The sequence below is a fragment of the Stenella coeruleoalba genome (assembly GCF_951394435.1).
Source record: "Stenella coeruleoalba genome assembly, chromosome: X".
In the NCBI taxonomy this organism is placed as follows: Eukaryota; Metazoa; Chordata; class Mammalia; order Artiodactyla; family Delphinidae; genus Stenella; species Stenella coeruleoalba.
The window spans coordinates 89,252,238-89,540,595 of NC_137152.1; the positions used below are offsets into that span (position 1 = coordinate 89,252,238).

The 288,358-nt window shown below is 43.2% G+C and overlaps 2 protein-coding genes across 11 annotated transcripts in view; one reads left to right on the forward strand and one right to left on the reverse strand.

The window, feature by feature from the left end:
• Positions 1-71,587: 71,587 nt before the first annotated feature.
• Positions 71,588-232,911, forward strand: TMEM164 (transmembrane protein 164). Of its 8 annotated transcripts, none has more exons than XM_079911252.1 (8): positions 71,594-71,708; positions 72,436-72,519; positions 72,824-73,105; positions 147,998-148,047; positions 168,894-168,960; positions 199,085-199,163; positions 226,623-226,723; positions 228,331-232,911. In XM_079911252.1, the coding sequence occupies exons 3-8, from the start codon at positions 73,097-73,099 to the stop codon at positions 228,535-228,537; spliced, it is 513 nt and encodes a 170-aa protein (XP_079767378.1). In that variant the 5' UTR covers positions 71,594-71,708; positions 72,436-72,519; positions 72,824-73,096; the 3' UTR covers positions 228,538-232,911. The 8 variants fall into 8 exon arrangements, 6 of the variants coding, with proteins under 6 accessions (XP_079767375.1, XP_079767378.1, XP_079767377.1 ...); XR_013825783.1 differs by lacking the exon at positions 71,594-71,708 and adding an exon at positions 72,059-72,102 and having other exon boundaries at positions 72,436-73,105; positions 228,331-228,906; positions 228,968-232,911; XM_079911253.1 differs by lacking the exon at positions 71,594-71,708 and adding an exon at positions 72,068-72,102.
• A 14,498-nt stretch (positions 232,912-247,409) lies between these two features.
• AMMECR1 (AMMECR nuclear protein 1) overlaps positions 247,410-288,358 on the reverse strand; it is a 105,119-nt gene continuing 64,170 nt past the window's right edge. The window contains exons 3-6 of one of the 3 annotated variants that reach the window (XM_079909769.1): positions 269,167-269,281; positions 255,647-255,737; positions 254,154-254,250; positions 247,410-251,818 (exon numbers count right to left, since the gene is read on the reverse strand). In XM_079909769.1, the coding sequence (XP_079765895.1) occupies positions 251,704-251,818; positions 254,154-254,250; positions 255,647-255,737; positions 269,167-269,281 (418 nt within the window). In that variant the 3' untranslated portion in view covers positions 247,410-251,703. Of the gene's footprint in view, positions 251,819-254,153; positions 254,251-255,646; positions 255,738-263,200; positions 263,335-269,166; positions 269,282-288,358 lie in introns of those variants that run through there. The other 2 variants (XM_079909770.1, XR_013825605.1) reach the window with 2 other exon arrangements.

Consider the following 288,358-nt stretch of genomic DNA (forward strand, 5'->3'; position numbering starts at 1 on the left):
AGGTGGATGCAGAAACTGTGGATACAGAGGGACAACTGTACTCTAGTTGGGGACTGAGACTTCAACCAGGGGTTCTTAACCAGGGTCCATGGATGTCCCTAGGCTGTGGGATGCTTTAGTGTGCATCGAAATTACCAGAATGTGTTTACATGCAAATTCCATGTCCCCATCCACTTGCAAAGAATCTGATTCCTTCACCCTAGAGAGGTACGCAGAAGACTGTATTTTAAACAAGGCTCTCAAGAGATTGCTATACAGGTTGTCCTTAGGCAACACTTCAAGAAACACTACGTTTCAGAAGGACCGTGAACTCCCTGAAAGTAAATGCAAACTCGTGGGTGTGTTACATGTGAGTATATTTCTGGGCATTGGGTACAGAGCTTTAATCAGATTCTGAAAGTCTCCTTGAATTGAAAAGGCAGATAATCACTAACCAGGAAATATTTTAGCAAGGAATAGCAACAATAGGATCCAGAATATAAGCGGTAGGGCAAGGAGGGAAGAAATGTCCCTAGAATGTATACAATATTGAAGCAGGAAAAGATCCTCAAAAAAAGTCACCTTGCTATAACTGTTCTGACTGAGAAATGGGAGAAATCATACATATCACAACTAAAATGAAGGATCTTTAACCTGTGAAAAAAATATTTGCAATTTACATCCAAAGAGTTCATTTCCTTACTATATAAAGAACTGTTGCAAATTAATAAAGAAAAGACAGTGTATAATATTGTACACAGATTGGCTCAAGATGGTGGAGTAGAAGGACGTGCATTCACTCCCTCTTGAGAGAACACCAGAATCACAACTAACTGCTGAACAATCATCAACAGGAAGACACTGGAACTTACCAAAAAAGATACCCCACATCCAAAGACAAAGGAGAAGCTGCAACGAGATGGTAGGAGGGGCGCAATCACAATAAAATCAAATCCCATAACTGCTGGGTGGGTGACTCACAAACTGGAGAACAATTATACCACAGAAGTCCACCCACTGGGGTGAAGGTTCTGAGCCCCACGTCAGGCTTCCCAATCTTGGGGTCTGGCAATGGGAGGAGGAATTCCCAGAGAATCAGACTTTGAAGGCTAGCAGGATTTGATTGCAGGACTTTGACAGGACTGGGGGAAACAGAGATTCCACACTTGCAGGGCACACACAAAGTAGTGTGTGCATCGGGACACAGGGGAAGGAGCAGTGACCCCATAGGAGACTGAACCAGACCTACCTGCTTGTGTTGGAGGGTCTCCTGCAGAGGCGAGGGGGTGGCTGTGGCTCACTGCAGGGACAAGGACACTGGCAGCAGAAGGTCTGGGAAGTACTCCTTGGCATGAGCCCTCACAGAGTCCACCATTAGCCCCACCAAAGAGCCTGTATCTTCCAGGGCTGGGTCACCTCAGGCCAAACAAACAACAGGGAGGGAAATTAGTCCCACCCATCAGCAGACAAGCAGACTAAAGTTTTACTGAGCTCTGCCCACCACCAGTCCCTCCCATCAGAAAACTTGCACAAGCCTCTTAGATAGCCTCATCCAACAGAGGGCAGACAGCAGAAGCTAGAAGAACTACAATCCTGCAGTCTGTGGACTGAAAAACACATTCACAGAAAGATACACAAAATGAGAAGGCAGAGGACTACATACCAGATGATACATTTAATTGATATTTATAGGACATTCCATCTGACAAGGAACAAGATAAAACCCCAGAAAAACAACTAAATGAAGTATAGATCGGTAACCTTCCAGAAAAAGAATTCAGAATAATGATAGTGAAGATGATCCAGGATCTCAGAAAATGAATGGAGACAAAGATCAAGAAGATGCATTAAATGTTTAACAAAGACCTAGAAGAATTAAAGAACAAACACCTAGAAGAATTAAAGAACAAAGAAACAGAGATGACCAATACAATAACTGAAATGAAAAATACACTACAAGGAATCAGTAGCAGAATAACTGAGGCAGAAGAACCTGGAATAAGAACCTGGATAAGTGACCTGGAAGACAGAAGGGTGGAATTCACTACCATGGAACAGAATAAAGAAGAAAGAATGAAAAGAAATGAAGACAGCCTAAGAGACCTCTGGGACAACATTAAATGCACCAGCATTTGCATTATAGGGGTCTCAGAAGGAGAAGAGAGAGAGAAAGTACCCGAGAAAATATTGGAAGAGATAATACTCGAAAAATTCCCTAACATGGGAAAGGAAATAGTCACCCAAGTCCAGGAAGCACAGAGAGTCCCAGGCAGGATAAACCAGAGGAGAAACACACCGATACACATAATAATCAAATTGACAAAAATTAAAGACAAATTATTCAAAGCAACAAGGGAAAAATGACAAATAACATACATGAGAACTCCCAGAAGGTTAACAGCTGATTTCTCAGCAGAAACTCTACAAGCCAGAATGGAGTGGCACGATATATTTAAAGTGATGAAAGGGAATAACCTACAACCAAGATTACTCTACCTGACAAGGATCTCATTCAATGGAAAAATCAAAAGCTTTACAGACAAGCAAAAGCTAAGAGAGCTCAGCACCAGCAAACCAGCTCTACAACAAAGGAACTTCTCTCAGTGGGAAACACAAGAGAAGAAAAGAACCTACAAAAACAAATCCAAAACAATTAAGAAAATGGTAATAGGAACATACATATTGATAATTACCTTAAATGTGAATAGATTAAATGCTCCAAGCAAAAGACACAGGTTTGCTGAATGGATACAAAAACAAGACCCATATATATGCTGTCTACAAGAGACCCATTTCAGAGCTAGGGACACATTCAGACTGAAAGTGAGGGGATGGAAAAAGATATTCCATGCAAATGGAAATCAAAAGAAAGCTGGAGTAGCAATACTCATGTCAGATAAAATAGACTTTAAAACAAAGAATGTTACAAGAATCAAGAAAGGACACTGCATAATGATCAAGGCATCAATCCAAGAAGAAGATATAACAGTTATAAATATATATATGCACCCAACATAGGAGCACCCCAATACATAAGGCAAATGCTAACAGCTATAAAAGAAGAAATTGACAATAACACAGTAATAGTGGGGGACTTTAACACCTCACTTACACCAATGGACAGATCATCCCAACAGAAAATTAATAAGGAAACACAAGCTTTAAATGACACAATAGACCAGATACATTTAATTGATATTTATAGGACATTCCATCTGACAACAGCAGATTACACTTTCTTCTCAAGTGCACATGGAACATTCTCCAAGATAGATCACATCTTGGGTCACAGATCAAGCCTCATTAAATTTAAGAAAATTGAAATGATATCAAGCATCTTTTCCGAACACAATGCTATGAGATTAGAAATAAATTACAGGAAAAAAACCCCACAAACACAGGCTTCCCTGGTGGCGCAGTGGTTGAGAGTCCGCCTGCTGATGCAGGGGATGCGGATTTGTGCCCCGGTCTGGGAAGATCCCACATGCCACAGAGCGGCTAGGCCTGTGAGTCATGGCCGCTGAGCCTGTGCGTCCGGACCCTGTGTTCTGCAACGGGAGAGGCCACAACAGTGAGAGTCCCGTGTGCCGCAAAAACAAACAAACAAAAAACCAAAAAAACACAAACACGTGGAGGCTAAACAATAAGCTATTAAATAACCAAGATATCACTGAAGAAATCGAAGAGGAAATCAGGAAATACTAGGGGACAAATGACAATGAAAACACAACGATCCAAAACTTATGGGATTCAGCAAAAGCAGTTCTAAGAGGGAAGTTTATAGCAGTACAATCCTACCTCAAGAAACAAGAAAAATCTCAAATAAATTATCTTACCTTACACCTAAAGGAACTAGAGAAAGAAGAGCAAACAAAACCCAGAGTTAGTAGAAGGAGAGAAATCATAAAGATCAGAGCAGAAATAAATGAAATAGAAACAAAGAAAGCAATAGCAAAGATCAAAAAAACCAAAAGCTGGTTCTTTGAGAAGATAAACAACATTGATAAACCCTAAGCAAGACTCATCAAAACAAAGAGGGAGAGGATTCAAATCAATAAAATTGAAATGAAAAAGGAGAAGTTACAATGGACACGGCAGAAATGCAAAGCATTATAAGAGAGTACTACAAGCAACTCTATGTCAATAAAATGGACAACCTGGCAGAAAAGGACAAATTCTTAGAAATTCTTCCTGGTTCCAAGAATGAACCAGGAATAAATAGAAAATATGAACAGACCAATCATAAGTAATGAAATTGAAACCGGAATTAAAAATCTTCCAACAAAAGCCCAGGACCAGATGGCTTCACAGGTGAATTCTATCAAATATTAAGAGAAGAGCTAACACCCATCCTTCTCAAACTCTTCCAAAATATGGCAGAAGAAGGAACACTCCCAACTCATTCTATGAGGCCACCAGCACCCTGATACCAAAACCAGACAAAGATACTACAAAAAAAGGAAATTGCAGACCGATATCACTGATGAATATAGATGCAAAAGTTCTCAACAAAATACTAGGAAACAGAATCCAACAACACATTAAAAGGATCATACACCATGATCAAGTGGGATTTATTCCAGGGATGCAAGGATTCTTCAATATACACAAATCAATCAATGTGATACACCATATCAACAAATTGAAGAATAAAAACCATATGATCATCTCAATAGATGCAGAAAAAGCTTTGGACAGAATTCAACACCCATTTATGATAATAACTCTGCAGAAAGTGGGTATAGAGAGAACCTACCTCAACATAATAAAGGCCATATACAACAAACCCACAGCAAACATGATTCTCAATGGCAAAAAACTGAAAGCATTTCCCCTAAGATCAGGAAAAAGACAAGGATGGCCATCCTCGCCACTATTATTTAACACGGATTTGGAAGTCCGAGAAGAAAAAGAAATAAAAGGAATACAAATTGGAAAAGAAGTAAAACTGTCACTGTTTGAAGATGACATGATACTATACATAGATAACCGTAAAGATGTCACCGGAAAATGACTAGAGCTAATCAATGAATTTGGTAAAGTAGGAGGATACAATATTAATGCACAGAAGTCTCTTGCATTCCTATACACTAACAATGAAAGATCAGAAAGAGAAATTAAGGAAACAATCCCATTCACCATTGCAACAAAAAGAATAAAATACCTAGGAATAAACTGACCTAAGCAGGTTAAAGATCTATAATCAGAAAACTCTGAGACACTGATGAAAGAAATCAAAGATAACACAAACAGATGGAGAGATATACCATATTTTTGGATTGGAAGAATCAATATTATGAAAATGACTATATTACCCAAAGCAGTCTACATATTCAGTGCAACCCCTATCAAATTACCAATGGCATTTTTTACAGAGCTAGAACAAAAAATCTTAAAATTTGCACAGAGACACAAAAGACCCCAAATAGTCAAAGCAATCTTGAAAAACAAAAACGGAGCTGGAGGAATTAGGCTCCTGGACTTCAGACTATACTACAAAGCTACAGTAATCAAGACAGTATGGTACTGGCACAAAAACAGAAATATAGTTCAATGGAACAGGATAGAAAGCCCAGAGATAAACCCATGCACATATGGTCACCTTATTTTTGATAAAGGAGGCAAGAATATACAATGGAGAAAAGATAGCCTCTTCAATAAGGGGTGCTGGGAAAAGTGGACAGCTACATGTAAAAGAATGAAACTAGAACACTCCCTAACACCATACACAAAAATAAACTCAAAATGGATTAAAGACCTAAATGTAAGGCCAGACACTATCAAACTCTTAGAGGAAAACATAGGCAGAACACTCTATGACATAAATCACAGCAAGATTCTTTCTGACCCACCTCCTAGACAAATGGAAATAAAAACAAAAATAAACAAATGGGACCTAATGAAAATTCAAAGCTTTTGCACAGCAAAGGAAACCATAAACAAGACGAAAAGACAACCCCCAGAATGGGAGAAAATATTTGCTAATGAAGCAACTGACAAAGGATTAATCTCCAAAATTTACAAGCAGCTCATGCAGCTCAATATCAAAAACACAAACAACCCAATCCAAAAATGGGCAGAAGACATTAATAGACATTTCTCCAAAGAAGATACACAGATTGCCAACAAACACATGAAAGGATGTTCAACATCACTAATCATTAGAGAAATGCAAATCAAAACTACAATGAGGTATCACCTCCCACCGGTCAAAATGGCCGTCATCAAAAAATCTACAAATAATAAATGCTGGAGAGGGTGTGGAGAAAAGGGAACCCTCTTGCACTGTTTTGGGGAATGTAAATTGATACAGCCACTATGGAGAACAGTATGGAAGTTCCTTAAAAAACTACAAATAGAACTACCATAGGACCCAGCAGTCCCACTACTGGGCATATACCCAGAGAAAACCACAATTCAAAACGACACATGCACCCCAGTGTACATTGCAGCACTCTTTGCAATAGCCAGGACGTGGGAGCAACCTAAATGCCCATTGACAGATGAATGGATAAAGAAGATGTGGTACATATATACAATGGAATATTACTCAGTCATAAAAAGGAAAGAAATTGGGTCATTTGTAGAGACGTGGATGGTCTTAGAGACTGTTATACAGAGTGAAGTAAGTCAGAAAGGGAAAAACAAATATCGTATTAACGCATATATGTGGAATCTAGAAAAATGGTGCAGGTGAACCAGTTTGCAGGGCAGAGCTGGAGACACAGATGTGGTGAAGAGACGTGTGGACGCCAGGTGGGGAAAGTGGGGTGGGCGGGTTGATGGTGGGATGAATTGGGAGACTGGGATTGACATATATACACTAATATGTATAAAGTAGGTAACTAATAAGAACATGCTGTATAAATAGAATAAATATAATGTTATAGGAAATTGAAATAAATTTTAAAAATATTGTACATATGTAATATTGTAACTGTAACTTATGTAATATTGTACATCAACTATATTTCAATAAAATATAATTTAAAAAGAAAAGAAAAGACCACTAAGCAAATAGAAAAAAGGGCAATGGATGTGAACAGTTTACAGAAAAGGAAACACAAATGGCTCTTAAACATATGAAAAGTTTCCCAATGTCGCTATAATAAGAGAAATGCAATTTAATATTGCAATGAGATCTCATTTTTCATCTACCAGATTGAGGGATATGAAAAAGTGTGACAATACACTGTGCTGGTGAGTGTGTAGATTGCAATATCTCTATGGAGGGCAATTTGGTGATATGTATAAAAGTTACAGATGCCCACAGCATTTGATAGAGCCATCCACTTTTAAGAATTTATCTTACAAACATACTCCCACATGTGTAAAAATCATTCATTAGCAAAAGATCGCGAAAAAAAAAAAAGGTTGCAGAAAACCTAAATATCTGTCAATAGGAGGTGGGTTAAATAATTCACAGCAATCGATACAAAGGAATAGTATGCAGCTATAAAATGGCTAGTCGTTTACGTGCTTATGGAAAGCATCTTCAAGATGCATAGTTCTGTGAAAAAAGCAAGATGCTGAACAATGTGTATGATATGCTGCCATTTGTAAAAGTCTTTGCCTATTTGCTTGTGTTTATCTGGACTCTCTCCTGCAGAGTACATAAGGAACAGTTAACAGTGGTTAGACAAGACAGGGTTTGGGGGGGAAAAACTTCCTTTTTATTTATACTCTCTTGCATTTTTTGGATCATTTGCATGTATTCCTTATTAAAAATAAATAAAATGCTAAAAAAATTGAAACTAAAGCAAGCAGGCAGACTGTGGTTGCAGTGGGAAGGGTGGGTTGGCAGAATAGGAGACTGGAGTGGAGATTCTCCCACTGAGAAGCATGGTCCCTTAGGAGGGGGGCTAAGCCACACCACCACAGCCTCTGGCTCACAACCTGGCATGCTGGAGGTGCTCGAAAATTTCGACAGGTGAGTGGACGGGACACATCATATTCCTCAGGGAGGCTGGGGTGTAAATAAGATTGAGAACCACTGGACCACAGACAGGAGACCTTTAAGAAAGCAGTTCCTCAACATCTTCTCCACACCTTAAAATTGACTTCAGCTTCAAGGCCTGGTTCATAGGCTAACTCCTCCAAAGGGACTTCCATGCCCTCTGTCTCTGAGGCCCCAATCCCATCTCCTATGGGTTAAAGCTCATTTCATTCCTCTGTGCTCCAACAGCATTTTCCTTAATCTGTTCTTCTAGGATGTATTTCAATCTGCTTTATGGTTTAGATGCTAATTTGCATATCAGTCTTAACCTTAGTGATTAAGACTCTCTCTTCCCCATCTCTGTCTGCACCCTTCAGTGCCGGCACAATGAATACAGATGGTCCACAGTAAAGGGAACCCAACCCTCCTTACAGGACACCCTGAGCAGGCATGTGCTCTAGACTATACTACAGGAGACGACAGCATGGTGGGTGATGATGGCCACAAATATAGGCCTTAACCGGGCCATCTTCCCAATGAGCCACTTGATTCACTCAGATGTTTGAAGGAATGTTTCTCACCAGCCAGCCAGGCACTAACAGATAGGACTCAGCAAATAGTCTGCATATCTAGATACCGTTTTCAGTTCTCCAGACCTGCAGCAGAGCTGGTGCCCTTATGTTTCCCCTTGCTCCTCCCATGCCCACAGCAGCCCTCATTAATCAAGCAGACTCACCTTCCCATTTTCTGCAGATGTAACCTCAAAATCCCCCTCAAAAGACAGCAGCTACCTACCAATCAGCTGGCACGGCTTATTTGCCATACCAGGTCTTGAGCACATTCAAACCTTCTGGGGCACAGTGCACTGCCAGCATGTCACAGAGTCCACCCAGGGGCATGGAGATCCAGGGATATTCTAGGCCTGCAAGAGTTATGATCAAGCCACTTGTGAAACTCGAACACGGATGGGCAAGTCCACAGGCCCTGGTAGTGCTAAGCCCTGACTGGAGAGCAAGCTTGCGCTGCTGATAATTGGGAGGCAGACAGACCTCAGTTAAGTGGAATCCAGTTCATCAGACCCTCAAGTCACTGAAAACCTCCCCATCATCCTCCTTTCTTCTACTCCCCTCCCCAAACAAAAAACACATTACACTTTCAGGAAGTAGAAGAAATAGAAAGAAAGTAAGCTCCTATCGGGATTCCTGTTTTAAGACAGCACTACCGGGACTTCCTTGGTGGCCCAGTGGTTAAAAGTCTGCCTGCCAATGCAGGGGTTACGGGTTCGAGCTCTGGTCCGGGAAGATCCCACGTGCTGCGGAGCAACAAAGCTCGCGTGCCACATCTACCGAGCCCGTGTGCCACAGCTACTGAAGCCTGCGCACCTAGAGCCCATGCTCCACAACAAGAGAAGCCACCGCAATGAGAAGTCTGCGCAACACAACGAAGAGTAGCCCCCGCTCGCTGCAACTAGAGAAAGCCGGTGTGCAGCAACGAAGACCCAACGCAGCCAAAAATAAATAAATAAATAAAAATTAAATTAAATAAAAATTAAAAAAATAAAAATGAAACAGCACTACCAGGGAATTCCCTGGCGGTCCAGGGGTTAGGACTCTGTGCTTTCACCGTCGAGGGCCCGGATTCAATCCCTGGCGGGGGAACTAAGATCCTGCAAGCCAGGAGGCACAGCCCCCCCACAAAAAAAATTAAAAGTAAATAAATAAATAAAACAGCACTACCAGAATATGTCTCGAGGTCAGGCCACACTAGGCCTAATCCCCGCATCCGTCTCCAGCGTGATTTCCACTTCCGCGTCTGGATAGTAACCAGAGGTGTTGACCTGTGAAACTGCAAGACACTCAACTCAACAGAGGCTTAGGCGATGGTTGTCCATTCATGATCTCCAGTGTTCGCATTAGTTTAGATCAGGAGTCTGCAAACTACAGCCCAAAGGCCAAATCCAGCTCACCACCTGTTTTTATAAGTAAAGTTTTATTGGAACATATCCTTGCTCATTCATTTACATATTGTCTATGGCTGCGCTCACGTTACAATGGCAGAGTTGGAGAGCTGACAGAAGCTCTATGGCTCACAAAACCGAAAATATTTACTATCTGGTCACGTATAGAAAACGTTTGCAGACCCCTCTTGGAGCTGGTCCTAAACCAGTGGGGGATGCTTCCTCCTTCCTCCTCCTCTTCTCTTCTCCTGCCTTCCCTCCACCGACCACCCCGGTACACACACACCAACACGCACGCGCACACACACACTGCTGAAGGGAAGCCAGTACTGGCTGGGCAAAAGGGGCAGGAATGTGGACAAGCAGACTTAAATGCTCTTCCTAGGCTCAGCCACCTCTACTTGGTACACAGAGCCCGAGAAGTGTGGAAGTCTGCGTGTATATTTGTGTGGGTGGAGGTTAAAGTCAAGGTGAGAAAGCATTGTTGGAAACGGTGTTCTTATGCACATGTAACAGAGCGTATGTGGTCTACAAGAATGTCCCTAAATCTCAGGCTGAACTGGGAGAACCAACCACCTGCTCCCTTCCAACGCAGAGCCTCCTTCAACTGTCTAGTCCCATTCTCACTTAGGAGATGGGGTTTGGGCTAAGGATGGTGCAGAATGGGACATACAGGCAGACTTTCTTTAGACATCTCTTCTCTTCGCTTTCCTCTCTTTCCGGCCTCCTCTCTCTCTCTCTCTCTCTCCATCTCTCTCTGTCTCTCTGTCTCTGTCTCTGTCTCTGTCTCTCTCTCTTTCTGGACCATAGATCAAAAGATTAGCTAATAGTGGACACAGAATATTGATTTGTCAGTTTTTCTCTCTCCTTTCCATTGCTTTGAGTGGGTGATAGCCGATTTCTCTGAATCACCAATTTGGAAACTTCCTAAAAAGAGGAATGGAGACGGAATGGACTGAGGGCTGAAGACAAGGTGGTGATTTACACTCTGACTACATGGGACAACCAGATTATATTAAAACCAGTTCTATCCACAAATACCATATGATATCACTTATATGTGGAATCTAAAATATGACACAAATGAACTTATTTACAAAACAGAAACAGACTCACAGACATAGAAAACAAACTTATGGTTACCAAAGGGGAAGGCTGGGGAGGGATAAACTAGGAGTTTGGGATTAGCAAATACAAACTACTATATATAAAATGGATAAACAGCAAGGACCTACTGTATAGCACAGGGAACTATATACAATATCTTGTAATAAGCCATAATGGAAAAGAATATGAAAAAGAATATGTATGTATGTATAACTGAATCACTTTGCTGTACACCAGAAACTAATACAACATTGTAAATCAAGTTCAAAAAAAAAAATCAGGGGGCTTCCCTGGTGGCGCAGTGGTTGAGAATCCGCCTGCCAATGCAGGGGACACGCGTTCGAGCCCTGGTCTGGGAGGATCCCACGTGCCACGGAGCAACTAAGCCCGTTCGCCACAACTGCTGAGCCTGCACTCTAGAGCCCACAAGCCACAACGACTGAGCCCGCGTGCTGCAACTGCTGAAGCCCGCGTGCCTAGAGCCCGTGCTCCGCAGCAAGAGAGGCCAGGGCAGTGAGAGGCCCGTGACCTGCAACGGGGAGTGGCTCCTGCTCGCTACAGCTGGAGAGGGCCTGCGCACAGCAATGAAGACCCAATGCAGCCGAAAGTAAATAAATAAAATAAATAAATTTATTTTTAAAAAATCAGGTCTATCCAATCAGCTTGTGGGCTTTGTGAAAGTTCGTTAATACACAGATTGGAACAGGCAGTGGTCCTTGGATGATAAACACAGAATGGTCAGGCTGAACTGGAAATTTTGTCAATAGTTTGCTCTGGTTCCTCAGGAAAACAGATCTAATCTTAATCAAAGAAGGCTGCTTGGAGGAAGTGATGATATAAAGGAGCTTTAAGGGAAAGGTTTTATAACCTGATTTTCATGAAGCAGAAAAAGATATCAAAGGGAAGGAATGGTCTGGTCCAGAGCTTAAAGAAAGCTTGGAGAACAGGAATGGGAAGTTCTGATGGTGTTCTTAGTCAGGAAGGGTAGCAGAAATGAAACAGAAGCTAGGACCAGCTCTCTGGCCCTTGATTGCATTATATGATAGTAAATGTCCCAAAGTCTGTCACCTCACTGAGTACGTCCTTGCTCTCTCCATTTTTCTGCCTGTCAAAGCCAGCTGTCAGAAATCAGAAATGGGACTGTGATATGTTCATTCCAAGTGAAGTGTAAAGGGTTGGGAAGGCTGACTGTATTACCTCTTCCAGGGAGATTTGCATTTTGATAAAACCAATGGTTGTTAATAATGGGAAGTCAGGTAGGAGCTACCCAGAAGTGTTATGGGGAGCGAAGAAGTTTTCTCCATCCCCTGAAGTCACAGTCATACTGCTGGAGCTCTCTCTGCTTCTGATTCATCATCCCCACCACGGGCATTATAGCATTATTTGCTTGCTAGAGCTGTTCTGAGGATTAAATGAGATAATTAATGTATATAAAGTATTTAGCACAGTGCTTGGTACATCACATGAACTCAACAACTATTATATCTTTGTCTTGATTACACTACCTACCCATAGCGCCAGCCCTGAAAAAAAACCACGTATTACACTGGGTGCTGTCAGCCCTGTAATTATTATATGTAGGCTGCACCTCCAACTGCGCAGTGAGCTAGAGAAGGTACAGAGAGGGAACCTCCAATTTTCTTGGAGGCAGGGGCTGTTGCATAAGGAAATCCTAAACAGATTACCTCTTTTCAGTGGGAAAAGGTGAAGAGGATGCCATCAAAAAGTTTAATTCAAGAACATCCCAGGGCTTCCCTGGTGGCGCAGTCGTTGAGAGTCCGCCTGCGAATGCAGGGGACGTGGGTTTGTGCCCCGGTCTGGGAAGATCCCACATGCCACGGAGCGGCTGGGCCCGTGAGCCATGGCCACTGAGCCTGCGCGTCCGGACCCTGTGCTCTGCGGCGGGGGAGGCGCGACAGTGAGAGGCCCGCGTACCGCAAAAAAAAAAAAAAAAAAATCCCAAAAGCAAGTGTGGGAAGACAGTATAGTATAGAAGTTAAGGACTTGGGACTCTGCAGACTGATAGACCAGGGTGTGAATCCTAGCTCTGCCACTTATTAGCTTTGTAACCCTTAGGGTGTCAGTGTGACAAAATGAAGATCAACCAAGTAAGAGCAAGCAAAGGCTATTTATTCTGAGCTTGCTACAACAAAAGAGTCAGTCACTGTCACTTAGGATTAGGCAGACACTCAAAGGCAGGCAGAGGAGTGGGAAAGTTTCATAGTGGAAAAAGGAAAGGCTTTGGGTATGCCCTGATTGGAGGCTGTTGGCATAGGAACACTGTAGGCAGGCTAACTAGAAGAAGGGCATCCTATGCGATTGACTAGAGGGGCATACTTGGCTTTCTTTCGTTGGTCCCAAGCTGGAAGCTGGGACAAAACTTAGGGGAGCTGTCAATTACTAATCAGGTCCTGGCCGTTTGGGGCTGATTGTTACAGGGGTTAGCGTTTGGCTTCCTTGACTGTTACCAGAGGTAGCAATCTGACTTCGTGTGAGTCTGACATAGCAGGCTGCCTTCCTGGGCTGGTTATTGTAGATAAGGAGGTGGTTTCCTAGGCATTTGCTGCAGGTTGTGGGTCAGACTTTTTTTTTTTTTTTTTGCGGTACGCGGGCCTCTCACTGTTGTGGCCTCTCCCGTTGCGGAGTACAGGCTCTGGACGCGCAGGCTCAGCGGCCATGGCTCACGGGCCCAGCAGCTCCGCGGCATGTGGGATCTTCCCGGACCGGGGCACGAACCCGTGTCCCCTGCATCGGCAGGCAGACTCTCAACCACTGAGCCACCAGGGAAACCCCCAGCCTTATATTTTTATACGCTATGGTCATTGTCCATTTGCATATTCTGTCTCATCACTTAACTTCTCTGAGCCTCAGTTTCCTCAATTTAAATGGGCTATTAAAACTTTGAATTTGAGAATTAAGTGAGATTTGTACGTAAACGGTTTAGCGCCAACTCTGGAACATAAGTGCCCAACACATGTTAGTCATTGTCTTATTGGCTAATTAACTAAATCCTGAAATAAGAGAATTTAGTGGAGTGGTACTCCTCAGAGTAGCAAGGGGGCAATGTTAGCAGGAAGAAAAGGAAGCCCTAGTGAACCCTACAAAGAGTATCAAACACATAATCGACCACAATAGCAAGAGCTAACACATATTCACACTTACTATGAGCCAGACACTATTCCAAGTAGGTTACGTACATTGGCTCATTTAATCCTCATAACTACCCCATGAGGTGGATACTACCAACATTGTCATCCTCATCTGAAAGATGGAGGAAACTCCGGCACAAAGAAGTTAAGAGGGCTTCCCTGGTGGCGCAGTGGTTGGGAGTCCGCCTGCCGATGCAGGGGACACGGGTTTGTGCCCCGGTCCGGGAGGATCCCACGTGCCGCGGAGCGGCTGGGCCCGTGAGCCATGGCCGCTGAGCCTGCGCGTCCGGAGCCTGTGCTCCACAGTGGGAGAGGCCACAACAGTGAGAGGCCCACGTACCACAAAAAAAAAAAAAAAAAAGAAGAAGAAGTTAAGAAACGTGCCCAAGATTACACAAGTACTGTGTAGGGCCAAGGAGCCTGGCAATAGTCTGTGCTTTTAACAGTTCTGCTGTTCTCACAATACATAAGACATGCCGAAGTTAAAAACAACTTTAGGAAAGGACTGAATACAAATCTCATTTATTTCTCCATAGACTCAATGAAGGGTAACGATGGAGATATTTAAGGTGTTTAGGACATCCTTAGTCTTTGAGGGTGATGTCAATGGAGGGCATCTCACACATGCCCCTCCACACACCCCCATTCACCTGTTTTAAGTCTGACCTTGATCTCTGTTGGAAGCTACTTCCTCAGAAACTTTGGTTGATCCTCCAGAGTGCGTTACCCCTACTCCCATCCCTACTCCTTTCCCATACTTATCATGATTGACACAGTGCATAATTATTTCATTCCTATCTGTCTCCCACACTAGACTGAACGATCGAGTGGGTCCGTTTTGCATACCATTGGATCCCCATTCCCTAGCATAGGGTCACCAACCTATGGCCTCTGGGCCAAATCTAGTCCAAAGTCTGTTGTTTCTTTAATAAATTGAAATTGGCACACAGCCACACCATCTCATTTACATACTATCTACGACTTATTTCACATTAAAATGGCAGAGTCAAGCAGTTGCAAGGGATCTCGTGGCCCGCAAAGCCTAAAGAAATATTTAGTATGTGGTCCTCCACAGCAAAATTTGCCAATCCCCGGCTAGCTCGTGGATACTCGACAGATATCTGTTTAATGGATGGATATACTTATTATTTATTTATTTAACAAACGTTTACATGGCATTTACTATAGTCAGACACCGTTCCAAGCACTTTACGAATATTAACTCATTTATTCCTCATAACAACCCGGTAAGATAGGAGGCATTCTTATTCTCATTTTACAAAGGAAAACACTGGGAACCAGAGAGGTTCAGTATCTTGCCCCAAATTAAACAGGTTGTAGGTAGCCGGGCTAGGATTCAAAACTCAGGCTTTCAGGCTCCCAAACCCAGGCTATCTACGCCGTGTTAATGGACCATGGGTGGGATCTAGTTTTTCTGGTGTTCCGATGAGAGAACTGCTGAATGGTTTTGAGAAGGGGAAGGATGCGGTCAAAGCAGCAAAAGGAGATAAAGTGGTCTTACTCCACGTAGCCCCTAGGACTTGGTTGATGACAAGGACATGCTAAAACGGACAAATTAGCACAGCATCATTCGGCTCTCACCATGGCTAACAGAACCAAGCACGCATTCTCCAAAAGTGAGCTGGTGTAGTTATTGTCACCCTACCGGGGACCGGTTAACACCATTGATTAAAGCTTTCAGAGCACCCTGAGGCTGAACCAGTTTGTTTTACTCTATCACGTGTCCAAACACTCCACCTCTCCCCCACTGTAGCCAACTATCTTCAAATGCACCCCACCCTAGAACAAGGCGATAACAAATGATGGGTTTGGTGCAAATTCGTCCCCAATCCTGAGAAAACAAGAAGTGCATGAACTATATGGTTGTTGTATGAGATGCTATTTCCTCTTCCTGTCTCCACACTGCCTGGGCTGTATGCCAGTTGTTAGTAGGAAGGGGCAGCAAATGCCCTCAAATGAAATTATAGCTCTAAGGTACAATGCTGGGCCACCAATAAGTCATTGCCGGTGGCTTGACTTTGTGGTTTGCTGGAGGAAGTCAACTTGTTGACAAGGCTTGGGAGACCTTGCTGCATGTGACTGAGGGTGAGGAGTCAGCAGAAGCAGCTAGTTAAGATAGAACAGTCTGAGAGAGACCAAGAAAGTCTGTTCTTCTCTTCCTGGTAGGACAAGCAGGATGCCAGGATTCTACATTCATGCTGGGGGCCTGGGCTGGGAACCAGTGTTGAGCTTCAGGTTAGACCCGCCTGGGGTCATCAGAGCTTGGAGCCAAAGGTGATCTGAAAGCCAGTGATCAAGGGAAAAGTTGAACATTAAATCCCATCAGACAGTCCAGCTGAAGTGCCAATCCCACGGGCAGACCAAAGGGAGAGAATCTGGGCTCTTCAACGTTAGTGAGAAAACCAGGCACGGCAGACCAGCGCAAGAGGGATCTGGACTGGGAGTCAAAGGCAGCCTACGGACATTCCCTGAGCTCTTGGGACAGAGTTGCAGAAACTTCTTATTGGGTGACTGAGCCTTGTCTTTGAGTAGGGATGACCCTCCTCCCACCAGCAAAGAGGGGCAGTATAGTCAAGTGGTTAGGAGCACACTCTAGCAGCAGACTGCCTGAATGTACATCTCACCGTGCTGCCTATTAGCTGTGGAGCCTGTGGCTACTCACTTCACTTACTCCAGCCTTGGCTTCCATATCTGTGAAATAGAGCAAGGTTGAAAAACTCAATAAGATAACATGGCAAGTGCTTAACACACACGAGCAATAAATGTTGCTTAATATTATTTTTAAAAGCACATCGATTTGGCTCAAAGTATCAGTGTAAATCAATTCCAGGCAAAATCTACGTATTGCCCACACCCTGACTCAAAATCCACAAGCAGGTCTCCTCACTAGGAGGCAGGGGTTGCCCTACTGCTGCTGGCAGCAGAAGGGCAGGGCAAGTGAAATCACGCTTTGATCTCATCTTTTGGAGGGGATTTTCTCTTTACCAACAACCCTTATTCCTCCAGATGAGCAAGTCCTGCCAGCCTGAAAGAGAAAAGCCACACAAACCAAAGTGCCGGAGACCTGATATTCTCTGCTGTCAAGAAATAGCAGGATTTCCCAAAGAAGTCTTGGTCACGTCACTGGAAGATGTAGGAAAGTAGAAAGGTAAGGTATGGATCTGGAAGTCTTAGAATTTCGTCGTGATGTGGGCCTGCTTGGTAGAGAAATCGTTAAGGAGAAGGCCCTTACTTACACTGCAGGCATCCTTGCTGTCCTTCCTGTTCTGCAAAGTGTTTAGCCCAGTGTTTTTTTAAATATATTTCACTCACCACTTACATCAGAATCTACAGGGGGGGAACTAGCTAAAAATGCAGGTTCTGAACCCCTGGAGTTCTGACTCACGTAGCTCAGCATTTTAAACTAGTTTTCAAGTGGATTGTTATTCTATTATGTAATTTTTAAACAGACAACACATTCATATGGCATAAAACTTTAAAAATATTAAAAAATGTATAGAGTGAAAGTGTCACTCCCATCCCTGTCCTCAGCTGACCAGTTCCGACCTTTCCGCAGCCTCACCTGCCATACAAACCTAGGTAACCACTGCTATTCAAGTCTTAGGAATCCTTTCCCAGGTTCTTTATCAGATATCAAGCAAAAGAGGAAATACATTTTTCACTTGCCCCCCCAAAAACGTTAGAATGCTTTGCATACTGTTCTTTATCTTTAAATATAGATAGATAAAAAACAAGGTCTTGGGCTTCCCTGGTGGTGCAGTGATTGAGAGTCCGCCTGCCAATGCAGGTGACACGGGTTCGTGCCCCGGTCCGGGAAGATCCCACATGCCACGGAGCGGCTGGGCCTGTGGGCCGTGGCCGCTGAGCCTGTGCGTCCGGAGCCTGTGCTCCGCAACAGGAGAGGCCACGATAGTGAGAGGCCCGCGTGCCGCAAAAAAAAAAAAAAAAGGTCTTACTGTATAGCACAGGGAACTATATTCAATATCTTACAATAACCTATAACGACAAAGAACCTGAAAGAGAATATGTATATATGTTCATATATATAACTGAATCACTTTGCTGTACACCAGAAACTAACACATTTAAATCAACTATACTGCAATAAAAAAATAAAATAAAATAAGTACATATATAACTTAAAGATCTTTCCATAACTGTCAGAGTACTTCCTTACTAGTTTTCACAACTGCATACTATTCCATTATATGGAAAGAGGAGACTTTATTTCACCAGTCACTTTTTTTTTTTTTGGCAGTGCCATGCTGCTTGTCAGATCTTAGTTCCCCAACCCGAGCCCTCGGCAGTGAAAGCACAGAGTCCTAACCACTGGACCGCCCGGGAATTCCCTCACCAGTCACTTTTTGATGGACACTTGGGTTGTCTCCAATCCTCTGCTAACTAATACGATCCATGGATGTAATGAATTACCTTGTACATGCACCATTTTCAGATGTGAGATACATTTCCAAAACTAGAGTTGCTTCCCTGGCTGATTCTGATGCACACTGGAATTTAGGAACCACCGGCCTAGGGGTTGCTGATGTGATAGGACTAATTTACATTTGATTAAGCCTTTATGTTAAGACTCAGAGAATGGCAGAGCTGGAGGGGCTCTTAGAGACCTTCTTCCTCATTTTACAGATGAGGAAATGGATTCTCAGAAAGGGAAGGGACATGCTCATGGTTACACAGCATGCTGGTAGCAGAGCTGAAACAGGAACGCAGGTCTCCTCACTCATAGGCCGGTGTTCTGCTACCTGTGATTATCATCAACAAGCAAATGGAGCGCCCAGCAAGGTGTACGATGGTCTCTAGCTGCAGCAGATAGGGCACACACGGGAAAGATAATGCGTCGTAGCTGGTGTGAAACACCAGATCTATTCGGTCTTGGGATGGCAGACTTTCAGACAATATCAGAATTAAGCAAACTGTTCTATAAGCTATTATGAGCCACTGACCTCTTTCCACAGGATGGAGAGAGGCCAATGGTTCTCTGTGCATCTAATTGAGTCCAAATTCTGGAAAGAGTAAAAGCTTTGGGTTTCTGCACAGCTTCTTTAATGGGCTTGCTGGGGAAGGGAAGGTGTAGCTAGTGACTTGTTACTGAAGACCAAAGTCCTGAGGGAGATGATTTGGGGTTGGTAAATCTCAATGGAGGTGCCATTCTTATTCTGTAGGTCCATTTCACAATGTATAGAAAGCCTCGTTGAGAAAACCAAGATCTTCTAGAAGGAACAAGTGCCCTCTCAAAGTCCTCCTACCCGAGACTCTCTTGCCTAACATTAGAGATTCATTTTTTTCAGTTATGGCCTATATGAGATGCTTGCTGTCTCTGTCACCTCGTATCCATCACAAAGGTAAGGTGGGATGGTGTCAAAGCAAATCTTGTTGGGAATTCCCAACAAGTGGTCTGGTGGTCCAGTAGTTAGGACTCCATGCTTTCACTGCCGAGGACTTGGGTTCAATCCCTGGTCAGGTAACCAAGATCCCACAAGCCAAGTGGCCAAAAAAAAAAAAAAAAAAGGAAACCTTGTTAATCTTAAAGCCTTATAGATTCTTTTCTCACTATCTTAGCCAAATAAAGAAGATGTGTGTGTGTGTGTGTGTGTGTGTGTGTGTGCGTGCGTGCGCGAGTGTGTTTAAAACCAAGCTAATCGTTTTTTGTGGGGGAGGTCTTACATAAAGTAGCAGGACAGTTTGTCTGTTGTCCTTATGTCTGATTTCAACATAAAAGGAGCAAATATCCTAGCTGAAGAGTTCAGACAGGCATCAGGGGAGCCTGGGATTTTGAACTGCAGGGGCTGTGTGCGCCAGTCTGAGAAGATGCCTTCTTTATCCCATTATCAGCCACTCTCCAGTTCTAATTTTGATGAGAACAAGACAATTGTTAAGTGGAGCTCCTCACTTAACAGCTTAATGAACCATTAGCTATAACAGCCTCCCCTTTGTCTGGTCAGCAATCCCTTGTGTCTCCCGAGAGACGGGAGTGGGAAAGAGGGCCTTCGGAAAGGAACAGGTAAAAGCAGCTGAAGGAAATTAAACTGTAAGTTTTTCAACTCTGAAACATCGATGACCTAATGGAACCAAGAGAGCCCAGAGCTTGGAGACCTTCGCCCCGCCCCCATTCCCAAGCAAGAGGGTGAAGTAGGATTTTGTCAGTCTCACGGTGCTTAGCCGAGACCTGCTTGACTGTTGAAATCATCTGACAGCCCTTCCCCAGGTCCTATATAGGCATTCTAGGACCGTAGGCCTCTCTTTCTCAAAGTAGAGTTCTTGGAACACATCTACGAGAATCATGTGGAAAGCTTGTGAGAAAACGCTTCGCCTTGGGGGCTTCTGGGCTGGTGAACATGTGGAGATATGGGGAGAGTGGAGCTCTCTGAGAGGGCATGGAAGCTCCACGCCCTTTCCCCATACCTTGCCCTTTGCATCTCTTCCATCTTACTGTTCCTAAGTTATATTCTTTTCTAATAAACAGGTAATCTAGTTTTAAAAAAAAAAACAACTTCACCTCAGACCGCTGAATCAGAATCTCTGGTAGTAGGACCCAGGTATCTGCATTTTCTTCATGTTTACTGCTTAAATCTGTGATACCGTAAAAGACAACAACTGCTGCCCTTACTATGAGGAGACTTTGTTTAGGGGTTCCTACTCCTTCTGCCCAAACAGGTTTCAGGGTCATAATCACATATAAACACCATGATAATGGCAGAGCATGTTAACTGAGCACTTACTCTATGCCAGCCTCTGTGCTAAGTGCTTTGGACATTACTATTGCATATATAATCCTTGCAATTGCCAAGTGAGGCAAGGGATATTATCTGTATCTCACAGATAAGAAGATTGAGGTTTAACAGATGGAAGCAACCTAACTGTCCATCGACAGAGGAATGGATAAAGAAGATGTGGTATATATATATATATATATATATATATACATACATATACATACAATGGAATACTACTCAGCCATAAAAAAGCATGAAATTATGCCATTTGCAGCAACATGGATGGATCTAGAGATTATCATACTAAGTGAAGTAAGCCAGACGGAGAAAAACAAATACCGTATGATATCACTTATATGTGGAATCTAAAATATGACACAAATGAACTTATCTATGAAACCAAAACAGACTCACAGACGTAGAGAGCAAATTTGTGGTTGCCAAAGGGAAAGGGGGGTGTGGGAGGGATGGACTGGGAGTTTGAGATTAGCAGATGCAAACTATTATATATATGTATAACTGACTCACTTCATTGTACACCAGAAACTAACACAACATTGTATATCAATTATACTTCAATAAAATAAATTAAAAAAATAAAATAACATTATGCCATTTCAAAAATGTTTAAAAAAAAAGAAGATCAAGGCTTGAAGAAGAGAAGGAAAAACAGCTAGTAAGTGGCAGAGCTGGGATTCGAACTGAAGTCTACCCATCTCCAAAGGCCATGATCTGAACCTTTACTATATCCTGCCTCAAACAATCATTCTAATGCTGCCTCTTTGTAACATCATTTTGCCACCAGATCTTTTCTTCAAATCTTCTTTCTCTGTCCTCATGTACCATCTTTGGTGCTCACTCCTACTTGCTGAAGGTAAATCGGACTCCTTTGCTTACTTGACTTTTCAGCATTCTGGACACTTGATATTTGTTTGGGTTGATGCTCTGTTACAAAAGTGAGTGAATCCAGAGCCTGCTTTCCATGTAACAGTTGCTTGAGGTACACCCTAAACGCTTGTCATTCAACTGCCAACCTGGCCAAGTCAATGTTTACTTCTGCCAAGTTTTCTAACTCCCACTTTTACAAAGTCAGTGCTGGATATCTGGTTGTGCATTTATGTTGATTCCCAGGAAAAAAGGCGATGAAAAAAATCATTATTATTTAAAAAAATGAGTGGCACTAATTTACAGTTCACCCCATCACTTCATAATACGTTGCTTTTATGAACCTCAGTCCACCTCAGTCCACCAGCAGGCTAGCCTTCAAGGGGCTGAAACAGACCTGCTTTTAGAAACTGGCCTATCTGGAAATGAGGGCAAGTTGAGTTTGTTATTTTTAGAAAGTGCATGTGTTGTTGGCCTCTAATAATGCCAAGTACATAACTAAAGAGGAGAGCCTCCCTGGAAGGCAACAGATGGTAACCCCAATTAAATGGGGACTCTTTAACAAGTTCTTTCCTCCTCTCTGGGTCCCATCTGAAATAGCAAGGCCTTGGATTAGATGACAGACAAAGGTCCTTCTATCTCTAATCATTTAGAGCAAAACCCCCAAAGTAGCCAATCTTCCAGAACCATCTTCACATTAGTACTCCTATTAGTTACCTACACGCTCAACTTCTCTAATAAGAGACCCCAAAATATTGTAGTTGAAACAAGACAGAAGGTTTTTTTTTCACTCACTTAAGAATCCAAGGAGGTGGTCCAGGGCTGACATGGAGGTTTGGAGATGTTAAGGGCACAGGCTCCTTCTATCTTGTTTCTCCCCACCCACCTTGTTAACATTCCAGCTCATAGAGACAGAGCACATGGACAGTGAAAGGCACACTTCGTTCTTTCTTTCTTCCAGTTTTATTGATATAACTGACATACAGCACTGTTTAAGGTGTACAGCATCATGATTTGACTTACATACATCATGAAATGATCATCACAATACGTTTAGTAAGCATCTATCATCTCATATAGATACAAAATTAAAGAAATAGAAAAATAGATTTCCTTGTGATGAGAACTCTTAGGATTTACCCACTTAACAGTTTTCATATATAACATACAGCACTGTTATCTTTCATATATAACATACAGCACTGTTATCTTTATCTTGTTGTACATTCCATCCCTAGTACTTATTTATCTTATAGCAGGAAGTTTGTACCTTTTGACTGCCTTCATCCAATTCCCCTTCCCCCCTGACTTCCCATCCCCCAACCCCGCCTCTTGTAACCACAGATCTCATCCTTTTTTCTGTTTGTTTGTTTGCTTGGGGTTTTTTTGTTTTTAATATTTATTTATTTACTTGGTTGCGCCGGGTCTTAGTTGTGGCAGGTGGGCTCCTTAGTTGTGGCATGCGAGCTCTCAGTTGCAGCATGCATGTGGGATCTAGTTCACATGACCCCAGGGATTGAACTCGGGCCCCCTGCATTGGGAGAGCGGAGTCTTATCCACTGCGCCACCAGGGAAGTCCCTGTTTGTTTGTTTTTTGAACTGTAATTGATCTACAACACTACGTTACACAACATAGTGATTTGGTATTTCTATACATTTGAAAATAATCACCAAGATAAGTCAAGTTACAATATCCCTCCATACAAAGATATTACATAGTTGTTGACTGTATTCCCCACACTGTACATTTCATACCTGTGACTCATTTTAGTTTGCAGCTGGAAGTTTGTACCTCTTAATCTCCCTCACCTATGGAGAGGAATGGAATATATGCATATTTCTCTTAAGGAAACAACTCAAAAATTGCAAATATCCATTCTACTTGAGTCTGATTGGCTAAGAACCCAGTAACTCGGCCACATCTACCTGCCTGGGATGTTGGAAAATGAAATCTTTACCTGGCCTAGCATATGCAGTTAAATCTCCTATTACAGACTTCCCTGGTGGAGCAGTGGTTAAGAATCCACCTGTCAATGCAGGGGACACAGGTTCAAGCCCTGGTCTGGGAAGATCCCACATGCCGCGGAGCAACTAAGCCCCTGTGCCACGACTACAGAGCCTGTGCTCTAGAGCCTGCGAATCACAACTACTGAAGCCTGCACGCCTAGAGTCCGTGCTCTGCAACAAGAGAAACCACCGCAATGAGAAGCCCACGCACCGCAATGAAGAGTAGCCCCTGCTCGCCGCAACTAGAGAAAGCCCGCGCCCAGCCACGAAGACCCAACGCAGCCATAAATAAATAAATTTACAAAGTTCCTATTTCTATTGAAAAACATGAGGATAAATATTGTGAGGAGTCAACAAGCAGTCTGTGGCAGAGCACTATATTATGAATGAATAACCTTGCTTATCTCTTTTTCCCCAAAGACGCCTTGGTTCACTGGCTTGTTCTCCATGGCTGTAACCAAGCAAGAAGGTTCCTTCTGTTTTATTTTTATTTTATTTTATTTTTACTGAAATATGGTTGATTGACAATGTTGTGTTAGTTTCAGGTGTATAGCACAGTGATTCATTTACACACGCACACACACACACACACACACACACCACACACATATTTTCTTTTTCAGGTTATTTTCCCTTATAGACTCTTACAAAATATTGAGAATGGATCCCTGTAGGTCCTTGTTGGTTATCTATATTATATATAGTAGTGTGTATATGTTAATCCCAACCTTCTAATTTATCCCTCCCACCCTTTCCCCTTTGGTAACCATAAGTTTCTTTTCCATGTCTGTGGGTCTGTTTCTGTTTTGTAAATAAGTTTATTTGTATCATTTTTTAAAGATTCCACATATAAGCGATATCATATGATATTTGTCTTTCTCTTTCTGACTTACTTCACTTAGTATGATAATCTCTAGGTCAATCCATGTTGCTGCAAATGGCATTATTTCATTCCTTTTTATGGTAGTGATATTCCATTTATATATATATATATATATATATATATATATATATATATATATATATATACACACACACACATCTTCTTTATCCATTCCTCTGTTGATGGACATTTAGGTTGCTTCCATGTCTTGGCTATTGTAAATAGTGCTGCAATGAACATAGGAGTGCATGTATCTTTTTGAATTAGAGTTTTCTCCGGGTATATCCCCAGGAGTGGGATTGCAGGATCATATGGTAACTCTATTTTTTTTTTTCACACACCACACTGCTTGGCTTGCGGCATCTTAGTTCCCTGACCAGGGATCGAATCAGTCAGTGCCCCTTGCAGTGGAAATGTGGAGTCTTAACCACTGGACTGCCAGGGAAGTCCCATGGTAACTCTATTTTTAGTTTTTTAAGGAAACTCCATACTGTTCTCCATAGTGGTTGTAACAATTTACATTCCCACCAACAGTGCAAGAGGGTTCCCTTTTCTCCACGCCCTCTCCAGCATTTGTTATTTGTAGACTTTTTCATGACAGCCATTCTGACAGGTGTGAGGTGATACCTCATTGTAGTTTTGATTAAGCAAGAAGGTTCTTGATGAAAGGGGTAGGACAAAGTCCTGTGGTCTGCTATGAAATGGGCCTTAGGCCAGCCTCAAGTGGACTTTGACTCCTGGAGGGACAGAATATCTGTTCTCCAAGCTGCTATCATCTGTAAAATCTGATCGAGATGCTGGAGGGGGCCACCAACAACTTTGAATGAATTTCATCCTTCAGTTGAATTCAAACCATAGGCATTTTTTCTAGGGTGTTGGTAAGAACTGGTTGCCATGTTCCTTTTTGGTCCATTTATTCGTATCAGCATACACGTTATTTATTGGTACTGAGTATTATAAAGAGCATGGGTTTTGGTATCAGATCAGTGTGGCTTTGAGGAAATTGTAACCACTTTGTGCTTTAGTTTCTTCATTTGTTAAACTGCGGTAAAATCATCTAATTCAAGGGATGGTTGTGAGGATTATGTGAGTCAGGAACTATTAAATTACCCAGAATATTCTGCATATTAGACACTCAATACACATTCTATTTATTAACTCCAACAACAACACGAATGATTCATTTATTAAGTGCCTATTGTGTATGTGCCAGGCACTGTGCTAGCTTCTATATAAACAGCTGTTCACGTGTACACGTTTTAGTATCTGAGAACCACGGAAAACTTCTTTACAAAGAGATGCTTAATTCTGGCTTTGTGAATGAATGTGGGCTACTTTTCTCACTTAATAGAAACTTGCTGAGTGTCTGGCAAAGGGCTTAGAGGGGGGCAGAGTGCCAGCAGAAAGTGAATCAATGGCCCTAATATGGTGATGGTTTCCATTTCCTTCTTTCTTCATTAAAACTCAATTTAATGAGTTTCCTCCACTTTTTTCATACTTTACCTGCCAACTCTGTCTGAGAACATCTGGTATCTCAGAACTGTAGATCTTGAAAGTCCTTAACATTCTCCCTCTCTGAATCATGCTACCTTTGAGACTAGTAGTAGTTTAAATGCCGGCCAGCCACTTACTGGCTGTGTGACCTTGAATAAGTCACTTCCATCTTCTAAACTTCACTTTCCTCATTTATGAAATGAGTATATTAACAAAACCCATTTCATAGGTTTGTTGTGAGGATTGAATGAGACAATGCATGCAAATTGTTTAACATGGTATCTGGCACATAGTAATCAATACATGTTAACTATTATCATTCATTCATTCATTCAATGGGTGTTTATTAAGTGCTGGAAATAAGCTTGGCACTGTGCTTTCCAAAATCTTCCAATTTCACTGGGAAACCAAGACAATATATAACCTGTGAGAACCCTCATATACTGTTGGTGGGAATTTAAGTTGGAAAACAGTATGGAGATTCCTCAAAAAATTAAAAATATAACTACCATACAATCCAGCAATTCCCTTCTGGTTATGTACCTGAAGAAAACAAAAACACTAATTCAAAAAGATATATGCATTCCTATGTTCATTGCGGCATTATTTACAGTAGCCAAATAAGGAAGCAACCTAAATGCCCATCAACAGATGGATAAAGAGAGGTGGTGTGTGTATATGTATATATATAATGGAATACTACTCAGCCATAAAAACATGAAATTTTGCCATTTGGGACAACATGGATGGACCTTGAGGGTATTACGCTAAGTGAAATAAGTCAGACGGAGAAAGACAAATACCATATGATTTTACTCATATGTGGGATATATTAAAATATAATAATAATAAATGAGGAAGCCAAACTAAACAAAAGAAAGCACATAGATACAGAGACCAGTGTAATGGTAACCAGTGGGGAAGGGGGGTGGGGGAAGGGCCAAATGGGTAAAGAAGGTCAACTGTATGGTGATGGATGGAAACTAAATTTTGGTGGAAAGCATGATATAGTGTATACAGAAGTAGGAATATAATGTTGTACAGATGAAACATATACAACGTTATAAACCAACATTACCTCAATTTAAGAAAAAGATATAACTTATGGGGCTTCCCTGGTGGCGCAGTGGTTGAGAGTCCACCTGCCGATGCAGGGGACATGGGTTCGTGCCCTGGTCCGGGAAAATCCCACATGCCGCGGAGCGGCTGGGCCCGTGAGCCATGGCCGCTGAGCCTGCACGTCCAGAGCCTGTGCTCCACAATGGGAGAGGCCGCAGCAGTGAGAGGCCCGTGTACCGCAAAGAAAAAAAAAATGATATAACCTAAGAAATGTTAAATAAAAAGCTGAATGTGATCCATGACAAACAAAACAAGACAAGATCAGAGGGGACTTCCTTGGTGGTCCAATGCAGGGGACACGGGTGCAATCCCTGGTCTGGGAACTAAGATCCCATATGCCGCGGGACAACTAAGCCCATGCACCACAACTACTGCGCTTGTGTGCCTCAACGAGAGAGCCCGTGTGCTGCAGACTACAGAGCCCACGTGCCCTGGAGCCCACGTGTCACAACTAGAGAGAGAAAACCTTCATGGCACAACTAAAGAGAAGCCGACCTGCAACAAAGATCCCGCACGCCGAAACTAAGACCCAACACAGCCAAAAAATAAAGAAAAAAATAAATTAAAAAAAAAAAAAAAAGACAAGATCAGAGGAGAAAGAGGTGACTGTGGCCCAGAGCTGTGTTTTTTAAACTTTCCTGGCTTGAGTTTAATTTCCATCAAACCTTAGAGCCTTTTAATCAGGTCACAATTTGAAAACCAGTGGATGAGAGTGAATAAGATGTGGTTATATAGAGGGGAAGGGACAGGTAGCAATGGAAGAACAGCAGGCTGGGACAGGTCGTGAAGGCCTTGATATGCTCAGACAGAGAACTTGGTCTTGACTGCTTTGGGGAAGGTCCAAATCCAGGGTCACTGAGCCATCTTTCCCACTACCTAACAATGGCAAACAGCCACTACCACTCTGTCCACTCTCTATAAACCCAACCTTCTCTCTATTGACAAGAAAAAGGAAAAACAAGACTCAATGCCCACCCACCCAAGCTAGCCCTGTGGGAAGTGTCTTTGAAGATGACATTGCAGTCCAGACATCTGGAGCAAACTAGCAGGCTCTATTTATTGTATAGAAATTGCTGAACATACTTTTCTTTTCCTTAACCCTAAGTAAAGCTACCCTAGGGTTTCATGTCAGTGGTTTTGAATTTTATTAAACAAAATAGGTATTTAGTTCCTGCTTGACTGAAGTTTGGTGGGCTTTCCAGAATTTTTTTTCTCCATAACTCTCCCCTTTCTTCTCTGTTTTATCAGGGTTCTTGATTGTAAGTAGAAGAAACCAAGAAACTACAGCTAACCTAATCAAACAAAAAAACAAAAGAAAATTTATTGAAAGGATGTTGGTGTGGCAGGGGAAGCTCCCCAAGTCAAGAGGAGGTTAGAGGGCCAGACTTGGAAGATGATATGAATCTTCTTCAATCTTCCAATATGATAAGGGTTCCAGGGGCCACCAAGAAACGCACAACATTCTTCCAGCAGGAACAGTATGGCTGGGACACTGTGGGTGAGGCTAAGCATTGTCAAGACTACAGTGACGAGATACTAATCATCCCTGTCTCTTGGTCAGTTGCTCCAGATTCTTCGTCCTAGGAATGGGGGGAGAGGGGGAGAAGATCTCTATTCTTCAACTTCTCTAGTTGAGGCAGGATACTTTGTACCAGTATCTCCATCTTAGGAGATCTCCCTTCAAATAGGAAGAGAATGAATGGTGGTCAGCCAACAAGTAAGCTAACAAGCAAAGCAATGGTCTATAGCTTCTCCCACACAATGTTTATCAAACTGCAGTTGATAACACATTATTGAGTTGCGAGATTAATTTCGTGGATGTTGAATTACATTGACTGATTTTCAAATATTAGACAAGTCTTACACTTCTGAGATAAAGTCTAGCTGGTCATAATGTATTATCCTTTTTTCATATTATTGGACTCAAATTGTTAAAAGTTGGTTTGGAATCTTTGCATCTAGGTTCATGAGGGATATTGTTCTGTAGCTTTCTTTCCTTGTACCAACTTTAGTAATGCTGTTCTCATAAAATAAGTTTAGAAGGTTTCCCTCCTCTTCAATATTCTGGAAGGGTTTGGGTAGAATATATGTTATTTCTTCTTTAAATGTTTGGTAGAATTCACCAGCAAAGCAATCTGGGCTTAGAATTTCCTTGTGGGAAGGGTTTTAACCACAAATTCAATTTCGTTAATAGCTATAGTGCTATTCATGTTATCTATTTCTTCTTGAGTGAGTTTTCACAGAATGTGTCTTTCATCTAATGTGTTGACTTTTTAGGAATAAAGTTGTTCATAACATTCCCTTACTTTCCTTTTAATATCTATATTGATGTCAACTCTTTCATTAATTGGTAATTTGTCTCAATTGGTAATGAATTGGTAATTTGGTGTTAGATCCAACTTTTGCCTGTGGATATCCAGTTTTCCTAGCAGCATTTATTGAAAAGACTGTCCTTTCCCCGTTGATTAATCTTGGCAATAATCTTTTGACCATGTATGCAAGGATTTATTTTGGGGATCTTTCTATTCTATTCAATTGATCTCTATGTCTGTCTTATGGCAGTACCACACTGCTTTTGTTTTTGTTTTTTTGCCTTATGATTATGGACTAGAAATTGTTATGAACTTGGGTAAATATTTTGGAATAATTGCTGAAAAGTCTTTTAATATCCTAACATTTTATATTTTTAGTACCACACTGTTTTGATTACTATAGCTTTGTAGTAAATTTTGAAATCAGGAACTGTGAGGCCTCTAGCTTTGTTCCACTTTTTCAACATTGTTTTAGCTATTTGGGTCCCTTGAGATTCCATATGAATTTTAGGACTTTTAAAAAAATCTCTAGATCCTCTCTGGGTAGCATTAACATCTTAAGAATATTGAGTCTTCCAATCATGTTGGGAAAATTGGATAACACATGCAAAGCAATGAAACTGGACCCCCATTTTACACCATTCACAAAAAGTAACTCAAGATGGATTAAAGACATAAATGTAAGACCTGAAACTATAAAATGGCTAGAAAAAAAAACATAGAGGAGACTTCCCCGGTCGTCCAGTGGTTAAGACTCCACACTTCCAATGCAGGGGGCACTGGTTCAATCGCTGGTCAGGGAAATGAGATCCCATATGCAGTGCAGCCATGCAGTGAGGCCAAAACAACATCAAAAAGCCATAGAGGAAAAGCTCCTTGACATTGGTTTGGCAATGATTTTTTTGGATGACACCAAAAACATAGGCAAAAATAGCAAAAGTAAACAAGCGGTACTACATCAAAATAAAAATCTTCTGTGCAGCAAAAGAAACCATCAACAAAATGAAAAGTTACCTTACCAAATGGGAGAAAATATTTGCAAACCATATATCTGGTAAGGGGTTAATATCTAAAATATATAAAGAACTCATACAACTCAATAGCAAAAAAATAATAATAATCTGATTAAAAATAGGCAAAGGGGGGCTTCCCTTGTGGCACAGTGGTTAAGAATCCGCTTGCCAATGCAGGGGACACGGGTTCGAGCCCTGGTCCGGGAAGATCCCACATGCCGTGGAGCAACTAAGCCCGTGCGCCACAACTACTGAGCCTGTGCTCTAGAGCCTGCGAGCCACAACTACTGAAGCCCAACCTCCTATAGCCCGTGCTCCACAACAAAGAGTAGTCCCTGCTCACTGTAACTAGAGAAAGCCTATGCACAGCAACGAAGACCCAACGCAGCCAAAAAAAAAAGAAAAAGTAGGCAAAGGATCTGAACAGGCTATTTTTCCAAAGAAGATATACAAATGGGCAACAGGTACACAAAAATGGCCTCAACATTACTAATCATCAGAGAAATGCAAATCAAAATCACAATAAGATATCACCCCACAGCTGTTAGAATGGTTATCATAAAAAAGATAAGAGATAACAAATATTGGTAAGGATGTGGAGAAAAGGGAACACTTTTACCCTGCTGGTGGGAATATAAATTGGTGCAGCCATTATGGAAAATAGTATGAAAGTTCCTCAAAAATTAAAAAATAGAACTACCAGATGATCTAGAAATCCCATTTCTAGGTATATATCCATAGGAAATAAAATTAATGTCTTGAAGAGATATCTGAACCCCATGTTCAATGCAGCATTATTCACAATAACCAAGATATGTAAACAACCTGAGTGTCCATCATCAGATGAATGGATAAAGGTGTTACATATATCATAGATATATGAATATTATTCAGCCATAAAAGAAGGAAAAAGGAGATTCTGCCATTTGGAGCAACATGGATGAACCCAGAGAGCATTACGTATGCTATGCTAAATGCATCACACAAAGGAAGAAAGACATACTGTATGATCTCACTTATAAATCTAAAAAATCTAAAAAAAGAAATCTAAAAAATCTAAATTTAAAAAAAGAAAAGTAAGTGAAATCTAAAAAAAGAAAAATCTAAAAAAAGAAAAGTAAGTCAAACTCAAAAACAGAGAGTAGAATGGTGTTTGCCAGAGGTGGGAGATGGGGGAAATGGGGAGGTGTTGGTCAAAGGATCCAAACTTTCAGTTATAAGATGAGTAAGTTTTGAGGATCTAATATTCAGCATGGTGACTATAGTTAATAATAATGTATGGTATACTTGATATTTGCTAAGAGAGTGGCTCCTAAATCATTCTCACCAAATGGGAAAAAAAAGTAACTATGTGAGGTGATGGATTTGTTTATTAGCTTGAGTTTGGTAATCATTTCACAATGTGTACTTGTATCAAATCATCACGTTGTACACTTTAAATATATAGAAATTTATTTGTCAATTATACCTCAATAAAGCTGGAAAGGGGGAAGAAAAGAGTTGACACCTGGAGATTGGATCTGTTAAATCTCAGTGCCAAAACTTGATAGAACCTTAGTAAATATTCCTGGAATGAAGGAAGGGATCCCCAGTGGTAGCTTGAGGACTCCAACATGTATTTGGTGACTGGATGGGGTTTCTTTCAAATATGACCAGAAGGAATTTCTGAAAAGTTGCCAGCTATTCAAATGATCTGTAAGGTATCTCTCACTTTGAGAATTCCATGATTCCACATTTCAAGTGATGGAAATTGGACTTATTTACACAATGCTGAGATTCTTCTTACATAATGTGCTTTGACTTCCATGACTTCATGAAACAGAGAACTTCATGAAAGAGAGAACTTCATGAAAAGAGAATTGCTGCCTTGCAGGGAACAGGCAGAAAGTTTTCAATATTTCTTAGGGGAAATCTGCAAATGAGAGAAGAAAAAGAAAAAAAAAAAGGCATTTCAGATACAGAAAAAAGAAGACATCCAAAAATGTTCAGTGAAGAGTTAACATGGTAGTTAACTATTCCCAAATTTAGGAAGCCCATTTTTTCAAATAAATATCTGAAGAAAAAAAATATATTGTCTTCCAATCCATGAACACAGGATACGTTTCTATTTATGTTTTCTTCAATTTCTTTCAGCAATGTTTTAATTTTTGTTTTGTTTCTGTTCTTTTTAATTGAGGTATAATTGACATATGACATTATATTAGTTTCAGATGTAATGAATTCAGTATTTGTATATTGTATTTTGTATATTTATATACATAATGTGTACATATATACACATTTGTATACATAATGACAATATTTATGTAATGTATATTGTAAATTGTATATTTGTATACATAATGACTCAATATTTGTATACACTGTGAAATGATTACCATAATAAGTCTAGTTACCAACTGTTGCCATACATAGTTACAAAATTCTTTTTTCTTGTGATGAGAAGCAATGTTTTGTTTTGAAAGATATTTTCACTTGGTATGGAATCTAAGTTGACAATTTTTTTCAGTACATTAAAGATGTTCCTCTACTGTCTTCTCACTTGCAATGATTCTCATGAAAAACCTGTTGTCTTCCTTAGTTTTTGTTTTTCCATATACAATATGTCTCTTTTTCCCTCTGGTTGTGTTTAAGATTTTCTCTTTATCACTGGTTTTGAGCAATTTGATTATGATGTACCTTGGTGTAGTTATCTTTGTCTTTCTTGTGATTGAGGTTAGTAGAGTTTCTGTATCTGTAAGCTTATAGTTTTAATCAAATTTGGAAAATTTGGGGCCATTATTTCTTCAAATGTTTTTTCTCTTCCCACCTCTATTCTCCTTCACCTATCCAATTACATGTGTATTAGGCCACCTGAAGTAGTCCCACAGCTTACTGATGCACTGTCTGTCATTTTTTAAATTCCTTACTCTCTTTGTGTTTTATTCTGAATAGTTTCTATTGCTGTGATAGTCAGCTTCTAAAATGGCTCCCAATGATTCCCACTTCCTGCTTTTATGTTTTGGTGTAATCACTTCCCCTTGAGTGTGGGCTAGAACTAATGGTTTGCATTTAATGAATAGAATAAGGCAAAAGTGGTAGGATGTCTTTCCTAAGGTTAGATTATAAAAGACTGACTTCTGTCTTGCTCTCACTCTCTCTTTCTGGCCCTTCTTGCCAGACATACAATTATTATGTCCTCAAGTTTGCAAATTTTTTTCTTCTGCAGTGTATGTTCTGCTATTAATTCCATTCAGTGTATTTTTCTCGTTTCTCATATATTTCCTTATATGAGTACAGACTCATTATTTCCCTTATAAATCAATGTGTTACAATCAGTTACTTTCATTGTTTATTCTAATGCACAAAATGTCCCACTTTGGCCAATGGGAGCCCCTTCCAGCTGGCTTATATTTCTTTTGACATGCCTCTATTATTATTTTTTTTTAGTACTTCATTGCCTTTTTTTTAATATATAAATTTCTTTCTTATTTTTTGGATGTGTTGGGTCTTCATTGCTGTGCGTGGGCTTTCTCTAGTTGCGGCAAGCAGGGGCTACTCCTTGTTGCAGTGCGCAGGCTTCTCATTGCGGTGACTTCCCTTGTTGTGGAACATGGGCTCTAGGTGCACGGACTTCAGTAGTTGTGGCTCGCAGGTTCTAGAGCGCAGGCTCAGTAGTTGTGGTGCACGGGCTTAGTTGCTCTGCAGCGTGTGGAATCTTCCCGGACCAGGGCTCAAACCCGTGTCCCCTGCATTGGCAGGCAGATTCTTAACCACTGTGCCACCAGGGAAGTCCCTACTTCATTGCTTTTCAAAAGCACAATAAGATTTTTCAAGCTTATCTTGTTCTTTTCTTGCCACAGCTTTGGAATCAACCATTTCTTGAAGGAGCCCCAGCTCTTTTACTGGACAATGGTATTTAGAAGCCAAGATCTGTATGTGCACGGGTACACACACACACACACACACACACACACACTTATTTCTATATTTATTTCTATATCTAGCCATGTATATATTTACACTCTGTGTGGTAGGCTGAATATTGACCCCAGATATTCTGAATATGTTCCCTTACATTGTAAAAGGAAATTTGCTGATGTCATTGTTAAGGATCTTGAGATAAGGATATTTCTTGGATTATTTGGGTAGACCCAATATAAACACAAATGTTTCTACAAGAGGGTGACAGAGGGAGATTTGACTACAGAAAAAGGAGACGTGATGATGGAACCAGAGGTCAGGGTGATGCACTTTGAAGATGGAAGAATGAGACCAAGGATCAAGGAATGTAGGCACCCTCTAGAAGCTGAAAAAAGCAAGGAAACAGATTTTCCCCCTGAAGTCTCCCAAAGGAATGCAGCCCTGCTGACACCTTGCTATTAGACTTTTGACCTCCAGAGCTATAAGAGAATAAATGTATGTTGTTTTAAAGCCATTAAGTTTGTGGTAATTTGTTACAGCAGGAAATTAATACACTACGAATTCATATCAATATGTCCAAGTCAAATCCAGTGCCACAAGATTCATTCTAGTCTTACCCTTTTCCTTGTTTTTAACTCCCTTCTCTGACTGTGAGAAACCTCACTCCCTTCATCCTTAATCTTCCTGTACATAGCCAAACACACTCTCCGCTATCACCATTTCTTTCTGCACAGATTCCCTTCTCATCCCACACATAACAATGTGGATGAATCTCACAACCATTATGTTGAACAAAAGAAATCAGATACCAAAGAATATAAATGGCTTGATTCTATTTAAATGGAGCTCAAGAATAGGACACAATGGTGATACAAGTCAGAATAATGTTACTTCTGGAGTCGGGGTATAGGCTGGGAAGTGACCTGAGGAATTATGGAAGTGTTCCATGTCTCAATCCAGGCAGTGATTACACAAGTACATACGTACTTAAAAATTCATCAAGCTGTTCACTCATGATTAGGACATTTTTTTAAAAGCCAACCACCATGTTTCTTTTCAGAAGCACGCTCTGTTTATAGAAGGTGGATGTATTTTATTCCAGAGTCTTCCTGAAGATTTTGCAACATTCAAAACCTCTAATCAATCAAGAACATTCTGAGAAAGTCTAGTAGCAATCTCAGTTTACCAGTTAGAGTCACAAATCATGTGGCAATGGTTAAGTACACTTTGAAATTCCCTCTACCCACCATCTTTATAATTATGTCATCCTTAACAATTTTTATTTGGAGATTATATTACATAAAATTTTGCCCACAAGGCGAGACTTTATAAATGCTTTTATATTTTGCTACCTCAAATGTGTATAATTCAATGTTGAAAATGAGCAAAGAATTTTTTTAACATCTTTATTGGAGTATAATTGCTTTAGAGTGATGTGTTAGTTTCTGCTTTACAACAAAGTGAATCAGCTATATGTATACATATATCCTCATATCTCCTCCCTCTTGCGTCTCCCTCCCACTCTCCCTATCCCACCCCTCTAGGCGGTCACAAAGCACCGAGCTGATCTCCCTGTGCTATGCGGCTGCTTCCCACTAGCTATCTATTTTACATTTGGTAGTGTATATATGTCCATGTCACTCTCTCACTTCGTCCCAGCTTACCCTTCCCCCTCCCCGTGTCCTCAAGTCCTTGCTCCACGTCTGTGTCTTTATTCCTGTCCTGCCCCTAGGTTCTTCAGAAACTTTTTTTTTTTTTAGATTCCATATATATGTGTTAGCATACGGTATTTGTTTTACTCTTTCTGACTTACTTCACTCTGTATGACAGACTCTAGGTCCATCCACCTCACTACAGATAACTCAATTTCGTTTCTTTTTATGACTGAGTAATATTCCATTGTATATATGTGCCACATCTTTATCCATTCATCTATCGATGGACACTTAGGTTGCTTCCATGTCCTGGCTATTTTCAGTAGAGCTGCAAGGAATATTGTGGTGCATGACTCTTTTTGAATTATGGTTTTCTCAGGGTATATGCCCAGTAGTGGGATTGCTGGGTCGTATGGTAGTTCTATTTTTAGTTTTTTAAGGAACCTCCATACTGTTCTCCATAGTGGCTATATCAATTTACATTCCCACCAACAGTGTAAGAGGGTTCCCTTTTCTCCACACCCTCTCCAGCATTTATTGTTTGTAGATTTTTTGATGATGGCCATTCTGACTGGTGTGAGGTGATACCTCATTGTAGTTTTGATTTGCATTTCTCTAATGATTAGTGATGTTGAACATCCTTTCATGTGTTTGTTGGCAATCTGTATCTCTTCTTTGGAGAAATGTCTATTTAGGTCTTCTGCCCATTTTTGGATGGGGTTGTTTGTTTTTTTGATATTGAGCTGTTTGTAAATTTTGGAGATTAATGCTTTGTCAGTTGCTTCGTTTGCAAATATTTTCTCCCATTCTGAGGGTTGACCTTTCGTCTTGTTTATGGTTTCCTTTGAGCAAAGAGTTTGAATAAACATTTCTCCAAAGAAGATATACCAGTGGTAAATAAGTACAAAAAAAAGGTGCTCAACATCACTAATCATTAGGGAAATACAAATTAAAACCATGAGATACCCCTTCACTTTTACTAAGATGGCTATAATTAAAAAGACAGATAATAACAAGTTTTTATGAGGATGTAAAGAAATTGGAATCTTCATACATTGCTGGTGGGAATGTACAGCCACTTTGTATGACAGCTTGGCAGTTCCTCAAAAAGCTAAATGTAGAGTTACCATATGACCCAACGAGTCCACTCCTAGGTATGTACCAAGAGAACTGAAAATATATGTGTACACAAAAACTTGTACATGAATGTTCATAGCAGTAGTATTCAAAATTGCCAAAAATTAGAAATAAACCAGATTTCCATCAATTTATGAATGGGCAAACAAAATGTGTATAGCCATACAATGGAATATTATCTGGCCATAAAATGGAATGAAATACTGATTCACACTACAACATGGGTGAACCTTGAAGAACATTATGTTAAGTGAAAGAAGCCAGACATAATATATCACATATTGCATGGTTCCATTCATATGAAATATCTGGAATAGCCAAATCCATGGACACACCTCTGTATTTTTTTTTGTCAAGAAAAATATGCATGTTTGAGATTTCCCATCAGCATTACCGATATACTTCATACTTTTCAACTGTGACATGGCAATCCATCATACAGCTCTGTGGTAATTTATATAATCAGTTCTCTATTAATAAAAACATGGTTTCTCTCTGTGTGTGAGTGTATATTTTTGTGTACCTCTACAAATGTGAAGAGGTTATTGAGCAATCTGAACACAAGGGGACCAACATGAAATGTTTCCTTCTACATTTAATGTTTTTGATTAGCTCCAATCTCCTTCCCTTCTCTTACATGATCTCATGTGGGCATCATCACTGGTTTTCTAGCCAATTTTATACCACATCATGTTCAATCCAGTCTTGTCCTGCTTGCAATCTTCAATTCCATTTTGGATTCAGAGCACGTTTTCCCATGCCCCTCAGCTCAGGCATGTCCGGTGGCCAGCAGGTCTTGAACTCTGTCTGTCCTTCAGTCCTTCTCCCCTAATGCTTCTGATTTCTCCAGAATAGGGGCAGTGTGATGTGGTGATTAGAGGAAAGGGAAATGGTGCTATAGTGTTAGTGGGGGCAGATTTGCCCTCTTCTGTCCTCTGTCTGATAGCCATTCAAGTGCCTCATGGGCTCTTACACGTGTCACCCCTCACAAGTGTAATATTCTCCAGCTGGCTTCGCTCAGTTCCTACTTTTGCCTCCTGACGCTAATGGTTTTTTTTCCTAATTATTGTTATTGTTGTTGTTCATAGAATAGGAAATATTACAGTGAATGAATGTAGAATGAATGTATTATTTCACATAAATCTTGTGTCAGTGTGCGTGTATGGATGGATTACAGTGTAAAAAATATGTGTGATCGAGCTTCCCTGGTGGCGCAGTGGTTGAGAGTCCGCCTGCTGATGCAGGGGACACGGGTTCGTGCCCCGGTCGGGAAGATCCCACATGCCGCGGAGCAGCTGGGCCCGTGAGCCGTGGCCGCTGAGCCTGCGCGTCCGGAGCCTGTGCTCCGCAACGGGAGAGGCCCCAACAGTGAGAGGCCCGCGTACCGCAAAAAAAAAAAAAATTATGTGTGATCTAAGAAGTTGGGAAGCCATTCCTCTGAAAAGTTAATGTTGTGTGGTGGGAAGAGTAGAGCACTCAGGAGACCCAGTTTCTGTTCTGAGCCCTGCTCTGAGCTTGCTGGTGACCTGGAGCCCCTGCCTGCTTCTCTCTGCACCTCATGCTCCTTTCCTAGCCAATGAGGGCATTGGACTCTCACGTTCCTTCCAGCTCTTCCTTGTTGTGACAACAGTAACAACTAACCCCTAGCAAACACTTACAGTGTGCCAGGCACTGTTCTAAATACTTTCTGTGGGGACTTCCCTGGTGGTCCAGTGGTTAAGAATCCGCCTTCCAATACAGTGGATGCGGGTTCGATCCCTAGTCAGGGAACTAAGATTCCACATTCCGTGGAGCAACTAAGCCCGTGCACCACAACTACTGAGCCCACACGCCACAACTAGAGAGAAGCTTCTGCGCCCAGCGGAAGATCCCTTGTGCCACAACTAAGACCCAACACAGCCATAGATAAATAAATAAATAAATATTAAAGGAAAACCTTTCTGTGCATCAAGTAATTGAATTCTCACCATAGTTCTGTGATGTATGTGATTTTATTATAATCCCTATTTACAAATGAGGAAACTGAGACCTAAAGAAGTAAAGTGGCAGAGCGGGAATTTGGACCCAAGCCTGTTTGGCTCTAGGAGCCACATTCATAACCAGTACTGCTCCCAGTATCCATCTCTGAGTCAGTGTGGCTACACGGCCTTTCCGGCTCCTTTTGAAGGAGAGATGACAGACTTCCCTGGCCACTCACTCAGTGAGTTTCCAGGAAATTGGGGCTTAGTCACCCTTCTTTGCCGAGTTCACTTGGAGCACACAGACTGGTGCGACATTCGCAGTGTTAGATTCTGGCTTCCTCGGGTCCCTCCTACATTTCCTCTTATCTCATCAAGGGCATCGTTTTATAAACACCAGATTCCCTTTGTCCTCTTTTGTCAGTCTCTCCCATCAGTTCTCTCTCAACAGAGCTCTCTGCTATCTCTTCCTTCCCAATATTAGTTTAATATTCTTCACATCCAAGGGCTTTCTACCCTGACAGATAAGAGAGAAATCAGTGTTGGGTTTTTTTTTTTCATTATCTCTGGCCAATAATCAATATTAAATTTCCCCCTTTGGGTCATGCCATTCAAAACAAAGTCCAACACACTTTCCATCTCTTGGTGAGTTCTAAGAATTACTGATAGGAACAGTGTGGAATCTGCTTGGTTTCCCATCCCCAAAGCCCTCCTCTTTCCATAGTTCCCCCTGGAGCCACTTGAACCACAATCTATAGGCCCAGTGAGCTCTGCCCCATCTATGGGGCCAATCTTGCCCTCCAGTGATCTAAGGGCCTCTAATTCAAAGCTCAAGTTCAAGACAAGTCCTGCCATAACACTGTGGTGATGACTTCTACCTTCGTCCTGAGTTCAAGTCTCCATTGTCTTTCTCTGTTCTGATTCTGGCCTATTGGTCTTGAGCTTCTGTTTGGGCCTTGATAATCCTCTGTAACTGGGAATCTGTTCTGTTCTTTCAAGTCCTTTTCCTCCCCCCTCACAGGAATTGGAATGCTCCAATGGCTGTGGCCTTGAAACCTTGTGACTTACTTCCCTGATGTTGCCTGCCCAGCTGCATCTCTGAATACCAGCTCCTAGAGTTCCCAGCGCCCTGTTGAACACACCTGTCAGGAAATCCCAAGTCTTGGTAACTTGACATTTTCTCCACATGCTGTTATTAGCCCTTCTGTCTAGACTGTTATATGAAAGGACAGGGGCCAAGTAGATGTTCCTGTTTCCTTGAGAGACTGTGTTTACACTAAGACTTTGTTCAACGTGTGGTCCCTAGACCAGCAATACCAGCAGGGTCTCGGTACCCCAGGCCTACTAGGTGGAAATCTGCATTTTTAAAAAAGATTTGTCCTAGGGCTATCAGCTGATCCACTAGCAATAAATCAAGTCAATGAAACAACATTTAAGTGTCTTTTATTCATAGGATCATTTACTCCACTGGAGTTTAAACTCCAGGAAGGGCAGAAAATCCATGTCTCTTGTTCACTGCTGTATTTCCAGTATCTAGAACTGTGCTTGGCAGAGGGTAAGTGCTCAATAAATGTTGAAGGAATGAACAAATGAATGGATTAGAGGATGACTTTTTACCAACTAGGTGGCCTTGAAAACATTGCTTAAGTTCTCTGAGCCTCATCATTTTATTCATCTGAAAATGGATTCATATCCCTACTTCCAGGTATGAGGATCAGGCATAAAAAGCAAGTGAAGAATTGTCAGTATTTCTTCTGATACAAAAGGCTATTCTTCCCTGAGATGTGGATCTGTTTTGTTTTGGGGTGAGCATTTCTTTTCAGCTGCTTTGCCTAAGCATTATTGAGAACTTGTTCTATATGGAAGAGTCTTGGTAGAGAGATTTATTCATCCAGTCACTCATTCATTTGGAAAATAGTCATTGAGCTTTTGCATGAGGAACTCTGGTCTGAAGGGCCAGGTGTGAGGCCTCTGCATGCCGCATCCTGTGAGCCAGTGAAACTAGACTAAACACAAAGGAAAGAAAAAGGTGAATAGCTCTTGATTGGCAGCTGCGTCAGGACAGCAGAGAGCAACAATCGCTGTGGGCTGCTTTTCCATCCATTGGCTCATAGCCAGAATCACAGAAGCACAAAACAAATCAGCTGAGACCTTCAAGATGGTGGAGAAGTAAGACGTGGAGATCACCTCCCTCCCCACAAATACATCAGAAATACATGTACACGTGGAACAACTCCTACAGAACACCTACTGAACGCTGGCAGAAGACCTCAGACCTCCCAAAAGGCAAGAAAGTCCCCACGTACCTAGGTAGGGCAAAAGAAAAGAGAATAAACAGAGACAAAAGAATAGGGACGGGACCTGCACCAGTGGGAGGGAGCTGTGAAGGAGGAAAGGTTTCCACACACTAGGAAGCCCCTTCGCGGGCGGAGACTGCGGGTGGTGGAGGTGGGGAAGCTTCGAAGCCGCGGAGGAGAGCACAGCCACAGGCGTGCAGAGGGCAAAGCGGGGAGATTCCCGCACAGAGGATCAGTGCTGACCAGCACTAATCAGCCCGAGAGGTTTGTCTGCTCACCCGCCGGGGCGGGCGGGGCTGGGAGCTGAGCCTCCGGCTTCGGAGGTCGGATCCCAGTGAGAGGACTGGGGTTGGCGGCGTGAAAACAGCCTGAAAGGGGCTAGTGCGCCACAGCTAGCTGGGAGGGAGTCCGGGAAAAAGTCTGGAACTGCCGAAGAGACAAGAGAGCATTGCTTCGGAGTGCGTGAGGAGACGGGATTCAGAGCACCGCCTAAAGGAGCTCCAGATATGGGCGCAAGCTGCGGCTGTCAGCATGGACCCCAGAGATGGGCATGAGACACTAGGGCTGCTGCTGCCGCCACCAAGAAGCCTGTGTGCGAGCACAAGTCACTCTCCACACCTCCCCTCCTGGGAGCCTATGAAGCCCACCACTGCCAGGGTCCCGGGATCCAGGGACACCTTCCCTGGGAGAACGCACGGCGCGCCTCAGGCTGGTGCAACATCATGCCGGCCTCAGCCACCGCAGGCTGGCCCCGTATCCGTACCCCTCCCTCTCCCCAGCCTGAGTGAGCCAGAGCCCCCGAATCAGCGGCTCCTTTAACCCCGTCCTGTCTGAGCAAAGAACAGACACCCTCCGGCGACCTACACGCAGAGGCGGGGCCAAATCCAAAGCTGAGCCCCTGGGAGCTGTGAGAACAAAGAAGAGAAAGGGAAACCTCTCCCAGCAGCCTCAGGAGCAGCGGATTAAAGCTCCACAATCAACTTGATGTACCTGCATCTGTGGAATACCTGAATACACAACGAATCATCCCAAAATTGAGGCAGTGGACTTTGGGAGCCACTGTAGACTTGAGGTTTGCTGTACGCAACTGACTGGTTTCTGGTTTTATGTTTATCTTAGTTTAGTATTTATTATCATTGGTGGATTTATTTATTGATTTGGTTACTCTCTTCCTTTTTATATATATACAGATATATATATATTTTTCCTTTTTATCTTTTTATGAGTGTGTATGTTTATGCTTGTTTGTGTGTTTTTATCTGTATAGCTTTGCTTTTACCATTTCTCTTAGGCTTCTGTCCGTTTTTTTTTTTTTCTTTTTTTCAGTATAGTTTTTAGCTCTTGTTATCATAGGTGGATTTGTTTATTGGTCTGGTTGCTATCTTCTTTCTTTCTTTTTTTTATTCCTTTTTAATTTTTAATAATTTTTTAACTTTTTATTTTAATAACTTTATTTCTTTTCTTTTTTTCTTTCTTTCTTTCATTTTTTTTCCCCCTTTTCTTCTGAGCTGTGTGGCTGACAGGATCTTGGTGCTCCAGCTGGGTGTCAGGCCTGTGCCTCGGAGGTGAGAGAGCCAGTTCAGGACATTGGTCCACCAGAGGCCTCCCGGCTCCACATAATATCAAATGGCAAAAGCTCTCCCAGAGATCTCCATCTCAACACTAAGACCCAGCTCCACTCAACAACCAGCAAGCTACAGTGCTGGACACCCTATGCCAAAAAACTAGCAAGACAGGAACACAATGCCACCCATTAGCAGAGAGGCTGCCTAAAATCATACAAAGTTCACAGACAGCCCAAAACACACCACCAGATGCAGTCCTGCCCACCAGAAAGACAAGATCCAGTCTCATCAACCAGAACACAGGCACGAGTCCCCTCCACCAGGAAGCCTACACAACCCACTGACCAAATCATACCCACTGGGGGCAAACACCAAAAACAACGGGAACTACAAACCTGCAGCCTGCGAAAAGGAGACCGCAAACACAGTAAGTTAAGCAAAATGAGAAGACAGAGAAATATGCAGCAGATGAAGGAACAAGGTAAAAACCCACCAGACCAAACAAATGAAGAGGAAATGGGCAGTCTACCTGAAAAAGAATTCAGAATAATGATAGTAAAGATGATCCAAAATCTTGGAAATAGAATGGAGAAAATACAAGAAACGTTTAACAAGGACCTAGAAGAACTAAAGAGCAAACAAACAATGAGGAGCAACACAATAAATGAAATTAAAAATACTGTAGAAGGAATCAATAGCAGAATAACTGAGGCAGAAAAATGGGTAAGTGACCTGGAAAATAAAATAGTGGAAATAACTACTGCAGAGCAGAATAAAGAAAAAAGAATGAAAAGAATTGAGGATGATCTCAGAGACCTCGGGGACAACATTAAATGCACCAACATTGGAATTATAGGGGTCCCAGAAGAAGAAGAGAAAAAGAAAGGGACTGAGAAAATATTTGAAGAGTTTATAGTTGGAAACTTCCCTAATATAGGAAAGGAAATAGTCAATCAAGTCCAGGAAGCACAGACAGTCCCATACAGGATAAATCCAAGGAGAAACACACTAAGATACATATTAATCAAACTACCAAAATTAAATATAAAGAAAAAATATTAAAAGCAGCAAGGGAAAAACAACAAATAACACACAAGGGAATCCCCATAAGGTTAACAGCTGATCTTTCAGCAGGAACTCTTCAAGCCAGAAGGGAGTGGCAGGACATATTTAAAGTGATGAAAAGGAAAATCCTACAACCAAGATGACTCTACCCAGCAAAGATCTCATTCAGATTCATTGGAGAAATTAAAATCTTTAGAAACAACCAAAAGCTAAGAGAATTCAGTACCACCAAACCAGCTTTACAACAAAAGCTAAAGGAACTTCTCTAGGCAGGAAACACAAGAGAAGGAAAAGACCTACAATAACAAATCAAAAACAATTAAGAAAATGGTACAAGGAACATACATATCGATAATCACCTTAAATGTGAATGGATTAAATGCTCCAACCAAAAGACACAGGCTCGCTGAATGGATACAGAAACAAGACCCATACATATGCTGTCTACAAGAGACCCACTTCAGACCTAGGGACACATACAGACTGACAGTGAGGGGATGGAAAAAGATATTCCATGCAAATGGAAATCAGAAGAAAGCTGGAGTAGCAATGCTCATATCAGACAAAATAGACTTTAACATAAAGACTATTACAAGAGACAAAGAAGGACACTACATAATGATCAAGGGATGTATCCAAGAAGAAGATATAACGATTGTAAATATTTATGCACCCAACATGGGAGTACCTCGATACATAAGGCAAATGCTAACAGCCATAAAAGGGGGAATCGACAGTAACACAATCATAGTAGGGGACTTTAACACCCCACTTTCACCAATGGAAAGATCATCCAAAATGAAAATAAATAAGAAAACACAAGCTTTAAGTGATACATTAAACAAGATGGACTTAATTGATATTTAAAGGACATTCCACCGAAGAACAACAGAATACACTTTCTTCTCAAGTGCTCATGGGACATTCTCCAGGATAGATCATATCCTGGGTCACAAATCAAGCCTTGGTAAATTTAAGAAAATTGAAATTGTATCAAGCATCTTTTCCGACCACAACGCTATAAGACTAGATAGCAATTACAGGAAAAAATCTGTAAAAAATACAAACACATGGAGGCTAAACAATGCACTACTTAATAATCAAGAGATCACTGAAGAAATCAAAGAGGAAATCAAAAAAATACCTAGAGGCAAATGACAATGAAAACACGATGACCCAAAACCTATGGGATGCAGCAAAAGCATTTCTAAGAGGGAAGTTTATAGCAATACAACCCTACCTCAAGAAAAAAGAAACATCTCAAATAAACAACCTAACCTTACACCTAAAGCAATTAGAGAATGAAGAACAGAAAATCCTCAAGTGGGCAGAAGGAAAGAAATCATAATGATCAGATCAGAAATAAATGAAAAATAAATGAAGGAAATGATGGTAAAGATCAATAAAACTAAAAGCTGGTTCTTTGAGAAGATAAACAAAATTGATAAACTATTAGCCAGACTCATCAAGAAAAAAAGGGAGAAGACTCAAATCAATAGAATTAGAAATGAAAAAGGAGAAGTAACAACTGACACTGCAGAAATACAAAGGATCATGAGAGATTACTACCAGCAACTCTATGCCAATAAAATGGACAACCTGGAAGAAATGGACAAATTCTTAGAAAAACACTACCTTCCGAGACTGAACCACGAAGAAATAGAAAATATAAATGGACCAATCACAAGCACTGAAATTGAGACTGTGATTAAAAATCTTCCAACAAACAAAAGCCCAGGACCAGACGGCTTCACAGGCGAATTCTATCAAACATTTAGAGAAGAGCTAACACCTATCCTTCTCAAACACTTCTAAAATATAGCAGAGGGAGGAACACTCCCAAACTCATTCTGTGAGGCCACCATCACCCTGATACCAAAACCAGATAAAGATGCCACAAAGAAAGAAAACTACAGGCCAATATCACTGATGAACACAGATGCAAAAATCCTCAACAAAATACTAAAAAACAGAATCCAACAGCACATTAAAAGGATCATACGCCATGATCAAGTGGGGTTTACCCCAGGAATGCAAGGATTCTTCAATATATGGAAATTAATCAATGTGATACACCATATTAACAAACTTAAGGAGAAAAACCATATGGTCATCTCAATACATGCAGAAAAAGCTTTAGACAAAATTCAGCACCCATTTATGATAAAAATGCTCCAGAAAGTAGGCATAGAGGGAACTTATCTCAACATAATAAAGACCATGTATGACAAACCCACAGCCAACATCGTCCTCAACTGAAAAACTGAAACCATTTCTTCTAAGATCTGGAACAAGACAAGGTGGTCCACTCTCACCACTATTATTCAACATAGTTTTGGAAGTTTTAGCCTCAGCAATCAGAGGAGAAAAAGAAACAAACGGAATCCAAATTGGAAAAGAAGAAGTAATGCTGTCACCATTTGCAGATGACATGATACTATACATAGAGAACCCTAAAGGTGCTACCAGAAAACTACTAGAGCTAATCAATGAATTTAGTAAAGTAGCATATACAAAGTTAACGCACAGAATCTCTTGCATTCCTATACATGAATGATGAAAATCTGAAAGAGAAATTAAGGAAACACTCCCATTTACCATTGCAACAAAAAGAATAAAATACCCAGGAATAACCTACCTAAGGAGAGAAAAGACTTGTATGAAGAAAACTGAAAGACACTGATGAAAGTAATTAAAGATGATGCAAACAGATGGAGAGATATACCATGTTCTTGGATTGGAAGAATCAACATTGTGAAAATGACTCTACTACACAAAGCAATCTACAGATTCAATGCAATCCTTATCAAACTACCGATGGCATTTTTCACAGAACTAGATCAAAAAATTTTCACAATTTGTATGGCAACACAAAAGACCCCTAATAGCCAAAGCAATCTTTTTTTTTAAGATATTGGGATAGGAGTTTTATTAATTTATTTATGCTGTGTTGGGTCTTTGTTTCTGTACAAGGGCTTTCTGTAGTTGTGGCGAGCAGGGGCCACTCTACATCGCAGTGCATGGGCCTCTCACTATCGTGGCCTCTCTTGTTGTGGAGCACAGGCTCCAGACGCACAGGCTCAGTAGTTGTGGCTCACGGGCCCAGCTGCTCTGCGGCATGTGGGATCCTCCCAGACCAGGGCTCGAACCCCTGTCCCCTGCATTAGCAGGCAGATTCTCAACCACTGCGCCACCAGGGAAACCCCCAAAGCAATCTTGAGAAAGAAAAATTGAGCTGGAGGAATTAGGCTCCTGGACTTCAGACTATAGTACAAAGCTACAGTAATCAAGACTGTATGGTATTGGCACAAAAACAGAAATATAGATCAATGGAACAGGATAGAAAGCCCAGAGATAAACCCACACACATATGGTCACCTTATTTTTGATAAAAGAGGCAAGAATATACAATGGAGAAAAGATAGCCTCTTCAATAAGGGGTGCTGGGAAAACTGGACAGCTACATGTAAAAGAATGAAATTAGAACACTCCCTAACACCATACACAAAAATAAACTCAAAATGGATTAAAGACCTAAATGTAAGGCCAGGCAGTATCAATCTCTTAGAATAAAACATAGGCAGAACACTCTATGACATAAATCACAGCAAGATCCTTTTTGGCCCACCTCCTAGACAAATGGAAATAAAAACAAAAATAAACAAATGGGACCTAATGAAAATTCAAAGCTTTTGCACAGCAAAGGAAACCATAAACAAGACAAAAAAACAACCCCCAGAATGGGAGAAAATATTTGCTAATGAAGCAACTGACAAAGGATTAATCTCCAAAATTTACAAGCAGCTCATGCAGCTCAATATAAAAAAAAACAAACAACTCAATCCAAAAATGGGCAGAAGACCTAAATAGACATTTCTCCAAAGAAGATACACAGATTGCCAACAAACACATGAAAGGATGTTCAACATCACTAATCATTAGAGAAATGCAAATCAAAACTACAGTGAGGTATCACCTCATACCAGTCAGAATGGCCATCATCAAAAAATCTACAAATAATAAATGCTGGAGAGGGTGTGGAGAAAAGGGAACCCTCTTACACTGTTGGTGGGAATGTAAATTGATACAGCCACTATGGAGAACAGTATGGAGGTTCCTAAGAAAACTAAAAATAGAACTACCATACGACCCAGAAATCCCATTACTGGGCATATACCCTGAGAAAACCGTAATTCAAAAAGTCATAAACCACAATATTCCTTGCAGCTCTACTGAAAATAGCCAGGACATGGAAGCAACCTAAGTGTCCATTGACTGATGAATGGATAAAGAAGATGTGGCACAGATACACAATGGAATATTACTCGCCATAAAAAGAAACAAAATTGAGTTATTTGTAGTGAGGTGGATGAACCTAGAGACTGTCATAGAGAGTGAAGTAAGTCAGAAAGAGAAAAACAAATATTGTATGCTAAGACATCTAAAAAAAAAAAGGTTCTGAAACACCTAGGGTCAGGACAGGAATAAAGGCGCAAATGTAGAGGATGGACTTGAGGATACAGGGAGGGGGAAGCGAAAGCTGGGACGAAGTGAGAGAGTGGCATATACATATATACAGTACCATACAGGGAGTAGCATATACATATATACAGTACAGTACATATATACAGGGAGATCAGCTCGTGCTTTGTGACCACCTAGAGACTTGGGATAGGGAGGGTGGGAGGGAGACACAAGTGGGAGGAGATATGGGGATATATGTATATGTATAGCTGATTCACTTTGTTATAAAGCGGAAACTAACACACCATTGTAAAGCAATTATACTCCAATAAAGATGTTTAAAAAAGAAAAGAAAAAAAAAGAAAATATTCATTGAATATTATGTGCCAGGCTTCATTCCTAGTGCTAACGAGTAGAGCAGTGGATAAAGCAAAGTCCCTGCTCCCAAGAAGTTTACATTGGGAAGAGAAAGACATGAATCAAATAAAATTGTAATGTAGCAGATGGTCATATTTGTTGAGAGAAACAGTGAGTAAGCATTCTCTGAGGAGATAGCATTTGTGCAGAGACCTTCAGGAAGCAAGGGGGCAATCCATGTGGTTGTCCAAGGAGAGAGTTTTCTGGGCAGAGGGACAGCCAGTGCAATGGCCCAAAAGTGGGAACATGTGTGGCATGTTTAAGGAACAGCCATGAGGCCAGTGTGATTGGGGCAGAGGTTGAAAATAGTAAGAATGATGGTGTGGGAGGGAGGGGCGCTGAATCATGTAGGGCTTTATGGGGCATTATATGACCTTTAGCTTTTACGCTGAGTGAAATTGGGAGCCATGGGGGAATATTCCATGAGGAATGACATGATGTAACTTAAATTTTAAATGAATCACTCCAGCTGCTGTGTTGAGTGAGAACAGACTTTAGGAGATTAAGGGCAGAAGCAAGGAGACAAGGGGGAGGCAATTTACAGTAGCTCACGTGAGAGATGATGGTGGCCAGGATCAGGGTGGTGGTGATTGAGGTGGCGAGAGCTGGTCAGATTTTGAATGAAAGACTGATGTGTTTTGCAGATGTCTTGGGTATGGAATGTGGGAGAAAAAGAAGGAGTCAAGGATGACCCCAGGATTTTGACTTCAGCAATTGGAAGATTCGAGCTGCCATCAACAGAGATGGACAAGAATGGAGGAAAACCAGGTTTGTGGAGGAGGAATCAGGAATTCTCTTGGAACATGTTACATTTAAGATGCCTATTCGATCTCCAAGAGGGAATGTTGAGTAGACAGTTGGATAGATGCGTCTGGAGTTGAGAGAAGTCTGAACTCAGACACAAATTTGGAAATCTTCAATGTATCGATGGTAGTTAAAGCCATGGGACGGGGTGTGGTTGCCTAGGGGCAGAGTATACAGAAGGGAAATCGCCCGAGGTCTGAATTCTGGGGCACTCCAATGGTGCCAGGTCAGGATTGAGAAGAGAAATCAACAAAAGGCACTGAGTAGGAGTAGCCAGTGAGGTAGCTGTTGAGAGAATGGTCCCTGGAAGCCATGGAGATAAAGTTTTTCAAGGAGGAGGGAGGGTTCATCTCTTTAGAATGCTGATGAAACGTCAAGCAAAATGAGGACTGAGAACTGACCATTTGATTTGACAACAAAGAAGTTCATTTGTGACCTTGAGAGGAGCTATTTTCATGGAGTGATAGAGATAAACGTCTAATTGAAGATGATTCAAGAGAGAAGAAGATAGGAATTAGAGACAGTGAATATAGACAGCTCTTTCAAGGAATTTTGTTGTAATGGGAAGAAGAGAGGTGGGACGGAAGCTGGAGAGGGATGTGGGGTGAATGGAGGACTTTACTTGGTAGATACAGCAGCATATAGAGAGGAAGATATTATTGATGCGGAGGTGAGAATTCCTGGAGTGGTCTTCTTAAGCAGGTGGGAGATGAGTTTAAGGGCACGAGTGGAGCTAGTAAGGGAAGGAGCCAGGATTAACCAGCTGTCCCTTACTTCAGAGGCTCTTACACTCAACCCTCATTCTACAGTGCTACTCAGACAACACCCATTAGGTAGCGCCAGGCACTTGGCTCGGTTCTTTTCATCACATACTCAGGCAACTTGCCTTACTTGGGATTCAAGCCTTTGATAAGGGAAACAATTAAATCTATGAAGCATGATAGCTTCAGCTTCTTTTCTGATACCCTAAAAGCCCTCCCTTCCCCCTTCTGCTTTCGTTTGTCACTACAGGAAGGAAAGGGACTCCATAAAAGAAGCCAGTTGACAGCTTGGTCTTATGTGTAATACTGGCCTAATGGGCAGAGGAGACCATTTCTCTCCCTCCCACTGTTCCCCTCTCATCCTCTACAGACCTCTAACGTTGCTCTCACTGGTGGTTATAGCAATCTAAGAAGCAATAGTCATTTTTGCAGGTGTTTTTTCACCTGCCCAGAGGAATGGGCAAGAATCCTGTCAGGTGAACATGAGGAGGGTGGGAAGCAGGGAAATGACAGAGCAACTGTGCTTCTCTGTAGGGTTGGAGAATAGCCAAGGAAGTCCCCTTAACACAGGCAAGCTCCCCATCCACTAACCACAAGGCAGCCAGATTCAGATGTGTTACTCTGTGGGCTATTTAGGGTGGCTGGGATGTGTCACCCCAGAGATGGAAGCCAACCCAGAGTGGGAGGGGACAAAGATGAGAGATTGATGACGATATCCGCTGAGTTTCCAAGTCAGGTGACACCAGTTGAATATTTTTAGGATGAGTTTTAAGGTTAGTATGATTTTCTGGGCCAGGGGAAAAGGAGAGACGGAAGGAGACAGGGTAAGGAAGAGAAAGAAGATAAAAGTAAGAAGGGAGGAGCAGTGAAAGACCTTTGGAGGGGCGTCAGGAGGAATAGGAAGCGAAAACCCAGGCTTGTCCTGCTTAATGGTAGTTATTGGGCCCCTTTAGCCACAGGTGCTGGCTATAACAAACTAGCATTTCTGCCCTCCCTCCTCTCCCCAGCTTGCACAAACACACACTTCAATGTGAAGCTTATGACTTTGAATGTTTAGATCAGAACAGGAAGAAAAAACAGAAGTCATTTTTCTGCTCTAAATCTAAGTTATTCCTCTTGTCCTCTTCCTAGGTGTGCAGGGCCTTTGATCCAATATAGTACCAACCATCTGCTTCTAAGAACCACCTTGGCCGGTCGCCATTAAAAACGCCATATATTAGGGACCTTGTGTAGTGCAGTTGCAGCGCAGTATTATGTTATTTATTTCTTAATCTAATCTTCTGCCTTTAGATGCTGGAAATGAGAACTTGTCAGATTCTAATCTCTCCAGGGATGTTTTCTTTCCAGGCAAGCCTGGTCTGTCTTCTATAGAAAACAGGATGAAATCCAATCTTTGGATGATGTGATGGGGGTGGAAAGAGAAAGAGAGGGAGAGAGAGAGAGGGAGAGAGGCCGATAGGGCTGGGAGAGGCCCAAAGGACGCAAATGGCCCTAGAAGGCTGATAGATCCTTTTTATTTATTTATTTTTTTAAAGAATCACCATTTGGGGAATATCCCTTCTGTTTGGGGTTGACCCGACCATCCCAATCAGATGATGTGGCTGTTTCAGTTATTGCAGTGGACGCAACTGAGGGGAAAACATCACGTTGAGGGTCAAAAAAGAGAATAAGCAACACCATGAGAAGTAGCTCATTCTTCTCTCTCTATTTTTTGTTTTCGTTTTTCTTCTTTTACCTTTAATCAATTGACTATTAATAAGGTCATGGTTTCTGCACTCAGAATCAGAGTTTCTTTGATCTTTGAGGGAAACAGAAGTGTTTGGACCTGATTTTCCACTGATCTCTTTCTCTTAGGAACTCCAGACTAAATCCTATATATAAAGATCTTCTTTTCTTTTCTTTTTAAAAGTTCCACTTTATTTTGGGATAATTGCAGATTCACATGCAGTTGTAAGAAATGATACAGAGAGACCCTGGGTACCCTCTATCCAGTTATGTTTGCTTTTTTTAAAAAAAAAACTTTATTGAGGTATGATTGACATATAAAAAAACTGTACATATTTAATGTATGCAACTTGATGAGTTTGGAGATAAGTATACACTTGTGAAATCATCACCACGATCAATGCCATAAATATAACCATCACCTCCAAAAGCTTCCTCCTACCCTCTTGATTTATTTATTTTTGGGGAGATAAGAACACAACATAAGACCTACCCTTTCTTTTTTTAATAAATTTATTATTATTTTTTTTGGCTGCGTTGGGTCTTTGTTGCTGTGCATGGGTTTTCTCTAGTTGTGGTGAGAGGGGGCCACTCTTTGTTGCAGTGCATGGGCTTCTCATTGCGGTGGCTTCTCTTGTTGCAGAGCATGGACTCTAGGGTGCACGGGCTTCAGTAGTTGTGGTGCGTGGGCTCAGTAGTTGTGGCTCGCGGGCTCTAGAGCGCAGGCTCAGTAGTTGTGGCACACGGGCTTAGTTGCTCCGCGGCATGTGGGATCTTCCCGGACCAGGGCTCGAACCCATGTCCCCTGCATTGGCAGGCGGATTCTTAACCACTGTGCCACCAGGGAAGTCCCAAGACCTACCCTTTTGGCAAATGTTCACATATACAATACAGGCACTACATATTAACTGTAGGCACTATGCTGTACTATATTCATTTTTTTAAGTCCGATTAGAATTTTCTTTAGTGGACCCCTTCACTCTTCATCTGCATGATTAAGTTCATAAAACATTGTGCTGTACACACCTCTGAAGAACCAGGAAATGCCAAGTCAGAGATGGCCCATTCCAAAGGGGAAAACAGAAAGCTTCCATCTGAGTCTCATGTGGTCACTGCATCTTGTTATTCACCTGCCTTAATGACAAATTGTACTTTTCTCTACATATAGTTCCTGTAAATTTCTAAGCCAGAGTAAAGGAAATATCAACTATGGAAAGGAAGAGAATCCATACTTGTGCTGTGGACTAATAGTGTATCATGAGTTGTACGGGTCACGTGCACGTCATGCTAAGTATCCCTTACAGGGGAAGGAGGGCATCTGGAGGTGAAATCTGGATGAAAGAATAGGTGGAGAGTTGATGAAGAGAAGGAATGGAGGAAAGGAGCAGGAGGTGGCCCTGAAGTTAAGGCTCCGCCACAAAGGGTAGCTCCAAATGGGGGAGGCTCTGGAAAGAGGCTGAGCTGCATGGGGATAAACTAAGAATCTGAGTATAAAACGTTCATTTTTGGAACCCCTGGTGTAGATAAGCGATTAGCATGCCAGGGGCCAATCCAAGGGCAAAATGGGGACTCCTGTCTCTTATTCCTTTGTTCTTTCTGTCTCTGTTTCCTTAGAAACAAATCCATCAATATCGGGAGAACCCCATCCAAGAGGGAACTGCTCTGAAGATATTCAATCCCCAAGTGTTTTGAAAGCAGATGCCAGTTATGCCAAATGAGTCCTTGAAAGAGCTCAATCACTTCCTGATTTGAAGCAGCAAGTAAGAAGCCTACCCACCTTTAATGGTAGAAGGTATTACCAAGTGCTCAGAAGATTAAAATATTGTGATCATGAGGCTGAGGTCCTGGGCTGAAACCCTATGTGGCTTATTTGCTTCTTGACTCCCCAGCTCCAAACAGTAGTGACTGTGCCCCTGTCCACAAATGAGTCCTCCAGACCTAGACAGTCATGTTGCAAGAACAAGCCACAGGTCCTATAAAACTCTGGGCAAGAGGCAGGGTGGTGTGGAGTGTAACTGGTCAGGCTCTGCATTTAGACAGATCTGGCTTGCAAACTTCCCCTTGTTATTTCCTCCTTATTACCAGTGGAAACTTAAGCCAATTACTTATCCTCTCTCTCTCTCTAAGCCTTGGTTTCCCCACAGGTTGTGATAATTTAGCACATAACTACTCAATACATGATAGCTGTTACTATTTTTATTATCACCCATAGCGTTACAATTCTCAGTGTAGATTGAGATCTAAGTGTAAATTTGGAAGTTGATTGCCACTGCCACACTTCCCCTCAAGAATTCTCAGAAGAGATGCAAATTCACCTGGCCCTGGTCACTGTTTAACACGCTCCAAGAGAGGGTGCTATTATCAGTACCCCTTAGTAATTTCAAGTCAAATGAAATCAATCTCCTATCCTCAATCTGATTCCACTGCTGGAACAGTGATTCAAAGCTCTTGGGCCTACCCACGAGGGATGGACAGAAAAGCTTTATCTTCTCTGTAACAGGGAGGGAGGAGATACTGCACTGACTGCTTATCTTACAGAGTACCAGGTTAGGGTAGGGGATTGCATAGAGCTAGGATGAATGCAGCAACAGCTCTCAGAATCCCCCGGGGGGTTCCTGAGATTGCTTTCCAAAACTGCTTTTAGCATATTGATTTCTGACAGCTCTGCACTTCAGGAAAAGAGCAACTACAAACTGCCCGCTTGCCCACATCTCCAAATCAATCGCACATGTACCAGATGCTTGATTTTCTTTCTTTCCTTTTTTCTTCCTCCCGTGCAGCAAAGTGTGTGGTTTCTAATAACACCCCTGTAATGTTGTATTGGGACAGGATGTCAGTTTCACCTGAGGCTACAGAAGTAAAAGGGTATTCTAGTCCACAGAAAATCGGCCCACTTGACCAACTTGGGATAGATTTGATTTCTGCTTTAGGATTAAAACATGAATATCTGGAATTGAAAAAGGGGAAAATCCCTAAAGCAAACAGTTATTGAATGGCTTACTTACCAGACAGCATGTTAGCTACTTTCCATATGTATTACCTCATCGATCCTCACAACCGCCCTGCAAGGTGGATACTTTGAATAGCATAACACATATGAGGAAAAAGGCTCTGAGAGGTTAAGTCACTTGCCTGGAGTTGCAAAAGCTCATCAAGGAACGATGGCAAGGAATTGAACCCATGTCTCTCTGATTTCAAGCCTGATTTGTTTGTTTAATTGATTATTCAAATATTGATTCATGAAATAAAGTCAATACTTATTTTTATATTAATTTCAGCATCAGGGACTTAAAATATTTCTCGCACTATTCGACTTCTGCAAAAAAAAAAAAGGGAAGTGCGTTTATGCATTCTAATGTCCGAAATATACATTGTGAAATTTCAGCTGTAAAATACGTGTTTGTACATATTACCTCACACAGAGTGGCCTTCAATACATGTTTACTAAAAAGAATGATAACAGAGCCCGTCTGGCTGAGGGATCAGCAGCCATTTTGCACTACGGATTCTGGTCTGAAGAGCCAGGTGTGAGGCCTCTGCCCCCGGCACCAAATGAACGAGTGAAACTGGAAAACACAAAGGGAAAGAAAAGGGAGAATTCTTTGTAAAATATGAAGAAGGAAAACTCCTTGATCCAACAGACTGGAAAACTAACTCAAAGAACACACTGAAGAAGATTTGAAGCCGTGTGGCTGACAGGGTCTTGGTGCTCCAGCCAGGTGTCAGGCCTGAGCCTCTGAGTGGGAGAGCCGAGTTCAGGACATTGGACCACCAGAGACCTCCCGGATCTACGTAATATCAATTGGCAAGAACTCTCCCAGAGATCTCCGTCTCAACACTTAGACTTGGTTCCACTCAACGACCAGCAAGCTACAGTGCTGGACACCCTATGCCAAAAAACTAGCAAGACAGGAACACAACCCCACCCATTAGCAGAGAGGCTGCCTAAAATCATACAAAGTTCACAGACACCCCAAAACACACCACTGGACGCCGTCCTACCCACCAGAAAGACAAGATCCAGCCTCATCCACCAGAACACAAGCACCCGTCCCCTCCAGCAGGAAGCCTACACAACCCTCTGAACAAACCTTACCCACTGGGGGCAAACACCAAAAACAATGGGAACTACGAACAAGAAGCCTGTGAAAAGGAGACCCCAAACACAGTAAGTTAAGGAAAATGAGAAGACAGAGAAATAAGCAGAAGATGAAGGAACAAGGGGAAACCCCACCAGACCAAACAAATGAAGAGAAAATGGGCAGTCTACCTGAAAAAGAATTCAGAGTAATGACAGTAAAGATATCCAAAATCTTGGAAATAGAATGGAGAGAATACAAGAAACATTTAACAAGGACCTAGAAGAACGAAAGGGCAAACAAACAATGATGAACAGGGCTTCCCTGGTGGCGCAGTGGTTGAGAGTCCGCCTGCCAATGCAGGCGACACGGGTTCGTGCCCCGGTCCGGGAGGATCCTGCATGCCACGGAGCGGCGTGGCCCGTGAGCCATGGCTGCTGAGCCTGCGCATCTGGAGCCTGTGCTCCACAATGGGAGAGGCCACAACAGTGAGAGGCCCACGTACCGCAAAAAAAAAAAAAAAAAAAAAGATGAACAACAAAATAAATGAAATTAAAAATTATCTAGAAGGAATCAATAGCAGAATAACTGAAGCAGAAGAACGGATAAGTGGCTTGGAAAATAAAAGAGCAGAAATACCTACCACAGAGCAGACAAAAGAAAAAAGAATGAAAAGAATTGAGGACAGTCTCAGAAACATCGGGGAGAACATTAAATGCACCAACATTGAAATTATAGGGGTCCCAGAAGAAGAAGAGAAAAAGAAAGGGACTGAGAAAATATTTGAAGAGATTATAGTTGAAAACTTCCCTAATATGGGGAAGGAAATAGTCAATCAAGTCCAGGAAGCGCAAAGAGTTGCATACAGGATAACTCCAAGGAGAAACATGCCAAGACACATATTAATCAAACTATCAAATATTAAATACAAAGAGAAAATATTAAAAGCAGCAAGGGAAAAATAACATACAAGGGAATCCCCGTAAGGTTAACAGCTGAACTTTCAGCAGAAAATCTGCAAGCCAGAAGGGAGTGGCAAGACATATTTAAAGTGATGAAAGGGAAAAACCTACAACCAAGACTACTCTACCCAGCAAGGATCTCAGATTTGACAGAAAAATTAGAACCTTTAGACACAAACAAAAGCTAAGAGAATTCAGCACCACCAAACCAGCTTTACAACAAATGCTAAAGGAACTTCTCTAGGCAGGAAACACAAGAGAAGGAAAAGACCTACAATAACAAACCCAAAACAATTAAGAAAATGGTAATACGAACATACATATCAATTATTACCTTAAATGTGAATGGATTAAATGCTCCAACCAAAAGACATAGACTGGCTGAATGGATACAAAAACAAGACTCATATATATGCTGTGTACAAGAGACCCATTTCAGACCTAGGGACACATACAGACTGAAAGTGAGGGGATGGAAAAAGATATTCCATGCAAATGGAAATCAAAAGAAAGCTGGAGTAGCAATTCTCAGATCAGACAAAATAGACTTTATAATAAAGACTATTACGAGAAACAAAGAAGCACACTACATAATGATCACGGGATCAAACCAAGAAGATATAACAATTGTAAATATGTATGCACCCAACATAGGAGCACCTCAATACATAAGGCAAATGCTAACAGCCATAAAAGGGGAAATCGACAGTAACACAATCATAACAGGGGACTTTAACACCCCACTTTCACCAATGGACAGATCAACCAAAATGAAAATAAATAAGGAAACATAAGCTTCAAACATAAGCTTTAAACTTTAAAACAAAGCATTAAACAAGATGGGCTTAATTTTTATTTAAAGGACATTCCATCCAACAACAACAGAATACACTCTCCTAATGTGCTCATGAAACATTCTCCAGAATAAATCACATCTTGGGTCACAAATCAAGCTGTGGTAAATTTAAGAAAATTGAAATCGTATCAAGCATCTTTTCCGACCACAACGCTATAAGACTAGATACCAATTACAGGAAAAAAAACTGTAAAAAATACAAACACATGGAGGCTAAACAATACGTTACTTAATAACCAAGAGAGCATTGAAGAAATCAAAGAGGAAATCAAAAAATACCTAGAAACAAATGACAATGAAAACACGACGACCCAAAACCTATAGGATGCAGCAAAAGCACTTCTAAGAGAAAAGTTTATAGCAATACAATCCTACCTCAAGAAACAAGAAAAACCTCAAATAAACAACCGAACCTTACACCTAAAGCAATTAGAGAAAGAAGAACAAAAGCCCCAAGTTAGCAGAAGGAAAGAAATCATAAAGATCAGATCAGAAATAAATGAAAAAGAAATGAAGGAAACAATAGCAAAGATCAATGAAAGTAAAAGCCGGTTCTTTGAGAAGATAAACAAAATTGATAAACCATTAGCCAGACTCATCAGGAAAAAAAGGGAGAAGACTGAAATCATTAGAATTAGAAATGGAAAAGGAGAAGTAACAACTGCCACTGCAGAAATACAAGGATCATGAGCGATTACTACAAGCAGCTATATGCTAAAAAAATGGACAAACTGGAGAAATGGACAAATTCTTAGAAAATCACAACCTTCAGAGATTGAACCAGGAAGAAATAGAAAATATAAACAGACCAATCACAAGCACTGAAATTGAAACTGTGATTAAAAATCTTCCAACACACAAACGCCCAGAACCAGATGGCTTCACAGGTGAATTCTATCAAATATTTAGAGAAGAGCTAACACCTGTCCTTCTCAACTTCTTCCAAAATACAGCAGAGGGAGGAACACTCCCAAACTCATTCTACCAGGCCACCATCACACTGATACTAAAACCAAAGATGTTACAAAAAAAAAAAAAAATTACAGACCAATATCACTGATGAACACACATGCAAAAATCCTCAACAAAATACTAGCAAACAGAATCCATCAGCACATTAAAAGGATCATACATCATGATCAAGTGGGGTTTATCCCAGGAATGCAAGGATTCTTCAGTATACGCAAATCAATCAATGTGATACACCATATTAACAAAGTGAAGGAGAAAACCATATGATCGTCTCATTAGATGCAGAAAAACTTTCAACAAAATTCAGCACCCGTTTATGATAAAAACTCTCCAGAAAGCAGGAATAGAGGGGACTTACCTCAACATTATAAAGGCCATATATGACAAACCCACAGGCAACATCGTTTTCAGTGGTGAAAAACTGAAACCATTTCCACTAAGATCAGGAACAAGAAAAGGTTGCCCATGCTCACTATTATTCAAAAGAGTTTCAGATGTTTTAGCGACCGCTATCAGAGACAAAAAAGAATTAAAAGGAATCCAAATCAGAAAAGAAGAAGTAAAACTGTCACTGTTTGCAGATGACATGATATTATACATAGAGAATCCTAAAGATGCTACCAGAAAACTACTAGAGCTAATCAATGAATTTGGTAAAGTAGTCGGATACAAAATTAATGCACAGAAATCTCTTGCCTTCCTATACGTGAATGATGAAAAATCTGAAAGAGAAATTAAGGAAACACTCCCATGTACCACTGTAACAAAAAGAATAAAATACCCAGGAATAAACCTATTTAGGAGACAAAAGACCTGTATGCAGAAAATTATAAGACACTGATGAAAGAAATTAAAGATGATACAGACAGATGCAGAGATATACCATGTTCTTGGATTGGAAGAATCAACATTGTGAAAATGACTCTACTACCCAAAGCAATCTACAGATTCAATGCAATCCCTATCAAATTACCAATGGCATTTTTCACAGAACTAGAACAAAAAATTTCACAATTTGTGTGGAAACACAAAAGACCCTGACTAGCCAAAGCAATCTTGCAAAAGAAAAACGGAGCTGGAGGAATCAGGCTCCTGCACTTCAGACCATATTACAAAGCTACAGTAATCAAGACAGTATGGTACTGTCACAAAAACAGAAATATAGATCAATGGAACAGGATAGAAAGCCCAGAGATAAACCCACACACCTAAGGTCAACTAATCTATGACAAAGGCAGCAAGGATATACAGTGGAGAAAAGACAGTCTCTTCAATAAGTGTTGCTGGGAAAATTGGACAGCTACATGTAAAGGAATGAAATTAGAACACTTCCTAACACCATACACAAAAATAAACTCAAAATGGATTAAAGACCTAAATGTAAGGCCAGGCACAATAAAACTCTTAGAGGAAAACATAGGCCAAATACTCTATGACATAAATCACAGCACGATCCTCTTTGACACACCTCCTAGAGAAATGGAAAAAAACCAAAAATATACAAATGAGACCTAATGAAACTTAAAAGCTTTTGCACAGGAATGGAAACCATAAACAAGATGAAAAAACAACCCTCAGAATGGAAGAAATATTTGCAAACGAAGCAACTGACAAAGCATTAATCTCCAAGATTTACAAACAGCTCAATATAAAAAAAACAAACAACCCCATCCAAAAATGGGCAGAAGACCTAAATAGACATTTCTCCAAAGAAGAGATACAGATTGCCAACAAACACATGAAAGGATGTTCAACATCACTAATCATTAGAGAAATGCAAATCAAAACTACAGTGAGGTATCACCTCACACCCAACAGAATGGCCGTCATCAAAAAGTCTACAAACAATATATTCTGGAGAGGATGTGGATAAAAGGGAACCCTCTTGCACTGTTTCTGGGAATGTAAATTGATACAGCCACTGTGGAGAACAGTATGGAGGTTCCTTAAAAAACTAAAAATAGAACAACCATATGACCCAGCAATCCCACTACTGGGCATATACCCTGAGAAAATCATAATTCAAAGACAGTCATGTACTACAATGTTCATTGCAGCTCTATTTACAATAGCCAGGACATGGAAGCAACCTAAGTGTCCATCGACAGATGAATGGATAAAGAAGATGTGGCACAGATATACAATGCAATATTACTCAGCCATAAAAAGAAACAAAATTGAGTTATATGTAGTGAGGTGGATGGACCTAGAGTCTGTCATACAGAGTGAAGTAAGTCAGAAAGAGAAAAACAAATACAGTATGCTAACACATATATATGGGATCTAAAAAAAAAAAAAAGGTTGTGATGAACCTAGGGGCAGGACAGAAATAAAGATGCAGACTTTGATAATGGACTTGAGGACACAGGGAGGGGCAAGGGTAAGCGGAGATGAAATGAGAGAGTGGCATGGACATATATACACTACCAAATGTAAAATAGATAGCTAGTTAGAAGCAGCCGCATAGCACAGGGAGATCAGCTCAGTGCTTTTTGACCACCTAGAGGGGTGGGATAGGGAGGGTGGGAGGGTAGCTCAAGAGGGAGAGGATGGGGGATAATGTATACGCACAGCTGATTCACTTTGTTATACAGCAGCAACTAACACAGCAATTTAAAGCAATTATACTCCAATAATGATGTTAAAAAAAATGATAACAAGGGACGTGAGGAAATACAACCAGTAGATATGAGCCTCCCTCAGGAAGATGCTGGGTCTGCCATCTTCCATGCACCTGGGACTAGCTTAGTGTGGAATCAATCAGCTTATGTCTCTATTCAATGGAGCAATTTCTTCTTTCCCGCATCGTGGCATAGAAAGAGACAAATGAGCTAGATAGTCAGGATTCCAAACTGCAGCCCATATTTTTAAGGCCTGTTTTTTCACACCAACATTCCTGATTTTTTTTTAAGGACTATTAAAGCTAGAAGGGAATTTAGAGATGAGTGACTGAAATCCTTTCGGATTCCAAAAGAGAAAGTAGAGCCCCAAAGAAAGGGAGTGACTAGCCCAAGCTAATCAAATTCAACCCAGGTTTCCTGGCTGCTAGTTCTCTCCTGTGCTTTGAACTGTATGACATTTCTGCCAGCCAGCCTTTCCCAGACTGTGTGAAGGACAGAGCAAGCAACCCAAGTCCTGAAGAGTTCCCTGCTCTGCCCAGTATGCCACAGCAAGTTTTTGGCTCTGCCTGAGTCTATGACATTTAACCACACACCTTTCTTGGAACCCCTGGAGAAAAGACAACCACCTGACTGCTTCATGATTTAAATAACCAAATAATGCCAAATTGAATTTCTGATGACACAGTAAGTGGTAACTTAGGACTCCAAGCCAAGAAAACATTTCTTCACTGACAGCCAATTAAAGGAATTAAGGCAAAGTTTAAATTTGGAAGCTGGAGGAGTAATTTGTTAATCTTGAACTTCTTCTTCAGCTTGGCTTGAGCTTTCTAGATGATAAATAAAAGGTTTAATAATGTCAGTTCTGTTCAGTTAGTTTACCCCAAAGCAAAGACCTTTTTCGTGTGTGCTGTTCCTGAAGTTTTTCTTTCTTTTCTTGGTGTGTACCTGGTATATGTACTTCTAACTGGCTTCCCTTGTAAAAGAATGACTTTCCCATTATTTAAGATTTAATGATGGTAATAATCTTTTGAATTTATAGATCAGCCAGATTGCAGAGCACCTCAGGTGTATATTCTTTTTAAATTAATTAATTAATTAATTTAGGCCATGCTGTGCGGCATGCAGCATCTTAGTTCCCTGACCGAAGATCAAACCCTTGCCCCTTGCATTGGAAGCACAGTGTCTTAGCCACGGGACCACCAAAGAAGTCCCCTCAGGTGTATATTCTTATTTGTCCTGTACATATACTTGTGAAACAAGGAGAGTTTGGAATTTGTACCTTTCTGCCAAATATGAGGAAACCAAAGGGTGAAGTCGGTTAGGTAGGAAGTCAAGGACACAAGGCTAGAACCTGGATCGTTTTTGTCTCTGAACACAATGATTTTCTCAACTAGTGGGTCAGGTCTCTTATCAAGCGATCCAGTGGAGGGCAAGTGAAAATTGCTGCTAGAGGGATCAAAGTAGGTTAGAAGTTAGGGAACCAAACAACAAAGCAAACAATCAAAGAAAAAACTCCGTCAGATACTAAGGAACCATATCAAAAAGTTAGCTTGATGTCTGGAGACTCCAGGAGACTTACAAATAAAGTCCAAAGGTCAAAGTTCAAGGTTATAGAAAGGAAACCCTTAAAATTAAGCCAGGAAATAGAGTGCAAGGATTGTGATTCTCCGCCTTTTACAGCCCTGATGAAAGAACTCTGCACATTGTGAGAGTTGGAGTTATTGTTGCCTCATGCTGGAGACCCTGAACAGAGAGAGAGTAAAGCTGTGTCCATATGACTAAACGCATTCAAAAGAGTTGTATTGTTTCTACCATGAGAAGAAGGGCTAGCACATAGAAATGGACTTAGAAAATCTAGAAATTTGGAATTGCCTACAAAAATAGAGTAGCTGAGCACAAGAGGCTGGCATTAGCTTGGGGTGGAAGGATGATGGAAGGAGAGAGAGAGTAGCTGTGTCCAATTTGTGTTATTTGGGGATCAGCCATGGCATTCTGGGCTCAGTTCTGATGGGAAGTAGAGGGGAATATAAAGACTTTATTAAACTTTACTAAGGTGGGGTTGCAGCAGAAATGCCCTCCCCACCTCCTACCAAATGTTAATTCATGTTCTTTGAGACCTTTCCAAAACTGGGAGGACTGGAAATCTTCCTGGGGCTCCTGGAGTCCAGAGGCCAATTTCTTTGTAGTATGTACCTCTCTCTGACTCCAGGAAGCTGGCTTCTGCTGCTTCCCAGGTTGTATGAGGTTAATGTGTCTTGAACAATTCAGTAGAAATACAACATGGGGGCCCCACTGTTAATATCAGCAGTGGGAAGATGGCTGGGAACTATAGTGACGGGGGTAGAGAAGGGGCTTCCCAGTTACAACAGTTCCCAGCTTGGCAATGAAAGCCCTGAGCCCTGGTGGGTCCCAAGTGTAATTGGTTTGGCATCTCCTATACTCTTAGTATTTATTAGTAAGTAATCTGATGAACTTCACAGACAGAAGGGTAAGCAAAATAAGCCAGATACAATAAAGTACATGTTTATGATTCTACTTATATGGCATTCAAGTTTAAGCAAAACTAATCTATGATGATAGAAATCAGAACAATGGTTGCCTCTGGGGGTGGGGATTGACTGGGTGTGGGACATCAAGATCTGAGTGGTGATTATAGGGGTGTATACATTTGTCAAACTCATGGAGCTGTACACTTAAGACTAATAATGCATCTTAGTGTATGTAAGTTAACTCTCAATAAAAAAAGAGAACATTTAAAAAGCAATGATCGGGCTTCCCTGGTGGCGCAGTGGTTGAGAATCTGCCTGCCAATGCAGGGGACACGGGTTCGAGCCCTGGTCTGGGAAGATCCCACATGCTGCGGAGCAACTAGCCCCGTGAGCCACAATTACTGAGCCTGCACGTCTGGAGCCTGTGCTCCGCAACAAGAGAGGCCGCGATAGTGAGAGGCCCGCGCACCGCGATGAGGAGTGGCCCCCGCTTGCCGCAATTAGAGAAAGCCCACGCACATAAAAGAAGACCCAACAAAGCATAAATAAATAAATAATTAAAAAAAAAAAAAAAAAAGCAATGATCTCTTCATGGACAGCCAGCTCGTCTGTCAAGAGCATTTGCCTATGTTTCCCCAGTGACATGATCGGCTGCCAGGCAATAGTGTATATGGGTTCAGGATTTGGGGTGAACAGATCTAGGGTGAAATCCAGCTTTGACACTTATAGGCAGTATGACTTGAGCCTCTAGTTTCTCATCTGTAATATGAGGATCATAATAATGGTACCTATCTCTCAGGTTTGTCTATCATGAGGCTTAAATGAGATACTGTATACCACTTACTGGTGTTTCATCAGCCTTAGTTAGATATTCTTGCTGTAGTGACCAGACACATAGTAGTTCTCCACTTTAATTAAAAAAGAAAAAGAAAAAAAACCATACTAAGGCCCTATTTCCAGAACTTCTGATTGCATTGGTCTGGGGTGGGCCCCCAGATTCAGTATTTTTAAAAAGCTACTCAGTTGATTCTTAAGTGTACCTATTACTGAACTCAAGTTCATGTGCACAATGCATAGTGAAGCCAAACAAACTGAAACGTTGGGCTTTTGAGCAGAGAAAATTTATTGCAGGGCCAAGCAAGGAGAACAGGTGGCTCATGCTCAAAAAACCCAAACTCCTCAATGGCTTCTGGGGAGAAGTTTTTAATAGGCAAAGTTTGAGGTGAGGACTGCAGGGTATGTGACTTTCTTCTGATTGGTTGGTGGTGAGGTAACAGGGCGGTGCTCCAGGAATTTCGTGCTCAGCCTGAAGTTACCATCCTCTACCTGGGTGGGGGCCTTAGTTCCTGCACAAGAGCTCAAAGATATTATCATGTATATCCCTTGGGGAGGAGCCAGGAGGCTGCACTATAGTTTCTTGATTGTTCCTCTTTAGTTTCTGCATCCCTTCCCTTCCCTGATTAGCAACTATTTAAATCTGCCCTTTGGTATTCATGAAGGTCTAGGAGGCTGAAGCCTTTTTCCTGCAAACAAGAAACAGGGGACATGGAAAGGCTTCTGTACCTTGGAAAGCCCCACAGGGTCCTGCTTGGTTTCATGGACAGAGCTGACAACCACTGGCCTAGATTCATTCACAACTCCAATTAAATACCACCACTTCCTCCATGAAGAAGTTCCTGTCAATTCCTGCTCTAGATGTTTTCTCCCTTCTCTGAACTTTTTTCAAAACTGAGGTATAACTGGTACGTGGTAAAGTGCAAAACTCTCAAGTTTGGGGGTCTATGAATGTTCACATATGTGTGCACCCATGTAACAGCACCCAGATCAAGAAATAAGCATTGCCTATACTCTGGAAGACTTCCTTCACCTTCCCTGTCAGTGCCCCCCAAGAGGAACTGCTGTAGGAGAGGAAAAATAATGTTCCCTCTCCCCTTCTAGGTTCCTATCTGAGACTCCCTTGCAATAAGACAGATCAACAGGAGAAAAACAAACAGACATTTAATAACATGTATACCTCCTGTATATGTTTCTGGACTGAACTTTGGGTCTGCTCACCCGCTGCACAGCAAAGTCAATTTACTGACACCAGGTTGTGGTGAAGGAAAGTCCAGCTTTTATTGCAGGTGACAAGCGAGGAGTATGGGTGGCTCATGCTCAAAAGACCTGAACTTCCCAAAGGCTTTCAGGGAAGGGATTTTAAGGGAAGGGTTGCCTCAAAGGCAACATTTGAGGGGAGGGCTGCAGGGTGCATGACTTTCTTCTGATTGGTTGGTGATGAGATAACAGGGTGATGTTTCTGGAATCTTAATCATCAACCTTCTGGTTCCAACCAGTCTGGGGTCTATGTGCTTGTGTTCAGTAAGTAGTCACCATCCTCCACCTGTGTGTGTGTGTGTGTGTGTGTGTGTGTGTGTGTCTTAGTTCCTCCAGAAAACTCAAAGATATATGTCAGATTGTTATGTATATCTCTTGAGGAGGAACTAGGACTCTGTTTTATCACTGAACTATTGTCATTACTTTTCTTGTTTACCTGCTTTTTCTTTGTTTCTGCATTCCCTCACTGAAATCGAGCAGGATCCTTTGAGGCCCTCCTGGGTACAAATCCTTTCTGGGTCTCCCATTTCTTATGCATTGGAAAAAGGCTTCAGCCTCTAGAACTTCCCTGAGTACCAAAGGGCAGGTTCAAACAGTTGCTAATCAGAGAAGTAAGGGAATGTATAAACAAAGGAGGAGCAATTAAGGAACAATAGTGCAGGGTCCTGGTTCCTCCTCAAGGAATATACATAACAATCTTTGCATTTCTTTGAGTTCTTCTGCAGGAACTAAGCACCGCCACCCCCCCCCCCCCCCCCCCCCCCGCCCAGGTGGAGGATGGTAACTTCAGGCTGAGCGCAAGATTTCTGGAGCACCACCCTGTTACTTCACCACCAACCAATCAGAAGAAAGCCACACACCCTGCAGCCCTCACCCCCAATTTTGCCTATTAAAAACTTCTCCCCAAGAATCTTCAGGGAGTTTGAGTTTTTTGAGCATGAGCCACCTGTTCTTCTTGCTTGGCCCTGCAATAAACCTTTCTCTGCCCCAAACTCTGACATTTCTGTTTGTTTGGCCTCACTGTGTGCTGGGCACATGAACTTGTTAGTAACTGCTTGAGTCTGCTCTTTGGAACTCAGGGAAGGCCTAGGAGACTAAAACCCTTTTCTACAAACAAGAAATGGGGACACGGAGGGACTTTTGTACTGGGGAGGGCCCCGCAGGGTCCTGCTCAGTTTCAGTCCCCCCATTTCTTTGATACTCCTCAATCCTGAGGGGAACAGGGGCAGGACAGGAAAGGGAATAAAGTTTTGGATAGAAAGGATAATCATAAACTCAGCATGGAAACAGTTTTAGGGAGACTCGGTTTTGTATACAGTACATGGGAGAGACCCAGGAAAACTGAGTAACTCCCTGAAATGGCACAAGCCACCACCTTAACTACCATCTTATAAAGACAAATGATGTTGAGGGTGGAGGGAGCCAGCTATTCAAAGCGAGTGACCAGGAAAACCACAGTAAACAAGGGTAAAGTTGTTATACAGATTTAAATTGTAGCCTCCTCTGCTGATAAGAGTTTCTAGAGAGCTTCTAGAGTTTTCTTCTCTACCTTGTACAGAGAGGGAGACACACTTAAAAATGGAGATTTTTCTTATAAATGTAAATATCTCTTACAAAAGGGTAAGTTCTCCTATGTCAGCTGTTTCTTAAAAATAATCAGTCTACAATAATCCTTATGCCAACTAGGCATATTCCGGGGTGACAGATTCTGTTCCCCTTTACTGCTGTGAGTTTTGCCTGGTGTTGAACTACTGAATTCTTACCCTCATTGCCTGTGCAGCTCACTTGAAATATGCAGGATTTGCTCTGGTGGCAGCAGCTCTCACCTGCTTGGTTTGTATTTATACCTGCCTCCTGTATTGTTATCCAGCCTTCCTTGTTTGTCATGTCTCCCTAGCTAGATCTTAAGCTCCTTGAAGGCAGAGATGGCCTACAAGTCTAGGATATCCCTATGCAATATGTAATTTTGTAATAGAGGCTCAGTAAATATTTGTGGAATGAACGCTAGTGTTGAATGAATGAGGGGGAAAAAAGAAGCAGTAAGCAGATAGTCAGATCAAGACAAAGGCTTCTCTCTTCATTCGCCCCCATACACACAGTTTATTTTTACTGATAACATTTTGTATAATATGGGGATTTTGCATTGTTTTTTGCTTGTGGGCAATCACGCACGCATTTAACTTTCAGGTTAGATTGTGCGTAGAAGGACAGGAGTGGATTCAAAGAATATGAAGTGCAGGAGGAGAAAGGGTCCGATGGCCAAGTCAATGGGCAAGCTTGCTCTGGTCCGTGCTGTTGAACCCCCAATTCTAGCCCTCGCTCTGCCATGAACTTGTGTGATCTTAGGTAAGTCACTACACCTTCCTGAGCTGCTCGTCTGTGGTATGACAGAGGTAAGAATTTGACTCTTTGCATTCCATAGGAGGTCAGCTGAGTTCATAGCTGGGAAGGTACTTTGGACAAAAGAATTTAAGGTACTGTCTCAACAGGCAGAAAGGTGGCTAGGATCACCAAGCCAGTTAGATCAGGTTTCTGCCTTAAGGTTCAAAGATGACTTGGATGAAAGGCAGCAAGGCTGAGTTCCTAGAGTCATAGAATCTTAGAGCCGACAGGCATCTTAGAATCCATTCCAGTCCACCCCACTCATTTTACCTGAGTACATGGAGTCACGGAGAGATGACTTTCCCTAAGGTCCCAGTTCCCTTATCACTGCGCTTCAAGGTTCCACTTAAAAAACCAAGTTCATGTGCTCTTGTTACGGTTTGGAGACAAGAAGCCAATGGCCTGTTGTCCCAGCAAGGAAATGATCAGGACATTTGTCTGGAGCGTATGAGTTTCCAAAATCTGACCCACCATTTCAGCTCAATCATTGTTTGCCTTTTACCTATGGGGACAACACTCCCCCAGTGTCTATGCATAGTGCCTACTATGTTTGCCACTCTGCTAGGTGCTGAGGGGGGGTTAGAAAAGATGAAGACCCATCCCTGCTGTCAAAGATCTGAGTGTGGGAGACAGAACTAACAATGAGAGAACAATGGAAGGCAGTATGTGATTCAGAATAAAATGAGTAGTGCAGGCAATAACTGCTGCTGAAGTTCAGAGGAGGGAGAGAGCTCTGGGAGCTGGAGGTGGGGGGTAGGGAGAGTGCAATTTCACGTGGGCTTTGAAGGCTGGGTAGGATTGTTTATGCAGATGTAGGGGAGGGCACTGAATGTGAGTGTGTCTGCACCCATGCAGGCCTGCCAGCGCAGATGCAGAACTGGATGAAGATAACTAACGGATAGCATTTATCGAGCACTTTTTATGCACCAGACACTACATAATGTGCGGCATAATTCAACTCATTTTAAATGTGTATAATCCTAGGAATTAGATAATAGATCACTGATAACCCTTCGGTTGAGAGGTGGAAACTGAGGCACAGAGAGGTAAATTGCCCAAGGTGACATAGCAAGTAAATGGCATAATTAGAACTAGAATCCTAGTCGTCAAAACACTTGGCTATTCTACACTTGGCAAGAGAGGAATTTGTGCCTCAGGTGAGGAAGCTGGCCTGGCTACAGTCCCTAAAGACACTCATCTTGCAAACACAGGACCCTCTAGGCCAAATTCCCAAGGAAGTTCTGCATGGATTAATGAAGCCTTTTGCTGAGTGCTACAACCTCATTCTTACTTCCTTGAAGATAGGAACTTGAGGTCTCAGGCTGCAGTCATTGCCAGGAGCTTTATCCTTAATGTTATGGTGCAGAGGATTTAACAAAACACCTACGGAGGGAGAGCCGCTGAATCAATCCTTGTTTGTTGTTGTTCTTTATTAATTAGCACTTGGAGAGCATCAGGTGTATGGTTGATGCTGTACAAAGCTTGGAATTAGACAAGGTTACCTGGCTCTGAGGTTACGTGGGGAAAACCAGACTTGGAAAGGATGGGAGGACAATGGCCTGATAATACAGTAGATTGTATTTTATGTTTTGAGTCTGGCTTGCAGCCAACACCAGAAAGTGTTTCCAAGGCGAGGTGCCTAACTGTGTTTTTCTGGATATTCTCTTGTTGAGTTTTCAATAAATATTAAACCAACACGAGGTAGATTCTTAAAAGGTCTTTTTCCCATTTCCTTGCCCAAAGAAAAGCAAACCACAGTCTATGGGTAGGAAGCAGCAGGGAAGAGGGGCTCCTGTTTCAATCAGCAGCCCTTATCCAGTTCTGGGGCCCCTGCACACCCACACCGTCCTGGCAGGCCTTTCAGTGGCAGGACTCTCGGCCAAGTTCAGGTTGGGAAACAGCTGCTCCGTCGCAGAGAGGGAGGAGGGAAAGAGGTCAGGGGAAGCTTCTTTTCCTCCAGCTAGAGTACGATTGAGCTCGAAGGTGTGGCAGGAGAAAGGGGAGACAGAGGGCCTGGAGAGGGAGGCAGAGGCAGAGACGGCAGCGGTAGCGGTGGGCTGTGTGTCCGGAGGTTAGAAGGAGAAACGCTGGGGCGGAGCAGGAGGGGGAAGGGCCGGGCAAAGTAGGAAAAGAAGCCTCGTCCTAGTATTGGAGAGTAGGGCTGTGGCTAGAAAGGTGGGAGAAGACGCCTTCCGGGCCCCGCCCGAGTCTGCTATTTCAGGGCGGACTGGAGGAGAGGCGAACAGTAGAAGGTCACACCCAGCAGATCCCCCCCCACCAAAGCCAAGCTTGACCAGCTGCTCATCACTAGACAGGCTCGTCCATTCCCCCAAGAACTTAGCGAGGGCTGGCTAAGCGCCTACTAGGTGCCCGGTGTACAAAGAAATGCCCTGGAGAACCGGGTTGCAGGAGGTGGAGTCGGTCCAAACGGCTTCGCGGAGGAGGCGAATTCCGTAGACGGTGGTGCAAGAAGGTGGCAGTGCACGCGTGCAGGCTCGGCGAGTGCCGAACGCGAGGCAGGCCGGGGAGGAGGGGAAGGAGGCGGGGATTGAGCCCGGGGGAGGGAGGGGAGGGAGAGGCGCAAAGAGGGAGGGTGGGAGGTGTGAAGGGTGGGAGCGGCAGGGGGAACGAGGGAGGCGGGAGAGGGGAGGAGGCGAGGCGGGGTGGCCGCGGCCCGAGGGGCCGAGCCGAACCGGAGGGGGAGGTGGCGGCGGCGGCGGCGGCGGCGAGGGGGAGGAGAGAGGGAGGGGAAGAAGGAGGAAGCAAGCGCGGCGGCTGCAGGGGGAGGAAGACGGGGAGGAGGAGCCGTGCGCGGCGGCCGCGGCAGCCGCCGGGGGAGCCGAGTGCCCGGGCGCGGGGAGCGCGGGGATCCAAGCGAGTGCCCAGCCGGGGCTGCAGGCCGACTGCCGGTGAGTGGAGCCCCGAAGGGCGCGGCTGTCAGTCCCTGGGGCCGGGCGGGAGGCGCGGGAAGATGCGGCGCCGGGATGGAGGGAGGGGGCCGGCCGGAGCCCAGCCCCCGGCTGGCCCGGCCTCCCGCCCGCCTTCCCTCCCTCCCTCCCTCCCTCTCTCCCTCCCGGCTTCCTCCCGCCGTTGCCCGCGCGAGGGGGGCAGGTCCCGGGCGGGCCGCGGGCTGGGGGAGGTGCTGCCCGGAGGGCGGGCGTCTGGGCCGGGGGGTGGAGCTGGGGGCTCGGGGGTGTACCCGGGGGCGGGAGGCTGGACAGGGACGGCTCTAAATTGGCTCGGAGGGGCCAGTCGGCGGCGAAGTTGCTCGCTGCGGGCAGAGGCGGCCACGCGGTTGCAGGAGTAAGCGATCCCCCTGTGGCGAGTGCTTGAGACGAGGAGTCCGGCGTCCCCGCCAGCCCCGTCGCCCTCCCCGCCTGCCCGGCCCCGCCAGCTCCCCTCCTGGCCTCCGCGTGTCCCCTCGCCGTCGCCCCCGGTTCGCTCCCGCCGCGCTGCCGGGTCCCCTCGGCCCTCTCCCTGACCCTCCCGGCCTCCGACTTCCCCTGACCCCTGCTTGCTTCGCCACTGCCCCTGTTCTCCTTTTCTTCCCTCGCTAGTTACCCCTCCCCGCCTCGTAAATTCCCGATGCAATTGCCTCTTTGAGACCTTTTTTTTTTTTCCTCTCCTTCCTTTTAGATTGGCCAACGGCTCGTTTCCACCCTGCCTCGTTGGTGGCCACTGGAGAAGCGCGGGGGGCTCCCCAGACAGCCGTGGGGACAAGTTAGAGCCAGCACTTTGCCCCGGGCCTCGCGTGTAGCTTCCCGTCCCCTGCTCTAGGTGCCCTGGTGTCCGGAGGGGGGTGCGGGTGCGGGGGTGTGCCCTCCGTACATGTCCCACCACCCGGGCCACCCTCTGGGCTTGTGTTCCATCTCGCTCTTGCTTCCTGCACGGTGGTCGAGGGGAACCACTTTGCATCATGTCCCGGTATAGCTACCAAAGTCTCCTGGACTGGCTCTATGGGGGCGTGGACCCCAGCTTTGCAGGCAATGGGGGCCCCGACTGTGCTGCCTTCCTCTCTTGGCAGCAGCGGCTGCTGGAAAGTGTGGTGGTCCTGACCCTGGCCCTGTTGGAGATCCTGGTGGCCCTGCGGCACATCCTGAGGCAGACGAAGGAGGACGGTAGGGGTGGCCGTGGCTGCCAGCCAGAGCAGGTGACCCAGCGGCCAGAGGAAGGCAAAGAGAGCCTGAGCAAGAATCTGCTCTTAGTAGCCCTGTGCCTGACCTTCGGGGTGGAGGTGGGCTTTAAGTTCGCCACCAAGACCGTCATCTACCTGCTCAACCCCTGTCACCTGGTCACCATGATGCATGTGAGTCTGTTGACTTCCCCCCCACCCCACCCCGGGCAGCCTCAGCCATCGGAGTCATTTGTGTGCTCAGGACACGTGGCAGTGTAGAGCACCTCATCCCTGCGGGAAGTGGGACCCTCCCAAATGATTTTCCAGCGAGGCAGTTTGTGTGCGGATTTCAGACTTGGCTCTGTTCTACCTTTGCACAATGCGTCAGCTCCACGGTGGAGGTGGGCACTAGGAAAGACTAGCACTCGGGCCACGACCCCTCCCCTCCCAGGCCTGCCCTGGTCTTTCACAAGCAGGAAGTCCAGCCCCAGCCAGGTGCCCTTTCTGAATCACCAGTGGGGAACCATGGCCCATTCCCCCATCACCTCTGCCACAGTTAATTTCCCAGAGGCCTGGTGACATTCTTTCCTGGAGGTGGTCACATAAGGTTACTGGTCTCCACTGTCGTACTTTGGGGAAATCCTTTTACGGGTTTCTCCTAATGACTCTTTCATTTGGGAGTTTACGCTCCTGGGGTGAGGTCTGCCTTTGAGTTCTGCGGTGTTGGAGCAGCCCCAAGCTCCTACTAACCACTCTGAAGCCGACCCCAGGCAGACTCATGAACTTTTCTCTGTCCATGGTGAGAGGGTATTTATTTCCTGCAAACCTCTTCATCTTACCACTCTTATTCTCTCTCCTGAGGTCACGGTCCAGGGGTGCCCAGACAGCTGATTTCTTTACCTCCCATTAGTGGCGCTAAGAAAAACAAATGAGATTGAAAAGGAAAGTTGCCAGATACATAAAAATAATCTGGGTGAGGACCAAGAGCGAGACTGTCTTTCTGTACTCAGCCTGTGTAGAGAGATGTTCTAAAACTATAAAATCATAGAGGAGGAGGAAGAGGAGAAAGGGAAAAAAGAGCCTTTTTAGATTTCAAGCTGTGGAAAACCTGGTGTGTTTTATCCAGGGACAGTTTTGAAACCTGTCATTAGCATCTTGATTGCTTTTATATTTGTAGAAGGTTATTCTCAGGAGCCTTGTGATAACCCCGTGTGGGGCAGGAGGTCGAGATGCTTATCTCCATTTTAAAGGCCTGGTGGAGCCCAGGGATGGGAGGTCGCTCGCCTGCAGCCAAAAGATGAATTAGCCTTCCGGGTTGGAAAGGTAATCTACCCTCTTCGCGGAATGGCAGGGCGGTCTCTGGGGAGAGGCCGATGCTGATGGGCATGGCGCCGCCTGCTTGTGGCCGGCATGCTTGCTAGCTCTGTGTTCTAGGAACTCCTTTGATGGCGGCTTCCTAGCCTCAGTTTCCCAGTCTGTAAAATGTGAATGGCCACAAACCCCTTCCAGTCTTGCAGATGTGGCAAGGAGGTGTAGACAACTTTGGAATAAAGCAGCTCTTATGGATGGGATGGCTATAAGCATCCAGCAGAGTGGGAGTGGGTAGCATTTTCCAAAGAGGACTTCTTGGGGAGTGATGCCATTCACAGGAAACCCAGGGCTCTCCCAGCTAGACCTTCTGTGTAAATTTGAGCCTGTCCTCTTTCTTTCCTTTTTTTGATGAATGGGCTTTTTGTTAATGAAAGGAAACAACGCATCTCAGCCGCTGCTATGTGAGGCTCTTGGGACAGGAGAGCTTTTTTTTGGTTGGCAGGTGGTGAGGGTCAGAGGGTGCCTTTTCTACAAAGGGGTCTTGAGGCCTCTGACAACCACATACGTAGAAGGTCAACAAAGAACTAAATTCAGCCTGACTGGGGCTGCTGCTGGTGTGATTACATCAAACCTGGCAGCACCATGTTTTTTTTTTAATAAAGTTATTTATTTATTTATTTAGGGCAGTGTTGGGTCTTCGTTGCTGTGCGTGGGCTTTCCTCTAGTTGCGGCGAGCGGGGGCTACTCTTTGCTGCAGTGCGCGGGCTTCTCACTGCGGTGGCTTCTCTTGTGGAGCACGGGCTCTAGGCACGCAGGCTTCAGTAGCTGTGGCACGCGGGCTCAGTAGTTGTGGCTCGTGGGCTCTAGAGTGCAGTCTCAGTAGTTGTGGTGCACGGGCTTAGTTGCTCCACGGCATGTGGGATCTTCCCGGACCAGGTCTCGAACCCGTGTTCCCTGCATTGGCAGGCGGATTCTTAACCACTGTGCCACCAGGGAAGTCCAGCACCACGGTTTTTAGTGCAGAGGGTTTTAGAGGCTTTTAGAAGACACTGGAGACTCCATTCTGGCATTTATTAGTTGTGTGACTTTGGGGAAAGCACTTTTCCTGGGTCTCAGTTCTCCCAGCTGCAAAACGAGGCAGAGTTGCATTCCTAGCTCTTGACAGCCTATGTTCTGTGATTCTTTTCTTCATAAGCAGAGTCCGGGGATGCCACAGAGAGCTATTCTAGAAATGCTTTTGGCCTCCTTTCCGATTTCAGGTGGCCTTGTTCATCTTCGTTCATCTTTTGCTCCCTGTGTCTTCCCCGTAAAGTACACATGACCAGGCCACCCTTAGGGACACACGTAGATGATGTTGGCACTCGAGGCTGACAGCTGCAGAGAGACAGATGTTTGGGGAACTAGGGACTGATTCCTGTTACTTGTGCTTTTGCTGTTGTCCTGTGCTTAGCTTAAACTCTGAAGCTAGAGGGTGGGGTACAAAGAACAGAGTCAGGCTGAGGAATTCTTGGACCAGAGCAGGATTGTACTGCTTTGTCCTTTACTCCTAAGTCACTGCTTTGTGTCATTTAAATAGTAACTTCCGGCCCAGTGGGGGACCTAGCCTGTGATGAATCCAACATTCCATACCTTACCTGTGGCTCTTCCTGGGAAGCAGGGATGTATGGATTTTTAAAAGTTCATGTGAGTCCTTAAAAGAAATTTAACAACAGATGGTTGGAAACAGTTTTGACTCGGTTACAGCAATGACTAATGGTAGTAAGTATGGTTAGTAATACTTTACATTTATCTAGCTTTTAACTGTTTATAAGACACTTTCACATGCATTATCTTCTTTAGGGTTATGCTAGATAAGCTTGAGCCTGGAGAGGGGGTTGTTAAAATGTTTCCTGTGACTGTGTGTATTCCACAGGGGAGATGTTGAGTACAAAGAAATGCTTTGGCAAGTGAATTAGCTGAGTTAGGCCATACTATGGCAGTGAATTCTGTGGAGTTCAGAGGTCCCAATAAGGAAAGGGAGACATTAGCTGAAATGAAAGCGGGAGCTTAGCAGAGGCATTTCTGATGTGTGTCTCTCAACAGGCCGACTCAATTATGGCTTTATAGAAAGGCCTTGTTCCTCAGAGCCAGTGTAAGTTTGTAACAAGGACAGTATTGCTTTAGGCCAGGAAATGGAAGAGTTGGAGGGAAAGTGGTTAGTCTCCTTATCTCCCATTTTTCAGTCTGTAAAATATTTATTTCCAAGGCCTTGTTACGCAGACCCTCATCATAGCCATGCTGCCTTTGGGTGACCGCCAGCTTTAGAAGCATAAGGAAGGGCAGTCCTTGTATCTGAGGTCTGTTCTGGATTAATATTCCCGCTGTCCGGTTTCTTTTTGGCCTCATCTGATATCTCAAGGGCCCTGGAACCGGGGTCTGGCGGAGGTTTGTATGATTACAGCAGCACCTTCCCACATCTGAGCTCAGGCCGGTGACGCTTGAGGGTTCTCGGAATCAGCAAGCACCGGGATTAACGCACTGTTATTAAACCCCTCGCTGAATGTCAATGGTGTTTACCCATTGCACCAGTATTTCTTCAAGTGTGGCTGGTCCCCTTGTGCATATTATTTAGGCAGGTGTGGGTTACAGGGAATGCATTTACTGACTGATTGACCCAGCAAGTTAGTGGCAGAGGTGGCTTTAGAACCGAGCTGCCACAGTGGGTATTGGGGCTTTGCAGGAAGAGCTTCTCATAGCTACTTAAGTCCGAAAATCTACACGTTCTTAGCAGAAGGGTTAAAATGCCAGACAATTTGACTGATCGTGTCCATAAAGACTGGTGGCCTTTTATCTCCTTTGCATCCAGTTATATTGTCTCTGTCTTAGGAACTTAACGAAAAGATCAAATTTGGGATGTCTTGCCCAATTGTCCACTTCCGGTTGGTTCTGTGTGCGTCTGTGTCAATATCTCCTGATTGGGCGCTGAACTGAGTGGGGCACAGCATATGGTGTTTAACCCTCCGTGTCTCTGTGCATAAGGCAGGCTGGATCTCAGCTGGACATTTGCCAAATAATAATTGATGCTATTGACCCTGGAACGCCAAGCCTCTGGTTTTTAGCCTGTAATACCTAGTGAGCCCCATCCTTCTTTTAGAGTTGCCATTGCTATTTTATTTTTCTGTCTTTACGATATATTAGAAGGCTGACTTCCACCAAATGTGGCTAACCTGCTTTCGGCTCACTGTTTATTTTTCTACTTCTTCCCTCTTTGCTGAAAGCGTAGAATGGCACATATTCAAAATGGCCCTGAGCTTTTTGTGACACCTTTTGGAACTCACGGAATATACACGGGTGTATTCCATTTGCTCTGTGATGGATTTGTTTGAGAGAAAACCTGATAGATTTGAGAACTAGGCTTTTTGTCCCCCGCCTCCTTGACTTCAGACCAACCACACCTCCTCATCCCATCTGTTGTCTGGACTGCTGATAACTGCTCCCGCTTGCGATTGACGTCGGTGGGGAATGGGTACAATGAGGGATCCAGCCATCTGCTGACGGCTTATCAGATGGACTGTGTCCTGTGTCCTCAGTCCAGGGGGACACAAGGGGATAATGTTTATATGGGCCCCAGCGGTGAGGCATGACATTCCTTTTTAGTTTGTTTTATTTTTCCCCCAAGGAAATTTGCAGAGAATTTTTCCATCTTTCATAATTACAGTGTTTGGCGGGGGCGGGGGGGGGTTGTCCATTATAAAGGGAAGTGGTGTGGATTGGTGGATTAAACAAGCCACAGACAGCCCTGGGATTTAAAATTATGATGCCAGTTTGGCTCATGGCTTGCTAGGGAACCTGAGCAAATTATTTAACCTTTTCCTATCTCCATCTTCATGAAACGGGCCACATGGAAACAAAGCATTTTAATCCTCTGAATAACTCTGTGGTCACTTAAACAGAGATTCCAGGTACAGCTGATCAGAGCTGGACGATGACCAATAGATTTTTACCTCCGGCTCAGAAACTGACAAACCTCAACACCTTTTCACCTTTCTTGACAGCTATTAGAATCCATTCCTCTAATCGTTTCTGTTGCTTTTCTCTGGATCCTTGCCCATGCCTGCATACCCTTCTCATGCACAGCCTATAAAACTGGGTGCTGCGACCAGAGGTCCAGCCTACACCCAGCAGAGAGGAAAGCTTTCCTTCTCTGCCTTTTCTCACCATGCACTTGTTAATACAACCCAGCGTGGAGCTTGCTATTTAGTAACAGCATGTGGCTGGCTCCTCCTTGGGGTGACCGACAGGATCCCTGGGTTTTTGTCCCTTTGCCATAGATGTGTCTCTTTCATCGCTGTCTTCGTGGGATCTGTCGTGAGTTCCTCCCCTCTGCAGATCCCCCTGAAGCGTCTCCTCTGTGAAACTTTCCAGTTGACCTTGGCTCCACAGTTATTCCATTCATTCCAGTAACAGCTTTTGTCCTCTTTTCCTGACCCTCTGAATATTCCTCAGACTATTTGGCTCTTCAGCATATGCCTTTGTATACATGTAGGTAATTCAGTGAGTCTTCGACTGGGTTGCTTGTCTTTGCGTGTTTGTTCATTTTCCACCATTAGCGTAAACACTTTTCTTTAAGGAAAGGAGTAGTGTTTTGTTTTTTCTCTTCCCTCTGTAACTCCCTGCAGAGCTTAATACAATACATGCACATTAATTTTTTAATGTGTGCCTGGATAATGCTGGCTGACTGACTGACAGAGCTGACTGTTTTCTTCCGCTTTTTCATTTTCCCTCTGGTGGTTCTGTCTGTGTTCCCTTGAGGTCTCCTGGGCACTGTTCCTATGTCTCCTGTACCCATTAAGAGAATCTCCTGTCTGTTTTTTGAAATAGCCAGAGGAGAGAGGTGGTTTTGCCTCCAGCTCACACATCTTTTGGTTCCATCACAAAGAGCTGGTTATTAGGAACTGCAGCCCATTCTCTGCCCCAAGTATCTGCTCCCTTTCATTGCTGTGAGGAAATTACGCTGTTGGATCTTGGTCTGAAATCCCTTGGTTCGACATCTGGAAGTGTCTACTTTCTTCCTTTCCTTCCTTAATATCAGACACGTTAAAAAAACGTTATTAGTCTGGTGACTCACTTTCCATCTCTTTCTCTCCCCTTTTGTATTTTTCAGTAGGTAGCTCACTGTCGTCATACCTCACTGAAACACCCTCTGCAAGAAGAGCCAGGCTTCTCAACTTCTGGTCTTTCATATCTTTTTTTTACTTTATTTTTTTTTCAGCTTTGTGAGGTATAATTGACAAAGAAAATTTTAAGATATTTAAAGTGCACAACAGGACGATTTGATGTACGTATGCATTGTGAAAGGATTCCCCACCCCCCATGGAGATCCATGGTCTTTCATATCTTTTGTTGAATTGAGAGCATCTTCTGCCAGTCACTGGATGACTGGACCTGAAGAGACTATGGGTGTGGAGTGCAGTGCTTCTCGAACTTTCTTTGTGAAAAATTCCCTTGGGAGCTTGTTCTAATGCAGATGCCTGGCTCTCTACTCAGGGAGTCTGAGTAGGTCTAGGGCCTGTAGGGTGAGGATGGGAATCTGCATTTATTACAAGCTCCCAAGTGATTCTGATGCTGGTGAGCATCGGACCCTGCTTGGAGAGACATTATCTAGAGGCTAAAGTATGAGGTGGGCTGTCGGTTCAAATGCTCCTCCTGACTGGTGTGAATCTGGTGGCCTTTGGGCGGGCGTTTAGTTTTCTGGTAGTACCTCAGTATTTGTGTGGGTGTTAAATAATGTGGCTGAAATTAGAGGTTGAGGGCTCCGAGATACTGTGAGGTGGATTTTACGGTAGCTTTAGAGTTCCAGTGGCTTGTTGGGTCCCTAGGGGTTATGTCAGTGGAGGATTTCCAGTCCTTCTACACTCCCTTCCCAGGCTTCCAGTGTCTGAGATTTTGGGGAACTAACGAGAGGAAATACTGACACAGAGTTATTGCATGCTAATTTTCTATGTGCAGGACTTTTGTTTTAAATGCTCATGGGAATGTATTCATTCATGTATCCATTCAGCAAACATTTATCCAGTGCCTGTTGTGTGTCACACATTGTGCCAGGCACTGGAGATTCAAAGATAAATAAAAACCATTCTTTGCCTTCATGTTCCTCACAGTTGAGATGAGACAGGCAAGAAAAAAGATCAACTAAATTACAACATGACATGTACGGTAACAGATTTGAACAAAGCATAGAGGACAGAGGGTCTTTTTTTTTTTTTCCTAGTGCAATTAAGGATAGCTTCCTAGAAGAGGTGACATTTGACTCACAAAGGAGGCATGTTAGCTCCTTGAGAGCAGAGGCCCTCGTTTGTCTTGTTTTCTATTCTAGCGCCTCAGACAGGGCCTGCCTCATAGTAGGTGCTCAGTAAACATGTATGAATGAATGAGTAGGAAGGAAGGGGTGTTGCAGGAAGGAAGGGGTGTTGCAGGAAGGAAGGGATTCCAGGCATAGGAAACAATACATATAAAGGCCCAGAGTTGCTTCCTGTGTCACAGGAAAGCTTCTCAACTCTTACCTGGAGTCATTCCGTTGTTATTATCAGGGGAAGATATTTTTTCATATTTCTCCCTTGGCAAACCAAGGAATGCTCTGTCATTTCTGGCCCGTTGATAAGACAGCTGCAGTTGCCTACGAATCCTTGATAGGGGGCTTGTGAGATAGAGAATTGTGTTCTCTGTGCCGTCCCAAGGAGGGCTCACACGGTCAAAGACAGACACACAGAACACTGATGAGAGTGAGCCGACATTAAATACAGGAAGTGAGATAGCAGGCATCCCACCTGCGACCAGAAGATGATTTTTAGCAGCTCATGGGGTGCTTGCTGTCCCCACGGATTCCACAGCAGAACTGATGAAATGTGATGCTGTCCTTCTACCTTTCTCTTTTCTATTCTCTTCCCCGTTTCCAAGTCTTTCCCCCCGACCCACTCCATCCAGGTTTGCCTCTTGTACTCAAAGCTCCAAATCAACCCCTTGTATTGATACATTTCGAAATGCCCGTTTCATCAGAGGAGGTCATATCGCTGAGGAAATCAGGAAGAAGTCAGTTCCATTTAGGAGGTTCACACTGAAGTGCGAATGGCTCATAGACTCAACTGGGCTGGGGGAGGGCAGGCATTTCTTAAAGGGCCTTGTTACCCTTACTCTAAATGGTGGGGTGTTTTTGAGCAGGCCCAGTGTTTTTGAGCAGGTGGCCTTTCCCGTGTTCCTTACCCAGTTTTTGGCCTCCTTTCCACTCCACACCCCACCATCCCCCCGAGAACTGGGGTTATCAGTGTCTTGCTACCCTAATTGCTGGACCCCCAGGGTAAGTCTCCCTCCAGGGTGCTTGGATACAGCAGTTAAATCTGAAGGCCTGGGGAGGATTCCTCCTCTTCTGGGTATGGTCCTCTCTGTTTACTCAGCTCTTTCCCAGGGAAAGAGTTACCAGCTAAATAGGGCATGGCTTGCATGTCCGTCAGCGTGTGCTGTGTCAGGGGACGCAGACCTGTTGCGAACCTGAGATCCTGAAGGGGAGGGTTGGGGGGATCTCTCCGGTGGCTGTGCGCTGTTGGAGCAAATGCCAGAGGAGGAAGGGTGGGATGAGTCTGGTCCTGGGCCTGTGGCTCTGTGGAAAGGGAATAGACGGGAGGTTAGAGAGGACTGGCCTGTTGGGCAGAAACAGTTCAAGCCGTGTCCTATGGGCAGGTGTTTAGGTGGGTAGAAGAGCGAGAAGCGGGATTATCTGGAGGAGAAAGGAGGCATGAGCCCATTCTAATTCCATCCGGGTGCCTCCAGTCTCCCTGTCTCCATCGCACATCAGTGGTGGTGTAAACTCAGGGTGTATTTTGCCTGTGAATAGAATCGCCTTTGCCAGTCGACCAGCTGTGTTTGCAGAAAGACTGTGTGCTCAGGCTGTTGCTAGCAAAGAGACATTTCATTCAGGTGCTGATTAAATAAGGCGCAGAGCCAGGTTGCACATTAGGCCCTTAACTACGGCTCTGGGAGCCCCTGGGTAAACACTTATTAGATGTTCTGGGCAGAGTATTAGCAGAGGCTGCTGGACATAAGGTGCTTTCTTCAGAAATCAAGTTAGGGGAAATTGGCTAGGAGAGAAAGTGTCTAGAAAGGGTCTTGCTCCTCTTTTCCTAGACTCGTCAGGTCCGAGCTGCTGGCATATACATGGAAGGGCTAGACAGATTTCCTCATTGGCATTTACTTGTGAAGTTCTCACTGGGACCCGGTAGGTTGGGATTGGGACACAGCAGGGAGACTGGCTAAGTTAAGTAGGGCACTAGTAATGCCTCCTTTTCCTAATGCAAATTCAGCTTAGTGGACTGAGCTTTTGGACCATATTTCCTGGGTATGTATTTGAGCTCCATCGTCATGTGACCTTAGGCATGTTACTTACCTGCTAATCAACTTCAGTTTCACTCATCTGTAAAACGGGAGTAAAAATAGTACCTACCTAATAGAGCTGTTGCCAGGATTAAATGAAATAATTTAAATCAAGCATTTAGCAGAAGTTCTGGCTCACTGTCAGCACTCAATAAATGTTAGCAGTTTTTCATAGTACAGTTGGCCATCTGTAACCGTGGCTTCTACTTCTGCAGATTCAACCAACTACAGATTGCAAATATTTAGGAAAAAAAAAATTCCAGAAAGTTTGAAAACACAAAACTTGAATTTGCTGTGCACTGGCGACTGTTTACATTTCTTTTACATTGTATTTGCAACTATTTACATAGCATTTACATTGTATTAGGTATTATAAGTCTTTTTATACATCGTATTTCCAACTATTTACATAGCATTTACATTGTATTGGGTATTATAAGTCTTTTTATACATTGTATTTGCAACTATTTACATAGCATTTACATTGTATTAGGTATTATAAGTCATCTAGAGATTATTTAAAGTGTGTAGGAGCACGTGCGAGGTTACATGCAACTACTACACCATTTTATACAAGGGACTTGAACATTCACAGATTTTGGTATCTGTGGTGGGTCCTGGAACCAACCCCCTGCGGATAGCAAGGGACTATTGTAGTAGTAGCAGTACAATGTATTTCAAGGCATACTGGGTAGAAGCTGGCTCTAGGGTGGTAAAGGCCTGGGTTCAAATCCTACCACTAACTGTGTAGCCCTGGGCAAGTTACTTAACCTCTCCAACCCCTAGTTTCCACATTTGTAAAACGGAATAATAATTATACCTACCCTGCAGAGCTGTTGTAAGAATTAAATGAGAAAAAATGAGACAATACTAATAAAGCACTTGAGATAGTAGACAGTCAATAAATTTTTTGCTGTGATGTGATGCGTGATGATGGTCACGAGCTTCGTTATCCTTATTATGGCTGCTGCTGCTGTGAGCTTGGATGCCTGATGCTGGGATAAGATGATAGAGATTAGATACAGGAAGGCAGCTTTAAGAATCTCACCCCCCCCCCCAAAAAAAATCTCACCCAAGAGCAGCTTCCCTGGCATCTTTGTTTCATGTGGTAGGCAAAAATATTGGTTCCATGAAGGTGGCACCCACATGATCTCTGCAGGGCAGGGTGGCTCGACTGTTGGAGGCCTAAGGACGGTTTTGTGGGGAATTTGGATGTTCCTGTAAATCACGCAGCCCTTTCTGAAGCATTTGGAGGATGGCTGTCATTGGTAGGAAGTTTGGCTTTCCAGGGACCTCTGGGCTTAATTACTGCTGCTCTTCATCAATGGGCTGGCTCTCTGGTGCCTGCTATCTTGAGATTGGTAGCCTAGGAAACCAACGAGTACATGACAGAAGTAGGAAAGGAGTGGTTTGGGTGTGGGCAGAGACAGGTGCGTGGATTTACTTTTTTCTTTTTCATTAATTTATTTTGACCGAGGGGAGTGCAACTTGCTCAAGTGCCGCCTGTTCTCAGGGTTAAGAAATTATTGGAGGAGAAAGGGCTGCTCCCAGAGCTCCTAGGAGAAAGACAGGTTAAAAGTAGACCAGTGCTTTGCCTGACATGTCAGCAAACGGACCAAAAAAAAAAAAAAAAAAAAAAAAGACAATTCAGTATCTCCCGGATATGGGAAACCTCTCTCAGTGTTGAAGAACAGCTACTCTTTCAGAACTGGGACCTCAGCCACGAGTCACTAAAGGGCCCTTCCAGGGCCAAGGCCTGGGTCATGTGATTTCACAGCCTTGGGGTTGGAGTGCCCTATCCCACCCAGCAAGGCCATTGGAAGACCCCCAGGCATGTTCCCAAGCATTATGGGTAAATAGGCAGTTCCTTAGGTTAAGGTCATGTTTTAATAATGTAATAATCCTGGTTCCCTGGTTGGAGCAGGCTTGGAGGGCATTCCTAAAACAAAGAGCAAGCCTGAGAAATTAGGGGAGACTGTACCAAAGGGTCTCCTTCATATCACCACTTGTTCCTTGTCGCTTTGCATTTGTCAAGAGTTTCCTTTTTTAAGTCCCAGGCACTTGAGCGTGTGCGCCTGCCTGTTGAATGTGCTTTATTCCCTGCGCCCTGCAGGAATGTTGCTCGGGGTCATGTGCATAAGTGCCTTATTATCTTCAGCACTTTTACACTTGGCCCCTTGGGCTGCCGCTGCTAGCGGCTGCTGCTTCACATGCGCCTTTCTCTCCATTTCCCGGGGCCCGCAGTCGCAGGAGGACTCTCAGGGTCCCCTGAGGAAAGGGCGCCCGGTTTTACCTTTGGATTTCCATTCCCCTCGCGGCCCCGCACTGGACTTTACAGTTCAGCTCTCCTCAGCATAGCCCTGCAAGCTAGCACCAAAGCCAAGGTCATGTTTCCCTGTTTGCTGGTGGGGTTTCTGGCCAGTGAGCAAAGAGAAACAGATTGACTCCCCCAGCCCTGTGGCTGTCCTTCCCGGGGCGGGGCTGTTGGCGGGGAGGGGTGCTGTCTTGGCCCTGGGAAGTCAGGGGTGACCTTTAGGCCGAGGCTGCTTTCGCTTCCTGGGGAAGAATGCAAAGCCCTGTGACCCCGGTCACAGGGTCTCCTGCCTGGCTGAACGGTGTTTGGCCATACCTCACAGTCAGGGCTGTGTTTGCTCAGATGGACACACGCGGAAACCGGGCTGGGATCATCTTCCTAAGTTTCTTACTCCCCGCTTTGGGTCTGAACTGAAAAACAATTTGCAAAGTACACTGTGGTCCACACCTGTTGCTGTTTTTTTTTTTTAATTCCCCTTTCCACGGCCAGTTTGCAGCAAACTGAGGATTAAGCCTGGCTCCTCCCACTTACATTTTCTCTTTAGTTTCCCTTGGGGTTGGGTTCTCACTTTCCAGTCATAACTGTCCATCGACATTAAGGACAGTTGGTGCCGCTGCTCATTTAGGGTCCTCCCTCACCCAGACCTTTTTTTTTTTTTTTTTTTTTTTTTTAATACTTTTTTTTTTTTTTTTGCGGTACGCGGGCCTCGCACTGTTGTGGCCTCTCCCGTCGCGGAGCACAGGCTCCAGACGCGCAGGCTCAGCAGCCATGGCTCACAGGCCCAGCCGTTCCACGGCATGTGGGATCTTCCCAGACCGGGGCACGAACCCATGTCCCCTGCATCGGCAGGCGGACTCTCAACCACTGCGCCACCAGGGAAGCCCCCGACCCAGACCTTTTAAACACCATAAACCTGGACTAGGGTCAGATGGACAAAAAGGAGTTAAATTTAAGAGAAAGAGCTCGTTATAATTTTTGGTTATCTCTGTACACTTTGAAAGTTAGGAGTAGTAGTGATAATGATACTTGTAACATATATATTACCTAATTTGCAGCCTTCCACAAAAAGGTCATTTTTGTTTTATCTAATCCTTCTTTCTCTCGGTTCTAGCTGATTTCTCCTTTGGTCGCCTTATAGATACTGGAGAAAATATTCGAGCAATACTTTCCTGGGTTGAAATGGCAGAGTGATGCCAGGTCGGAGCTGAAAAAAAACCTCAGAGGTCATCTCCTCCCTCATTTTTCCAGATGAGCAAACTGAGACCCAGAGAGGTGAAGTGACTTGCCCAAAGTCGCACAGCTCAGTAGAAGCAGAGGTAGATCTCCTGACTCCCGGTTCATTGTCTCTCTCTAGTACCATACATGGCCTCCTTCCACCCCTAGCTATTCCAGCATAAAGGGAGATGGACTTTTGTTCTTGCCCACTAGTAGAGAAACAGAAATCATGTGTTTTTTGAGCATCATTGTCTTACAGCCTTGAAAGTGAGGATCTCACGGCTGCAGGCCACCTCTCTGCCTGACTGCTCTAGCGACTGCTTTTCTATGTGTTTTTCTGCCCTTGCTCCCTCTCTTCCACAGAGGAGCCAGGCTGTAGTGCCACCATTGCTTGCTGCTTGTCCTGGACAGGTAGTCCAGGGAGTTGTGTACGCTCAGTTAGCCTGTATGTCAAGCCAGTGTGATCTGCTGCGAGACAACTGGTTGTTTGGAAATGAGACCCATTCACTTGGGACTATAACTGAGGTCATCATTTCTCTCCTCTAAATAGAGACCTGCATCCTATCCTAGTGAACAGTTGTATGAGGCTCCACGGCAGGGGAGCAAAATCAGAAACTTTGTCTGGCAGAAGTGAGTGACAAAGGTCGAAGAGGGAAAAGGTCAAAATAATCTGCTAACCCAGTGGAAGAGGTCAGTTCATCTCGGTAAACAATGTAGCGTAATAGAAAGAGCACAGGATTAAGTATTAGACAGACGTGGGCCTTGGATGTAGGTTTCTGGTTGACAGAACCTAGTAGTTTTGGCTAGTCAGGTAGCCTCTCTGTGCCTGATCTTCTTATATGATACAAAGTGTGGTAGTTAAGAGTTCAGGCTCTGAAGTCAGACTGGCCAGGTTCAAATCTTGGCTCCGCTGCTTTCTAGCTGTGTCACTTTGGGTAAGTTACTTGACATCTCTGGGCCTGTTTTCCTTCTCTGTAAAATGGGGATAATAGTATCTTCTTTGTGGTTTTCTTGTAAGAATTCAGTACATGGCTACATGTAAAGTATTTAGATCAGTGTCTGGTGCATAGCAAGCGTAGAGTAACTATGATAAATATGAGTTATGGCTGTTGTATCTGTAAGATAGGGATGATCTTTGCCCTTCATACCTCACAGTCAAGTAAAATAAGATATGTTGAACGTGTCTCGTAACTAGAAAGCACTATCTACATAGGAAAAATCATCTTTTGGGGGCATGAGCATTCAAAGGATTATTAGCCCATTGGTTTTAGGATCAGATATTGGTGGATATTTCTTTGGCGATCTGGCCAAAGGAAGAATAGTAGGTTTATGTGTGGGGTTATATAAATGCTGGGGCCATCAAGCAATGTATGTCCTGCTTTTTCCCTCCTAGTGTACTTAAGAGTGCTTAAAAGCCAAGTAAAGTGGTTGGAGGATTTGGAGTGAAAAGCAAGGATTATACTTTTCCCTCATGGCCCCTATCTTAGTTAATGGCACTGCGGTCCATCAGTGACCCAGGTTAAGTCCCTTGAAACCTTGACACATTTCCATTCCTCTCTTCCATCATCATAGTCTCGGAGTCACTTTGATTCTGTCTTCCATTATTTCTCCCATCTGTCTCTTCCTTCTTTGATTTCTCTGCCCTAATTCGTCTGGTTGTTTATCATCATCACCACCACCACCATCTGGCTTATTAACAGCAGCTGCCTGACTGATCTTCCCTTCTCTAGGGGTCTTTCTGCTCTGTCCATCCCTTACACTGCTGCCAGAAATGATACAAGGAAAATTCATGTTGGGTCCTGCCATTCCCTTGCTCAAAAGCCTTCAATAGCTCCCTATTGCCTTTGGCAAGGATAGTAGATATAGCTAGACAAATACACCTTACGGTGCCCCAGGCCAACCGTGCTAATCAAAACATGAGCATGCTTTCCCAACGTGTGTCTCCATGTCAGTTCAGAATTGCCTTTAGCATAGTATATTAGGCAGCAACTATTACTCAGTCAGAGAGTGGCAGATAGATAAACCCTTTAGGGAAAGCCGGAACTCCTTATGATAGGATTCAGGATCTTCTATGATCTTGGTTTCAACCTTCTTCCCAGCTTTGTCCTCTAGTATTTTTTTTTTAATAAATTTATTTACTTATTTATTTTTGGCTGCATTGGGTCTTCATTGCTGCGCGCAGGCTTTCTCTAGTTGCGGCGAGCGGGGCTACTCCGTTGTGGTGTGCGGGCTTCTCATTGCAGTGGCTTCTCTTTGTTGCGGAGCACGGGCTCTAGGCGCGTGGGTTTCAGTAGTTGTGGCGCGTGGGCTCAGTAGTTGTGGTGCACAGGCTCCAGAGAGTAGCCTCAGTAGTTGTGGTGCACAGGCTTAGTTGTTCCGCGGCATGTGGGATCTTCCCGGACCACGGCTCGAACCCGTGTCCCCTGCATTGGCAGGCGGATTCTTAACCACTGCGCCGCCAGGGAAGCCCCTGTCCTCTAGTATTGATACATTCTTTCATATGTGCTCTGATCCAGCCACATGTACCATGAACTTCCATGCTTCTTTGACTCTGAGTTTATACTTTGTTCATGTTGTACCCTCAGCCAGAAATACTTTCTTTTCTCTTCCCTGTTGAGATGCCAATCATCATTCAAGGCTCAGCCTAAACATTCCCTCTTGTGAAGCTTTTTTCAAGCCTTCATGCCAGATTTAGCCATTCTTGTCTACTTTAGCATTTTATTCTGCCTTATATTACATAATTGTTTATGTCTCTCCCCCACTCCTTAGTTTGCGTGTTCCCTGAACGCAAGATCTGTGTTTTATTGATTTTTTTTTTTCTATCCTGCACAGCATCTAGTACATACTAGACTCCTAATTTTTAAAGAAAATTTAATCGAGTCTAGTCCATTCCCTTTGTTTTTCGGATGAGGAAACGGAGGCTTAGAGGAAGAGGTCAGGTGTTCATTCGGGGATTTGTTGAGTCTCAGATGTTTGAGACGTTGAGGCTGGAGTGAACAGCAGGTAATTGAGATGTGGTTGGGCTAGCAACGTGATTTAGAGAAGATGGAGGGGCAGAAGATGCAAACATCATGGAAGCCAGGGGAGAGAAAGAAGAAAAGGATTCTGTGAAATGCCTACCTTTGTGGGCAGAAGAAAAGACTCAGTGAAGCAAAAGTGGAAAGACACCCAAGAGAGGAAGGAGTTTCATGAAGCAGGTCCTCTATTGTCATGTGAGGCAAAGAGGTTGAGACCAAGGAGGACTTGAGAAAAGGCACTTGGAATTGGTGAGTACAGGCTGGTCCTGTGGGCAGCCGTCCACCCATTTCTAAATAGTTACCTTAGAAATGTTTGTGTGTGAAGAGTCGTGTGCACGGACGTCATGGCATCAGAGAAGACTGGGAAACAGCCTGCCAGTGGCAGAATGGTAAATCCAGCCAGTGGAGTATTGTGCAGCTTTTAAAAGGGAGGCTGATCTCTGTATTCCCTTTGAAAGATATTCACAGTATATTGTTAAAATTAAAAAAAAAAAAAGACAGGGCTTCCCTGGTGGCGCAGTGGTTGAGAGTCTGCCTGCCGATTCAGGGGACATGGGTTCGTGCCCCGGTCCGGGAAGATCCCACATGCCGCAGAGCAGCTGGGCCTGTGAGCCGTGGCTGCTGAGCCTGTGCGTCTGGAGCCTGTGCTCCACAATGGGAGAGGCCACGACAGTGAGAGGCTAGTGTACCGGTAAAAAAAAAAAAAAAAAAAAAAAGACAAATTGCAGAACAGTATGTATGATAGGAACCCATTTCCTAAGAAAACAAACCACAAGCCCTTGTATATGTGCGTGTTTCTGAGCACGTTGCAAAAGCCTAGAAGAATGTGTACCAGTAGTGTTTACTCCTGAGTGATTAGGGAAAGGGGGGGACACCCTCACTTTGTACTTAACACATTTCTGTATTGTTTGAATTTGGTGTGAGTACAAATTTCTTGAGTAATTAAGAAGAAATATTTTTGTAAAGAAAGAAAGGAGATGGTTGGCAGCCTGGGAGAGCAGTTAGTAGAAGAGAGCCAGCGGATGAAGGAAGCCGACTCACGAGAGAAGATCTGGCAACTGAGAAAGCATCATGTGTTTGGGAGGCTGTGCCCACAGGGGCCTTGCTGCCTGTGTGGCTGGCGGGAACGGAGCTAGAGTAAGGCAGCAACCCCATGGCCAGGAGGTTCAGCTGAAAGGGGAGGGATCAAGTAGAAGAGTAGCAAGGTGGCCTAGAGGCAGGCGGAGGCTGATTAAGAAGGAATTAGAAAAGCAAACCAAAGTGGGCGTGTGTATATAAGGGGGGCAAGGGAGAGGATGGGGTCAGGGGAGAGACTGGCGGGGGGCCCAGCTGCAGTGGGAGCTGAGCACACTCATAGCTGTAAGGAAACATCCGCATGAGGCAAGGAGTAGCGCAGTTAAGAAGGGACAGATTAAATATCAACTTGAGGAGTAGAGAAGCTTCCCCCAAAAGGATGAGATCTCAGGCCAGTTCAGCCTCCAGTAGAGTGCTTGGGGCAGAGGCTGGACTAGCTAATTACCTTCTCTGACTGACCGAGGGTTAAGAAAGCCCCTCTTTAAGTTTTGCCAAAAATGTTTTGGCAGTGGCACAGTCATCTTAATGGCTCAGAGAATAGTCTGCTGAGTGACCAAAATGGGATTTCTGTGGCTTTGCAGACCTCCGAGTTGAGTTATCTGCTGGACCTGTCACTAAGCTTGGGACTAAAGGTGGAGATGGAGAAGGCGGAGGCCAGGAGTCCTCAACCCTGGCTACACCTACAGTCATTAAGCAAGCATTTAAAAATACCAATACCGGGCTTCCCTGGTGGCGCAGTGGTTGAGAGTCCGCCTGCCGATGCGGGGGACGCGGGTTCGTGCCCCGGTCTGGGAGGATCCCGTGTGCCGCGGGGCGGCTGGGCCCGTGGGCCATGGCCGCTGGGCCTGCGCGTCCGGAGCCTGCGTGTCTGGAGCCTGTGCTCCGCGACGGGAGAGGCCACGGCAGTGAGAGGCCCGCGTACAGCAAAAAAATAAAAAAAAATAAAAATACCAATACCTGTTCCCCTCACCCCATTCTTATCTAATTGTATGGGCTGGGGGCCTGGACACCAGCAATTTTTCAGGCTCCTCAAGTGATTTTAGTATGCAACTAGGATTAGAAGCCACAAGTGTAGAAGATGGGATTAAATGTGTTCTGAGCCTAGACTGGCCCTCGGAAGCTTGTGTGTTTGCGTGTGTGTGTGTGTGTGTGTATTTAACACTATTTCAATACACGTATTTTGTCCTGTGTATTCCCAAAGCCTGTGGGTGCATCACTAGTAAAGCGCTCGTCCCACTGTGTGCTAGTTAGTTGCTAGCCTATCAGGGGAGATCTAAGATCTAAGATGTAAAATTCAGGAGTTACTCAATAATAGTAACTGTGCTCACTGGGCCTCGCACTGGGTCAGGTTAACTGACTCACCCTGACTCATAAAGCTTATAGGACGAGTGCCAGCACTAGGCCCAGGTCTGCCCCTTTTGCAGTACAGAGCAGAGTGCCTGGCACCTACGTGTTCAATCATTGTCACGTGAAGTGACAAGGAGCTTTGTTTTCTTGTGCAATGCTGCTTTTTATTAAAAGCCCGGGAATGGTAAAATCTGACATATTTGAAAAGCCTGGTGGGAGAGAGGCTTGCAAACTGCCTGGCATGTGAAAAGCTTATGATATGCCAGGCCCTGTGCGGTGAATCTGTATCACTCAGCATCTATTATGCAATTACTCTGAGCCGAGCATCATACTTGGGACTGTGAGATACACAAGGAATATCAGATATGGTTTCTGCTCCCCAGGGAGCTTATTATCAAGGCTCATTTATGGTCTAATTACTGCATTTTTTTTAATTTTATTTTTTTTGCGGTACGCGGGCCTCTCACTGTTGTGGCCTCTCCCGTTGTGGAGCACAGGCTCTGGACGCACAGGCTCAGCGGCCATGGCTCACGGGCCCAGCCGCTCCGCGGCATGATGGGATCCTCCCGGACCAGAGCACGAACCCGTGTCCCCTGCATCGGCAGGCGGACTCTCAACCACTGCGCCACCAGGGAAGCCCCCAATTACTACATTTTTATGTGGAGAACTTACAACAGGAAAATGATAGAGGTCAGAGGGCCTTTGAAGATCCTGTAGTTCAAACCCTTCATTTTGCAGTGAGGAAAAGAAGCCCAGAGCGGGAAGCTACTTGCCCAAGGTCACACCACTTGGGATGGGGCAGAGCCAGGGCTGGCGTGCCGGGCTGTCTCTCTTTGAGGCCCTGTTACAGTGTTCTGTTGATCAGCTGAACGACAAGTGAACCTAATGGCCCATGTTAAAACTTTAACTAGAATTCCACTTTGTGCTTTATGCTCCCAGCTTCCTTATGGTTGAGGGAGGGGAGTTGCATTTTAGTCTTTCTTAAAACCTTGCCTGGAGAGGGCCAGCACTGGTTACCACTAGAATTATAGCTCAGGCCCAAGAGGCCTTAAAGATGGTACATTTTCCCTTTACTTAAACAGCCACTGACTCTAAGCCCTCTGTGTCTAATTATGGTACTTTTTCTACTCTTTCTAAGGGGCTTTCCCAAGCTTAGTAGGTTTATGCCTCAGTCACTCCTTTGTGTGTGTGTGTGTGTGTGTGTGTGAAGCTTACCTTAGAGGAAGGAGGTGTTATGTACGGTCCTGAGAATTAGTGCCGTGGGGCGGCTTCCTAGTGGTGACAGCGTCAGGCTGTTTCTTTTAGCCCCGTTTCCTGCCGGTTTCCAAGTCCAAAATTCAGTTCCAAGTCTGGGGCTTTCTATGAAGAGTCAGGTGTAATTCAAGGTAGAGATTCTGGGTTGCTCTTCCCCGAGCCCCTTCCCCACACAGACAGGGTTTAGGGAGCTGACAGCTCTGCCTTCCGCTGTGCCAGGTTGTGGTAATAGTCACAACTAATATTGATTGAGCGCCCTGTGGGATCAATGCTGTTATTGGCATTTCTGTTTTACAGGTGAAGATAATAAGATTCAGAGAGGTTAGGTAACATGCCCAAGGTCATACAGCTAGAAAGTGGCCAAGCTAGGTCTGGACAGCTAGGTCTGCCTGACTCCAAGGCTGGTCTTGTTAACTATTAGGCTAGTAGAGTTTGCCATTTAAAGAGATTACCAATGACATTCTTCATATCGATGAAGAACTATCTGCCAATTTTCTGCAAGCCCATTTAAAGAACTAGTCAGGTGGGAAGAGTCCCATGTAGTCGAGTTCTGTTCCACTGTGGGGCAGACTGTATTGGGAGACCTGCCGGTCACCAGCACTGCAGGGTCAGGTAAGTCACTTCCCATCTCTGGGATTCACTTTCCACATCTGTAAATGAGAGTTGGACCAGATGATGTGTAAGATCCCTCCCAGCTCATAAATTTAGTGACACTTGGGTTCATTTCTCACTTCCTGGCAGGATGGAAGTCAAGGAATTGGATGAGGGATAGAATGCATCAGAACTGTAAAAGTGGGGAGAAACTCAGAGTGCTCCCAGGAGCTTCCTGGATGGGTCAGTTAACCTCAGATGGCTTTATCATGCTTAGGCAGTTACACATTTGTTCTGGTTTTCCTCAGGAATTTATAAAGAAATAGTTTCTTTTCTTTCTTTTTTTCTTTTTTTTTTTTTTGCGTTACGCGGGCGTCTCATTGCCGTGGCCTCTCCCGTTGCGGAGCACAGGCTCCGGGACGCGCAGGCTCAGCGGCCATGGCTCACGGGCCCAGCCGCTCCGCGGCATGTGGGATCCTCCCGGACCGGGGCACGAACCCGCGTCCCCTGCATCGGCAGGTGGACTCTCAACCACTGCACCACCAGGGAAGCCTGAAATAGTTTCTTTTCAGTTAGCTCCTTCCCCACATCAAAAATTACCAGCTTTCTTAAAGTGGCTGTTATTTAATTTCAGCCCTTCGTAGTCGCTGAAAGTATTTCTAAAGATCAAGTAAAGACTGAAAGGGTAGCAGGGCACCTAAATCTGGGGTGCTCGTATTTTATTGGTCTGGGTTAGAATTACTAGAATTTGTGTTCTGTTTTGCAAGAGGGCTTTGGGAGACGGTGGTTTCTAGAAGAGAAGCAATCTAAACAGAATGTTGTACATGCAACTTTTATCTCCCTTCAGAGTTTAAGAGCAGGTAGATCCATAACTAGGTCTAGTGTTGTTGACCTTGCACTTATCTGTTTCGTCATCAAAAATCATCTTGGATTCAAGAACACTTAAGGTTAATAATCTATAAAACCTATGTGATGCTGCAGTTAGAATGGTAACTTTGATCTTAAAAAGTATTTTTATGTTATCCTTGGGGTGTGTGGGCACGTGTGTTCTTGAACCTGGGGGCTCTTATTTTGGATCGTACGGGTATATCAATCAGCTTGCATCAGGCAGGGCTGTGAGGGGCTGCCCCCAAAGCCAGGCTCTGGTCTCCTCTTCTGCCCATTAAGATTAGGTTCTGCCATTAGGAGGAGCAAAATTATTTACTTGGGGACAGGAAGGGGAAGCCCTGACAGGTGGGCTGTGACGGCACTGGTGATTGGTGCATAGTGTGGCACAGATGTTAGCCTTGTGCTCACTGGTTCCAGGATAAAGCCCTTGGGATATTCATCACTTGTGGGCCATCAAGTCGGTTAGCCTGGCAGTGTTGCCATACAGAAGGAGTTAGGGGCTTCCCTGGTGGCACAGGTTAAGAATCCGCCTGCCAGTTCAGGGGACACAGGTTCGAGCCCTGGTCCAGGAAGATCCCACATGCTACAGAAAAACGAAGCCCGTGTACCGCAACTACAGAGCCCACATGCCACAACTACTGAAGCCCGTGCACCTACAGCCCGTGCTCTGCAGCAAGAGAAGGCACTGCCGTGAGAAGCCCGCACACTGCAATGAAGAGCAGCCCCCGCTCGCTACAACTAGAGAAAGCCCGCGCACAGCAACGAAGACTCAATGCAGCCAAAAATCAAAATGAATAAAATAAATAAATTTTAAAAAGATCTATTAAAAAAAACTACAGTAAGATACAGTGTCACTCATTAGAGTGAATAAAATCAAAAAAACTTACCAAAAAAAAAAAAAGATATTATTAAGTTAAAAAAAAAAGGGGTTAAAAACCGGGTGGCGTCAAAACCCAAGCTGCAGGCACATCGTATTCTTCAGCTACCAACCCAATTTTACGTTATTCATGATCACCTGGGTCTGCGTATGCTCATAGGAGTGTATGTTCCGGCCATGAATATCTTGGTTTTCAGAGAAAGAATGGGTAAAATGAGGCCACACAGGGGCAGTATTACTGTTTTTTTTTTTTTTAAAGAGTTACAAACATTATTTTTAAAATTAATTAATTAATTAATTTTTTGGCTGTGTTGGGTCTTTGTTGCTGTGTGCAGGCTTTCTCTAGTTGCAGCGAGCGGCGGGTACTCTTCGTTGCGGTGCGTGGACTTTTCATTGCGGTGGCTTCTCTTGTTGTGCAGCACGGGTTCTAGGTGCATGGGCTTCAGTAGTTGTGGCACGCAGGCTCAGTAGTTGTAGCGCACGGGCTTAGTTGCTCCACAGCATGTGAGATCTTCTCAGACCAGGGCTTGAACCCGTGTCCCCTGCATTGGCAGGTGGATTCTTAACCACTGTGCCACCAGGGAAGTCCCTTTCTGTGGGTTTTTAAAAAATATTGCTCAGTCATGCCACAGAGTGGCAGCAGCATTTTATCTGCTGCCACTTTATATAATAAACACTAACTTGGATACCCTTCTGTTCTGCTGATTTTTCAGTCTTCTATTCACATAATGATTATTTGCATTCCCATTGGAATTGTGGTCTCTGGTGTCAGAAGGAGAATTGAAATCCACAGCTTCATATACGTAGTACCCACTTCCCTCCTTTATTTCTTTCTCTACTAGCTTGGTGCAGGGCTTTGCAGACAGATCTGGGTTTGAAGCTAATTTCTGTCACTCATGAGCTCTGTGCTTTAAGTAAGTCACCTAATCACTGTCTCATTTGTAAAATGGGGCTAAGAATTCTATCTCCTCAGGTTATGGAAAGAATTTAAATGAGTTAATATTGGTGAAGCCCTGAGAAGAGTGCATGGAACATAATAGGTGCTCACAAAATATTAGTTACTGTCTATCCCCTTCGCCCCAAGAAGTGGAGCCAGTAACAAATAACAGCCTTTCTTCGAATATCTCCAGAAGCTCTCCTGGCATTAGTCTGCCCTAAGGGGCTGAGGTTTGCCTTGTCTTTTTTTTTTTTTTTTTTTTTTTTTTTGCCTTGTCTTTTGATGATGAAGAGTAACCAACCAGAACTCTGGATTTCAACCTCACAGGAAGCTTGAAGTTGTTGACTTTTGCTGCCAGTTAAAAGAGTTGGGAAGATAGGGGTGGAAATCTCCAGAGAAAAAGTGTGTGCTTTTGCTAATTAAGCTGAAGACAGCAGGGTGTATGAGTAATGAGCTGTATGTGGCGTGTGGGAGTTCAGTGCCCAGCCTAAGGGACAACATGGGTGAGTTTCATTGACTCCTATGACAGGTGGCTCCTTGATATTTTTACCCTTGACCTGTCTTGGAGTCCAATAGTTTGAACCTTGGGGCCCTTGATAACAGGCCTGTTAACTACTTCTTCACAGTGATAATAACAGCTTGCATTTATTTAGCTCTTACTTTGTTCCAGGCACCGGTCTAAGTGCTTTACATGTGTTAACTCATTTAATCCTCACAAGAAGTCTAAAAGGTAGGGCACAAAACAGCTAAATACTGAGAGCTTGCCAAAGTCTCACAGCTGGTGGTGGGACTGCTTTTAGAAACTAGGCAGTCTGACACCAGAACCAGGGCCTTCACCAACTCCCCTGTAAAGTCTCTAGTGTTTTTTTTTTTTTTCTTTCTCTTTTGTAACTTACACGTTGTAATTGTTAGTTGCTGGTGTCCAGAAATGCAATTGATTTTTGCTCATTTTTTTGTACCCAGCAACATTGCTGAATGCTTTTAAATTAATTATAATTAATTTATCTGAGGATTCTTTTGGGTTCTCTATGTTGGTAATCATAATCTACAACGAATGAGACTTTTGTCTCTTCCTTTGCAGTCATTTTATTTTTAATATCATTTTCTTTCTTTTTTTTTCTTGAATTATGTCTTGAACTATTCATTCTGTTCTGTTGTTTTAGTTTTCTTTTTTTTTTTTAAACATCTTTATTGGAGTATAATTGCTTTACAATGGTGTGTTAGTTTCTGCTTTATAACAAAGTGAATCAGTTATACACATACATATGTCCCCATATCTCTTCCCTCTTGCGTCTCCCTCCCTCCCACCCTCCCTATCCCACCCCTCATTTTCTTGCCTTACCGTTCTGGTTAAGACCACTAGTATAATGTTCAATAGAAGTGGCAATAGTGGGTACCCTTGTCTTTTCCCTTGTCTTAAAGGATGTGCTTTCAGTGTTTCACGGGTAAGTATGGTGTTTGGTGTAAATTATTTTGGCATCTTTTATCAGACAATAGAAATTCCCTTCTATCCTGAGTTTGCTGAGTTGTGTTTTTTTGTTTTTTTTTTTTTCGGTACACGGGCCTCTCACTGTCGTGGCCTCTCCCGTTGCGGAGCACAGGCTCCGGACGCGCAGGCTCAGCGGCCATGGCTCACGGGCCCAGCTGCTCCACGGCATGTGGGATCTTCCCGGACCGGGGCACGACCCCGGGTTCCCTGCATCGGCAGGTGGACTCTCAACCACTGCGCCACCAGGGAAGCCCTGCTGAGTTGTTTTTTGTTAATCATGAATGGATGTTGCTTTTTATCAAAGGCTTTTCCTTCGTCTATTGAGATGATTATATTACTTTTGTTCTTTAATCTTTCACTGTGGTAAATTATGTTGATTTTCTAATATTAAACCAACTTTGCGTTCCTGAAATCGGATGGCCTCGACCATGATGCATTATCTTTCTTGTTCCTGGATATGGTTTGCTAGTATTTGATTTGGTGTTTTTACAACTATGTTCATGAATGAATATGGCTCTGGTTTTCCTCTCTCATACTGTCCCTGTCAGGTTTTGGTATTTATACTAGCTTCATAAACTGGGTTGGGTAGTGCTTCCTCTTCTTTCTAAACTCTGGAATAGTTTGCATGAGATTGGAGTTATTTGTTTCTTGAATGCTTGCTAGAACTTGCCACTAAAACTATCAGGGCTTTGGTGTCTTCCTGTGGAAAGATTTTGGGCTACTGATTCAGTTTCTTTCACGATGATAGGAATTTTCAAGTATTCTGTGTCTTCTTTAATTAGTGTTGGTAGTTTGTTTTTCTAAGAATGTGACCATTTTGCCTAAACTTTCATATTTATTCGTTAAAAATTGTTAATAGCCTCTTAACTATAAAAACTGCAGATATTAAAAAGATAATCCCCTTTTCATTCATAACATTACTTATTTTTGAAAAATCAATCTCAACAGAAATTTATAAGTTTTATTTACTATCTCTTGTAGGAAGCAGTTTGGGCTTTGTCCTCTCTATAGTGTGTTAGTCTTCTGTTTTGTTAATTTATGCTAATTTAAAAAATTGTTTTTTAAACCAATTTAAAATACTTTATTTTTTTATTTCTTATTTTTTTTGCGGTACGTGGGCCTCTCACTGTTGTGGCCTCTCCCGTTGCGGAGCACAGGCTCCGGACGTGCAGGCTCAGCGGCCATGGCTCACGGGCCCAGCCATTCCGCGGCATGTGGGATCTTCCTGGACCAGGGCACGAACCCGGGTCCCCTGCATCGGCAGGCGGACTCTCAACCACTGCGCCACCAGGGAAGCCCTCTTTGAGTTTTATCTCTTGTTCTTTTTCTAACTTAAGTCGGATGCTTAGCTCATTTATTTTCAGACTTTATTTGACTATCTATACGCATTAAAGGCTAATAATTTTGAGCTACCTACTGCTTTAGCTAGATCCCACAGATTTTGGTATGTAGTACTTTGTTGTGTTGTTCACTTCCAAGTATGTTATAATTTCCATTGTGATTTCCTAACCCATGGGATGTTTCGAAGGATTTTTAAAAATTTTTCTAAACATTTCTAAAGTTATTTTGTCGCTGATTTCTAACTTAATAACATTGTGATCAGGGAGTGTGGTCTCTGTGGTCTGGTTCTTTGCAATTTGATGAGACTTGCTTTGTGGCCCAGCATGAGGCCAGTGTCCATTAGATCAACCTTTTTAATTTTCCTCCTCTTTGACAGCCTTACCCGATTTTTCATCTGCTTACTCTATCAATTGTTGGGAGAGTTTTCAAAATTGACCAGCACAAAGGTGGATTTATCTAGTTCTTCTTTTAGTTCTGTCACCTTCTATTTTATATATTTTGAAGCTATGTTATTAGGGGTAGTAAGTTACTTTTTACATTTCTTTGTTAGGTCCATTGACCAAATGTTCAATATAGGCGTTCCCATTGCAGCTTAGCCTGTAGATTAGTAAGGGTGACTTGGTGGAAGCAGAAGCGTCCCTCTAGGTGGGCTGGGTAAATTGGATTTTGAGCTCCAGGGAAGAAAGACATTTAAAATCAGAATTGCACCTTCCCAGTTATAGAATTAAATTCTTAAAGCAACTTGACTTTGCCAAACAAAATTAACACCCTCATATCCTCAAGTGCCAGAGGCTTTTTGTCATCATTAAAACAGTTTTGAAAGCTGTATTCCTTTTGGGTTGGGCGAGAGGTTGGGAAGGAGAGCTTTATTTCTCTTGGGCCTTATAGACATTGCTATTGGTTGGTCAGACAGTTTTCAGACCCTTAGGCATTCTGCTTCTTATTGCCTAGCGTTTTCTGTGGGACCTGCTTCAAACCCCGTTAACCTCTCTGCCTTTTAGTTTCAGTGGTAATTATGTGGGTAGTACTCATTCCCCTTCCACTTGACAGAGGTGAGGTGTGCAGAAATTGAGATAATAGTTGTACAGGGATTCTAAATAATTAATCAGCTCCTCCGCTCACTCTGCAGAAGGAAAATCAAGTCTGTGGGAGACAAGCGCTCAGGAGGACCAAGCAACAGAAATGGTGGCAATGACCACACCTTTTATTAGATTTTCGAATAGAATCAGCCCACATGAAGCTGGAAGTCATACAGAGAGACAAATTACATTTGTTCACATTTGGGTGGGAATAGAACTTTTCAGCTCCAGCTCTTGAGCCAGTGTGGTTCTGTGAAATCTCATTTTCAGGCTGTTAGGGCAGCCCCGTACTCCGATCGTATTTCTGAAATAAGCACTCTGAGCTGGTCCTCTTCACTCATGCCTCCTTCCCTCCCAGAGAGTTTCAAAGAAGGGGGAGCTGGTGAGCCAGTTAGGACCAACTTTCATTATTATTATCTTTTGATTATGGAAGTAACATATGATTATAAATAAAAAACCTTAAAAACACAGGAATGGATAAAGAAAAAGGGAAATTTCCTGGGAATCCATCTCCTCAACCACATTTTTTTCTTTTTAAAGTCTTTGGCTAATGTCAAAGAATCCCTCCTCCCCACCCTCTGGTCCTTTCCTTCCAATTTGCTTTTATTACCGAAGTTTAGTGCAAAAGAAATTTCAACCTAATTGCGGGGGCAGGGGTAAGGGGGGCTCTAGCTTCTACGGAATATGGCTGTATGAAATAAAGGCCAGGCCTTATGAACTGGATTTGGAAACACCAGTTATTCATCCTTATTTAAAAATGGATCAACTGTAAGGCAGGGAATAAGATTTTAGGTACCCACATCCTGATCTAGCTGTGTTTATGTGTCTTAGGGGATGGGTGGACAAGAGGTACAGTCCAAATTAGACCATTTCTGAGAAACTGCTTTGTAAACGAACATGCTCTACAAATATGAGATTAGCACGAATGTTGTTGCTGCCTCTGGGAGGGGCTGTCTTGTGTGTTTATCTAAACAGTTAATATCTGTCAGTGGGCCATTGCACAAGCGACTAGCAAAATGGTATCCTGTGCCTCAGTTGTTCCTTCTATTTGCAATTCCAAAGCTGATTTAATCACTCTCAGCGGCTTAATATATACCTCATCAGTAGGGTAGAGAAGCAGAACTTGGCCTTAGAGGAGAAAGATCAGAACAAGTGTAACTTACTACTGATGTGCACAGTTAAATAACCCACTCGATGTAGGGAGTTGAAGAAGCATATAAGAAAGCGTCACCTAGTACTGCCTCAAATACAGTAAAGTGGGTGACAGCGCTCTATAAACCGTAAAGCTGGGTAATAATGCAAAGAATTGTTGCCATCATGACTGGGGAGATTGGCTGTCACCCAGCGACTGTGATATGCTTCCAGGCAATTCCACAGGGGTCTTATAAGCCCCTTTCCTGTACAGGTGCTAGAAAGTGCCACAGCAATACAGGCTGCTGATGACTGTAAAAGCCAGGCAGCTAAATTTAATAAGACATTTGTCAAGAAGATGGCAGATAATGACCAATTTTTGGTAGACAGATAGTTGTCTGCAGAAATAAAGCCTGTATTGAACGATTTTGGAGTGGGAAGAAGCATTGCTATGACAACAAATTACTTATATTTGATTTAGAATAAGGAGAGCAGTGCAGCTTAATGGTTCAGAAAGCTCGTGAGGACAATTGTTGGCACCGGGTATATGTTAAAATGTGAAATGTTAAGTATGGTCTGTTAAATAATTGATCACCTCAGTGCATTCTGTATCCAGTCTCTCTCATGAACCAATAAAAGACAACATAATTCAAATTTTAAAAAACTGCTAGCAGAGTTACATGCAAATGGTTCTGTTTTATAAAGTGTCCCAAATGAAATTCCCAACTTTAATTTGCTGAAATCCAAAAATTATCATGTGTTTAAAAGGGAAAAAAAAAAAAAACAACCAAAACCCAGAGACCTATTTACTGTGTTTTTAATCGCATCCGGACCTGAAATTATGGTAGTTTGGAGTTTCTCATTCTGTAGATGATTAATCTTCTTTGTGATGGGTTGTGTGCTTATTTGCAAGGAAACTAGTCTTCAGACCATTACCATCCTTTCACTGTGTTCATTCCTGAGAGAATGTGTAAACAGTGGTTTGTATGAACTGGTTATTTGCAGTACATCTGGGGAAGTAGGCCTGAGGCAGGTGGTGAGGGCACAGAGAACCTGGAGAAAGCCTGTAGAAAGGAGACTTTCTCTTAGAGAAACAGGTCTTTCCTCTTTCTAAAGATAAAGTCAGGTGGACCATATTCCCTGGAGATAGGATTTAGGGCCTTGGCCACATTCTAAGGGTGGGTAGATCTAGGGACTTCTTAAGGACTCTTGAGACAGAAACTTCTAATACTTTTTATTCTTTCCTTTTGTGCCTTTCCCTCCCCCTCCTCCCCCCGCCCCTTTACCCAATGTCATCTCCCTGTGTCCTTCTAGAAAAGAAAAGAAAAGTAAGAGACAGGAAAAAGCTTGGAAGATGGAGGACTGACTGCATGGATACAGGATTACCACCCTGAACTTTCAAACTGTCTCTCCAGGCAAAAGTCACAAATTTGCATATGGCCTCCGCCTTTCTGTCTCGGAAAAAATTTGATTGGTCATTACTACAGGGAAGAGACCATTTCATAGGGTTTATTCAGAGGAGGAAGTTTGAAAACAATGACAAGCCACACCTTAAGTTAACTTTCCCCTTTAAATGAGGAGTGGCCCAGAGTCACAGCTGCTGATGAATCAGACTTTGCCTGGCATACAGTTTAAATTCCATCCTCTTAAATGATCTGGTGTTCTGTGTTTTACTGGTGGACATCATGTCAGATCATGTCCTGTCCTCCTCAGAAACCTCTAGTGCTCCCAGTAACTTGCAGAATAAAATCTGTAGTTGTTAGCCTGCTCCTCTGGCCTTTCACAATGTGGAAATAGACATTTTAGGAAAGGATTGCAAACGTAATGCCTACTCATTTTAGAAAATTTTGAAGATACAAGGGTTGGCAGCCTTTTTGTGTAAAGCGCCAGATAGTAAATAATTTTGTCTTTGTCACTACTACTCAACTCTGCCTTTGTAGCACAGAATCAGCCACAGACATGACAATACAGAGATAAACATGTGTGTTTGTGTTCCAATAAAACTATATACAAGTCAGTTAGTGGGTCAGATTTGGTTTGTGGGCCATAGTTTGCTGAGCCCTGGTATGGAGAATAAAAATCGCCCATAATCTTGTCAGTAGAGTGTTAACATTTTTGCTTAACTTTCCTCTTTCTACTCATATTGGTTTTTTTAAATTTAATTAAATTGATTAATTAATTAATTAATTAATTTTTTTTTGCGGTATCTGGGCCTCTCACCGTTGTGGCCTCTCCCGCTGCGGAGCACAGGCTCTGGACGCGCAGGCTCAGCGGCCATGGCCCACGGGCCCAGCCGCTCCGCGGCATGTGGGATCCTCCCGGACCGGGGCACGAACCCGCGTCCCCTGCATCGGCAGGCGGACTCTCAACCACTGCGCCACCAGGGAAGCCCTTAATTTATTTTTTATACAGCAGGTTCTTATTATCTATTTCATACACTGTAGTGTATATATGTCAATCCCAATCTCCCAGTTCAGCCCACCCCGCCTTCCCCCCTTGGTATCCATACGTTTGTTCTGTATGTCTGTGTCTCTGTTTTGCTTTGCAAATACGTTCATCTGTATCATTTTTCTAGATCCCACATATAAGTGATATTATATGATATTTGTTTTTCTAGTTCTGACTTACTTCACTGTATATGACAGTCTCGAGTTCCATCCACGTATCTGCAAATGGCACAGTTTTGTTCCTTTTTATGGCTGAGTAATATTCCATTGTATATATGTACCACATCTTCTTTATCCATCCGTCAATGGGCATTTAGGTTGCTTCCATGACCTGGCTATTGTAACTAGTGCTGCAATGAACATTGGGGTGCATGTGTCTTTTGAATTATGGCTTTCTCTGGGTATATGCCTAGTGGTGGGATTGCTGGGTCATATGGTAATTCTATTTTTAGTTTTTTAAGGAACCTCCATACTGTTCTCCATAGTGGCTGTATCAATTTACATTCCCACCAACAGTGCAAGAGGGTTCCCCTTTCTCCACACCCTCTCGGCATTTGTTGTTTGTAGATTTTCTGTTAATGCCCATTCTAACTGGTGTGAGGTGATACCTCATTGTAGTTTTGATTTGCATTTCTCTAATAATTAGTGATGAGCAGCTTTGCATGTGCTTCTTGGCCATCTGTATGTCTTCTTTGGAGAAATGTCTATTTTGGTCTTCTGCCCATTTTTTGATTGGGTTGTTTGTTTTTCTGATATTGAGCTGCATGAGCTATTTATATATTTTGGAGATTAATCCCTTGTCCGTTGATTCGTTTGCAAATATTTTAACCATTCTGAGGGTTGTTTTTTTGTCTTGTTTGTGGTTTCTTTTGCTGTGCAAAAGCTTTGAAGTTTCATTAGGTCCCATTTGTCTATTTTTGTTTTTATTTCCATTACTCTATTAGGTGGGTCAAAAAACATCTTGCTGTGATTTATGTCAAAGAGTGTTCTTCCTGGGCTTCCCTGGTGGCGCAGTGGTTGAGAGTCCGCCTGCCGATGCAGGGAACACGGGTTCGAGCCCCGGTCGGGGAAGATCCCACATGCCGCGGAGAAGCTAGGCCTGTGAGCCATGGCTGCTGAGCCTGCACGTCCGGAGCCTGTGCTCCGCAGCAGGAGAGGCCACAACGGTGAGAGGCCCGCGTACCACAAAAAAAAAAAAAAAAAAAAAAAAAAAGTGTTCTTCCTATGTTTTCCTCTAAGAGTTTTATAGTGTCTGGACTTACATTTTGTTCTCTAATCCATTTTGAGTTTATTTTTGTGTATGGTATTAGGGAGTGTTCTAATTTCATTCTTTTGCATGTTGCTGTCCAGTTCTCCCAGCACCACTTATTGAAGATACTGTCTTTTCTCCATTGTATATCCTTGCCTCCTTTGTCATAGATTAGTTTACCATAGGTGCATGGGTTTATCTCTGGGCTTTCCATCCTCTTCCATTGATCTGTATTTCTGTTTTTGTGCCAGTACCATATTGTCTTGATTACTGTAGCTTTGTAGTATAGTCAGAAGTAAGGGAGTCTGATTCCTCCAGCTCGGTTGTTTGTTTTTGTTTTGTTTCTTTCTCAAGATTCCTTTGGCTATTCAGGGTCTTTTGTGTCTCCATACAAATTTTAAGATTTTTTATTCTAGTTCTGTAAACAATGCCTTGGTAATTTGATAGGGATTTCATTGAATCTGTAGATTGCTTTGGGTAGCATAGTCATTTTCACAATATTGATTCTTCCAGTCCAAGAACATGGTATATCTCTCCATCTGTCTGTGTCACCTTTGATTTCTTTCATCAGTGTCTTATAGTTTTCTGAGTAGAGGTCTTTTACCTCCTTAGGTAGGTTTATTCCTAGGTATTTTATTCTTTTTGTTGCAATGGTGAATGGGATTGTTTCCTTAATTTGTCTTTCTGATTTTTTGTTGTTAGTGTATAGGAATGCCAGAGATTTCTGTGCATTAATTTTGTGTCCTGTAACTCTACCAAATTAATTGATTAGTAGTTTTCTGTTGGCATCTTTAGGTTTATCTATGTATAGTATCATGTCATCTGCAAACAGTGACAGTTTTACTTCTTCTTTTCCAGTTTGTATTCCTTTTATTTCCTTTTCTTCTCTGGTTGCCGTGGCTAGGACTTCCAAAACTATGTTGAATAAGGTGGCAAGAGTGGACATCCTTGTCTAGTTCCTCATCTTAGAGGAAATGCTTTCAGTTTTTCACCATTGAGAATGATGTTTGCTGTGGGTTTGTCATATATGGCCTTTATTATGTTGAGGTAGGTTCCCTCTATGCCCACTTTCTGGAGAGTTTTTATCGTAAACGGGTGTTGTATTTTTTCCAAAGCCTTTTCTGCATCTATTGAGATGATCATATGGTTTTTATTCTTCAATTTGTTGATATGGTGTATCACATTGATTGATTTGTGTATATTGAAGAATGCTTGCATCTCTGAGATAAATCCCACTTGATCATGGTGTAAGATCCTTTTAATGTGTTGTTGCATTCTGTTTCCTAGTATTTTGCTGAGGATTTTTGCATCTATATTCATCAATGATATTGGTCTGCAATTTTCTTTTTTTGTAGTATCTTTGTCTGGTTTTGGTATCAGGGTGATGGTGGCCTCATAGAATGAGTTTGGGAGTGTTCCTTCCTCTGCAATTTTTTGGAAGAGTTTGAGAAGGATAGGTGTTAGCTCTTCTCTAAATGTTTCATAGAATTCACCTGTGAAGCCATCTGGTCCTGGACTTTTGTTTGTTGGAAGATTTCTAATCACAGTTTTAATTTCATTACTTGTGATTGTTCTGTTCATATTTTCTATTTCTTCCTGGTTCAGTCTTGGAAGGTTATACCTTTCTAAGGCTTTGTCCATTTCTTCCAGGTTGTCCATTTTATTGGCATAGAAGTGGCTTGTAGTAGTCTCTTATGATACTTTGTATTTCTGTGGTGTCTGTTGTAACTTCTCCTTTTTCATTTCTAATTTTGTTGATTTGAGTCCTCTCCCTCTTTTTCTTGATGAGTCTGGCTGAAGGTTTATTAGTGTTGTTTATCTTCTTGAACCAGCTTTTGGTTTTATTGATCTTTGCTATTGTTTTCTTTGTTTCTATTTCATTTATTTCTGCTCTGATCTTTATGATTTCTTTCCTTCTACTAACTTTGGGTTTTGTTTGTCCTTCTTACTCTTATTCCTTTAGGTGTAATGTTAGATTGTTTATTTGATATTTTTCTTGTTTCTTGAAGTTGGACTGTATTGCTATGACTTCCCTCTTAGAACTGCTTTTGCTGCATCCCATAGGTTTTGGTTTGTCGTGTTTTCATTGTCATTTGTCTCTAGGTATTTCTTCATTTCCTCTTTGATTTCTTCATTGATCTCTTGGTTATTTAGTAACGTATTGTTTAGCCTCCATGTGTTTGTGTTTTTTACATTTTTTCCACTCTAGTTAATTTCTTTTTATTTTTTTAAATAAATTTATTTATTTTATTTTATTTATTTATTTTCAGCTGCATCGTGTCTTCATTGCTGTGCACGGGCTCTCTCTAGTTGCGGCGAGCGGGGGCCCCTCTTCCTTGTGGTGCACGGGCTTCTCATTGTGGTGGCTTCTCTTGTTGTGGAGCATGGGCTCTAGGTGCACGGGCTTCCAGAAGTTGTGGCCCGCCGGCTCAGTAGTTGTGGCCCGCGGGCTCTAGGGTGCAGGCTCAGTTGTTGTGATGCACGGGCTTAGTTGCTCTGTGGCATGTGAGATCTTCCCGGACCAGGGCTCGAACCTGTGTCCCCTGCATTGGTAGGCAGATTCTTAACCACTGCACCACCCGGGAAGTCCCTCTGTAATAGATTGCTAAACTCATAGTGTTGTGGTCGGAAAAGGTGCTTGATATCATTTCAATTTTAAGTTTACTGAGGCTTGATTTGTGACCCAAGGTGTGATCTATACTGGAGAATGTTCCATGTGCACTTGAGAAGAAAGTGTAATCTGCTGTTTTTGGATGGAATGTCCTATAAATATCAATTAAATCTGTCTGGTCTATTGTGTCATTTAAAGCTTGTGTTTCCTTATTGTCTGTCTAGATGATCTGTCCATTGGTGTAAGTGAGGTGTTAAAGTCCCCCAGTATTATTGTGTTAATGTCGATTTCCTCTTTTATATCTGTTAGCAGTTGTGTTATGTATTGAGGTGCTCCTATGTTGGGTGCATATACATTTATAATTGTTATATCTTCTTCTTGGATTGATCCCTTGATCCTTATGTAGTGTCCTTCTTTGTTTCTTGTAATAGTCTTTATTTTAAAGTGTTTTCTGTCTCATATGAGAATTGCTACTCCAGCTTTCTTTTGATTTCCATTTGCATGGAATATCTTTTTCCATCCCCTCACTTTCAGTCTTTATGTGTCCCTAGGTCTGAAGTGGGTCTCTTGTAGGCAGCATATATAAGGGTCTTTTTTTGGTATCCATTCAGCGAGCCTGTTTCTCTTGGTTGGAGCATTTAATCCATTCACATTTAAGGTAATTATTGATATGTATGTTCCTATTACCATTTTTTAATTGTTTTGGGTTTGTTTTAATAGGTCCTTTTCTTCTCTTGTGTTTCCCACTTAGAGAAGTTCCTGTAGCATTTGTTGTAGAGCTGGTTTGGTGGTGCTGAATTCTCTTAGCTTTTGCTTGTCTGTAAAGCTTTTGATTTCTCCATCAACTCTGAATGAGATCTTTGCTGGGTATAGTAATCTTGGTTGTAGGTTCTTCCCTTTCATCACTTTAAATATATCTTGCCACTCCCTTCTGGCTTGTAGAGTTTCTGTTGAGAAATCAGCTGTTAACCTTATGGGAGTTCCCTTGCATGTTATTTGTCGTTTTTCCCTTGTTGCTTTTAATAATTTTTCTTTGTCTTTAATTTTGTCAATTTGATTACTATGTATCTCGGCGTGTTTCTCCTTGGGTTTATTCTGTATGGGACTCTCTGCGCTTCCTGGGCTTGGGTGGCTATTTCCTTTCCCATGTTAGGGAAGTTTTCTACTCTAACCTCTTCAAATATTTTCTCGGGTTCTTTCTCTCTCTCTTCTCCTTCTGGGACCCCTATAATGCAAATGTTGTTGCGTTTAATATTGTCCCAGAGGTCTCTTAGGCTGACTTCATTTCTTTTCATTCTTTTTTCTTTATTCTGTTCCACAGCAGTGAATTCCACCCTTCTGTCTTCTAGGTCACTTATCCATTCTTCTGCCTCAGTTATTCTTCTATTGATTCCTTCGAGTGTATTTTCCATTTCAGTTATTGTATGTTTCATCTCCGTTTGTTCTTTAATTCTTCTAGGTGTGTGTTAAACCTTTCTTACATCTTCTTGATCTTTGCCTCCATTCTTTTTCTGAGGTCCTGTATCATCTTCACTATCATGATTCGGAATTCTTTTTCTGGAAAGTTGCCTATCTGCACTTCATTTAGTTGTTTTTCTGGCGTTTTATCTTGTTCATTCATCTGGTACAAAGTTCTATGCCTTTTCATTTTGTCTGTCTTTCTGTGAATGTGGTTTTCCTTCCACAGGCTGCAGAATTGTAGTTCTTCTTGCTTCTGCTGTCTGCCCCCTGGTGGATGAGGCTATCGACTACTCATATTGTTTTACATGGTTGTGACTATGTTTTGTATACTACCAAACTTATACCCTGATTATTTTTTCACATAACATTCTCATAAACATTTTCCATGTCATTTAAAACTTGTCAGAAATATAATTCTTAATGGCTATATCAAACTCCATTCTATAACTAGATCATAATTTACTTAATCATTGCCTATTATTTTCTTAGTTATAAATAACGTTGCAAAAAACTGCTTTGTGCATAAATCTCTGTATTTCAGATTATTTTGTAGGCCATTTTCCTTCTTGCGGAATTGTTGGATCGGGGGTATGAATGTTTTTAAGGAGCTTCATATGGGCTTTTCAAAAAAAGTAGTACCCATTTACTTCCCACCAGCAGTGTCGAAGAGACCCCATTTCACCTTGTCCTTGCCAACAGAAATTCTCACTAAAGCAAAATCTTTGTGAAAATGGAATCTAAGTTAATGTATTCTTTGATTATTAGGGTGCTCAGGGAAAATTTCAAAGAATTGTTGATTAGCTGTCATATTTCTTCCTTTGCTCACTCGGCCATAAATGTACCCTGGGCTCTAACTCGCTCCCCCTTTTGCTTATGCAGTTTTCTCCTTTCATCCTCTGAGCTCCTTTTCAAAATTGTAGTCATCCTTTAGGGCCCAACCCAGATCTGAAATCATCTCTCTGTCCATGCAGTCCTCCCTTGTTCCTCCCATTCATTTGATCTCTCTGCCCCATAGTCCCCCTCTTATGGCCTTTATCCCTTTCTGCCTCCTGTAGTTTTCTGTATATGAACTTTCTTCCCAGGGCAGGGACTGGGTCATGTGCTCTGTACTGGCTTCCAGAACCTAGCAAAGAGCTTAGGATACAGAGGCCTGACTAGTCTATGAATGCTTTGTTGAAGGTTTCCTGAGGTCTGCTACATGTGACTTTAAAAAAAAAAAAAAAAGATGTTGTAATTACCTGTGATGTTTACAGAGCTGGTTGGGATCAGTAATAAGAATGTTTTCCTGGTTACTTAAGATGGGCTGTATCCCTAAGTCCTATGCATTCCTTTATGTTAAATCTGGATCCTCAAGTTTTCCAAGGGGTGGTAAGCAACAATTTTCACACACATTAGGCTACTCCTCTCTTGCATGTATAGTGTAGTACTGCACTATCGAATAGACGTTTCCATGATGATGGAAATGTTTTATATTTGTATTCTCCAATAGAGTAGCCACTAGCCAGGTGCAACTACTGTGCCCTTGACACGTTGTTACTGCAACTGAGGAACTGATTTTTTTGTTTCATTTAATTTTTTTAGTAAGGTGTCTTCTAAAAATTTATTTATTTTAAAAATTTTATTTATTTTTGGCTGCTTTGGGTCTTCGTTGCTGTGTGTAGGCTTTCTCTAGTTGCGGTGAGCGGGGGCTACTCTTCGTTGCAGTGCATGGACTTCTTATTGTGGTGGCTTCTCGTTGCAGAGCACGGGCTCTAGGCACACGGGCTTCAGTAGTTGTGGCACGCAGGCTCAGTAGTTGTGGCTCACGGGCTCTAGAGCACAGGCTCAGTAGTTGTGGCACACGGGCTTAGTTGCATGTGGGATCTTCCCGGGACCAGGGCTCAAATCCGTGTCCCCTGCAGGAAGATTCTTAACCACTGCACCACCAGGGAAGTCCCTTATTTAATTTTAAGTACTTTAAATTGAAATAGCCACGGGTAATAGTGGTTACCATATTGGAAAGTGCAGGATCTTACAAAATATTTAAAGGTACAGTCCCTTTTTTGTATGGGTAAGAGAAGCTCAGTGTTTCTAGTAATCTAACGTAATCTTGACGTTGTGGCTGTCCAGAATTCTGGTGAGGCAGCCCAGATCCTGATAGAACTGTGGTGAGAGAAGAGGCTGTGAGTTTGGTTCATGGAAGCTGCCTCCAGTGGCAGATCTGTGTTGGGAGAGGAGGGAGATGGCGCCAGATCGGTATAGAGTGGAGGCAGAGCACGAGCTGGAACATCCAGAGGAGACATGTGGACTTGATATGGTCGGTAATAGGGAGCCATTAACAATTCATGAGGAGAGGAGAGCCGGGAGGGAGTGGTGTTGCAAGGTCGCCTCTGCCAGGGCAAGCTACTGGGAGAGGATGTGAGTTACTAGCTCCTCCTTTATTGGGTAGGGCTGGGCAGTAATGATTCACCAGAGCCCTCAAAACCCAGTCCCATCAGAAAACAAAAATGATTTATTTTTGCATTAGCTTCCAGTTATTGTGTGCCTTCCTGTGGCTCAGATCCACGCCAGCATCTAGCAAGGAAGGCTCGGAGCTGGGAGGTGGGAGAGAAAGGCCGCCTGTGTGGTCCTGGTGCCTTGAAAGGTGTGTCTTGGATGGCTCCCGGAGCCTTCAAAACAACCTGGCAGCCCACTCATTCTGTTCCCACTGGCCCGCTTCCTTTAAGGGCCAGTGGAAAATTTCTCATGTTTTTTTGTTAGAATATTTTGAATCTCATTGCTTTCCCCCCTCCCTACTTTTCAGTTCGGTTGAACATGTGTGTTTCTTCCTTCTGTCTGCTCCTTTTGGTCCTACCGTGTCCCTGACTACTTTGCTTATATTTTCATAACCCTGTCCTGACTTTAGCACACAGGCTTGATGATTGGCTGGCACTGTTCTAAAGATCTGCCTCTGGACTCATTTTTAGGGAAAGGAAAACCACTGTCAAAAGGACTCTGCCTCTTCACACTCGCCATTGTGCCCAGCTAAGGCAACCGTTCCCATCTGCCTCCCAACCTCCAGACCCAGCTTGGCCCAGGGACACAGCCTAGCTCAGAAACACCCTCTCTTTAGGGAAAAGGTGGTTTAACAAAGTCAAACCCACAAGCCTGCAGAAACCATTGACCTGAGTGGGCCCTGGAGATGTCTGACAGTTAAATCTCCGTGTGTCATCAGGCCTTGCTACTGAGACCAGAGTGCCCTGTCCACGTCATTCCCGCAAACAGGGGCTAGTTGCTGAGAGTAAAGGTGGTCTGGGTGCGCCTCAGCTCACCTCCTGCTCTTTGAGATACAGCTAGAATAACTGTGAGTACCATTCCCCTCGGCAGAGGAAAGCGGCTTCCTCATAGTTGCCCGATTAAAGGAAAGAGTTGAGCTACACAATGTAAGATTTTTGCAAAGATCGATGGTCTTTTAATGGTTTCTATCCTGATCACGGAGCTGGTATAGTTTACGAGTGAAGAGCATGGATTCTTGTAACACGCATTTACTGACAATGTGCTGTTTGCCAAGTAATTCTGCTTGGTACTAGAATCTGACACTAGTGGGTTAGAATTTGGGTTCTGCCAGTGGTTAGCTATTTGAGCTTAGGTGAGTTTAACTTCTTTGAACTTCAGTTTACCTGCCTGTAAAATGGGAGTAATAATGCTTATTACCTTGTATGGTTGTTGTAAGGATTAGAGAGTATCTGTACAGTACAGTTGCTGGGACCTAGTAAGGACTCAATAAAAGGCCACTGTTATTATTATTAAGGTGTCCATTTCAGTTTGTAATAACCTCAAGGCTAAGCCTGTTGATCCAATGTCCTTTCTCCTCATCCTTCAGCATCCTGGCTTTTGCCTTTCTGAAGCTACATACTCAGAATAAGAGACATTGGGTGTGGTGGATTTAATATGATTTTCTAGATGGAAAGAAGGTTCCTAGGTACCAGGTGACTGAGCTGGGGAAAGCTCTAGAGTTGCCTTCGAGTAACTGCACAAAGTAGAGGCCACTTTCCCAGGAAGTTGAATGGGTGGGTGGATAGGGGATATTGTTTTTGAGTCAGGGACACCTCTTGTTCCATATTTGCGTGGTCATGGTCTCCCCACCTTAGGATGCTCTGTTGGTTTGGCTTTAAGGAAAGCTTTCCAGTTGACCTCTTAATCTTCAGAAATAACACTGGAAGTCACGTAGGCTATCACCTCCCACAGAAAACTATGCAGAATTGTGTTCTAGGGGTTCAGTGGGTCTAGATTTTGGTTTTCTGTACTATCTGGGTCAGACTTTCTGAGAGTGATACACCTGGTGTGTGGATGAGTGGCCAGGTGTGCTTCAGAGGTTGAGGGTTGTGTAAGAGTAACACTGAAATCCCTCAGCAAGACTGAGGGGCTGTCCACATCTACTGCCCTCATGGGGGACCCTAGCGAACAGAAACAGGAGTGGATCATTGCCACCAGCTCGGAGATATATTCACAGATATCAAAATTAAATGTTAAGAGGACATCCCTCTAAGAGCTACAAATGTCCTCTCCTTCAAATTTATTCATCTCTGTTGCTGTCTCTTCTGTAAGAATGAAAAAAAACTGCTTGTGACACAAATCTTTATGTTAAGTCCTGCTTCACGTGCAGAGGGGCAGCTTGCGAAAGTAAGGACTTCAAAAAAAAAAAGTAAGGACTTCCACAGATACCATTTAGAAAAAATCCTTTGGTAATGTGAATTATAACCTTTGAATTTCTTGGTTGTGAAATCTGGATTTTTAATGTATTGGGTTTGCTTCAAGCAGTTTGCTTATGCTTTAGGCTACAACCTCCTTTTAGTGAAATGACGAGGTATGTCCCCTTTATAAAATACTCCGGGAAATGGAACCACGTCATGGTCCCCGTTGATCTAGGTCCCTAGAGACTTAAGACCTCAGAGCTGTAACTGCAACTGTTAGTTCTGTTAGAATGTGACTTCCCAGCAGCCTTCATCTGTCTGTATTTTAAGGAGTTGTCTACAGTCACTTCATGATGACAGAATACAGGGTAATATAATTAAAAAGAAAAGAAAAAGAACAGAATGAAGCCTCTACTTCTTTCTGCTGGTCTTTGCCTTCTCTTGTTTCACTGAACCTCCCTCCCTCTACGCTCAGCCATCCTCTGAGGTTACCTACTGGTTGGGCTCATAACCACGTTGCCTCTGAGGCTAGTGGACATGCCCAAACACTGATATTTGGGTCCTAACTTTCAGCTCGATTTAAAGAGTTGCTATTGTTGAATGGCATCTTTTTTCCTGGATCCTTATGGTAAAGTTTGACCCTTTGGATAAAACACCTAGGTGAGCAATGGATTAAATGGGAAATCTTTCCATGAAACAAATTCATTTAATAGTATTACCTTGTATGACAGATGGTAACTAGACTTATCATGCTGATCCTTTTGTGATGTATCAAAATATGTTGTCACTATGTTGTCAATTGAAACTAACATAATATTGTAAGTCAGTTGTACTTCAATTTAAAAAAAGTAGTATTACATTGTAAACAAGTAACAAACATGAACAGCTTCCATCCCCTCACCCCTGCTAGCCATACGGCCTGAATGGGAAAGTTGATCAGTTTTTTGTTTCTTCAGTTTTGATTTTACTTGAAGTAAGTTATCAAAATCAGACACATCCCTGATTGTCCAGAAGTCCGCAAAATATTTGTTGCAAATTGATCTAATAAACCAATTTGGTTGTCTACAGTTATTCGATTCTATTTTGGTGGGTATCATTCATCTTCAATAGTTAGAGGTAGGTGAGGGCTATAAAGGTTTCCTCCCTGCAACCAGTATATTACAGTGAAAGCAATTCAGATCACATTCTACCACACAAACATTTATTAATAATCGGCACAAAGAAGTCATACAGCCTGATCTGTATGTCCAGAGACATTCCATCTCTTATTGTTGCCAACCACCATCTTGTGTGAAAGGTTCACTGGAGGTAGATGTGACAATAGTCTAGCTGTAGGATTCAGCTTACCTTCTAATTAAAGGGCACATCCAAATCCTCCATTAAGTGTCTGAACATAAGATTTGTTGGGACTCCTGAGCCTAATGTGTCATTCCTTAAGAGGTGAAGGTCATTGGGCCAGCTGAGTCCTATATCCAATTTATGCAAGGGTGGGAGTGCCTGAATAATTCTAACTTATCCACTTGTCTTGAACACCAAGGAGTTCCCTAATGAAATATCATTTCTAGTATCCATTGCTCTAATTAACAAACCATTTGAAGATTTCATAGCTGAAACATTTGAGTGTGGCTTTATATCCATTAAAAAAATTAAGGTGTGTTTTACATACAGTAAAATTCACCCTTTTTAGGATAGAGTTCTACGAGTTTTGATAAATATATACCATAATCGAGATAGAGAATGCTTTCATCACCCCCCTCCCAAAAATTCCCTTATGACTTGCTTGTGAGATTAAAAAAGCTTTATTGAGATATAATTTATGTACCATACTGTTCACCCATGTTAAGTGTATCATTAATGATTTTTGGTATGTTACATTATTAATTTTTTAAATTGTAGTAAATATACATATGTAATGAAATTTGCCATTTTAACCATTTTTAAAGTGCATAATTCAGTGGCACTAATTATGTTCACAAGGTTCTGCAACCATTACCACTATTTCCAAAACGTTTTCATCACTCCGAATATAAACCCTGTACCCATCAGGCATTAAGCAGTAACTCCCTATTTTCCCCTCCCCCAGGCCCTAGGAACCACTGTTCTATCTCTGTGAATATGCCTATCTAGCTACCTCATATAAGTGGAATCATACAATATTTGTCCTTTTGTGTCTGGCTTATTTCACTTAGCACAGTGTTTTTAAGGTTCACCCACGTTGTAACACGTGTCATTCCTTTTTAAGGCTGAATGATAGGGACTTCCCTGGCAGTCCAGTGGTTAAGACTCCGTGCTTCCACTGCAGAGGGCACGGGTTCAATCCTTGATCCCTGGTCAGGGAACTAACATCCCGCATGCCACGCAGTGCCCCCCACACCCCGCCAAAAAAAAAAAGGCTGAATAATATTCTATTTTATAGATACACCACATTTTGTTTATTCATCTGTCTGTGGACACTTGGGTTGTTTTCCTTTGGCTATTGTGAATAATGCTGTCATGAACGAGTATCTGTTTAGTCTCTGTTTTCAATTCTTTGGGGTATGTACCTAGGAGTGGAATTGCTGGGTCACATGGTAATTCTGTATTTAGCTTTTTGAGGAACTGCAGAACTGTTCCACAGCAGATGAGCCATTTTACATTCCCACCAGTAACGCACGAGGGTTCCAATTTCTCCACATTCTTGCCAGCACTTATTTCCTTGTAGAAAATTATAGCCATCCTAGTAGGCATGAAGTGGTATCTCACTGTGGTTTTGTGTTACATTTTCCTAATAACTAACGTTGTGCTCATTGGCCATTTGTATATCTTCTTTGGAGAAATGTCTGTTCAAGTCCTTTGCCCATTTTTTTAAACTGGATAGTATGTCTTTTTGTTGTTGAGTTCTTGACTGTGGGCTTTGATGAGAGATTTCAGTTGCTAACTAATCACCCCTGGAGTGTGTATTCTCAGTTAGGGTTCTTCAGATGTTAACAGTGGCGTACTGATAAACATTTAAAGCCTTGATTTATAGCATTTGCCAATTCATGTGGTCCATTTCAAATTACCAGACCGTCCTCGCTGAAGTTACAAAGGCATTGTGAAGGGATGCACAGAATCGACTCGTACTAGCCAGTGCTATTGGGTTTCCAGCACAGCACTAAATGTTAATTAACTGCCCTACAGTGTAGAAAACGAATATACGCATACATATCACAGTGTCTATGCTGAAAGTATTTTAAATTGAATTGCAGATATTATAACTAAAATTAAATGAAATAGATTTTCAATTAACAACTCTTTAGGAATAGCTACTATTTGTTGAGCTCATCGTATGCTAGACATGTTCCAAGTGTTTGATGCATATTATCAGTCAACGGAGGAAGCTTAAAGCAAGTTCAGAGTAGGCTGAGACTTGAACCTGGACTCCAGAGCCACTGCATTTGACCTCTGTTTATACTACCTTCTGTCCCATTCGTGGAATTTACTTATTGAGTGTTGACTCCCATAAACAGAGTGAATGGTTTTCTTTTAACCTCAGAGACCCCTCTGTGTTATTCTTTCGCCTTCAGCCTCTCCAAAACCTACAAATTAGAGGTGAAAACCAAAGCCATGTTGGTACTACCTATCAATGAACTGTAGAGGGTTAAAAATATCCTTTTCAGGCTTCCCTGGTGGCACAGTGGTTGAGAGTCCACCTGCCGATGCAGGGGACACGGGTTCGTGCCCCGGTCCGGGAGGATCCCCTGTGCCGCGGAGCGGCTGGGCCCGTGAGACGTGGCCGCTGAGCCTGCACGTCCGGAGCCTGCGCTCCGCAACGGGAGAGACCACAACAGTGAGAGGCCCGCGTACCACACACACAAAAAAAATCATTTTCCTGATTGCAAAAAAACCTCCCAAGTTTTGTAAGAAATATGTCAAAAATAGAAAGTGAAAATCCTCCATAATCCCATCTATCAGAGATAATCATTATTAACAGCTTGCATTTATTCTCTCAGATCTTTGATCTTTTTCTGTATTTTTTTTTTTTTAACAAAACTGAGATGATTCCTTACAATCTGAAATTTTTCTCATCGGACAGTAGAGTTGGATGCCACTGCATGTAGCACAACTTCATTCCTTTTAATAGCTACATAATGTCTCTGGTGAGAAAGAAGCATAAGGGAATTTGAAGGGCTGTTTTGAAGAAGGGATAATAGGTGGCACATGGGACAAAAAGGTTGATAACCGCTGTTGGGTACCAGAAACAGAGCACCATTCTGTCTGCTCCCTCCCCCAGAGCTACTATAACTTACTTACCTGGAGTGATAAGATGCACTTAACAATTAATGTTGTTAAGAGTTCCAGGAAAACTCTTCAATAAACTAAGCGACTCGGGGATAAATGTGAGATAAGGCTATGTATGAAAATCTTCCACGGGCCTTTAGGGCTTTGCAGCTCTGGTCTTAGAAACCCTATTTGGAATCTTTTTCTTCAACTCCAGTAGGACCTGCTCTGAATTTGAGAAACATTGTTTTCAAAGCAACACAAACTTTTAATTTCTCTTCATCTCCTGCTCATTCTTCAAGATGGCCACCACCAGATCTTCTCGTTCTGACCTGTTGGTTCTCTGATATTCTCCATGGTTGTCAGTGTTTTTGTTTTCTCCTTGGTCCACGCGCTTGTCACTAGCAAAGCTCCCGTTGACTTCAGCAGGCGTGGCATTTATGATTTTTGCAACTGGGAATTCATGGGAAGAAAGAAGGTTATGGAGGGGAAGGTGTAGCCTGGGAGTAGTAGAAGTGTCTGACAGCCATTATTAGGTGGCTGTCAAAATAGAATGCTTTACTCTCCGGCATGTATCACTCCAGGGAATGAAATAATCCAAGAACGATAAGCTCTCAGTTGCCATCTGTCGGTTTGTGATGCTACTTGCTTGTTCTAGTTAACATTGAACACTGACCTCACATGCCACTTGGAGAAACTTCGAGGGAGATAAGATGATCATAGCTGACAGAAGGCCTGTCAAGAGAGATGGGCTGAAGGCCAGAGGTATCCGTTTATCAGGATTTGTCTATCTCACGGTTTCTTTCTCTTTCTCTTTGTCTCAGGGAGCTGGCAGCATACTGTTTTTCCCTTTAATACAACACATTTGCATTCTTTTACCAGTTTAAAGAGGTTAGTTTATAGTAGAGGTGGAGGGCTAAGAGGTCTGTGTTGGGGTCAGATGCTTTTTTCTTAATTACAAAGGTAGAAATATGGGTGTTTGAAGCTCATTAATGGACATGTCATTAACTTTCAGATTACACGTGAAGCCTAAGGTTTGTGCAGATATATTTTACTGTGCCTTCTGTTCCGTATCCCCTTCAAAGGCAAACTGCTTCATGCCAGCTGTGCTGGGGGGCAGTAGCCATGAACTGTGCCGGAGACCCTGCCTCCCTGGCTTAGGTTGATTGGACCGGGAGTGGCCCCCTGTCCCCAAAACAGCCCGTTGATCACCTGGTGAGCAGTATGGGCTTGATAAGATGAGCTGGGCCGTTCGTTTTCCTCTCCTAGGAAATTAGAATTGGGAAGCTGAGAGACTAAATAAGACAGTTTGCAGCCTGGACGAGAGCCAAAAGATGATGGGGAGGGGGGCAGTCATGTCAGGCCAAGTCCAAGCTGGTGCCAGGAGGAGACAGAAGCCATGAGGAAACCGAGAAGCTAGTAAGAGAGAAGGAGAGAAGCCCTGAGAGACAGTGTAGCTGTTCCTTACCGCCACCTTGAACCCAGAGCCACCTTCCAGTTCTCCTGAGGCCCAGCTTTATCCCGCACTAGGATTCTCATGGGATACCTGTTTTCTTACCATAAACCTCCCTTTTGTTGAGCCAGCTTGAATAGGACTGTTTTCTTTCAATAAAAATTGTCAGTCCAACACTTGTCTTTCGATTTCTTGATAATAACGAGAACAAAAAAGGTAAGTGTTGGTGAAGATGTAGAGAAATCAGAACCCTCGTGCACTGTTGATAGGAATGCAAAATGGTGCAGCTGCTATGGAAAACGGTATGGAGATTCCTCAAAAACAGAACTACCATATGATCAGTAATTCCACTTCTGGGTATTTAGCCGAAGGAATTGACATCAGAAAATCAAAGAGGTATTAGCACTCCAGTGTTCATTGTAGCACTATTCACAATAGCCAAGACGTAGGAACAATCCAGATGCCATCCAAGGATGGATGAATGGATAAAGCAAATGTATATATGCACAGTGGAATATTATTCAGCCTTAAGAAGGAGGAAATCCTGTCATATGCTATGACATGGATGAACCTTGAGGATATTATGGTAAGTGAAATAAGGCAGTCACACACGGACACATACTGCACGATTCCACTTATCTGAGGTATTTAAATAGTCAACTTCATAGAATCAGAGTAGAATGAAGGTTGCTAGAAGCTGGGAGGGAAGGGTTACCGGGGGCTGGGAAATCGCTAATCAATGGGCCTAAAGTTTCAATTATACAAGATGAACAAGTACCAGAGATCTGCTGTACGACATTGTGCCTATAGTTAACGGTACTTTATTGTACACTTACAGATTTGTTTAGAGGGGAGATCTCATGTTAAATGTTCTTATCACAATCAAATAAAATAAATTGTCAGACCAGACCTAGGTCCACAATTGGAGACTTTGGGGCTCGATTGACAACAGTCGTTTCACATTTAGGGTTAACATCAAGTGTTGAAGACTCTTCTGGGTATTACGGGGAAACAGTGGAAAAACACAGATACCCGATTATTTCTCTCAGGCTCAATGCCGACGTTATGGGCTTTAAATCTGTGTTCCTGGCAAACCGAGAATGAAAAGAGGCAGGGATTCTGACTGTTCATTTATCACCTCACAGCTCTCAACCAACAGGGGGCCTCCTTTATCCTATTTAAGCTCTCAGTAGAATATTTGCCTTTCATCTATTCCTCTTTCCAGTCAACTCTTGATTATTCATGTAATCGGGGACAACATTAATGGGAGTAATAGAAGACCGCCCCACCTTGGCCTCTCTTCTCTGCCACAGCAGCATTAAGTTCCAAAAAATGGAAACCAACCATCAGGAGAGGTAAGGAGGCTGTGTCTGTTGAGTTCCTCTTCTGGTGCCAGTAGGAGATTGCTGGAAAGCCAGTGCCATCTGCTTGGATTAAAGTAAAAATACGGGATTTTGAAAAACTAAAATACAGTTGGGGGCAAGTTGACCAGGATGCGCTTCTTTCTCTTGCATCTGTTTCACCCTCTGTCAGTGTCTCACGTCAGATCACCCAGCTTTCTGATGGGCAACTTATATTCTCAGTTCAAGGTTCGGGACTCAGCCAGCTAAAATTTCCACAGTGGAGTTTCCCAAGGTTTGGTTCTTGAGCCATTTGCCTCAGAGTTACCTTGGGTGTTTCTTAAAAATGTTGATTCCTGGGCCGTACCCCAGACCTAGTGAGTCCAGGTAAGGGGGAGGGGAATTGACCTGGGAACATGACTTTTACTCCACTCCTCTCCGGGTGATGTTTATGCATACTGAACTTTGAGAATGACTACTCTGTAAAATGACCTGAGGGGATTTGGAGGGTAGTTCTGGAAAATTACCACCACTTCCATTTCCCTCACTGTTAGTAGACCAAGTGAGTGGGTGGGGAAGATGGGGCATCCCTGGCGTCAGAGAGTATTTTTCTGAGTGCAGATAGATAGGGCTTCTCTACTGAAATGAAAGTGAAGAAAAATGGAGACTCCGCCATGCAAAATTAGATGGTACTTAGCATTCAAATATTTGTTGAATGACTCCCCGGATAATTGACAGTTGATCGAGCAGGGACACAGGAATGTTGTGTATAAGTTACAGACTTGGTTTGCATCTATGTTTCCTTCTAAAGAGACCACCCTCTTCTCCATTTCTGCATTGTCTTTATCTAGAATGAAAGTAGCTGGTCATCTCCAACATATTTGGGGTTTTGTGGTAATTTAAATATATAAATAGATACTGCATGGTGCCACTCAATGGCTGTACCTAAATATAACCCTACTAATCAAAATGAGGATATTGTGTTTATTTTAAGACAGTGCTTGTAGTGTTCAGTCTTTTTTTTTCAAACACTGGCTCCGTGGAGGAAAGCAAGGTCCTGTGTTTCATTGCTTTCCAAGCATTCCCCAACAACTGTTGAATGGGTTTTGTTCCAAAAGTTTCTTTGGAAATCTATTTAGAATTCAGATTGCATTGTCCCATGGACACAATATTCTTGGGGGTCTGGTTCCCAGACCAGCTGGCAAAAGCCTATTTAATCTGAAATGGAATGGAAGTGCAGTTCCTCAGCCCCTAGCCAGAATTCCTAACAGTGTTTCTATGGGAAAAAAAAGCACCAGAGTTTTAGACCTATGATCCTCGTTACGCATCCGAGTTTCACTCTCTGAGCAGAATCAGAGAGTTGGAGCGAACTTGTTGGAGGGAACAATTCAAACTCCTTCACATGGCTTCCTAGACCTTGTGTGCTCACCTCTCCAGCATTGTTTCTTACGGGTTTCCCCTGGCACTCTATATTATCTAGGCAAAAGGAGCTACTCTGAGTTCCCTGAACGTGTCTTTGTAACCTCTGGGCCATTGAAGCCTTTACCCATTGCTATTCCCTCTGCCAGCGACCTCCTTCCCTGCTGCCCAATGGTGGCTCTGTTACAGGCTCTCAAAACTCTGATCATAGGTTTTATTATGCTGTGATTTGTTTGTTTTATGTCATTTCTCTTTCCTCTTGCCAGACTAAGTGCGCCACAAAAGCCAAGACCATGTCTATGTTAACTCGCTGTTCTTTCCCCAGCACTTAGCATGGTGTCTGGCAGGAGGTAGGTTCTTCATAATATGGCAAGTGAATGAATGATTTAGCCCAGGGGTTCTCAACATTTTCGTAGCTGCTGTACACCAGATGGTCTTCGTGTGCTCAGCAGACTAAGCTGAGGGCTGTGTCAATAAGAAGGTAATATTTGGGTTATATAGAATTCCCAACTGCTGTATCTGTGACTCACCTCTGCTCTCTGACTCAAGAAAGCATATGAAAGCATCTATATCTGCTTCAATTTCTCCTCATAACATGTGGCAAAAAAGCATTTTGCAAGTGAGAAAGAGTGAGCTGTCGGAGGGATAAGATAAAAATGAATAGATGTGTAAATAATTTTCAAACTTCAGTCCTCTAACTATTATTCATCATAAATCACTTGCCTCACCTCTCTCGCCTGATGAGTCCTACCCATGGGCTGCTACATGGTTCTGAGAAACACAGATCTGGTCCAGTCCTGATGTGGGCTTTGAGATTTAGAAAGGACAAGTCTTTTGCCCGAGTCCATACTTCAGTGAACAGCTGTTCTGGGAATACAGTCTAAGGCTTTTGACTCCCAGGCCATTGTACTTTCTTCCAGAGGTTATATGTTCTATAAATAAAGTCAGCATGCATTGAAAACAACTTAATCCTTCCGTGGATATTCAAGGCAGTCTCAGATCACTTGACCAGGGTCACTACTGGTGATAGATTGAGGGCAACAGGAGGGTGAAGTAATGCAAAAAGTACATTCTCTCATTTAGGTTTGGTTCATTAATGCAAGGCCTGGGGGCAGAGCACAGGGAGTCCAGCTTACCCAAGGCACTGCTTACGGAATTGAGGCTTAACAGATGGCTCTTCATTATGCTAGGATTCCACATCTGCACGGAGTGTAGAGCGTGACTGAATGCTCAGTGGGTATTTCTTGATTATGCGATTTACAAAAATCACTCCTCTGGTGTGATGATAATACCAGTTAGAATTTTTTATACCATAGAACATTTAATTGGTAAGCATGTGGTTTGATAAATGAGGTGGTGGCTGTTATTACTATTATTACTTTTAAGGAGCTCCTGTAGAGTTAGGAGGAGCCTTTCTGCCATTTGGTTTGGGACCCTGCATCAGCTATTAAAAAGTACATGGGGACCTTAAATACCTGTTGCTTAATGTTATTTGTACTTCTGGTTATGATTCTTATGTGTTTCTTCTGCTCACAACAGAATCCGCCATAGGACTGAATGAAAGGAAACAGCCTCATGGGTCACACTAAGTAAACTTTACCTAAGTAAAGTTCACAGGCATTTAGAAGTGCCGATCTGCTGGTCCCTGGAGAGGAAGGGAAAGCAGGGCTTTTCCAGGTGTAAACCTGTGACCCAAGGTCGGATTCTTGTGGAAGGTATGTGATTGGCTGGAGAGGACAGCATAGCTCACTTCTCACCTGCCTTTCTGTAGGACACACTCCACAAGTCTCCTATCAGGCTGGGTATTTCTCCCTGTGATGAAGAAGACAGCCAACAGGTGGCTAATTAAAAGGATCATAAGCCCCAAAGCCAACCTCAAGGGCTTGCGAGAGCTAAGCCTCCTTCCACCAGGCCACCCAAAGTCCTCGGAGACTGGTGGGCCAATAGCATAATGAGTGAGAACGGAAAGCACCATTCCCTACTCCCCTTTAAGAAAAGGTAACCTATGGTTTTGTAGTCCTTCAAACTGCCAGTATTTTGCTCCATCCCGGTTTTGCTTCTATGCCACTTTTTTTTTTTTTTTTTTTTTTTGCGGTACGCGGGCCTTTCACTGCTGTGGCCTCTCCCGTTGAGGAGCACAGGCTCCGGACGCGCAGGCTCAGCGGCCATGGCTCACAGGCCCAGCCGCTCCGCGGCACGTGGGATCTTCCCGGACCGGGGCACGAACCCGTGTCCCCTGCATCGGCAGGCGGACTGTCAACCACTGCGCCACCAGGGAAGCCCCTATGCCACTTCTTTAATGTCACTGAATAAACTCTCGTCTGTCTGTCTGTCTGGATTGAGGGAAACAGAATGAACCTAGAAGGGCTATCCTTGAAGTCACGCACCACCAAATTCTGGGCTGTTTGCATCTGCCTCAGTTTCTCCTTGTAACATGACAAAAAGCATTTTGGTCCTAAGTAACAATGCAAAGCTTTCTGGAGTGAACCAAACGTGAAAAGTGTAATTTGAAGCAGTTCTCAGAAAAGAGCCTCTTCTGGTAAATAAAGGCTCCTTTTCCTTATTCTTTCTTATTTTTTTTTTCATTTATGCCTTATCACATTTTGTCCAATTTCAGCTCATCGCAGGCTGAATTTTCCTTTTGATGTCTGCTTTCCAGAATAGTCCTCGACTGTAAAAAGGGAACAAAAGGCCAACTCCTTGGCTTTCAATTTGCAGCATCCCCAGCCCTTTCATCTATCTCCTCTAGTTGGGAACAAAACCCAAGCTCCAGGGTCAGAACACATATGGAGGAAGAGCGCTTTTTCAAACTCTTAAGCCCACGCGGATTTCATGTTTCATTGTCATACTGCTTTGCGATACAGGGTCAGCTGCCGGTAGGGAAGGTAGAGAGGCCTTGGAGGAAAAAAACTGGTTCACCAAAACAGACATTCCCACTTTGGGGATCAGAAGTTCAATTCAGAAGAAAGCGTGTTCTTAAGGGATTCATTTGCTAATCCAGGGCTGCTTTCCATCTTGAGGGCATGTGTGTCAAGGTACCCAGCCCGGAAGATGAAGCAGGAGTTTGATGTGCTGGTGTTCAGGTGCTTGTTCAGCCACTGTGCCTTTTGTTCTCTAGTTTCCTGTCCATTCTTCAGTGTCTACTTTTCCTCTTCTGCTGCCTTTGGTTGCAAATCACAGAAGACCTATGTCTTTTGTGCTCCTAGCTTGTTGTCTTGGTTACAGACTTCTTTGGCCTGCCTTTTTTTTTTTTTTGAGGGGAATATACTGCTTAAAGAAGAGTTTTAAAAATAGCAACTGAGGGCTCTTTCTCAAACGATACTGGGGTATTCAGCAGTGGGTAGAACTAGGGTTTGCAAACCTGGTTGTAGTTTGAAATCGCCCAGAATGCTCTAAAATACTGCTGCCCAGGCCCCAGGCTCACCCAGTTGAGTCAGGATTTTGGAGAATGGGCCCCAGGAATTGGGATTTTATTTTAAATTAACTGGCTAGGTGATTCTAATGTGCATTCGGCATTTAGAGCCACTGAGGTATTTTTTTTTATTGAAGTATAATTGATTTCCAGTGTTTCAGGTGTACAGCAGAGTGATTCAGTTATACATATGTATGTATTTTTCAGATTCTTTTCCATTATAGGTTATTACAAGATATTGAATGTAGTTCCTTGTGTTATATAGTAGGTCCTTGTTGGTGATCTATTTTATATGTAGTAGTGTATACATTTTAATCCCAAACTCCTAATTTATTCCTCTCTTGCCCATTCCCCTTTGGTAACCATAAGTTTGTTTTCTATGTCTGTGCATCTATTTCTGTGTTGTAAATAAGTTCATTTGTATCATTAGAACCATTGAGGTTTTTTTTAATAGATCTTTATTGGAGTGTAATTGCTTCACAATACTGTGTTAGTTTCTGTTGTACAACAAAGTGAATCAGTCATATGCATACGTAGGTCCCCATATCCCCTCCCTCTTGAACCTCCCTCACAGAACCATTGAGTTTTAACAGCAAAGCCAAACGGTTGGGTTCCGAGCTGTTTGAGACAGGTGAGGAAAATAGGATCAACCTTTTTGTACCTTAGTTTTTCCTGCCTAGAAGATGCAGCCAGCAAAGTTTGAGGAGCTACAGAGTCTCACTGTGACTGCCCTGTCATTGCTGTCACATACAAAAGAGTGGTACCTTCCCTTCAAAAAAAAAAAATCCAAGTATCCAGCTGGTTTGGTGTCTGGGCCGTAACGGTGGCTTGAGGCAGTCTCGGGGATTAAAATAAATCTTCCAGTTGCTTGAAGAAGGAGCTTATCTATGGGGAAGCACAGCAATTTCACTTGCCCCACTTTGGACAGAGCCTTCCGGGTGTTTGAATCTGTCCCTTCTCATACTGCAGAAAGTTAGCAGGGTCGGGCCCAATATTTTTATTCTTTGTGAAATTTCCTTTTTAATTGTTTTTCTAACATAGAGGCAACGCCAAGCCTATGATCCAAACCTGAAACATTACAAGAATATGACATGTAGCAAATAAAAGTCCCCTACAAGTCTGTCTCTCACCATCAGTGTGTTTTTCCTTCAGGTTTTATGTTTGATTGGTTGTTACTGAAAAACTCAAACAATTTGAAAGGAATAGAAGGGCATGTATAATTCTCTCCAACCCCTTACCCCTAATCTGTTATTTTTTTCTCCCCAGAAACAAACCAGCATTACCAGTTTCTTGGAAATCTTGAGAGGCATTCTGTGCATAAACAAGGCTTGAATATATATATACATATATATATATATATATGTATATATATATATTTTTAAAGAAGATGTTGGGGGTAGGAGTTTATTAATTTATTTATTTTCGCTGTGTTGGGTCTTAGTTTCTGTGCGAGGGCTTTGTCTAGTTGCGGCGAGTGGGGGCCACTCTTCATCGCGGTGCGCGGGTCTCTCACTATCGCAGCCTCTCTTGTTGTGGAGCGCAGGCTCAGCAGTTGTGGCTCATGGGCCCAGTTGCTCCGCGGCATGTGGGATCCTCCCACACCAGGGCTCGAACCCGTGTCCCCTGCCTTAGGAGGCAGATTCTCAACCACTGCGCCACCAGGGAAGGCTTGAATATTTTAAAGTGACTTTTTGATTAGGTAGTCACATCTATCCACCTACAAGAGACATTTGTTTGTTTCATTTATTCGTTCAACAAGTATCTGAGCATCTTGAATGTTCCAGGCATTACATCAGCTTCTGGATCTCTAATAAGGACCAGCGCACAGCCACTGCCCTCCAGGAGCCTACAATCTAGCAGGGAAGATTGACACTTAACAAAGACACAGCTACTGTCAAATGAGAAATGGTGATGAGTGTTGTGAAGGTAAAGAATGGAGTTTACATGTGTCACTTCCAAAACAGTGGTTGGTAGAGTCCCCTTCCCCAATTTTCTAACATGGAGGTGTGGATGGGAGATTGGAGGCAAAGACATAAACTGCAACCTTTATTCTTGCCAGCAGTTTTCTTTCCCGCCAGAATTTTCATCCGACAAAACGGCCTGCTGAGAGTTGGGGTAATAATCTACCAGCCAGCTTTGTACTTGGTTGACAGAGTGCTGGCAGTATGCTAGATCAGACCCTTGTCAGACAGACTGAACTTCTTGCAGACAGGAACTATGTCCTGCATCTCTGTGTGTGCCCAGAATGCCAGCAAGGACAAACTGATGCAGGTACTAGGCAACAGGTCCTTTTATTATGTTTTCATTTTATACCTTAGCCGCACTTAAAGAGGTAGGTGTTCTTATTCCCATTTTTAAATAAGAAAACTGAGGCTTAATGAGGCAGGTGTGTGTGTGTGTGTGTGTGTGTGTGTGTGTGTATGTACGTATGTATGTGTATACATATATATATATCCCTTCTTTATTTTTTTTTTAGAAGATGTTGGGGGTAGGAGTTTATTAATTTATTTTATTTATTTTTGCTGTGTTGGGTCTTCGTTTCTGTGCGAGGGCTTTCTCTAGTTGTGGCAAGCGGGGGCCACTCTTCATCGCGGTGCGCGGGCCTCTCACTATCACGGCCTCTCTTGTCACAGAGCACAGGCTCCAGACGCGCAGGCTCAGTAGTTGTGGCTCACGGGCCTAGTTGCTCCGCGGCATGTGGGATCCTCCCAGACCAGGGCTCGAACCCGTGTCCCCTGCATTGGCAGGCGGATTCTCAACCACTGCACCACCAGGGAAGCCCTATAGCTCCCTTCTTTAAAAATACTCCTGTTCCCCTCCCCCCCCGCAATTCCATGACCATAGTCATAGAGCTTCTCGGTGGCAGAGCTCTGCAAACATTTGCTGGCCCACGTGGCTGTGACCCTGACACAGTTGGTTCCCTTCCTGCAGGGAACTGGATACCATCCATCCCTCCCACGGGTTGGCCCAGGCTCTGTTCCTTCAGAGTTGTCTGGAAGAGTTTTAAGACAACCAGGTTATCTGTCCTGTTCTAAATATTTTTCTGGGATTGAGGTCAAGGTAGCAGCATGATCCTGTCCTAAATGGGCCAGAGGAGGAGGACTCCCGTGGCTCCCCAAAAGGTCATGCGTCTCTGTACTCACTGCCCCTCTTCCCTCCTCTTCCAGCTTGTGTCTTGGGCTGTGCTGTAGCCAGGGAACAGAGTCACACCTGCACAGGTTTCCTGGGGAGCGTTTCTGTGTCTGACCCTATGTTAGGGACTATGGGGCGTGGAGGCAGAGGAAACTTCTCAGAAGACAAATGGGGGAGGCAAAAGGTAGTATTGGCTACAAACACGTCTTTGCGATCAGGCAGTTCTGTGTTCAAGGCCTGACTTACTTAGTCGTGTGACCTTAGACAAGTTACTTAACCTTTCCTTAGCTCAGTTTCCTCATATGTAAACGGAGGTGAGTTGGAGTGGGGAATAGCACTTACCTCATAGGATTGCTATGAGGAATACATGAATATAGTGCCTAGTGAAGCACTCAATAAATAATAGTTGCTGCTGTTATTATTAACATTAATCTCATCATCATCACTACTACTACCGTTATTATTTACAACAGTAAGGTGCGATAAGTGTATAGTAGCAATACATGCAGATGGTGTTCAGAAAAGGAATGATCCATTGGGGAAGTGTTATCCAGGAACTGTCCGGAGGAGGTAGAGGTGGAATGAAATATGCCGGGTAGAGCAAATATGAAAGTAGGAGGCCGAACTGAACTGGAGTGGGGACGAAAAGTAACAAACCCAACATCTGGCATATTTGGACCCTGTTACTAGCTCACCTGTCTTCACAGCCCATCTTTCCAGCTATTTATGGCTCCCCATAGGAGTCCTACATTACTGCTTGCGGTTTAGATGTGGTAGTCAGAGGGGGACTTGTTTCTGACTGGGACTTAGAAGGTGTCTGTGCCACAGTAGAGTTGACATGGGTCCCAACTCTGCAACTTGGTTGGTGGGTTCAAAGCCTAATTTTTATCAGCTTGCCTAGGGATGTTGGTTTCACACTCCCAACCTCACAAAAGACTGCTTGATTAACCACGAGGTGGATATGAATGGATCGATGATGGGAGAGAGATCTGTAAAGACACATAACACTTGTGTCTATGTCAGGTCATACCTTTCCTGATAGCAAGATTCCTGAAGCCAAATTAAACAGGGGCTTATTTGATAACCTAAAACCAGAACCTAATGGAATTGAAGGGTCTTATGAAAGAGACCATGTAGGTATATCATACCTTTGTATTGACAAGAACATGGGTCCTTTTCTCTCTCCACTGCTGGAAAAAACATCAGTGACAGTTTTTCTCTTGGATGTTTCTGTTTTCTATTTCCATGCAAACACTGTGTGTGTTAAGACCATGTTACTCTCCTGGGTTTCTTTTCCATCTTCTTCATAAGATTTGGAAAATACCCACTTCTCAACAACAATATAGTTAGAGTGATTTCTTCTCATTGAGTGCTCTTTTTGGCTTTGTTCCCAAATTCTGATATTTCCAAGCAGGGCCGCCACGAATGGCTGTGCACTGCACAACCCTAGGAGAGGGTGCCATTCACATAGACTATAAATGAATGGCGCCACTAGGGTTGTGCAGGGCACAACCTACACAACTGTACTCGGCGGCCCTGGCATAATGTAATGTCAGCTTTCTTCATCTTGAGCAGGTTTCTGGGAGAGGTAGAGACTAGCAGTTTGGAACCATTCTCAGGGACTTATTAAGGGGGGGTGGGGCTTGAAGCTGTGAGCTGCTGCTGTAGCTAGGAAAGGAAGAGAGAAGTGCAGTTATGGCTTTGAGAGGATTATCATCTGGCAGTGGGAACCATCATACGGGAGGACTACTTATGTTCATTCTTTTAGTAAATAGATTTTTGAGGCCCTTGTAGAGGGTTGAAGAACAGGAAGGATTTGCATAGGAGGGAGCATTTGAACTGGGCCTTGTAAGAGAAGCAGAGTATAAACATGTGAAGATGAATTGTGAGGAGAGAGTTCCAGGGGAAAGGACTAGCAAGAGGAAAGACAAAGATAGGAAGCTGCGTGGAGTATATGGGTAATGGTAAATAATTCAGTTTGGTTTGTGAAAAAGGGTAGTGAGCGATAACGCTGGTGGGGAAGATCAAATGATGATGGGGGAGGGGAGGGATCTGGATGCCAAATTAAAGAGTTTGGACTTTATTCAACAAGCAATAAGGAGCCATCTGAAGTTTGTTTTTTTTTAAAATGGTTTATTGGGATATAATTCATTACCGTACAGTCCACCCACTTAAAGTGTTCAATCATTGGTTTTTAGTGTATTCACAGGTATGTGTAGCCATGACTACAGTCAGTTTAGAACATTTTCATCACCTCGAAAAGAAGCTCCGTACCATTTAGCTAACATTCCCCTACCTGTCCTCCCATCCCCCTAGCTCGAAGCACTGACTGCCCTGCTGCTTTCGGCTTCTATAGACTTGCCTATTCTGGACATTGCAGAAATGGAGTCATATAATATATAGTCTATTTTGACTGACTTCTTTTACTTAGTATAATGTTTTTAAGGTTCATTCATGTCACAGTGTGTACAAGAACTTCATCCCTTTTTATGGCCAAATAATATTCCATTGTATAGGTATACCACGTTTGTTTATCCATTGGTCCGTTGATGAGTATTTGGGTTGTTTCCACCTTCTGGCTATTATGAATAATGCTGCTATGAACATCCATGTATAAGTTTTTATGAGCATTTCTCTTGGATATATACATAGGAGTGGAATTACTGGGTCATATGATGACTCTGTGTTAACTCTTTGAGGAACTGCCAACCTGTTTTCCCATATTGCAGCACCATTTTACATCCCTGCTAGCAGTGTATGAGGTTTCCAATTTCTCCACATCATCATGAATACTTGAGATTGACATTTTATTTTAGCCTTGCTTGTAGGTGAGAAGTGGTATCTCACTGTATATTTGATTTGCATTTCCCAATGACTGATGATATTGAATAACTTTTCATGTGTGTATTGGTCATTCGTATGTCTTTTTAGAAAAAAATGTCTATGCAAATCCTTAGCCCACTTTTTAACTATCGTCTTTTTATTATTGAGTTTTGAAAGCCACTTATGTATTCTGCATACTAGACCCGTATCAGAGACAAGATTTGCAAAAATTTTTTCCCATTCTTTGGGTTGTCTTTTTACTTTCTTGATACTATACTTTGAGGCAGAAAATATTTTAATTTTCATGAAGTCCAGTTTACCTGTATTTTCTTTTGTTGCTCGTGCTTTTGGTGTCACATCTAAGAATCCATTGCTAAATTGGGATCATGAAGATTTACCATTATGTTTACTTTTAAGAGTTTTATACTTTTTGCTTTTATATTTAGGTTTTGATTCATTTTGAGTTAATTTCTGAACACAATTGTGAGGTAGGGGTCCAAATGTCATTCTTATACATGTGGAAATCCAGTTGTCCCAGCACCATTTTATTTTCTAACTGGGATATAGCTGTTTTACAATGTTGTGTTAGTTTCTACTGTACAGTGGAGTTCCCTGTTATACAGCAGGTTCTTATTAGTTATCTATTTTATACATATTAGTGTATATATGTCAATCCCAATCTCCCGGTTCATCCTGCCCCACCCCCCTTTTCCCCCCTTGGTGTCCATATATCTGTGTTGCTATTTCTGCCTTGCAAACTGGTTGATCCGTACCATTTTTCTAGATTCCACATATATGCGTTAATATACAATATTTGTTTTTCTCTTTCTGACTTCACTCTGTATGACAGTCTCTAGGTCCATCCACATCTCTACAAATGACCCAATTTCATTCCTTTTTATGGCTGAGTAATATTCCATTGTATATATGTACCACATCTTCTTTATCCATTTGTCTGTCGATGGGCATTTAGGTTGCTCCCATGACCTGGCTATTATAAATAGTGCTGCAATGAACATTGGGGTGCATCTGTCTTTTTGAAGTATGGTTTTCTCTGGGTATATGCCCAGTAGTGGGATTGCTGGGTCATATGGTAATTCTATTTTTAGTTTTTTAAGGAACCCCCATAATGTTCTCCATAGTGGCTGTATCAATTTACATTCCCACCAACAGTGCAGGAAGGTTCCCCTTTCTCCACACCCTCTCCAGCATTTACTTTTTGTAGATTTTTTGATGATGGCCATTCTGACTGGTGTGGGGTGATACCTCATTGTAGTTTTTTTTTTTTTTTTTCTCATTGTAGTTTTGATTTGCATTTCTCTAATAATGAGTGATGTGGAGCAGCTTTTCATGTGCCTCTTGGCCATCTGTATCTCTTCTTTGGAGAAATGTCTATTTAGGTCTTCTGCCCATTTTTTTGATTGGGTTGTTTGTTTTTTTGTTATTGAGCTGCATGAGCTATTTATATATGTTGGAGATTAATCCCTTGCTGTTGATTCATTTGCAACTATTTTAACCATTCTGAGGGTTGTCTTTTGGTCTTGTTTATGGTTTCTTTTGCTGTGCAAAAGCTTTGAAGTTTCATTAGGTCCCATTTGTTTATTTTTGTTTTTATTTCCATTTCTCTAGGAGTTGGGTCAAAAAGGATCTTGCTGTGATTTATGTCATAGAGTGTTCTGCCTATGTTTTCCTCTAAGAGTTTTATAGTGTCTGGATTTACATTTAGGTCTTTAATCCATTTTGAGGGTTATTTTGTGTATGGTATTAGGGAGTGTTCTAATTTCATTCTTTTACATGTAGCTGTCCAGTTTTCCCAGTACCACTTATTGAAGATACTGTCTTTTCTCCATTGTATAACCTTCCCTCCTTTGTCATAGATTAGTTGACCATAGGTGCATGGGTATATTGCTGGGCTTTCCATCCTCTTCCGAGCCCATCCTCTTCCGTTGATCTATATTTCTGTTTCTGCGCCAGTACCATATTGTCTTGATTACTGTAGCTTTGTAGTATAGTCAGAAGTAAGGGAGTCTGATTCCTCCAGCTCCATTGTTTGTTTTTGTTTTGTTGTTTTCTCAAGATTCCTTTGGCTATTCAGGGTGTTTTGTGTTGCCGTACAAATTTTAAGATTTTTTTATTCTAGTTCTGTAAAAAATGCCATTGGTAATTTGATAGGGATTTCATTGAATCTGTAGACTGCTTTGGGTAGCATAGTCATTTTCACAATATTGATTCTTCCAATCCAAGAAAAAGGTATATCTCTCCATCTGTCTGTGTCACCTTTGATTTCTTTCATCAGTGTCTTATAGTTTTCTGAGTAGAGGTCTTGTACCTCCTTACGTAGGATTATTCCTAGGTATTTTATTCTTTTTTTTTTTTTTTTTTTTTTTTTTGCGGTACGCAGGCCTCTCACTGTTGTGGCCTCTCCCGTTGCGGAGCATAGGCTCCGGATGTGCAGGCTCAGCAGCCATGGCTCACAGGCCTAGCCGCTCCATGGCATGTGAGATCTTCCTGGACTGGGGCATGAACCTGTGTCCCCTACATCGGCAGGCGGACTCTCAACCACTGCGCCACCAGGGAAGCCCGGTATTTTATTCTTTTTGTTGCAATGGTGAATGGGATTGTTCCCTTAATTTCTCTTTCTGATTTTTCATTGTTAGTTTATAGGAATGCAAGAGATTTCTGTGCGTTAATTTTGTGTCCTGCAACTTTACCAAATTCATTGATTAGCTCTAGTAGCTTTCTGATAGCATCTTTAGGACTATCTATGTATAGTATCTTGTCATCTGCGAACAGTGACAGTTTTACTTCTTTTCCAATTTGGATTCCTTTTATTTCTTTTTCTTCTCTGGTTGCCGTGGCTAGGACTTCCAAAACTATGTTGAATAAAGTGGTGAGAGTGGACATCCTTGTCTAGTTCCTCATCTTAGGGGAAATGCTTTCAGTTTTTCACCATTGAGAATGATGTTTGCTGTGGGTTTGTTGTATATGGCCTTTATTATGTTGAGGTAGGTTCCCTCTATGCCCACTTTCTGGAGAGTTTTTCTCATAAATGGGTGTTGAATTTTGTCAAAAGCTTTTCTGCATCTATTGAGATGATCATATGGTTTTTATCCTTCCATTTGTTAATATGGGGTATCACATTAATTGATTTGCATACATTGAAGAATCCTTGCATTCCTGGGATAAATCCCACTTGATCATGGTGTATGATCCTTTTAATATGTTGTTGGATTCTGTATGGTAGTGTTTTGTTGAGGATTTTTGCATCTATATTCATCAGTGATATTGGTCTGTAATTTTCTTTTTTTGTAGTATCTTTGTCTGGTTTTGGTATCAGGGTGATGGTCGCCTCATAGAATGCATTTGGGAGTGTTCCTTCCTCTGCAATTTTTTGGAAGTGTTTGAGAAGGATGGCTGTTAGCTCTTCTCTAAACGTTTGATAGAATTCACCTGTGAAGCCATCTGGCCCTGGACTTTTGTTTGTTGGAAGATTTCTAATCACAGTTTCAATTTCATTACTTGTGATTGGTCTGTTCATATTTTCTATTTCTTCCTGGTTCAGTCTTGGAAGGTTATACATTTCTAACAATTTGTCCATTTCTTCTAGGTTGCCCATTTTATTGGCATAGAGTTGCTTGTAGTAGTCTCTTAGGATGCTTTGTATTTCTGCCATGCCTGTTGTAACTTCTCCTTTTTCACTTCTAATTTTATTGATTTGAGTCTTCTCCCTCTTTTTCTTGATGAGTCTGGCTGAAGGTTTATCAATTTTGTTTATCTTCTTAAAGAACCAGCTTTTAGTTTTATTGATCTTTGCTATTGTTTTCTTTGTTTCTATTTATTTCTGCTCTGATCTTTATGATTTCTTTCCTTCTACTAACTTTGGGTTTTGTGTGTTCTTCCTGCTCTGGCTCCTTTAGGTGTAAGTTTAGATTGTTTATTTGATATTTTTCTTGTTTCTTGAAGTTGGACTGTATTGCTATGACTTCCCTCTTAGAACTGCTTTTGCTGCATCCCATAGGTTTTGGTTTGTCGTGTTTTCATTGTCATTTGTCTCTAGGTATTTCTTCATTTCCTCTTTGATTTCTTCATTGATCTCTTGGTTATTTAGTAACGTATTGTTTAGCCTCCATGTGTTTGTGTAGTTTACATTTTTTTTCCTATAATTTATGTCTAATCTCATAGTGTTGTGGTCGGAAAAGATTCTTGATATGATTTCAATTTTCTTAAGTTTACCGAGGCTTGATTTGTGACCCAAGATGTGATCTATCCTGGAGAATGTTCCATGCACACTTGAGAAGAAAGTGTAGTCTGCTGTCTTCAGATGGAATGTCCTATAAATATCAAGTAAATATATGAGATATATTGTGTCATGTAATGGTTGTGTTTCCTTCTTAATTTTCTGTCTGGATGATCTGTCCATTGTTATAAGTGAGGTGTTAAAGTCCCCCATTATTATTGTGTTACTGTTGATTTCCTCTTTTATAGCTGCTGCCTTATGTTTTGAGGTGCTCCTATGTTGGGTGCATATATATTTATGATTGTTATATCTTCTTCTTGGATTGATCCCTTGATCATTATGTAGTGTCCTTCCTTGTCTCTTGTAACATTCTTTATTTTAACGTCTATTTTATCTGATATGAGTATTGCTACTCCAGCTTTCTTTTGATTTCCATTTGCATGGAATATCTTTTTCCATCCCCTCACTTTCAGTCTGTATGTGTCCCTAGGTCTGAAGTGGGTCTCTTGTAGACAGCATATATACAGGTCTTGTTTTTGTATCTGTTCAGCGAGTCTCTGTCTCTTGGTTGGAGCATTTAATCCATTCACATTTAAGGTAATTATCGATATGTAGTTCCTATTACCATTTTCTCAATTGTTTTTGGGTTCGTTTTTGTAGGGCCTTTTCTTCTCTTATGTTTCCCACTTAGAGAAGTTCCTTTAGCATCTGTTATAGAGCTGGTTTGGTGGTGCTGAATTCTCTTAGGTTCTGCTTGTCTGTAAAGCTTTTGATTTCTCTGCCGAATTTGAATGAGATCCTTGCCAGGTAGGGTATTCTTCGTTGTAGGTTCTTCCCTTTCAACACTTTAAATATATCATGCTACTCCCTTCTGGCTTGTAGCGTTTCTGCTGAGAAATCAGCTGTTAACCTTATGGGAGTTCCCTTGTATGTTATTTGTCATTTTTCGCTGTTGCTTTTAATAATTTTTCTTTGTCTTTAATTTCTGTCAACTTGATTACTATGTGCCTTGGCGTGTTTCTCCTTGGGTTTATCCTGCCTGGGACTCTCTGCTCTTCCTGGACTTGGGTGGCTATTTCCTTCCCCGTGTTAGGGAATTTTCGGACTATAATCTCTTCAAATATTTTCTCGGGTCCTTTCTGTCTCTCTTCTCCTTCTGGAACCCGTATAATGCGAATGTTGTTGCGTTTAATGTTGTCCCAGAGGTCTCTTAGGCTGTCTTCATTTCTTTTCATTCTTTTTTCTTTATTCTGTTCGCAGCAGTGATTTCCACCATTCTGTCTTACAGGTCAGTTATCTGTTCTTCTGCCTCAGTTATTCCGCTATTGATTCCTTCTAGTGTATTTTTCATTTTAGTTATTGTATTGTTCATCTCTGTTTGTTTTTTAATTCTTCTAGATCTTTGTTAAACATTTCTTGCATCTTCTCCATCTTTGCCTCCATTCTTTTTCCAAGCGCCTGGATCATCTTCACCGTCATTATTTCTGAATTATTTTTCTGGAAGGTTACCTATCTCCACTTCATTTAGTTGTTTTTCTGGAGTTTTATCTTGTTCCTTCATCTGGGACATTGTCATCTACCTTTTCATTTTGTCTGTCTTTCTGTGAATGTGGTTTTCGTTCCTCAGGCTGCAGGATTGTAGTTCTTCTTGCTTCTGCTGTCTGCCCTCTGGTGGATGAAGCTATCTACGAGGCTTCACACTGTTGAAGAGAATTTTTTTTCATTGAATGGTCTTGGTCCCCTTGTTGAAAATCAGTTGGGAGGGTTTATTTTTGGACTTCGAATTCTTTCCATTGGCCTATATGCCTATCCTTGTGCCAGCACCACGTTGTCTTTATTACTGTTGCTTTGTAGTAAGTTTTGAAATCTGGAAGTGTGGATCTTCCTACTTATTCTTCTTTTCAAGGTTTTTCTGGCTCTTTGGGGTACCTTGCAATTCCATATTAACTTTAGAATTATTAGCTTGCCAGTTTGTATAAAGACATCTGTTGGATTTTTTTTTAATTTTTATTTTTTTATTTATTTATGTCTGCCTTGGGTCTTTGTTGCTGTGCGTGGGCTTTCTCTAGTTGTGGCAAGTGGGGGCTACTCTTCATTGTGGTGCGTGGGCTTCGCATTGCAGTGGCTTCTCTTGTTGCGGAGCATGGGCTCTAGGCGCGCAGGCTTAAGTAGCTGTGGCGCACGGGCTTAGTTGCTCTGCGGCATGTGGGATCTTCCCGGACCATGGCTTGAACCCGTGTCCCCTGCATTGGCAGGCAGACTCTTAATCACTGTGCCACCAGGGAAGTCCCCGTCAGTTGGATTTTGATAGAGATTGTGTTGAATCGATCATCCAGAATTTGTGAGTTGTATAACATGATCAGAGCTTTGTTTTAAGAAGAGGAACCTGGCAGTACTGTATGAACTAGAGTGAAGAAGGGAAGACACTGGAGGCCTTGAGATCAGATCGGAAACTGTTATAGTAGTTGAAGAAAATGAGAGCGAGTGAACTAGGAAAAGATAATGAGGGTGGATTTGAGATATACGAAAAGGTTAAATGTCAAGATGACAGGACTTGGAGACTGACTACATATGGGGCCTGAGAAAGAGGGGTGGCATCAAAGATAGCTCTGAGGCTTGAAGATAGGCTAATTGATTGGATAACTGCTGTTTTTTAAAACTTTGTATTTTATTTTTTTATTAATTTTTTTAATTGAAGTGTAGTTGATTTGCAATGTTTTTTTAGTTTCAGTTGTACAACAAAGTGATTCACTTTTATATACATGTGTGTATATATATATATATATATATATATATATATATATATATATTCAGGTTCTTTTCCATTATAGGTTATTACAAGATGTTGACTATAGTTCCCTGTGCTATACAGTAGGACCTTGTTGTTTATCTATTTTATACATAGTAGTTTGCAAAAACTTTGTATCTTAAAATGATTTTCAATTTATAGAAGAGTTGTAAAGATACTACAGAGAATTTCTATATACCCTTCCTTCAACTTCCCCTAGTGTTAACATCTTGTATAACCATGGTAAAATCCTGAAAACTGAGAAATTAGCATTGGTGCTTGAACTAAACTATAGACTTTATTCCGATTTCACCAGTTTTTCCATACACGTCCTTTGTCTGTTCCAGGATCCAGTCCAGGATCGCACATTGCGTTTGGTTGTTAGGTCTCCTCCGTCCATGACAATTCCTTAGTCTCTGTCTTTTATTACCTTGTCAGTATTGAAGAGTACTTGGTCAGTTACTTTGTAAAGTGTTCCTTATTTGGACTTAACTTGATTTTTTTTTCATGATTAGATTTGAGTAATTTTGGCAAAAATACCACAGAAGTGATGTCCTCCCCTTCTTGGTGCATATCAGGGGGTACATGATGATATATGTTATTTCTGGTGATGTTAACCTTGGTCATTTGCCAGATTTTTCCACCGTAAAGTTACTATTTTACCTTTGTAATTAATAAGTACTTTCCATGCAAAAATGATCATCTTTCACTGCTAATCAGCATCTATCAATGGTTCTTGCGTACAATTATTGCTGCAGTGTTTGTCTAATGTTAATTTTGCTTCCCTCATGCCTTCTGCCTTTATCAGTCGGAATTCTACTGTTGGAAGAGCTGTCCCTTCTCTCCCATTTTTTGAGGGAGCAGTTAAGCGAGGGAAGAGGTTAGGGAAAGAAGACGGCAAGTTCAGATTTAGGCATGGTAGGCATGAGATACCTGTATAACATACAGATGGAAATATCCAGAAAGCATTTGTTATCTGCATCAAACAACAGTTGAGTTTAAGATGTTGGAGGCAGGCACTATTATTATTTTCTGTTTTAGAATGTAGAAACTGAGGTTCAGGGTGAAAACCTGAGGCATAGTGGGCAAGGCAGCTGAGGGCCACATTGTCTAGAGCCTTAATTACCCGACAGATGACTTTGGAATTTGTTCAGTGACTCACCAGTGCCAATTAAAAATTCGCCAGGAGGGAACAATTGATAATCAGATCCTAGCTCTTGATAGCACTGTGTGGAGCCATAGGGAGCCGCTTAATATTCCAAATTAAATAAAATCTAAGTACCTAATGAGTTGTATAGGCCATTGGGAAGAAAGAGGTGTTATCTGGAGTTATTGGAGAAGGCTTTGTGCGGGAACTAGAACTTGCTATGGGCCTGGATGGAATTTGCAGTGAGTGGAGAACAGAAAGGGCATCCAAGAAGGGTGATGCTATCAATAGCTCATACTTATTTTATTCCTTACAATGTGCCAGGCACTGAACTAAGGGCTTCAAACTAAGTGCTTTAATCTTCACCTCTACCCTATGAGATAGTACTAATGTAATTCTCATCTGACAGACGAGGAAACTGAGTCTCGAGTGTTTAAGGATTCTCTCCTTGTAGGCGGCTGGACAAGGGAAGCCAGGTAATATATTAGCACATTATAGTACAAGCGTGGAAATAGAACAAGTGTAGTTAGATGAATTGGAAGTTTAATCTAAGCTCTTGCTGATGTAGCGCACAGTAGGGATGGATTTTCTTTTGAGATCAGAATAATTATAGCTACTATGTCTTGAGTGCTAGCTATGTGCTAGACATTGTGCCAAGTGCTTTGATTGCTTTATCTCATTTGATCCTCTCCAAAACCTCGTGAGACATAGGTGCTATTTTTATCCCTATTTTAGAGTTGAAAATTCCTCCAGTCTCTTGTCCAAGGTTACGGTGCTGGTGAGCGGCAGAGCCAGCATGTGGACCCGAGTCTGTCTTTACTCTAAAGCCCATAATCTTAACCACTTAGCAAGGCTCCCTATCCTGCTTCCATTCTCTTAATAGGGATGAATTTGGCAGTGGGACCAGAAGACTTGATGTTTTTAAGCTAAGCTTCTCTGGTCCCTGGATAGTGCTTGGATGTGGACACTACCAAGTATATATGCCTTTGTGACTCTCCTTTTTCTATACCTCAGTCGTTGGCCAACCCCGTTCTTTCTTTGGGTATAATTCAAACAGGTTACAATGTGGTCTTTCAAGTCTGGGAACATTCTGGCTTTAAAATGAATTTGCAGTCTTTTAAATCTATCGTATGTTGATTTTTGAAGCCTGAGAGTTTGTTAGCAGGTACTCCAATTTCCCTTTTGTCTAAATTCTTGAGAGAAGGCTCTTTGTCAGCTCCTTATACTGACACAAATGGTAATTTCTCAGAAAGAGGTAAACAGAAGGAATTAATGGGAGGATCGAGGAAATGATGCTTTCTTTTGTTATTTGAAGGGTAAAAAAGAGGTAGCTAAAAGAAGAAAGATGAGAAGGCCATTCTCATGGAAGAGTGAGTAGGATTAGCAGTGATACAATTTCTTGATTTGGAGATTTAAAATTTTAAAATATTACGAAAACAATCGGGGACTCTTTTTTTAATCCCAGGGTTGTAAAAGACTCAAAGCATGGCGTCAAAGATAGAAGCCATCGAGGAAATAACAAGTATATCTGATTACATAAAGATATAAAAACTTCCATACGAAACTACCGTAACCAGAGCTACAACAATGGCAACATGGGAAAGATATTTGCAGTAAATGTCAAATAGTCTGTATTCAATGTCATTAAAATGTAAATAGCTCTTATAACCCAATAAGAAAAAGAACATACTAGTTGAAAAACAGGCAAGGCCACAGATGGTCACATCCCCAAAGAAGAAATATGGCTGGCCAAAAACCATGTTAGAAAATAGTTTAATATTTCTGGTAATCTGAGACATGCAAATTAAAGCAATAAAGAGTGTGTGTGTATTGTAGTGGAGGAAAATTAATTTTCCTTCTACCCTTCTAAATTCTTGTCTGAGATCCCCTTGTAATAAAAGACAGAATAACAAGAGGAAAACAAACAGACATTTAATAACTTGTATACCTCCTGTGTTCATGGGAGAGACCCAGGAAAACTGAATAACTCTGTCAAAGGGCCCAAGCCACCACCTCAAATATCATCTGCAGCTAAAGACAAAAGGGTGGAGGGAGCCAGTTCCTGAAGGTGACCAGGAAAAGCACAGTAAACAAGGGTAAGGTTGTTATGCAGATTTAAGTTGCTGCCTTTTCTATTGATAAGGGTTTCTAGAGATTCAGAGTCATCCTTCTCTTGTACAGAGAGACATCCTTACAAATGGAGTTTTCCTTTATAAATGTAAATGTCTCTTACAGAAAGAGTCTTATATACTTGATTTTCAGGGCTTCTCCTGTATCTGCTTTTTTTTTTTAAACCAGCTCAAAATAGTCCTTATGCCAAAGAGACATATTCGGGGGTGGCAAATTCTGCTCCCCTTCAGTGTTTTGCCTTTTAAAAAGTGATAATGACCTATTTGGCCAGGCTGTAGCAGAAACACATTCTCATATGTTGCTGGCGGGAGTATAAATTCAAAGACATTTTCTGGAAGGCAGTTTAGAATTATCCGTTAAAAGCCTTAAAATGTATACTCCCTTTGAAGACCTAGAAATTCTTATTCTACAAATGGAGGCTAAATAGAGAAGGATCTGAAAATTTAGACGTAACTTACGTGTGCGACAGGAGGAGATTGATTGAGTAAATTGTTGCATATCCATATAATTGAATAAAATGAAGCTATTAGAAAATGAGATTGTAGAAGCATGTTTATGACATGGAGTATGTTCAGGATACAGTTTGGGACAATGCATGAGGCCATGCTAAGGAACTTGAGCTTTTCCTGTAGTTACTGGCCAGCCATTAAGGGATTTTAAAGGGTAGCTCAGAGCTGCATTTTAGATAGATCCCTCTTGCAGCAATGTGTCTGGAGGCAAGAGGCCAGTGAACATTATTTCAGTGGTCCAGGGAGAGAGAAGATGAGGACCCAAGAGTATAAACATTGGTGAACAGAGCCTAGGACAGACTTTGGGCAGCCCAAGGAATGGTGGGTAATGTTTGTAAGCACTCCTGTTTAGGAACCCCCAAATTGTCGGGTGCTCTCATAGGCGGTGGAGCCAGGAGAATTGGAGCTGCAAGGGCTGGGCCTCGGAAGATTGTGTTGCAGGCCAAACGCAACTCTCCTGTCCCTCTCTTACTCTCTTTCCCTTTCATTTCGTTTTCCCATCCCTCTTCACTGCTTAACCTGTCTAGCCCTTCAATTAGGATGGTCTTGGTGACTGGCCGTCCTTCCCAAATACATCTCTCATAGTGTTACCGCTTCCTCCTGTGAATAAAAATTATCTTCTTTCCGCGTTATGACCATGGGGGTTTACTGAATCTAATGTTTGGGTAGAGCAGAATTTGACAGGGAGTTGGATATTGATGCCGGTGAACTTGGGGCTGATATGACTGTGGAACAGAGACAGGAACAGGAGTGGGTCGAGTGATGCTGAGAGCTTGGGTAGGGAAGGTGGGAACCTGGTACCAGAGTGGTTCAGAGGTAGAGGATGAACTGGAACAGCTGCTGGTGCCTAGATTAGATGCTTAGGAAAAAGCTGAATTTTCGAGTTTGTGGGCAAGACGCTAGACCAGTCTCTCCTGGGGAAGCTGCGAGAGCGTGGTTTTTGAATGGAACCTGAAGGGTTTTCCAGGAAAAACCAGCCAAACAAGAGTCCAGTTCTGTAAGGATTCAGGAACTGCCAGCACCCAGCAGATCTGGGAATGAAGCAGGTTGGAGCTAAGATGAGCCTGTCCTTAGAGACTGCTGGACTCTGAAATCCATCTGCGTAAATATAATTTGCTGCCCAGGCAGGTTTGTGTTTTGAGATGTCTCGCCTTGTGAGGAGTAGATTTTTGTGTGGTGGTACAGGTGTGGGGCTCCTGCGGTGGCACCATGTGTTCTGTTGGGGGGTCTAGGGGCAGGGCTAGAGTCTAAAGAAGAGAAGCCCCCGTGAGGCTGGGACCATGTCAGGTGTGAGGTGGAAAGTGTGTTGATCTGGGAGTTACGGGACCTGGGTTCTTGCCAGAAACCTTGTCAGAACCTTCCCCCTGGGTTTCTCCATCTGTAAAATGGGATTTCATAGCAAGGCCCTGCTTACCTCCCAGGCGATGGGTAAGTGGAAGTGCTTTGTAGCATCTCTCTGTGTGCTCCCTGCCCACGCCCTTTTCTTCAGGTGCCCAGCTGGGCGGATGGCAGCGTGAGCACAGAGTGCCGAGTCGGTGCTGGGATGTGCTCATATGCCTTCTCATCTTCCTGCCGTCCTTGTTTGTACTTCCAAGTGTCCTCTCTTCCCACCCTGTTTGCAGCTTAAGTGATAGTTTAGCTTTCCGTCTGCTAGGCTGAAACAAACGCCGGCAAAATTTGGAGGCAGTTGGCAGCCAATCAAAGAAGAGAGCAGGGATATTCGGGCCAAGGCTGGGGGCCTTTGGGCCTCTGAATTAACATGTTATCTTCACTCCTCTCCTTTGGTTAATCGTGATTATGGATGTGCCTCCAGCATGACAGAGCAGAGAGGTTTAGTGTCATAAATCTATGAAGTTGCCAGAGGAGACTGTGAGTTTACTGGAAAAAGATAGGATGGAGTTGGGATCCTTTTTCATATAAACTAAAAAGAATTTTGTTTATTTTTGGCTGTGCTGGGTCTTCGTTGCCGAGTGCGGGCTTTCTCTAGTTGTGGCGAGCTGGGGCTACTCTTTGTTGCGGTGCGCGGGCTCCTCATTGCGGTGGCTTCTCATTGCAGAGCACAGGCTCTAGGCATGCAGGCTTCAGTAGTTGTGGCACACGGGCTCAGTAGTTGTGGTGCACGGGCTTAGTTGCTCTGCAGCATGTGGGATCTTCCCGGACCAGGGCTCGAACCCATGTCCCTTGCATTGGCAGGCAGATTCTTAACCACTGTGGCAGGCGGATTCTTAACCACTGCACCACCAGGGAAGTCCCTGGGGTCATTTTTCAAATCTCCTTTTTTGATGTGTCTACATGTATCTGCTTTAAAGTTGGCTTGAAAAAGATACCCTCTATCCTGGTGTTGGGAATAGACAAGCAAGACGAGGAAGGCCAACGTGCTGGTTGGAAATGACATGGCCACAGGAAAGTAACTGTTGGAAACTCAGTTACAGTCAAGACTAGCAGAGCTACCTGAAGAGAAATCAGATGCATGAGTGAGTTGGGACTGGAGGCTTGCTTTCTTCAGTAGGTTTCTGGGCCTCTGGCATAGGGCTGTCGTGGATCAGAACCAGCCAAATGGAGCAGTTACAGGGAAATTGGCCCCCAAGAATCTGCTTATCTCCTCCTGGCTGTGCGTATAGAAAAGTAAGAGTGAACAGTGGGGCCCAGCGTCGCATTTTTGCTTCTCTGTTTTCGCATGTTGGAAGTATCTAGGGTATTCCAGAAGCTCAGGAAGACTGCTGGCACGGCTCTTAGGTGACTCCAGAAGTATTCTTTCCAAGGTGGTTAGGGGCCCCTGTCTGCTTTCTATATACTGTAGCTTCTGAATGTAGCCTTTGATGGGCCTGATGCTGGGTAACTCTGTACAGCCTCCAACTTGGTCCCTTGCCTACAGTGAGTAACTTTACTGCTGGGACAGTGGTAAAGAATACCAGCTTTGTTTCTTTCTTGGACTGCTCCTGACAGGTGGGGTTGAGGAGTGGGGTTAAGTTCATGTCTGGATGATTGAAATTCCAAGTTGACAATCCTTGTCCCAAACCATTAAGGTCAGATGTATTTCATAAGTCTGAATTATTTGGATTTTAGAAAGGCAATACAGTGAACGTGGTTTTTTTTTTTTTTGGCTGCGTCGGGTCTTCGTTGCTGCATGTGGGCTTTTCTCTAGTTGTGGCGAGCGGGGGCTACTCTTCGTTGCGGTGCGCGGGCTTCTCATTGTGGTGGCTTCTCTTGTTGAGGAGCTCGGGCTCTAGGTGCGCGGGCTTCAGTAGTTGTGGCACGCAGGCTCTGTACTTGTGGCTCGTGAGCTGTACAGCTCAGGCTCAGTAGTTGTGGCACATGGGCTTAGTTGCTTCACGGCATGTGGGATCTTCCTGGACCAGGGCTTGAACCTGCGTCCCCTGCACAGGCAGACAGATTCTCAACCACTGTGCCACCAGGGAAGCCCCAGTGAACGTGTTTTACAGACACTCCCAGTGGGGTCTGGGACAGCACCCCGTATTCAAAATACATTCTTTTTGTGGAAAATGTGTGTATACTCACCATAAATGGAATAAAGAAAGTCTGTAAGTAGCCCCAGCTCAGTTCAAGTCATATCTGCTACCAAATTAGTTTTGAAAAGAAACCAAACAAACCAAAAACAGACTTTTGGTTTTTAGAGCTTTTTGGATTTGGCGATTGCAGTTAAAGAATTGTGGACCTGCGATTGTCATTGGTTTTGCACTTTTAATCAAATTGATCCACAGGGGAAAGGCATGTTCTCGATGGATATTTTCTTGGCGGGGTTCTCTGATGAAGTATTGTGTGGGTAATGGACTCCTGGCCGTGTTCCTTTCAAGACCCTTTTTCTTTTCCATTCTTTCTCTTCTTCGTGGCAGGGATTCAAGCAGGTGTCTCTACTTATAGTGATTTTCCTTATAGTACCCTTTCCTCTTAAGTGTAGATTCTGAGAGAACTGAAGGACAGAATATAAAGAATATACTCGTGACAAAGCCAAACTAGCCCATAATGCAGATAATGTCTGCTCATAAATGCTCACCACAGGAGAGGGACACATATCAATGATTTTGTATATCCTCACCATTAAGTCACTGTAGGTAAGGTGACTCCATAAACATGAGTTTCATTCTTTTGTCAATCCTTCTCCTGCTGAATGTCTTTTTTTTTTTTTCCCTGAATGTCTTTGATCAAACCTTCAGCACATCTGGCTGCCTGGAGTGTTTGAATCTCCTGGGGCATTTGTTAAAATGCGCAGATTCCCGGAACCCCAAACTTCTGGCATCAGCACTCCCAATGGGGGGAGCCCAGGAATTTGCTCATTTTATAAGTGCTCTGCAGGGCTTTCCTTGTCCCTCTTGAGAACCAGTGCTTTGGTGCAGTCAGACTGCCACGGCTATAGGTTTTTGAAGGCTGTAACCCAGGCCTAGTTCAAACCAAGTAGCATGGAACTGATGGTCTCTTAGAAGGACCAGGTTCTTTTTGTTTGGTTTGAGCAGGGAGACTAGAAGAGGACCCACTTAGTCATGCTTCGAAACAAACCAATCAAATGTGAAGGAGGAAAATAATAATAATAGAAGAAAAACAACGGAAGTTTAAAAACATGTATACCTCCTGTATACATGAGGGAGACTCAGGAAAACTGACTAACTCCCTGAAATGGCCCAATCCACCACCTGAAATACCATCTTCAGCCAAAGTTAAAAGAAAGATGTTGAGTGTTGGTTGGTGGGTAGGGGTGGAGGAGACCAGTTCCTGGAGGTGACCAGGAAAAGCACAGTGAACAAGGGTAGGGTTGTTAGGCAGATTTAGGTCCTTGCCTTCTCCATTGTTGAGAGTTTCTAGAGATTTCGAGTCTTCCTTCTTTTCCTAGAGGGAGACACCTTAACAAATGGAGATTTTCCTGATAAGTGTAGATGTCTCTTACAGAAGGGTAACTTCTACACAGTTTTCAGAGCTTTTCCTATGTCTGTTGTTTCTTAAAAACAACCAGCCTAAAGGAATCCTTATGCCAAAGAAACAAACTTTGGGGTAGCAAATTCTGTTCCCCTTCAAAATCAAAGGGAGGTTGAGGGCCTGGGGGGTGGCAATATTGATAGGATTGCCAGATGAAATACAGGCTGTCCAGTTAAATTTGAATTTCAGATAAACAATGAATAATGTTTTAGTATATGTACGTTCCATACACTATTCAGGATATACTTATACTAAAACATTGTTCATTGTTTATTTGGAATTCAAATTTAACTTGGCATCCTGTATTTTTCTTTCTAAATCTGGTAAAGCTAGGTATTGATTAACCCACCTTCCCCCATGGGAGGCAAACCAGATGGCATTTGTGTAATTTGTCCTATCTCAGAATCCATTTTTACTTGTCCTAGGTTAAAAGCTTGTCATACTGGCTACTCGTGTCATGCTGATCTTGAAGAATTGAAAAACTGAGTCTTCTAGAGGTTAAGAGGAAGTGTTTTAGAGGCTGAAATGGCTTAAGAAAAGCTCTCCCCATCTCCTACCCCTCCACCAATTACTTCTTCCGCTCTTCATCCATCTCTTTCCCTCTCTCCCCGACCTACCCCTTCCCCATCACACACACACAGCCGGAACAGACAGGCACACACAGATGCATGTGCAAACACAGACATGTTTGGAAAACCACCTGCTTGTCTTTTAAAGACTTTTATGTTACATTTTCTGTGTAAGAGTTTGGTTATTAATTATTATTATTAAAATAACACTGTCTCACTGTGTCCAGCATTTCTCTTGATAACCATACTTAATTTTTTTTCCATTGCAGATCTTTCTCCTGGCCTGCCCTCCATGTCCGGGAGCTGTCGTCGTCTTCAAGTAAGGGGAGATTGTTTTTCTGTTGCCATTGCTGAACTGCCTTGTCTGTTTGATAACAAAGGATGATGAACACATTGCTTGTGACCACCTTGAACCTGCAGTGCTTTGTGTCTGGGCTTCCCAAGGGACAAAAGTCTTCAAGGGTCCAATGAAACAGGCAAATGTTGTATGTGGAGATTTGGCCTTTGTGCTTTTGTCAGGCCCTGACAGATCCTTTTTAGCGATTCTCTGTGGTGGTGTTTTATGGCCAAGACATTCCCCCTTGGAAGTTTGCCGCCCTCGTAAAGTTTCTCTTGAGTGTGCTCAAGTTTCTCTTGAGACAGCTCCCCTCCTTTAGCGAATCTTTGTACTGTGGTCCTGCTGTTCCACTGAGGATACTTTGAAGGACTTTGTTTTGTGTTTTTATGGGGTTGTTTTGTTGTTAAAGTGCAAATTAAATTGAGGAGAGAAAAATATCACCTTATTACAGGTCCTGACTTTCTTTAAAATTGAAAAGCATCAGATCCATTAAAGTGTATTGCAGGCAAATCATGTTTGTCTGAAGGCAAGTTTGCTTAAATGAAATTCTCAAGAGTCCCGGAAGCCTCATTTTAACCACGAGTTGTGACCATCTCATTTATCAAACCTTTTATTAGAGTTGCTAATGAGAAGCTAAATCGACCCAATTAATTTTGTCTCTTTCCCCCTTCTCTGGCCCCCATTTTGGAGCTGTTTCTGAGCAGGGAAATGGCTGCAAGCCAGAGAGAGAGGGCAAAAAGTAAAGAGCCCAGCCAATCCTTAGATAATTGAGAGTGGTGTAAATGGCTTTCTGATTTAGTTAAGTCTTTAAAGTGTTAGGTAGGGGAAAATATACCCTATTTGCTGCTTCAGATAGCTCCTTGGAATAGCCACTTAGTCTCTTGCCTAAGGTGAATAACTTTCTGCTGGTTGAGGGGTAATGGATCCTGATTTCATAAGCTCTTACTTGGACAGCTTCTAAGCGGAAGGTGTATTTAACCCTGTTTTCCCCCCTTGATTTCCCAAAATGGGCTCAATTTTTCAGTGGCATGTTTTAAAAGTCACATTTATTGGCTTTATTTCATTATTATGAGAGTAACAGTTCTCATTATAGAAAATGCAGAAACATAAAGGAGAAAATAAACACCACCCCTAATCCCACCAAGAGATTATTTTGGTTATTGCCTTCCTTTTATGCTTTTTTTAAAATTTAACAAGCAGAGACCACATTTAGTTTTTTTTATTGTATCTTTTCTAAACTGAATTCAATTTATGTGTGTTTGTACATATAAAATACATAAATATAACTGCTGGATTTATTTTTTTATAGTGGTCCTTTTTACCCTGTCCTTTTCCTTATTTGGTTTGTCCCTCGCCTCTACCTTTCCACATCATCCCTGTATATTACCAAACCAGTATGTATCCTTCCATATTTTCTCCATGCTCACAGGTATACACACGCATACACACACACACACACACACACACATACACACACACACACACGGGTTTTGGAATGTTTTGCTGTTTTTGTTAATTGTTTTATAAAAATAGAATTCTATATATACTTTAACACATCCTACTTTTTTCATCTCATGAAAATCTATCAAAGCCTCTTGGTATGGCTCTTATTCTTTTAAAAGACTGGAAAATATTTCATGGATGCACAATTTATTTAGCTATTCCCCTACTAATGAACATTTACATTCTTTCCAGATTTCGGCCACTACAGTCGATGCTTGAATTAAACATCATTGTGCTTATGCCCTTATATACTGGTGCTTTCAATTTATACACACAGACACAAATGTTTATATATAAATAAATATTTGTTTCCATATTGCTTTACAAAAACAGGCTGTTATAATTCACTTTTCCCTTTTATATGTAACATATGAGATTATTGTTTGTTTCACATCCCTACTAGCATAAGGTTTTATGGTTCTTTTATAATTCTGACAACTTAATGGATGTATTTCCTTGGCTACTAATGCATTTTGGTTTTGTCTCTCTCTCTCTCTCTCTCTTTTGGTCCAGTTGGATTTTCTCTTTGAATTATCTGTTCATATTATCTGCCCATTTCCTAGGGGTTATTTATATTTTTCTTAACCTGTAAGCCCTCTTTGTATATTTTGGATATTGGCCCTTGGTCTACCATCTTTATTATAGATATCTTCCCCAAATCTGTATGTATTGACTTTACTGATGGTATATTTTTCCACATCATCTTTTTCATATCCAAATATGATTATTTTCTTAGAGCTTCTGGGTTCCCAGTCTTTGTTAAGACTGTTTTCTCAAAGATGGATAACCAGTGACAGTAGCATAATACGTTAAGTAATCCTTACTCTCCCCTGTGAACTGAACTGCTATCTTTGTGTCATCAAACTTTTTATATACGAGGATCCATTTATGGAGTCTCTGTTCTGTTTCATCTGTGTGTCTATTTGTGTACCTAAACCATGTTGATTGGATTACATTAGATGCAATAATATTTTTCTTGGCTATTCTTCGGTATTTTTTCTTTTCTGCACATTTTAATATCACTTATTCAGCCCTCCCAACCCCACCCTATTGGGATTCTAATTAGAATTGCATTAAATTTAAATTTCAGTTTTGTAAGAATTGATTTTTTAAAACCTATAGCTCTTTTTGTCTAAGAAATGGCATTTCTTTCCATCTGCTCAGATCTTGTTTTATGCCTTTCTTGATACATTTATTCTTAAAGATTTAAGGACTTTTTTGTTTGTTATGAGTGGAATACTATCCTCCTTTCCGTTCCTAAGTGCCTCTTGCTAGAATAGAAAAAGTTTATTAATTTTAAAAATAGTTTTTATATCTAGCTATCTTACCTAATCGTTTTGTTAGTTCTGGTAACTTTCATTTTAGTTTTATCTTTTCTTTCCAATGGTTATATCATTTATTTCATTTTCTTCTGTTTTTGCTAGAAACTCAAAGACAGCGTTAAATAAAAATGATGCTGGTGGGCCACTCTGTCTATAACTAATTTCAAATAGAAATGGTGTTCTTCCATAGTTGCTGTTGGTATTTGTCAAATAGTCTATTATATTTAAATAGTCTCCACATTTACTTGGAGATATTTTAAACGGAAATGGTTCTGTATTTTACCAAATGCTTTTGATAAACTAGGGTTTATTTGGGTGGCTTGTTATACTATCCCATCGATGTCTCTGCCGAGTTTGCCACCAATTTCAGACTCTTGTATTTGTAACAGCCAGCAGCCAGATTTCTCTTCACCATTCTTCCCAGACTGTTCCTTTACTCACACTTTTTTCATAGCTAGTCCGAACCATTTTTTCCTTCCAAATGAACTTAAAATGTTTTTGTCAGACTCTTCCTCCAAATACTGTTATTTTGATTGGAATTACTTTAAACCTAAAATTTCATTAATGTCATTACCATAGTGAGTCTCTCTATCCGGGAAAAGACATATGGTAGATTTCTTAATTTATTCTAGGGTGTGTGTGTGGATGGTGTATCCCGCAGATTTCTCATCAACGTCATTCCTGGACAGTTTGTAGTTTGTGGTATCATTTATTTATTATATTTTCAAACTAATTATTACTGGTACATAGGAAAGATTTTGATTTTTTTATATGTTTATTTTATATTTGGCCACCATGCTTAACTCTTTTAGTAGTTTTTCAGCTGCTTCACTTGGATTATTTTGGAAATTAATAGTATCAACTTCCATATGATAACTTTATCTCCCTTCAAAGAGCAACTTTTTTCAAGTCTGATTGTATTAACTAGAACTTCCAGGACGATGTTAAATAATAGTAGTACTGGCCGGAATTCTTGCCTTGTTTCTGATTTTAGTGGAAATGTTCCTAGTGTTTTCTCTGTTGACTCTCATGTTGTTTGTTGGTTAAGATTAAACATCCTTTATAATGTTAAAGAATTTATTCTTAAGTTATCAACCCCCCCTTTTAAAATCAGGAATGGTTGCTGAATTTAGCTAACGCTTTTTGAGAATCTATTGAGAGGTTCATTTGGGTTTTCTCCTTTGACCTCCCCATTTGGTGCGTTGCATTAATAGATTTCCTAATAACAACCTTTGTTGGATTTCTAAGGTCAGCTTTCCTTTTCCTCTGCACACTTGGGAGAGGTTCAGATCTGACCACCATACTATGAATTTGGTAGATTCTGCTCTTTGCCATCTCCAATGTGAAATTTAATTCTGCTGCAACAATATTTCTTTGTAATTCTTCCTTGGTTTGCTGAGCTTTCTCTTCACTCCAGTTTGGTGTCTTTCCTTCTCAATATGTTTTGATTCCAGTGGCTTTCTATACCTGTTTCACAGAGTCCACGTTTTCTTGTGTTCTCTTGAGGATGCCATCTTCTAAAATATTTCTTCTGGTTCAGACACTAAATGTAGACTTTTGTGCTTCCTCCAAGTCTTCAGAATGATACACATTTCCCTTCTGCTGCTAGAGGTTTTCATAGGAAGCATGCTGTCTTTGGGGGTATGTTTATGCATATTAGAAGGAAGATTTATTTATTCTTTGTTCAAGACACAGGGCACGTGGATTTCATTTGAGTATCCTCATATTCTCTTTGGTATTGGTTAGAACCCCTTCTCAGCTCCACTCCTGGTGGCCAGGTTGATGCCCAGAGCTTCCAACCCATTTCCCAGTGTCTAGCAGCTTCATCTGGTGGGTTCTGCTAGACGCATATAGAATCGCTTAGTCCTACTACTAGATTCTCTGACACGCTGAACATATAAAGTATGTGAAAAGCTACAGCCTCCAACATGCATTGGTCCCTGAGTTTTACTTGTGAAGTCTCCCACTCCCAGAATGCAGTGTGACAGTACCGAAGCCATCACTTCAGCCCTTTTGGTGTGTGGGAGGAGTCTCCAAATGGATATAGACCAGCTTTGGGAGTTGTTGGTTTTCCTTGCAAACAGTAGCCCTGTAGTGGAGGCATGGCTGTGCAGTTTGCTGGTTCCTAGATGAACTCTCCATTGCTAAGCCATGGGGCTGACAGTGCTGTACGGTCTCGGTGTTTTACTATCTCGTTTCAGGTTTCTGCTGCACGAATTGGCCCCAGGTTGTTTTTTTCTCATTTCAGCCTTAGGTTTATTGTTAATGGAGATTTCTTCCAGATTATTGTGACAAGATGGCCATTAGTCTAAGTTTTCAGTAACTTGGGGGAGTTTTCTCATTTTCTGTATCTTGATAGGTATTTTAGTGGAAAGCTGGGAGAGGCTGTGTTAGTGGTGGTTAAGCAAATGCTATTTTAAACTAGAAATCCAGTGTGTGTGTATGTATGTATGTTTAAGTTATTTTTTTGGCCAGGCCGTGCAGCTTGCGGGATCTTAGTTCCCCGACCAGGGATCGAACCCACACCCTTGGCAGTGAAAGCGCAGCGTCCTAACTACTGGACTGCCAAGGAATTCCCTATATTTTGGTTTAGAGCAGTGGTCGGCAACCTTTTCCTATGAAGGGCCAGATAATAAATGTTTTAGATGTTGTAGGTGATGTGATGAGTTTGGCTGTGTTCCCAGAAAACTTTTCAAAAACAGGAGGACTGGTCGAAAAAGTTCTGGAGACGGATGACAGTGATGGTTGCACAACACTGTGAAGGTACTTACTGCCACCGAACTGTACACTTAAAAATGGTTAAGATGGTAAATTTCATATTACGTGTATTTCACCACACAAATCACCCCCCTCCTGACCCAAACGTAACAGGAGGACCATATTTTGCTGACCCTGCGTTTAGAGCCATTCAATCTAGCACACAGAAAGAGAGGAGGAGGGAAGAGGAAATTCCATGTGTACAGGGACTTTGCTCAAAGCTCAAAGGCAGTGAGGCAGATTTCTCGAGTATTTAAAAGGAATATCAGAGTTGGAGTGGGGTGGGGTTCTGGAAAGCTGCAGTTCATCCTGGTGATGTCATCCCATGCTCTTTAGGGATAGAGATACCCAGAGTTTATAGTCACACTTTCTGGCATAACGATCAGAGCGGGGATTTTCTCCTCCCGAGGCTTGGGGAACCTCTGCAGCTGTCGCAAGTGTTCATATCAGATGCAACTGAAAAGCCAGCCAGTCCCTCCTTCTTGGCGACTGGCGATGCTTCCTGTAGATGATCTGGTCTCTTCCCAAGGCTAGAAACTCCTAGTTTCTAGTTTATCCTAGTTTATCCAGGTTCACTGGATAAAAAGGAACAGCCGCTCATCTGAGTCAGCTGTTGCTGCACCTCCTTTCCAAGATTCTTGTGCCATTAAGATTTACTTGTCAGCTGGAGACCTGGGCCCTTCACCTCCGGAAACAACGCTGCTCTCAGGACCCCAAGCCACATTTCTCTCAGTGGTGTGGAAAACATTCTCCAACTTCCCAGCTCTAGCCTTGGCAGCCCTCAGCGTTTCTAAGACCTGGAAAGAGACTGAAGTCTAACCGTGGCCTCCCATCTCCCTGGGGGAAGCAGGCCTCTGGTGTGTTTAATGCTGTTCTTAGAGCAGAGTTAGCATATCCAGATCCATTTATATGGCCGGGCCCCATCTGAAGCTGAAGTCGGAGGACATCTAAGAGCTCTCTACTGCACCTGAAAGGCGGGCCTGCTGCTGAAGGCCCACCAGTCACGTGACCGGCAGCCTTGGGCAGCGCTGGGTAGCTCGGAGTTTCGTGCTCTCTGTTGGAAGGAAGAAGTCGTCATCACTTGGTAGCTAGCTTTCACTCCCCCTTCCCTGTCTCCATGGATCCCGCCACCATAGAGGGCTCTGAGTGCCAGTAGCCTCTTAGCAGCCAGGATGCCGAAAAGCAAGCTGAAAACTGGCTTTAGAAAAGGATGGAATTCTTGGTTTCACAAGGGCCTAGGAACCTCTTCGAGAAGCCAGCCTTTTGGAACGTTCCTGTCTCTGAGCTGGGGTATTTTGAAGGAATAGATGGAGGAAAAGGGAGTGACTAGCTTTGGGTTGTGACCAGCCAGCTTAGCTGTCTTGTGAGCACCCGTGGCAGAGAACTCTTCCCCTACCCCACCCCAGGTAAGAAAAGTGCATAGCCCAGAGCTGGTTTACATCCTCTGCCTCAGGAAGTGTAGGGTACGGGCACCCCCACCTCCCAACGCTGAACCCCTTAAATCTGCTTATTTTCATGTACCCATGGAAGGGAGTGGACCTGTGATGCAAGCAGTATTATTTGGTCATGAGTGTCTGCTGACTCAATCTGGAGAGGCTTTTGAAGGAGATGAGATGAAATTTCATCTGTGCTACAGAGAGCAGGGGTGCATTGCTGGATGGAAAGAGGTCTGGAGGCCGGGTGTGAGCCAAGGTAGGTGAGGGAAGCATGGGGGCGCGTGAGGGCAATTACGACAGCCTGACATGTGATCTTGGCATTGCAAGACTGATGCCCTGTTGGCCTTGGGGCCACATGGTATCATGAGAGTTCAGTAGCCCCGTGACCCTCTCTTTCTCTAGATCCCATTTATTATACACTCAAATTTTTAAACAGCAGGCTTCTCCCCAGGGAGACTCGTATCTCTAGGACTGTCCTGAGTTCATGAGGTGGGCTCAGGCTGAAGCTGCTGTCTTAGTGGTTTCACCGTCTCAGCACCCCCTTTCCTAGTGCTCAACAGACCCGCTGCTCTGGAACCCCCAAAGGAGCAGACTTTTGGCATCTTCACCTCAGAGGTAGCTGCTTTTTGGTCTAGCTTTGGACTCATGACTGAAAAGGGTGTTTGAGAGACTGTCTCTGACCTGAGCAGCGTTATTAAGACTGTTCTTGGCATGGGAGAGGCAGCCGTACATATGAATGCTGTAGATTTCAAAGGGAAAGATACTGGAAACCTAAAATCCGTAGTAAATAAACAGCAATTCAAGGACACCAATTTCCTTTCTGATACGGAAGCTGCTCTGGTGTCTGCGGTCCTCTGAGCCGCTGCCACGTTGCTGCCTGCAACTCTGCGTATTCTCCCTTAATGCATGGAAGAGGGAAGAAGCTTTCAGACTGTTCACGGGTCTCCCCCCCCCTTCCATACACAGCAGAAGCAGCCTTTCTCCCCACGTGTACATATTCAGTTTTGTTCTCTCCTGGGAATTTTTGACTTCTACAGTCTTAGACCACAGTTTCTTTCTTCCTTTTTTTTTAAATTTTATTTACTTTTGGCTGTGTTGGGTCTTCATTGCTGCATGTGGGCTTTCTCTAGTTGTGGCAAGTGGCTACTCTTCGTTGCAGTGTGTGAGCTTCTCATTGCGGTGGTTTCTCTTGTTGTGGAGCATGGGCCCCAGAGTGCACAGGCTTCAGTAGTTGCAGCACACAGGCTCAGTAGTTGTGGCGCATGGGTTTAGTTGCTCCACAGCATGCAGGATCTTCCCAGACCAGGGCTTGAACCTGTGTCCCCTGCACTGGCAGGCAGATTCTTAACCACTGTGCCACCAGGGAAGTCCCTGGCCCACAGATTCTGATTCAGTATTTTCATCTCCCCAAATTCTCTCCTGGAAGTCTCTCTGAAGGCTTTTGGAGCAGGGACTGCTTTTGTCCTTTTTTTCTCCCTCGTTGGGCTGTTCTGCTTTCAACATGTGCTTGAATGTACACAATTTCCCGGTAAAAGCAAGGCCGGAGATACAGATGACTTTTCCCATCTGGGGAAGCATGAAAAGGAGTTCTCAGCAGAGGAGCGGGGACTGATCGTTTTGGGCCTCTTCGTACTTTGTCAGCACACCTGATCCTTTTGGAAGCCAAGTTCAGAATCTACTGTGCTAATTATTGGGCAAAAGTAATTCCAGGAGGGAAAAACAGTACAGGATAATAGATAAGGTTTGGGTAAGCTGTGTAGGAGCTGTTCAGTGGGTAATGAAAAAGTAGGGGGAATTCCCTGGCGGTCTAGTAGTTAGGATTCTGCACTTCCACTGCTGGGAGCACGGATTCAATCTCAGGTCGGGGAACTAAGATCTTGCATGCCGCACGGTGCGGCCAAAAAAAATAAAAAAGAGAGAGAGAGAGAAAAAAAGGAAAAAAAAAGAAAAGAAAAAATAGAGATTTCATTCTCATTATAAAAGTAATCCAGTCACTATAAGGAAAACATCAAGCGTTACAGAACAATAGAGAAGAAAATAAGAATAAGTGATAATTCCTCCATTAATATGTTGGTATAATTTCCTCCCAGTCTTCTGTGTATATATGCCCATTATGAAAAACAAAATTGGGATTATTTTATACATGCTACTTTGTAATATAGTAAAAGTTAATATGCTGTGATTGTTTCCCAGTGTCATTAAATATTCTTCTAAACATGATTTCTAATGACTGCATAGTATTTCATCATTTGAATGGACATAATATGTATTTAAACCGTGCCCCGTTATTCGACATTTGGTTTGTTGGATAGATGTGATTTGTGGAATCTTGAGAGCAGTGGAAGTAGATGGCTTCAGGTTATAGTTCTGCTATTTCTTAAGCCTTCGGAGCAAGGCTTAAATCTTAGCATCTATTTCCTCATTTGTCAAAGAAGGCTATGAATAGTAACTACTTCTTTGGTGGTGACAATTAGATGAGAGATGATCCATGTTAATCTCTTAGCGTGAAACCTAACATAGACTCAGTAATCAATAGGTGTTAATAATATATAGAATTATCCTTGTCCTTAGGCTTCACCATCTGTGTACTAACCTAACTGTTAGAATTAGGATCCCAGGGAAGGAAAATTGCTTTCATGCAGATAAGTAGAATTTCAGAATGAAAACTGCCTTCGGAGAAGTAACCCTTTTCATTAGTTGGGCACTTTCCAGATTGGGCCTTGGGCCAACGTCATGAAATTCACAGGAAGAAAGGTTTTGGAGCCCCTGCAGTTGTGTAACCCCATTTGGTCCAGAACAAGGAAGTGGGAAACCACCAGTTGCAACCAGGAAGTTTATCTTCGTGCCCACAGGCAAAGCCAGCCAAGCCTTCCTGTTGTACTTGTTTGGTTTTCTTTACTTGTTTTTTTTATTTTCCAACTTTTATTCTGAAATTTTTCAAACCTTTGGAAAGGTGAACAGGGCGGTACACCAAGCACAGTTATGACCTCCACCTAGATTCAGCGGCTTTTGGCATGCTTTCTGATAAGTGAGTTCAAAGACGTAAGATCCTAACTGCATTCCCTGCTACATGACAGGCTTGTGCTGTGGGGCCTCACACAGCAGGCAAAACGTATATACTCTGAGACCAAGGGCTTACGGAAACGGGAGTAGAGTGGAAGGACCCTAGGCTCTGGGATGATAGAAATATATCTATTGTTTTTATAATACAAATTACAGAAAGCAAATCTTAACGTAGTTCCTGGCTGAAGGGAAAAAAGTCGATCCAGACTTCAATCAACATGACAATGTATAAATAACTTCTAATATATTCATATAATTGAATAATATACAGCAGTGAAAAACAGACTAAGTGTGTTAACATGGACAATTAGAAGAAGCCATGTTGAATGAAACGTAATTTGCAGAAGGGGATGGATATGCATGTGTACACACACACGCACACACACGCACACACACAGAGTATATCATTTATCATTTATTTAATGGGATAGACATGAAACAACAATGTATATAGTTTGTGGGTATATACAAATGTAATAATGTATAAAAACATAGGAAGGGGGTTCCCTGGTGGCACAGTGGTTGAGAGTCCGCCTGCCGATGCAGGGGACACGGGTTCGTGCCCCGGTCCGGGAAGATCCCACATGCCGCGGAGCGGCTGGGCCCGTAAGCCATGGCCGCTGAGCCTGCGCGTCCGGAGCCTGTGCTCCGCAACGGGAGAGGCCACAACAGTGAGAGGCCCGTGTACCGCAAAGAAAAAAAAAAAACATAGGAAAGACTCGAACTCCTTCAGATAAAGGCTCCATCTGGTTAGGGAGTCGAGGAGATGAATGGTATTCAGGAAGGTTACATGGAACTTCAACTAAATCAGTAATGTTCAAATTTATTAAAGTGGGATGCTGGACGCAGAGGTTCCTTTTATATTATTTTTATACTTTTCTGTATGTTGGAAAATTTTAGTGTTAAAACTAGAGGGAAAAAGCACTATTTAAAAGGCTTAGAATCTAGGATCACTTATTTTGTAGGTGAAAAGCTGAGGCTGGGAGAGTTGAGTGTTTTGCTTCTCATGTATTTTTGAATTTTATTTAATTATCATACAGTAGAGCTGACCTTTTGGCATACAGTTCTATGAGATCTTTTTTTATTATGATAAAATACACAACATAAAATGTAACATCTTAACCATTTTTAAAGTGTACGGGGTCAGTGGCATTAAGTACATTTATGTTGCTGTGCAACCGTCACCACCATCCATCTCCAGAACTCTTTTCATTTTGCAAAAACTGAAACTCTGTACCCATTAAGCAATAAATCCCATTACCTCCTATCTCCAGTCCCTGGCAACCAGCATTTCTGTCTTTACGATTTTGACTACTCTAGATAGGTACCTCATACAAGTGGAATCATACAGTATTTGTTCTTTTGTGACTGGCTTACTTCACTTAGCAAAATGTCCTCAAGGTTCATCCATGTTGTAGCATGTGTCACAATGTCTAAGGCAGAGTGACATTTCATTGTATGTATATAGCATATTTTGTTTCTCCATTCACCTGTTGATGGACACTTGGGTTGCTTCCATGTTTTAGCTATTGTAAATAATGCTGCTATGAACATCAGTGTACAAATATCCCAGAGAACCCCTGCTTTCAATTCTTTTGGGTATATGCCCAGAATTGGAATTGCTGGATCATATAGTAATTCTATTTTTAATTTTTTGAAGAACTGCCATACTGTTTTACACAGCAGCTGTACCATTTTACATTCCCACCAACAGTGTATAAGAGTTCCAATTTGTCCATATCTTTGCCAACATTTGTTGTTTTCTGTTTTGGATAGTAGTCGTTCTAATGGTGTGAGATAGTATCTTATTATGATTTTGATTTGCATTTTATTTTCTACTTACCCTTGTGATTTCTTTTTTGATCCATTGATTGTTTAAGAATGTATTTAATTTTCACAGATTTGTGAATTTTCCCATTTTTCAGTTGACCCTTGAACAGCATGGGTTTGTACTGCATGGGTCCACTTATACACAGATTTTTTTCAATAAATACTACAGTACTGTACAATCTGCGGTTGGTTAAATCTGTGAACATGGAACTTCGGATATGGAGGGCCAACTATAGAGTTATATGCAGATATCTGCTGCTTGGGGTATTGGTGCTCCTAAACCATCCCCTGCCCGTGTTGTTCAAGGGTCAACTGTACTTCTGTTAATGATTTCTAACTTCATCCTGTTATGGTTAGAGAAGATATTTTGTGTAATATCTATCTTTTAACATCTGTTGAAGCTTAGTTTGCCACCTAACATATGGTCTATCTGGGAAATGTCCCAAATGCACTTGAGAGAATGTGAATTTTGTTGTTGTTGTTGCGTAAAGTGTTCTCTATATGTTTGTTAGATCTAGTTGGTTTCTTGTGCTGTTCAAGTCCTCTAATTTCTTGCTTTTCTTCTGTCTGACTGTTCTATCTGTTACTGAGAGTAGAGTATTGAAGTCTCCAACAATTATTGTAGAATTGTCTATTTCTACCATCAACTTGGTCATTTTTTCTTCAGATATTTTGATGGTCTGTTACCAGGTACCAACATGTTTATAATTGTCATATCTTCTGCTGTATTGAACCCTTTACTAGTAAATAATTTTCTTCCTTGTCTTATAAACTCTTTTTATTTGGGCAGACATTTATTTATTTATTTATAATTTTTTATTTATTTTTTGGCTGTGTTGGGTCTTCGTTGCAGTACGCAGGCTTTCTCTAGTTGTGGCAAGTGGGGGCAACTCTTTGTTGCGGTGCGCGGGCTTCTCATTGCGGTGGCTTCTCTTGTTGCAGAGCATGGGCTCTAGGTGCGCGGGCTTCAATAGTTGCAGCACGCAGGCTCAGTAGTTGTGGTGTGCGGGCCCTAGAGCATGCGGGCTTCAGTAGTTGTGGTGCGTGGGCTCTAGAGTGCAGACTTAGTAGTTGTGGCGCACGGGCTTAGTTGCTCCGTGGCATGTGAGGTCTTCCCAGACCAGAGATCAAACCTGTGTCCCTTGCACTGGCAGGTGGATTGTTAACCACTGCGCCACCAGGGAAGTCCTGTAAACTCTTTTGATTGATGGTTTATTTTGTCTGATATTATTATAGCCACCTCTGCTCTCTTGGTTACCATTTGCATGGAATATCTTTTTCTATCCTTTCACTTTCAACCTACTTCTGTCTTTGGATCTAAAGTGCGTCTCTTGTAGACAGCATACAGTTGGATCATATTTTCTTTTTAATCCTTTCTGCCAATCTCTGTCTTTTGATTGGAGAGTTTAATCCATTTACATTTAAAGTTAGTACTAATAAGCAGGGGCTTCTGTCATTTTGCTATTTGTTTTCTATATGCTTTATAACTTTCTGTCACTCATTCCCTGCATTAGTGTCCTCTCTTGTGTTTAGCTGATTTTTTTTGGTAGTGTAACAATTTAATACTCTAATCATTTCTTTTTGCATATATTCTCCAACAATTTTCTTGGTGGTTATCATGGGGATTACATTTAGCATCCTAAAGTTATAACATTTTATATTGAATTTATTAGCTTAATTTCAATAATATACAAAACTCTGCTCCTTTAACGGTTTCATCCCTACCCCTTTCAGTTAGTGATGTCACAAAATTATATCTTTATACATGTATGCCTCCAAACTTAATCTAGATAAATGCATTAGTCTCTTAAATTATGTAGAAAACAAAATGTGGAATTACAAACCAAAGTTAAAGTAACACTAACTTTTAGACTAATAATTGTGTTTTTAAAAATGTATTAATCTCTTAAATCATGTAGACAAAATTAGAGTTACAAACTGCTGTTACACTAGTACTAGCTTTTATAATTGCCCATGTATTTTCCTTTACTGAGACCTTTATTTCTTCATGCAGCTTTGGGTTACTGTCTGGTGTTCTTTCATTTCAGCCTGCAGGACTTCCTTTAGCATTTCTTGCAGGGCAGGTCAAGTCATAACAAACTCCCTTAGTTTTTGCTTTTCTGGAAATGTCTTTAATTTCTCTCTCAATTTTGGAGGATAGCTTTGTTGGATATAGGATTCTTGGTTGACAAGCACCCCCCTCCAACACACACCTGTTTAGCACTTTGTTTTTTTTTTTTTTTTTCTTCGGTACGTGGGCCTCACTGTTGTGGCCTCTCCCGCTGCGGAGCACAGGCTCCTGAAGCGCAGGCTCAGCGGCCATGGCTCTGCGGCATGTGGGATCTTCCCAAACCGGGGCATGAACCCGTGTCCCCTGCATCGGCAGGCGGACTCCCAACCACTGCGCCACCAGGGAAGCCCCTGTTTAGCATTTTGAATATATATCTGCCCATTGCCCCACTGCCTTCTGGCCTCCAAATCTGATGAAAAATCAAATCAAATCAAAATCTATCAGTGTGGGTCTATTTCTGGGCTATTCTGTTTCATCGTTTAATATGTCTTTTCTTGGCCAGATTGCATTGTTTTGATTGCTATAATTTTATATAATAAGACTTACAGTCAGGTAGTGTGATTCTTTCATCTACCTTCTACGTTTTCAAAATTATTTTAGCTATTCTTTCTTTGCCCTTTCATATACATTGTAGAGTCAGTTTGCCTGTATCTACAAAATATCCTGCTGAGATTTTGATCAGAATTGCATTGAATCTATAGATAATTTTGGCGAGAATTGACATCTTTCTTATGATGAGCCCTTTAATCCTTGAACATGGTATGTCTTTTTATTTGTTAGATCTCTGATTTCTTTAATCAGCCTTTTGCAGTTCTCAGTGTACAGATTCTGTACATATATTGTTAGATTTATACCTAAGTATTACAGTTTTGGGGAAGATAATGTAAATAGTATATATTTTAAAAAGATTGGTTTCCAGTTTTACACCACTATTGTGTAGAAATGTTATTGATGTTTGTGTGTTGACCTTGCAATCCTGAAGCCTTGCTAAAATCATATATTAGTTTTAGGAACTTTCCTGTTGATTCCTTGGGATTTTCTATAAATATAATAATTCTTTGCAAACAGAGCTAGTATTATTTCTTCCTTTCCAATCTCTATTATTTTTGTTACCTTATTTCACTGGCTAAGACTACTGGCATGGTGTCGAATTGGAGTGCTGAGAGTGGGCACCCTCATCTTGATCCTGATGTTAATGGGGAGAGCATTCGGTATCATTAAGTATGATTTTGGGCATAGTAATTTTTAGATGTCCTTTATCAGGTTGAGGAAGTTCCCTCCTATTGCTAGTTTGTTGGTATTTTTGTTATCATAAATAGATGTTGAATTTTGACAAATGCCTTTTCTGTATCAGTTGATATGATCATATACTTTTTTATTCTTGACACAGTTAATTTGGTAGAATTCATTAATTGAATTTCAGATACTGAGCCAACCTTTCATTACCAGGACAAACCCCACTTAGTCGTAGAGTAGTGTTCTTTTTATACTGCTGCATTAGATTTGCTAACATTTTACTGAGGGTTTTAGGGTCTGTGTTCATGAGGGATATTGGTTTAGTTTTAGTTTTCCACCTCCTCCTCTTCTTCCTCCTCCTCCCACCTCCCCTCCCCCTGCCCCCCAGGTTTTGTATCTGGGTAATAATAGCCTCATAAAATGAGTTGAGAAATGCTTTGCTTCTGTTGTATTTTCTGGACCAGGTTGTATAAATACTTGGTAGAATTGATCACTGAAGCCATCTGAGTCTTATTCAGAAGATTTTTTTTTTACAGATTCTTTTTTTTTTACAGATTTTTTTTTTACAGATTCTTTTTTTTTACAGATTTTTTTTTTTACAGATTCTTTTTTTTTGAGATATACTTGACATATAACATTATATTACTTTCAGGTATATAACATAATGATTTGATATTTGTATATATTGTGAAATGATCACCACAATAAGTCTGGTTAATATCCATCACCACAGATAGTTGCATATTTTTTTCTTATGATGAGAATTTTTAAGATATGCCCTCTTAGCAACTTTCAAATAATACAGTACGATACCTGTCATCACCACGCTGTACATTACATCCCCATGACTTATTTCTTTTATAACTGGAAGTTTGTACCTTTTGACCACCTTCACCCGTTTCACCCACCCCCAACCCCCTGCCCTCCGGCAACCACCAGTCTGTTCTTCGAATCTATGAGTTTGTTATTTTGTTTATTTGTTTGTTTTAGATTCTACATATAATTGAGACCATGCAGTAATTTGTCTTTCTCTTTCTGACTTACCTCACTCAGCATGATCCCCTCAAGGTCCATCCATGTTGTCACAAATGGCAAGGTTTGGACTGTGCAGGTTATCTATTTCATCTTTGGTGAGTTTTAGTGGTTTGCGGTTTTAGAGGAAATTCTCCATTTTGTTCTAAGTTCTTGAATTATGTGCATAGAAATATTCATAGTATATCCTTATTATCCTTTTAATTCCTGAGGGACTGTAGTGATATCCCTTCTTTCCTTCCTGATATTGATAACTTTTGCATTCTCTTTTTATCCATGTCATTCTGCCTAGTGGTTTCTCAATTATATTGCCTTTTTCAAAGGCAAGCTTTTGATTTCATTGATTTTTCTCTGTTGTTTTTGTTTTTACTTTCATTGATTTCTGCTCTTTATTATTTCATTCTTTCTGCTTGCTTTGGGTTTATTTTGCTCTTCTTGTTTTTGGATTCTGAAGGTGGAATCTTGGGTTACTGCTTTGAGACCATACTTTTTTCCTAATATAAGAATTTCATGTTATAAGCATCTCACCCATTTGGGCATATCGTATTTTAATTTTTGTCCAGTTCAAAATATTTTATAATTTCCTTTGGGAATTTCGTTCTATGAATTTTCCTTTCCAGGCACTCAGAGAACTTTATCTGTTCCATGTCTTTTGATTCTTGGTTATAATCAAGTGCTAAATTCAAATATGTCATTTGATGAGGGTTTTTTAATAACTTCATTTGTCATTGTGAATAATAATGTGATATTCCTTTACCTTGCTTTATTAAGGATTATAATAGTTATCATGTATTGAGTGCTTACTATGTCCTAGGCACTATGTTGATCACTTTACATGGTCTTACCTCATTAAATTCTCTCAACAACTCTTTTAGTTGATACTGTTATTAGCCCCATTTTATTACTGAGGAGACAGAGTCACAGATATTTTTCTTTATTTTTGAAAATTTTATTATTTATTTATTTATTTGGCCATGCCGTGGGGCATGCAGGATCTTAGTTCCCTGACCGGGGATCAAACCCATGCCCCCTGCAGTGGAAGCGCAGAGTCTTAACCACTGGACCACCAGGGAAGTTTCTGAATCACATATTTTAAGTGGTTTGTCCAGAGTCAACTCAGCCAGTAAATGGTAGAGCTGGGATTTGAATGTAGGTTTGATTCCAAACCAAGTTCTTAACCATTATAATACATTTCCTCTAGTTATTTTATTTCTTGGCTTCTCAATACGATTGTCGGCTTCTCAATACGATTGTCAGCTTCTTGAAGGCAAATACTAGGTCTTAATTATATTGATCTCCTTTTCTCTATAGCACCAGGAACGATATTAGACACACACTAAGGGACTAATGTGTGTGGACTAAATTTAATGAAATTAACTGACCTGAAAGAGAATCAAGCCCATAACACTCGCCATATTGCCCCAGGTTGTTACCAACTAAGGTAACTTAGTACAGTATCCTACACAGAAACAAAAAAAGCTGACAGAATATTTGTGACAGTGGTAATGGCCAAGTGTTCTAGCCAGCAAGAAGAAGATTTATAAGTGTGACGAACTGACCTGGAGTCCATCTCCAAGCTCTACTCTTTGGTTCTGGCCTTCAGTCTGTCCTTTTGTTCTCTCTCGATCTCCTCACACTTCGAATTTTTAAAACAGTTCGACTTTCCTCCATGGTTCATGATCCCTCTCGCCTTTTAATATGAGGCTTTTAGGTGAGCTCTTCACCATTTATTTAAGAAACATGTATCTGAGTCTTACTGTATGCCATGTACTTTTTTAAGCACTTTATACATATCAACTCCTTATCATAATTCTGTGAGTTGGTACTGTTATTATTCCCATTGTACAGATGAAGGAACTCTCACTGGATTTTCTAGTGGTTCATTTTCTATTTCCAATACCCAATAGAAATCTGAGTGGCAGGCTGGAGGTGGTATAAAGCAAAAGCAAAAGCCTTTGCCTCTGATGTGGTCAGTCATTTACCTGTTGGGCTGTGCCCTGGGTCTGTAGAGGCCAGTGAAGCTGTGTAATTGGGGCAGAACACACTAGGGGTTCCGTCGCTCTTAGGCATGACCTTCCCTGTCCCATGGGCATCCCAGAACCTTTTTTCCTACCTGGTCTGTTGTCTGACATACACACACACACGCACACGCACACGCACGCAACACGTGTAACGTTCATATCATGGATTTGAAGTGCAGGGTACAGCAGCAAAAACACGGTCTTGAAACTTGGTGAGTGTGACTTCTCCCTCTGCCACTTATTTATTATCTGTTTGATCTTGGGCAAGTCACTTAATCACTTAGTGCTTTGGTTTTCTTAGCTGTGAAATTGAAAATGATACTGATTATAATAAAAACTGTGAGGATTAAATGAGATGATGTATTTGAATACTTAGTCCAGTGATTGGCACATGGAAGTGCTCAATATATGTTAGATATTTTTTATAATTAGTGATATGCAAGACCCTTTTATATATTAAGTATAATTCACCCTTTGGCCTGTATGTAGCTTGTGGAACTGAATTTTGAGGACCCAGAACAAGGCTTATCTTTATCTAGGAATTTATTGGTTATTTTGAATCTTGATGTTGGCTTTTATCTTCTTTATCTCTGGCCTTCCGTGGGCCTTTGGGATCAGTTCCATTATCCTCAAGATTTAACTTTTGTTGCCCAAATATCTACTCGGCCTTGTGTAAATGCCAGCATTCTTTTAAGGTCAGTGGCAAAGCCTGGCACTAGAGTTCAGCTTTACCTCGACTATCAGTGAGATGTTTCCTCTCCCAGGGCGAGTGTTTCTGCTATGGCTGTCACTTAGGAGGGTCCGGGGGCAGAGTTAGGCCAAACGTTACTTCACCCCAGCCCTGGAACGGCTGTTAATGAGCCCTGCTCCAGGCATTGAGGCTCGAGCCAGAGTTTTTAACAGTCAGTTTCTGAGAGCATGGGGTGCCCCCTAGAAGGATGCTGTTGTGAAAGCATGGTAGTCTGGCCAACCCAGGGAGGGACGTTGCATTGGTGTACCTCCAAGGAGGTGGTAAGAGAGACTCCTGTGACCAAAAGGAAAGAAAACGGAGCATCTGTGACTCTCTACCTGAGGTCGTATTTGCAATGGAGGAAGGGAGTCAGGCTCTGATACAAGACAGTGAGAGGGGTCTGGAGTCGGATAAACCTGGGTTGGCATTGTGGCTCTACTGTCCTCTGTGTGACACTGACAAAGTCACTTCACTTTTCTGAGCCTGGTTTCCTCATCCACAAAATGCAAACACTAATTGTACCCATCTCATAAGATTGCTGTAAAAATTCGGCGAGAGAATTTACCTAAAGCAGTTAATTTGATACTTGCCTGGAATATGTTAAGTGCACATCATCACCCTCATCGCAGCATTGGTAACAACAAGCAGCAGAAAGAAACAAACAGCAGCCTTGGGGCTTGTGTGCTGTTCCCTTGGGGCTCCTTACAACATTTCTGTTAGTCTTAGGCACACGTCTGTGAGCGCCAAGAGAAGAGCTTAAGTTCTTCTAGGTCCCAGTCAGGGCATAACAGAGATCCTGGTATCACGAGGCTGCTGTGAGTGTGGGTGTGAGAGAGCGCGAGAGTGAGCTTGAGGTCCAGAAGCCACGTTGACTCAGCGATGGTTGTACGTGACCCGTCAAATTAGCTTTTCTCCAGGAGGAACAGACTGTCATTCTTTGCTTCTCCCTCAGTAGTAAAGGACCACTTGCCTGGATGAAGGAAGCTGCTTAACTCCATGCCCACAGCTCACACAAGCAGAATTTTTTCCTGACTTGCTTGTTCTTGAGCCAATCAGGAACCCCCTTACAAAGGGTTCCTAGTGTGGGTTTTAACAAGTCTGGACTTGGGAAACGGGTATCCCTACCCGATGCTGGAGACCCGTGGTTTTCTTGTCTCTGTCTCTTTTTTCTTTTGTGTTTTGCTTTTAAATCACAGAACCCAGTATGTAAAATAGATGAAGGAAAGTTTGGAAGGCTGCCACTTCTGCCCTCCCCACCTCCCGCAGCAGCCCCTGAAGGTGTTTCTAAGAAGGTGGGAGAGCTCATTTGCAAACGCTGCAGTTGGCTCCCTGGGTTGTATTAGCTAGCCTTTTTATGCCCAGGTCTCTGTCTGGGGAGAAGCCTTGGGCATGGCTGTGGAAATAAGCAGCCTTGCTTTAAGAAACAGGTCTCTACTGTAATAACACACTAGTGTAATAACACCTGGCTCCCGCAGTTCCCCTTTGTAATGCTGCCTGATCCGCAGCAGTTGGAGCTGAGATTGGGACTGACCGCATGTTTAGGGAGCCCAGAGCTCATTATGCAATGAAGTGTTGTAACCAAAGCGTGTTCACAAAGTGGTTGGGGGATTTTGAGGTGGCGGTGGTGCTCTTCAGAATATTTCAGTTAATGCAAAAGATGCTGCTTTTCATTTATTTATGCGTGTGTGCCAACGCCAGTGCCATTTTACACAGAGAGCCACTTGTTTACATGCTCTCCCATCTGCCATGGCATAAGCTGACACAGTTTCGTCTGCCTCTGCATCAGAGTCAGGGTGTGACCTGCACTTTATCTCTTTTCCTCTCCAGGCTACAGATGCACATGTTGAATGGAGCTCTTCTTGCCCTGCTGTTTCCTGTGGTAAATACGCGGCTGGTAAGTAACCTCTTCTAGGAACATACCAGCAACATACAAAACGGTATTTGCTTGCTCATCCTTAGCTCATGTGCCCGTGTGAGTTTTAATTTTTTAAATTATTTTTATTAAAGTATAGCTGATTTACGATATTATATCAGTTTCAGGTGTACAACATAGTGATTCAATATTTTTATAGATTCATCTCCATTTAAAGTTATTATGAAATATTGGCTATATTCTCTGTGCTGTGCAGTGTGTCCTTAGAGCTTGTTTATTTTACACATAGTAGTTTCTACCCCTTCCCCCTCCGTGTAAGTTTTTAAATATCTACACATGCAATGTTGAGGTCTGATGCAGCCCTGTTTGGGTACAGTGGGGCTTGATGGGGCCGAGAGTATTGTGTGGAACTCTTAGGGCTTTAATAAGGGTTTAGGCCAGAACCAAAACGGACCAAAAAAGCCTACAGAGGCTCTTGGAAGGGTTTGGTGAAGAGAAAGGGGGCCCCACCCATTCGACAGAGGCTTCTAGGTGTCCTAAGGGCCTCTAGTGTGGACTCGGCCACATTGGTCCAGAATAATCTGCTTTGCCAAAGGCCCCTTTGGGCAAGAACTGGATTTCTTCCCTGTTCCTCCAAACCCACAGGGCAGTCTGGCCCACACATCCCCCCAGTGGCTAGCAGGTAGAATCCCCCTGTGGCAGGTGGCTGGGTGATGAACCAGTGCAGAGGGAAGCAGAAGCTATAGGAGTGGCTGGACCCTGTCCTCAGACTCCCATATGTGGGACTGCAGAGGAATTAGCAGGCTGGGTTAGAAAGCTCAGGGAAAGAAATCACCTGTGAAATCCTTCCTACTGCTTTCTGTTTTCATGACTTAAATTTGCCTCATGCATTAAGATCATACTTTAAATCTCATAATGATAACCCTTCCTCTTTGGATAGCATTTTATAGTATACAAGGTCTTTTCCAATAACAATTGTGTAACGTAGATATTAAGCTGGGTGAGGGCAAGTATTATGGCCTCTTGTTGTAGAAGAAACTGACATTCAGGGAGACACACAAATTCTAAGTGGCAGAGTTGGGAGTGGAGACTAAGCCTCAGCTCCTACAACCACAGCTACACTTCACTCTCTCCGAGGATTTAGTCACTCCCTCTCCACAGATACTCATGTATACCCTTATGATGGTTATACTTTTCTAGGTGCCTATTATATATATATCAGTAGAAATTCCTCCCTTCCTCCCTCCCTCCCTCCCTCCCTCCCTCCCTCCCTCCCTCCCTCCCTCCCTTCCTTCCTTCCTTCCTTCCCTCCCTCCCTTTCCCTCTCTGCCCTTCTTCCCCTCTCTAATGGCAGATTTTCTATTATATTTGTTATGACACCTAATACTTTCCAAATAAATGTCAAGCTATAGCCAGCCAGCTTATCAAGAATGTCCAAGTAACTTTCCTTAACATTGAGATTTCTTTGATGAGCTCTCTCTTCACTAGCGATTCCAATCACTCTGGTAAATAATCTTGGTCCTCTTTTTCTAAACTGAAGCCGATAAAAGCTCACAATGGTGGCTGCATTTGCATATGTCTTGACAACTGGCTTTGGTCTTGGTCTGGTTATTTTAAGTGGTTGGGACCACTCCTGGGTTACCCTGGCTTTCCAGACTTTTTGCTTTGCAACCCCTTATTTGAACTCAGACCTCTTGTTTGACTTAAAATAAGACACAGGAAGGTAGGCAACTCTTTAAGCCTGATGATCCAGTTAGGCAGGAAGTCAGCTTTTGACTTCTCTTTTGCCCTTCCTTCCTTCTTGGCCCTTGATCTTTTTAATCCTTTTTTTCCTAATTAGCTATAATGAGGAAACAAGGAAAGTAGAATGAACTAATTGGTGTGTATTCCAGTAACACAGACATACATACACTCACATATATAAAGACAGAGAGTGAGGGAGTTGGAGGAAGTTGCCACAGTCAGCTAAAGGATTTGGGTCATCAGTGAATTTCCATGTGCTGTAGTACTCTGTCCTGTGCCTCATTGGCACTGGGGTTTGCAGACCAGCTAGAGAATACCCAGATCCAACTTCCTCCTGGTTCTTCATCTTAGAAGCTGACACCTTAGAAGAAGGAACGTGTATTCCAATGGCCCATATTACAAGTAAGTGCTCTTTGCCTCCAGGATTTCAGAGTAGGTCTCTTTCTGGCTTCAGATGAAGTGTCTCAAGGGCGATTTCCCTTTTGTTTCTTGGAGGGAAGGAGGGGAAATGCATCACAGAACTATTATTAGATCAGCAGAGAGCTGAAAGCTTGTCTGGTCTAACCTTCTAGAGGGGGAACTTAGATGGATAAATGACTTGCCTAAAAAGCCAAGGTGGGTGCGCCTCGAACCCAGGTCTCCTGACTCAGACTTCAGAGCCCTTTTCCTGTTGTCTGATTGAAATCCAGTGTGAGTTTGAATACTAGTGAGTCAAGATGCTGGAGATGCTGCTTAGCTTCTCTCCATCTAAAAGTGTTGGGTCATAGGCTTCTTTGATAAGTTGATGAGGACCATAGAGCCTCTTCCCAGATGCGCAGAGACAGGTTTGCATACAATTTCAGGGGGGACACAGACTGCCACCTCCTGCCCCTTTTGCCCATAAGCCCATCCATGGATCCCATGTTAAGATCCCCCCAGCCCAAGCTGTCAGTAGTCCATGGCTTGGAGAATAGATGAGCTGCCTATTTTGTGAGCTCCTTGTTATAGCCAGTGGCTTTTTGGTCTGATGGTGATGGGGTTCCTTATCTATGCCTAGGACTTTGCAAAGAATATCATCCATGCCAGGCTAAACCACCTTCTGGAAAGTGCAAGCCAAGAGGCGGCGGGGGGGGAGGCAGTTAAGTAGGGGGCCTATGGAACTTGCCTGCATATTAGCTTTTCAGTTATAGCTCTTACCTTGCAAAGCTGGTGGTCTGGTCCTCAGAATGAGGCACTGGGCCCAAGCTGCATCCCCAGACCTGTGCCTTTTGCCCTGAAATGCCCATGACAGTTTCTTATAAATGCGATGTGTTCTGAGCAAGGGAGATTGGAAACAGAAAAGAAACATAAGACACTGTATCAGCCCCCTTCTCAGACCAGAGACTCTGGCCTGGCCAGTATTTACGTTTGCAGCCAGCTGTCTTCTACTAGAATAATAAGGAGAAGAAGAATAATGATTCTTTTCATCGAGCTCCTTTCTTCTTCAAGGCTCAAAGCCTCAAGTATATTATTATTTCATTATCAAAATTGCCCATTATTGTGTATCCATGTTGATCTGTTACATTAGTTCCTTTTCTCCTCCTTTACCACCCCTCCCCTTTTACCCAGTTCTTTTTCTCTGTTAGATGGTTCTCCTGAATGTTCCTAACTCTCAGACTGAGTGGAAGAGGTTAGATTTTTTCATTACTGGGGTGACTACTCCCCATCCACAATCATTATTTCAATGTTCTTGGGATGTAACTGCCGCCGGCACACCTTGTACCCGTGTGGGCTTCTGGGAAAACTTTGCTGTCACCAATGCAGATCGGCTCTCACTCTGCTGATTGGCATATTGAAACATGCTAATTGACCTAGAAAAGTTATTTCTGTGAGTGGGAAATTGAGCTATTTTAAAAAGTTATAGTTTGGGGTTTTGGACCTGAACTACGGACAGAACATCCCTTTGCTTCTTTTTTTTTTTTTTTTTTTTTTTTTGCATTTTTGAGAGTTTATTTTTGAAACAGAAAAATTGTACATTACAAATACAAGACATTTTAGGATAATTTTGAGGGCTTTTTTTTTAAGTCATGTGACCGATAAGTTAATGTAATTTTTAGCTATCTGATTTCTTTTTCTTATTTAAGCTCAAAGAAATAAAACTATAATTCCCTTTGCTTTCTTAATAGTACTTAAAATAGAAAAAGCTTGCTTTCAAAAGAGGCCTTAGCTTTCTGAAGAATTGATTTGGGCAAAATTGCACCTCAACCTTCTACAAACACCAGCGTGTTTCTGATCAGATGAATGCCAAGTGTGCAGGGATGCGGAAGGTGGTGAGAAGGCCTGGGCTTCCACCAAATTCTAGGGCCTACCCTAGAATATGTCTAATTGCTGCCTGTACTTCAAGATTAACCTCTGAGGGTCTTACATCCTCCATGAATACAGCCCAGCCGTACCAGTCAGTCCAGATTTTTATTGAGCACTTTTCTGTGTTAAGTATTGTGCCGTATGCTGCTGGAGATGCAAAAGCAACCAGAATACATTCCTGGCCTTGAAGGAACTTGCAGTTTAGTTAGAAAGATGAGGCATAAGTGCCTGAGAGGTGATGGCAATGTTAGAGTCAAATGGTGAAAAAGGAAAATTGCAAGGCAATTCAGGCTCAATCGCTAAATTGCAGTTGTTCCGACCTCTAAGAAAATGGGAAAAGGATTAACATTAGCAGCATTTTTTGAGCACCTACCATGTGCCAGGCAATTTATGGATGTTCTTATTTAATTCTCACAAGAACCCGATTTTACCTATGAGGAAACTGAAGTTCAAAGAAGCTAAATGACTTGCTCAGGGTTACATGGTTTGTAGGTACTAAAGCTAAACCCGAGGACTTTGCACTCTAATGCATTGTCTCCTGGAGAGGTCGTTGGATGCGGTGGTCCAGAAAGGCTTCATGGAGAAGTAAAGCCTGAACCAAACCTTGAAGCGCTATTAGAATGTGCATGCAGATTGCAGAGGAAGGAGGTAGTTCAACCAAAGGAATGCCGGGGCCAGAGGCATGGAGGTAGGAACCAGTAAACTCCTCACTGAGAGTCTGAAGAGCAGGATGGAGAGTCATGAACTCCAGTTCGTATATATAGACTTTGCCCCTTATTTGCCAATCACCAGAAGACATCCTGTGACACCGCTTCTGTCACATCTTCTAGCCCTTGTAGTGTTTAGATTTTATGTGTATTTCTTATCTTTTCCACCACTGCTAAGAATTCCTTGCAAGTAGATGGCACTTTGCAACCACAAAAGCTTTCACGAATACAAATATGTCACCCTAGTGTAGTTGTTAAGAGTATGGACTCAGGGATCAGATTCTGTAGGTTCATACCCTGGCTGTGCTACTCGTGTGTGTGTGTGTGTGTGTGTGTGTGTGCCTGTGTGTGTGTGTAAGAGAGAGGGAGGGAGGAAGGGAACTTGGCCAAGTTACTTAACTTGAATGGGCTTCCGTGCTCTCATCTCTGATATGGGGGTGCCTCCCTCCTAAAGCTGTTCAAAGCATTAAATCAGTTAACATGTGTAAAGCACGCAGCAGAGCGCCTGGCGGATAGGAAGCCCTCAAGCAGCATCAGTTGTTAATTATTAGTCTTTGGTCTTCACAGAAACCCTGCGAGGTGGGTATTAGTGTTACTGAGCCAGGTTCATTTGCCTGACGCGCAGCAAGCCAAATGCTGAGATGCTGAGGTTTGCCACAGAGAAAAATGTATTCACAAGGCAGCCAAGCAAGGAGAACAGATCTCAAATCCACCTCCCACGAGGCGAGGGGCTCAGGATATTAATGGGACAAGGAAAGAGGGTGGTCTGAGGCCTGGGGTAAAATGATTGGTGGCAAGAAGGTGAAGTAATCTGTGTTCTGTGCACGTGTATCTGAGTTACATGCTTCTTCATGGACTGCATGTTCAGAAAAATGGTGACCTTAGCATGATCTGAGGGTGGAGTTTTTGGCCCTCTGATATCAAAAGGTTATGCATCAGGTACTCTCAGGCCCAGTTGAGTGGTTGGCGGTCTCGACCAGTTTCAACTGGGCAAGACTAGTTCCACGTTCCTGAAAAACAACTTAACACCTCCGTAGGGGGTGGTGAAAGGAGTCTTGTGATATAATCTTTAAGCTTCATGCAGCTTGGAGGGTATACAGTTTGTAAGAATAGTTAAGGCGAGCTTGGTCGGTGAAGGCAGGTGACAGAATATTATTTATTAAGCAAGTTATGGGTTAAGGAATCTAGCTGATGACTGCGCTCGGTTTCATTAGTGTCTCCATTTTACAGATAAGCCTTAGAAAGTTTAAATAACTTGCCCAGGGACACACAGGAATGGACAGAACTGGCCTGAGAACTTCTGTCTTTCTGATACCAAACCTCATGGGCTTCCTTCCTCCTCTTTCCTAATTGATAAGATTGATTTTCAAGTATTAATCCAAGTCAAATCTTCGCAGAAATTTTATACAATATCCATTAGAGATTTGGAGGATCGATTATACTTTCAAGAATTTTTTTTTTTTTTGCAAAAATAATATACGCTCCTTGAGAAACCATTTAAACAGATGAGTATAAAGAGAAAGCCAATCTTTTAACCCCATCAACTTTCAATCCTGTCCCCCCATGGGTAAGTTGTGTATATGTTGCCACATTTTTCTTTTGCTCGTAAATGCAGATAAAGATGTTCGCATTTCTAGGGTTGTTGGTTTGTTTGGGTCTAGGTTTCTCGCACTACTGGCATTGCACTATAAACATCCCTCCGGAGTATTTTCCTTTAACCTAACAGTAGAATCTGTAATCTCTTCAGGTATGGATGTAGCTCATTCTTTTCCAATAGCTGCTTAGCATTCCATAGTTTGGTTGGACTGTATATTCAGCCTGTTGCCAGGCTCTCAGCACTGCATCATAACTAGTGTCTTCGGGCAGGGATAGTGTCTTTTGTGGTATCTGTCCCCTGCAGGGCACCCAGCACATGGTAGGTATCCACAGAGAGTGTAAGTGAATTAGTCAGTCAACTCGAACCTCTGTCTTGCTCAGAGAAATTCCAGGGATCTTTCACACACATGTCCAGGATAAAATCTTAGGTATGAAGACAGAGGGACGATAGATGATATTTTTCCCAGGTGAATTATTTCTTAAACCACTCAAAATAATGATATTTAAAAAAAATTAATAAAATAATGACGTTTTCCTGATTACAGCTGAAGACATATTTACTGAAGAAAATTTGTGAAATACAGAAAAGTAGAAATAGAAAAATAATCACCACCAATGCAAAAGTGGTTGTTTTTCAATGTTTTAACGAGAAAAAAAAAAACACAAAGCATGAGGCTTTTGTGCCTCTGCCGTTACAATTGTATAAATGTTTTCTTTACAGAAGTAATATATTCATAATGGAAAAAAAAGAAAATACAGGAAAACACCAAAATAGAACAGAAAACATTGAGCAGTAACAACTGTTCACATTGTTTGCAGCGTATTCTCAAGGTCTTCTTGTCTCTGCCTGGTTGTTAAGAGTTAGCATAATGTAGTGGTCAAGTTGCTGGCCCTGGAGCCAGCCTGTCCTTGCTTTTGTGGCTGGCTCCTCTGCCTTTATTCATGTGACCTTGGGTAAGCTACAAACTTCTGTGACCTCATTTTCTTAAGCTTTTAAGTTTTTTTTTTAACATCTTCATTGGAGTATAATTGCTTTACAATGGTGTGTTAGGTTCTGCTTTATAACAAAGTGAATCAGTTATACATACACATATGTCCCCATATCTCTTCCCTCTTGCGTCTCCCTCCCTCCCACCCTCCCTATCCCACCCCTCTAGGTGGTCACAAAGCACTGAGCTGATCTCCCTGGAGCTGATCTCCCTGAGCTATGCGGCTGCTTCCCACTAGCTATCTACCTTACGTTTGGTAGTGTATATATGTCCATGCCACTCTCTCACTTTGTCACAGCTTACTCTTCCCCCTCCCCATATCCTCAGGTCCACTGTCTAGTAGGTCTGTGTCTTTATTCCTGTCTTACCCCTAGGTTCTTCATGACATTTTTTTTCTTAGATTCCATATATATCATTTTCTTATCTGTAGATTGGTGCTCAGATGAATTGAGATATGTGGGGTAAGCACTTAGCCCGGTGTCCGGCACATAGTAAGTGTTTAGTAAGTATCAGATGCTGTCGTCGTTACTACTATTCCTAACATTATCTTAGAAATTGAGGCGTGTTCCTATTGGCATGTTCTATTTGATGTTAGCCTTCAGGGCCTTGGCCCCAGCTTCCTGGTTGGGTGATGGTGAAGTGAAGTGGGCTTTGTTTCAGAATTAGCCTTGCCGAGTGAGATTAAAATTCCCTGGCAGGATTTCTTTTCCACATTGACTAATAGCACCTTTGGTTTTTTTTTTTTTTTTTTTTGCATTTGTTTCCCAGACAGCCTGTTTGATTAGGGAACTGGCCAGCTCCCTCTCCTCCCTCATGACAGGTGAATTAGGCCCACACCTGGTGTTTCTTCCCATTTGAATGAAACATCAAGACCTTTGGGTTTGTCAGGGACGCCCAAGCCCCCCAACCCATAGGGAAGGTGGCAGCCGTGAATGAGAATGGCAGGCAGTAGCCTCTGCCTCCGGAGCTTAATAGTTCTTTGCCTTTTGGTTCTATTCCTAAAAAGCGATTAGAAGGCACAGCCTCTGGCTCGTCCAACCAACACTTCTCGCTCAACCTTGAGCCACACCCCCAAGCAGTGTTTCTTTATGCAGTAAAAGCCTTAGCTAGTGGGCGAGTTCACTCTCTCCAGTCTGTGGACCAGTGGTTCTCAACCGTGGCTGTACCATAGAATCACCAGAGCTAATTCCAAGACCAGAGCCAATTTCAAGACGTAAAGCTTTTCAAAAAGCACCCCAGGCAATTCCAGGGTGCAGCTACTGCTGACTGGGATTTGGGGCTCTGACCAAGTTCATTTCACCTCATCAAGCTTCAGTTTCCCCGTGTGTCAAATGGGCTTAGTGACATCTACCTCACAGATGTGTTATGGAAGAAAAGATAGCAGACAACAAAAGATAACAAAGAAGAGTTAGCAAAGAGCTTTGAACATTTAAAAGCACTCCACAAATGAATCCTTGCCTATTTCTTTCTCCCTTTAATCATTTTTTGAGGGGAGTTTAATTGAGATATAATTTACATAATACAAATTTATCCTTTTAAAGTGTACAATTCAATGTTTAATTTTAGTCTATTACAGAGTTGTCAACCATTACCACTATTTAATTTTAGAATATTTTCATAATTCCCCAAAAAAGCATTAGTGACCTCTCTGCTCTCCCCTCCCTAGACCCTGGCAACCATTAATCTCCTTTCTCTCTCTCAACCACTAATCTCCTGTTGTGGACATCTCATGTAAATGGAATCACATAATATGTAGCCTCTTCTGACTGACTTATTTCACGTAGCATAAAGTTTTCAAGTGCATCCAGGTTGTTGCGTGTATCAGTACTTCATTCCTTTTTATGGCTGAATAATATTCCTTTGTACAATATACCACATTTTTAGAAGATTGGAGTATAGATGATTTACAATGTTGTGCTAGCTTCAAGTGTACAGTACAGTGCTTCAGTTTTTCAGATTCTTTTCCCTTATCGATCATTACAAAATATCGAGTGTAGTCCCTTGTGCTATACTGTAGGTCCTGTTGGTTGTGTCACATTTTGTTTATCCATTCATCCACTGGTGGACATTTGGGTTGTTTCCACCTTTTGGCTATTGTGAATAGTGCTGCCGTCAATATTTCTGTAAATGTATCTGTTTGACTGCTTTGGGGTATATACCTAGAAGTGGAATTGCTGGGTCATACGGTAACTCCGCGTTTAACCTTTTGAGGAACTGCCAAACTATTTCCCAAAGCAGCTGTCCTCCCAGCCTCCCTTTATGTCCCACGCACCTAGGACCTTGAGTAAAGTGACTGGAGACTTGAAGACAAACTGAGGGTTTATAAGTCCAAGGGGAGGGTGGTCACTTCTGAGTCCCAGTACTGCACTGGTACCAGCTGAGGAAACTTTGATGGTAGGAGCAGGCCAGAGGAGCTGAGCCAGCAAAGAAGTTTGGGGCAGGGAAAATCTTAAGTCAGGAGGTTCTAAAATGCAGTGGATAGTATGTGTATAATTCTATAGATCTGTAATTTTATATTAAAGAAAATGGAGACATATGTAAAAGTAGAAAAAGAAAATTATCCGAGTGCATCCATTACCCAGTTTCAACAATTATCAACTCATAGCCAATGTTTTTTTAATCAATACGCCTTATTCTACCTCAAACTGCTTCCCCCCCCATCCTCCCACCACTCACTCTTATACCTGGATGATTTTAAGGGAAATTTCATGTAATTTTAACTATGGATATTTCATTATACATCTTTAAAATATAAGGATATATATATATATATATATATATAAAAAAATATAATCACAATTCCATTATCATATCTATAATCGTTATCAGTAATTCCTTAATATTATCAAATACCCAGTCAGCGGAGCACAGGTTTCTAAGCCAGCCAGAACACAGTTCCAGTGTTGCTTCCACAACATCAATAGCCCTTCTCTGAGCCTGTTTCATATTGTAAAATGAGGACTATCTTAATAATTCCTAAATCTTCAATAAGGTAATGCATGTAAAGTGCTTACCACAATGCCTGATGCACAATAGTAAATGCTCAAAACTCACCAATCCAGAGCCATACCTGTACTACCTGGCCCTTACCCCCCTGGAAGCAATATTCCTCTGCCTTAATCATCCCAGGACCAGGTACCAGGCAACCAGAGACCACCCGTATCGCTTAGAGCCTACTGTAATTATTCAAACTAAGCAGTCCTAACTTGTTACCCTGCCCTGCCTTGCCTGTCCTGCAGAAATGCAGAAACTCATAAAGGCCATGGCCTAGGCTCTCCCCTCGCTCCTGTCCCTTTGCCTCCTGACCAACACTGGTGCTTCCCCGTGTGGCTCTGCATGGCGTGGGTGCCTCCTATTTCTGACCTATGAGTATGATGAACCTTGTTTTCCTGGAAAAAAAAAAATAGTAAGTGCTCAATAAAGTTTAGCTAAGATTATTATTTATTAATAATGTAAAATATCTGAGTTGCTATTAAGGTACCTTTAAGAGTGGTTTTGGCTTAGAATCAAGAAGCAGATTTGGGGCCTTGCCAACAGATTTTTTTTTGGGGGGGAAAAAAAAAACCCAAACCAAAAGGTGGCTGAAAAAGCTACAGAACACTGGCATATATAGTTTATTCCCCCTGAGCTTCCCGTTCATGGCGGTAGACGCATGTGCATATTAAAGAGAGAGGCGAGCGGGCTGGGACATAGGGTGTCAGCTTTGGAACAGATTCCTTGCTCAAGAAATGAAGCCCCAAGTAACCTGGGCGGCCATGGGCTTAAAGCTCCACCTTGTGGGGACTGGTGCACGAGCTACCCTGCATCTGTGCCTGAGGTCTGGGAATGGAAGGCAGCCTCATCCTGCTGGGTTGCCCTTAGAATCATTCCCCTGCTTCTGGGGCGGGCTTGCTCTCTGCTGCCTGTTCCAGGCATCAGCTGAGAGCTTTTTTAATAAAAATGGAACCCAAAGGAGGGGTGATAAGGTATCTGATTTTAACCCAAAGTGAGAGAACACCAGATGTTTCATTCTGTCTGAAGGTTCGAGGGAGGAAAAGCAATTAGCAGCTGCTGCTGATCTAGCAACAGACACCTGCTAAATGAAAATCTGTAAAACCGGTCAGGCTTGGCACCAGAAGTGCATACGCTGCTTCTCAGGCATTTCTGGGAATTGTAAATTATGTTGGCCCAAAATAGGCGGGGGCGGGGAGATATAGAGGGGGGCTATAAGAAGCGGAACATGTCCATATAGACCAAGGAGTATGCTTTTTTTTAAGACGACAGCCACTTAGAAATGGCTATTTGGAGGGTGAATGGAGAGGAAGAGAAGACCATGAATCTTCCAGAAGCTGCCTGGTTCCTCCCTGCTTCTGGTCTGACTCACAGGCTGCCCTCTGTGGGGACCGTCCCATGGGAGCAGAGGTCCAGCTGACAGGAGGGTGGGGAGAATGCTGTTTCCCTCCCCCTGCTGATCCAGAGCCCACCCCTCTCCTCCTTCGAGGGCAGTGAGTCTCAAAGCAGGAGAAACCCACAACTCGCGGATTCACAGCAGCTCCCTGCCCTGTGACAGGTACAGACTGGTGACTCCAGGAGCCACCAGGACATCTTTGGCCGGGAAAGGGGTTTATCCGTAACTTTCTGATTTCCAGGATTTGTTTCCAAGTAGCCATGAATACTGCTCTCCACTTCCATTTTCCCGAGGCACACTGAAACGCAACCAGTGGATACGGTAATTGATGAAGAGGGCTTTAGGGATGTGTGTGTGCGTGCGCGTGTGTAGCCGATGACAAAGAGGGCTAATTTGTAGGTGATCTAGACTGTGTCAGAAGAATTGGGCCGCTCCCATTTGGGTATCGAACCACATTCACTGTATGTAGCTGCTGTTTTCCTGCTCTCCAAGCTAAGCCAGAAGCCAGCTGCAACTTGGGCCAAAGGGATGGGCCCTGTTCTGTTTCCAATCTTGAGCAAAGGGATGGCGACTTGCTCTGCGGAGCAGAGACCAGGGGGGTTGCTGTTGGCAGACGCAGGGCCAGAGCTGTCCATTGTAAAATACGGCCTGGAACTTTATCCTGGCAGGCTGCTTTCATGTGGTTAAAGACTAAACTCTTAGTTCCAAAGGTGGAACCAGGGAAGATTCTTTTTCCTTTAACTGAGTAGGCCCTTAGGCAAGAAGAGTCGTTCCAGATGTGATTCAGTTTTACTTCCCCTGCCCTGCAATGCCAGTGCAGGAGGGAAGAAGGACCAGGGAGGCAAGGGTAGCGGGAGAGCTAGGATCCCCACCGTCCAGCCAGAACTGGGGGAGCACCCACCTCCTCTGGTCAGGGGCTAGACAGCATTCCCATCAGTCAGCTCCAATACGTGGAATAACTACAGCACAAATACGTGTCCTGTGACAACAGGCTGACCTAGAGGGAGATGCAGGGACCCTGTCTATGATGGCATACACGAGGTGCACTCCTGGCTCTTATTGAAGCAGCCGGGGATTACTGGGCTACGTGTACAAGTCATCCAGCCATTACACTCTTTTAATAGTTCAAACTAGTTTGTGTGTCACAATTCAGATGACCTCTCAGCGCAAAATTACTTATTCTCCTTTAGAACCTAAGACCTATAGGCCTCAACTCATTGGAGGAATAATTTTGATCCCTGGTGACCAAAGGAAGCTGTCTCATCCCGAGGTGGTATTTTCTTGGAGGGTCCAGGCCTTCCATAAGGAGTTTGTTTCTCCAGGGACCCTGCTGATGAAGGGGGTTGGGTAGAGCGTGAGCCTCCACTCGTCCCAACCTCCGGCACACAGAGGAGAGTCTGCTTCTTAGCACAGATGTGACTGCTGGATGTCACTTGGTCTGCCACCATTTGATACAGGTTGTAAACTCCAGGTTGGAGCATTTTGTCTTTTTTTTTCCCCTTCAGTCTAGCCTTTTGGGGGGATTTATTGGATATTTTCCCTTTACTAGTTTAGAAGTTATACACACTATTTCAGTTATTGTTTTTTTTAATGTTTATCCTACCAATGTTAACATAAATACCCAGTTCTAGAGTCAGTCAGACTTTTTCTCTCAAATAATACAAGGATCTTATAACATTTTTTTGGTCATAGTTTTACTGAGTTTATTCACATAACATAAAATTCACTCATTTAAAGTGTAGAATGTAAAGTTTTTTAGTATATTCACAGAATCGTGCAACCGTCACTACAATTAATTTTTAGAACATTTTTATCAACCCCAAAAGGAAAGTGTAACTGCTTAGCTATCATCTCTCTGTCCCCTTACAGCGCTCCCCAACTCCTGCCCGCCCCCAGCCCTAAGTAACAACTGATCTAATATCTATCTCTGTAGATTGGCCTGTTCTGGACATTTCCTATTAATGGAATCATAAAATATTTGTCCTTCTGTGTCTGGCTTCTTTCCCTTAGCATAATGTTTGAAAAATTTTTATTGGAGCATAGTTGATTTACAATGTTGTGTTAGTTTCAGGTGTACAGCAAAGTGAATCAGTTATACATGTACATATATCCATTAGCATAATGTTTTGAAGATTCATCCATGTTGTAGCATCTATTAATATTCCGTTTCTTTATACTGACTAATAAAATTCAATTGTATGGATATGCCATATTGTTTTTTATCCATTCACCTGTTGGTAGACATTTGGATTGTTTCCACTTTATGGCTGTTGTGAATAATGCTGCTATGAACATTGATGTGTAACTTTTTGTGTAGACATGTTTTTGTTTTTGTTCTTTTTTACCCTTGGGTCTATCCATAGGAGTGTATACGCTGAGAAATGGGGTTACAACCTGATTCTTCTGCATGTGGACCTTATAATATTTTAACTCTATTCATCACCCTCAACTTATATGCTTATGTTGTCATGTATTTTAATTCTGTATTATTTTAGCTTTTCTTTTAAAAATAATACAAGACATTATTATTTTATGAAAAAAAATGTTCATTTAGATTTACCTACATAATTACCACTTTCTTTGCTCATTATTTTGTATTGTGTCTATTTGACATTAGTTTGCCTTTGCTGGAATTATATTCTTTAGAATTCCCTTTAGAGATGATCTGCTGATGACAAACCCTCTTAGTTTTTCTTTGCCTAAAAATGTTTGTATTCCTTCTTCATTCTTGAAAGATATTTTCACTGGATATAAAATTCTTGGTTCATAATTATTTTTCTCCCAGCACGGTGAAGATGTAATTTTACTATATTCTGTCTTCCACTGTTGCCTTGAAAAGTCATTGGTCAGTCTTAACTTTCACTCCTTGGAAAGTAATCTCTTTTCTTTCTGATTGGTTTTAAGATCTTCTCTTTGTCTTTGGCGTTCTGCAATTTTACTAGGGTTTGTTTCAATGTTTATTTGTTCTGGCTTATTCTGTTTGAGAGACTGTGGGTACATGTCGTTCTTCAGGTTTCTGAACATTCTTAGCTATTATGCCTTCAGCTATTTTGTCTGTCTCCTCTTCTTCTTCTAGGACTATGTTTAGAGTTATGTTAGTTCATCTTACTCTGTCTTCCACATCTCTTAATCCTTTTTGTTCCTATCTTCCACTATGCCTTGTCTACTATGTTGCATTTTGGATAATTTCTTCAGCTCTATATTCCACTTATCTCTTTAGCTGTCTAATCAGTAACTAAACATATCAGTTAAAACTATCAATAGAGTTTTTCATTTCAATTATTTTTCCCTTTTCCAAACCTAAACATAGTCTATAACTATTCTGAGGTCCTTAAAGCTCTGTTTTTACTGGCTCTTGGCTTATTTACTTGTGTGTTTAGGTTTTGTTTTAAATATTACTGTTGTTATTGTTCTTTTATTGTACATTGCTTATTTTCTTTAAAATGTTATTTGTGGGAATTTTTTGAGTCCTGGATTTCTCTAGAGGGCTGGGTTCTGGTTCCAGGATTTTAGTGGAACTAACTAGTTTCTTCCCCTACTACCCCAACTCATCGTTAAGATTTGAGACTGGATTTTCCGTACCATTCTAGGGGTGGGGTAATTTATACTTTACACTGAAGTGTGGCTTTTTGGGGTCATAGATCTCTTTAAGTACTAACTAGCTTTTGTTATTACCAGAAATGGAAGTCCGGGTCTTGTTTCCCAGCCCTCTTATGTCTGTGTCCTTCCTGTTGGGGGCAGTCAGGAGGATGTTCTAATTCTATTCATTGGTTTGGCCATCTATCTGTTCTCAGTGCTCTCCTGAAATATCTCTATATAAGTTGATAAATACCTACTGTATGTCTGTCTAGTATTGTACTAAGTTCTATGAGGTATCTGGTAGCTATTTAACCTGTCATGTAGCTAACAAAACATTAATATTAGAGGTCGTGAGCCCTTGGGGCACTGATTTAAACCATCTTTTGATTTCTGAGCCCTTCTAAACCCTAGAAATCAGCATTTAGAGTGAGGTGGGTGTAAGTGCATGAAGGCAGGGACCGTTTGTATCTTGTTCATAATAGTTGACACATAAGAGGTGCTTAATATATATTTGTGGATTGATTGATTGATTGAATGAATGAATATGTTGGTGTCTGGGAGGTCATGGAGGTAGATTCCAGTGTTGATTAGTTCCCTTGGCAATATAGTTAGAAGATTCCAGGTCTGGGTTCACATAGTGGGTATGGAAGAGAGAGGATAATATTTCAGTAGCAGGGGATCAAACCATCATGGATTTGAGTCATTTGTAAATCAAGGGTTTCCTCTGTACTGTAAAGGGCCTCAGCATGTATCAGGGTACTATAATGTAGGTCAGTGGGTAGGAACGTGGACTCTGGAGTCAGATTGCCTGTCTTATATCCAGGCTCTGTAACTAACCTGGGGCCAGTTATTAATCTCTCTGTGTCTTAATTCCTTCATGCAAAGAAAGGGGGTTATAGCATTTATCTTATAGAGTTGTTTTAAGTGTTAGTTAATACAAGTACTTAGGACAGTGCCTAGCCGAGAAGTGCTATGTACGAGCAATTAGTAATGATTATTATTCTCTTTATTGTTGTTTTGAACACTAGTCACATCATTATTCTTGTCAGTACATTTTCCTGGGAACTGCCTGTCATTTCTGTGAGAAAATATTCTAATCTCACACCTACCATTTAGACTTCTGGAGGCTGACCTACTGTAGTATTTCTCCAAGCGTAAGTTAAGCACTCCTCCATCCAGATTAGAATGCTGGGCCCCATCCTAGTAGGTCGAAAGGATTCTTTCTCTAAAAATTAGTGACAAAAATCAAGATTCTGCACATTCTCTGTGTGTTGGATTAGCCAGGAGCTGCTGTGAGTCTTAAGTTCATCACCCTTCAGTGCTCATAGAAAACCTGGGAGCAGGCTTGGAGACTGGGAAGGGATTGAGAATGGGAGAGTTAAACAGAAGAGAAGAAAAGAAGTAGAAAGAGAAGTGAGCAGAGTCTGCTCATGTCAGGAGGTTGTCAAATACCAACTTTCGGCCTCTTCTCAAGGGTCATGCCTCAAGGGGTCATGTGACGTTTGCCTCCCCTTGATTTAGGGATTCCTGAACCTGGCTCCAGACAACAGGGTAGGGAGGCCTGCCTTACAAATGGCTGCCCGGCGCACTGGTTGCCTTCAAGCAAGGGCCCCCAAGGAGTAGAAGATTAACCAGACTCCATGGTTGGTTGGTTGAGGGAAGTGGGCTGTTTCCTGAGTGCCCTTGAGCTGTTTTGACTGGGCTAAGAGCCAAATCTCAGATGTGTTTGTCCCTCCCTTTGCTCTAGTGCTAGTGTGGGGTTGGCCTTATTTCAAGCCATCTGATGCTCAAGTCCTTTGAAGGCGCTAAAATCGAGCCAGATGGCATCACAGACTGCTTGGGCTGATGAGGGACTGGAAGTTTAGTACCTTTCCTCTCGTCCCTTCCACTCTACATGGCTCACATTTTCTGTGTGGAATCTGTAACCCAAGGCCGAGGAGAACGAGGCCTTGGTCCTGTCAGTGGTGCAAAAGGTCCTCGTGGGTCCCCTTGTCACACACCCTAAGCAGGGAGGCCAACCCTGGCTCAGTCATTCCGCAGGTGTGGTTTGGCCGCCACACACAAGCTGACTGTCTTTTGACTTGTAGCTGCCCTGGTTCCTCTGTAGGGCTTTTGCACAATCTCTGTCATTAGCCTTTCCCCTGAGTTCTGTGGAGAGAGCCATACAAATATTTACTTTCCCTCCTTGAGTAAAAAGTCAAATAACGTGTTCAGGGCTGGACTTCTATGTCCTGAAGTACCTTCTTGTGTACTCAAAGCTTCTCTCCTTTTTCCACATGAAATTCGAGCTTTGGCTCAGTCTGAAGAAGTAGTAAATCTGGTTTTGGTGACTGGAGCCCCCCTAGGGTCTTGGATGGCTAGTGCCCATATGGTGGTAGCTGGGTGTAGGGTCAGGCCTTCAGGCTTCACAGTAGACCCTATTTCTGTTCCATCAGGGGAACAGCCTGGTGTTTTGATATATAATAGACAACAGTGGTTTTAAGATTATACATTCTGGAGCCCGGTTGCCTGGGTTCACATCCTGGCTCAGCCTTGAGACCTTGGGCAAGTTATTGAATGAAACCGCTACCGCTTTTTCTTTTTAAACAGACCTTTGGTGCAAAGGTCTGTTTAAATCATAAATCATATTTATAATTCTCGATTCATAACAAATTTCAACATTGGTCCGTTTATGGCATGCTTTAATTTTATTCATGAGTACATTTATTTATTCACGGAGAGTATTATAAACAACTATGAACTCAACCCAACAACTAGCCACGTTGATAATAACTTACTGACGTGAGCCTATGTGCTTCCCCCACCCTGCTCCCTACGTCCGTGCCCACCACTGTGAACCACTAGACTCAACTTCGGCTATGATTCCTTTTCTCTTTTTAAAAGTAATCTTATCCCTCTTCTCATGTACACAGAAAAATAAATATATATATAATATACATTATATATATAATAAAATATGTAATATTTTATATATGTAAAACAGTCCTAAATAAGGTATTATATAATTGTAGTTGCTTTTTGATCCTTATAAAAAGGGTATTATGTTGTATGTAGTCTTCTGGGATTTGCCTATTTTAGTCAACATTCTGTTTGTAAGCTGCATCCCTATTATTGAGTATAAGTGTAGTTACATTTTCACTGTGGTGTAACATTCCATCACAGAAACATACCACAGTGCCTTTCTTCATTCCCTTCGTGATGGGCATTTTGCTGTTGCCGGGATCTTGCTATTACAAGAAACCGGCCTGTCCTCAATTTCCTCATCTTAAAATTGGAGAATAAAAATAGGAGCTACCTCATAAGTATGTGATGAAGATGAAAGGAGTTAATACTTGTGAAGTGCTTAAAACAGTGCCTGGCTCATAGCACACGTTTGGCCAGTGTATTCGTTTCCTCGGGCTGCCATCGCCAATACCACAGACTGAGAAGCTTAAACAACAGAAACGTTTCTTCACAGTTTTGGAGGCTACAAGTCTAAGGTCAAGGTTTCAGCAGTGTTACTTTCTTCTGAGGGCCTCCCTCTTTGGTCCTAACCTCCTTTTCTTATAAAGACACCAGTCAGACTGGTGTGTATATATATATATATATATATATATATATATATATATATATATATATATATATGTAATAAGGTCTCATATAACCTTATTTTATCTTAATTACATCTGTAAAGGATCTCCAAAGAGTCAAGTTCTGAGGCACTGGGGGTTGGGGCTTCAACATACGGATTCTGGGGAGACACAACTCAGCCCATAACGGTCAGTAAGTATAAGCTATTATGACCGTCATTATCTCCATCATTACAGCTCAGGAAAATGCAACAGACTTGTTATGACATAGCCCCTGGGAGTACTCAAAAGTTAGCTCTTACTACTACTGCTACTACTATTATTATCATCATTATTATTTGGTCAGAAGCCCAGAGTTTTCTTCCCTGCCTTTTCAGAAATGACTTTTGATGCCAGCAACAGTACTAAAGAATGGCACTCTGTGGTTTCCCAGGGTGATAGGCAGCAGCTCCTAAGTCTGTTAGAGGTGAGAGGAGAGGAGCTACGAGGTTTCATTGTCACCTTGGTTAAAGGAAACCAACCAAGCAAAGGGAGGCCTTGCGGGCGAGCCAGTGGCTGACTGACCCGAAATTGCCACTCAGTAAAGTTCTGTGGGCTTGCCAGGCCTGGGCTGCTGTACCAGGAAATACACTTACACAAGTAACTGCACCACCAGAGCAAACAACGTCTTTCATGGGCTTAGAATATTTTGTTTGACATTAGGGAGCTGGCTAGCAGCCACAACTCCGCTCTCCTGCTCTCCCTCTGGAAGGCTCTGAGCACCGAGGAGGAAGTAAGGAGTAGCCCTGATAGGATCTGGACTCCAAAAGGAAGGAGCAGCTCCCCCGCGCCAGTTGCCCACCCCTCCCTCTCTCCACATCAGACCTTGAGTGTAAGATGGAATTCCATGTGCCTGGTAGGACTGTGGGCATCTGTCCGTACTGGGGCTTGGGAGTGGGCTCACAAGGGAAGATACGGTGAGAACAAGGGACTTGGGAGGGAGTCTCTAATGTGCTCTGTTGTCGTTTTTCTTATGTCAGGGTTTCCGAAAGCAAGCTCATCGCACGAAGTCAATGGTGCCGAAGCACGGCAGTAGAGGGCTGCCGCTCGCTCAGGCAAAACAGCGCCGTCTGTCCTGCTGTGGTAGCTTTTATGAAAGCATTATCTAGGTTTACACTTTAAGACTTGTTTTCTTAACATTCCAGAAATGCCAAAGTAGCAACATATGCTTCTATTGATTATACAAGCAATAATGGGCTTTCTTGAAGACATTCCGTGCTTCGTCCTTGAGCGCAAGAGCAGCACAAAGTTCCCACCATTATTTTGATTATACTGAAGTAGCACAAGGACACTTCCTTGCATTCCCACCGTTCTGATTATACTGAGGACATCTCATGGATCAGTGCCCAAAGCACTCAATGCTTCTTCGCAGGCCCCCGGTTTGCCCGGGGGGCTCAAAGCAATCAGGACTGTTTGCAATTCTGGCTTATTCACCAGCCCCCAGTTTGCTGAGGGGGGGCTTATGGGTCACGTCTCCTTTCCATGTCCTCAGTTATTCCACTACAGTGCTCAGATTAAAAACTAGAAAAAAATTCACACTAATCATCCTTAATAGCTTAATGCATCCTCCTGGTTAAGGATGCCTGCAATCCAGAGATAAGAAGAATATAACATGAAAATTCTCCTCCACCCGCTCCCCAGAGATAATTGCTGCTAAGGTGTACATTCCTCTTGTGACCTTTTTTTTTTTGACTTTTAAACTTTCAGCTACATGATTCATAAATTAATGCATTAATTTGTCATAAAAATCCAACTATACACATATATAGAATCCAAGTCTAAGTCTCCCCTTCCCTGTCCTCCCCAGTCCTCTTCCCCCACCCAGTTTGGTAAATATCATTCCAGTGCTTTTCCTGTGCATTAATAGTCATCTAAAAGTACAAAGACTAATTTGGCCTTTTTCTTCTACAAAAAGGATCATGCTGTGTTCGATATAGATTTGTTCTGTTTTACCTACAAATGGTTGTACCTCCTTTTTTGTAAATGGTTGCAGAGTTAATCTTCCAGAGTATTTTTTGATGACTCTCCTGCCAGTGGACATTCAGTTAGCTATTTTGTTATTAGATATTTTTTTGTTATTACAGATAATGTTGCAGTGAACATCTTTATACATACAGCTTTGTTCATACATGCAAGTGTCTCTGTTGGTATAAATTTTTAGAAGTGAAATTAGTGAGTCAAAGTGAACGGGTATTTAACATTTTTTATAAATTTTGACAAATTGTTCTCCAAAATGATTGGACCACCTAAGTGGCTATCGACAGATGAATGGATAAAGGAGATGTGGCCCGTATATACAATGGAATGTTACTCAGCCATAAAAAGAAACGAAAGTGAGTTATTTATAGTGAGGTGGATGGACCTAGAGACTGTCATACAGAGTGAAGTAAGTCAGAAAGAGAAAAACAAATACCGTATGCTGACACATATATATGGAATCTTAAAAAAAAAATCGTGCTGAAGAACCTAGGGGCAGGACAGGAATCAAGACGCAGATGTAGAGAATGGACTTGAGGACACGGGGAGGGGGAAGGGTAAGCTGGGACGAAGTGAGAGAGTGGCATGGCCATATATACACTACCAAATGTAAAAGAGATAGCTAGTGGGAAGCAGCCGCATAGCACAGGGAGATCAACTCGGTGCTCTCTGACCACCTAGAGGGGTGGGATAGGGAGGGTGGGAGGGAGACGCAAGAGGGAGGAGATATGGGGATATAGGTATATGTATAACTGATTCACTTTGTTATAAAGCAGAAACTAACACACCATTGTAAAGCAATTATACTCCAATAAAGATGTTAAAAAAAACACAAAAACACAAGCAAACAAAAAAACCAAAATGATTGCACCTTGTTTTTTCTTCCAGTTAATTATACCTTAAGATTTTGCTGTATTAGTTCATATAGATTTGCTTCTTTAAATTTATTTACATTTTCAAAACTTCCCAGCTTCTTATAAAAATTTTCCAACATCCCAAAGAGTTGAAATAAGAGTATAGTGAACAATGACTGTATACCCTCAAGCTAGATTCAGCAATTACTGTTTTTCCCTATTCACCTTCTTTTCTCTCTTTCTCTGTGTAAGTTTGCTGAATCATTTCCCCTCAAATTGCAGACATCTTGACACTTCAGTTCTAAATACTTCAGCCTACAGCTCCTAGGGAAAAGGACATTCTCTTGTATATCCACAATACCATAATCACACTCAAGATAATTATCAACAATTCTCTAATACTGTCTTCTTTATCTAATAGTCTGTTTATATTCAGACTTTCCCAGTTATCCCAGGAATGTGTTTTTTTAAGTTTTTGTGTTTTTTTTTTTTAAATCTGAATCCAGTCAGGTTTCAAGATTGCTTTTGTTGTCTCTCTTCAGGTTTTGTTTATTCACTTTTTAAAATCTAGGAGCAGTTCCCCCACCCTCTCATTCATGACATTGACATTTTGATGAATCCAGGCCCGTTGTTTTGCAGAATGTTCCACATCCGGGATTTGTCTGTTTGCCGTGGCACCTTGTTGTTTTTCATGGCAGCATGGTATTCTGTTCTGTGAATGTATCGCGGTTGATTTTTAGGTTGTAGGCATTCCTTTTGTGGCTCCTCTCACAAGTGGTATTAAGTCCCAAAGAGTTTGAGGCACCGGTAGCCACAGTAGAAGTCTGTGGTCAGTTAATGAAAATAAAGTGTTCCAAAGCCAAACTTGGTTGGCAGGAGAATTACCGAAGGCTGCATCCTTTCCCCTTGAAGGAAGATTGATTATTGTTCTAGTCTGTTAAGGTTCCTATAACAAAATACCATAAACTGTGTGGCTTATAAACCTCAGAGATCGATTTCTCACACTTCTGGAGGCTGGAAGTCTGACCAGGGTACCAGCAGGGTCAAGTGCAGACCCTTTTCCGGGTCACAGGGGAGGAAGGGCTAGGGAGCTCTCTGAGGCCTCCGTTTTCATCAGAACCTAATCTCCTCCTAAAGGCCCCACCTCCTAATACCATCCCATCAGACATGAATTTGAGGGAGACACAAGCATTCAGACCATAGCAATAATCTGTTTTGATTCTCTGATTTCTTTGGAGAGGCTACAGTCTGGGGCTCAGCTGAGAGCAAGGTCCTCTCTTTGTAAGCACCCATCCTCACTGTGCACTTCATCAGCAGCCGTGGACCCTTTGGGTAACACAAGTCCCCAGCTGGCTAGCGGAAACTCCTGGGTTGTGAACTTCCCCCACTCCCAGCACACCCCTCCCCCGTGCAGCTGTTCTCACTTCAGCTCGTCCTTCCCTCCTCATTTCCTGGAGCCCAAGGCTACCGCTCCTCTATGTGCTCTGGCTCCCAGCCCTCCTGTCCGCTTCAGGACCTCTCACCATCCAGTGCCTCCTGCCCCTCTTGCTTCTTCAACCTCCCTCTCCCCACTGGCACCTTCCCTCCATCTATAACTATGTTCAAGTATCTCCCAATTCTATCAATACTCTCCTTGAGCTACGACTTCCATCTCTCGCCATCCATTCACTCTTGAAAGAGTACCATGGACAGGGGTCTGCAAAGTGGGCTGCATAAGGTGTTCTATTTGGGTTCATAAAGAGAATATCAGCATTTCTATCCCTTTTAGAATTTCATCCATTTACTTTTCTCTGTTTGTATTTCATATACATGTATATCATTTGCCTTTCAACTCTTCTCATCTTCTCCAGCCTCCTTGAGATCCAGACCCACATTCCCACTGATTTATGGGCATTTCTGCGAGGTTCTCACACTGGGCTCACAAACTCAGCCCGGTCTCAGCTTTCCTTATGCCCCTCGTCCTCCAACCTGCTGCCTTGACTGTCAGCCCCAACTTAGGGAGGAATCCCAACATCCCACCAGCCAGCTAGGCCATCAGCCTGGGGTCATCTTTGACCTGTCCTGTCACTCCTGCTTACCCCCACCCCCCACCCCCGCCATCTGTGTCAGTTACTCAGTCCTGGTGATTCAGCTTCCTTAGGTTATCTCAAACCTGCGCATCCTCTGTTCTCTCGCTGCCTCTGCCTTCAAGCTTGATTTAGACATGTCTATTCCCAGTCCCTGACACACAGCCACCAGCTGGAGCTCTGCACAACTGTACATCGTACAGGACCGTCCCTACTTTTAAAGAAAAATCAGACCAAATCCAGTGCTTGATATACAGGTCCTTCCATGCTCTTTTGCTGTGCTGATGTTATCCCTTTATCTGTTAGCTTTCTCAACCAGACTATGAGCTCTTGTAGGGCAGGGACTGTGTCTTCATCACTGCCGTGTACCCAGAGCCAGACACATGACCTGCCACCTAGGAGTGTCTCAATAAATGCTTTTTTTTAATTGGTTGGCCGAGAGTAAGAGTGAGACTGTCATGGGTGAGAAGAGGAGAGCGGTGTTGATACTCCTTTGAGAAATAGAGAAGTCTCCAGGAGAAACTCTCTCTTAGAGATGGGCCAAAAGAATGGATTGAGCTGGGAAGCTAAAGTTATCCTAGTAGTCGTCTGATAAAATAGTGATTTGTGACTTAGGGCTGTGGGCAGGCCCAGGTGCCACCAACTCTAGCTGGAAGCTCTTGCTAGGGCAGAATAGTGAGGTGAAATGAGGTTCGGCTTTTGACCCAGAGAGACCTGGCATTAGTCTTGATGGCTGGAGTTGAAATCCTGGCTTTACCACTCACTGGCTGCCTTGATGTTGAAAAGGAGGATGATAATAACAGCTAGCATTTATTGAGTACATATTATATGCCAGCACTGGGCCAGGAACTCTACATGAATTATTTCACCTAATTTCATCACAACTTGATGAGATAGCTTCTATTGTCATTCCCACTTTACAAATGAGCCAACCGAAGCTCAACAAGATTGTGATTTGCCCAAAGTTGCATAGCAACTAAATGATGGAGCTAGAATTTCAGTCGTAACAGCCTGACTCTAGGCTGGAGATATTCATTTGGGAGTCATCAGTATATAGATGGTATTTAGAGCCAGGAGCCTGGATAAGATTGTCTGGTGAGTGAGAGTAGATAGAAAAGAAAGCCAAGGACTTGGTTCTGGGCCCCTCCAGTATGTAGAGGAATTAGGAACATGGAGGTCATTGGTAACCTCAATCAAAGCCATTTCGGGGGTTGGGGTGTGGTAGGTATGAAAATTTGATTGGAGTGGATGGAAGGATAATTCAGAGGAGAAGAAATGATGGCAGTGAGGAGAGACAAACCATTTGAGGAGTTTCTCTATAAAGGGAAGCAGAGATATGGGGGTGATAGCTGGAGGGTGCAGTGGGATCAAGAATATTTGTCTCTTAGGGAGGGTGGGAGGGAGACGCAAGAGGGAGGAGATATGGGGATATGTGTATATGTATAACTGATTCACTTTGTTATACAGCAGAAACTAACACACCATTGTAAAGCAATTACACTCCAATAAAGATGTTAAAAAAAAAGAACTTTTGTCTCTAGATGAACGACTTTGTAGCTTGTTCTATGATAGGAATGATCCAGTGAAAAGGGGGACAAATTGCTGGTGGTGCATCCCCGAGTAGACGAGAAAGGATAGGATCTAGTGCAGGAATGGGGACTAGCCTTAGCCAGCAGCATGGGTGGGGACGCTGCAAGGAGGAGGGCGACATGGAGGTGGGAGCTTGTTGATGTTCTCTTCCAGTTGCCCCCTTTTCCCCCAATGAACTAGAAAGCCATGCCACCAGCCGAGGGGGAGGATGGGGGAACGTTTGAGGAACACAGGAGAAGTTACGAAATAGTGATAGGAATCGTTCAGGAGAGAGGAGAGTGAACGGACTTGAATGTAGTTGGATTGTAAGGTCGCATTAAGGGCCCGCTCAAAGTTTGCAGTCATGAATTTCAAGGGTTAACAGCATAGCTTCACGTTTTTCTCCAGCCGTGCTTACTTGCATGGTAGAGGCACGGAAAAGGGTTGAAAATGTATGGAAGGGAGTAATGGGCAAGTATAGAAGTGAGGACATGAGGTAGGTGACGGCCAGGAAAACAGTGGAGGATCAGATGTGGGTCCTAGTGAAGGTGGAGGATTATTAGTCGGGATGTGAGGGGCGCGGAGTGATTGGGTAGATAGGAGGTGGTGGTTGGAGAGTGGGGTGCATGACAGAGTTTATGGAAGGGTTGGAGGTGTTGGCAGTGACAGGTATGATCATGGGGATAAAGGGCTGAGGTGAGATGGAGGTGAGACCCTCGAGGGGAATGGAGTTCAAGGCATTAGAAGCCAGTGCGTGCTAAATATTGAAAACACGGGAATTTTGACAAAGGCATGTTGGACGGCAGTGACAGGGAGGGTCCAGAGTTGAGTTCTACAAGGAGAGTAGTGGGTGGGAGAGACTGACGACATAAGGTTCAGATCAGGGCAGCGGTTAGGAAGGAGACAGCGTTGAGGGGCAGACAGGACCCCTCCCGGCCCAGGGGTACAAGGTGACATGGGAGGGAAAGCACCCACCACTTGAGAGGGCTGTAGGGATAGCTGTGTCCTCAGAGGGGCGACCTGGTTTTCATCAAAGTAAGAAGGTCCAGGGACCGCTCAGAGAAGAGTTTGAAGATGGAGGGGATTTTGCAGATGATAGTGGGTTCCAGGGGATAGAGGGGAAGGGTTTCCAGCGTCGGGGAGCAGTGGAAGGCGGTCTCAGATTCGGGCTTGTAGAGAGCCGTATGGAGGTTAGAGTTCAGCTGTTGGGCGGGGACCTGGGAGTCTTGGGCTTCTTACGGTAACGGAAGTAACCAGGGACATTCGGCACACTGGGATGGGCGGTCTTCACGGCAGAGTGTGGTGGTGTGGCTGTCAGAGGGCGGAGGGTCGGTAGGAAGGAGGTCGGGGATCTCGCCATGGATGGAACCCGTGCACTTCATATTTCGGCCAGTCCGATCCCAGAGGCCTGGAGAACTTTACCCGTCTACTCTTTTGGTTCTGAAAAAAGATGTTGACTTGGACGTGAGAAGGAAGTTATGACTTATGTAGCTTAAAATGTTTTTATTGCCTTTGGCTTTCCATTGCAGTGATGTAGGACTTTCTGTCTAAAGCCTCGGGAATCCCCCAGCTGAAAAGGAGCCCAGATATGTACATTAGACTCGAGTTCCAGATGCGCGTTCTGGAGGGCAGAGACGAATTAGCCAAGTGGAACTTCTTCTGGGGGAAGTAAGACACTTCACAGATAGTGTTTATGAAACGGGTATCTTGCAATAATTAAGTGAGATAAGACACATGAAAGTATTTAACGCAGTGCGTGGTACATAAGTACTTTCTAAATATTCTTTGTTATTAAATGTCCACTGGTAGGTTCTTGCGTTCAGCTCCCTTCCCTGCCACTTGCGTGGTTTTCTTATGTTGCCCTCCTTCTCCTTCGTCCCTTTCCCTTCCTCTCCCTGGCCTTAGCTGTCAGCGGTGCCCACACCTAGTTGAACACTCTCTGTATCCTTCTGAGGTAGAGAACTCTTGGAATAGGGGGAGAGGCCGCCCTCAGAGGAAAGACGCTGCTGTTGGGGCCGGTCTCCTGGCCACCCCAGCTGAGATCTGTGACCGAGGTGTCTCCAGAGTCCCGGTGGGAGCTGAGAGACCTGTATTGCAGGCCAAGCTTGGCCACTGTGAGGGCGGGCATCACGTGAACAGGGAGGGACTGGGTCCAGGCCCCAGGTGAAGGACAGTTGCTGATGCTGTTGTTGCTAATGTGCTTCGATTACCACTCCCCTTGTTAACAGGGGCTCAGTTCCACTGCGCATCTCCCCTGCGCATCTCCCAGGTGTCAGGATTTTGTGGGAGGGAAGGGGCGGGGCATAGGGTAGGGGAGTGTACAAGCTAAGAGTATAAACTCGAGAGCCAGACTGCCTGGGTTTGAATCTTGGTCCTGTCACCAGATGAGGCCTGTGCCCTTGGGTAAGTTATCTAACTTCTCTGTGCCTCAATTTCTCATCTCTAAAGTGGAGTTAATGGGAACAGTTACAGGTGAATTAATAGGTGAACTGATAGTTAACAAAGTGCTTAATGGTTCCTGGCATGCAATAAGGATTCTACAAATGTTTGTTTTAGTAAAATTTTTAAAAATGTTTTTACAGCAATCTTATAACAGCATAACTATTTTAATTTTACTGGTGCCAAAACTGGGATGGAGAGGTTAAGTGACTTGCCCGAGGCCACAGGGATATTAACTGGCGGATTCAAATCTAGAATAGGAATTTGGCAGACTTGAAAGTCCTCGTTTGCGGCCGCAATGCTGAACTGCCTCCCCGGACCTGCCTGGTGGGGAGTTTGCTTTCTAGAAGGGCTGTGAGGGAAGGGAAAGCAAGTGGGCACCGTGAGTCTAGGTGGGTAAATAGTGGCTGGAGTCTGAGACTTCAGCAATGGGGATACTGCTTGGGGACCTGGCTGGGACCCGGGTGAGCCCAGTTCTCTGCTCCCTGCTGTGGGAGCAGCAGGGAGAGGTCTAGTCCCTTAGGCGCCAGAGAGCTGAGCCTTCCCGAGCCCTTTGCCTTCTTGCCTGCTTTCTGTGTGACCGCAGTCTAGTCAGTTAATTTAAGGTAGTAGAGTGGTCCCAGACCACGTTACTCTGAGGGTCCCCGTGGGCCTCGCAGGCCTCCCGAGTTACCTCCTGCTGGTGGTTTCCTCCACTGTGAAACCCCATGACCCCTGAAAGCTACTCCGGCGAGGTCTACAGAGACGCTTGGAACCTCATTTCTCTTTCTGGGATTTTACATTTCTTTCTGTGAGCATAAAATAATAGTCGATTATCATCTGGGTCCTTGGGAAATTTTCCTTCTGAGTCGGTTTTCATTTTCAAGAGCCAGACCGGTGACTCTGTCCAGGGTCTGCAGTCATCTCAGCTCCCATTCTGGGAGCTCTGCCATCTTTTGGTTTGGGCCCTTGGGTTCCTGGGTGTCGGGAGCCCAGAACTGGGTCCTCTCATGAGCTCACATGTTTGGTTCTGCGCTCGCCCTGTTGGGCACAGTGAGGCAGCTGACCCTTGCCCTGGGTGTCCTTGTTTCTCTGGGCTTCCCCTTGGCGGTGGGGGGGGAGGTGTGTGGGTGTGTGTCTGTGTAGGGCTGTGTAAGCCCCGGAGGCCAGGCCTCTTGCCAGCAGCTGCAGTTCTTTTCCCCAAAATTGAGTTAGCCGCTCAGCTGTTTCCACTCTCCCCCCACTGCCAAGCGCTGCAGCACGGTCCCCGTGCCAGGTTGAAAGGCACTCTGCTTTGGTAATTTAGAGCTTCCATTTTGAGAGAGATGGGAAACAGGAGTGAATGAGTGGGCACGTTGGATGGAAGGAGGGTGGGGACATTCTTTTTGGCAAGCTACGCCAGAACTGGCCCAGCTGCTTGGTCTTCACCCAAAATTAGGGCTAACCCTGGACTGACCCCAAGTATCCCGTGGAGAAACTCTTTATTCTTGGATCTAGACCTAACCAGACCTGGCAATCAATATTTTTTAATCTGCAAAATGGGAATAATAAATCCTACCCCATACGTTCTTCATGTCAAATGAGAAATAAGCTTTTAAGTAGTCCATCAGCTACTCACCAGGAGCAGGAAGTGACGCAAGCCTGTGTTTCTTCAAGTATATTTCTGCAGAACACTAAGTGCTATTTTTTTTACAAAGGCACTGGCTAAATAAGTTTTGGGCCACACCGGATAAACAGTGTTAAGCAGCCGCCTTTTTTTTTTTTTTTTTTTTTTTTTTTTTTTTGCGGTACGCGGGCCTCTCACTGTTGTGGCCCCTCCCGTTGCGGAGCACAGGCTCCGGACGCGCAGGCTCAGCGGCCATGGCTCACGGGCCCAGCCGCTGCGCGGCATGTGGGATCTTCCCGGACCGGGGCACGAGCCCGTGTCCCCTGCATCGGCAGGCGGACTCTCAACCCCTGCGCCACCAGGGAAGCCCAAGCAGCCTTCTTCTTTGCACAGACCCCACAGGTCCTTAATCTACCACTAATATACATGGTGAATCTCCAAGGGGATAGATTGTAGGTAACATTTCTTAAATTTTTCGCCAAACTTTCTCAGTGGAGCAGTTTTCAAGTACCATCTCTGCAAAATACACTTTGGAAGATGCCAGCGTAGGGCATAGGTATATTCATTTCATTCTTTTTTCTCTAATTGCAAAGGGAGTTGAACTGGTTGAAGTGCATGGGGTTGCTAAGATGTGGGTCCTTGGGAGCGAGGGCGTTCAGCTTCAGAATCTGTTGGAATGAGTGCTTCCTGCTCTGAAACACTTCTCTCTCTCCTGTCCTTACAGCTCCCCTTTGAATTGGAGATTTACTACATTCAGCATGTTATGCTCTACGTGGTACCCATCTACCTGCTCTGGAAAGGAGGTAAGGCCAGCAGGCCCCACCCCTGTGCCATCCCGACACCTAGCCTCACCCTTCTGTTTGCGGCCCTCACAACCTCTGGGGTGCCTATCAGAATCTTGAGGTGCTGCCTGGCTGGGTCTGTGCAGACACCAGGCAATGGGAAAACAACGGGCACAGATGAGGCCCGCAAAGAGCCTGGTGGCTTTCCAGAACCATCCTTCGTGTGGGTGAGCTCGGTGCCACTGGCGGCCTGTCCTAGGGCCGAGGCCTCAGGCTCTGTGACGTTGGGTTTTCACGGAGCCTCACGCACTCCGTCACTCGCTTCTGCTTGTGCCTTCTCCGGCCTCAGTGTGCAGCGTAGGGTACAAGAAGAGAAGGGCCTTGTGCTTTTGTTCGTTATACCCATCCCCTCAGAACTAAAAAAGGTATTGAAACGGGCAAGAAGTCCAGAAACTGGGATTATGGGATTGAGGGAAGAGGCAGGTGAAAGAGCAGTGACCTTCATGTAAAACAAAGCATCGAAAATCTTCATTTGATCATCAGGGGGGAGACCGCCAACCTGGTCAGGAAGTTGATCTCTTTGTGACCTCACAATGACCCTTAAATGATCCCCTCCCTCTACTGTGTAGTAGACAAACGAGAAGGGGAGACTGGCTGTGAGAGCCCCCTTGTCGATGTTCTGACCTTCCCGGAAGGCCCTGTACCTGGAAATCATCCTCTTCTAGTCATAGCCAGCAGCCTCTCTATCTTGGTTGCTGGGACTTTTCTGGGAGACCAACCTCACCCCAGGCAGCAAGGGTTTCATTTCTATCACGTGAAGCCACATGGACCCTAAAACCCACTGGGAGATCGTTTGGAAGTCGTGCTTCCTCTAACTCAGGAATTCTAGCAAATCTTAAGAACTCCTGGCACGAGGGAGCCTCAGGGACCAGTCAACCGGGGGACCTGCTGGAGGATGGGAACTGTTGCTCTCCATGGAGTCTACTTACAGTCAAGGGTCCCTGGTTTCTGTCAGTTAGGACTCTTCTTAGGACCTGTCTCTAAATATTCTTTGAGGCTGTCTTTACCCTGTATAGCCACTTGGGGTCTCACACTGTCAAAGAGTACTTCCTTTTAATTTGCACTAAACACACTCTTTTTCCCCACTGAGCTTTTAGAGACGGCTGACGTTCCAATATCTAGGTGACTTGTGCCATTTCTCAGGTCTGTCCCCTGTGGCACAGGAAATAGCTTCCTAATAATATGTTAAGTCTCAGAGATACACTCATTCGGAAGGGAACCAGGCAGGAAGCTGTCCCGGGGCTCCAGAGCCCCACCACTGATGGTTCCTGGTTTCTGAGGTGTGGGATGCAAGTTCTGGCCAAATGCGCATGGCTATTAGTTAAACCTATTTGTGCTCTGAGGTGGCATAAACGTCTGTCAGTTGGCCGAGCCAGAGTGGTCTGACACGGAAAATACCCAGTAGCCTCTACGCGCCCCGCCTCTTCAAAAAATCCCACCACCTGGGAAGCTACACTTTCTAGAAGTGGCTGATCCCACTGCAGCCTTCTTTTGAATCTGTTGCCGCACTGTTTGGGGGAACCGAGCTAAGGAAGTAGGGGTTCCAAAGTCTTAGTTCCAGTTTACTTATTTGTTTACTGTGAGTGAGCCTTCCCCTCTCCTCTGGTCCCTGGCTTTGAAAAGAGGCTGTAATAGTAGTAACAGTAATGGCAACCACAGTGTAACTATCAATGCCTACTTTTCATTGAGCGTTTTCTGTGCAGGATACTGTGCTAGGCATGTTTTGCGTATGTCCCCATCACAGCTAACCTGGTGAAAAAATCCTCCTTCTACAGAGGGGAGAAAAAAAAATCAAGGCTCAGGAAGGTTAGGTACCTTGCCCTGCAGCTTGAATTCAAAGTCTGGCCTTGATTCTCTCATACACCGTGTTGTCCTAAAAGACAGATGTGTGTCTCCTGACCACATCAGGCTGGGAATCAGCCCTCCAGCCTGCCCTGCTTCAGCCAGTCACTCAACACAGACAGGCGTACCTCATTTTATTGCACTTGGCTTTATCGTGTTTTGTTTTTTTTACAAATTAAAGGTTTGTGGCAACCTTGCATTGTCAGAGGATGGTTAGCATTTTTTAGCAATAAAGTATTTTCTAATGAAGGTATGTACTTTGTTTTTTTAGCCATGATGCTATTGCACACTTAACAGAATACAGTATAACGTAAACGTAACTTTGATATGTGCTGGGAAACCAAAAGAATCACGCGGCTCACTTTATTGCGCTATTCGCTTTATGGCCGTGGTCTGCAACCAAACCCGCAGCAACTGCAAGGTGTGCCGGGATTTGTTCAACACCTACTATGTGCAGAGCGTTTGCGCTAGGGAATCAGAGACGAACCAGAAAGGCCCAGTCCTTCCACAGGGAGTCCCTGTCTGAGAGAGAAGACAGACAGGTGTAATACAACGTGACAAGTGCAACTGTGAGGGCGTGATAGGATTTCCGAAGCCTTGTTCGCCTTCCCTGCTTTACCATTTCTGGGCTCTTGTGTGCTCTTGGCTTCCTTTCTGGCTCTTTGCTGTCATCTGCTGTTCACTTGGGGGAAATTATGAGCATATAGAGGAAATAAAAAATCTGGATTTCCTGAGGTTGGTTTTACCTTCACGTGAGCCTTGGATGTAGGCCTTGCAGAGGGGGCGTGGATCTGGAGTGAACAGTGGGAAGAGTATTCCCTGAAAACCAAAAAGCTGAGTTTGGGGCTTCTCTTCCCTAATAAAAGTCTTGTAATTTTCCAGAGATAGCTGGCTCAGGAGTTTTTACCCAAGGCCAGACAGCTCTCCTTTACGTACCTCCCATGCCCGGGAACCCTGTTTCCCTGAAAGGCAAGGTACTGCTTCTCCTGTGGTTTGGGGGTGTCTAGGGGGTGCTAAGTGGGAATCTCATTCCCCCCTCGTTTCTGCAGCCCTTCAGCACCACCACAGTAAACGTGACCTCCCCTGTCCACACTGCTCTTTTCTTCCTCCAGCCGGGCTCTTTATTTCTCTTTCCTTTCCTCCCAACTCTGACTTTGGCCGTGTGCAACTCCACCCTTACCCCCAGCTCTTCACAGAACACAAAGTCCTCCCAGCTCTTGCCTGAAACTCCCTTTAACGGAGGCTGTTCTCTCCGCTGGGCCCTTTGTGCCGCCCGGCTCTCCACTGTCTCTTCCAGACCCCTGTTTCGCCTCTGCCTTCTCTGACAGTGCTTTCTCCTCTACCATCTCTCTTTTTCACTACCACCACCACCTAAACCTCTTGGTCACTTCTCCCACATTCCGCCATGCCTTTGGCCCATGGCCCTCTCACTGTTTTCATTACAAGCTAGCCAGCATCCTGAGAGCCTTCCGGTGAGGGGCACTCATCCCACCCCCAGCTTCTCAAGGTTTGGGCTTCTTAATTGCAGTGACTTCTGCATCCCCTCTAGCCACCTGGCCCTTGCTTTCCACTAAAACTCTTCTATCTGAGATCATAAGCCTTTATGGCCTTTTCTTTGACCCAAATATCTACTCCTTCCAACCTCCCCTTTTCCCCGGTCAGCTTGTGCCACTATGACCAATTACTGGAACTTTCCCTTCACCAGCTCCTGAGACTGTCTCACTCCCTTGTCCCATCCACTGGGATTAGTGTCTAATCCCAGAGTCCAGTCTTAGTCTACTGAGAAAATCTCTCAGATCACTCAGATTTGGGCCACAGAAATCCCATGGTCTCTGTTATAATTGTGCTCTCAACAGCATCGCTCGCTTATTTTCTGTCTTTCACCGGCTCCTCCACACGCTGCCCTCAGAAGTCATATGCCAAAGCTTTACCGCCCTCCCCAAACTTCCTGTCCAGTCTATTCAAACTTCCAGTCCTCTCCACTTTCAGTAGATGTTCTCCCAATAAATGACTGGGGAAATACAGACTTGCTGGTGTGAATTTTCCCGCAGCGACCTCTCTCCACTTGATAAGTTTCTTTAACCACGCCCATCCTTAGGTTCCTCCCTCCCGTCTTGGAGGGAGTGGTGTTCCTCCAGCACATGGCTGGTCCCACACCCCGGTGTGGTTGCCTCGCATCCCTTCCACCTCCTCTGGAACCTCATCCCATCAGTAAGTCCCTTGTTTATCTGGATTTTCAATGCTTCACTACTGGCTTTTCAGTCTTCCCTATTCTAAAAAACTTTAACTCCACACAACTCCATCTTTCATCCTCCCTGTCAGCTAAGCATCTTTTAAAAATAGTTCAGGGCTTCCCTGGTGGCGCAGTGGTTGAGAGTCCGCCTGCCGAGGCAGGGGACGCGGGTTCGTGTCCCGGTCCGGGAGGATCCCACATGCCGCGGAGCGGCTGGGCCCGTGAGCCATGGCCGCTGAGCCTGCGTGTCCGGAGCCTGTGCTCCGCAACGGGAGAGGCCGCGACAGTGAGAGGCCCGCGTACCGCAAAAAAAAAAAAAAAAAGTCCAAACAATATTTCCTGAATTTCAGTTCTTTGGACATAATAAGTTTTGCCTTATTCATTATAATCACCTGTATTATTATATATGTAATATTTGATCTGTTGATTTTTTTTTTCCTAAGATATATTTGTTTTTAAGAGAAGCCTTATACTCTCTGTGAAATCCTGGATTCAGTACACTGGTTATCTATTTTAATACACCTTAAATATACAACTTTTAAATTAAAAACAAAATGTTTACTACCTGAAATCACCTCATGAATAGGACATAACTTTTTTTTGGAACATCTTTATTGGAGTATAATTGCTTTACAATGGTGTGTTAGTTTCTGCCGTATAACAAAGTGAGTCAGTTATACATATACATATGTTCCCATATCTCTTCCCTCTTGCATCTCCCTCCCTCCCACCCTCCCTATCCCACCCCTCTAGGTGGTCAGAGAGCACCGAGCTGATCTCCCTGTGCTATGCGGCTGCTTCCCACTAGCTATCGGTTTTACGTTTGGTAGTGTATATATGTCCATGCCACTCTCTCACTTTGTAGGACGTAACTTTGAATGACTCTTGTCTGCATCTGATGAGCCCTCTTTTTAGTAACGTTTCATTCATCAGAATGTTGCCATCTGATGTCTACCCACACTGCCCACCTCTTCGTGGAAACAGCACTTCTAAAGATTACCAACAACTGTGTGACCAAATCTAATGGCCGTCTCTCAGGCTTCATCCTGCCCGCACTCTTTGCTACGTTGGATGTTGTTGAACACTCCTTTTTGGAATGTTCTACTCTCAGGGCTTCCAACATCCCCCCCTGCCCCCGCTCCCGCTTGCCCACCTCACTGACCATGCCTTCCCAAGTCTCCTGTAGGAGTTCTCTTTCCTCTGTCCTCCAAGTTGTTGATTTCCCCCAGAGTTCTGTTCTGGCCTCACCTCTCGCTCTGCTACTCCCGGCATGGTCTCATGTGCTTACACAATTTAGCCACCAGTCTGTGCAGCAATGGCCACCACATTGCCCTCTGCAGCCCGGAATCTTAGGAGATTCCTTTTCATGTTGTTAACTCAAGCATCTCCACCTGAATATGTCAAGCATACTCAAGATATGCTTGATACTCAAGATATCATATCAAGATAGTCAAGATATCATAAGCTCATCTTGTCTGTGCGCACTTATTATCTTCCCCATCAGCTCTGCTTCTCTTCCTGCGGCTTTTGACAGGTAGCACCACCAGTCACCCCAGGCAGAACCTGGGAATCATCCCTACCCTCGCATCTATTTCATCCATTCATCTAACACATACATCTTCATCCGTTTGGGCTGTCATAGCCAGATACTACTGACTGGGTAGCTTTTAAACAACAGAAATTTATTGCTCATAGTTCTGGAGGCTGGGAATTCTGAGATCAAGTCACCAGCATGGTCACCTTCTTGTGAGGCCCCTCTTCCTGGTTCCTAGCTGGCCCCTTCTCACTGTGCCCTCACATGGTGGACGGGATTAGGGATCCCCCTAGAGTGTCTTTTATAAGGGCACTAATCCCATTCATGAGGGCTTCACCCTCATGGCCTAAGCACCTCCCAAAGGCCCCACCTCCTAATACGTTCACATTGGGGGTTAGAATTTTACCACATGAATTTTGGGGGACACAAACATTCAAACCATAGCAACATATTTACACGTGCCCTTTTTCTGCCAGCCTCTGCGCTGGCCACTGGGGGGCCCTGATGAGCGAAAATCAGACCCCACCCCTTCCCTCATAGAATTCATAATGTAGTGGGGGGAGCCAGATGTGAATTCAGTAATCACACAAATGGACATATAGTTAGAACTGAGCTAAGTACTCTGAAGGAAAGGAACGTGCTTTTATGAGAGCCTAGAACAAAACAAGCTGACTTAGTATGGAAGTTCTGGGGAGAGTTCCCTGAGGAAGTGACATTTCAACAGAGATCTCAAGGATGAGTAGGAGTTTACTAGGTAAGTGTAGGATTAAGGGAGGTGAACCCTTGTAACTGGACAAAATGGCAGATATGCCAGCACCTCAGCAGGAGGGAGAACTGGAGGGAGGGCAGATGACCCTGGGCCTGAGGGGCAGATATGGAGGGCTTTGTGGTCAGGGGTTTGGCCTTTATTCTAAGAGCTGTAGAAAGCCAGTGAAAGTTTTAAGAAGGGGCATAGCATCAGCTTGTTTTTCCTATTGATTCTTTTCTTGTGTAATTCATTGATATAGCTCTGTATCCAAGATACAGAAAGCCATTCTGTGAAAAAACACCTTCCCACCCCTTCCCCCATTCACAGCAACAAGTCCACAGGTTACCACCATTGTTGTTTTTGGCATATCCTCCCAGAATTTCTTTTTTTGTATATATAAGTAAGTTTTTAAAATATTTTATTTTCTTCTTAACACACACATCCCCAAATAGCATACCACACAACTGTTTTGTTGCTGTCACTATTTTGCTTAGCACTGTGTCTTAAAGAGCTTTCCAAGTAAGCCCAAAGGAAGCTTTCTCATTCACGGCAGCATGCGTTCTGTTGGGTGGATGATAAAATACAGGGTAATAAAAATGGCGACACTTTCTGTAGCACTGTGATGTACCATTGTTTCAAGCTCTTCCCATACATTAACTCATTGAATCCCCACCACAGTCCTCTCAGGTAGGTGTTATGTCATCTCCGTTTTACAGGTGAGGAAACATGCTCAGATAGTAAGTAGCCGAACCGGGATTTGAACTCGGTGGTGCAGCTTTTAGACACAACACAAGGCTACAACACTCTACTGTAATTTATCTATCCCATCTCCTCTTGATAGACATTTAGGTTGTTTCCAACCTCTCACTAATATAAATAACACTGCACTGAACGACCTTGAACCTATGCCATTTTGCAGGTGTGCAAGTGTGTCTAAGGGATACATCCCCCTAAGTGGAATTGCTGAATCAAAGAGTATATGCATTTGTAAATTTGACGGATATTTCCAAACCCAGAAACGTTATACCAATTTAAATGCTCCTTAGCAATGTGGAAGAGTGTCTGTTTCCACACAGCCTCACCAAAAGAGGCTTTTGGCTTATTTCCAACCTTTCCACTTTTTGCGCATCTGATGGGTAAAACTGATGGTTTATTGATCTAGTTTTAATTTGAATTTCTCTTACTTTGAGTGAGGCTGAGCCTCTTTTTACATGTTTCAATTGGCGTTTGATTTCCTTGTCCTTGAATTATGTGTTCCTCTCTTGTGCTCATTCTTCTCATTGTTGCTTTTGTTTTTTACAAAATTAAATCCTGGGAGCTCTTTACAAATAGGAGTTGGCCCTTTGGGATGCGACCTGCAGATATCTTCCCCACTTTTGTCATTTGTTTTGTAACTTTGCTCATGGTTTATTTTTGCCAGGTAGGATGTTTACATTTCCATGTAATGTATCAATTATTTTACGGCATCTGAATTTTGAGTCATGGGTAGAAGGCCCTTCCCTACTCCAACGTCATAAAAAATAATATATCCCATATTTTCTTCTGCTATGTTAGTAGTTCCATTTATTTATTTATTATTATTATTTTTTTACCTTTAAGTCCTTTATCCACTTGGAATTTGTCCTGGTATTAAAGGGGCCAGCTTTATTTCCAGATGGTCTCTCATTTGTCCCAACACTGTTTATCAAATAGTCCGGCCTGATCAGATCTGCTTGTGGAAAAGATCGTGCCGGTGCTGTGGACAGAGGTCACCATGTTCTCCTACTTTTACCTCCTAGATGGCTCTCACGGCCATCCCCTTCTTGCCGTCTCTAGGGCCACAACCTTGGGCTGAGCCACCATGGCAGTTGGCTCTGTGTGATCTCCCTGCCCCCAGCCTCCCCCACTCCTCCTAACAGCCCTTTGGCCCTGGCAACTCCCAAAGCTGTTTCTAAAGCCCACATTGGCTCATAGCACTTCCCTGTTCGGAAACCTTCAGTGATTCCCCCTTGTCCCCAGAGCACTGTGCGTCCTCCCAGGGGCACAAAAGACCCTGTGTGCCCTGGCCCTGCCCCTTTCCCTTCGTGTTCCTCCTTTCCTTGTTCTCTGCACTCTGGTGATACCCAAATCCTTAGGGTCCCCTGAGTTTACTGTGCAACTTTCATGGCTCTGTGCCCTTGAAAATGCCATGACTTCTGGCAGGAATACCCATGTCTAGCTTGTTGGCCAGGAAAGCATGCCTTCTTCAAAACTCACCTCCGCAGTCACCTTCTCCAGGCAGCCCTCTTATTCTGTGGCTGAACTTGTCACACTGCAGTGCAGGTGTCTGTTTACATGCCCGTCACTCTAAGGACAGGAATTTTTCTTTCGTTCTCGATATCTCAGGGATGAATGAATGACTGTATATCCACACACTACACATTGCACATATCCTGTTATACATCTTACAAGCTAATGTTTATTGTGCACTTTCCATGAACTGGGCACTGGGTAAGAGTTTTACAAGATGATCTTGAGCTCACTGAGTCCGCACAAAGTTCACTAGACCTACGGGGCCCATGACGTTGGATGTGGGGAAAAAAAAATCGCGTTTTCATTTGCATTAACTCCAACTGAAATACAGCATTTCCTTCAGTTCTGAATCGCAGACAGCAACACACAGTTGCATTTGCAGTACGTGGCATGTTGTCGTTAATATAAATCACAGATATTTTCTACTGATTACAGCCGCTACAGATAATCTTTTTTTTTTCTTTTTTGCGGTACGCGGGCCTCTCACTGTTGTGGCCTCTCCCGTTGCGGAGCACAGGCTCCGGACGTGCAGGCTCAGCAGCCATGGCTCACGGGCCCAGCCGCTCCGCGGCATGTGGGATCTTCCCGGACCGGGGCACGAACCCGTGTCCCCTACATCGGCAGGCGGACTCTTAACCACTGTGCCACGAGGGAAGCCCCGAGTTTTTGTTTGTTTGTTTGTTTTTTCCAGATAATCTTGAAAAATCATTTTCACTTCATCATCACCTCAATATTTAAAGACATTTATTATTTAAAAGTATTTTGCTAACTGTATTTTGATAGTATTTTTTCTTTTATAACCCTGTATCTTTTATTTTAGATATTTATATTTAAAATATACTTAATATATAAATATAATATATTTAATATGTAATGTATTTTAGATATTTATATTTTAAAAGCTTTATTCTGAGAGAGGGCCCCAAACAGCCCAAGGGATCCAAGGTACCCAAGGGTTAGACACCCCTGCACTAGAGTTTAAACTGGCATTTGAAACCAGGCAGGCAGGCGTCATGACCACACTGCATGTAGTTGCTGGATGTGACAGACTGTGGGTTCGAATCCTGGTTCTGGCACTTGGGCTAGTGCCTTCATCTTTCTGTGTCTGTTTTCTCATTTGTAAAATGAGGATTAGTAGGTGTGTTGTGAGGGGTCAGGGAGCTCATATATGTAGAGTATATAGAAGAGTGCCTGACGCATGGTAAGTGCGGTGTATTGTTCTTATTATTAACCGCTTATACTGCCTCTCGTTAATTTCGCATCTGTCTTCCAACTAGACTGTGGGCTCTTGGGGTCAGGGTTGTACCTTGCCGACTTCTAAAGCCACAGGCTTGCAGATACGAAGTGCATGTTTGTCAGTGGATTTAACACTGCTGACACCCCTCCTCTTAGATGCCCGTTTCTCCTTTGAGCCCCATGACACCCCTGTCTCCAGGTTCTCCTCCTTCTCCAGCTGTTTCTCCTCCGGCTCCTCTGTCCTGCCTGCCCCAGAGATCCTGGCATTCCCCATCTATAGATGCGGGCCCGAGAAACGCCACAGGTGCTTTAGAGTAAACATCTGCAATCAGCTTCCTCAATTCCATGCTCCTCCCTCCAACCTGCTGTTCTTCTCTTCCTCTATTTCTTATCTTAGTGGTTCCACCAACCATCCAGTGCCAAAATCCAAGGCAGCTTCCCGGACCCCCTCCTCTGCCTCATCCCCTATACCAATCGGCTCAGAAGTTCTGAGGATCCAGATTTTCAAAATGCTTGCCAGTTTGGCCCCCAACCCCCTGTCCTAGGCCAGGCTCTCAGCGTCCATTGCTGGGACTAGTACTTTGATTCTTCTCTCCTCTCCCTGCCCCCTGATTGCCCCTACCTCCCACGTAGTCTCTCCTGCATCCAGTCTCCAAAATACCTTTCTAAAGAAAGCAGATTGATCAGAATTCACTCCGCTGCTTAAAATTCCCATACAGGATGAAGACCAAACTCCTTTACGTGGCATTCAAGACTGTTCACAATCTGACCCTTGCCTTTCTCTTGGACCCAATTTCCCATCACTTAAGAGTTCAACTCCCGTTACTTTTCCCTTCAAAGTCATACCTGCGCCCCCTGTCCCCTGTCCAATACACAAACCAGCTTCTCTACTTTGGACCTGGCAAACTCAGCGTCCTCCTCTACAAGTTAGCTCAAAGGTGCTACCTCCTCTCTGGATCTGTGTCTGACATTCCTAGGCAGCCTAAGGCACATTTTCCTGGAAGTTCCTTATACTTTTTATATTCCATATCCAATTGTTTATCTGTGCTTCGCCACTAGGTGGCAGTCTCGTCTTTTCATCTTTTCAGGAGATGAAGCTGTATTGGGTTGGCCAAAAGGTGTGTTCAGGTTTCGTTCGGGTTTTTCCGTAACATCTTAGGGGAAAACCCGAACGAACTTTTTGGCGAAGCCAGTAGAATTAAAATCATATTTTATTGTAATTTAAATTAATAATAAATCCTTAAATTAATAATAGTGTTTATTATAATTAAGATGCTATAGGAGCAAGGGAGAGGATGAAGTCTTCTGAGGCCACGGGATTTTGGTCTGGGTAGCCATGGGCGGGGGGATTGGCTGCGCCTGATGCATAGGGAGCACAGAAGGAAGGAGCATATTTTAAGGAGGAAGGCGATTTTACTTGAGTTTAAGGCAATTCTAGGCTCTCCAGGTTGAGATGTCCAGGAGGCCATTGAATGGAATATTCTGGAGCTGTTCAGGGGAGTCTGGGCTAGAGGCTGTCTTTGATAGCTTCGGTATAAAGGTGATGGATATAAACATGGGAATCATGAGATGATCCAGGGTAACTGTGTAGGTGGGGAGGAGATAGAACTTTGAAAAAGGCCTTGTGGGACATGAACCTGTAAATAATAGACAGGAAGAAGAAGGTAAGGAAATTGTAGGAATGGTCAGAGCAACAGAGGAGTGGCTGGTTGTTCTGGAAGCGAAGGCACTAGCAATTGTCATCAAAGGACTATGATCCAGAGTGCCACATTGTTTCAGAGGGCTCCAGGAAAGTGAGGTCGTTGGCGATGTGAGGATGGGACAGAAGCACTTAAGGACATTAAGGAAGGAGGGGTGAAGGGCCTTGCAGAGTCAAGGGAGGGGTTTATCTCCCCTGCTTTCCCCTCTTCCCCCTCCCTCTCTGCCCATGGCTTGGGGCACATTCAGGTGCTAAGGTGAAAGCCGGTCATGAGAGGGCACATTGAAGGCACTGGGAGAAAGGGGAGTGAATGACTCAGGTGATGACAACCGCTGAGGATGAAAGGGCTTGATGGTAGACTGAGAAGGGTAATGACAAGAGGAGTAAGTGCTGTGGGAAATGAGAGAAGGAGATAAGTCTAGACTGTTCCCAGTGCTGTCCAGTGGAATGCTCTGTGATGCCCGAGGTATTCTATATCTGCTCTGTTCATCATGGCAGCCATGAGCTCCAGGTGGCTCCTGAGCAGATGAAATGTGGCTCGTGCGGTCGAAGCACTAGGACTGGGGAATTTCGAATTTAACTTTAAGGAACTTGAATGGCAGTTGAAATAGCTGCTGCTATATTGGACAGCGCAGCTCTTCTTCAACCTTCTGGTTGGTGGTTAGCACTGAGGGGACCGCTCCTGAAACACATTTCCTTGCATTCTTCCAGTACTGGTTTGTCCGGTTACCCCATTTTCTCCAGGAGGTCTCAGCAGCCTGAGTGCAGAAGCAGAACATCTGGCTTGAGGGATCCATTCAAGGTTGGGGCTTTGGAAGTAAGGTCAGTGGTGTTGAAGACCCAGAAGTCAAGGGATGTTCGGGACAGAGTTTTGGTAACCATGCCTTTGGGTTTCCAACCAAGGGTGGGTCCCACAAGGAACAGTAAGAATGAGAAACAGAGTGCCACTTTCATATTAGCTGAGCAGGCAGCCAGGACCTCAGTGTAGGCAGGGCTGGGCTAGAGCTTGCAGCTTTGGTCTGGACACCTAAGTGAGCTTCCTCCTCTGGATCCTAAGACTCTAAGGTGGCCAGATCTGTAGAGCAGGCCTCAACTCATTTCCCACCCAGTCAAAGGAGCTGAGAAGCTAGGGTAGAGAGGAAGGTCTACTGAACAGGCCTGGGTGCCCAGAGAGACAGGTTCTTCTGAGATGTGCATGATGAAAAGTACGTGCTGCCCATTATGAAGCTAGACTGTGTGGTTTCAAATCTTGGTTCTGTCGCTTAGTAGCTGTGTGACCTTGACTAAGTTCCTTAACTTCTCTGTGCTTCAGTCTCCTCATCTATAAAATAAGAAGAATAGTACAGGTGACTCTTGAACAAGGCGGAGGTTAGGGGTGCCAGTGCCCTGCACAGTCAAATGTATAACTTTTGGCTCCCCCCCATACTTTAACTGCTAATTGCCTGCCGTTGACCAGAAGCCTTACCGATAGCATAAACAGTCTATTAACACATATTTTATATGTTATATATGTGATATACTGTATTCTTACAATAAAGGAAGCTAGAGAAGAGAAAATGTTATTAAGAAAATCATCAGGGAAGAGAAAATACATTTACAGTGCGTATATACGTATTTATGGAACAAATCCACGTATTAGTGGATCTGCACTATGTTGTTTCCGGTTCGGCTGTACTTCCTCAGAGGGTTGTAATGCGCATTAAATGTCTTAATGTATGTAAAGCGCTTCTAAGAGTGCCTGCCCCTTGGTTCGCACTACATAAGTTTGCTGTTAGCATGATTTCTTCTTGCTAATGTGTCAGGACTCGGCCTACAAACCTATGAAACGTGGTCTGAGTGGTTTCTTCTCACGTCAGCAAGCTAGGGGATGAGCTAGTGAGTGGGGAGGTAGAAGTGTGGGGCGGGAGGGATGAAGAGTGCCCTATGCCCACCAGGGAAGAAATCCTTGTGGGGAGGAAAGGGGCACCAAGGGGTCGGAGGTCACGAGGAAGTCCACGGGCACATGCACGGTAGGAATGAGGATGTGAAAGCTGAAAGTGTGGGCAGCTGTGGTCAGATGCTCCTGTGTGAGGTGGGACAGTTGGCGGTGCTGACCGAAGCCAGTTGTGGGGAGCGAGGTTTAGTAGAGGTGCGGATCGGCAGGCAGAGTCGACAAGGTTCACCGGACCATGAGGTTAGGGTGTTGGAAGTGGCACCCGCGTGGATGTTGAAATCACCCAGGATGCTGGCAGCAAAAGGCCTAATGTGGAAAAGGAAGACTGGGATGAATCTGATAGTGACCTGGAGGACAACGGGCGACAATGTTGAGGGAGAGAGGCTGACGCTTGAAAGACGGAGAAAAGAGAAAACATCTAGAAGCAATCATGGGGGCTTAGAGGACCTCCCCAACACTCAACCGCATACCCCCCCCCCCCACCGCCAAAAAAAAAGCTTGCTGTGAGAAAGAATTGCTCAGAACAGCCAGAGGGAGAAGCAGTGTCCTCAGAGGAGAGCCAGGTCTCCTTAGGGTGAGGAGGGAGGTGGAAGGGCCATTCCGTGGAAGGGCGGCAGGTACAGAGGGATTTGTTGCTGCTAGGGTCGCCATCGTGGGTTTCCATGGGTTTCCGACGGGATGGCTTGGATGGCAGCCAACTTGAGGACCTGCAGGGCTGGTGGTGCAACTCCCCACTCTGGGAACTCCCTTTTCTCCATCCCTGTGGGGTTTTTTGGGTTGGTTTTTATTTAAGCACGGTTTCTTAACCTGGGGTCCACAAATAGGAATTAAGGGGTCCACTAACTTGGATGAGAAAAATAATCACGTTTGTTTTCACTAACCTCTAGCAGAAACGCAGCACATGAATGTAGGTATGAGCCATACCTGCGGATTTGTTGTCAGTAGCAATCACAGATGGCTTCCTATCACGTTACAGTCGTGGCAGACAGCTCAGAATACTGTTTATGCTCATCACTGCTTTGAAATTACGGTAGTTGCCTAGCTCTTATTATTAAACACATTAATAAAGAAACGTACGTACTATATTACAAGTCTGTTTAAATATTTTGATAACCGTGTTTTAACGTCATTGGCTTCATTTATAACCCTTTGCCTCTTATTTTATGCATATAAAACCTTGTTCTAAGAAGGGCTTCACCAGTGTCCTCATGTTTTCTGAGGGGTCCCTGCCAGGCACAGGAAGGCTAACAAGCCCCACCTCCAGGCTGCTTGGAAACCCCTTTAGGTTTCACTAGAGGGCGCTCTTGTTTCAGACTTGGAGAACAGTGGACTCTCAGGCTTGACCCAGGTGACAAGGTTGTTTTGAAGTCCAAGCAAATCATATGTCCTCTGGGGACACCTCAGGAAACTGGGGTGTAAGAACCCCAGTGTTGTTTGATCCAGGCAAGCCACTTCTCTCTTGAGTGGGCTTTATACTTATCTCCTGCAGGATGAGGGCTGGGACACAGCCCCCGTGCTAGCTTCTCTAGGACAGTTAAAGCCAGAGCACTTTGGCCTGTGACGTCCCCAAGTTTTCATGCCGACCTCAGTTCCAGGTGGTGTCCCCTGTTTCTCTCCCACCCAATGTTAGCCCACTGCCCCACTTGTCTGTCTAGCTTTAGGATGCTGGGAAGGTTCTCTTTCAATGGCTTCCCAGTTCCACTTTGCTGGTCAGGCGAGGGGCAGGAGGAAGGATAAGGGACTCAGGTAGATTCTGAAGGCTCCTGATGGGTTAGGGGGTTAGAGGGAAAAGCTAGGGAATTTGAGAAATTGGCCCAGGGCTGGTCCTTGTGCAGGAGGGTGGGTCGGTGAGTTTCTGAAGACTGTGGGATTTTCGCTGCTGAAGAGGAAGTATTTGGAGCTCAGGAGTGCTTTGTGGGAGCAGGGAATTAATTAATTCAAGGAGCAGTATCTGCCCCTGTACCGGTGGCTTTCCCCGAACCTCTTGGTACCTCTTGCAACTCCAGAATTCCCCCTAAGGCAGTGTGGTTGGAGGACCTAGCATCGATCACCTGAGGTGCTTGTTCCTAAGATGGAAATTCCGGGGTCCACCCAGATCTCCTGGATTCTAGTCTCTGGTGCAGGGCCCAGGAATCTGCATTTTCCATAGGTTCTCTAGGGCAAGGGTTCTCAAAGTCTGGTCCTTGGACCAGCGGCAGCAGCCTAACCGGGGAACCTGTTAGAAACGCAAATTCTCAGATTCCTGATTCTAGGCCCCCCTTCAGACTTACTGAATCAGAAACTCTTGGGTGGGACCCGGCAAAGATGCCTTTTAACAAGCCCTCCAGGGGATTCTGATGCCAGCTCATGCTTGAGAGCCACCCGCCAGGGGATTCTGGTACAGACTGAAGGTTTAGCCTCACTGCCTCAAACGATCCGAGAGCTGGTTCCCCCTTGCTGAAAGCTCACCAGAGACCCAGCAAGTACTAACTGTAGAACGTGTGTGAGGCACGGGGCGGGTTATGTTTAGTAGCACTTTTCCCTAGAGTATCTCTGTGCTCCTTTAGCTCTTCTATCCCTACAGTGCTCCTGCAAGGAGCAGAGAGCCTGAGAATTCCCTGCCAGCAGGACTCTGACGCCCAGAGGGGTTTTGATCCACACAGGTGGTCACACAGCAACTTGAGAAGAGCGGAAGCTGGGACCTGGGTCTCTGGACTCCAGTGCTTGTTTGCTAGGCCAGGTCTACCTCTTGGAGTCTCTGTGAGCTCAGGGTCCTCACTCTGTGTGCTTTGGGCAGAGGGCTGGCTCTCTGATCCTCATGGATGAAGGTGGGTCTTTACGTTGCCTTAGACGTAGGCTGGGTGGCCCAGTCAGCCTCCACTAGGCAGTTTGAGGGTGAAGCCTGGCCTGAGTGGGCTCTCCAGCCCCTCAGGATAGAAGGTCAACCAGGTGGACCTTCCACATGGACACCCAGCTTGGGACAGCCTTATACATTAAGCAGACTAGAGGGTACAGTTCATTTGATCCAATGCCTGGATGAAAAGCAGCCTGACTTGGGCCTGCACCCAACAGCTGAGGATGGGAAATCACACATCTGGGGTCATGTTGGGCTTGCACCCCCCAGAGCTCTGTCTTCTGGGTAAATGAGGGTGTCTCATTCAGAGGGCACCAAAGATGGGGTGGCATTGTTGTCAGGAACTAGACTTGTCATTCTCCCCGCGTACCCAACCCTGCACCTTCTCCGATGCTCCCCATTCCCGCTGAGTGGTACCACCACTCACTCATTACCCGGGCCAGAAATGTTAACATAACCACTGGCTCTTCACCACTCCCACCGCATCCAGTCAATCTGACCTCCTGATCATTTCTCAGATTCATTCCTACCACTCCTATTCCATTTAGTTCACATCTGATCATCCCTGACTTGGTCTACTACAAGAGCCTCAACACTGGTCTCCCTGCCTCTAGTCTTGCCCTGTTTCGATCAGCAGCCAGATGGGGAGCTCTGTCCCTTACAATGTGAAGTGTGGTCGGAGGACCAGCAGCACCTGGGAGCTAGTTAGAAATGCAGACGCTCTGGCCCCCACCTCAGACCTACTGCATCAGAACCCACCTTTTAACAAGATCTCAAGATGATTTGTAAAGTCCAAAATATCTAATGTTGCAAACAGTCTTCTTAAAGAACTGGCCCTCGTCTCTTGTTTATCCCTTTCTCCCACATGATAGTCCACTGCTACTGAACTGTATAAAGTTCTCGAACATACTGGGCTGCTCAATTCATTCTTTCAACAAGTATGTATTGAACCCCTCCTTTGTGTCAGGCATCTGCTGGGGATAAAGCAGCGAGTAAAGCGGATATATTTCTGCTTTCATGGAGCTTACATTCTTTTGTGGCAGGAGACAGTAAAGAAATACGTACATAGAAATAAGTAAAATAGAGAGTAAGTCAGATGATGTTAAGTGTATAAAGGAAGAGAAAAAGCAGGGCAACGGGTATAGTGTTGCTGAATTGGAGGAGAGAGTAAAGGAAGGCCTCACTGAGAACGTGACATCTGAGCGAAGGCTTGTCGGCTGCTGGATATCTGGGGGAAGAATATGCCAAGCAGAGAAAATAACGAGTGTGAAGACCCTGAGACAGAAGTGTTTCTAGAATGTTCTAGCAATAGCAAGTATGTCAGTGTGTCTAGAGCCATGTGAAGGAAGGGGAAAGTGGTAGCAGATGAAGTCAGAGAGGGGATAGAGGTGAGGGGCAGCTCATATATAGGGCCTCATAGACCATTGTAAGGACTTGACATTTTCTTTTTAGGGAGATGGGAGGCCATTGGAAGCTTTTGAGCAGAGGACTGACATGATCTGAGTTAATCTTTCAAGGGGTCACCCAGTTGCTGTGCTGAAATTAGACTGTACGGGCACAGGATAGAAATAGGAACACCTATAAGTAATGTTTGCAATAAAAGAGGAAGGAGATGCTAGTGACTTGGGCTTGGGTACTAACAGTAGCGGCAGAGAAATGCCATTGGATTCTGGATACATGCTGAAGGCACAGCCAGCAGGATTTGCTGATGGATCAGATGTGGGATGTGACAGAGAGGAGTCAGGGATGACTCTAAGGTTTTTGACCTTAGTAACTTAAATGAATTACCATTTATTGAGATAAGGAAGACTAGGAGAAGGGGTTTTGTGCTTGTTTATTGCTTTTTTGGAGGGTCGGGGGAGGAAGTGCTCTTTCAGTTATCTAATGTTGTATAACATCCCCCAAACTCAGTGGCTTAAAACAATGACTTATTATTTTTCACAGTTGTGTCGGTTGACTGGGTCATTCTTTGTCACGGACTGAATGTTTGTCTCCTCCCCTGAAATTCCTATGTTGAAGTCCTAACCACCACCACCACCCCCATGTGATGATGTTTGGAGGTGGGGTCTTTGGAACGTAATTAGGGTTGGGTGAGGTCATGGGGGTGGGGCTTTTGTGAATGGGGTTAGTGCCCTTATAAGAAGAGACCATAGAGTTCCCTAGCCCGTTCTACCATGTGAGAACATGGCAAAAAGATGTCTGTCTATGGACAAGGACGTGGGTTCTCACCCAACACCAAGTCTACCAATACCTTGATCTTGGACTTCCCAGCCTCCAGAACTATGAAAAATAAGTATCTGTTGTTTAAGCCACCCAGCTTATGGTATTTTGTTATGGCTGCCTGAGCTAAGACATTTTTTTTTCTACTTACTGGTCCTGCCTGGGTTCAACTGGGACAGCTGGGATAGCTGGGCCTCTCTGTCCACAAGGCCTTTCATGGCATGGGGATCTCAGGGCAGCATTCCAAGAGGGCAAGCCCCAATTCATAAGCGCTTATGAAGCCTCTGATTGCATCTTTTTGATGAAGTCCCATTGACCAAAGCAAGTTCCCTGGCTGAGCCAGATGGGCCACATGGCCAAATCATCGTGGGAGAGGAATACATGAGGGTGTGGATACTGGGAAGGTGTGATTCACTGGGAGCCAGTACTGTAACAATCTACCATAGGAGCCAAAATCAAAAGCTGGGTTTAAGAATGAGAGGCCTACTTAGATATCCACGTGCAGGTATTGAGTAGACTGTGAGCTATGCGAGCCTGGAGTTCAAGGCAGAGGTCCAGGCTGAGATGTAAATGTTGGAGTCATCAGCACGCCGATTGTGTTAAAGCCGTGAGATTGGTTGAAATCACCTAGGGAATGAAAGTATTTAGAGAGGAGAAAAGCTCCGAGTTCTGCAGCCTGATCCTCTCCATCATTTAGCGGTCAAGGAGATGAGGAGGAAGCAGTAAAGGAGACCGAGAAGAAGCAGGCTGTGAGGCAGGAGGAGAACTAAGACAGCAGCATCCCAGAAGCCAAGTGAAGAACGTTTCAAGACAGAAAGGGTGCATAAGATGAGGCCTGGGAATTGGCCACTGGATTTAGCAATGAAAAGGTTATTTGTGGCCTTGATGGGAGCTGATTTGGTGGAGGGAGGGCTGGGGAGGTAGGCACGGAAGCCTGATTAGCTCGTGTTGAGAGAGAATGGGAAGAGAGGAATTGTAGACAGCGGAATATAGACAAGTGCTGTCCAATAAAAACATGTAAGCCACATATGTAATTTCAAATGTCCTGGTAGTCACACTAAAAAAAAGGTAAAAGAAATGGGTGAAATTAATTTTAATAATATATCTGATATTTAACCCACTATATGTAAAATATTATCACCTCCAAATAATTAATATAAAATTATTACCAGGATATTTTATAGCCTTTGAAATACAGTAGTGTAGTTTACACTAGTAGCTCATCTCAATGTTAAACAGCCACGTATGGAAGTGGCTACCGTGTTAGACAGGGCAGGTGTAGACATTTCTCTCAAGGAATTTTGCTGTGCAGATGAGCAGAGGATGAGGTGCTTGCAGGGGCGAAGTGAGGTCAAGTGTGTGTGTGTTTGTTTTAGAATGGAAGCTGTTACAGTATGTTTAGTTTATATGCTAATGGGAATAATCCAGTAGAGGAGAAGAACTCCTTGTAAGAGAAAGAGGAAACCGTTTCTGGAGCGATATTGAGTAGCTGAGAGCGGGTGGGATTGGGATACAAAAGGGAAGGCCTGCCTTGGCTGGGGTCCTGGGCAGTTCATCCATGGGAACAGGGTGAAGGCAGAGCACATTGGGCACCGATGCAGGTAAGTGGTTAGATGTGATCATGAGAGCTCCTGGAAGTTTTTGATTCCTTTTTTCTCAGTGAAGTAGGAATCAGGGTCATCATCTGAGAGTGAGGATGGGATAGAAGTGTTGAAGATCTGAGAAGACAGAAGACAATTATTAAATTGTGGCCTGAGAGAGTGAACGGGCTGGGGAAGTGTAGTATGACTGTCTGGCAACATGAAAGATGTACTTGAGGTTTGTCATCACGAATCTGATGTGAGAACAGTCAGCACAGATGTTTTTCTCCAGCCGTGTTCAACTGTGTAGGTGCAGGCAAGGCGGGGGAGGAGACTGGGACTTAACCAGGGCTGGGGTTTTTTTCAAGATAAGTACGGGGCTAATGAGAGATGCCATGAAGTCAAAGGTGTATGCCAGGGATAATTTGAGTGTTGGGCAATGGAATTGAAGGAGAGAAGAGGGAACCATGAGGGACAGCAAGAAAGATGGGAGGACCAATGGATCACAGATTCCAGGGGGGGTCAAAGAAGTGTTGGGGTCAGGGTTAGGGGGGGTCAGCTGGAAAGATAGAAGTGGTGGATGAAGAGGGAATGCTTGACTTAACGAGGGGCTGTAGATATTCATAATTATAAGGTCTCAGGCACGAGCTTGAGAACGACTGGCTGAAGTGAGACGGAGACGAAATCATTGAGGAGAGGAGGCCAGGGAGCTGAGAGGCCAGGGTACTGGAGGGTTCGTGTTAGGCATATGTTGAAAAGATCAAGAGATAAGATGGGGGTATTTTTGGAGAGAAAGGTACCGAGCCAGGTACTAAGAGCCCTGAGGAATATTAAGGACCATGACCCATAGTCTGTAGAAAACTGTGAAACGGAAGGGTAGTGGGTTGGAAATAGCGATGCAAAGAAAGAAGTTCCCTACTCTCCCTCGGCCCAGGGGGAAAATAAACCAGTGACTACTTCAGAGGGCTAGAGATGAAGCAGCTTCCTTGTGGGGAGAGGTAGGTCAGGGAAGAGCATAAAGGATGAAGGAAACGTTCAGAGAAGTGATCGAAACATTGGGAATTTGGCTAATGATTTCTCTGTGACTTTGCATATCCTGTTCCCTTTTCCTGGCATTCCCTTCCTTACCTTGTGCACCTGGAAAGCTTTTCTTCAGTTGTTTACAACCCACCTCCTGCATCGCTACTTTCCTGAAATTGCTACAGCAAAGATCACCAGTGACCAGCATGTTGCCAAACCCAGTGGAAGTATCTGTCTTTACTGTACCTCTACAAAGAAGCGTGTTCCCAGTGGAGTCTTCCGTGATGATGGGAAGTGTTATTTCTCCGCCCTGTCCAATATGGTAGCCACTAGCTGTGTGTGGTTATCGAGCATTTGAAATGTGACGGGCTACTGAGGAACCAGATTTCTAATTTTATTTCATCTTAACCCATTTAAATGTAAATTGCAGGCTCTGTCCTTGGTCCTTTAATCTCATTCTGTGGACTCTTCCGTGTTGATCTTATCCATACCCCAAAGCTCTGTTTCTGGGACATCTCCCTCTTCTGAGCTCTAGACCTGGACTTGCACAGCCAATTGGAGACGTCCGTGTGGGTATCCAATAGGCATTCAGTGTCAGCACACCCCCAACCTCTCAGTCACTGAACTCATAGACCTGGGAGTCAGCCTAGGTGCCTCCTCTGTGTCCTACGAATTGCCAAGTCATCCATTTCTGCAGCAGCATCCGAACTGGTGTTCAACCTTATCCCTCTCCTGTCCATCACCCACACTGCTGCCAGAGCAGTCGAGCTAGCTGAAACAGAAACCTGACCTTGCACTCCCCTGTTTCAAACCTCTCAATGGCTTCTCGTTGTGAAGAGGATAAAGGCCAAGGTCCCGGGCACGGCAGACAAGGCTCTTCATGACCTGAGCCGGTCTCTCCAGCTTCATCTCTGGGCACGTGTCCCCTCCCACTTGATGCTCCAGTTACACAGACCTGCTTGGGATTACATGCAAATGGCATGCTGTTTCATGCCTCCACGTCTTTTCCCAGGCTGTACTCTGCCGCCCGGAATGTCCTTTCCTTCCTTTAAGCTCCTGCTGCCATCTCCTTCTTATTCTTCAAAACTCACCCAAACTGTCATGTTCTTCAGCTCCCCTTCCTCAGTGTCTCCATTACTTAGTGCGCTTACCTCATCACACCATCTCATTGCTCACGGGTAAGCTGCAGGGTAGTTCTGAAGGGCACGGCCTGTCTTGGCCTCCATCTCCCCACTGTCTAGCATGGAGTCTGCCCAGCGTGCGGCCAGTCCGTGTTGAATGAATGGGTAATATGTAAAAGTGAATGACTTGAAGGGAGCAGGAAGGAGATTGGAGAATAGGATGCCGTCCTGCCCAGTCTCATCTCCTCAGTGTAAGCCCTTCCCAGGTGGGATTAGAGGATGAGAGAAAGGGCCCTTGGGAGAGGCCTCTGGGGATCAGTCTTGGCTGTCGGTGGCACAGTTGATGTCTCTCCCAGCACTCATAAAACTTCCTTCTGGCAGAAATCAATTTCAGAAAAAGCTATTATCTCGGTTTCCCCCTACCTTTAGAGCTGAAATGCTTCTATCCTCCTGGGGTAGAAGATGCTAGCAGAAAATGTCACATTTATTTTTTTCTTAAAGTAAAAAAGAAAAGTTTTATGTGTTTAATTTTTCTGAAAGTGCTTAAGTTTCTATTTTCTCTTAAAAGAAAACTGGTTTTTCACTGAGATTTTCCCAAGGGCCACATCCAGGTATATAAAAAAAGAATGATGTGCGTTTGCATACAATTTGCATATATCTGGGTAGACTGGGTCATCTGTTCTCATGGTGCTTTCTTTTTTGTCTCTATTTTTTCAAAGAGATTGAATATTTGATCACCTTTGCAATGAAAAGAAGCAACAGCAGTGAAAAGGCAGAGGCAACCACAAAGTCCCCCTTCACAGAAAAAGATCACCTCTTTACGAGATTCCTTGTCGTCTTCCAGTCTTCTATGAGACGTTGGATGGCTGTGGTTGCCATGATAAAAATAGCGGCCATCTGTATGCCAGGCTAGCTGGTGTATTTACTTTTTTTATATCTCTTATTCCACTCAGCAGCCCCGAGAGATAGGCGTTGCTACAGGAAACAGGCTTAGAGGGGTGGCACAGTTTGCCCAAGGTCACCCCTCTAGGCGGTGGCAGAGGCAGGACTCAAACCCAAGGCTGTGTGACCCCAAGGCCTTTGTTTTAAACCACTAAGCTGTATTTTCCATCACTGATGTACTGTTTGGTGTTCTGTCATTTACACTTGCCATCACGAGCCAGGGACTTGGCCACACAGGTATATAGTTTGTCTGGTTGTTATTTGAATGGCAGTGGACTGTTGCACAATACTGAGGTACCAGAGTTTACTTAACTTATCTCCCCAATTGGTTTGTTTCCAGTGTTTCAGTATAGTGGGTAGTGCAGGTGTAAATATCTTTGTGCAAATAAGGGCCATGTGTTGGGTGTTTGAGGTATTGGACGGTAGTCCTCAAAGTAGCATTGTCGAGCCAACGGGTTATAGTGTTACAGGTGCTCCAGAAAGCCTGTCCCGTTCATTTCCCAAGCAGTGATGATTTTTGAGTGCCCACCGTGCAGCCGGTGCTGGAGGTGAAGAGGTGATTCCGAAACGGCCCCTCCCTCAGAGAACTAATCGTCTCGACGTGGGACGGGTGATACAACACAGAATGAATGGTCCTGAGGTTGCAGTGAGAGCACTGAGAGCCCCTTGGCAGTGCCTGGGCGTTCCTTTCCCCCCATATATAGGGCAGGACAGGGTTCAGGGGCTTCAGGGGAGGGTGGGGGAGGGCTGCCGAAGTCTGGCGGAGGATACTTCCCCCTCTGGTCCTTTTTTTCCCTCTGCAGCCACCACCAGGCCCGTGGGGTCTGTCACTACTGCCCTGCTGCCACCAGGGGGAGCCAAGCAGAGGCTGGAGGGAAGGGACACCTGGGGAAAACTGCTCAGGGCTCTAAGCACCTGTCGGTCCTCCAGGTGCCCTCTTCCCCTTTACGTCCCCAGCAGTCAGGGTGACAACATGGTACCCAATTCCCACTCATCCAGCAGACAGGAAAGTGTATACAGTGTAAGCGCATTCCAAGTTCTGTGCTAGATTTCTGCTAGGAACACAGAAACGAATCCCACGCAGTCCTCGACCCAAGGCACTCGTCTAGACGGGTAGATAAAGATCTGGTACAACGTGGTGTGCTGGAGGTCTGTGACAAGTGGCAGCGGGGGCACTGAGCAGTGAGTCCTTTGGCATTGTGTCTGAGAGCCCAGTGCTCTGCTGTTGACTTTGGCTGTGTCACTGCCCATCTCCCAGCCTCAGTTTGTCCATCTACAAAGTGGACGGATGAGTCCAACACCTGCAAAGGGCCGTCTGACTCAGATGTGCGGTGAGCCTGCCTCTTGTTCACAGGGCAAGCCTGAGCTTCTCCCCCAGAAGACCCGGGGGGTTCAGTCACCCCCATCTCACTCCTTTCCTTCCCTCGACACTCCCCACTGTGGTGTTCCTTGTTGTTCTGCCTCTGACCTTCTTCCTCACTCGGTCTGCATATGCTCCTGTGATTTCAGTTACTGTCCTGTGCTGATGACACCTATATATGGACGCTCGGCCCCGTCCTTTTCACTGAGCTTGTGATTCATATAATAATGAAAATAATCAGCATCTCTTAGATCCCAGATATGACACTCCAGTCATGGCTTAAATGATCTTATCTACCCGACGACCTTGTGAAGTAGGCGGCGGCACCCCATTCTGCAGATGAGTGAAACTGAGTTCAAGAGATACTGAGGCTTGCCCAAGGCCCTGAGGTCGATAAGCGACAAGAGCCAGGATTTGAGAACCTGTGTCTGCCCGGCTCCAGTGCCCACACTGTCACCCGTCACGCTGCATTTCCCAGAGTGCAGGCAGCCACCTAAGAGACGATTCTACTCGGATAGTTCACGGACACCTCAACTTCAACATGTCTAACATTGGCCTCCTTTCTCCACCTTCTGTCCCAAATCTGCCTTTTCCTCTCTTCTCCATCTCAGTAAACGGCGTCATCCACCCAGTGATGCAAAGCTAGAACCCAGGGCCACCGCCGTTGTCTTCAAAGCTATCCATCCTCCTCTGTCATCGGGTTCCTGAAGCAGTCTCTGTCTCAGTCCCCCGCCTTGACGCTCTCTGCTCCAGCCCACACCCCGCACCCCGGCCAGGCAGATCTTTCTCAAGCGCACGTCTGATCGCATCACTTTCCCGCTTCAGACCCCTCCGCCGCTTGCTGTGGCTCTGCGGCAGAGCTCGAAGCTGGCCACCAATGAGCTGAAAGCCATCCAAGAAGACATGTTTCGTGTGGTCCGTTGAGCGTTCTTAAAACAATCTGAATGATTTGCCAACGTTTAAAAATCAGGAAATTCCATATGAAAGTTCCCATTTCTGGCTTCTCTTGCAAGAGTGAAAACACTGGCAACTCTGGGCCCACGTCCCCGTAGGGCAATGATGGGGTGGAACTGAGTGGCGGCTGACCTCTTCAGAAGGGGTCTGGGCTTCCCAGTTGGCCCATCTCCAGCATCCCTGTTGTCTGGTCACCCCCCTGCTCCCAGTTACCTGCCTGCCTGAGGTTTGAGGCATCTAGGGTCATGACCCTGTGGCACAAGATGAAGCCGAAAGCCCTCAGCCGGGCTCCTAAGGTCCTACCTGGCCCAGCTGGGAGCAGCCTAGCCCTGCCAACCTCTGAGTCCTATTCCCCTGTGGTCTCAACTCTTCCCCATAGTTATGTGAATTGGCTCGTTCCCACGGATGTCTGCCTTCCTGCAGGCTGCTGCTCTGGAATGCCTAGGCCTCTCTTTTAGTCCCATTTGTCCTTTAGGACTCTGCTCGGTGCCCCCTCCACCAAAAATCAGTCTCCCCGCCCGCCCCCCAAGCTGAGTTCCGTCCTCCCCTAACGCGTGGCACAGACCTGGGTCATCACACCCATCACACCGGTTCTCATTGTTAGCAACTTGTCTGCCTCGTCTGCCGGATTGCGCATCTGAGACCGCAGGGAGCCCGTCTTCTTTATGTTCCTTTCCCCAAAGTTTGGCGCAGGGCTTGGAATATAATAGGTGCCTAATAACTGGTGAATGAATGCATGAATCTGTGAAAGACTGACTTGGGAAAACACTACTCCAGGATGTCCTCTCGCCACCTACTTGCTTGAGGTAGAGGGTTCCAGGTTCCTTCCATTCCGGAGCACCCCCATGGATGCACGCACCTGTAGCGTCCTATAAGCCACACCCCTGCTCTGCAGCGTCTAGAATACATCCAAGCCTACCGGGATAGGAGTTCCTGAGTGCCGATAGAGGGAAAATACATCATTCTTGCTGTTCCAAGGGGGGTGGGTTGTCTAATGGTTGGGAAGTGGCGCAACAACTCTCAGAAGTAGCCCCATTTTACAGACAAGTAAGCTGAGGTTCGGGGAGTTGAAACACCTTTTCCAGGGTCACACACGGCCAGTAAGTGGTAGAATCCAGGTTTGAAACCACATCTGTGTGACATCTCGACCACCATGCCATACTTGCTCGGTGACGTTTCTCTTTAGAAACATGAGGGAATGATTAAAAAAATGTGGACATGAAGGCTATACAATTATATATACAGTAAAATTCCGATTAGTAATCAAAAGAGGAAAGAAAAGAAGCCCCCAAGGCATACAGGAACCAAGGAGACACACCCACGTGCTAGCAGTGGTCACATCCAGTAGAGTGCTGAGGGTGTTTTTCTTCGTTTCCTCCATCTCATTTCTACCTTTTAACATTTTCTAAGTTTCCTTTAGTGAGCACGTGCAGTCATCCCTCAGTGTCCGAGGGGGACTGGTTCCAGGACCCCTGCGGGTACCAAAATCCGAGGCTGACCAAGCCCCTTATAGAGAACGGTGTAGTACAGTCGGCCGTCCGGATCCGTGGACTCCGCATCCACAAGTTCAACTAACCGTGGACCGATCCGGTTAGTGGAACCCGTGGATGTGGAACCTGCAGATACAGAGGGCCGACTGTATTACTTTTATAATAACAGTAAAAAAAAAAAAAAAAATCCCTCTTTGTAATGGCCCCCAGAACAGACTTTGGAAGGGGTGACAGGAGTGCCCAGCTCATCGGTTTGGGCTGTCTCTCGAGCAGCCGTCGCAGGGCAGCAGAAGGGGGTAAACAGCAGGCGGTAGCTGTGGCCGCAGCGCCCGCACCCTCGTGGGACAAGGGAGGAGAAGAGGGTCACCAAACGCGCTGTCTCACTGTCTCCACTTTCCCCCCAGGTGCTTATACCCCGGAGCCCCTCAGCAGTTTCCGCTGGGCCCTTCTCTCGACTGGCCTCATGTTCTTTTATCACTTCAGCGTCTTGCAGATCCTGGGCCTGGTAAGTTTGGTTCTATCCCCTTCTATCCCTTCTGTTTGGCGTTCTTCATAAATCTTGATAATCCTGGTTGGCGCTGGTGTATCGTTTTGTTTTGAAAATACAAGATGCCAAAGGCCAGGCTGTCAGAGTGTTGTGTCTGGGCTCTTGATTTACGATCCACAGCCTTGGCCTCTCCGAAGAGTTTTCTGAATCCTTCAGTAATGACTGTTCCTTTCACCCCTGGGGAGGCAAGGAGGCCCTTCACTCACGGCCGCTTGGATCGGAGCTAGAGAGCTGCGCTGGAAAGTGGTTTGCTGTGGACCCCATGCGAGGCAGGATGCTAGCCCTGGCCCTGGGCCTGGGGGAGGCTTCTGACCTCGGGTCCATTCTGGGTCTACTACCGGGCCCTGAGCTGTGTGTCCAGTGAAAGTGTGGTGTCGGGTGACCCCCGTGGCATTCTGGGATGTTCAGTAGTCGAGTTTTCCAGAGCCCAGGATCGCTGAGTGCGTGGGCGGTGTGTCTAGTGGTGGCGAAGTGAGTAGCAAGAGCTTGGGGCTGGGGCTGGGGTCGGGAGACCCAAGTTCGAGTCCTGGCCTTGCCACTGCTCTGGGTGAGTCACCTCATTCTCGAGTGCAGTGCGCTCTCCACCCTCCGTGACACGGCCCAGGCCCGCAGCCCCGACCCCGAGAGGTGGTGAGGACTTGTCTTTAAGGAGAACGCGCTTGAAGGGCTTTGGAAGGCAGGGGCCGTGGCCGTGCTCGAGGCTGGAGCGGCATGCCGGGTTTTGTGTGCGTTAGCCGCGTGGACCTGGCAGGACTAGGGCGTGTAACCGATGTCACCAGCGCCTTTGTTGAAGCACTCAGTCATTTTGTCTTCCCCATCCCGGCGTGTTGCTCTGCTCTGGTTGGCCTGGGGGCTAGTTGGAGCTCCTTGCCAATAGCATGAATGCTTCCTGTTCTCTAGGGAGGAAGCAGTATGACCTTCACACCTGCTGTCCACTGGGACTCCTCGATTCCAGAGGAGTCGCTGTGCTCACGTCACCATACGTACCGTGCTCGGTGTCACCTCTGGGCCTCCTACAAGGAAGGCTCCGTTCACTCCATTTCTCGCCATGACCCCCATCCATCCTTCATGAGTCCATTCAGGTGTCACTGCCCTCGTGAAATCTTCTCTGAGAACTCAGCCCCCGTCCTGTACACCCCTCAGATCCCATGGTGGGCAAGAGCTGGTGAGCACCGTCTGTTTTGAGGTCACACGTGGTAGACCGATCACCCCACCTTGATGCAGGCAGGGGCCGTGCCGCGGACTGCCTTTATCCCATGACACCCCTCCGGGTCTAGGCACCCAGTAAATGCTTAGGAATGGCAACGGGCACTGGGCCCAACTGGAAGGCAAGACTGAGCAAAACCGACCAGCTTTTCCACTGGACGGCCTCCCCCGTCACCTCCAAAGGGCTCTAGCCTTGACCCACTCAGAAAACCTAGGGGAGAAAGATCCCACTATGAACAGGTGGGGATTTGACAATCCCTCCTTGTCTAGTCCCCATTAGGTAGACACGGCTGAACTGGCAGAAGCCAGAGAAAGCCTAAGGATGGTGAACGCTCACTCTACCTCCCTTGTCCCTGCAGGTCACCGAAGTGAATTTGAACAACATGCTGTGTCCGGCCATCTCAGACCCATTCTACGGCCCCTGGTATCGCATCTGGGCCTCGGGACACCAGACTCTCATGACCATGACCCACGGGAAGCTGGTCATCCTGTTCTCATACATGGCTGGGCCCTTGTGTAAATACCTGCTGGATTTGCTCCGGCTTCCAGCCAAGAAAATAGACTGAAGGTGCTTGTGTTGTTTTGTTTTGTTTTGTTTTGGGGTTTTTTTTTTCTTCTGCCCCTGAGGAAACAAGTCCTGACTCCACTTGGAGGACACCCAGCTCTTGATGACATCATGGGAGAGGGCAGGAGGACGTTTGGTGTGTTTCTTTTTCCTTCCTCTCTGTCCCTTTCTTCCACCACTCTTCCTTCCCTGGCTCTTCCCCCAGGACAGCTCCTGGAGCCTGGGCTGTAGTGCTGCAGCCTGGGCGGTAGTGCTGGAGCCTGGGTGGTAGTGCTGGAGCATGGGCTGTAGTCCTGGAGCCAGGGCTGTAGTGCTGGAGCCTGGGCGGTAGTGCTGGAGCCTGGGCGGTAGTCCTGGAGCCTGGGCGGTAGTGCTGGAGCCTGGGCTGTAGTCCTGGAGCCTGGGCGGTAGTCCTGGAGCCTGGACGGTAGTCCTGGAGCCTGGGCGGTAGTGCTGGAACCTGGGCTGTAGTCCTGGAGCCTGGGCGGTAGTCCTGGAGCCTGGGCGGTAGTGCTGGAGCCTGGGCTGTAGTCCTGGAGCCTGGGCGGTAGTGCTGGAGTATGGGCTGTAGTGCCGAGGGCCGCACGTTTCCTCCTTCCCTTTGCCGCTCTCTCCCTGCTCCTCGTGGCCTTAAATGGCGAGACAGTAGTCAGTGGCTTTCACTCTGCTAGTTGCTGCTTTAACAACATCTGGTTGAGGAGAAAGGGAACAACAAGCAGTAGTTCTTTTGGCATCGAAGCGATGAGATTGGGCTGTGTTTCATTTCTCCACTGCCAGGGACCTCCAGGCTTATGCTGGGGTCCCCTTTTGTCTCCAGCACAGCCCTCACCATAAGGGGACCGAGGCCTTGTTTCTATACCAGCGGCAAGCCGGGAGCCAAGGGATTTCCCAGCTCATGGCCAAAAGAGAGCTGGCCAGATTCTTCCCACTGGTGTCCCATGACTCAAAGCAAGCGGCCAACCAGCCACTCCCTCCAGGATGCTGCCAGAGGTGGGAGGTGTGGGGCGCTACCCAGCCCAGGGGCTAGATTCCACTATTGCAATGGCAAATCCAAAGTGCGCAAGGTTGAAATGTCCACAGCTAATGCTAGGCAGGACCTTGGGTAAATTCTGCTTGAGAGCTGAGAACTGACCCATATCCCAATCAGAAGTGAGCGTAGAAATGAGTCAAAAGCCGTGGTAACTTGAGAAAACTGTGATCTGAATCATATGCTTGCTTTTAGTTTAATGTTGATAATAGACGACATTTTAATTTTGAGTGCCCCTTAAATGTTCTCTCTCTCTTTTAAAGGCAGCTTCAGGGAAGGATGAGCTAGAGTTGGGTTTTCTGGCTCTTGGAGTTCTGTGTATTCGTCTGTCCATTTGCTTTTGGATGTTTGAGTTCGGAGCATCCTTGAATCAGGGCCTGTCTCTGGAGGGACACCTGTCGATCCGTCTCGTGGTTTTGCAGCATGTCTCGGCATCCTAGGTTTGGGAACATACAGATCCTGCAGTGCTGTTTCCCTCGGGCCAGATGTCGTCACTGCGGGCAGACTCAGAGATGAATTGTTTAGCATGGGGGTGGGGGGCATCACATGCTCCCCGGCCCGAAAGCCCACGTCTGGGTTGAAAGGGAGGTACCAAAAAATCAGGTCCCCATGGGTGGAGGTTCAAGTGCTCTGAAAGGGAGACCTTTTGTTGCAAGGCAGCCTCAGTCATACATGGACCTCAAGAAGGAGGTGGTACCATTTGCTGGCTCCCTGTTGGCTCTTACTAAGAATAGATTACTTAATAACAGAAAAGATATTTCTGTGACCTCCTCTGATGAGCCCCCCTCCCTCTCCCACTCTAGGCAGCCCAGTTGCCCTGGGCCCATTCAATATTTCAGGTGTTACTGTATCAGACCTAGATTGAGTTTCAGTGACTCAGTGGTCATGATTTTAGCAAGTGGACCTACAGGAGGCAGCAGGATGGGGAAGTCTCTCCTAGCAAGGCGAGGCCCAGGGAAGCAACCACGGCGGGGCCCATCCCTTTGCAGAGGTACGCTGGCAGTGAGATCATCAATCCCCAGGGTGTGGGGTTGCAGGAAGGGGGAACACCGAATGCTCTGGCTCCCCGTGAGCTCCTCAAGATGCGTGACCTTCATTTTCTGCCATCTTTGAGGGTTTGGCCGAATTTTTCTCAGTGCCTCTCAGCCTTGGGTTGCCCTCCGGAAGAGGCAGCTCTTGAGGGGCTGGATTCGCCCCGCCCACTGGCTGCGTGTAGGCGTGGCTGATGAGGCAAGACCTCAGTGCCCCTTGGCCTCTTCCTCCGTGTCTCCATGGCCTGGTGCGGGGTGCTAGTCAGCTCGAGCTTCCCTTGCACTAGCGTGCCTCTCAAAGTTCACCACGCTGGCTGGCAGCTTTCAGCTGCTTAGAGGGAAAGAAGAAAGTGGAAGCTACGTGCCTGGCTGGGCCAGGCCAGAGGCGGGTGCACCTGTCCGGGGGAGGGGGATGAGAAGGGGAGATGCAGGGCTTCTGGCTGGCTCGGAAACATGTAGGGGGAAGGAACAGAGAGCAAGTCCCGTTCCAGGTTGCACAGGGAGTCATGGCCTGCGTTGGAGGTGTTGGGCAGCAGCGGGCGTCTGAATTGGTCTCTACCTGACTCTTTCCTTGGGCCAGGCCCATGCGGAGAGGTTACCTGGCCAGACCCTCGGCGGCCTGCCTTGGAGGGTGGCCCCTGCAGCAGTGGGCCCGGGCTGCCCGGCACGTCCCCTGTGCTTTCCTGTCAGTGCCAAGGGGCTTCCCCAGCCATCCTGGCCAAGTTTCCATGTGCCATTGGCCAGCATGTGAGAGCTCCGTGTGTTTGTGGAAGTGGACAGTTTCTTTTAAAATGGCCCCGGGAAGGCAAAGGAGTGTTCCCTCCAGCCCCCAGGTAGCCCTGGCTAAGGACTGGCCCAGTGAGATCAGTGTGTTCAGCTGGCCAACTTGGGACATCAGCTCAGAATAACAGATGGTCATGCCTGCTTGTAGGCCCCCATCTCTTCTCCATTCCCCGTGGTATTTCCTTCTGTACACCAAAGATGATCTGGCCTATCTTCTTCCCGGAGGCCCAGTGATGTGTTCCTCTGTCAGCTTGTGAGGAAGCCACGGCTTCTGTCCCCCGAAGTCAACCTTCTCCCTTTCTCCTGGGACTTCTCAGCATTCACAGAAGCTGCTTGCAGCGTGGCCAGGGCGTGTGGGGCGTCGGGGCCCAGTGTTTAGCGGAGCGGGCACAGCTGCCCACGGAGAGCAGGTTGTCAGCACGTCTCTGCGCGCTGGTGTTAGGGGGAGGCTGGCAGAAGACCCTTCCTCCCCCTCCCTTGGCCAGAAAAAGACTTCCATGGATGTGTACGTGTTGATCCCGAGTCATCTGAAGGGGAGATGGGGAGGCGGGCGAGGGGAGAAGAAGGGCCAGTGTGGCCCCTACAAGACAAGACACCGGTGCTGGTTTTGGTAAACCGGGAGCCAGGCATAAGGGAGGACGTCTGTCCTGCAGGCCCTCGCATGCTCCTTGGACTACCGGGAAGGGGCGTCCTCACTGCACACGCTGCCCCGCCCTCTGGGGGGGGGGTGGGTAGGGTCCATGAGAGGGAGCGAACCTTCCTCTTCTGTATATAGAGTGAGCCACTTGTGCTCAGGAAAACCTAGTCGCTTGTTGCTGCTCTTGTGACATTTTTGTACACTGGTTTGCTACTCGTGGCACGAAACAAACACAACAAGAAAAGTCATTTCAAGCTGAGCTGTGGTTTTGGAAACCTGCTTTCTTTCAGTGTCAGTGTTGTATTGTATTTGGAGGAATTCTTCATCTCTATTGGTGTTACTGTGGTAGAGAGAATAAGATAGTCCGACTTGTAATTCTTTCTGCCGGGAAATTGGCAGTGCCTCTGTCGTCGCCCCGACCCCGGTCCTTCCTCATTCCCAGGGTGGGATTGCTATGCGCTGGGCACACCCCTCCCTGGCCCCCGCCCCCGCAGCGGCTCCCTTTAGAACCGGTCTTTGTGATTCCCCTAAACAGCTGCAGAATGAGTATTTTTGCCAAGCTGGTTCTTGGGTGCTCTGTGCCCCTACCAGTTTGCTTGCCTCTTGGGGCATTTTGTAATGTTTTCTCTGTTTTGTAAAACCTTTTGATTGTACCACAGTGGTTTCTGCAGTCACCTTTGGAAATAAATGGTCATTAATTTGTGTACTTAGCACTCTGAATTTTAGTCTGAGGTGTTTCTGTTGTTGAAGATCCTTGAATGAAAAGGAACCCTCACCATGGGACTCACTGTTAAATGTTTCCTTCATTTACTGCTATTAAAAGGTTTATGAGAACCCAGGAGTCTTGGCCTTGCTTCTCAGAACCCTCTCAGTAGGGCTTCTGCTTTGAAAAGTAGACAAAAGGGGCCGATGGTCGTCCAGGCCGTGGAGGACCACCAAGGGGCAGCTGGCGCACTCAGCACAGCTCTGCCCTGGGAGTCGCGTGGCCGGACGTGCGGCCTCGAATCCCCCCACGCTGCTGCCTGCTTCCACTAGTGCTGCCAGGGACCGAGCAGGCCTTGTGCTCTTAGCAGGGCTTGTCTGCTGGGGGCATCTGCTGGGCTCGCGGGGCCCCATGTGCGCTGGGCCAGGCTGGAGGACTGAGCTAGGGGTGGCAGCTCTAAAACCAGACGTGATCAGGCTCCCTCATCCCAGGTTTCCTGAGGGCGGGCTCTGTTCAGCAGAGGTGCGAGGCTGACACAGCTCAGACCGTCCCATGTGGAGGTAACCCTGCCCCTGGGGAACAGTCGGACCCGGCTGTCCAGGGCTCCCCACTGAGCAGCCCGTGGTGACTATGATCAGCCCAGCCCGCCTTTACACCAGACAGAGGCCCTACTCAGACTTTTGCCGCTGTGGCTGCTTCTAGAAGGGACACAGCTAGGCATAGCGGTCCCCAGTGCAGGTGGATTTCCTCATTGGCCAGTAGTTGGGCACCCAGGTTATCGGAGAGGCTGGGCCCTGCCATCCTGGGCCACAAAACCACCAGCTTGGGCAAGTCACTCGTTGGCTTGTGACCCCAGCTTCTCCATCAGTAAAGCTATAGCTACAGCCGTGTGCCAGGCATGGTGCTAGGTCCCTCCACATGCATTACAGGATGTAATCCCCTCAGAAACACGGCGAGCTGATTGCTCATGCTGTCCCTGTGGAACAGGCAGAAACGGAGAAAGCTGAGGCTCAGATCTAATCAATCAGTGGAAGAGCTGGCCTGGGAAGCCAGTTTGGTGAGGCTCCAGCGCCTCGGTGCTCAGCACTCTCCCCTGGACTCTGCTGCCTGTCTGGGTGCTGGCATGACCGGGCAGACCCTCGCCCAGGGCCCCCAGGCCTGAGGGGAATGGGAGAACCGGGCAGTGAGGTGGAAGGCGAGAGAGAGGAGGGCGGGCCCCACGACTGCCGAGGCAGGGGGTCAAGCCCATCTTTTCTTCTGTGGCCAGCAAACCTGACCCTGGTGAGCCGCAGAGCAGAGCACGGCTGAAAGGCCTACAAGTAAACGGGATGGGGCTACAAGGGGCCAGGCAAAGGCTGGCCCTGGGGGGAGAGGCTGCCGGAAGGACGTGCGGCAGGTTGGTCCCGTGGCCTTTCTGTGTGTCTCCCATTTCAGAAAGACCTAGGCCAAGGCCCCCTGTCCCCTGGGCTCGTGCATCTGCCCCTGCTGAAGGTCTCTGCTCCAGTCTGTACCCTCTACTGCAGGCAACAGTTTCCAATGGAGACCTGACCGCCTCACTCCCGCGGGGGCTTGTAGACATCTCCTCACCCTCACGTCCCACAAAGACCCATCCGTAGCAGACCCTTTGCCCCGGCCATACTGAGCTCCACTTGTTCGTGCCCTGCCGTCTCTCGCTGCTTTGTCTCGTTCTTCGCGCTGTTTTCTCGGCTACCCCGCTCTCCCTGCTTGTCCGGAGGTCTCAGCTCAAGTGTCAGCTCCTGTACGCAGTCTTCCCTGAGCCCCAGTATGCATTAGGTACCCCTCCACTCGGCTCCCCGGTGCTCACTCCGGGGCCCCCATTTGCCTCCTAGGAAGTCATCAGGGCGCTGTCTCCCTCTGTAGATGTTGAGCTCTTTGAGGGCAGAGAGGGGTCTGATGCATCCTTTAGCCCCTGGCCCGGGACCTGGTCCTTGGAAGGTGTTCGGTGAACGATGCTCTTATCCCAGAGTCCTGCAAAATGGTGGGAGGCCACACAAGCTGTCGCTCATCCCCTGAGTTCTCCTGCGTGGGGCCCCGTGCCTTTGATGGCCCGGGCACCTCGAGCTCCAGCCGGTGGGCCTCCATCCTCCTTCTCTGCGGGACCCTGGGTAGCTGGGATCCAGGGTGAGGAGGCGTGTTGTGAGGAAAGAGAACAGAGACAGCATCTGTTCCGCCTGCCCCTTCGCTAGACCTCTGGGCGGGGTGTGGGTGAGGCAGCCAGCTGCTTTTCTGCATCCCTGGTAGCTGTTTATCCCCTCCAGGGTCCCCCTTCCACTCCCCGGGGCACACAGGCAGGGCTGGTGTTTACGTGGCAAAAGCCCCACCAGCCCATGGAATGTGTCACCTACCCCTCTGAGGCGTAGGGAGCAGCTGATGGTTACAACCTGATCCCCCAGTGAGTTTTCCCCTTGTCCTGGTTTGCCAAGGCCAGTGGGGGGACAGAGATCCACAGATGTCAGGCTGACAAATGCAGTGGCTTACTCAAAGGCCATGTGGTTTACTAACCTTGGCAACCAGTAAGGCTGGCCTAGTCCAAAGTCAAGGAGTCTCTGTTACTGCCTGTACCTGCCGCTCTCCCAGTCAGCGTTCGCCTAGCATCTCCACTGCATATCTGGGGTGTCTGAGCTGTGCGACGGAGGGTCTGAAGCGTCTCCCAGGAAGGCAGTAGCGAAGGCTACTCCTGTTGCTGATGGATGACCCGAAGGGCTCTGCCCTCCACAGCTGGCTTCCTAGCTTCAGTGGGGCTCTGCCTGCATCGCAGCCGGCCGGTGGCCTCGGAGTCTCACTACACAGCAGGTCATAGCAAGGAGGGTAGATGCTTGCTTAACAAAGCTCTGATAGGCGACAGAGCCAATAGCATGGGCCGCGTCGGTTTTCTCCTTTCCAACGACCCATCCCCAGCTGTACCACTGCTCCAGCCGCTGGTTCTCCCTGGTCTCCGCCGCCTTTCCCCTCCCCCTTCCCTCTCCATCCAGGGACCAGTAAGAGGTGCTGCCTGCTGTCCTGTCCCTTCAGCTGCTTCTTCCCTAGTCGCAAGAGTCCCCAGTCTCCTTACATTTTGAGAAAGACCCTGGGCTCTCCAGTTTTTCTCCCTCTGAGAATGGAGGGGCCTCCCTCAGATTTCCAGAGTGTTGGAGATGACAGGATGCCGCTGATACAGGGGCTTGGAAATTTTCCTGCATATTAGCATCACCTGAGGAGCTTTACAAAGACTCAGTGCCCAGGCCTCACCCCAGCTCATAATTCAAAGCAAACTTCCTGCTTGATTTTGTTTTGACTTTAAGCTTCCAGGTTGGAAGTCATCTCTTTGACGTGCCCATCTACACCAAGTGCCGTTTTTTCATGAAAATTTTAAGACATACCCAAAGGTATGAAGAATAATATCTAAGTCCAGCTTTGAGAAAAGAATGTTACCAAGAGAGTTGAAGGCCCCTTACTCCAGATTGTTCCTCAGAGCTTCAGGGAGTCTGGGGAGGTGTCTGAGCTATAAACCAGCCAGGTCTCCTTAGGGTGAGGAGGGAGGTGGAAGGGCCTCCTTCCGTGCAAGGGCGGCAGGTACAGAGGGATTTGTTGCTGGTAGGGTCGCCATCGTGGGTTTCCATGGGTTTCCAACGGGATGGCTTGGATGGCAGCCAACTTGAGGACCTGCAGGGCTGGTGGTGCAGAGTGGGTGAGGTTCCAGCCTTTCCCCTTGCTTCACCCAAAACAACTCCAATTTTATTCCACTTCGTACACTGAGGCTCTGTAAATAGTTTCATTGGGAAGAGGGTTTAAAAGCCACTTAATTCCACCCTCACTAGTCTGTCTCTACCCTCTCTGAGATAGTGGTCCTGTAGTCGTTGGAAAAGCCTTGCGGTAGGACTCAGCAGATGGGGCCCGTGGTCCCAGCTCTCCGTCCGCTCTTAGGTCCCAGGTGTGCTTGACAAAGTCAGACCTCTCTGAACTCCGGGGCAGTGGGAGACATCCAGTGAGATAAATGGGTGTGAGAGGGCTTTATAAACTGCAAAGTCCTATCCAACGTAAGGGGGTCCTATTTCCAGAGAGCGTGGTTACTAGGCTTGTTCTCTGAGCACAGGAGTTGGTCGGGGTTTTGACTACACTCACACACTGCGCCTTCCTGTACCCTGTGTGGTCGAGGTGTGTGAGAGAGGCGCTAACCTCAGATTTAAGGCATTCTTCTGTATTTCATTGACTCTAAGACACTTTTTAAAGAAGATTTTAATATCTCCAAATTTGGATAGCGAGGGTGGGAGGGAGACGCAAGAGGGAGGAGATATGGGGATGTACGTATATGCATAGCTGATTCACTTTGTTCTAAAGCAGAAACTAACACACCACTGTAAAGCAATTCTCCTCCAACAAAGGTGTTAAAAAAAATCTCCAAATTTGAGAGGCACCTTACCAGTCAGCGGCATGACAACTGAATTGGCAACTTATTTTTTTCTTTTTCAGCAGTACATAAAATAACAGACATCTTCCAATCTGAGGTGTCTTAGAGTCACTGAAGGGCCGTCATTGTTAACTTTGATTCTTCCTCTTCTCCACGAGAGTCACCCTCCTGGTAGAGAACAGCCATTCGAAACAACTTCTAAACTTTTAGCATGTCGTCTCCTTCTAACACTCCGTCCTCTCTTTCTTCCCTGCCGGCATCCACCCAGGCCAGGCGAGCTTTCCGCTTCCTGACCAGAGGGAGCCCCCTTTGTTGGGCTGTCTCTTGGGGCAGATGTTCCGTGGGACGTGAGAGAAAGGAAGCCGAGTGCACCTGCGCAGGGAAGCCCACCGTGCCAACTGACAGGGAGGGAGCCACACAAGCCAGGCCAGCTGCCCCCGGCAGCTCTGGTTTCTTTATTTCCCAACCAGAGCCTGGCCAGAAGGCTTAGCCTGCTGCCCTGGGGAGCTCCCGGGGCTGCTCATTGCCAGAGATGAGCTGGTAGGGCTGGGGCAGGGGAAGGGAGCGCAGCCTGTCCTGAGCTCCCTGGGTTGATGTAAGTGGCTGTCTGGCCCACGCAGAGGGAGACGATGACTTCCTCACCTCGTCTAACAAGGTGGAACAAGAGTTAGGCGGTGGGCCTTTCGGGGAAAAGCAGCACCTAGGGTAGCCTAGGCCATGCACAGTCACTGTGGTTGGAAATTGCCACCAACCTTCCCTCAAGTCCTGGCAGCCACTCTAATTAAGCTCGGCCCTTGTAGCCTTGAGGCCAGGCTCTTCCAGAAGGGAAAGGGGTGTCTGCAGTGAGATCCAGGGATACTTGGGCACAGGAAGCAGTTTTGGGACATTCCCGTCCCGCACCACCCCCCAAGGGAGCTTAGCAAGACATGATCAGCCCGGATTACAGCCGCCCTCATGTAACTGGGTTAAAGTGTTGGCCTACTTAGGCCCCTCCTGCAGCGGCCTCCTTCAAAGCTGATGAGGCCGATTAGGGGGCTATTTCTGAGCCCTGGTTGTGTACCCAGAAGCCTGGGGTCAGTCCTCCTGTGACAAGAAAGACAATAACTAAGGCTGGACAGCCAAGGGGAGAGTCTGCCCTGCCCACGGGAGAGCAGTGCTGTCACACCTCACGTGTCCTTGGAAAAGAAAGAGCCCAGGAACGTCAAGTCTAAGTCCCTGGATTTTGAACTTCAAAGACCAAGCCAACCAATTTTCTGGGAAAGACCTTGTCCTATGTTTTTGCCATCTTCAGCCCTAGAGAGAGATGGCGGATAGGCAAAACGAAGTCTTCAGTCACAGTCACTAGCCTCTACTTAGTAGGTTCTGTCCATTTGAGGGAGATTGCTATCTAACCTGAGCCTCAGTTTGCTCGTCTATAAAATGGCAATAATAATAATAATAATAAATATAATAACTACTTCACAGAGCAGGTGTGAAGAGTGAATAGATAAGACACTTGGCACGGTGCCTGGCACACTGTAAGCACTACTTCCATAAATGTTAGATGCCATCATTACTACCATTTCCACCACTACTGCCACCACCACTGTCACCATCATCTTCATCTTCATTAAGACAGCAGAGTGAACGATGGAAAGCTGTCTCTGGAGCCTGAAAAACACAGTCTGAATCCTGGCTCTGCCACTTTGTAGCTACGTGGCCTTGGGTAACTGATAACTTCTTTGATCTAGAGTCTGTAAAATCGAAAATTCATAAGGCTGTTGAAAGTGTATAACCTGGTCCTTTTTGTGCAGTAAGCAGTCCATAAATATTGGCTATTATAATTGTTAAAAAGGGGTGATCAAGATCAGTGGTTACCAGGAGGAGTTGGGGGCAGGGGTGAATGTGTGAAGCACAGAGGATTTTTAGGACAGTGAAACTACTCTGTATGATACTATAATGGTAGATACATTTCATTAGACATTTGTCAAAACCCATAGAATTTACGGCATCAAGAGTGAACCCTAGGGCTTCCCTGGTGGCGCAGTGGTTGAGAGTCCGCCTGCCGATGCAGGGGACATGGGTTCGTGCCCCGGTCCGGGAAGATCCCCCATGCCGCGGAGCGGCTGGGCCCGTGAGCCATGGCCGCTGAGCCTGCGCGTCCGGAGCCTGTGCTCCGCAATGGGAGAGGCCACAACAGTGAGAGGCCTGCGTACCGCAAAAAAAAAAAAAAAAAAAAAAAAAAGTGAACCCTAATGTAAACTCTGGACTTTGGTATCCATGTAGGTTCGTCAGTTGCAACCAGTGTACCACCCTGGTGCGGGATGCTGATAGTAGGAGAGGCTGTGTGTGTCTGAGGCAGAGGAGGTGGGGCAGGCAGTATATGGGTGTTCTCTGTACTTTCTGCTCAACTTTGCTGTGAACCTAAAACTGCTCTCAAATTATAGTCTATTTAAAAGGAAAAGAAAAAGTTGATCAAACTAGATTGTTATAAATTTAGGATGTTAACTCTATCGCCATGGTAACCACTAAGAAAATAAAAGATACAGAAAAGGAAATGAAGAGGGAATCAACATGGTACACTAGAAAATAGTTCATCAAACACAAATGAAAGCTGTACTGGAGGAATTGAGGAAAAAAAGAGATATGACATGTAGAAAACAAATAGCACAATGGCAGGAAAAAAATTCTCCATTATCAGTAATCACTTTACATGTAAATGGGTTAAACTCACCAATTACAAGACAGATACTGGCAAAATGGATTTTAAAAAGACATGATCTAACTATATGCTGCTTACAAGAGACTCAATTTAGACCCAGAGACAAATAAAATTGATAAAAGGATCAGTTCATCAAGAAGCTATAACAATTATATACATATACACACCAAACAACAGAGCTCCATAAGATATGAAGGAAACACTGACAGAATTGAAAAGAGAAACAGGCAGTTCTACAATAATAGGTGGAGACTTCTATATCCCACTTTAAATAACGGATAAAGCACTTAGACAATACATATGTAAGAAATAGAAGACTTGAACAACACTATAAACCAGTTAGACCTAAAAGACATATACAGAGTACTCTACCCAACAAGAGCAGAATACACATTCTTCTCAAGTGTACCTGGAACATTCTGCAGGATAGATCATATTTTAGGCCATAAAACAATTATCACTAAATTTTTAAAGATTGGAATTAAACAAAGTATCTTCTTTGACCAAATGGAATAAAGCTAGAAATCAAAAACAGAAGGAAAACTGATAATATTACAAGTATGTGGAAATCGAACAACACACTTAACCAATGGGCTAAAGAAGAAATCACTAGGGAGATTAGAAAATGCTTTGGGATGAATGAAAAGGGAAATACAGTGTACCATTTAAATTTTTTTTCTGCATATATTTCTTGCGATATGCTTTTTTTATTTTTTATTAATTTTTATCAGAGTATAGTGGATTTACGATGTTGTGTTAGTTTCTGCTGTACAGCAAAGTGAATTAGTTATACATATCCACTGTTTCCTAGATTCTGTTCCCATGTAGGTCATTACAGAGTATTGAGTAGAGTTCCCTTACAGTAGGTTCTTATTAGTTATCTATTTTATATATAGTAGTGCGTATATGTCAATCCCAATCTCCCCAACGTACCAAACCTTTGGGATACAGTGAGAGCAGTGGTCAGAGTTAAGTTTATAGCTTTAAACACCTGTATTAAAAAGGGATCTCTGAAATCAACATCCTAACTTTACACCTTGAGGAACTAGAAAAAGGAACAAACTACACCTAAAGCCAACAGAAGGAAAGAAATAATAAAGGTTGGAGCAGAGTTAAGTGAAATAGAGAATAGAAAAAAAAAATAGAATCAATGAAACCAATAGTTGGTTCTTTAAAAAGATCAACAAAATTGACAAATCTTTAGCTAGACTCATTAAGAAAAAACAGACATAACTAAAATTGGAAATGAAAGCAAGGATGTTACCACCAACCTTACAAAAATTTAAAGGATTATAAGAGAATACTATAAGCAGTTGTATGCCAACAAATTAGTCTTGATGAAATGGAAAAGTTCCTAGAAACACGGAAATTACCAAAACTGACTCAAGAAGAAATAGAAAACATGAACAGATCTAGAACAAGTAAAGAGATGATTGAATCAGTAATCAAAAACCTCCCAACTTAAAAAAAAGAAAAAAAAACCCAAAACAGGCCTCATTGGTGAATTCTACCAAACATTTAAAGCTTTAACACTCATCCTATACAAACTCTTTCAAACAATAGAAGAGGAAGGAACACTTCCTGACACATTCTATAAGGCCAACATTACCCTGATACCAAAGCAAGCAAAGATACCACAAGAAAACCACAGACCAGTATCCTTATGAATACAGACACAAAAATCCTCAACAAAATACCAGCAAACCAAATCCAATGACACATTGAGAGGATTATACACCGTGACCAAGCGGGATTTACCCCAGGAATGCAAGGGTGGTTCAACATAAGAATATCAACCATTGGAGTACACCACCATGTAGGAAAATTAACTCAAAATAGACCAACAACCTAAATATAAGGGCTAAAATTGTTAGAAGAAAACATAGGGATAAATCTTCATGACATAGGATTTGGCAATGGAGTCACAGATTTGTCACCAAAAACATTAGCAACAAAATTAAAATTAATTAAATTAAAAATAGATAAATTGGACTTTATAAAAATTTAAAAAATTTTGTCCACCAAAGGGCACTATCAAGAATGTGAAAAAGACAACCTACAAAATGGGAGAAAATATTTTCAAATCATATATCCGATAAGGGTTTAATATCCTGAATACATGAAAAACTCTTAAAGACAACACAATTACAAATTGGGCGAAGGACTCGAATAGACATTTCTCCAAAGAACATACACAAATGACCAATAAGCCCATGAAAAGGTGTTCAACATCACTGGTCATTAAGGAAATGCAAATCAAAACCACAATGATATACTACTTCATACCCACTAGAGTGGCTGTAATCAAAAAGACAGATAATAACAGGTATTGGTGAGGATGTGGAGAAATTGGAACCTTCATACTGGTGGGAATGTAAAATGGTACAGCCACTGTGGAAAACAGTTTGTTTCTCAAAAAGCTTAACGTAGAATTACCATATGACCGGGCGATTCCATCCTTAAGTATCTACCCAAGAGATATGAAAACATAAAGTCCACACAGAGACTCAGACACACGTGTTTGTAGCAGCTTTATTTTTAAGAGCCAAATGATTGAAACGGCCCAAATGTCCATCAGTGGACGAATGGATAAACAAATTGTGGTCTGTACGTACAATGAGATATTACTCAGCCATCAAAAGAAACGAAGTACTGAAACAGGCAACAACTTGGATTAACCTCGAAAACATGATGCTAAGTAAAAGAAGATAGTGACAAAAGGTCACACGTTGTATGACTCCATTTATATGATATGTCCAGAATAAGCAAATTCAGAGAGACAGAAGACTAGAGGTTACTTAGGTGATGGCCAAAGGAGAATGGGGAGTGACCTCTTAATAGAGACGGAGCGTTTTATGGAGTGATGAAAAAATTTTAAAACTAGAGAGAGCCGGTGTTTGCACAACATTGCGAATACACTAAATACCACTGAACTGTGTGCTTTCAGGTGGTTAATTGTGTCATGTGGATTTCACCGCAATTAAAAAAAAGTCAACAAAAGGAGGTGAAAAGAAAGGAATTTCTTTTTAACTCTCAAGTGCACTGTGCACCCTGCTCACAGGACTCACTGGGTAACCTTCCCAAGAGCAAACGTGTTGCCTGCACTTTCCCAGCCTAGGGCTGACCGTTAGCAGTTTCTATTTGATCTTCTCCAAGGCCACAGATTCTTCTGGAGTGGTACAAACCCAAAGCGGGGAGGAGGGGCCCAACGTACCCTGCAGGAGCAGTCCCAGCCTATTTGAACGACTGGATTAACCCCGTGTTCCTCTTCTCAACCCCATGATTCATGAGCACCATGGACCACATAGGCTAGGCACTGAGGGGCATGGCTCCACGTACAGAGGTCACTACGGCCACCCACCACTGTCCCCCACCACAATTCTGGGAAAGGGGCCATTGCTGAGGCCTGTTGCAGCGGGGCGGCAATATCTCCATGCAGAGTTCCTGGAATTCATGTGAATGTTTAAGTAGAGAAAGTTTAGGGAAACGTTTGCGTTACTCACACTAGTACTGTCCTTCAAACAAGATGGGGGTTTTCCGCTCTTTCCAATCCAAGACCCCCCTTTCTACCCTGCCAGGCTGTGTGCGAGTGGGGACTTTGATTGCCCCATCCAACGGTCCGGCCAGCCCCTGTCTCCTGTGCTGATGCACGCAAATCCACGTACACATGTTGACACATACGCTAACGTTGGATCATTCCAGAATACGGTGGGGTGGAAATGCTACTTTGATGAAAAGTGACGATAGCAGCTCCTAGTTTCAAATCTGCCTGGTGTTCAGGCAATGACTGCGACTCTCCGCAGCTTCCTGTCAGTTAAAATGTGATTTAAACATTCTATTGTGTACCAGTTGTGTTTCCTGTTTTATAATATCCAAATTTAATATCGCCTTCCTGCCCTTTCTGTGTAGCGGGTGATTCAGAAGGTGACTCTGATTTCCCTCTCTGGGTGGGTTACCCTCACTATCTTATCTCTCCTCCTGCCTCATGAATGGATTTTTCCATTAGTCAGCATACTATAACCTTTCTTCAGGCCTCAGGGCAGCCTCGTAGAGCAAACAGCCTAGTTTCTCTCTGTGCTGCTCTCTCTCTCCTGGTCATGGGAAGGGCCTGATACCTTTCAGAGGGCAGATCTGCAGTAAAAAAAACAAAACTTTGAGCCACCAAATGCCACTCTGCAGGTACACAGACCTGTCTCTTGTACGGTCATGTATTGATAATTTCTCTCCCAACCACCGTGGCATTCCTGCTAGGGAGCAAGAGAGCCTCACTGTGGGAACAAATCCTCTCCTCCGCTCAAGGAACCATGACCGTGCCCGGTTTCTGGGTGGTCTCTGCTGCTAACACGTTGGAGGGCCAAAGAAATGCCATTTCCCAACAGGGCCGCTACAACCCTGCTCATTAATGCCACTCTGAGGTGGGAGCCATTTAAGGGAAACACTATAAATCCAGCCCAATGTCACCTGGGCCCCAGTCTGAATGACTTTTGCCAGCTAGACCGAACTTGTATGCCACTCACAACTCTTAGCTCAGAGTGAACTGTTAATTTGTCTTACAAAATGATACTATCTTTATTCTGAAACCAAGCACGGTGCCGTGCCTCTGGGCGGGGGGGGGGGGGGGGCGGGGGGGGGCGGGCACTCAGTAAATATTGATGGATCACGTTGAGCCTGACATTTGGGAGGAAAAGGCCAAATGGAAAAGGAGATGAAATGGTGCTTTGCCAAAGGCTCTCAAAATAACTGGGCACGTTGGGGCAGCAGCAGTGGTTTTCAGATTGTCCCGCGGGACCGGGACCCGGCATTCTGTTGGAACTGATCGAAGTTTCCATAAACATTTGATTCAAAAAACGTGTGTGTGTTTAAATGTATAATATTTAAACACTGTAATAAAAACTGAAAAAAACAAACAAAACCAAAACACCTAACCAAAACATCTAATGTGTTACATTCAGAATGGCAATCGAGGACCACCCAGTGGGTCAGCAGGAACCATCAAGTTGACACATTCTGTTCAAACCTCAGGCCTGATGCTTCTCCTGCCTGAACTTCTTGCAGGCCTCCCTTGTCAGGCCTGGTTCAGAAGGTTGTGACTGCACCGGGGTTTTATAATTTAGGCCAATAGGTACTCACTTTCATAAAACTATATTAAGATACCACCTCTTTCTCTTTGCAAATCAGGACCTTCTTGCTGCTGTACAGCCAAAACAATATAGAAATCAATGGAGCGCTGAGACTATAACTGTCATCTGTCACCCCAATTACAAATTTTTATAGTCACCCAAACAGCCTCGTCATTCTCATTAACTTTATAAGTAACTGGTATGCATTCGTACTTTATAACAGTGAAATACCGTTTTTAGTCTCGTACTTGTAACTTAATGAGGTAGCAGCTAAGATTCTGATGAAAAAGCAAAGAGGTTCTTCCAGCATGGAGGGAGACTAAAGGCTAAACAAATTACCGGCCCCTTGTGACTTGGCTGCATCCTTTTAGAGTGGGAGCAGGAACTCAAGGACGCCAGGGCAGTTGTGAGCACGGAGGCACGTAACGCAGCCGCTGCCCAGCGCGCGCTCCAGACTTAGTGCATCCTACATCTAACCTCTGTCGAGCTAATGTGAGATCATCCGTCATGATGGAAATCTGCAAGTGCAGGTCAGTGTTTCTTCATATAACGCGTATGCGCTCACCAGCCCTCTGGGTGGGTCCATTGAAACCATTTGAGATACACAGTCCATCTACTCGGGACATAATATATTAAGTGTCATTTTAAACATGGTTATAACCAAGTTCTTGGGATGAGGAGGGTCCAACTGGCTTGGACCCTAAGGCAGTTTGTTTCCGATTCTTAAAAAGATTTCTTCCAACAGGCTGGGGGGTTCGGAACAGGGGATTGTACCATGCGCTAAAGGGATCAAGGAAGGCCGCTGAATATAGCAGCCAAAGCAGTATACCCAGGGCCTGCCTCAGTTGCGTCCTCCCATTCAGCTAGTCCTCTGGCCGGTGAAAAGCCTGGGCAGACAGATGGGAAGCCATCAGAGCTTGGTCCAAACTCACACTTGTCTCGGCTCATGCGGTCAGAGCTGCAGAAAGTGGGAGAAGCCATTCTCTGAATGGCAGTCATTCACTGAGCGCTCCTGACTGGCAGCTCTGAGACCAGGTGTGGTTTCCTCACAGCAGACTTGCCCCCAGCTCACAGTGATGGTACCCCTCGGATATGACAGTATTTTCCATCAGCAGAGAGGAACTGCCGCAACTCAGACACAGTCACACACTTGCCCTCTGAAGCAGTGGAGCAATTTAAAAGGTGCCCAGTGGGGCATGAAGTCTAAAGAGGAAATGCTGAAACTCTGGGGAGAATTTAGGTAGGTGGAGTGTGATTCCCGAAGTTGAAATCTGTCCAGACCACTGAGTTAACCACTAATGCTATAAAAAGAGAATGCTGTGGGCTCATTAAATTACTTCATTCTACCTGAACCTATTAATATCGTCTAAATCATTAAAAAATCCTGTGTACCATTAAACATGAATGATGAAACTGGCCCTGAGCAGATGGCTGCCTTAATGGAGCACTAGTCCAAACCACAATAGTCCTCTAGAGCCGAGATGGCTGTTTTTAGCCACTGTGATTGACATGAGCACGTGTCATCAAATTCACATGGGGTGTGGGGTTTTGGGGCAACGTAACAGAAAATTGTCCTGCATATATTCATTAGAAATTAATCCTGAAATATGCATGATGGAACTGAGACAGCAAATGATTTAGAAAGAGCCAGAGGTATGTCAGCAAAGTCCCTGATGGCCTTTCCATAGAGGAAGAGCTAAGGCAACAGCCGACAGAGGTAGCACACCGAGAGATCCCTTGCTTGAAGCAGGCTCCCATCTGGCCCTCGGAAGGCAGTAGCACTAGTTGCCTTGCCCGATACTCACTCAAGACATTTTCCCCAAGCTCAAGTGGCGAATAGGGTTCATCTCATACCACTCTGGAACTGGAAAACTGGAAATACGTTTACGTGTGTGATGTGCCCAGCGTGTGTATGAGGAGTGTGGACAAGCTCCGAGCGGCCACATCTTGGGCATGTTTAGTTTCTGTCCTGTATTGAGAAAACGGCAAAGCCTTGACGGCAGAAGAAAGCCTTCCCACCTCACCAGATGATTGTGCTGGATGGCACTGCTACTGCCCCCTACCAGCTCACAAAGGGAGACACCCACTAATACACTGATCTGGAAGAAATTTGGAGCGGGCTTAAGTATAGCCATGCCGCCGCTGGAATTCAAGTCTGCTGCTTGCCTCAGCTCCGTGGCCAGGGTAGGGTGCCCAATAAAGGCCAGACTACTGTATCACCAGGCCAGGATTCACGGCTGGGTAAAAGAATGACTGACATAGGTAAATCATACGGTAGGGAGCAACCGTAAGCAGATGAGGTTTCCCAAGTGCCAGTTTGGAAAGAAACCCGTATCAGTCCCTAAGTGTATTATTTCAAAGGCTTCAACTATTATTTGTTAGCTTTTAGTAAGAAGTACCCATGAGCCCCAAATCCTCTGATGAGGCCGGTTAAAGAAAGAGACCACAAATGGTAACTCAGTTTTAACATTTTATTGGGTAAATGATTTTAAAGGTAATAACAATAGTGTCAAAACTACTACAATATCTTTCCACAGCCATACCTTACAGACCCACATAAACCTTCCCATTTTTCTTTTTCTTCATTTGTAATATTTTAAAGCCATACATGTCATATAAAATGCCCATTTCCAATAGTTTCTTCAAACTATTAAGCAATTAAATGTGGAAGGAAGGAGGATCTAGTTGTTATACTTGAAGGGGTTTCAGGTAATCTGTGATGTCTTACTGTAATCAAAAAACAGGGTACTAAGAAAGGGACGAGGAGAAGAGCTACTCCAGGTAGCTTTGCTCATTACAAGTCCAACCACTGCATCACCAAGAATTCATTATGCTGGTGACCGATTCAAAGTAATTTGGGGGAACATATAAAACACAAAAATAACTTAGAAACTAGATCCAAATATTTCAAAAGTAATCAACTTTCATATACAAAAACAGTCAGAGGTGGTTACAAAAGTTTGTTTTCTCAGTGCGTCTATGTACCAGCGCAGTTACTGGGTCCAGAGCAAAATAAAAGGTTTATTTTCTTCTGAAACAGTAATAAAAAACAAGGAAAACATATCTTTGTATATAAAGGATCAATGCTGGTCTTAAGAATAATGTAATCAGAAACCCTTAAATCGAGAGGCACACAACGGGTTTCTGCTTTTATAAAATAAAAGGAAAGTCACCAGTTTATTTAAATGGAGGAGGTGCTCACACCCCTCAAATAAACTTAATTCAATTTAACATCACTAGCAAAAATCACTTAGAAACTGTACAAAAATAAAAAAGTTAACACATTTAATCCTGCAAGGTTTTTGTAAGGACTGGAAGGCAGGCTTTTGGAGCAGCATTTGGGCATGGCTGGGGGCTTCTTTGGTTTGATCTAACACACACAAGAGATGGAGCCTATTCCAGATGACAGTTTCGGATTTCCTGCACATTTGAAGACATGAACAGAGGCCAGTATACAAACTTCCGGTGTGCTGCACACTGGGGCTGTATGCTCTGGACTGAAACTCTTATAACTGCCTTAAGTGGGGCGGCGGGGCGGGGGGGGGGGGCGCGGGTAAAGAGCAAGCCTTGCACTTCCTCCATCAATCACACCGGAGACTGGAGCGGGCAGGGCAGTAGCACATATTCTCGTGCAGTCAGAAGGCCACTTAATTGGGGGGGGAGGGGCAATTGTTCTTCTAGAATCTGGTACCTGGCTGACCTTTTCTAAGAACAAAAAAACCCTTCCAGAAATGGAAGCCTTTTGCTACATACCAAAGTAAAATACGTACTATTTTCCAAGAGGAAAAAAATACCCAGTTGCATCTGAAAACGGAAAACATAAATGGAACTAATTAACATTTAAAAGGGGGGCTATGTAAACTTTGTGCTACTCAAATGAAGTTCAAGTATTACTTCTGAGCTGTTTAGAGATCACTGAACTTACACAATATTCTGGTGACAAGAGTGCAATTCACATTTGTGTTTCTGCACAAATAAACCACAACTGGCTAGAACACAACCTGTGCAGTCAGAATCTTCGTCTGAGTTAAAAACACATGCTACATATTTCAACATGTTCAAAGTTAATGCAAACTACATATTTAACAGCTTTGTAATATACGACAAAGGTGAAAGGGTCTAGCATTTGTTTGAAGCACACCATTACAAGTTTGTGTAACACCCTTTACACTACAAAGTCTTTTAGTCAACAGCTACTTAGACACAAAAATGCACTGTGCGTTAATTTGAACACAAAAGGAGACAAAACTATCCTTTTCCCCCAAGCCACGGTGGGAAATATTGCTGACCTCGTCCTCTGAAGCCTGCAGGATGGTTATTTCTTCAGTATAACATTATTACACTGGTAAGAAAATCTGTATAACATCTGCATATATCAAGAATTTTTAAAAATCTGATATGATTTTAGAGTCCGCATGACCAGTCACGTGACCTGCTCAAAATTGATTAGCACCGTTAAATACATAAACACACACACATGTATGTATTGTAAGTATACACACACACGTATGGGATAGATCTTTTCTTTAAAAACAAAAGAACTTCTAACCATGAGCTCACCCAGGACGAGGAGCCTGTTGAACTGATGAGATGATAGATAAGATGGATCAATATTGGTCTATTTTGTCTCTCTTCGGTTTGCTTGCTTTATTTACTTTTTTTTTTTTTTTCTTGCAGCAGACAATATCATTCAGCTTGTGCTCAGTTTCCCTATAAGGGCAAGAAAAAATTTCCATCAGGTAGCCACTTGTTTTTATACTGAAAGACTAATCTGCTCCCAAGTAGAAATGAAAGGACTCAAGATCCCTTTCTAAAGCCCAGCAGCTAGCTTTCTCTGACTAATCTCTAGGTTCAGTGGAACTGGCTACCGAGATTCCATTTCAGGCTAACAATTGGCTTCTTGGTTAAGGCATCACGACTGAAAATGGTTATTCCAACAACAGATGCTGCGGACGAAGGAATACCAACAAACTTCTGAGAACTCTCATCAAAAACAAAAGCAGTTTGCTTTGCCATAAGGACAAGCAGAAGGAATTCAGCCGATTAATCTCACAAACTAGAAAAGGGTTTTCAAATTCTGAACTAGCAGTCTGTCACTTGTCACAGCAACTACATGTATAAGCTATGCCATCTTGATATTCAGTGACATCTCATAGTTTTAGACTATATATTCTGCACCACACTCATATTCATCACTTGAAATACTTGTTTCCTGTTTGAAAAAAATTTTACACACACACGCGCGCACACACACACACACACATATATATATATTTACTACCATAAAATGAAGGTAATCTTTCTCCAGAATCATCTGTCATTTTTCCTGGGGATATACATACAGACCTCCCGTTGACATTAGGAAGTTCTCTGCATATGCATCATGGGAAGACTAGCCCTGCAAATGAGCTGGGCTCTAACAACTATATCGTATCTAAGTGCCAACTCCGTTTTTACAGGGGTAACATAACATCTTATCGATATAGTAAATGTGTTTCTATCAAAAGTATGTAGTGCAGAAAGAGATTCAAGCCATTTTATAGTATTTCTAAAACTCCAGTATTGTCCCCATGACAAACATGTCTGAAATCACGACATGTATTAACTTTCGTTTCACTAGATTATCTTTACTATTTCTTTAAATGGTAGCTAAAATTGTCTCTGGCCAATCATGACTTATTGGAACCTAAAGCTAACAAATTTAAATTAATATATAATAGACACATGTCTCTTTTTGGTTATTTGCTCAAAATAATTTTTTTCAGCTTAAAAAAATACTTAAGAGTAAGCAATTTGTCTAATCTGTTGTTTCACATTATAGAAACAATAAAATTTTTAAGAATATTTCTCTAAATTGCCTTTCTTCTAACCCCTCTTAATTCCACATAATTATATTCTTCTCAAAGGCACTAAATTCTGTATCTGCTCTCTTCCTGATATTCTCTGCTTTTCAAAATAATTTCTGTAGCATATTTCAAAGGTAGCTTGTACTTTCTTAAAACAGTGTTTTAGTTTGTAAGTTGGTTCTATAAAGTGATGAGGCAGTTTTTCCTGTGATAACCAGCACAATAGGCATAAATGATTTCTCACTCTCTGTGACAAGTCCTATCATGGACCTTCGAATGTTCTACACTAGAACGAAAGTTCATCTATTCTAACCATGGGAAAAACATATACTTAAACAGTGAAGACCCACATACTAAGCTCTCATAGCAAAATGAATTTCAGACAAATTCAAGAGTAATATACAAATACCTGAATTTGATATGAATTACTCCCAAACACAGCTATCAAAAATGACCTATCTTACTGAGGAAAATGAAAGAAACACCTAAATGAAATCCTTAGAAACTGCATGAATTCTCCCATCCACAGTCAACAGAAGGAAGGAAGAGAAGAGAGAAGGAAGGAAAGAAGACAGGAAGGAAGGCAAGAAGGACAGAAAGACAAACCTGACTGAGATAGCAAAGCAAAATTCCACGTAATATTGTAAGGAAAGAAAACCCCAAAATTCATATATGCTGCAAAAAAAAAAAAATCAATGACCTAATATAATAAAACAGGATCATCTTAATAAATGCCATTTTCCTACCCGTTACCATGATGATCTTAACTGACGATGTCGAAGCTTCACCATGGCAACGGAAACTATCATCATAAAATGGTACAGTAAAAGAGATAGCTAGACCAAGAAGGGGTAGGGTCTCCTGGGAAGAGGTCTGCAGAGAGGCCCAGTGACTGGTTGTGTGGCTCAGTGTCAGGAATAATGGTTGTATGGCGGAAGGGGATGCCCAATGCCATTTTGGAAATGATGATGCTGGCGATGAGCAAGGTATTCAGCATAGCTCAAGGTCATCTTTTCACTACGGTACCTGAAAGAAAGTTAGGGAAGAGACAAAGTTAACATCACGAAATAGGTGACATGTGAATGTCAGAGCTAGGAGGGACCCTTAGAGATAATTTTCTAGATGAGGAAACAGAGGCCTAGAGAGAAGAAGTGACTTGCCCACTGTCACACAGCTAATAAGCAGCAAAGCTGAGATCAGAACCCAGGAATCCAGAGTCTGAGTCCGGTGCTCTTTGCACTCTACTACTCCTTGTTTAAATTGTTCTAGAAATTGTATTGCCCTCCTCAGCTCCGGTTTGCTAACAGGAAAGAACGGAGGAAGGCCAGCCTATTACTGTCATGTATGCATTTCATTCACTTGACTACTTTTTCTTCCGGGATCTTCCGTTGCTTCCTCTTTAACCATTCCTTTCCTTCTGTCCACATGTCTCAGGTCTTGCCATTAAGGGAAAACAGTAGCAACAAAAAACTTGTCTTGATCGTGGTATCTCAATCCTCTTTCCCCCCATCTTCAGGTCTCTTTTCATTGCCACCCTTCTCAGAGGAGTAACGTGTATTTTCTACCTCATCTCACACCGCTCCTCGGCCCCGTGCCTCTTGGCTTCTACTGCCGCGCTTCCGCAGAAACTGCTCTTTCAGAAGCCACCCCTCATCATGCCTGACCTCTCCATTAGGATACCGCGCAGCACTCCCTTTTGGAAGCTCTTTTGTGCCTTGTGTTCCACAACTCCATACTCCCTTGGTTCTCCCCCTGCCTCTCGGACTGCTCCCTATCTCTCTGACTACTCATCCTACCCTCGCCTTGTAGGAGTTTCCTACATTTCTACCTTCAGGTCTTCTGCCCCTACGCTCTGTCCCAGCTCAGTGAACTCTTGCCTCACAGCTTCAACTATGTCCTCTTTACAGATGATCCAAATCACCATCTCTAGCCATGAGCTCTACACACGTACATTTTCAGTGACCTATTGGACATTTCTATACAGAGAGCCTAGGAAGCACTTCAAATCCAGAATCAATACGTTAATGTAACTCTCCCCAACGCGGTCCCTCTCTTGGTGAAAGGGACTGCCTTGGTCCCTTTTATTGAGATGAAAGCCTTGACTGGCTCCTCTTCCCTACTTCCGAATGATGACTAAGTCCTTTCATTTTCCCCACAATATTTTTTTTCCTTCCTTTCTTCCCATCCCACTGCCACAGCTCGTGTTAAGGCTCCCATTTCACCTTCTTTGGATTGCTGCCACAGATTCTTAGATAATAACAGTGTCTCCTAATTATTTTTCCTGTTTCCAATTCTAATCTTACACTTCCCCAAATCCATCTGTTCAGAACCCTTCAATGGCTACCGATTGACTATAGCATCAGGTGTAAACTTCTTACGCTCTACCTTCCGGGCCATATTTTCCCCAGTGACCACCTTCTCTATGTACACCGAGAGACCAACCGAATCAGACTATTGAAGATTCCTTAGAACTTGCCCCATACTTCGCCACCTACATGCCTTGACTCACCAAGTTCTGTTTAAGTTAATCCCTTTGCTCCCCCACTCTCCACCTGTCAAATATTCTACTCATTCTTCAAGCCCAGCCTCACATCTACCTCCTCTTTGAAATTTTCTGTTATCCTCAACCCCCTCCTGGAGTTCCTCTTTCCCTACTCTATGATCTCATATCATCTATCACATTCTGCTGTATATTAATAATTATTTTTGTACATGCGCTTCTATTCTCCTAGAATATGAACTCAGAGAGAGCAGCAATGCAGGCATTTTCAAATTTGTAACTCCTCAGAGCTGAGAATAGTCCATTTTTAGACTATAGGCATTCAATGTGGTTTTGTGGAATTAAAAGAAATGGAAACAGCAACTCATTTTCCCAAAATGTTTGATATTTTCCTTTTTAAGTAAGTACCCCTATGAGCCCATGCAGAAATACATTTAGCATTTGTCAATTGTGTTTTTCAGCAAGCTTTCTATCACTGCCAAAATTCTAAGGTGAAATTCAAATTTGAGGACTGCCTTATCAGGATCCTGGGGTTCTGCTAAGCAATGTCAAAAGCTGGCCAATTTCTAATTCAGGCAACTTTCTTCAATAATGTACTCTAAAGGCTCAGAGGGCTTTCTTTAACAAAGCCAGAGTAAGCCCACAGAGCTACGATGCGAAGGATGGGCTCATACATCATATGGGCTTTACTGCCAAGCAGAGTTCATTGTATTCACCCTCAGTACAGCCCTGCCACTCATTTCCACTCTGTTTCAGAAAAGAGAAGCAAGTATAGTTAGAGAGACCAAAGAAATCAAAAGGTTACAGGTATACGCATCAAAATGTACTGGTCAGCCTTGCACTAGGAAATGCTTTCTGTACCTGGTCAGTTTTATGGTTTTCCTGAATTCATTAGTGATCGGAGCTTTGTATCCTCCTTTCCTCAGTAAGGAGTCTATGGTCTGAATATGGTCCCATCCTGTGGAGAGCAGACCAGATAAAATACCAGTCAAGCACATGTAACAAGCACTTTTGGTTAAATACAAAATGACTGTAGAGGTCAGCTATCACTGTCACCAACCCCTTTGGTCCTAAAAACAGTCACACAGAAGAGCTAAGATTTCATCCTGTACAGAAGCAGGGACACCACGGGACACCTTAAATTCTAGCTATCCCTGCTGGCTAGCAACATTGGCTTCTTTATCTCAACTGCATTTGAAGGCAAGGAGCCTAAGAGGCTGGCAGGCAGTAACTGCTCGGTCGTGTCTCAGTAACAAGCCACAAACATTGTACTCTCCTCTAACAGTGACATCTTTAAAAGGGAAGGAAAAGCCTCACTGAGCCAACTCAGTAGTACTTAGAACTCCCACACTAACTCATGGTAATCGCCATTTCTAACCGTATCTTCTGCAGGCTATCAAGTGCATCTGTGTGCAGCGTTCAAAGGCATTTTTATGGGTTCTGACACGGGATGCACACTCATACCCGAGGCCCTCGACCTCTTATGTATGTTTTACAGAGTCAGTGGAACTACAGAATTAAGAAATTTTCGAAAGCAACCCAAATAAATCTGCAGATAGCTGCTTTAAAGACTAACGCTCTCATTTGGGGGTTTAATGATATTAAATTTTGTAGTTATGTATCATATTTATATGAAACATATGGGAAAACCAAATTACCAATGCTTTCTGATGAGAAGAAAAGCTCCATGAGATAAAGAAGAGGTATTCATTTCAACTAACATGAAACTATAATTTAGTAGTGGCTAGAAAGGACAAGATACTACAGAGTGAAACGTTATTTTGTGTTACACTGGTAGTTCATAAAGGTTTGTGCTATATCTGTAAAATCGAAAAACGTTTGTTGATTAGGAACATATAAAACACTAATAGTTCATGTATTCTCAATGCTCCTTTTCTTCATGGGACACTTACAATCTTAATAGTAGCAGAAGGAGTAATGGCAACCACCTAAGAAGGAAACATTTGATACTGACAATGAACGGTGTGGCTGATCGTCAAACTAGAGGCTTGTTTATGCCACAAGGCTACGGCCCAGTGGAATATGGGAAAATGGCACTTAAAATTCATAGCAGACCATCGCCTAAAATAAAGCCCACCTTTTACAAATCTATGCTTTTTTTGAAAGTATACTTTTATATGTTTTTGCTGCCAAACTTCAGTGCAGAGACTCAACTTCTGTGTAATTCACCGATTTCATACAGACATTGCAGTGGCAGCGATGGAAGAGTCATTTCTTATAATCTGACAGTGATCAATTACCAGATACAACTGCAAGGTCAGATAGCGCATTTCAATATGTATTATTTGTTTAAATTCTTCACTAGGTCATATGAAATAAAGTACAACAGTGACCTTGCTCCTTTGCAACCTCCGGTAGGTAGGTGGCGGTGCGTTTTGATCCTTTTTCATTGATGAATTCTATTCTAATGCCATGTACACCCACCTGAAAGAAATTGGCAGTTTCATTAGTACAGTCTTCTTCACAGAAACAGAAAGAAAAAGTTATAATTTAACTTTCAGAGAATGCAGTTCTTCCCTTCCCCTTGCTTTTGGCAGGGCATATCTGTTTTCTCTTTCCGAAACACTGACTTTGAGGATTGAAGGCCATTATGATGGCCATGGAGACTTGAAAACACTGATTTTTGCATGTGCCCAGCATGCACCGGGCTATGCCATTCTGTTTGGAACCAGGACCACCATTCTGGGGCTGTGTGTAGAATAAGACAATCGATGATGGCAAGAGTCCTGCCCCCACCCCCAAACTGTGGCTCATGACAATAAGGAACTAGACCAAGGGAACCGACTTCAGAGACATAGCAAGCAACCATCCTGCTTTCAGGGATAATCACCATTTCAGATCGAGTTTCAAAACTTCTGGGACTGCTGACTCTCTTCCCAAACTGTCTAGTCTCTTCGAAACCTTGAATTATATGTAGATAAACAAACACAGATAAGACTGAAAAAAATCTAACAATCAAATCCTGCATCGTCACCCATTACGGCATTTCTAAAAAAATGTATTATGGCTTCAAGTGCGCAGGTGGCAAACCCTCACTGTATATCTACAACACTGCTGCCAAATCCGAGAGCAATAAAGATTTCAAATGACTTTGGGGCAGGGCATTTTTACACAGTTTCTTATATACTAACCCAGAGACCACTATAACTTTATCATGTGAAAGACAAACTTTTGATGGTACCCTAAAAAAGGTGGTCTCTTAAGTAAGTGTGGGCAATTTCTTGCTAATGTTTTAAGAAAGTAATCTACTTTTTCTTTGATTAGCACTCAATCAAAAGGAATCTGTCCTTTCCCGTCATGTCTCACATAGAATAGTGTATAGTGCTAAAGATCACAAAAAGTTATCTTCCTTATATACACTGATAACAAAAATGACATTTCAAAAGTGTAACAACTCCATTCTGCTCTCCCAAATCTATGGTTGCTTTAGATCAAGGGTTCCCAGGTGGAGTTTAAGGTTGTCCAAGGTCCAGGAGGGTAAACATTTTTACCAGAGAAAGGGGCTTCTTTTCAGAGCAGGTGGCTATATCCATTCATCTGTATGGAGGTAAAGGTCTAGAAGAGGAAAAGGGGTCCATGAAGACTTCTTTTGTTTCTTCTGCGCTTAGCCTGAAATTTCCCAGTTTTTCAGGGAATAAGAAGTCCTCTGGAAAATCCATTTTATTTTTTCCCCAGGTCTTCACACATCCATCCATTAGAGTCTGTCAGATCTTATGAGCAGTTGATGTTTTTTTATTAAAGCCTATCTGTGTGGCTATTTCTTCTACCTAATATCAGTATTCTTATGAATATCCTTCTGCTGAAAATGCAATCAGGGCAGCTGTTTAAAAACTAACACAGTAAGGCCTCTCATACCCTGTGGGAAATGACTATGGACAGCTGAGAAGAAATATGAGTGCTTAGCTATCAGGCATTTCCAGGATAAAGGACATCTACTAATCTCCCTAGTGCCTGACACGTTACGGAGACAATGACAAATTTGCAACCGTTTCTGTATACTGACTTTCTGATCAGTGACTTTGAAATTTTTTCCTTCAACAATATTAGATCCTTCATAATTTGTTTTTAAAAACATACAGCATAAATAATTTATGCTCCCATCATTCACTGAGGTGAATTCTGCAACTTCAACTCAATGTATCAAAAAATCTGTCATGTTAAAATTGAAAAGAGTTTTGGTGTTTATTAAGGTGTCTCATCTAAACTGTGAGAGGAAGACTGTTTCCCTATCTGTGAGATGAGAATGTTAGACTCAATCAGTGCTGTTTAATTGGTATGGGGTCGGGGTGCGGGCTGCGAAGGTTATCAGAATTTCAGGTCTCCTACTTCAGCAAGTATAGTTTGTAAAAAGAATAACTCCCCAGGTGATCTTTATTCCGGGTTAACTAGATAACCTCTAATAATCAGTCGAGCTCCGACAAACTGTGGCTAAGTATTGGGGGAAAAAAAGTGATTTAGGCAAATTGGAGGTGATTTAGACATAAATCCTTTCTTCATAGGAGTACATTCTGTGCTATTCAACAAAAATGACAGAGATTTTGAAGCCTAGTAATTTAAAAATGAAAAGAGGTAAGACCAATTGCATGGTATGCAAATAATATCTTAATAAAGATACATGCATATGAAGAGGTTAAGACCAAACTGGAAGGACATGTTGACCAAAATAAAAATTACTCATGGATAAAATTGATTTACTGTTGTATTTTGAGAAGCCCCACCATCAAATCTGACATGAAAAAAATTACCCAAATTCCCCCATTTTGAATTAGTACCACATTTACAATTTTTAATTCTTTTCTGTGTTCCTACGATTCTGAACAATCGAAAGCCCCTGTAAATTGCACTGTAGGTATGGTGATATCCAAGTGATTCCTCTGTGAGAAATAACTTATTTCTTAGGTCAAAAATATACTCCACAGAGATATAAAGCCAAAGCCAGAGTGACTCATTTTTCTTTCAACTAGTGGAATCAGGAGAATGGTAATAACGTTCTGAACAGAATCAAAGTATAATATAGCCTTTTGTCACCTGTTAAGCAACAGCATCTCGCTCCCAGAACCACAGACGCCACCAAGTAGTCATACTGCGCAATCAGAACAGGAGAGTGGAAAATGGCCTGCTGTGGAGACTGACCCAATCTGGCCAACTTGTGGTAATCACTGGCTTTGCAAATTAAGTCATCTCCACTGAAATGAGCACCAAAACGAATTCTGTACTGTTGGAGGGAGGCATCTGTCACAGCTGCAACTCCAAAATGGAACCCTCATGTATAATAATTGAATCCTCCCTTCAACAGACTGGAGAATCCTTCAGGCCAGCAGCATCCCAAGAGACAAAGGCTCTAGCTGCAATGATCAGCTAGATAAGAGATCAGCTAACCAGGGGTCTGGGATTCCTTGAGGCAAACTTGCTAGAAAACTCTATCGCAGTAACTTTCCATTTCTCAGGATGGATAAGGAGTTAGCATATGGGAAAACTATGTCACCAAACACCCCTAGCCACCACTGCCCAAAGTACAGCCAGGTGAGCAAAAGCTGGAGACGTGCAAATCTAGCCTTATCGGAGTCTTCAGGTCATTTTCAAAATTATTAGAAGGTCTGGGGAGAAAAATGCTTTCAAGGTCCATCAGCTGTGATAATGTCCTTTTAATCAAGACTGTACTTTTGCTAAGCAAAGCTATAAATCAACTCGAATGGTAGCAAATTAAATGTAGGACTTATAGATAAGAGGATATGGAATTAAACAGAGCTGTATCTGTGTGTGCTGTGAGCGGACATTAAGAGCAGTTCAACAGATTCCTATTTCATGTTAAAAAGAAAGCCATATTTATTCCGAACCTTTCCAAAGCAAGTGATTTTTATTAATGCTATTATACAATCTTTTGTTTTTAACATCACCCAGAATGATTAAATATCAAGATTAATGTTAGGACCCTAAAATATATCTTGATTATTCTGGAGTTGATTATTCAGTGTGGGGATTATGCATCCCCAACTCCCCCTGGCCTCGGCCTCATCCTCTTTCCTCTCTTGTCCATCTCTGTTTGTTCACTGCTCTATCGGAGAGCACGTGGGCACAGGGAAAAGAGATACACGCAAATTAATCAATTTTGCTACATAGTAAAAAGGTTTGGTAGGAGAAGAGATTATAAATAATGGCTAAAATGAAGCTTCTAGACTGTCTGCAGATTTCATTTATCCTTGTTATCTGGTCCCTTGTTAGAAATGTGGCTTCATTTAAAACTATTACCCCCTAATGCAGTGACTCTCAACGCAGGAACATTAAAAATAAGTGCCCTCTCCTCCTCATTATAATACATAGTCCATATTATGCTCTGCTCAATTGCACAAAGTTGAGCCTGTCTATAAGGCAAGTGTTAGTCCTATAATTCACTAGCAGCACTACAAAAGGGTCTCGCTTTTACTTGTGAACCTAATCAGCAAGCCAACAATCTGGATATGCTGAAACATGAAAAAGTCATCTGGCTAAAAGCATCAGTGAGTATAAAATGTGCTCTGGTTAAGTGGAGTAGGCTCCACGCAAGCCTTGGACCATTTGGGTCCCCAATTACCTACACGGTCCTGACCCTCAAAGCGAAATCTGCCCCTGATCACATCCTGGCCAATAAAACCAATTACTTCCTCAGGTTCATCCTGTCTTAGCAATGTCACAGTTAGTCCCACTCGTCCCCATTTTCAGAACCAAATGTTGGGTTTCCCTGTAACGTTATGGCCATAGCTCACTCCACTGATTTTCAGTGGGTTCACCTTGAATAAAATAAAAAATATCAGGAGGTCAAAGAATCAAACGTTTGTCTGACATGGCTTTGTTGCTGATATCATTTGGCAAAATAGGCTTTGCAATTAACAAAGCAGCCAGTCGCTGGTCATTCATGTAAGACTGACCTGCCAGGCTCAGTATGCCAGTTCCATTGAATTGAATGGAAGGACTCTGTTTCTAAGGAGAGGGCACCCCCTAACTTCTAGAGGCTGGCATCATAGGAGACACACATGCTCGCTCACAAAACAGCCTGTGGTACCACGGACAGAAACAAACACTGCATTGGACAACCCATGGGTCTGACCCGGAGTCTGGTGTTTCTAATATTTGTAGGAGGACAAAGCCACAAGTGATATTTTTGCCTGAAAGCACAAAACCCATAACGCAGCACCTTCAACTCATTCACTCATAGCCCCACGGTACCTTTTGCCCCATCCCCAGCTCAGCCTTCTGCAGACTGACTCTTCCTCTTCCCAATGAAAGCAAATTCCACATAAAAGAAGAAAATACTCCAAACTTGGGTCTCCACCAAGAATAGTTCTTATTTGAGCAAGTAAAATTAGCATTTTCATCATAAAGGCTGATGACAATTTGCACAGATCCTAATGAAACACTTCCCCCAATCCTGATAATGTCGACTACACAAAAATAATGACGACTACATATTGATTGTCCAGATCTGCCCATCAAATCCTCAAAGTTGTGATTCCTCATCGCTTTAATCCACCCATCAACTTCAGAAGTAAGTCTGAAGTTTTGAAAGTGCCCATCTGATTAACAATTAACACTTAACAATTAACAATGGTTAACAATTAACACTTCAGAATCTGGCCAAATAATAAATTTTAAAAACAGTGTTGCTGCAATTCAGGGTTTTTTCCTCAGTAATTTTTACTTTTGTAAACCTTAAAAATTATAAACATGGATTTTTTTTTGTTTATAAAAATAGTACGTGCATATTACCAAAAAAAAAAAATCCCTTTTGAAAAGTATCAAGGAGAAAATAAAGATGACATGTAATCCTAGTACCACCTAGAGACAACTCTTGCCTTCGTGACTTAAAAAATAATCTTCTCTTGAACCAAATGAGATGTCAACAAGGACTATATTGTTAGGCTGTTTTTATCCATTATCTGACCAGTTCCTGTAGCTGTACTTGCTTTCAAATCTCCTTCAAGTGAGAAGCTCTTAAAAGCACAAGAAATACTACACAAATAAATCAAAAAGGGTAATTGACTGCAAAACCGTCACTTGGGCACAAGTAACCTTTTAATATAGTCTACTATAAAAACTCCACTTCACCATCTACCTCAGCTGAGGTTTGGGTTTTTTTTTTTCCCCTGTTGTTATTTTGTGAAAACAACTGCAAAGGTCTCCTTGACCAAAATACATATAAGCTGCTCTTCTCTAAAATCCCTGCAAATCGGACACCTTTAGCTTAGAAATTAGTCTGGTCTCCATGGACCAATTCTTGGCTTTTGCAGAGCTTACCAAAACACCAATTAGTGCCAATTTTGATTCATGTAGGAGATGTAGGAGACTTAGACATCTTGTCTATCAGGAACATAAGGCTGCCAATTTATTTCACAAAGGCCACTGAACAACAATCTGAAAACTTGTATTTTAACTAATATACGTGCAGCTCTAAAATACCTGGACTAGCTAATAATCACCCCCATGAACTCTGAAAGAATTAGTTTAAGATTTTAAAATAAAGCATGGCTAACGAAGAGGTGCTCTGAAAAGCTATGAAGCCAAACATGTTTATGTATCATGTGCAGTGAAAGAAACTGTTCTTACTCTAAGGTTTTGCAGGGAACAAGAGACAGCTCAGAATGCAATTAAGGAAAAAAAAAAAACTATTCTCTGTAATGATTAATTATAATGAGCATTCCTTAAAAACTGAACAACCTGAAGCTTTCCAAGGAAAGTTCAGGCAACACAGGTGACCTTTAAATAAAAAGCCTGCTTTTTGTCAAAAGTTAGAAAAGTGCATTCCTACCATTTTTTAAAAGGGAATGAGGAAGGGGGTGACTTTACAGACAAGGAAACTAAAGTAATAAAATAATTTTCTTAAAACCTAGAGATGTGATTTAGTTTGCTTTTCAAAGGCTCAGGGAAAAACACCTCTTGCAAATGTACCCAATATAAAAATGTTTGCCTGATAAGAAACTGAGAAAAATCTTATACACATTACAACTGTACATTGAGTACCTGACTCAATATAGTGTCACTCCGTCTACAAAAGAGATTTGTTCCTAAAAAGTTCCATATGGGTTGAACTTATGTAAATGAATTAATCTTCAAGTCATGAGGAGGACAGTAAAGAAACCCTATAGTGTGTCCTTCTGCAAAGGAAAATATCTATTTGTAAAGTGAATAATCACTCCCTAATATGTTTGCTTAATTTAGATTTATACATATAATATTGACTTAGAGGATGATGCAGTAATATAATAGAAGCATATATGGTTTAGAATAGAGTATTTTTCTTCCTAAAGAAAATCCTTTTGTGAAAAAGAAATCTAGAATGTAAAATTTTTAAAACTGGACTATCTTTCACTTTGCTGCCTACATTTAAGTTGGCAATGGCCATTTTAAAAGTTAGGGACCTCTTACGACTTCTAAATGGCTAGCAGTGATTGATTCCCTGGAAGTAAAACGAAACAAGCCATTTTTAAAACGGGAGTCACAGCGTCACACTGTGTCAGCATCCAGAGAAACCTTAGGAATTATCTAGTCCAACTTTTCCAGCTTCCTGGTGAGGAAACGGAGATCCAGAAAGGTCACCAAGCTGGGTAGTGGCCGTTAGGAAGAGAACCCGAGTCCCCTCGTTCCCACAATTCGGTACTCTCTTTTCATCAAATGCCAGGGATACACACACAGAGTCAAACTGTACAGGAAAGAGTAGACTGGAATGCAACTACTAGGGAAAGGGGTGGAAGAGTTTATGGATTTGGGGGAAGAAGCAGGAAAACGTTCCCACCACCAAACAACACACTGGGAGGGAAGCAGGAAGCGACTGGAGGAGGCCTGAGAATGGACTACAGCAGCCCATTTCGCTAAGAGTATCAATAGCCAATGGAAATTTTTATGCATTAAATCACCTTCTAGAAGTCACTTTACTTTGTTCGGCTTGCTTCCTCACTAGGCTTCTGATACATTGAATTGTTGATTCACAGCAAATTCTTTCTAGATGGCCAGGAAGCGTGAAGCATTCCTTTCCCAATGTTCCACAGCACTTGAAAAAACATTTAAAGTAGAGCATCAGGACAAAGACTAAATGATCATAATGATAGTGACATCGTATACAACAACCTCAAGGTCCCTGAGAAAATACTGTGAAAAACATTTTCTTGGATATATGAAGCCTATGTATTTTTTTAAAAAAGGCAGAAATCTTCAGTTAGAGGAGAAGCAAAACATAGTGTATATCACAGTTGGGAAAAAATAACCAAGGGCTGGGGGTTGACAGAACACGTACCACTAGAAGTCATTTCACTTGGTGACTTTGTGAGTCATGCTAACCATCTGTGTATGAATGGGAACACTGTTTTCAGTGGAACATTAAGAGGAGCTAGAAAAAGGTAAACCTTTAAGTGGGGAGAGAGGGTGAAAAGAACATGAACTTCTCAAATATATGTGAGATAATGATGGCAGCTGATTTATTCACCTCATCTGTTTACTCACGAAGGTTGCTACAAAAGCGCCCTATTATTAACTGCAACTGACCACGTCAGAAATCAGCTGTGATCATTCAAGAGGTGTGCTTTCAAAGTGAAGTGCAGCTCTCTGAGTACCAGCAGTCCAGCAAGCTTGGGTGCTTTAGGGACAGAGTGAGACTAGGGGCTTGAGGTCTAGCTTTATAGTCTGGGGACAGATTTTTGGCATCACATAAGGATCATGCTGGCCAGCCCCACCCAGCATGGGTTTATTCCATGTAAGTGTTGGGTGCTAAAAAGGAACCGTCTGCCTTAGGACCACAAGTGACAGCTGTATACACAGGTGAGATCTCAGTGATTTGGGGAGCTAGATATAGCAAAAAGTACCTTATGGTTTGGGAAAATGTCAGTAATCTACTGAAATATGATCTGAAGGTCTACGTCAGGATACAAAAAATATTTCTTCCTCATACCTTCAAAATGATCTTGTCTCTAAAGCAGAGATAAAAGATGCCTGACTACAATTTATAAAATATTTTGACATCTGTCAGCAAATTGCTACATCGGTTCCCCACAGGATCACTGGTAGCATACTTGCTATACAAGTTCTTCTACAAACAAAAAGCTTATTCATTTATATCTCCCTGAAAATGAGCAGCTAGTAGATGATACACCTAGAATCATCCCACGAGTCAAACTCCAGGGATTGTGATGTCATTGGTTTCATCTTCTTTCAGATCTTTAAAAGGAAACATGGCTCCCAAATAGTGTCACCATACGAGTTCTAGGCTCTGTACCATTTTAGAGGACTCCAACATGCTGCATGAGCTTTTCTTTCTTTCTAAAGCGCCATGTCTGTCAGCCATGCTGCCATTCAGAATTAAGAGAGTGCTGTCGATTCAAGAACACAGAACAATGGTGCTAAGTTTCTGTGTTCAAACACAAGGCAGATCACTTCGGATTTCTCCCTAGGGGAGCAATTTTCCTCATTTAACAATCATTTTAGTCTTGCAGGTAGATATTTCTACTTATCAGCAATGAATTTTTTTCCCCAGTTCAATCACTCCTCATTCTTCTCATGCCTACCAGGGCAATAAGTAGATCATGATGCGGGCAATGATAAGGGAGGGACCGCTGTTCCAGTTTGTCTTTACAGCCTTTTGTGGCTGGCTTTGTTGTTTTTAATGACTACCCAGGTTCCTTGAGAGGCTACCTACAGATACCCAGTTTAAATGTATAATTACTACTTTGAGGAAATATAACAGAAGGAAGCATTACTGATCATTCTGTCAATTCAACAGTGACTTGAAATTAATTGCATCCACTTGTGAAACCACTTATCAAACGTTCTTCACATTATCAAATAGAAGCATTCTAGCCTCTAAGTCTGACGTAGATCCTATTTTCCTACTAACTGCCGTCATAAAATTAGAGACATGTTACCAGAAGACAGCTCCCAAACAGGCTGAGTTAAAAAGCTTGGATGGAGAGTAACTTCCAGCCCTGTGGCAGTTCACTTGTCATTTGAAAATTAGGTGTCTATTACCACTGGTCACGTCCCTCATCCTCATGACCACAGGGATGCCTTTCTTGTCGCTGAAGTTACCTAACTCTACCCTTGGGGACTTCTAGACTTTGCCCTCTCCCTGCATTGATCTGGGCATTTTTGTCCCTTTAATTAAGAATTCTACTGCAGTAACACGCTGCACCAGTGGGGGTCAACTCTCAAACTGTACTTCCACCAGAAAAGCCCTATGTTAGAGGCTTCTGCTCATATAAAACATACTCATTACCAATCCCTGACTTAAAAATTCTCTATTGAAATTCTGTAATCATCTCCTGTTTCCCCCTCTGGCATAAACATATATAGCACCTTGCATTTCCGGTTAAAGCGAGATACTTATGGTGAAAAGGATAGTTCATTCTTGGAAGAAAAGGTGTACCTATTGGACAGTGTGAAATTTCTCAAAGTGAAACGTATACCTTCATAATATAGACTGACTCCTCATAAAGGAAATCCACAATATAAATAATTAACTTATATACAAAGGTAAACCATAAACGAAGACTTCCCCATGGTCCTCTTTTTAATAGTGACTGTAAATTTAATATGATCTCAGTTACGTACACAAATATGCAGTTTTATTGATACAAAGACACAGAAAAAGAAGAGAAATAATTCCAAACTATTAACAGTGGTTATCTCAGAATGGTGTGACCGCAAATGGCTTGCATTTCTTTCTTTATATTTTTTGAATTTTTAAAGTTTTCTTCTTCTTAGAATTACTGTATTGTTATGGACAGTAGGTTTAAATACATACATATATATGCATATGTTCCTTTTTATTGTGGTAAAATACACATAACATAAAATTTACCATTTTAACCACTTTAAAGTGTACAATTCAGTGGCATTAAGTACATTCACAACGTTAATACAACCATCACTACTATCCAGTTCCAGAACATTGTCATCACCCCCAGTGGAAACCCTGTACCCATTAAGCAGTCACTTCCCATTCACCCTGGCAACCACTAATCTGCCGTCTATCTTTATGGATTTGCCTACTCTGGATAGTTCATGTAAATAGAATCATACAGTATGTGGCCTTTGTGTCTGGCTCTTTTCACTTAGCATAATGTTTTCAAGGCTCATTCCTGTTGGAGCATGTATCAGTACTTCATTTCTTTTTACGGCTGAATAATACTCAATTGCATGGCTATAATGCATTTTGTTTATCCAGTCATCTGTTGATAGACATTTGGGTTGTTTCCACCTTTTGGCTATTGTGAATAGTGCTGTTATGAACATTCATGTATAAGTTTTTGTTTCAACATCTGTTTTCATTTCTTTGGGGTATATACCTAGGAGTGGAATGTTATTGACATATGCTCTTTTTTAAATGTCTTTAATTCTACTTTGGCATTCTGTGTTTAAAGTAGCAATGCTTTTTCAGAATTATTAAGGATAACCTTAATAATATCATTCTTACAATAATACCATTCCATTTTCAATCACTGATTATGGTACATTTTTTTTTAAAGGCCAAATCATGTTCTTTTCAAAAATGTAATTTTCATCCTTATTCTTTGGGAACAAATTTCTTTTATGCTAGACACTTTAAACTATGATGAACTAACTGAAAAGGACAGTCTTTTCCTCTTAGCATAGCCATTCTAGCAGTACCTAAATCACTTTCAAATGCTTATATATTAAAAGTACAAAAATATATGCATTTTGTTGTTGTTTCCTTAAATGAAAAGCATCACAAAATAGACATCAATATTTAAACCTTAAGGGATGTATTAAATATACAATACCAAGTAGAAGCATACAGAATCTTCCAGAAATTCAAATGGTGATCAGAGAGGATAAATACACCCTCAAAGAGTACACAGTACCAATTCTTAGATGTTCTACCTCCCACCCTCCCAACAGAAAGATGATACGTCTCATGAACATAAAAGTCCAATAATATCAAGGTTCATTTTAGCTGTAGACAGTACTTGATGTGGGCTAAAGAAGATGATGGTGTGCTTACCCACACCTACTTAACAACTTGCCGCAGAACACATGCACACACGTTTATGCAATAAACATTCATGTACATGCCACACGTGCACACTTATGCACACACGAATGCACTCCCTCCCCCCAGAACCATACTTCCAATTCAGTGGCTGCAAGTAAGGGAAGAAGTGTTTTTGTAGCTCAATCATCCCTTAGGTCTCAGGCTTTTTCTGTTATTATCACTCCCATCCCCACCAATACACACACCGCACCCTGCGATTCAGAAAGCAGAAATAAAATTCTAGCTGGAGAAGAGGGAGTAGTCCCCTTAAAACGGTCAAAGAACCACCAAAACTGTAATATTTGTTAATAAGTAAGGGATATGATTTGGGATCATTTAAAAATAAAGTACTGGGAATATTTCTATGATATTGGTGGACTTCTCTTTAAGAAAAATTCAAATAGGAACAATAAAACTTATAGAAAACAATCAGTTAGGAAATTTTAATCCCATAAAAGGTTTTACACACTCCAACTTTCCCAGGATCAACACTATCAACAAATTTTATTTTTTCCTTTAGAAAAAAATCTTAAGATGCTTTCGTATTCTAATAATGCTCCCAAAAAACCCTACCACAAAATGCAGAAAGGAACTCTTTCATCCTACTCTCTGCAGAATTTTTTTAAATAGCTCTGGCATAACAACAATGTTTATATCACAGAGATTTTTTTCAATGAATATTACGAACTTTATAAATGTCTTCTTCTCTGTGTGGAAAAACTGAATCGCAATGGAGTAAGTTGTCCAAAGTCTCACAAGGAATGAGGGGAAAGCCAAAAATAAAATTAACTGTCAAGAAAGTGGTCTGTCCACAAAGCAAAATATCTCAGTTATCATGGGGGACAGTCATTCTAAAAAGGCAGTAGAATTAAACATGTTATATCATGATACAGTCATGTCATTTACGAGTATGTGTATGCACACGAATGCCCTGTATATCACTGAATTCCCATTGTTTAATTCTTACAGCACTTACTTCTTCGTGATTGTGTATACTCCTTTTCTCTGCTCTTAGACTCTAAGACGTTTATGGCAGGGACCAAATTTTAACACTTTTGTACATGTAGCACATGCCTTGAATACAGTAAGCAGTCAGGTAACATGGGTATGTTTGCGTGTAAAATTTCATAGACATACACTCAACTAACTCCCCCCAACCACCAAAACAAATCATGGTGAGAATCTTTGAACTTCCTTAACAACTCAACCCCACATACTAACGAAGAACAAAAATATGATCAATATAGGCTACTCAGATAATCCCAACGCACAGAGACACCCTAGATATATATACCCTTACGTGTTGGTGTGTGGAAATACACAGATTAAGGTAGCCAAGAATGAATTAGCATGGTTTACCTGTAGTTAACCAACACCCTGTTATTATCCATGAGCTGACGTCCCCAAGTGATGTATTATCCTAACCCTTTTGCTCCTTGTTTCTGTGATGCATCCCCTGACTACCTTAACTGCGTGGTGGTAGTCACACCAGAGTGCATTGGAATGGAATTAAGAGGAGAAATAAATTCCAATCAGTCCTGCCTACTACTTGTTAACAGCTTTTATGAGGTGCTGTAGTGAAGTAATAGGATAAAAATGAAGAGCAAATTCAGTTTGGGGGATTAAAACAACACAGGGTACTTTGCCTTTAAAAAAAAAAAAAGAAAGAAAAACTCCTTTGCTTACAATCTCATTGATCAGCTGTGAGGTTTATCCAAGTTACTCTCCACCTCCATTACGATAGGAAATGGGCTGAAAGAGTTATTTTCTGGGCCTAATTTTTAAACAATTACTCAGGAGTTACTTTCATTTTTCTTTAAAAATTCTCTATAGCCTTACCTCCCAGTCCAAATAATCACAGACGTCTTCGAAGTTAGTGAGCAGAGACACTGAGCAGAACAGCCGCGGCAGCTCATCCCTTGTCATTGGGGGAAAACGGCTATCTTTAAGGGCGCTGTTGAAAACAAAGCAAATATTAAAGCGATCACTAGATATGAGAGTTCTTAGTTTCAAAGGCAGGCAATCATTTGAAAAAGGTATGAGATTAAAAAAAAATCTCAGGTGAGAAAGGTGCCCAAATCTTCAAATGTATTCACAGGCTCCAAAGATTTTAGAAGTCGTTATTTTTGTTCATTCAGTAGATTGTGTTTACTAGCCAATTCTGTGACCAATTCAGTTATAAAAACTGAACGATCAATTATATTTCCTGTACAGTTATTTCCTTGTATGTTTCCCTGTTACTTGTAGAACCTGACAATGTTTTATTTTACTTTTGAGGAGAATAAAAACCAGAGTAGTGGAAACTTGTGGGAAGATTTCTGGGTCTAGCACTGTTGGAAAAAATATATACATATTTCATGTTGTTAAAAAAAAAAGGTTCATACTAGGTTGACCAGTTACCATAGAACAGCATCTAAAGAGTTCAAAAAAAGATAAAAATTTTACTTTCTTCAAGCAAAAGAAATCAAAGAAAATGAAAATAATCATGCAAATTACACACTAAAAATACAAGGATTTCAGTTCCCTATAAAGGATAATTCAAGATATGACTCAAAAATTGTGACACTTCAGGAAATAGCACTAATCTTAGGAAATAAAATTATGATTAGGAGACCATTAATCACATCAATGGATTTCTGAGTACATCAAGTCTGACTGGACCCTGTAATCAAGGGTAGTGTACCACAGTGCCTAACTGTAGAAAAACCCAACTGTAAAGGACAAAAACGTTGGAAGATCGTAATTCTTCCTGCAACAGTAGAACAGACAGAAAACACAAAGACATCCACAAACCACACACACACACACACACACACACACACACACACACACACAGGCACTGTGTGTTCCTTGTACTTTTAAAAGAAACCACTTCCTGGTCAAGAAAACAAACACACCTCTGATTACACACTATATTAATGGTACTGCTGGCATTTGCGCTGTCGCTCTTCAAATGTCCTATAAAGCAGAGCCAGGCATAGAAAATGTTTTCACAGATTAATCCTTAAGAGGTTAAAAACTTAGAGCCTACAAACTGCTTGGGTCATAACAAAGTTCCATGACCTTCGGAAATAATTCCTTTTTCAGTGAGTTCCTCATTGTTGGATTTTCTTTTTTCCATCCCTTCCTTCGCATTCAGAAACTCACTCACTCTACTGTACAAATATGCCCCTATGTTTGTAAGTATTTTCAATACATTTTGGTGTTCATTCTATCCTGCTATACAGAGGAAAATGCTTACAGAAAGACAGAGATGTTATATATAAAGCATACATGTTTCTCCCCATTCGAGGAGCCAAGATTAACCAAGAAAATCAGGAAATCTGTGATAATTCATACTCTGAGAACAGCACTTCACTACTTTATAATTTAACAACATAAATTTCCTATGGCTTGGCTTCTTTTATTTTCCAACTGGCAAATAAAGTTTAAAAAAATATTTTCAAGTTGTCATTCAAAGCCAAGATGAAGACATATATGGTGTGTGTGTAACGTCCCCCCAGCCCCAGACCTGCCACAGGAGAGAAGTTCTAAAACACAGACCAGAAGAATCCCATGCATAAAAACCCAAAGGCCAATCACACTTTCAGTTTTCCTTGTGAAAAGCAAAAAAGGGGAAAAGAGCCTTATACATTAGAATAACATAAAATATAATTTTTCGGGTTATAGATTTTTATTGTGGTAATATACATAACATAAAAATTACCGTTTTAACCATTTTTAAGTGTACATTTCTGTGGGATTAAATATATTCACATTGCTGTACAGCCACCATCACCAACCATCTCCAGAACGTTGTTTTATCTTGCCCAACTGAAACACGGTACCCATTACACACCAGCTCCCCATTCCTCCCTCCTTCCAGCCCTTGGCAAAAATGTTGTAATTTAAATACACTTTTATAATTTCAAATAATTATAGTAATATAGTCGCAAATGTTTTTCATATATAACAGCTTTATTGACATATAATTCACATACCATAAAAGTCACCCTTTTAATGTACACAATTCAATGGTTTTTAGTATATTCAGAATTGTACAATCATTACCCCATCCAATTTTAAAACATTTCATCACACCAAAAAGAAACCCTATATCCATTAGGAGTCAGTCCCTATTCTCCCCTCCCCCCAGCTCCTGGCAAGCACTAATCTCCTTTCTGTCTCTACGGATTTGCCTGTTCTGGACATTTTATGTAAGTGGAGTCATACAATATGTGGCCATTTGTGTCTGGCTTCTTTCACTTAGCATAATGTTTCTGAGATTTTATCCATGTTGTAGCATGTATCAGTACTTCGTCCTTTTTTAATATATTTTCTTCTGTTTGATAAATTTGACATGTTACATTTTGTAAAAGTACATCATCTTTTTAATTACCCAGTAATATTCAATTCTACGGATATATCACATTTTGTTATCCATTTATCTGTTGAAGGACATTTGAGTTATTTCCACTTTGGGGCTACTATGAATAATGCTGCTATGATCATTCATGTATGAGTTTTTGTGTGGACAATAATGTTTTCATTTCTCTTGGGTAGATACCTAGGAGTGGAATTGCTGGGTCATGTGGTAATTCTATGTTTAACTTTTTGAGGAACCATCAAACAGTTTCCCATAGTAGCCGTACCATTCTACATTCCACCAGCAATGTACGAGGGTTCCAATTTCCCTACATCCTTGCCAACACCTGTTACTGTCTGGTTTTTTCATTATAGTGCTAGGCCTCCTTTAATGAAAAGGTTTTTGTATCTAGCTCTAGCTTTTACATTAAAAAAATACACATGTTGAAGTTGCCATGCAGTTAATTTCTCAACACTTTGAGGCAAGTTATTATTTTGTTTATTTCCTAGCAAATCAGTGAAAGGTATATTTTAGCTCAGTGCAATTCAAACTATTATTTCAAATCAATGAAATTTTCAAGTACCTAAAACGTAACTGAGGATCAGGCTAGCAAGCTTTCCTCGTGATATGGAGCTGGGTGCTCAATCATTTGGGGCTTTTAAAAAAAGAATGTTTAGAACAAAGAGTGAGTGGGAGAGGGCTAGTATGGCTAATAACATAAATAACAATCATGCCTCGCCATACCAACACTCAAGTGTTTTAACTTCAGAACTCTGAAATAGTGAAGGTACATTAATCGTGACGGAAACAGTCTGATTTTACAGAAACACTCATTCAAACAAGACTTTTAATTCTTGCGTTTTTCATCAACTCTAAGTAACTTTTCATTGAATTCAGGAACACGGACAAATTCTAAAAGGCAGGAACCCCTCAATATCTCTAAATGCAAATTCCTAGGGAAAAGAACTAGCAATGAAAGCCTAGCAAGGATTTAAGGGATTATAAGAAAAAGATGAAAAATGTGGCTGGAGACTGACCTCAGAGCTGCTAGGCTGGTGTGGATGGCTGATAAACAAGAGGATTCAGCTTCCCTCAGCCCCGTTCTCTTTAGTATATAGAATATGTGATGTGGAAGCTTAGCCTTTAGAGAGGCTATGCTGTCTGGAGTCGGGCAGTGACTTGCTCAAGGTGACCCAGCTAGTTAGTGACACAGGTAGGGGTACAACCCAGATTCTCTGACTCAAGTCCACAATTCTTTCTAGTATGTGTACCTGAGTTGCCACCTTTGACTGGATTATGGGTTTCTTTTTTAATTTTAAAATGAAATGCTTGCTTTACTAGGCAATTCTGATCTCATACCTGCAGTGCCTCTGCCTAAAGAAGATAAATAATAATTTAATAGCATTCATCAGTAGCCGAAGGGTAGACAGAGCTAGACTTCCTGTCTACTGGAAATCTGCAGGAGCAAAAAGGACTTTAAAATATTAATATTGTCCATGGAAAGCATTTTATACCAAAGTAGTGTCTGCCAATTTAAATTCTAGGCAGTCTGAGGAACTGACAAAGAAAGAGATCTTGTAATAAACTCGTATGAAGTTATCTTTGCTACAGTAGGAAGCCATTTCCTAGTGTTTAAATATCGCTAGGAAAAAAAGAACACTTATGTACAAAAACCTGCGGGCTGCTCCATCACCGTATGATGGATGGCTAAGGTTTAAACAACAGTTTAATTCAATACCAAATTCAAATATATTCAAATTCAAATTGGCATCCTCCCAAGAATATATTTCACCTAATTGAGAAGCAGCATTAACATCTGTCAAAGTTAATATCTAATGTTAAATAGCACTTTAATGAAAATGAACATTAAAAAAAGGAATTAGCTATCAAAGAATCAAAGGGTTTGTGACAGTACCTGGAAACTATGAGGGGAAAAAAAACAGCTGAAAAGAGACAAAGCCTTAGATATTGTAAGGCTCATCACAAACAATAGAGCATGCAACAGAAATTATTTAAGAATCTAGCCAGCTAGCCATTCACTCACTCATCCATTCATTCCTTTGCTTTCTAAAACACTGATGACCTTAATTGGTTAAACAGTGGAAAGTTACCAAACTGCCGAAGGGCTTCATAATTACAGGCAATCATTTTTCAGGACAAGGAAGTAATTAAAACCAAAATTAAAAATCCCTGTTTGGATAGGTGAAGAAAAGCAAATCAAGCATACATTAGTCTAAAATTAAGACAAAAAAAAAAAAAAAACCCAAAACAGCTTTTTCACGAGGGGTTTCAATCATCTGGAAATTCTGCCATTCCTCATGTGACATGTCTGAATTCCAGGAACTTAGAATACTAGAATCCTAAACCCAAATCTGAAAAGTTTTCTATATCCTCTCTTTCACATTAAGTAGCAATGTTAGCTTCTCACTGTTAAAAAAATAACAGACACAAAACAGAATGCAAAAGAGTTAAGTGACTGTTCATCAAACCTAAGGGTAGAGAGGAGCAACAAAGGACATGGTCATGGTTAAGGAGGGAGGAAGGGAACCTTATTTTGGTGAGAGCTGTGACCCAAAAAAGGGAAATTTTCAATTGTAAGCCATATGTAAAGTGTTACTTAATTGGGAGATGTTTTTCCCCTTTAGAGTAATGAGTACAACCTACCTGCTGCTTGATGAACATTAAAATTTATTCATTGGAATATATATTTTTAAACATGATATGATGGGTAATTAATAGGGAATAGAGGAAAGAACTAAGGCATGGAACAAAAGGAAGAGAAAGTAGGAAGGTGGGAAAGAAAAAGAAAAAGGAAATATATGCAAGGAAAGATGGATAGGGAGAGAAAACAAGAAGCAGGAAAATGAAGTGGGAAGCAAAGAAACAAACAAATAGAGACACACAAAGGGGCAGAGAGAGAACACAAGGAAGGAAGAGTGGAAGGGTAAGAGGGAGAGGGAAATCCAGTGGGATGGGTGCTGGAGGTTTTCATATGTTATTTGGCTCCTATCCTGCAGGATTCCCTTAGGCTTTAGAGTTTTATCACCTGTTGCCCTCCGATTGGCTTAAAGTTCTCGAATTGCTCTAATCTCGAATTCTTAAAAGCCTCTACTCTCTGAGATGGCTACAGCTGCCCACCAGGAGGGAAAAATACTCTGTGGGCTGCATGCTCTGATGACCAGAGCAATAGTGTCAAGAATCTGCCTCCCAGCCACAAGTTCCTCACCTTTAAATTAGGAGACGAGGTTGTGAATTTGATTTAGTCGAGTGGAACTACAACTGGAAAATACAAGATACATGAAGGAAACATACGGCTAAATGTTTGGTGTATATGGCGGGTATTCCTCATCTCCCTCCGTGTAACATCCACATAATGCTTTCCCTGCAGAGTTTCTGGATTTACTTGATACGGTTTTTAGAAACGAACTGCTAGAAACTGGTTTTTGTTTTAATTATTTTTCTGACGAAATCTTTTAAAATATATTCTACCAGAGTGTAATGGACATAATGACTCAGGTTCATCTTTAAGACTCAATGTGACTTGGGTCATTCATTACTATATGGTATTGAAACAGTGCTCTCAATATAGTCTTGGCAATAAAAAAAAAATCTGTGGGTATGGAAAACAGATTAACAGTATGACCACCAGCAAGTTCCATCTTGGGAAATCTGAAAGCGTGAGATAATCTCTACTTTTAAGAGAATGTAACACAAAAATAACCTGTCATAGACTTTCAGCGTTTCTAAGGATCTTGTCTCTGTGTTCTCTAAGATAGGATACTATAAAACTGAACTACCTCTCGAATTGGATTAAATGTAAATTTTATTGCCTTTCTCGTAGAATCTAGAGAAACTTCCACAACACTGAACAAGTATTATTTCCCCAGGGTCATCAAAAGCACTTCTCCAAGGTATAATAACTGTGACTTACTGCCAATACATGTAGCTCCTAAAAATGAAAACCTGAAGTCATCATTAACACATGAGCCTTATTTCACAGTCCTGTAGAACACAGCAGAGGAGAATGGCTAAGAGCTTGGATTCTAGAGTCAGACATAACTACATTTGGATCCTGGCTCCACTGCACACTAACTGTGTGACATCTGGGCAAGTCTCTTAACCTGTGCCAGCCTCCATGTCCTCACCTATAAAATGGCGATAATACTAGTACCTTCCTCACAGAGCTACTGTGGCAAGTGGACAAGATAATAATACCTGCAGAAGTGCCTTACATACACCAGGTGCTCAATAAGTAGTGGCTGTCAAAGAACTTTGGTCATCGGCATATTTGTTAAGTTTATGCCCACAGGGCTGCCTCCATATCATGGTTCTGGTGAAAGGAACGGAGCCCCAGGACTAAGATTGACCCTTCAACCTTATGATGAGAAGGTCTAAGCAAGTTATCTGCTCTAGGAATTTACTGTGACCATCTAAAGGGGATAATGGCTACCCTTTCAGGTTCTGGTGTTTCTGAGAAGCCTTCATCTCATTTTCTTTCATTTTCAAAATATTTATTAAGGCTATATGCCTTTTATTAAGTGAAGAGCCACAGAGGATATAAGAACAGATTACAAAATAATATATGAATATATGTAAAAGACATCGACAGGAAGGCTGAGAGGAATGGTCAGACAAGGTTAGCGTCTTTCCTGGAAGGATCTGTTGTACACTCTCTGCTACTGGTTTACTTGTTACCAAGTGACCCAGAATTGCAGGTAAAGTTACAGAAATTAAATGTATACACATTTTTTTTCTAGTAAGAAATCTACTACATCAAGCGAGGTACTTCATCAAGAATTTCCATTATCCTGCAGCCATGCATTCGCATGTTGCTTTGTAATGTAACTCTTAGATTTCCTGAGCTAGGTTTAAAAAAATCTCCAGGGCACGGATTGGCTTTTTACTTCCATACAAAAAAAAAATGTTTACCAAGAGATGTGGTTCCCTGAACGGTACTCAATTTGTCTTCAATGGATTTAGGTATGTTATTCTCTATCCTACTGGTTATGCTCCAGCAAAATCCTTAGGAAAAACAAAACGAAAATACTCTGTAAGCAGCAGACAGAGAATGAGAGCTGAGAAGCTCCATGCTTTCCTCATCTAACCCAAAGGTCTCCAAACTGTTGACTGAGCATTCTTATCAGTAGAAGTCTGAGCACACATCCTCAATATGTATATTTACTTATAAAATACATAAATGTACTACTGTCATGTATAGCTAATATATCCAAAGCATAGTATAGACTTAGAATAAGCACTGTTGTTAAAAAAAAAAACAGTGGGTATAAATACATATTTCAAATAATGTTCTTGATAATTTCCTTCTATTTGGGGGCTGACATCTTGTCAGGTCTGATTAGATTATCTTCATTTTTACTTGATGACTTGGCCGACCAAGTTACAAAGTGACTTGCAGGAGAAGTGGCAGCTAGCTCCCCCTTTTTCTTGTCCTTGCCTTGTGCTTGTAGTATGACTATTATCACCACTCCATTGTTCCTTTGCAGGAATCTTCTTAAGCCCCTTGTCCATCCTGAGTGGCTTTATCTAGCTTTAGCTAACCTATGCACAATGGTCAAATGGTTTAAGAAGATTCCTGCAAAGAAACCACAAGTTGAAAATAATACTACTTCAGTACTTTCTTATATTTTAGATAAAAAGATCATAAATAGAATTGCTAATCTTTTCTTCCTGCCCCACAATGGATCATCTGGGTGCACCCCTCTTAGGAGACTGCTTATCTAAAGCTCTTAATCAAGTTCCAAGAAACTGGTCCTCCTAATATACTTAGACATGACACTATGAGCAAAAAGAGCTTTCAATACAAAAGAGCCGATATCTATGGAGCGCCTGCCGTGAGCCAGGTGTTAGACATGTATTACCTTGTTGAGTCCTCAAAACCACCCCATTTTGTAGATGAGGAAACCGAGGTTCAGTGAGTTCAGCGAGATTAAGCAACTTGCCCAAGGTCACAAAAACAGGTAAGAGAGTTGACATTTGAACTCTGGGCTGCCTGCCTCTATGGCCCGTTCTCTTTTCACAGCAGCGCCTCTAGAATGTTAGCAAATCAACTTCAGTATATGCACATTCAGTCAGTTTTAAGGAATTTTCCCCCCAATTAATGCTGCTTCTCCTGGGGTTTAACTGGATGCTTTAGGTTATAAGTGTGGGCAAGTTCTGCAACGGAGATAAATGGTACTTTTTTAGTGAAAGTCTTGGCTTGTTTTTGTTCTCTTCTTTCTCCATTTTGATCTTGGTGACTCAGAGCTGCTGTCATTGAAAAACATCTGTTTTATCTAAATTTAATAAGCCCTATTAGTGGGACACTAAGCCTTCCCTTATTCTGAAGCCTTTCCACAATTTGAAATTTAATCTACTGGAAGTCATAACAGCGTTACCAAAGTACTAGTTTCGGACGTATCTAGGCTGGCGGGCCTGTTTCTGATTTTTAACTTTGCTTTTCCAACGTGAATGAATAAGCCCTCTCATACTCACCACAAGAGTCATGCAATTTTTTTTTCCTTCCCTCTTTCCATGGTAATCAAATCTATAAATTAAACTCTGTAAACTGCAAAACATATGGTGTCACTCTAACTTGTGTGCCGTGTGAAGGTGGCTTGGTCTTACCCACGGGTTTACTGTCGTTTCTTAAACTCGTGTCAGTCCTAGATGGTGCAGGCCTGCTGAGAGCTAGCATGCTGGTTCTTACTGTGGGGCCTGTCTCTGATTTTCTCAGATGTCTCTGACAGGGGACTAAAGGTAACAAAGGAAAAGGGTTAAGTCAGTCTTGAAGATGAGGTCCAAAATCAACTTATCAACTCGGTCCTGCTGAGGAAGGGGGAGCGAAGGACTCCAGTCCTCTCCACTGCCTCAACCGAGATGTTTTTCATCTTTATTTTCCTTCTCTTCTTCCCCTCCCCCACCTTCTGGATGTTTTCCTCCTTTTCTTCCTCTTCTTCCTCTACCAAGGAAAGGAAGAAAGAATTGTAAAATGTCACAAGAAGGAGATGAAAGAGAAGAACGGGGGTGCAGGGAGGGATGGGAACATTAAGTAAGGCAGCTGCCATTGGGTCAAGATGACCCATTCCATTCCGTACTGGTTTTAATGTTCTATTTCAGCCTTCGGGGAGTAGATGGGTGATGGTGACAGAGGAAGGTACACAAGCCACTGCCTGTTTCTTTCTGGGGTTTATAGGATACCCTTGAAGAGCAGAAGGATGGGGGTTGGGATGAAAAGTCACGGGCCTCACCCCCAGAAGCCTAGCTGCTTAACCACACAAGGTTACAGAATCGGTTTCTTTGATCTGTGTAATTTCCAACGACATATATCTCTACAATGAAGCATAACTACACGCCTGTTTTTAAGGCCTCTGTAACTTTCCTTACATTCGTTTAAATGGAACTACCTTAATTTTTATCACTATGTGGTATCTTTGGGGGAAAGCTTCCTTTAAATCATTCATATCACCTTTGTTTTATATGATTCTTCATAGAATTTCTAAAGGGTCTTCACATCTTCTATCCTAGCTGACGCTCAAAACAGCCTCATGAAGTTGACAAGCTAATGCTACATTATATTAGAAACCATAATAGGTGTTCCTCCAAGAACAAGACCCCTATAGTCATAGAGTCACGAAATGTCAGAGCTACAAGCACTTAGAGACCATCTAGTCCACACCCTTCACTTGACATCTGGGGGAACTGGAGCAGAAAGTGATGTGCCCAAAGTCACACAGCTACTGAGTAGTGGAGTCGGGACTCATCTGCTGCATCTCCCGACTTCCCTTGTCCCCCCGCCCCATCCACTCATCTTTCACATGTTTGTTGACCAACTCTGTCCTAATCCAATAATACTCTACCAGGGATGTATGGAGTAGGAAGAAGAAAATGATGCCAAAGGCACCAGGGAACAGCTAGAACAATAAAGCAGTGAGCTTCCCAACACTGCCAGGCCCCTGGGACTTGCCAGCATGCTGAAGTCACGCAGAATCTACAAACTGAGCAGATAAGGGTGAGGGAGCAGCAGAGCGCAAATGCTGTGCTGTGAAGGCAGCGAACACAGTCATCACTACTGCCCTCCTCTGCGTTTCTAATCCATTCCCTCCTCACCTCTCTTTATAGTAGGTGTTGCTCTCTCCTTGTTGTGCTTTCCCCTTGTTCTTTTCGCCCTTGCAGTCCGGGCCATCCATTCTGGCCTGTCATTTCTCCCTAGCTGCTGAGCTACATAGAAGAATCGCACAACAGAAAAGTTATACATTTTTAAAATAAGGTATTTAATTCCCTTTTGTCAAGCTCTCGCAACTAGAGAATCTGACCTTGTTGTAAATGCCACACTGTGTTCTGATTGTGTGTATATAAGTATGTCAGACTATAAGCTCGTCAGGGCAAGGTAACCTCAATGCCCATTTTCCAGTAAATAGCACACCACCATGCATGGACCTGGCACAGGAGAAATATGTCGCTCTTCATGTACTGCTAAAGCCCTCGGACTTTAATCCAACCTACCTTCCCGTCTCTTAACTTGGAACAGATTTTTACTTTATTCCTTTCAACAAATGTTTAAAGTGAGCCTGGTCGAAGAGAAAAGGCTATTTTAATGCTTCATCTCGTTTGGTTTGTATCTTGATAAATCTAACTTTCAAAGGCAAAGAAAAATTTCACATGTATAGTTTCCCATTCTATTACCATTAAAAATTACTTAATTCCCCCATTGAAGAGGTCCTACTTTGATTTTGTTTCCATGAGACAAGCACATGGGGTAATGAAATATGTTGGAAAAGCTTCGCAATATGCTGCTGAAATAACAACAATTGCTGATTCTGTACTGCAGTACATATTAGGAAAACCACAATAGATACTAAAAGGAAACTGCATCATTTGGGGATGGAAAAAATGCAATGGATAAAAGCCATGCGATTTAAATTACAGTCATGTGACAATAGCTCTGTCCCCCACAGCAGCAAAACTTGTAGTGAATAAGTGGCAGTCCTAATGATTACTGATGGAAGAGAATATCTATGACCGTGAACTAATTAATGCAGCAAATATTTATTGAGTGCTCGCTATATGCCAAGTACAAGTCTACACATAGGGGCATAGTCTGTTCAACTGCAGTCCTGTGGAACACCTTCCCTCATAGAAGTTTCGCTATGGTGGTAACTGGCGTTTTGAGTCTTTAGTTAGATTACTGTGCATTCACAGTGCAGCACAGTTTGGTGACATTTTTCAATCTAGAACTCACAGACTGCTATAAATAGATAATAATCTACTTCCATGATAGAGTTACAGAGTTGCTTTGATCTCACAGGCCTTCCCTCCCCGCCCCACACCCCACCCCACCCCACCCCCCGCGGAAAACACAGATGCTTTGCAACCTGGAAGAGCTCAGTGGCCTCTTATGTTTGTGCAGTGATTATTACTACTATTTTGCTGTAGCTTGGAACATACAGGGACCCATATTACTCATCTATTTTTTTATGCCTTTTTACACCTTCTTATAAAGGAAAATCTTATGAACTGGATGAATCACAAGTCAGCAAGGGCAGGCATAGAAAAAAGAAGCACAAGATAACAGCCTCTCTAAATGAACATGGGTCTAAAAGAAATCAGATGTCAGTTCACAAATTTAAAAAAAAATCCTTAAAAATATCCTCTGCCTACTCTTCCGGTTCTCTGTGGGATTTCAGGTGAGTAAGCGTCTAAGGGGGAAAGGGGACTTGTTGGAAATCAACCCTCAGAGGCAATGAGAATGATCTAGAGGGAGAAGAGCTGACTCTGGAGAAGATGGGTAGAGCTGTGATGCCCCCCTGGTGGGGCTGGCAGAATGCTCATCAACTGAGACGTTCTGACAACCCACGGGGCTTATGGGGGTTAAAGAAGTAGTACGCACCAGCACAGATTCCCTCAATCACATTAGACTTTAACATTCCCAGGTCTGGTTTGCCTTTTACAAGAAATAATGGTTTAGAATGCTGCTCAGAGCCTGCTCCACACATCTGAGAGGCCAGGTTGTAGCACCTCATTTTCCTTTGCTCTCCCTCCCCCATGTAACTAAAAGCCACTTCTTAGACTTTGGTAAACAAAGTGAAGGAAACTGAGAGAATATTTTCTGTGGACTTAACTTTCCTGGAAATAATTATCAGTGATGGAAAACAAACTCTTCGTAGCAGAATAAAACGTCATTAATTTGAACTCCACTAATTCAAAATCTGTGTTAATTCAAACAGACCTAGGCTGACAGGAAAAGAAGGGTCTGCTCCGCTAAGCAAATCAACTTTGTAATTAAGGTTGGAAGAGAAGTACAGGACTTGCTGAAAGAGAAACTATTTTCAGAACTTTAGAATTAACCATCTACGTGCACTGTAACATCATAATTACACGTGTGTGTGTATGTGTGTGTGTGTGTGTGTGTTGTGTGTGTATGAAAAAGCAGATCTCTGGAAGACTTCTATTTAAAAACACTCAGCCCATTTGGAGTTACCTGTGTCACTAAACCAAGCAGAGCTATTTTTAAAAGAAATATTGCCTTCATTCTTTATTGATCATTCTGGACTTCCTGCAATTATTTTGAATTCGGGAGCTGAGCTCTGACTTCTACTTTGGTGTTGCTAGGCTACTCGCCTACAGTTGTGGTCACACTCAAAGACCTCTGAGTACAAGTCTTACAGGAGATCACTAGTAACTGAATCAGAAATATGGCCCAAGCCTCCTGACTGAGTTCAATCACTTCCTTACTGTCTGACCTAAAGAAGTCACAAACGTTTAATACCTTGGGTTATATCTAGCTATAAAACAGGGGGGAGAGAGGACAACAACAACAAAAAGAAGGCTTATATCCCTTAGATTAGAGGCCTACACACCAGAACAAACAAAATCAAAGGGAAAGCAACAAAGTCCTTGGGAAACCTAAATATTCAGTCATTATGAAACAAATATCAAATGAAAGTCCAACAAAGGAGCATCACTCTCCAAAGGAAGTACTCCTGAGGCTGTTACTCCTCACACCTCCATACTGGCTCTGACTTCACTAGCACAGGGCAGACTTCCAGCTCCCCCTGTGAACATGGCTCGCTGCCTGAGAGGCCTGGTTACCTTGTCACAAGTTTAGGTATGACCACTCTAATAATATTGTAAGCTCCTGGATTCCTACCAGTTTCCCTTAAGCACAAGACACACAGGACTAGCACATCATGGGTGGCTGCACTACGAATCTCGCTTGAGTTGAGGTGATAAGACTCCCTCTTTTCATATACAGAACTGTAAATCAGAGCAGTAGGATTTTTTTTAAAAAAAGCTTCCCAAATTTCTAGTTTCTATAGAAACTCTGAAAATACCAGAACCACGAAATGTGTTTGCTTAAGAAAATTTGGGACACTAAAATTGATAGGTGTCCCACAAGAATACTGAATAAAATAATCATAGGTCAATGTTCCAACAAAAGTGAAATGCTAGCCAGTAAATTTTATAGGGGAAAAAGTTCTTTGAAATGGTTTTGGGCAAGAAAGTCTATACTCTCTTTTTTAAAACAAATTTTATTTTATGTTAGAGTATAGTTGATTTACAATGTTGTGTTAGTTTTAGGTGTACAGCAAAGTGATTCAGTTATACATATACATATATCCATTCTTTCTCAGATTCTTTTCCCATATAGATTATTACAGAATACTGAGTTCCCTGTGCTATACAGTAGGTCCTTGTTGATTATCTATTTTTTACATAGTAGTCTGTATATGTTAATCCCAAACTCCTAATTTATATACTCTCTTTTAAAACACAGGTCTCTTAATGCAAATCAAAACTACAATGAGGTTTCACCTCACTCTGGTCAGAATGGCCATCTACAAATAACAAATGCTGGAGAGGGTGTGGAGAAAAGGGAACCCTCCTACACTGCTGGTGGGAATGTAAATTGGTGCAGTTACTATGGAAAATAGTATTGAGGTTCCTCTAAAAACTAAAAATAGAGTTGCCATATGATCCTGCAATCCCACTCCTGGGTATATATCCAGAGAAAACTGTAATTTGAAAAGATACATGCACCCCAATGTTCACAGCAGCACTATTTACAATAGCCAAGACATGGAAGCAACCTAAATGTCCATCGACAGAGGAATGGATAAAGAAGATGTGGTATATATATACAAGGGAATACTACTCAGCCATAAAAAAGAATGAAATAATGCCATTTGCAGCAACATGGATGGCCCTAGAGATTATCATACTAAGTGAAGTAAGTCAGACAGAGGAAGATAAATATCATATATCACTTATATGTGGAATCTAAAAAAATGATACAAATGAACTTATTTACAAAACAGAAACAGACTCACAGACATAGAAAACAAACTTGTGGTTACCAAAGGGGAAAGGGGATGGGGAGGGATAAATTAGGAATTTGGGATTTGCAAATACAAACTACCATATATGAAATAAACAACAAGGTCCTACTGTATAGCACAAGGAACTATATTCAATATCCTGTAATAAGCCATAATGGAAAAGAATATGAAGAAGAATACGTATATATATGTATAAGTGAATCACTCTGCTGTACACCAGAAACACAACATTGTAAATCAACTATACTTCAATTTAAACAAAAAACAAACAATCAAACAAACAAAAAACCATAGGTCTCATTATCTACTGGGTTGATCATCTGTGTCAATCTCTGTATCAGTGTTAAAATGAGAGCTATGAGAGGGTCCACAGTCTCAAAATCATCAACATCTGGACACCATAAGCCTGTGACCCTTTCTTTTTCTATTTATAAAATCAATTTATTCATATACAGGTTTTTTTGGTAACATCTTTATTGGAGTATAATTGCTTTACATTGTTGTGTTAGTTTCTGCTTTATAACAAAGTGAATCAGCTATACGTATACATATATCCCCATATCTCTTCCCTCTTGCATCTCCCTCCCTCCCACCCTCCCTATCCCACCCCTCTAGGTGGTCACAAAGCACCGAGCTGATCTCCCCGTGCTATGCGGCTGCTTCCCACTAGCTATCAATTTTACATCTGGTAGTGTATATATGTCCATGCCACTCTCTCGCTTCCTCCCAGCTTACCCTTCCCCCTCCCCGTGTCCTCAAGTCCATTCTCTATGTCTGCGTCTTTAGTCCTGTCCTGCCCCTAGGTTCTTCAGAACCATTTTTTTTTCAGATGGGAATTTTACTTTTGAAATTATGCCTGGTATAGGCAAATATTTAAGGTGGTCAGCAAACACAAGACACAAGGCAACTGCTGGGCCGAGTGAGGTAGCTCCGAGTTGCTCTGGTCTGGGAGGTTTTTTCCGTGGAAGATCATAGAAGGCATAATCCATACCCAGATAAAACTAAGCACTGGCGATTAATTTTCTAAAGAAATATTAAGAAATAAATGTAGTCATAATACAGATTGGACACTTGTCTAAGATTGTTACACTACTTAATGCTGGACTATTATAATGCATTAGCATTAAAATTAATGTTTGCAATCTTTTATTTGAAGATGGTTCTTTTAACCATGTATACAACAGCAACCATCCTGTGATTTTCACTGCATTTCAGGGCTTCTCTTCCTTTTGGAATATACAAGTCGACATTTGTACCTAAGGAACCATCTAAATAATCTTGTGGGATTAGCTGTTCATGTTCACTGTACTATACGAACACTGCTCAAAACTCAGTGACCCTGGATGATACCTGGCAATGTTATTTTCTTTGTTAATGGAAATTACTTCAATAGGGGCTGGATTCACTGACTCCCGGAAACTGCCCCTATAGGCAGCTTTGACAGTCTAGGCCAGTCGAGGAAGCCGAAGTGTCACAGGGCACTCCTACACATACTGCAGACGAACACTTGGATAGAATTACACCAGTCTAAGAGTTTCAGAGTTAGGACATCAGTCAGCTACAATATAAAAACAATTCTTCTAAATTGGAATCATGTTCACAAAACATCTGGAAAGTTCCCCAAAGGAGAAAAGATTACCCAGAAGTATTGCTAAATAGATGGAAGAGAAGATGCTGACTTTTATCATAATACAAAATTCAGTCAGTTTCCATCGTCCTAGACAAATTAACAGATGTGCTGTTTACCTTTAAGGAAGCCTGGAATCTATTTTAATTCAGCCTTGAAACCCAGACATTCTTAGGTAATAAGTACAGATATTTAAATTCCATAACAACCATCCAGTGTTTACTAACATTTATTTCTTTATAGATTTCTCATCCACAAAATGTATATTTAGTTAGAAAAGGAATTTTGAGGGTTTAGTTGTACATTAACAAATGTTTCAACATCAATGTTTTTTCAAGCAAGTGTAGCCTATAAAAATTATCTTTTATTTTCTGAGTTTTGCTTTGTGGCATGGGCTAAAAGAAAATAATGATATCAAGGATCTTGTTCCCCTATTTTCCTTATTATGCCTTTATATAAAATAATATATTAAATAATAATACTATCCGATAAAATTATATATATATATATATATTTTTTAAAGTGAAGGAGATTAAGAAGTATCAATACAAACTTCCAGTTGCAAAATAAACGAGTCACGGGAATGAAATGTACGGTGTGGGGAATATAGTCGATAATTACCTAATATCTTTGCATGGTGACAGATGGTAACTAGAGTTATCGTGGTGATCGTTTTGAAATGTACAGAAATATCAAATCACTATGTTGTGCAACAGGAACTAACACACTGTTGTAGGACAACTGTACTTCAAAAACAAACTCATAGGAAAGGAGATGAGATTTGTGGCTACCAGAGGTGGGTGTGAGGGGAGGGGGAACTGGATGAAGGCAGTCAAAGGCACAAACTTCCAGTTATAAGATAAATAAGAACCAGGGATGTAATGTACAACATGATAAACATAATTAGCACTGCTGTATGTTATATATGAAAGCTGTTAAGAGAGTAAATCGTAAGAGTTCTTGTCACAAGGAAAAACTTTTTTTTCTTTTCCTTTTATCTATATGAGATGATGGATGTTTACTAAACTTACTGTGGTCACCATTTCATGATATGTGTAAGTCAAGTCATGATGCTGCACACCTTAGACTTAAAAAGTGCTGTATGGCAACTATACCTCAGCAAAACTGGAGGAAAACAGAAGTGAAATAAGACAATAATACATTAAAGAGGATACTTCACTCTCACTACCGTTGAAAGGAAACAATTTTCAATAAAATTTTTACTTAAAAAATCTTCAAGGCTCAAATTCAGAAAAAAAGATAACCTAAGATTAAAGCCAAAATTACTTTGACATTAAAAATGACTCTTCTACAAGCAATGTGTCAAAAGTATACCTCTTCCCGTGTTGCCTATCACTTGTAATTGTGCCATCTCCCCGTCACAAAAGAAAGAACCTCTGGAGCCATCGTCAACTCTTCCCTTTACCTTACTCCCCACATACAGTCTCATCTTGTTCTTTACATCCTTCCTGCTACTAATCTAATTCAGGCCTGTAGCATCTCTCATTTGGAATATTTAAAATTAGCCTCTGCACTGTTCTGTCTCTCATCTCTATCCTTTTCACTCCATCCGATGTACAAGCAGCCGGAGTCATCCCTAATGATCTTCTTACTCTGCTGAAAATCTTTCAACAGCAACTTAATGCCATTAGAAAAAAAAATCCAGCCCCAGTCTATCATTTTCTCTCCCACTGTTCTCACTGGAGCTCAAGCCACACAGGGTTACTCACTGCTCTCCCCCAAACAACATACACTGTTCCGCCTCCTTGCATTTGGCTCAGGATGTTTTTTGGACACATAATGCATACCCTCTCCACATCCTCACTTTTAAATGTTGAAATGGAGTCATAAATGTCCACAGAGGTTCAGCTTAAATGTCAGTTCTTCTGTAAAACCTTCTACAGTCTGTCCAACCACAGCTAATTCCTCTAACTTCCAGTAGTGTTGCTTATACATCTAAATAGCACTTATGCTTTCTTCCTCATTGTTCTTTTGTGTGTCCATCCATCTCTCTTACAAGACTACAAGCTCATGGAGGGTAGATATCATGCATTGTTCATCTTTGTAGCTCCACAGTACCTGGTACAGTATCATGCTGAGTTAAGTGCTCAATAAATGTGGAATTGAACTGAATAAACCTTATTTCAGCCTGGTGTAATTGAGAAGCAAGACTGCCAGGATTCATAATAAATTCTATCTTTAACTACAGCTGTGCTGTTATAATTGCTGCTTATTTAGAGAAAATACTGAATGCATCTTTCAATCAAGCTTTGAAACTACAGTAACTATTCTAAGTTTGAATTACCTTATTAAGAAAATAAGCAGAACAGTAAGAACACTGAAATCTGTAGTAAAATAACGCCAAGAAAGACCTTTTACTGTAGATTCAGCTGTACAAGTTCAACCAGTAAACCACAAAGGCAGTCTTTTTTTTTTTTTTTTACCCAGAATATAAAAAGGGCAATATTAAGCATTGCCCTTAATAGCATGAAAACTAGCGAAGAGACACTGGGTACAGCCTTAGTTCTTAATCAGTAAACTGCTCCTTGCTGCAGCTGGATTTAGATCTTCTCCCACTGAAGGGCTGAGTAGATTTGATCCCACTTAATTTCCAAGTCTGACAAAATCACAACTTGGAAGTGGCCTGACTACTGGCAATTGTTAAGCACAGTAAATCCCTTCTCCTTCCACAACTCCCTCAGATGTCCTGCATTCACAACTTTT

What these genes read in the sequence shown, in the direction of transcription:
- TMEM164 (XM_079911249.1), top strand. Translation starts at nt 72,716, where the DNA reads ATGTCCCGGTATAGCTACCAAAGTCTCCTGGACTGGCTCTATGGGGGC. An exon ending in CTGTGGTAAATACGCGGCTG is followed by an intron (nt 168,961 to 199,084) that starts GTAAGTAACCTC and finishes CTGTCCTTACAG; the next exon opens with CTCCCCTTTGAATTGGAGAT. An exon ending in TCTTGCAGATCCTGGGCCTG is followed by an intron (nt 226,724 to 228,330) that starts GTAAGTTTGGTT and finishes TTGTCCCTGCAG; the next exon opens with GTCACCGAAGTGAATTTGAA.